This window comes from Schistocerca serialis, chromosome 1, assembly GCF_023864345.2.
Source record: "Schistocerca serialis cubense isolate TAMUIC-IGC-003099 chromosome 1, iqSchSeri2.2, whole genome shotgun sequence".
In the NCBI taxonomy this organism is placed as follows: Eukaryota; Metazoa; Arthropoda; class Insecta; order Orthoptera; family Acrididae; genus Schistocerca; species Schistocerca serialis.
Window position 1 is genome coordinate 140,884,586 of NC_064638.1, and position 269,496 is coordinate 141,154,081.

Genomic DNA, 269,496 nt, shown 5'->3' on the forward strand with positions numbered 1-269,496 from the left:
CACTGCAGTAGATGTAATGCCACTTTACACTGCATGCATTCCCACATCGTTTCAATTTGTGATTCATGCAAACTGCCTTTTACTTTTTTTGGCATTGAATCAAAGATCAATATGTTTTGAGAAATGGGCTCAATATTGCACTTGGAATCGAAGAGGTGTTTCACCTAGTATTGGTTTTGTAGACCGGCAATTGGACATTTTTTAACATTACCTCTGCTATGTTTATTTGGTAATCAACATGTTTCCTTTCTCTGACTGTGTATTGTTTCTTGGATAGTGTATATATGAAATAGAGCCATATCCGACACATAATAGTTTGGCGTGAGTCTTGTTCTCACGAGTGTGACGTGATGTTTACGTTTGGCCCACATTGATTTCCACAAGTTGGACATGTCAAAGTACAGCAAGAGGTTAACATCGAACACAAATTTAAGCGTTGAGAAGTCTTTTCTGAAAGTATGGTTTGGAGAGTACAATTGTACATAATACGAAATGCAGATGATAAACAGTTAAGACAAGAATGGAACTGAAGATTTTGAAATGTGATGTTACAGTAGTTTGCCGGATATTAGATGGGTAGATCAAATAATGCTAATGAAGAGATACTGAATTGAGATGGGGAAAAAAGAGATTTATGGCACAACTTGACTAAAAGTAATGATTGGTTGATAGGAAACATCCTGATGCATTGATATGATAATTGAAGAAAGTGTGAGGGTTAAAAATTATAGAAGAGCAAGTCTTGAATACAGAAAGAGGTTCAAATAAATGTACATTACACTAGTTCTGCAGAACTGAAAAGGTTTGCACGGAACAGTCTAGCATGGAGAGCTGCATCAAACCAGTTTTTGGACTGAGGACCACAACAACAAGTTCACAAAGAAAGATTCTTCAACTTATTATGATTTTAAACATGCACAATTAACTATTTTTTTTTTTAGTTTTAAACCCCTTTTGCTGTTATCATGTGTATTAATCATGTACCTGAATGAAAACACTTAACTTGATTAAGTTTGTGTGTGTGTGTGTGTGTGGATATATATGTAGCCCCAAAAACTTAACACATACCTACTTTTTATATTTAGTTGTTTGATTATTTGTAGTTATACATTCTGGTATTCTGAAAGAAACGCTAAACTTTACACGCTAATTTTATCAAAAATTAATGACAAGAAATTTCCAATGAAACATTTAAACCATGTATATCATAGCAGAGTGCTACATTGTTCTTTGCAATCAATGACAGTTTGGCAATCAGTACTTTGTTCTAAAACTGTGACGCTACAAAATGCCCAAAAATATTACAAGTCGATATAGTCTTTGGCATTGGGAACCTTGTAACTGACAGGATTCATTTGAGGTGTCTTAAATTGCACCCACCACTTTCTATTTGGGGTAGCATGAAGTCTGCTACTGAGCTCAGTATCTTCATCTGATGGTTGGTTCTGAGGCTTCTTCCATTGTGATGCAATTTTCACAAACTGGAATGTACATAATCTATTCCCCATGAAATATACACCTGGTCTATTTATATCATGTTTAAAATAATACAGAATACTTATGATTAAAGGACATGCTACCTCTTCTGGTCAAATGTTATCTAAGTGGACTGCCACTTTGTGACTAGAAAAGAATTACTTCCAGTCATTGGCTTCCCAGTCAGTTCATCAGAGTATCACAGAAGCAAAGCATGTGTCATAATTAACTGTGAACATAATTCAATGGTTTACATTTATATATCTGTAAAAGATGGATCACGTAACATCATGTGAAGTGGATAAATGCAAGAATGACCTACCAGAAAAGTATTATTTAAGTGTAAATGTGAACAGAACGTGTGCTAGTGACCAACTGGTCATGGTCAGGAATGGGAAAAGAACCGAGAAAATGTACGAACAAAGATCCATTTTACTTGCGTTCAAACATGGTGACACGAGCCTAATACATCTAAGGAAGTCTTAGTTCGAGACTGCAAAATTTGTATCTGTTTGTTTGTAAACTACAAAATATAGATCAATGGCAGGATAGTAATTTCAGGTTATTCACTGAGAAATGCAGATGTCAGCACAGAGAGAGAGAGAAAGAGAGAGAGAGATTTGAAGAGCAGACCCTCAGTGTTTAAAATTTTATTGTCTGCCAACAAAGACAATAAGAGTAATCATAAAACATATTAACATAACAGAAAAATTACAATTTACAAAACTGATAATATACCTCAATAACATTACAAAATATGAGATCTCAGTATTTTTAGAAATTCCACATTTACTTCTCACATACAGTGCTGTTTGGAACTAAATACAGCTAATACTTGTTGATATACAGTCTGCTAATATTGTTGGTAAAAAAAAAGACATGTATGAGATCATATTTTATACTAAGAAATGAGTGAAAGATATTGTTGTAATTGAAAGATGCTTCCAATGAATTCTTACATTTCTCTTCTTTAAATATAGGAATCTCATTATGATCCCAGAAATGATCATTTATTTTCTGGCAACAAAGAAATTAGGAATGAACTTAAAAAAACAACATTAACATAACAGAAAAATGATAAATTTATTCTTAATTTTTTTTTAATTTTTGGAATAAAATTTCTGTTGGAGAAATGGTTCTGATATGTTCTTAACCTGATACCACTAAATAAATTATGTTAGTTGTATTGGCCCTCCACCTGGATTCCATGGTACAGGTGAAACAGGACCTGACCGGCCAAATTTTTTCCTATGTTCCACTCTCTCCAGCCAGTCTTCAAATGCCTGCTCTGCCTGGTACAGTCTTTCTGTGGCACGCATCTGTTCTCTCTGTATCTTGACTCGGTTATGTCGCCTGGAATGGTAATTGCAATTTGTAGAATATGTCTGTATGCTATGAAAGTGTTCCACCATTTTACATTAGATATTTTATACTTCCATGCACCAATAGTGGACATATTCTCATGGCTACGAAACATATCAAGGAATATAATATACAGGATGAGACCCATAAAGTATAACACCCTTTTTATTTCTTAAACAGTTTAAGATACTGTGAGGCACATAATTTTGTTTTATGCTTAATGCTCTTAATTCATTTATTAATAGTTGCAAAAACCCTGTTTCAATATCTTGAAATATTCACAAATGAAAGAGTTTTACATCTTATGCAACTCACCTCTCTACAGATATTTTACCCAAGACTTAATGTGCTTAGATTTAGTATTCATACCACAAGCCTTCAAAAATATGGAGCAACTAAAAACACTAATTTTCATTTACAGATTAATAAACTGATACAGTAGGTGTAACATACACAGAATGATGATGTATCATGTTTACTTTTATTGATCACATTCCTGCAGTTAAAGTACACATTAGTTGAATACTACACAGCATTCAAGTTATGTTATATTACTATATATTATGTTATATTCTTGATTTCTGTCCAGTTACTGAAAATATGTGTTCCTGGAATAACTGACATCTTTTTTGACTCAAGTGAGTGATGTTCAAGTCTTTGTGCAGATTGTTCTTATTCTTCATACTGAATGTTTGAACTAAGCCACTGGTTAAAAGAGCTGTACATTATTCACAGTTAATTTTCTTAAGGACTCACCATAACAAAAACCATTAGTTAGTATACTTTGAACATATTTCCACAACACACTTCAATTCACAACAAAAATCATTCATGTTACATGCTTTTGGGCTTAGCTTGGACTGAGAAATTGCCTTAAAATATAATACCATTTGACACAGATGGAGAGACAGGTCAAATATTACATGCATTATATATAGTGTAATTGGAAGGGAACAAATACAAAATGCACACAGGATCTATTCCAAGAAGAATTGTCCATCATATGGAAGAGGTCATCCTGGGAGCAATAAAAATCTTGGGTTACTGCTAGGTGAAGTAAACTATTCATGTCAGAACCAATGGCATCTATCAACTGAATTTGAAATTATATTGAAAAAAAGGTGACTACTAAAATCCAGCAAAGCACCAGGCCCTGGGTATAACTGGCTGATTTTGAATTCAATATACAGCACTAGAAGTCCCAATTATTACTTTTGTTTTATCAAGAACCTCATCTGCAGTAAATAAATAATCTCATATGATGGGAAAAGAATGCAGGTCAGTCATGTTTACTATACGAGCAAATATGTTTTTCAGAATTACAGACCAGTATCTCCCATTATTGCCTGTTTTACAATCTTAAAGCATACTCTAAAATAAAGCATTATAATGATCCTGGAGGAACAGAAGTCTCTCTCAAACACTTAGCATTTTTTTTTTTTTTTTTTTTTTTTTTTTTTTTTTTGGGGGGGGGGGGGGGGGGGGCACTGAAAGACCTGAGTCAGAATAAGGCCCCCGGAGTAGACAACATTCCATTGGAACTACTGACGGCCTTGGGAGAGCCAGTCCTGACAAAACTCTACCATCTGGTGAGCAAGATGTATAAAACAGGCGAAATACCCTCAGACTTCAAGAAGAATATAATAATTCCAATCCCAAAGGAAGCAGGTGTTGACAGATGTGAGAATTACCGAACAATCAGTTTAATAAGCCATAGCTGCAAAATACTAACACGAATTCTTTACAGACAAATGGAAAAACTAGTAGAAGCTGACCTTGGGGAAGATCAGTTTGGATTCCGTAGAAATACTGGAACACGTGAGGCAATACTGACCTTACGACTTATCTTAGAGGAAAGATTAAGGAAAGGCAAACCTACGTTTCTAGCATTTGTAGACTTAGAGAAAGCTTTTGACAATGTTGACTGGAATACTCTCTTTCAAATTCTAAAGGTGGCAGGGGTAAAATACAGGGAGCAAAAGGCTATTTACAATTTGTACAGAAACCAGATGGCAGTTATAAGAGTCGAGGGACATGAAAGGGAAGCAGTAGTTGGGAAGGGAGTAAGACAGGGTTGTAGCCTCTCCCCGATGTTATTCAATCTGTATATTGAGCAAGCAGTAAAGGAAAGAAAAGAAAAATTCGGAGTAGGTATTAAAATCCATGGAGAAGAAATAAAAACTTTGAGGTTCGCCGATGACATTGTAATTCTGTCAGAGACAGCAAAGGACTTGGAAGAGCAGTTGAACGGAAAGGATGGTGTCTTGAAGGGAGGATATAAGATGAACATCAACAAAAGCAAAACAAGGATAATGGAATGTAGTCGAATTAAGTCGGGTGATGTTGAGGGTATTAGATTAGGAAATGAGACACTTAAAGTAGTAAAGCAGTTTTGCTATTTGGGGAGCAAAATAACTGATGATGGTCGAAGTAGAGAGGATATAAAATGTAGACTGGCAATGGCAAGGAAAGCGTTTCTGAAGAAGAGAAATTTGTTAACATCGAGTATAGATTTAAGTGTCAGGAAGTCATTTCTGAAAGTATTTGTATGGAGTGTAGCCATGAATGGAAGTGAAACATGGACGGTAAATAGTTTGGACAAGAAGAGAATAGAAGCTTTCGAAATGTGGTGCTACAGAAGAGTGCTGAAGATTAGATGGGTAGATCACATAACTAATGAGGAGGTACTGAATAGGATTGGGGAGAAGAGGAGTTTGTGGCACAACTTGACCAGAAGAAGGGATCGGTTGGTAGGACATGTTCTGAGGCATCAAGGGATCACCAATTTAGTATTGGAGGGCAGCGTGGAGGGTAAAAATCGTAGGGGGAGACCAAGAGATGAATACACAAAGCAGATTCAGAAGGATGTAGGTTGCAGTAGGTACTGGGAGATGAAGAAGCTTGCACAGGATAGAGTAGCATGGAGAGCTGCATCAAACCAGTCTCAGGACTGAAAACCACAACAACAACACATTGGGGGGGGGGGGGGGGGGGAGTCTTGTAATTGTAAGAATGTCTTGCAGTAGTAGATGAAAGTGAATTGGCAGAGCCTGTCTCCTAGATTTCTGATAGGTGTTTGACATTGTACCACATGGAAAACTTATAACAACTAAGATTCGGTAATGAAAGGTTTGTAGAACATAAATTATTTAGGAGTAAAGGCAGCAATTCACAGATTAGTAGAGGCATTCTGTCAGTGACAGGCACATAAACATAGCTGAAAACTTTGTTAACTTCCAGAAGAATCCTTTTTTGATCTAGAGGATACATAAGAACATACAGATACACTATGCTGGCTGAAGAGACAATGCCAGGACTGCAGTGCTGCATGTTGACTGGGGTAAGGGTTTGTGTTGGTTGGAGTGGGAAAGTGGAGAAAGGAACTGGGGAATGAGAGGGAGGGAAGGGTAACTGACAGCTCAGAGAGAGCCAGCAGGTGCATGGAAAAAAGAGTGTGACAGGGACACAGGCACTGGTAAATTTGTGCACTCCACTTGCGAGGGGCGTGATAGAACAGAGGAAGGGGAGAATGCTGGGAAGAGGGTGTGGGTGCAGGATGAGTGTAGTTAGGGTCCTGGGGCAGGGTAGGGTGGGGTTGGGTGGGTGTGTGGCTGGGGGCTAATGGAGATTGAGACCAGGAGCATTTCGGCAATGAAGGATGTACGTACATCACCCACCTATGTAGTTCAGAAAAGTTGGCGTTGGGGGATGGAACCACATGGCACAGAATTATGAAGCAGCAATTGAAATCAAGAACGCTGTGTTCAGCAGCATTTCCCACCATTTAGTGGTCAACTCTTGGCCACGGTTTGGTGGTGTCCATTCATTTGAGAGGACATCTGGTTGGTGGTCATGCCCAAATAAAATGCTGTGCAAAATTGCTTCAGAGTAAGTACATGACATGGCTGCTTTAACAGGTGGGCCTGCTTCTGATGGTATAGGATAAGGCTGTGGTCTACCACAGAGATATGAGCTGTGTGATAAGGAACTGGGAGCAGGTGTGACATTAGGAATGACCAGGATATTGCATTTATTGGGTGGGCAACAGAATACCACATTGGGAGGGATGGGTGGAACCGTAGATATGATGTTCCTCATTTCCAGCCAAGATCACAAATTGCCAAAAGCCCTGGTGTAGGATGTGGTTTCCAGTTTGGAATGATATTGGGTAATGAGAGGGGTGCTCATTTTTAGCTGGTTCTTCAGGGTGATGAGAGGATTAGGGGTGTGTGAGAGCATGGGGTGGGAAATTAGTCTGTGGACTAGGTTCAGAGGATAGTATCTTTCTGTGAAGGCCTTAATGAGACCAGCATACTGGGCAAGGGAATTCTTGACACTGCAGATGCACTATCAGAGGTGACCCCATTATATGAGAGTGATCTCAGATTATTTTGTTTGTGTCTATAGATCTGCAATAATTTAGAAAGGGTAATATTTTCCACTTGGCTTCTAATTTAATGTATTTATTCACCATGTTCATGATTTGGGCCTAATATGCCATTCTCAGTATTTACTGATGTGACAAATGCCGAGTTGCAGGCCCCCTATAACTGGCTAGCCAAGTCAGCTCAAAAGTCTGAGGAAGGTAAGGCACATCACCTCCATCAGGACCATGCCTAGTAAAGCACTGTGGTCCTCAAAACAATCTTTGGCTGATGACTGCTTTACTTTACTATGTCATTTTCAAGTGAGAGCTCATTGCAAAGTACATCAGTATATATCATTCCTTTTAAGAGGGCACTGTCCTTGTGTCAAACATGTTTACGTAGTCCATGTGTATAACAGGATGGGAGTCTTTACCACTTATATGAATGCTAAACACTCCTGTATTATTATACATAAAGAATATTTAAACATGTTTGACACAAGGCAGGGCTTGTATATGAAGGAATCAGACAGCTGTCCAATGCCTTCTGTCAGGTTCAGATTCTGTCAGGTGATTCATCATGATCTGTGCAAGGAGGGCAAGGCCACATTGGAGGTAAGGCTTTGCTTCAAGATAACCAGGGGGGAGTTTGATGGGTGTGGGGGAGAGCTGGTCTTACCATCCTTCCCCAGGTTTGTTCACAGGAAAACAAACCTTTCAGTGAAAGAAAGAACAGCCATCTGCAACCTCAAGACATACCTTGGTTCAGTCACCCTCCCAGCAGACAAAAGCTCCACCAACATTGTGAAGATTCATTGCAATTACATTAAAGAAGGCTTCCACCAATTGACTGATTCCTCCACCTGTAAGCCCTGCCACAGTGATAGTACCTCAGAAGTAGATCAGTCCTGAAATCTCTCCCCTGAATCCATCTCCATCCTAAACCCACTGACCACTGCCCATCAGCATTCTACATGCTTCCCAAAATCCATAACCCCAACAATTTTGGATGCCCCATTGTGGGTGGTTACTGAGTCCCTTTCAAAATGATCTCTGCTCTTGCTGTCCAGCACTTCCAACTAGCTGCCCACAGACTAGTCTCCCAAATTAAAGATATGATCCACTTCATCAGCTCTTCACCCTTTTCCCACTACCACCTGGATCCTTGCTTGTCACTATTGACACCAACTCCTGGTACACTAACATCCCTTATGTTCTTGTCCTTACCATTATTAAAAACTACCTCTCCCAATATCCTTCTTTCTCCAAACTCACCACTTTATTCCTCACCTCTGACTAATCACATCCTCACACGTTACTACTTCTCTTCTGAGGAGAAGATATATGAACAAATCTGCAGAATAGCCATGGGAACATGCTTGGCACTCTCCTATATCAACCTGGGCCATTTAGAGGAAACCTTCCTAGCCTCTCAAAACCCCAAACTCCTTGTCTGATTCTCATTCATTGAGGATATCTTTGCAATATTACCCCAGTGTCAAGACACCCTACCCTCATTCCTCCACAGCCTTGACACCTCCTCTCCCATACAGTTCACCTGGTTCTCCTCAACCCAATGTGTCTGCTTTCTGGATGTTGACCTCCACCTCTGTGGTGGCTCCATCCATTCTTCTCTCCATATCAAGCCAACTAAGCATCAATAGTATCTGCTTTTTAACATTTGTCATCCCTTCCACACCAAGAAAGTTACTCTCATTCAATCTGGCCACCTATGGATGTCATATTTGCAGTGATGAGAATTCTGTTGCTCATATGCTGAAGCTCTTCACAGAGTAGCAGTGGTACTCTACTGCCAAACCAATATACGCAGTCTTCGTCCATCATTATCCCACACCCATTTCCAACCCATTGCCCCATGGGTCATATCCCTGTGGAAGACCCAGGTGCAAGATATGTCCAATACACCCACCCATCATATCCTATTGTAGTCCCATCAGAGGCTTACTCTATCTCACCAGTAGCAGGGCCACCTGTCAAAGCAGCCACACCAAATACTGTACCTACTCAGCTGCAATTTCTCCACAGCTTTTTATGTAGGCATTACCGCCAACCAGTTGTCCACCTGAATGGCCTGCACCAACCTGTAGCCCAAAGCAGAGTTGACAACCCTGTATCATAATGCACTGCTGAACACAATGCACTTGATTTCAATGGATCTTTCACAATGTGTGCCATCTGGACCATCCTCCATCCCCTTCCCCAATACCAGCTTTTCTGAACTATGTAGATGGATCGGTACTGATTTATTCAAATACTTGAACATTACTACTCAGGCACAGTAACTTGGTGTTGTGTGCAGTGGCTGCTAGCATACAATGTAAGGGATTTTACTTATTCCTTCTTTCCCAACATCCCCTATGAGAAGTGGCGACATATAGAACCTGGAAGCAGTGGCCATGAATGTGTGACTTGTGCATTTATGAAAGTGGGTGTGCTTTTCTATGTCTGAAGAAGGATTAATAGCTGATATTAATCTACCAATTTCTTTCAATGTGCCTGTCTGGTGCTCAGTACTTCTTTTATGTAGTGAGTAGGAATCTATCCATTTAATATTGTCTCAGAAATTTTTTTCTTCTGCAGTTCAAGTATTAGGCCTAGGCCTGTTATGTTGCCCATTACTCCATAGCCTTGCCACACCTCTTTGGCTTAAGGGATTATAATTTATAACTTTGTAATCTAGTCTGCTCCTGTTCATTCTGCCCAGACATTCACTTCATTTTCTTCTGTTGTCTCTAGTTTCATTTCTTATGTTAAATATGTTTAAATTCCTTCCTCATGCCAGTAGTTCTTAATCTTTTTACACAGGTATAGTGTTTTGCAGCCCCAATAAGTCTCATTTAAGATGCCTGGCTCTTACATTTTTGTGTAGTTTGTAACTGACCCATGACCCACTATGTAGAGTAGTGTGGAAAGGCCATTACTTTATAAAACTTCATGAATGTTTTTGTATTTTGGTTCTAAAGTATCTGTATATTGTTCCAGATATGTTTCCAAATGTTGCTACATTTTTGTCTGTATCTTTGTCATACTCATATGTGTAATCATATACCAGATAATTAAAATGGCTGGCCTGTTCTACTACTGTATTATTTACTACTATTTTTGTTCTTACAGGGTCTTGTCCTATAAAAGTCACTGTTTTAGTTTTATTTGTGGATATAGTCATGTTGTAGCGTGTTAGTAATGATAGGTCCTGTTAGTGGTGAAAGGTGCAGCTAGCTCTCTGTATCTAAAGCGACTATTGTGTTTTTATATGGGCTTCTTAATGTATGTATTAAATGGTATGAGTACCCTCTTTTCTTTGTTGTGGTGTGGTTACCCTCTTTTCTTTATCACACACTTTGTCCAGATCAACAAATGCTAAGTGGGCTTCTTAATTAAATTCTGCATGTTTTTCATTGATTTCTGTCCACAAGTGTTGACAGACCTATTGGTACATCAGTTCGATTATCGCTTCATCACAAATATTACACGTGTAAACCTGTTTGTTCTTCATTTAATAAGCACTCTGATATTACTTTTAAATCTGCTGTTCAGGATCCATGGAGCTAACCCCTCTATTACTCTGACAGTTACTTCTATCTCCTTTTTTATACAGTGATATAACTTTTGCTGGTGCTGTGCTCTTAGTATGACATTTCTTCTCCAACACACATTGAATAGATTTAACAGTTTCAGGTGGAGAGAGATTTCACTGTATTTCAGGAGTTCAATGTTGATGCTGCTCATGTCTGACAGTTTTCCTGTTTTTCAAAACCATCATAGGCTCTGTCACCTCTTCTGTGTATTTGTCACCCACATCTTGTGAGTCTATATATGCTATTTCACCATTTTCTCTCTGCCTGTCTAAATGCCAAAGGCATTAGTAGTGTTTGACTCATAGCTGCTGTTCAATGTTATTTATCTGTACTGTTTCTCTGTCTACTTTGTTAAGTATTTTCATTGTCTTACAGGCTAGTGCTTGTCTTCCGTGGATATCATCTTCAGTTATACTTACAAACTGTTTCCAATATTCTTGGTGGCTATCTTTTACCATCTTTTTTTAGCAATGTACCTTTTCTGTTCATAAATCTGTTGTTTTATTCTGTTGGCACCTTAAGCCATTCAAGATGAACTTATTGTTCGAGCTTTATGGTTGCTCCAAGGCCAGGTGACTAGATTCTGAGGGCCCTCTCCAATGTATCTTTCTTATTATCTGGTGTTTCATCAGCAGCATTCATTATTGTTTTCCTTATATTCATGCTCAATGTCTTCATCTGTCTGCTACAGATATCTGTTTAATCTCTTTCATATGGTTCTCTGTCACTGTCTTCATTAAGCAAATATACTTTATGAACTTCACAATTTGTATGTTCTTTGGGCAACTACTGTTTTTCTTTCATTTTGTGAACAGATCTATTTCAGACATTATGACACAGGGCATCCACAACTGCAGCATATGATTTGAACAGAATTTCAGCATTAATTGCATTTTTATGTAAATAAAAGTGCAACTAGTGCTGAAAGTCCATTCAGATTTATGGAGTAGTCAAGGCAGTTACAGTTTCTCTCTGTTGTTTAATCACACATTTGTTAATATAATTAAATAATTCCTAAATTATAGTGAGAAAAATTATATATAAAAACAAAGATGAGGTGACTTACCGAACAAAAGCGCTGGCAGGTCGATAGACACACAAACAAACACAAACATACACACAAAATTCAAGCTTTCGCAACAAACTGTTGCCTCATCAGGAAAGAGGGAAGGAGAGGGGAAGACGAAAGGAAGTGGGTTTTAAGGGAGAGGGTAAGGAGTCATTCCAATCCCGGGAGCGGAAAGACTTACCTTTGGGGGAAAAAAGGACAGGTATACACTCGCACACACGCACATATCCATCCACACATACAGACACAAGCAGACATATTTAAATATGTCTGCTTGTGTCTGTATGTGTGGATGGATATATTTAAATATGGACATATTTAAATATGTCTGCTTGTGTCTGTATGTGTGGATGGATATGTGCGTGTGTGCGAGTGTATACCTGTCCTTTTTTCCTCCTAAGGTATGTCTTTCCGCTCCAGGGATTGGAATGACTCCTTACCCTCTCCCTTAAAACCCACTTCCTTTCATCTTCCCCTCTCCTTCCCTCTTTCCTGATGAGGCAACAGTTTGTTGCGAAAGCTTGAATTTTGTGTGTATGTTTGTGTTTGTTTGTGTGTCTATCGACCTGCCAGCGCTTTTGTTCGGTAAGTCACCTCATCTTTGTTTTTATATATAATTTTTCCCACGTGGAATGTTTCCTTCCATTATATTGATATCATAAACTAAATTATAGTGAGAATTATGAAAAAGATTACATAAAAGTGCAGGGTTTGAGTTAAACTTTTCGTTACAGAATCTTGAAATTATAAGGGTTTTTGTCATTTAGATCACAGTAGCACTGAGTCTTGAAGGAATCAACAACCACCACACAGACAATTTATAAAAGGAAGAAAGCTTTAAAGCTTTTTTTTAAAAAAAAAAAAAAAAAAAAAAAAAAAAAAAATTAAGGATTCCATATCAAACAGTGCACACTATGCGCTTATATTATCCAAAATCAATATAATATGCATTAATTCAGTATGAAACTACATGATGTGATACATATTGAATAAAATGTACTTACTTATCAGATACTTAAGTTAGGACAACAAATGTGCAGCCAGCACCAGCATAACGCAGCTAACAATTATAAATTCTTGGCTGGTAAAATGAGTAGTTTCTTTGTGGAAGAACTGCCACAAAAAAGCAAAAAATATGAGAAAAAATAAATGTGAAGGGAACAGGAAGGTAACCAGAATGTCACATCAAGACAAACATGCTAAATATAAGACTAGAAATGAAAATAACAATGAGAATAAAGCTAAGATTTAGATTTCAGAATGCCCATTGACTCGCAGCTAAACCGGACACTAGAACAACATATTTTGCGTATGTCCATTCTGTAATGCATTACAGCTTAACTTTCTGGGGAACAAGTGAGCAGAATGTACAAACAAACGCTGTATGAATAATAACAAAAAGTGCAAGAGATCCCTGGGGCATCCCCCACTTGACAGTACCCCACTCAGATCCCACATCACAGCCGTTATCAACATTGTGAATAATGACCTTTTGCTGCCTGTTGCTAAAGTAAGAGGTGAACCAATTGTGAGCTACTCCCCGTATTCCGTAATGGTCCAACTTTTCACAAAGTGATCTCATAAAAAAACTGTTAATCAGTGTCCAGCAAACAGGTCTCTACATGAATATAGAACCAGATCCTGCCACCACTTACATCTTAGTAGGAAAAACAAAAAAACAAAAAATAGTGTGCTATATAATGGAATTAACTATAAAAAGGACAGAAATAAATGAAAAATGAATAAAAGGAGGAAAAACAAATACAGAAAAATAAATAACACAATCACACAAATAAGTGAAGAGTGCACGTGTGTGTGTGTGTGTGTGTGTGTGTGCGCGCGTGTGCGTGTGTGTGTGTGTGTGTGTTTTACCAACAACCCATAAATATTGCTTGGCTGATGGCTACGTCAAAACTGGTCAACAGTCAACATTTCATTGAGATTCCTTTTAGAGGGCTGGGAGCCTCCATGAATTCCCAGCATGTTTTGACACAGCACTCAGCCAAACAATATTTTTGGGCTATTGATAACGATTAGACGGTCAAAGCTGGTAGAGGCACAAAATAAATTTTGTTAGCACTGAGTGAAATAAACTTTACAGTGAAAAATAATATGGTCACTGATGTTCTCAGCCAGTAGCAAGGCAAATATGTACAATTTGTCAAACCTGTTTCTTTCTTGTTGGGTTTTGATTTCAGTATCCTTAAGTGCCTTCCAGGCAGAAAATGCCTTCTGAGCTGCCTCTGCCTTTTCCATCTTCTCTTTTCTCTCTTTGGCTGCCTTTTGCCTTCTCTTCATGACTTCCTCTTTATTCTTTGCTTGGAATGCTTCATCTGCACGTTGTTTCCATACCCGATAACTCTTAATATTTTCATGAGTGAAGAAAGGAAAAATTAGTCAATTGTAATACAGATCAATTGAACATGGAAGTGAAATCATTGTATTTGAGGTGCTTCATTCTATGAAATAATCAGCAAATTAAAATTAAAACCTAATGAGCTCCACACAGTATACATACTTGGCAGTATAAAACAGTTGCTACAGCTGAAGTTTGAGATTCGCACCAAGTAGTCTGTGAGCTACTAAAATAACAGAGTACACAATACCGCTCATAAAGATTTACATGTTTAATTGCGAGCATGATAGAATGAGGTACATTTTCTTGATACTCAGAATAAGGATACACACTTTTAAAAACTCACAAGGAATCCTGTGGCATTTAATTTCTCATGATGTGGATAAGGAAACTGCAATTACTTTGTTGACTTGGAGTAAAAGATGTAAAATTGTTAAGATACATCACTTCAACATTGGAGAAAACAGTACAATGTGTATATAGCTTAGTGTGTTTGTTGAAAGGTTAGACTGCACTTCCATTTTGTTACATGTGATTCAACACTCCTCCCACCCCTACCCAAAGCTGCATATTCTTCTGTTGTTGCTATACTGTGTTGCATCTGTAAAGCACTTAAAATTAACAGAGAAAAGAGATCGCAGTTCTTGTTAAGTTGTTTTGGACCCTGAAACTGGCAGAACATGATTTCTTCACCAATTAATATGCTTCCGCAGATCTCATACTTTAGTGAGGAAGTCTATTAAGACGGAAATAAATCCCTCATTTCTTGGCACCTACTCCCCTAATGTTTCAAAGATTACTTCATCTTCTTGGTATGGGGTCTGGCCAGTTTTCTTGTAGCATCCATCTCATTCCTGTTCACGCATTTTTGATGGGTTCTATGCATAAACATGTGAGGAGAACACTTAGGAATAATAATCTTGTCTGTTCTGCAGACAATCACAGCAACATCTCAACATGTGTTCTGGAAACTAGTCTTTCAGAAAACAGATTACTCCCTCACAATACAATTATTGAACCGATGGGATTGTGGCATTACTCATAATTACTGGACAACATGAATCCAGTGATCACCCTGTGAAGCACTTCAGGTCCAAATAAAGAGATCCAGCCACATGCCGCCACAGACACGTCACTATGAGATGACTCACAGACATATATGGGGTCAAAATGAACATGTTGTGACTTATTTACTTATATTTAACCATTGTTAACTGAGAAAAATACCATTTCATCAGAAAATACAAAGTTATGTATACACTTGCAAACTGAGCCCTGTCTGAATAACTCTTGAGCAAGTTACTCACAAGTGTGTATGTTGCTCATGAGCTGTTCATGAATTGCTCAATGAGAGCCATCTACTGTTAGCATTTCTGGTGATGACAAAGGGATGTTCAGGCTCAGAGTGCTGATGCACTTGTGAGCAATGTTGCTCAAAGAATGCTCAGACGAGGGAAGCTCTCAGTCACAGCTTTTTCCCCAAGCTGTTCATCAGCTGCTCATGAACATATTGCCCACAATGATACACACACCTCAATGTTTCACCAGTTATGATGGACATTTTCCTTGGCAAATCCTAACCACTCTTTGAGGACTACTTGTTTAATTTGTTGTCTGGTCTCCTAAAGCTGGTGCCAAATTGTACCCACTGATCAGGGAAATGAAGTAACATGTTTCAATTGCATTTTGTTTAAAAATTGATTTTACAATGATGTGTTCACCTTCTCACTGTCCTGGATCAGTTGTGAAACACACCACAGTTATGTTCCTGCATGCATTCTGGATCCTTCAGTTATGCAATACTGTTGTATCCACCAAACTCACAACTGTCATATAATGTCTTGGCCTTTTGATGATGAAAAATTTTCTTCTTTCATAAGAGCAGTGGTGTGGTCATGACTAGCCTGTTATTGATGAAGTTCACGAATAAGTGGCTGGACTCAAAGTGAAATGATTCAGGTATCTGACATATAATCTTCAGTCAACTGCCTGGTACAGAATGAATGATAAGCTTATAGAGATATTTAACTTGTTGCACTAGACTGTTTTACATTTGTGAGGTATATTCTAATGTAAAAAAAGAACACAACTTGAGAATGACATTTTAGTGTGAGAGAGGTGGCTCTATAAGGAAGTTAAGCACATTCCACTGTTCACAGCTGTCTATGTAATGTTGCTAAGCTTTTGGAGGATGTCCTTCTTCAGAGATAACTACAGAATATACATTCACACAGTTGCACACACATACAAATTTGGATGCAGAGTGTGGGGAGATTCTGCAAATGTGCCCATACAAAGAGCCAGTAAAGAATGCTGTAAGATGCTTAATAAAAACTCTTCTAGAGATTCCAGCAGAAATAAATTCAGGGAACTAAACATAATGAAAACAGCATCACTATACATACATGAAAAAATTATCTGTGTAAAAAGTAGCCATGCTGCATTGTTACAAAGAGATATCCATAACTATAACGCAAGAAATAATGATTATCATATTGAAGGAAATCAACTCAAATTAACTTGCAAAGAACCTATAAAATCAGGATGACTTTTGTACAACAGTTTGCCAAACTATATGAAGATAATAGAAAACATGTCTGTTTTCAAAAATAGACTAACATCTCACTTGATTAAAACTTCTCCATACAGTGTTAAAAAATACCTTGAAGTAAAAAACTAATGTATTGTTTCATATGTAACTGTGAAAATATGTAAAAACTTGCAGAAAGCATAAAGTGATTTTAATCTTTGGTAATTATGTACATATACCATTGTTTTTTTTTGTATAGATACTTGTATTTCAGAGGATATTTTGAAGAAATCAGCCATTTTACTGATGTATGTATGTAGTTATGTATATTTTAAACTTCTAATTTTTCACATTTCATGTAAACTTATCCAATACCATTGTAGAGAACGCTCCACAGACATAAAAAATTTAATAAATGTCTTAAGTGAGGAAGTCTTGTTGCCAAGCATGCTAGGTACCAGATAGCGTTCTGAATGAAATCCAGTTCTATGGTTGAAGTCCCCTACAATGCTTCATTTTCATACTATACCTATATCTGGTTATATAGGTACCAATTTCTAGTTTTTGTAAATAAACAATAAGGGTGCATTATTAGAGAACAATCAACAGTCATTTATTGTGATACTGTTTTCTGCTGTCATCAGTTACCATTATTAGAATAAATTACTTTTGATTTCTGATCGTCTCTCAGACAGTGTTTCCCATTTCTTGAAATAAAGAGCAGAATCTGTCCATGCACCTAATTTGTTTAAAACTCTGAATAATTTATAGAATGGAAACTCAAAACAAGATTGAAATGAACAACTTCCTCAAACTAGTAGTGAACAGTTATTTCAACTACAGTTATTTCCTATGGTACTTCATCCGAAATATGTTATAACCATTATTATTATTGTTGTTGTTGTTGTTGCTGCTGCTGCTGTCAAGCAGTGAAAACGTTTTCAGTTTATCAATCATGCAGTCTCCACAGGAGCTCTGGATCAGAGCCATCCCATAACAGTGGGCTAAAGATAGAAGGGCTACCACTGATTTTAGAGGCCACTGACTTTAGAGGTTTTTGCTAGTTTTATCATCCTGTCCACCAGAAGTGCACCTACCCTCAGAAATCATTAACACATTTTTTGATAAAAATCCTGGCCACCTGCTGGTCACCACAGTGAGTAGTAAAAGCTGATCACTTAACTCAACAATAAAGTGTTAGAATCCTTGAGCCCAGCAGAAGGCATGAGCTGTACATGCTGTAGAGGGAGTTTTCTATCGTTTGAATAAAATGTTTCCATATTTGCTAATGTTTTAGTGGTAAATGGCACACAGAATTAAAGAACAGTACTAGTGCATGAGGTTAGGGTTCCATGGCTACTGTTGCCTTCAGAAAACATTACTAGCTATGTAACTAACTGCATCATCATGTTGTTTTATAAACCAATGTTTTGGTCACTATTGGAAATGGCCTTCACCAGGGTGGTATGAATATTCCACTCTAATGAAGACCGCTTGCAAGAGTGGCCAAAATATTGCTTTATAAAGCAATATGAGTTTGTGAATACATACACAGGAAAGTTTTATTGAAAAACACAAGTACAGTGTTCAATACCATACATTGTCTAATATTTTGAGTTGGTATTTCACCTTCTTAATGAAAATATATGTCTAATCAATGCACAGCCGTTATTTATTTAACTTCCTCATATGAAAATATGAGATGCCGTGCAAAAATATCTTCATAAGTGTTCTGGGCTGGATGTCCATCTCTGAACATCTCACTCTCAATGACTGCTTTGTAGAGAATGTTGATGATAACACTTTTGGGATGCATGAATGCATTCAAAGAATTTAACATGACCCAGAGACAGCACAAATTCATTAGAGATTTTTGTGCCATAGGCAAGTAGTGTACTTGCCCATCCCCTTCCCAACCCTAAATCTGTCATTTAGATGGATGATACATTAGTGGATGTTTTTTTATTTGACCTGGTGGTCTGTGGATTTCTGAGTCCAAAATGAATGTCGACCCTTCTGATATTATGAAGGTTGTATTCTCCCAAGCAATTCTGATGCAGAATGTTAGGAAGACCCTCTGTGATTCCTGTTTTCTTCGTAAAGTCACATGCATCTACATGAAGGACCTATGAGGACATGATGAAAAGTAATGCCCCCAAATGTTTTATACAAAAACTCTTACAGCTTTTTAAATAAAACATTATTAACATTCTACACCTTTATTCTTACATCTATATATTTATTTCTCAACATAGTCACCCTGGCAACAAACTCAATTCTCCCAATGAGAAAACAATTTGTTGTTAGATCGTTTGACTTTGTTCATGGAGCCACAACCTCACCACTGCTTGCACTGCCTCATAAAAGCAAATTCCTTGAGCATGTTCAGAATGTTTTGGAAGCAAATGAAAATTGAATTGGATGGGACCAAGGTAGGACTGTATGGAGGGTGAGCAATGACAGTGAACCCAAGGTATGGGATTGTTGTAGATGTCACAGTGCTCAAGTGTGTTCTGGCTTTTTTGTGCTGAAGGAGATGGTGATGTGTGGGTGAACTCTCAGAATTTGAAACACAATTATAACATTTTTTTTTCTCATACACAGACGGTCACGTTACACACCACTATATTACACGCTGCAGTTCGGAGCCCTCTATCAACAGAGGGCTGCAAATATGCAGACAACAAGAATAAAAATGTAGAACATTATTAACATTTGGTTTATTTAAAAACCTTTAAGAATTTTCACATAAAAAATTTGGAGGCATCACTTTTCAAAATGAATGATTTTACCAACTTGGTTTCTTAATTTACTATGTTAGGTGTGATCTAGCCTCAACTTCAAGTCACAATAAAATTATGTATGGTTAGATACATTTTTTGGGGGGAAATGTCTCAGCTATAATGTCCAATGTTCATTTTTGTTTGTTACCTATGTTGTTACTGACAACAATGTACCACTTATTTTCAAACTCTTGTTTCCTGTTAATAATTGGTTTCAAAACAGTATGTGTGTTAAATAGTCAATGTGAGCATCAATTTTTTTTAAAAAAAGAGGAAAATATTCAATACTGAATAAAAGTCATACATAATATAGTGATTAGAAAATGGGGAAACAAACATCAGCATTGTGAAGGAATTGGGTATCTCATTCCCAATAGTTTCTACAATTTGCAAGGACAAAGAGAAAATACAGTCTCTTTTCAAACACAATTCCTTAAAAGCCAAAACAGCGAGAACATCTGAGCACAAAGATATTGCAGAAGCTTTACTTACATTGTTTCAGCAGCAGAGATCAAATAACATGCAAGTCAGTGGCTCTATTCTACAAGCAAAAGCAAATGGATTTGTGCATCTGTTGGCAAATATAAATTTCAATTGTTCTTCATCTTGGATACAGTGTTTCCAAGCTCACCATGATATTATCACAGGGAATATTTGTAGATCTCTATAGCTTCTCTATACATGCGGGTATAATAATGTGATTTCCTAGCTATCACGTTTGTCTCACTAAATCTAGATCTATGGAACTTAGTGCAGAAGTGTCTTCTAACAAGCAGAAGAAGAAGTTTGATCATTTACAAAAACAGGAAACATTGATTACAGACAATTCCCATACAGTTATCAACTTGTCCAGGAAAGAACTATCCAAGGAGGAAGTCTCTGTTCTCTCGAAAGGAGAAAATTTTCCTATCACTCCATCACAGATTCCCACGGAAGATATTGTTGTCAATAGAGAAGGAGGGATTCATCTGTTATCACCACATTTTGCCGATGAAATCAGGATGGGGACAGCCAGGATATTACGTAAAGCCAAGCCACCCAGCAGTAATTTATCCCTAGGAGAAAAGAAGGCACTATGGGAGATTAATGCAGACAGGAATATTACTGTACTTACTGCTGATAAGGGTAACACTACTGTCATGCTGAAGAGTGAGGATTATCATAGAAAGATCAGTGACCTCTTGGATCCTACCACCTACAAAAAACTGAAAAAGGACCCTACAACAAAAGTGTTAAGTGCTACCCTGCGATTAATAAAAAGCTCTTCCATTCCTACAGAAGATAAAAAATACCTTTGCAAAACAGACGCTTACTGTCCTAGACTGTATGGTCTACTTAAGATACACAAGCCCAATGTCCCATTGAGACCGATAGTAAGTGCCATTGGGGCTCCTTCTCAAGAGCTGGCTAGATATCTTGCTTCTTTGTTGCAACCGTGTATAGGTAAAACTGACACTCATATTAAAAATTCCATGCATTTTATCGAAAAACTGAGGGAGATCACAGTTAGTCCAAGTGATATCCTTGTCAGTTTTGATGTAGTATCCCTGTCCACCAAGGTCCCTGTTGACGAAGCTCTTTCTTACATAGCTGATATGTTTCCTACTGATATAATAGCTTTGTTTTGATATTGTCTATCCTCGACTTATTTTCAATATAACAACGAATTTTATGAGCAAATTGATGGGGTGGCCATGAGCAGCCCTCTGAGCCCTGCTATTGCTAATCTATTTATGGAATTTCTCAAACAACAAGTGCTGCAGTTGGCCAAAAAAAGCCCTATGAAACGGTATCGATACCTGGATGGCACCTTTGCGATATGGAATCATGCTGAAGAGGAACTGAGTGATTTTTTGGTGCACATAAACAGTCTCAATTGAACGATACAATTCACCATGGAGAAAGAGAGTAATGGACAACTAAATTTTTTGGATGTATTGGTTATTAAACGGGCAGATGGGACTTTAGGGCACAAGGTATATAGGAAAGACACACACACCGATCGTTATCTACATAAGGATTTGAATCATCATCCTAGGCAGAAGGACAGGGCTAATAACATCTGTGAGCCAATTTATTTGGAAGATGAATTAAGCCATTTGCAAATGGCTTTCAGAAGAAATGGGTACACTGACAACAAAATAGATCGAGCACTCCACCCTAGAAGAAAAGTGTCCAAAAATACACTACAACAACCATCGGATGGAAAAGTTTTTCTTCCATTGATTCATAACATCATGGACCGTAATGGGAAAGTTTTGGCCAAGTTTCAAGTGGAGACAATCTTTCGACCTATCAAGAAAATTAGTGAAAGTTTAAGATAGGAGAAAGCTGCATGACACCTCTTAGCTACCCCAGGTATGTATAAAATTCCGTGTAGCTGTGGCATGGTTTATATTGGAACAACTAAAAGGAGTGTTAATACCCACCTAACGGAACACAAAAGGAACTGTAGATTGGGACAGACTGACAAATCAGCTATAGTGGAACACGTTTTCAAAGATGGTGATCATGAAATAAAATTTAGTGAGACAAACGTGATAGCTAGGACTCACATTATTATACCCGCATGTATAGAGAAGCTACAGAGATCTACAAGCATGAAAATAATTTTTATAAAAAAGAAGAAGGTTTAAAACTAGACAAGATATGGCGGTCGACTTTGTACCAACGAAGTGACAATTGATTACCTGTAATCGAGAAAGATGGCACTAGCCAGAGATAGTTTTAAAGTCGAAAACACGTGACGCCATCTAAGTGCCCAGCAGCCAGTTGCCGACGCATGTCAGAAGATGTTGCCCGCAGTAGGCAATGAAATGTCAGGAAGGAGAAGTAGTTTTATATATGGATCACGGCAATTCAGCTCGGAAGTTTTAATTAATGGTAGCTGAAGTTATCCACAAAATTACCATCCAGTGTCCTTGATACTGATACGTTGTAGACTCTTAGACAATATTCTGAGCTCCAACATAATGAGGTATCTCAAACAGAATGATCCCCTCCATGCCAACCACCCTGCACTTTAAAAACATCAGTCATGCAAAACCCAACTTGCACTTTTCTCATGATATACCGAAAGCTTTGGATCAAGGCAGTCAGGTGGATGCTCTATTTCTTGATTTCCAAAAAGTATTTGACTCAGTAATACATCTACAATTACTGTCTCAAAATTGTGATCATATTGGCTATCAAGGATTTTTTGGTAGTGAGGATGCAGCATATTATCTTGGATGGAAGTCATTGGCAGATGTAGAAGTAACTTCAGGTATGCTGCAGAGAAGAGTGTTGGGACCCTTGTTCATGATTTATATTAATGATCTTTTGGACAATGCTAATCGTAACGTCAGACTTTCCACAGACAATGCAGATATCTATAGTAAAGTGCTGTCTGAAAAAAGCTACATATATTCATTCAGATCCTGATAAGATTTCAAAATGGTGCAAAGATTGGCAACTGGCTTAAATGTTCAGAAACGTAAAATTGTGCACTTCACAAAATGTAAAAAACATAGTATTCTATGACTACAATATACGTGAGTCACAGTTGGAGTTGGCCAACTCCTACAAGTATCTGGTTGTACGCTCTGTATGGATATGAAATGGAATAGGCTCAGTCATGGGTAAAACAGTCAGTAAAGCCTTGGTAGAAAACTGGGAAGGTGTAGTCAGTCTACTCGTGTGAACCCTGGAAGAGAGTCAGAGAGATGCTGAAGAAACTGAATTGGCAGACTCTTGCAGACAGATGTAACCTATCCCAAGGAGGCCTGCTTAACAAAATTTCAAGAACAGCCTTTAAATAATAATTCTAGGAATATACTACACTGAAGCACCAAAGAAACTGGTATAGACAAGCGTATTCAGATACAGAGATATGTAAACAGGCAGAATACGGCACTGCAGTCGGACACACATATATAAGACAACAAGTGTTTGGTGCAGTTGTTAGATGAGTTATTGCTGCTAAATGGCAATTTATCAAGAATGAAGTGAGTCTGAATGTGCTGTTATAGATGGCGTATGAGAGATGGGAGACAGCATCTCAGAAGTAGCAATGAAGTGGGGATTTTCCTGTACGACCATTTCATGAGTTTACCATGAATATCAGGAATCCAGTAAAACATCAAATCACTGACATTGTTGCTGTCAGAAAAAGATCCTGCAAGAACAGGACCAATAATGACTGAAGAGAATCATTCAGCATGACAGAAGTTCAATCCTTACAAAAATTGCTGCAAATTTCAATGCTGGGCCATTCAATGAAACATCATCAATATGGGCTTTCGGAGCTGAAGGACCACTCGTTTACCCTTGATGACTGCACAACACAAGACTTTATGCCTCACCTGAGCCTTTCAGCACCGACATTGGACCGTTGATGACTGGAAACATGTTGCCTGCTCATACAAGCCTTATTTCAAATTGTATCGAGCAGATGGATGTGTACGGGTATGGAGACAGCCTCATGAATCCATGGACCCTGCATGTAAGTAGGGGACTGTTCAATTTAGTGGAGGCTCTGTAATGGTGTGGGGTGTGTGCAATTTGAGTGATATGGGGCCCTGATACATCTAGATACAACTAATGTTGTATGGACTTCGACAATTCCAGCAGGACAATGCGACAGCCCACACATCCAGAACTGCTATAGAGTGATTCCAGGAACACTCTTCTGAGTTTAAACACTTCTGCTGGTCACCATACTCCCAAGACATGAGCATTATTGAGCATATCTGGGATGCCTTGCAATGTACTGTTCAGAAGAGATCTCCACCCCCTCCTAGTCTTACGGATTTATGGACGGCCTTGCAGGAGTCATGGTGTCAATTCCCTCTAGTGCTACTTCAGACATTAGTCAAGTCCATGCCATGTTGTGTTGTGACACTTCTGCATGCTCTTGGGGGCCCTACACGATATTAGGCAGGTGCACCGGTTTCTTTGGCTCTTCAGTGCACAATCCCTGCTTAATCCTTACATAGGGATTGTGAGGACAAGTTTAGATTAATTATAGCACACTCAGAGGCATTTAAACAACCATTCTTCCCACACTCAAGTGGAATGGAAAGAAATCCAAATAACTTATATAATGGAATGTACCCTCTGCCATGCATGTCACAGGGGGTCACAGAATATAGATACAGATCCCATAGTGAGGGCGACATGTTTTAAGAAAGAGCTGATGGTGCTGAAGATGAAGATAAGAATGAGGATGACATTCCTCTGGCAGAGAACTTTGTCCACCTTTATTATTCAGTGGAATAGAGGACTTTGTCCAGGCAGATATCAATCTTACTGTGTACGTCCCGGCAAGTGAAGAAGAAATTGTAGCTGACGTGACTTAATGAAGCTCTTGGTAACAAAAATTTCTTATTTTCAAAGAACAGTTTAATACTAATGGGAAATTATGAGGCATTAAAACAAGTGCATAATCAAATGCAAAATGTGATGCACATCTTAAAATACAGAAAAACAAAGTTAACTAATTACCTTAAGTAGGACAGTACACTCCAGTATGCATTACTGTGGAGCATTTTAAAGTTAAGGCAACTGGTTGAAAAACTAAACAGCACTGCCCTTGCTGTGACTTTAGAGAACTAGAAAATTAATTTCCAAGATGTTATTTTTTCGAAGTACAGACATGGAATAGTAGAGTATTTGTTTTTAATATTTTGTCGTAATGTGTGTTGAATATTTTCAACATGTCAGGATAGTACATGGCATTTGTGCAAAATTTAAAAGGAAACATAGGAGAAAGTGTAGGTCTTCAGTAATTTAGTGTGTATAGAATACAGTTTTTTATTTTAGTATTGGTGATTAATTTTTGCTATATAGTAACTGGAACAAAGCTGTGTCAGTCATGGCTGTTATACAGAGTGTCTCAAAAGAAAGTTTATATTTGAAGAGCTCTCTGTGCATGCGCAACAAATCAGAGGAGAGCAGGAGTTACATTCATCGCATGCTTGGATTACAGTTGATATGGAGCACTTCTCAGGATCAGACCACGCATTCTGCGTGCGAGCATTTTACAAAAACAATGATGTGGTGGCTGTAGTGTGGAGGAAATTTTGGCATCATTATGGATTGCATAATGTAAATGATGCTCAAAGTGTTCCCCTAATTTAGAAATGGATCAAAACACTTGAGGAGACTGGTTGAACATTGGCCAAACCAAAATCCAAGTGACCCAGATAAAGCCAGGTTCACACACTCAACAAAAGTATCATTACAGCTAGTGGCATACTGTAGTTGCATATGTGAACTCCCAGTTTTTAGTGGTGCACCTTAAGAGATGCAACTTTGTCTTGCCACATGATGTTCAACTTGGTTGTACTTCATTGTGCCACTTTCCTTCCACTACAGCTCTCTGGTGGCAGTATTCTGAAACTCGAGCATTCTCTCGCAGTACTCTATTTAATTTCAGTGTGTTTTCATTTTATTACTGAAAATAGTGAAAACATGTAACTTTCACAGCTTCTGGAACTACAATAACAGCAAGCTATGTCTGATTTTCTGCATCACTGTTTGTGTATGTGTGTGTGTGTGTGTGTGTGTGTGTGTGTGTGTGTGTGTGTGTGTGTAGGGGGGAGGGGGGTTTGCAATATTTGCAAACCAATGACAAATCTCACAACCTTAAAAGATTATCTAATGAATAAATAAGTCATATAACCTTCATGATTTTTGAGACCAAGCACTGTATAAATTCTTGGTTATATGCAGGAAATGGCTCCCGAGTGTGATATGGCATCTGTTAAACTAAAAATTAGTTATTTGAAATGGCTATATCAATGAATACAATAAGACTTTAAACACTTTGGAAAGTGGAATGTCTGCAGATTTACATGTCAGCTTTTGGTTACTTTGCCACTGCAGACAGCATTTTTATCTCTGAGTGTTATTTCTTTTATAAATGTGTTTGTGGCCCCTGATTTATCACTGTGCAAAATCTATTTTCAGATCCAATATTTGGATTTCATCCTCCTTGTATTTAAATCTTGTTACAGCTATAATGCCAAAACCTGCATTATAACATTCCTACCAGCCCACATGATTTCAATTGATGCCATATTGAAAGCTGTGCAACTACATAGAATTTGTGGTGTCCTGTGTGAACGGTATTGCGTGAATGAGGGACCTAGAATCAATGGAGATATTTCTTCCTGCCGCAGCCACAGTGGTCCCCCCACACTGAACCCAGGGTTATTGTGCGGTTCGGCCCCTAGTGGAACCTCCTCCCCCCCATCCCCACCCCCACCCCAGAAACATCTCATACCAGATGTGAGTAACCTCAAATGTTTGCGTGGTAGAGTAATTATGGTGTATGCATACGTGGAGCCTGTGTTTGCACACCAATTGCCGACACAGTGTAACTGAGACAGAATACGGGGAACCAGCCTGCATTTGCTAAGGCCTTAAAATAAAAAACCATCCACAGGCTGGCTGGCACACATGACCTCAACATAAATCTGCCAGGGAAGCAGCGTGTTAGATCGTGTGGCTAGCCGGGCAAGCTGTGTGAACAGTAGCTCATGATGCCACAACAGAAAGCCACAAGCTGTGGCACCACATTAGCTTGGTTCACCAAGCTTAAATCAACCTGCTTGTGACAGATCTAATGTCTCCATTCGTAAGCGTGCAAGTTCCTTAAATGTGTATGTATCACCTCTGCCCCAAATTCTGCAAAAAATACCTTGAACTATACCCTTACAAAATCCAATTGGTACAGAAAGTAAAGCCAGATGCCAAACATAGGCAGCAGTTTGTTAATGAAGTGACTGAGTGCCCTCCATTTAACATCTTGTTTTTTGATAAGGCTTATTTTCACCTGAATGCTAATGTAAATAAGCAAAATTGCTACTACTGGAGTGCATCAAATCTTAAACAGAAGCATGAGAAACACCTTCATTCACCAAACTGTCTATATTGTCACCATTTAGTCACATGACATCTCACACTTACATTTACTTAATAACATTCTGGCAGAATTCAGAAATATACAAATTACATCATGCTGCAATCCAGTATTTCAAGTGCAACAATAAAGTAAGAATAAAGTCCAATATAAAACACTATGGCATAATACAGGACATCATTCCCAAATTTAGAGACTGAAATGTGCAAACTCACTGCCTCAGCTTGAGCTCTCTTCTCAGAATCCTGTTGTTTTTTGCTGTTTTGAACCTGTTCTTCATTGTTCTCCAACAAGTACTTATTTTTCTCCTTTCTGCTCTTCATTTGGGCCTTCCTTTTCTGATGCAGCCAGTGATGGAATGCAGATTCTGCTTTTGCACGGATCTCTTGATTACTTGTGGTGACAAGTCTATGACAAAATACCTTCATGTTTTCTTTCAATATAATTATGTAGGATTTATTTATTTATTTCTGATACATATTTCATAGATCCAAAAGCATGTGTAAATGTAGTAAAAATGTGGGATGAGTCAAAACATCCACTGTATTTGTCCAAGTATAATACAAAGTTTTTTTTTCCTCAAATTCATCATTCAAAAAATACAGAACCACCTTGCATTCACAGACTAAGCTTTCATTGCTGTGTTCAATTTTTCTATGCTGTGTAATACAATAGTATGGAGGTCGTCTTGCATTAACAGATGAAACTTTGGCAACTGAATTCACATGCAGATTTGATTTGAAGGATTCAGAACACCAGTTGCAGGGTGCGGGGAAAAATTTTACTGTGCTGCCAACAATGGAAACATATACCATTTTCCTCCACTTTTCAAGAACATCTACCTCATTTAAACTACAGTTTGCCTGAATTCATTTGTGGTTTAAATACAACTAACTTTAAAATTGGACAAATACTCAACAAGAGTATACATTTCTACAGGAGACAAATTAATGCTAACAAAAATATATTCGCATACAAAAATATGTTCGCACAGAACACTTGAACTGTGGCACAACAAATGAAGCAAATACAAATACTTTATTCACCTTTGATCATATTTACATGCAATAAGTGTCATTAAGTTACATAATAATAATAACTTAGGCAAATGCACTAAATACAAGAACATAATACAAGACAGATATACTGCATAATTAAGTAAATGACACAATAATGACACAATAACAATAAATAATTACATAATAGAGCAATTAAAAGTTAATGCACTATATATAAAGTGAATGTCAAAGACAATAAACAGTCAAACACATAAATAACAATAAGCACTTGAAACAATAGTAAAATAGTTACACAGCCTGATGTTTATGGTTACAAAATAATGTATGTAGTTTATTTATTGTGAGTCATTTGTGACGCACTCAAGGAACCCCGCGAGTACAGTAAAATACTTTACCTTCATCCATTTCACAGGAGTAGTTTTAAATTTATTTACTGGCACTGTGTTGGCATATTCATGTAATTTAATGAAGTAGAGAAGATCAAGATATCTGTAGCTGTTATGGCTCTTTGCCAGCCTAGCAAACACACATTAATTGCATGTCCACTCCTTGTATTATGGTCATGAATCATCATCTTCAGGTCAAACTTACATTAGTTTTCTTTAACAAAGGCAAGGCATTTGAACATATTTGTATTTAGTTGTTGTTGTTGTTGTTGTGGTCTTCAGTCCTGAGACTGGTTTGATGCACCTCTCCATGCTACTCTATCCTGTGCAAGCTTCTTCATCTCCCAGTACCTACTGCAACCTACATCCTTCTGAATCTGCTTGGTGTATTCATCTCTTGGTCTCCCTCTATGATTTTTACCCTCCACGCTGCCCTCCAATACTAAATTGGTGATCCCTTGATGCCTCAGAACATGTCCTACCAACCGATCCCTTCTTCTAGTCAAGTTGTGCCACAAACGTCTCTTCTCCCCAATCCTATTCGATACCTCCTCACTAGTTATGTGATCTGCCTATCTAATCTTCAGCATTCTTCTGTAGCACCACATTTTGAAAGCTTCTCTTCTCTTCTTGTCTGTATTTAGTTATCTGAAGCAATCTCTACACGTTTTACATTAGTTGAGTTCTGCAAACCACTTGATAGCTTTCTTTTCCTATTTAGATATTAATTTTGAGTATACAGAACTACCACATAATAGTATCCCATAAATCAGATGGGAATGGAAGAATGTAAAATATGCATATGATAGAAGTTCTTTACTGACACTGCTCCTCAGCTTGTACATTATATAGATGAGACACGCTAGTTTGCCACATAATTTCCTTGTGAGGTATCCCAGCTGAGCTTCTGGTCTGTGTGAAACTCTTATAGTTTGACTGTTTTGTTAGCATGACTGAGAGCAGTCAGACTGAGTACATGAGCTTCAATAACAGCACTAGAGTTGCTGCTGTACATCATTATCGATTTTCACTGGTGGCTACAGTGTTAATCTGAAGTGGAACAATTTCTGTTGATTTGGCTGTAGGAAATTGAGGGGACAATGTGTTGTTATCATTTAGTTTGCTTAGATTGTCAGTGCTGTAAGAACTACAAATTGTTGCAACTGATAATGAGTGCCAATTACAAGTTTGTGGTTCACACAGATATTATGATGCTAACTTTATGTTAATGGCAATTCGTGAAGCACAGGCCACAAACAACTGTGCAGCAGGCAGAAAATTGGATGTCACAGAAATGAATGGTCATAGGTGGTGTCAGACAAAGAATAAATTAAATAATGCCATTTCCACATGATAAACTTTCAGGGTATCAAAGCACAAACTGGAGCAACAGGTTGTTCAATACGTGCAAGACATATACAATGAAGGCTTCCTGATTACACAAGAAATTATCTGAATGAAGGCACTGGAGATAAAAGACAAATTTTCCAGCTGGATGTGTTATGGAGTTCAAAGCAAGTACTGTCTGGTGCATGAGATGATGAAGAGGATGGAGCTTACGTAGTGATGCAGAACGGAAACTTCTCATACCATATAGCAAAAAACTACTTGTGTATCAGTGTCATATAATCAATTTAAAGAAATTGCATGATTATTTGCAAGGCAACACGGGAAATGCTGATCAGAAGTCTGTTTATTTTAACATGCCATAAAATTCTACTGTCGACATGAAATCCATGCTGATCAGGAGTCTGTTTATTTTGACATGCCATAAAATTCTACTGTTGACATGAAATCCATGAAAAGTTCTGACAATGAAAAGGCCTGATATAACATTAATTCTGGTTGCACTAGCAGACAGAGGAAGCTCCCCCATATGTGATTCTTCACAGGAAAATGATATGGAAACAAGCAGGAGCTATCTTTAAAGGCCAACAAAAGGTATGGATGACATATGACATGATGCTAGATTGGTTGAAGTTGTTTAAATAGAATACCATGCTCTTGGCTTAACAGAAGGAAAATGTTGGAGCTGGATTCTTTCAGGGGATACCTCACCTAGGAAGTTAATGATTAATAGCAGCACATACCTGGATATAATTCCCAGCAGATCGACCTCACAACTCCAAGAAATGTACATTGTTGTGAATAGACCTCTTGAGGCTCACCTGTGACAGCTTTACAGTGATTGGTATCCATGCTGGGCCAGTGGATCTTTGCTGCTATGGCAAAATCTCAAGTGAATCTATCTGAAAGAATTCAAAAAGTGCTGCATATCCAATGCTATGGATGGTTTAGAAGATGTCAGGAAGGACAAAATACCAGTAGGCCTATAAATGATGACAACGATGATGATTGAAAATTGTGATACCACAGATCATTCCTTGTATTATCAAAATGTATACAATCAGTAAATGGCGTAGTATTAACATCTTTAAGCAGATGCTTTATACCAATTAAAATGTTTGTAATGTTAAAAATTAAATTTTCTCAAGGAATGTCTTAAAAAGGGGGGGGGGGGGGGGGTGTCATCCTATATTGAGAGCTATCTTATAGGAGGATAAAAAAGGTACTTCATTATGTGCATGTCATTTACATACATTAATTTACACACATATCATTTGCATTAATATACATACTATTTGTTTATCATTTCACAAATGTGTAAAGAAAGACCTATCTATGAGTAACAAAATACACCCTAAGGCAAAAAAAAAAAAAAAGGTGCATCATGAAGGAATTGTCCGAATGGGATAGAAATTGGTAGATGTGATGTACATGTACAGAGACCAATTTCAGAAAAAGTGGATGATTTAGGGTGGCCGGGGTGGCCAAGCGATTCTAGGCACTACAGTCTGGAACCGTGTGACCGCTGTGGTCACATGTGTGTGATGTCCTTAGGTTAGTTAGGTTTAAGTAGTTCTAATTTCTAGGGGACTGATGACCTCAGAAGTTAAGCCCCATAGTGCTTAGAGCCATTTTGGATGTTTTGTTCAAGAAAAAGAGCTTCACAAATTGAGCAAGTCAATAATGTGTTGGTCGACCTTTGGCCTTTATGCAAACCGTTGCTCAGTTTGACATTGATTGATAGAGTTGTTGGATACCCTCCTGAGAGTATCATGTTGAACTCCATCCAATTGGTGCTTTATATTGTCAAAATCCCAAGCTGGTTGGAAGTCCCTACCCTTAATGCTCCATTGGGGAGGGAACCAGTGACCTTACTGGCCAAGGTAGGATCTAGCAAGCATGAAGACAACCAGTAAAACCTCTTGCCATGTGTGGGTGGGCATCGTCTTGCTGACATGAAAGTCCAGGATGGCTTGCCACATTTGGCAACAAAACAGGGCATAGAATATCACTGATGTACCACTGTATTGTAAGGATGCCACAGAAGACAATAAAAAGGGTCATACTATGAAGAGAAATGGCACCCCAAACCGTCACTCCTGGTTGTCAGGCTGTATGGTGGGATACCTTCAGGTTAATATCTCACACTGTTTAGAGCATCTCCAGATATGTCTTATGCCTGGAATCTCATTGGCTGGAGTAAAATTGTCTTCAGTGATGGGTTCCTCTTCGAACTGAATCCTGATGACCAACGAAGACATGGCTGGAGGCCCCCAGACAGCAGTGGGATACCAATCTGACTGTTACCTGCCATACTGCCTGACAACCAGGAATGATGGTCTGGGACCCCATTAGTTGTCATCTGTGGCACCTTTACAACACAGCAGTATGCTGACAATACTCTCTACCCTGTTTTGTTGCCCTTCATGGCTAGCCATTCTGGGCTTATATTTCAGCAAGATAATATGCCTCTGCACACAGTGAGAGTTTCTATTGCTTGTCTTAGTGCTTGTCAAACTGTGTCTCAGCTAGCAAGGTCACTGGATCTCTCCCAGATTGAGAACATTAGGACCATTAAGGGCAGGGCCTTCCAACAAGGTTGGAATTTTGATGATCGAATGCACCAATTGGACAGAATTTGGTATGACATCCCTTAGGATGGTGTCCAACAATTCTTTCAGTCAATGCCAAACCAAACAACAGCTTGCATAAGTGCTGGATCAACACATTACTGACTTGCCAATTCTGAAGCTCTTTCTCCTGAATCAATCATCCAATTTTTCTGAAATTGTAGTCATACTTTGGCCAGCCAGGTCACCACATCTCTCCCCAATGGAGAATGCCTGGAGCATTGTGGACAGGCCCTTCCAATCAGCTTGTGGTTTTGATGCTCTAATGCACCAACTGGACAGAATTGGGCACAATATCCCTCAGGAAGACATCTCCCAACTCTGTCAATGAATACCAAGCTGAATAACTGCTTACACAAGGGCCACAGCTGGATCAACACATTATTGACTTACTCAGTTTATGAACCTCTTTCTCTTGAATAAGTTGTCCAGTTTATCTGAAATTATAATAATTTGATCATTTGGTTGTCTGTACACATACATCACATCTACTAATTTCTGTCCCTTTCAGATAATTCCTTTGTTGTGGGCTTTGTTTTTGTCTTAGAGTTTTAATAAGGGATCACATAGAGATTCACCCTGATTTATCTAGTAGGAAAGGATAATATTGTGTTGTAGAACATAACGTTTGATATAAAATAATAAATTAGCACAGTGACAACAAATAGAAATACAAGTAGAACAAAAACAGCAACAGTAATATGTAGTAAATGGCCTAAAACTCACTATCAAAAACTCATCTAAAGAATAAACTGTCTTTTCAAACAAAAACTCTTTTAATTTACTGAGAATAATATATTGTCTCATAGGGACTTAATATCACAGGTAATGAGAAAAATTTTGATGCTACTGAATTTTACTCATTTCTAAACTAGAGAGAAATGTCACAGTATAGGTCATATTTCCTTCTGGTTTATGAAGGTGACATTTTGTTTTTTGTTTGTTTCATAGGAAGAAGGGTGCTCGGTTATTATGGTCATGATTGAAAAAGTGTATTGTGAGATGATGGTCAGTACATCCACTTTTTTAAAAAGACTATCGTAGGAGGTTCTTGGATGTTCTTTACAGATAATTCAGATGACTTTTTTCAGTATGATAAATACTTTTGATGTGTCAGTCTTGTCCCAGGTAACTATGTATCAGGGTAATTTTAAACATTGGAGATATCCCTATCTCAAACCCTGCCTAGTGTGGTTTTTCCACTCATTTGTTTGTTATGGACTCATCTACTGGGGCAACTCATAAGTTGTTGTTGTTGTGCAACAACAACAACAACAACAACAACTTATGAGTTGCCCCAGTAGATGAGTCCATAACAAACTAATGAGTGGAAAAACCACACTAGGCAGGGTTTGAGATAGGGATATCTCCAATGTTTAAAATTACCCTGATACATAGTTACCTGGGACAAGACTGACACACAGGAAGAAAAGAGAAAAAAATGCATAGAATGCAATAGAGAAATAAAAAATATAGTTATTTCTGTGTTGTCAACAGTAGAAAGCAAATAATGTGCAGAAAACATTAAGGAAGCTGTCAAAATAGTTCACTGAGACATTTTTGTTACTATTAACACTTTAATCAATATTCAAAAGGTTGGCCACCATGAAAAATTATATGAGTATTTGAAAAAGAAATATTATTTTTTCTTTAGTCATTATCTGATAATTTTAATCAAGAAACAATTTTCATAACTTAAAAATATTAAATTTTATTTAATGGACAATCAATGTTCAATTCCAGAATGAGATTTTCACTCTGCAGCTGAGTGTGAGCTGATATGAAACTTACTGGCAGATTAAAACTGTGTGCTGGACTGAGACTCGAACTCAGGACCTTTGCCTTTCGTGGGGAAGTGCTCTCTGGTAGAGCAGTTGCCTGTGAAAGGCAAAGGGCCCGTGTTCAAGTCTCGGCCGGGCACACTGTTTTAATCTACCAGGAAGTATCAATGTTCAATTACTTGACATAATATCTAATTTACAGATATACATTTCAAAGCTTCATTTCTAGTTATTTTGAACTACAGCTTACAATTTCTCAGAAGAAATTAGGCCTGTTGTAAACATGAATATTGTGCAGTAAGATGTTAGGACAAAGCTAATCCTAATCTCTAAATTTCAAACCGCTTCAAATGAACTCCTAAGGAAATAATGTGCACATTTATGAAATACCAGTTAAGCTCTCATGATAATCAAGCCGATGAGCAGAACAAGAACTATACAAGCTTGAGTACGAAATTTATAAATTTGCGTAAGTTCCATCACATTCTGAAAAGAATGTAATTAGTACATTTCTAAAGAATGCAAGGGTGCGGAATGAAGTAAGAGCACTCTAGAAGGATTTTTAACATAACATCTAGTAACAAAGGGCAGGTTTAGAAGCAACATTGCAACATATAATCTGTTAACAGATTTGGTGAAGATTTTTGATAATGTGGGATGGAATAAAATGCCTTCCATTCTTAGTGTTGTATCAGCTATAAAGATAGAAAGGTAATCTATTCTCTTTTTTTTTAACCAGACTAGAGTGAAATGGTATAACAGACCACAGTCAAGATAGACATAATGCATGGTTGCTCATTGCCACTTTTGATAATTTCTATATTGAAAAGGTAAAGCAGGAAGTGAAGTCTCAGTTTGACAGTTGTTACTCACAGGAAGAAAATCAGTATAATTTCATTTTCTGATGATATAGCAGTGGTCACTGTAAGTGAACAGGGGCTGAACTGGGTACTTAATGAAACAGAATGTGTGCTAGCTGATAGCACATAAAAAAATAAGACTATGGTAATGCTGTGTACATGAAGTGGACATGAGGGATTGCAAAAAAGAAACTCTTCAAGAGGTGGGTAAGTTTTACTACCTTGAAAGAAGAATAGATAAAGAAGGTAGATGAAAGACAGATGTGGTAGTGTAGATTGCACAAGGAAAAAGAGCAATTTATAAAAGAAAATTGCTACTAACATCCACAAATGTAAATCTTGAGACCAAAGAAGCAATAATGAAACACTATGTTTTAAGAACAACTCTGTATGGGTATGAAACGTGAACAATAGGCAAGACAGAAGTGAAATGATTAGAAGCCTCTGAAATGCTGTCTTACAGGGGACTATTGATGATCTGATAGATTGACAGATGAAGGAATGGAGAGGTGCAACAAAGAGTCAGTGAGAAAAATGGTTAGCAAAGAACACACTGAATCACAGAAACAGACCACACACAGGGACAGACCTGGGTATGAATATATAAGGTAGATTGTTGATAACAGAGGATGTACAATTATACTGAAACAAACAGGCTATCTGGAAAGTGATGTAACTGATGAACTGCATCACAAATTTTTGTGATCCATGACAGGATTTATAACAAAACAAATATTTCCTGGATCACTGTGAAATGTTATTGTGAATACATTGCAACTTGTGATTATCAAAGCAATAACAGCACTTCAAAACTCATACAGGCATAACCTGTCTTACCAGGTAATTTATTCCACAGGCTTATTTCATATTTGTAGACTTTTATTTTACAGTTCAATGACACATTACTATACAAAGTATAATTATTACTAACTATTGTAACAGCTTTGATATTTTCTGTCCTTCCACTGACTCTATGGCAGGGAAGCAGGGATGCACAGGAAGTATGGCAAGTGCTGACGCTGCATGTCAGTGCTGATGGTGTGACTGATGGTGTGGCACTTTCCAGGTTACCAATGAGTTTCCCCCAATCACACTGGGTGATTTTTACTTGTAGCAGGCCTGGGAGGCTGCTCCCTCACTCTGTTAGTGATCTTGACAGGTGACGCAATAATCTCAAAGGACTTAAGTTTCCTATCATGCCTCCCACTATGCAAAGGCACTGTGCCCCTTCTTCCAATAAACTACTTTTGTACCAATCATGCCTTCTTCTTATTATCCCCAAATTTCACAGTCAGACCTGTTGCCCACCCTCCTAGCTTGACAATTCTGTACACTGGTCTGCGGAAGTAGCCTCTGACCTGTAACCTTTGTAGCCTGTTCATAGCTAACAAAAGACTTTCAGAATACATTTGTGAGGAGCACACTGTTTCCTTACAGCACAATGAAGTGCTGGACAGCCCTGTTGCACTACACTTTCATATGTCCCCCGATTTGCACATCATGTGCACTGGTATGCACACTGGGAGAAGCATGCTGTTCTGGTTTCTGCACAGCTCAAAGCTGACCTGCGTGCTAATGCACTGTTATACATTTGAATTGACTGGGCGCAAGAGTATGTACATGGGTGAATCAAGTGTGCGCGCCATTGTGGATATCTGTATTGACCACATGAATAGCTCTGTGGCTGATCATTCATTGTAGCAGAGGGTTCTGGGATCGGCTCTTGCTCTGCCACAAGGTGTCTGAGCATCACCAGCTGGCTGTGCTTTACCATAGCTGCTGCAACATTGTCCTCATCGCAGCTCAAAGACATTGAGTGTGAGTGTTAAACTGTTTTACTGCAGTTCACCATGAAGATTGCTGAGCAGGAAAATAGAAGAACACCTGAAACTATTTTAAAATGTAATTTTACTTCCAGCTTAACAGAAGCATGAGATGAAGCCTTGGATATCGCCACTTTCATTGAAACAGCATTTGCTTGATAACATTTTTTATTGTTACTGATTAGTTGCCTCATTTAATTGAAATGTGACCTATGCTATTTACTTTATTACTTTATTCTTTGTGCATAATTTGGGAAGGTTTTAGAATGAGACAAAGAATGGTTATGCCTAGAGCCCAATGGAAAGATTCACATTGTGCAAATACTTCAACTGTAGAGGGAAGTATTGATAGTAATTGTGTTGTGAATGAGGTCAACATGGAGCAGTTAGAACAGTTTACAACAGCAAATTCCAACTTTCATATTGGAAAATCAACAATTGAAGGAAAAAGCTGAATCAGACAGTTGTGGCTGCAGCCATATCTAGCTGGGAAAAAAAGGTACAAACTAATCCCTATGTTGAAACTGCTTCAACCTCACAGACCTGTATGGTTTCACCACCTGTGACAATGGCAGTTAATCTGGTATCAGATGTTTCTTTGAGCAATTGTATACCATCTTTTCCAGGGAAGTTGAATGAAAATCTGCACACATTTGTACAGAATATTAGAGATGTTGATCATATGTGGGCATTGTTGAGTGAGTTCCAGTTGATTATTACTCAACGTAAATCGTATGGCGATGCCAGGAGCTACATTGAGTGACTAAATTCACTAAAAATGATTTTTTTCTTTTGAAAAACTTGTGCACAGGTCGGTGAAGATTCCTGGATCAAAAAAGGGTTAACTTTCGTTGGTATAAGTTATCTACTTTGAGAAAAAAAACCATGATGAGTATTTTGAATCATTTGCAGACAGAAGCCTAGCTTTTTATTTCCGTAAATACATTCTGACAGAATGCCAAGAATGTAAAGATATCCTGCTTCATGAGGCCAAAGCTTGTGACATAGATGTCTTTAAGGAATTGATCCTAGAACAGAAGGTGAGATCAAGTTCACATCGCATAGTACCTTTCAAGAAATGTACAACTCACTCTATTGAGGGAAGAGGCAAACTAATTTCTAACAACTGCAAGCCAGGAGTCTGATGTGCTCCATGTATTTGTAACCGCAACCAGGTGTGGTTGATGACTCTCGATTTTCCACCAGAACCGAGTCCATCAACATGAGGCAGCAAATATGAGGCAGCCAAGGAGGTGGAAATTTGGGTTCTACTATGTAAAGACTGCTTGGTAGCTACAACAGGAAAACACAATTAATTAGCAGCAGTACAAAAGAAGAAAGTATTTATTACTCAACTTTGTTGTAGTCCACGATCTGTTGGCTGACAATTATAGAAGATGCGACTAGACTGAGCGTCTGTAGAATTACATAATTTACAAGTCACAAATCTTGCAGTGACAAATTAATCTCTCGTAATCTTGAATGTTGAATCCGATGAATATGAAGACTAACTTGGCTGTTGACATGACAGGATGTAGAATTGTTTGTAACTGCCAACTTAGTACTGTTGACTTTACTATAGAACTATTATGGTGCTTTACAACTGGGCTACAAAGACTTGATGGCAATAATGACTGAGCTGCAGACAATGACTGACTAACATCGGCACTGGCTGACCACTGAGTGCGACTACGAACTGTAGACTGGCCACAACTGCACTACACTCCTGCTACACCTGAAGTGGCCTAGCAGTGCCTCGCGGTGAGCATAAGTACTGTGACTGGCTGTGTACTCTTTGGCTAGCACAGCTGTTCTTCTGTTCTGTTTATTAAGAGAATCGCGTCCGGTGGATCTATCTCTCAGCCGGTGGTGTGGTCGTATGACTGACGACATCACAGTGGTCATTCTTATTGACTGGGGCACCATGCACACAAGAGAAATAGGCCACATGCAACACGCATGCTTCAGGCAATGGTACCAGCAGAATAGAAATCTGACAGGTGTTAGTGATAGCTGCAAATGAAATAATAGGGGCAAAAATTCGGTAAAAGCATCAGGAGCCTGAGTAGCCACCGTCCCAAGCTCCCATTAGCCAAGATTAATCCAGTGAGAAGCCAAGGAGTAGAAAAGGTGGAATATGTGATGTTCATTGGAGAATTAGATAAGGAAAATGTGAAAATACATTTTGGTGTGGAGTACAGTGGGCACATTATTTGCTCCCCTTAGTGATAGGTGTGCCTTACAACAGGCATCACAGTCATCTGTATGGTTAAGAACGCAAGACAATACGCTCTGTAGGCTCATGGGACATTAATTTGAATAGAATTTGCCATAAAATAACAATTTCAAGAGCAAATATATGATGTACATAATTTTTTTAATTGCCTTGATCACAGAATTTATTGAACAGAATAACTGGTTTTGGCTATACAATAGCCACCTTCAAAATCTACAATAGAATGAAATGGGAAAAAAATTACTGTCTATTACAATAAGAGATTAAAAACAAAGGACAGAAAATATAATGTAAATACAATATACCTCTCCAGTCTGCCGCACTGCAATAAGTCATAGGTCATAGACGTGTAACTATAATAGGAGTCAGAAACGCCATGTGTGCTTCAACTGTGTGTGTGTGTGTGTGTGTGTGTGTGTGTGTGTGTGTGTGTGTGTGTAATATAAATCTATCCTAAAAGTCATTCAAGCATGCATAACATACTGATAATCATACAAAGTAGTTAAAAATATGTTCATTTAAAGGTATACTTCTATAAAGTATTCTCTATTTAAGCAACATTTTTAAATTTTATTTAACCATATGAAAAATCTATGTTCAGAAATAAACAACACATTTGAAAATAAAAACTAATTGCAGAAATCATTTTAAAATTGAATATTTTCTCGATGGCTCTAGAATTAGTATTACCAAGGAAGAAAATGAAATAAACTTCAAGAACATGAAGATTGGCCTGTCTTTCATATTCCAATATATATTGTGATTCAGACAATAAACAATAAAAATGAAAACAAAACAAACATGAAGTAACTATAAATAAGCAAATTACAACAGCATTTCAATAAAATAAGTGAGAATAGCATAATTTACAGCAGGAAGGTAGTGAGATGCAGCAGTTAGTTATGCTAATGGCACAGGCTTCTTGTAGTTCCATGTTAATTTCTTTTCACTAGCGTTCTTGTTGTGCTATTGAAAACAATGGTTGTTACTGCAGGGAATGGCACACTGCCCCATGTGCCATGTGTCCACAATGAGCTGTAGATGATAGCGGCACTGTTGACCTCTGCAAACCTTTGACAGTGCATGATGCCACCTCAAACTAGGAACTCAAATGTCAAAAAATAAGTTTTTCCAAGATTTCATAATAAATGTTTTGTTTGAAATCACTTTGCTCATTAACAACACAATCAGGATGCTGTCTCTTACTGCCTCAAATTTCAAGTTCCTTTAAAATGATGAGGTATCTACCTTTGGGAGCAATGTGCAAGATTTTCAGTTTGTGCACTATGTTCATTACTCTGTTTCTTAATTTTTAAGTGATCTCCAAATGCTGTCTTAGTGCACAAATGTGTGTGTGCTTTACATTTTGTTTCAAAAATACATCCTGTCTACCCAGTATAAAAGCAGTTGTAATCATCACATGTAATTTTATAAATACCTGAATTTGAAAATGTACTATCTTTCTTGCCAGTTTTAAGGCAAAGATGCATTTGCAAAGTGTTGTTAATTTGGAAACTTAATTTTCAATTTTTGGGACACTTTGCTCTGATTTTACATTGCAATATATTTTGTTTTCTTGCTGTTGTTCTGATGTTTATTTCCATGTGTTGTCATTTGCTTATTGGCCTTGTAACAAATGTTCATTACAAGATATACATTAGCACAGGATATTTGCTTTGGGATGTTCACTCCTTTATTTACTTCTTCTCGTGACAAAAGGAGCCATATCTTATGATGGGTCACCAAATTAAAGAAGGCTTTTCTCTATCATTGAGGATTGCTTGATTTGACATGACTTACGCTGTTTGTGGTAGTGGTTTTTTTTTATAGCTGTCAGATGAGAGCTTATTGCTTTTTATTGTTGTTTTTAGATCTAGGAAATTTATACTGTTCTTTTCTTCTATTTCCACTGCAAAATTAATCTTTCCGTGCATAGAACTTATTGTTTGGACAAAATTATTAATGTTATTTTTTGTCATTTGTGCAGAAAAAATATGTTATTTTTTGTCATTTGTGCAGAAAAAATATATCACCCATGTATCTTTTAAAATAGATAGTGAATATGTTTAAAAATAGAGAATTTGAAGGAAAACTCATTTTCCAAGTAATTACTAAAAATTTCTCCCACAGTACCAGCCTTATTTTTGTTGGTATATTTTATTATTAAAAATAAAACACTCTTCAAGCTTTTCCAGCGGATGTGTTGTAAATAGTCTTCATGGGTTTGCTGCGGGTTTGGTTAAAAACAAATCCAAATCTGGCGGCAAACCCGTGAAGACTATTTACAAAAGTAAAAGTGGATGAAGTTATTTGAAGAAGCTCAATAAATTTGATGACTTCTGCAGTGCATGTCTTCCTGCATTTGAGTAACTTTTCTTTAATAATGTATGGCCTCATCAACTGCAATGTTACTGTATAAGTTAGCATAATCAAGAGAGGCTAATACTGATTCTTCTGGTATCTCTATATTTTTAATTTCTTTCATAAGGTCACAACTGTTCTTTATGCTAAAAGGTTTTTGGAAATTATACATCACCCTTAATTTTTCATTTAGTCATTTATAGAGTTTATGATTGGGTACATAATAAAATTATTAACAACAGGATTACTTGATTTTTATCTTCTTTTTGTATCTTGACTTGTGCCTTCAATTCTGGAATATGGACATTCATTACTTTCATTGACCTCTTTACAAAGTTTGAAAATAGGAATCCTACAGCGTCTATTTTTTTAATTCAAGTATTTTGAAAATTTGAAAATATTTAGCAAGTGGTAAAGAAAACAAAAGAAAAATTTGGAGTAGGAATTAAAATAAATGGAGAAGAAATAAAAACTTCAAGGTTTGCCGATGACATTGTAATTCTATCAGAGACAACAAAAGACCTGGAAGGGCAGCTGAACAGAATTGACAATGTCTTGAAAGTAGGATATAAGATGAACATGAACAAAAGCAAAACAAGGATAATGGAATGTAGTCGAATTAAATTGGGTCACGCTGCGGGAATTAGATTAGTAGTAAATGAGTTTTGCTATTTGGGGAGCAAAATAACTGATGATGGTCGAAGTGGAGAGGATATAAAATGTAGACTGGCAATGGCAAGGAAAGCGTTTCTGAAGAAGAGAAATTTGTTAACATCGATTATAGATTTACCTGTCAGGAAGTCATTTCTGAAAGTATTTGTTTGGAGTGTAGCCATGTATGGAACTGAAACATGGACAATACATAGTTCTGACAAGAAAAGAATAGAAGCTTTCGAAATGTGGTGCTACAGAAGAATGCTGAAGATTAGATGAGTAGATGACATAACTAAAGAGGAGGTATTGAATAGAATTGGAGAGAAGAGAAATTTGTGGCAGAGCTTGACTAGAAGAAGGAATCGGTTGCTAGGGCATATTCTGAGGCATCAAGGGATCACCAATTTAGTATTGGAGGGCAGTATGGAGGGTGAAAATCATAGAGGGAGACCAAGATCTGAATACACTAAACAGATTCAGAAGGATGTAGGTTGCAGTAGGTACTGGGAGATGAAGAAGCTTGCACAGGATAGAGTAGCATGGAGAGCTGCATCAAACCAGTCTCTGGACTGAAGACCACAACAACAACATTTTGAAAATTCTTAGATGGTTCTTTTTTAATTTCAATTATACCATTTTTTTAAAAAATTTCTTCAGGCTTTATTATATAATCACTGTCATTAATGATGACTGTGATATTGCCATTATTGTTTTGTGTTCTATATATGTCCAGTAGAAGCATGCATCACAATTTTGACTCATATTATTTTTACATGGTTGTGACTTGTTTCAGTGTAACATAATGAGAGGTATATTGTGTTTAAATTATTTTTCTTACCTTTGTTTTTAATGTCTTATTGTTATAGACAGTGAAGTCATGTCTTTCCTTTCAATCCTATTGCAGATTCTGAAGGCTACTGTAAATTTGAAACTGGTAATTCTGTTAGAATGCTTTGTGGTCAAGACAGTTTTTAAAAAAATATCATGTACATCATATGGTCACTCTCCAAACTGCCACTTTGTCTCAAATTCTATTCAATTTCAGCAGTCAGGCAGATGGAGATTTTTTAAAAAAGTATTTAGAATCAAATTTAACGTAGAAAGAGAATACACTAAAGAACTTTTTAATAAAAATGTATAAAATCAGAAGTACCTAAAAACACCATAGCTAAAAATAATTGTTCTCCATTAGCACAGCTAATGCAAAAAGTGAAGAAATTTCATTAAAAGTGAAAATCAAAGAATCTTATAAAATAAAACATTTGCTCAAAAGAGGAGGCTTATGCCGAGATACTGAAATACTTCAGAAAAAGACACCTTGTCAGTACCTATTCCTCAAGCAAGAAATTAATAATTGGGCTGCTTAAGACACTGAAAAGATTAAGATAAGACATGAGGAGAAAGTTTAGGCTCTTTGTGAAAATCACCAAAGTAACTCCAAAAATAATGTGCCTGTTAAAGAAGTACATTACTCTCAGGACAGAGTGGTTAATTTCACTAAGACCTGTCAGGAAGTCATTTCTGAAAGTATTTGTTTGGAGTGTAGCCATGTATGGAACTGAAACATGGACAATACATAGTTCTGACAAGAAAAGAATAGAAGCTTTCGAAATGTGGTGCTACAGAAGAATGCTGAAGATTAGATGAGTAGATGACATAACTAAAGAGGAGGTATTGAATAGAATTGGAGAGAAGAGAAATTTGTGGCAGAGCTTGACTAGAAGAAGGAATCGGTTGCTAGGGCATATTCTGAGGCATCAAGGGATCACCAATTTAGTATTGGAGGGCAGTATGGAGGGTGAAAATCATAGAGGGAGACCAAGATCTGAATACACTAAACAGATTCAGAAGGATGTAGGTTGCAGTAGGTACTGGGAGATGAAGAAGCTTGCACAGGATAGAGTAGCATGGAGAGCTGCATCAAACCAGTCTCTGGACTGAAGACCACAACAACAACATTTTGAAAATTCTTAGATGGTTCTTTTTTAATTTCAATTATACCATTTTTTTAAAAAATTTCTTCAGGCTTTATTATATAATCACTGTCATTAATGATGACTGTGATATTGCCATTATTGTTTTGTGTTCTATATATGTCCAGTAGAAGCATGCATCACAATTTTGACTCATATTATTTTTACATGGTTGTGACTTGTTTCAGTGTAACATAATGAGAGGTATATTGTGTTTAAATTATTTTTCTTACCTTTGTTTTTAATGTCTTATTGTTATAGACAGTGAAGTCATGTCTTTCCTTTCAATCCTATTGCAGATTCTGAAGGCTACTGTAAATTTGAAACTGGTAATTCTGTTAGAATGCTTTGTGGTCAAGACAGTTTTTAAAAAAATATCATGTACATCATATGGTCACTCTCCAAACTGCCACTTTGTCTCAAATTCTATTCAATTTCAGCAGTCAGGCAGATGGAGATTTTTTAAAAAAAGGACTCTGTCCTGAGAGTAATGTACTTCTTTAACAGGCACATTATTTTTGGAGTTACTTTGGTGATTTTCACAAAGAGCCTAAACTTTCTCCTCATGTCTTATCTTAATCTTTTCAGTGTCTTAAGCAGCCCAATTATTAATTTCTTGCTTGAGGAATAGGTACTGACAAGGTGTCTTTTTCTGAAGTATTTCAGTATCTCGGCATAAGCCTCCTCTTTTGAGCAAATGTTTTATTTTATAAGATTCTTTGATTTTCACTTTTAATGAAATTTCTTCACTTTTTGCATTAGCTGTGCTAATGGAGAACAATTATTTTTAGCTATGGTGTTTAATGGTGATGAACAATCATTGTTACAAAATGCTTTGCAATACAATATCGGTCTGACAGTTAACACAAGTACGCTAAACAAATCATAGCCAAACCAAAAATCACAACCGAAATAGCTAAAATGAACAGATTTAAAACCCTGAACACAGCTGCCAAACATTAACAACACAATGAAATTTCTCTGTGTTAAAAAATCAAGATGTGGTAATTCTAAACAATCTCAATTCAGAACTTCAGACAGAAAGCACAATCGTAATCAAAGCTGTCATTTATGACAGACATTATATTACAAAAACTGCAGATTTTTTCATAAAAAATGATATAATTGAAATCAAAAGAGCCCACTGTGAATTGAAGACGGTAAATGAACAAAATAGACAGTGTAGTCTTCCTGTTTTACAACTTTGAAAAGAAATCCATGAAAGTAATGAATGCCTGTATTCAAGAACTGAAGTCACAAGTCAAAATACATAAAAATGAAAAGTCTGTTTGTCCCATTGTTAACAATTTTATGTGTCCAAATTATGAACTCATTAAACGGCTAAATAAAATATTAGAGATCATTATGCTTTCCAAAAATCTTTTAGCACAAAAACAATTGTGACCTTATGATTAGAAACATAGAGATGCCAGAAGAGTTGGTATTAGTCTCTTTTGATGTTGTTAACTTATACAGTAACATTGCAGTTGATGATGCCACACATCATTAAAGGAGAAATCATCAAATTTATTGAGCTCCTTCAAGTAATTTCATCCATCAATAATTTTACTTTTAATAATAAAATGTACCAACAAAAATAAGACTTAGCCATGGGAAACAGTTAGGCTGGTACCATGGGAGAAATTTTTATTTATTACTTAGAAAATGAAATTTTTTTATTTCCCTATTTTTACACAAAACACTATTTTAAAAGATACATTGGTGATATAATTATTCTGTATCAATGAAAAAAAAAAAAAAAAAAAAAAATGATAATTTTATCCAAACAATAAGTTCTATGCACTCTAAGATTAATTTCACTGTGGAAATAGAAAAAAGAACAGTATACACCTAAAAATAACAAAAAAAGGCAATGAGCACTCATTTGACATCTATAGAAAACCCAGCACCACAGAAAGCGTAAGTCACGCCAAATCACGCAATCCTCAAGGATACAGAAAAGCCTTCTTTAATTTGATGATCCATCATAACATACGGCTCCCTTTGTCACCAGAAGAAATACATAAATAACTGAACATCCTTAAGCAACTGGCCTAAGCTAATGGATATAAAAGAGACATACAGATCGAAAGAAATAGCCCTCTGAAATCTAGCTCTTCTACAAAAAGCAGACAAGTTACTTATTATCTCTACAAAGCCAGACAAGACCAGGATTTGTAAGGTTCCTATTCTTATCTTGCTTGATTGTTTACTATGCACAATATTCAGAGTAAGTGTCCCAGGATTGTAGATGAAGAATGACATCACAATTGGGCAGCTGCATTTTCCCACTTGACTGCAAGTGGTCTGACAATGGCAACTCAAGGCATCTTGTACAGGGTGGATGGGAAACAGGGAGGACTCACGGTTTTGTACTGATCCCCCTAACAACAAGTTTGAGGTGCTGTCTTTCACTGTAGCTGAAAGTGAGCCAGTGTGACTCACTTCACCTGTTTTGGGGAAACCTGTTCTGTCTAGTGTCAAGAGGAGGCAAACACAAAAGGATAAGGGTCTATTAATAATTGGCAATTCAGACGTATGGTGAATGATGGCACACCTTAGGGAAATGGCAGCAAGGGACAGGGAAGGACACCAGGTGCACTCAGTGTGTATGCCTGCAGGCTTCATTCAACATGTTGAAGGGGCTATTCCAGCAATCATTGAGGGAACAAGGTGCAACCAACTGCAGATGGTGGCACACGGTGGAATAAACGATGTCTGTCATCTGGGCTCTAAGGTCATTCCTGGGGCATTACAGTGACTGGCAGAGAAGGTTGAGAGGACCAGCCTTGTGAATGAAATTTCAATGAAACTCACAATTTGCAGCATTGTTCTCAGAATTGATCGTGGTTCTTTGGGCTGAGTCAAGTGGAAGGATTGAACCAGAGAATTTTAAGGTTCTGTGACAAGCTAGGCTGTGACTTCCTGGGCTTGCACCATAGAGTTGAGAACTGTAGGGTCCCCTTAAATGGGCTAGGTGTGCACTACACATCAGAGGCTGCTCCTCAGATAGCTGACTGTAATCCAGATAATGACAGCTGTAGGAAACCCAGAAGTATCAGAGTAAGATCAAAAGAAATACCTCCCACAGGTGAGAGTATGAAAATCATAATGGTAAACTGGTGAAGCACTCACAACAAAGTGCCACCATTTGAAGCACTCATGAAAAGCAGTGAAGCTCACATAATAGATACAGAAAGCTGGTTGAAACCTGAAATTGATAGCAGAGAGACTGTTGGGGAAAATTTAAGTGTATACTGAAAGCATAGGCAAACAGGAAATGGAGGTGGTATATTTGTCGCAACAGACAAGATATGCAAAACCATCGAGGTAGAAACTGAAGCTGCATTTGACATTGTTTGGGCAAGAGTCAGTATCAGGGATGGGCATATAATAATAATTGGATCCTTCTATCGCCACCAGACTCATCTCCTGATGTAACCGAAAACTTCAGAGAAAACCTCAGTTCACTTGTACATAAGTTCTCCAATCATACTGTAATCATCAGTGGAGGCTTTAATCATCCAACAATTAATTGGGAAAATTACAGTTTTATTAGCAGTGGGCATGATAAGGTATCTTATGAAATTTTACTAAATGCCCTCTCTTGAAACTACCTACTACAGATAGTTAGGAACCAAACTCATGATGGAAATATGTTGGATCTAATGCTAGCAAATAGACCTGACCTTTTTGAGGACATACATATCAAAACTAGTATCAGTGACCATGACGTGGTTGTGGCAACAATGATTACCAAAGTACAAAGAACAACTGAAACAAGCAGGAAGATATATATGTTCAGTAAACTAAATAAAAAGTCAGCAGTGTCATATCTCAATGAGGAACTTGAAACTTTCAGCACAGGGTAGGAGCATGTAGAGAACTCTGGCTAAAGTTTAAACAAATAGTTGACCATGCACTGGACAGATATGTACCCCCTAGAGCAGTTCAAAATGTGATGGAACTTTATGGTATACAGTGTAATCTTTCCCTTCCACACATCACCATTAAAATCACATTCCTTCCACACATCTTGAAAATTATGAGAGGAATAGGTTTACAGAAGAAGAAATTTTTTACTTATGTTCATTATCTCATTGTTGTTGTTGATGGCTCAAAATCTTGTCTAGGAGTATGTTCTTGCAACTGAAAATTTTGATTTCTTAGGTCCTTGCTGACGAAATAACTGATGGAGAGTTGCCTGTTGCTATGAATATCATTTTATTTTATCCTTTTCTTCTAAATCACACTGACTTTACAATTTCCATATTCAAAAAGCCAATAATTACATTGTTGTTGGCAAGTTTAGCAAAATACATGTGTTTCCATCAGAGGCATGTGCACCCCTACCTACAGTCTGCCATACTAACATTATTCCAAAGAGTTTACAAAGCAAAAGAGTCTACAAAACAAAGGTTGAATCATTGCTAAAATACATCATTATTTTATAAATTAATTCAGAAATGAATTTAATAATTAGTGTTAGATTGTGTAATTAATAATGTGAATTTTAAGTATGCCAGAAATTTTGTAATTTCAAATATTTTTAAAAGAAGAGTAATTTTAACTGTTAGTATATATCAATTGTAACACATTAATTTCTTTTTTATACATTTTAGCCTGAAATATAGTACATTGTATACAAAATCATATGAATTCTCTTAATGAAACAGCTGAAAAAATTTTAACCTATGCGAGATTTGAGATTATACATGGTATTGGTTATCTCTATATGAGGAGGATGATTCATTACAACAGTCACCGTAAAGAAACTTCTAAAGAAACAGAGATTACTGCATAATAGGTGTAAAACAAAGTGTAGGGCTATAGATATAGAGATGCTGAATGAAACTTGTTTGGCTGTCAAAAGAGCAATACGTGATGCCTTCAATGACTACCATAGAAGAATATTGTCATGTGATCTTCCACAGAACCCAAAGAAATTCTGGCTGTGTATAAAAGTTATTAGTGGCACCAAAGTTACGTCCAGTCCCTAGTGAATGAAACAGGAACTGAAATTGAGGATAGCAAAGCAAAAGTTGAAATGCTCAACTGAAATGCTACACAATTTTCAAATGTTTTCTTACAAAGGAATACCCAGAAGAATTGCCCAATTTAATCCTCATACCACTGAAAAGTTGAAAGAAATAAGTATTAGTATCAGTGGTGTTGAGAAACAGCTGAAATCGTTAAAGTTGAACAAAGCTCAAAAGCCTGAAGCAATCCCTGTCAGACGATATATTTATTTTGTGGCTGAATTAGCCCCTCTTTCAACTATAATCTATCATAGGTCCCTCAAACAAAAAACTGTGCCCAGTTCTTGGTATAAGGCACAGGTCACACGTGTCTACAACAAGGGTGGTAGAAGTCATCTACAAAACTACCATCCAACTACCATCTTTGCCATTGATTTGTTGTTGAATCTTAGAACATATTCTGAACTCAAACATAATGAAGTATCTTGAACAAAATGACCTACTCAGTGCCAACTGGCATTGATTTTGATAGCATTGATCATGTCAAACCCAACTTGCACTTTTCTCACATGACATACAGAACGCTATGGATGAAGGCAATCGGGTAGATGCTGTACTTCTTAATTTCGAAAAGCATTTGACTCAGTATCACACCTACACTTATTATCAAAAGTACAACCGTATTTGGTATCAAGTGAAATTTGTGACCGGACTGGTGATTTTTTGGTACGGACACAACATGTTATCTTAAATGGAGAGTCATTGTCAGATGTAGAAGTAACTTTGGGTGTGCCCCAGGGAAGTATGTTGGGACCCTTGCTGTTTATGTTGTACATTAATGACCTTGTAGACAATATTAATAGTAAAATGAGGCTTTCTGAAGATGATGCAGTTATCTATAATGAAGTACTGTCTGAAAGAAGCTACATAAATATTCTGTCAGATCTTGATAAGATTTCAAAATAGTGCAGAGATGGGAAACTTGCTTTAAATATTCAGAAATGTAAAATTCTGCACTTCACAAAATGAAAAAATGTAGTATACTATGACTACAATGTCAATGAATCCCTGTTGGAATCGGCCAACTTATATAAATACCTGGATGTAACACTTTGTAGGGATATAAAATGGAATGATCACATAGATTCAGTCATGTGTAAAGCAGGTAGTAGCCTTCCATTATTGATAGATTGGGAAATACAATCAATTTACAAAGGAGATTTCATACAAGTCACTCATGTGATTGGTTCTACAATATTGATCACGTGTGTGGGACTGGTACCAGATAGGACTAACAGGGGATATGGAATATATGCAGAGAAGGACAGCACTAATGGTCACAATTTTTTTAATCCATGGGAGAGTCTCACAGAGATACTGAAGAAAGTGACCTGGAAGATTCCTGAAGATGGACGTAAATTATCCTGAGAAAGTCTATTAACAAATTTTCAAGAACCAGCTTTAAATAACTACTCTAGGAATGCAGTGAAACACCTTTTTTAAGTTTTTATGTGGTTCAGACCTAAAAAAAAATGCAAAATTGAGGAAAATGCACAATTGAGGAGAATGTTAAAACCCTCCCAAACTATGGGCAAAAACACAGGTAATTGGCATATATTATTAAAATTTACAATCCTCTCCAATACTTTGTACAAAATCTGTCTAAGTGAAGGAAATTAAATGTACAATACAATGTTTATACTGTCATGTAGAAGAAAGTTGGTTGGTTGATTTGGGGAAGGAGACCAGACAGTGAGGTCATTGGTCTCATCGGATTCAGGAAAAATGGGGGAGGAAGTTGGCCATGCCCTTTCAAAGGAACCATCCTGGCATTCACCTGAAGTGATTTAGGGAAATCACAGAAAACCTAAATCAGGATGGACGGACGCAGGATTGAACCGTCATCCTCCCAAATACAAGGCCAGTGTGCTAACCACTGTGCCACCTCGCTCAGTAGAAGAAGGTGTAAGTAGATGAATGACAAACACTAAATTCATGTAATGAAGGTTTATTCAGCACTTGCACATACAAGAGCACGGAGCGAACTGCCTCTGGCCAGAACACATACGGTATATATACAGCTACAGAACATTCCAGTACAATGAGTCTTGCCATTTGTGGATACTTCTAGAATGTACTCAAAGCAAATATAGAAATTAACATTTTTCAGTTCATGTGTGTTTGAACTCATGACCCTCCATGCAACAGTTAAGTCTCATAACCGTTACACTATGGTGACTGTGCTATTCAGCTTCTTCTGCGACATTGCTCCCTCCTTAAGAGAACAGTGTCTCAGTGTTATGTCCTCGTAGCCCGGGAATGGGTCATCTGTCCTGCATACTCTGACTCCCGATGACTGATGTTCACCCTGGCAGTGATCTTCTTAGAACTTCCCTTGGCACTATGTTCTTCATCACCTTTCTGCTTGTAGCCTGTCGTTGGAGATTCAAATTTACCCTGGATTGCAGAATCCTTGTAGAGCTCCATTTGAAAGATGTGGACCGTATCTCTGATCATTCATTGTCTTGGGTTGGGGTCAAAATCTTCAACTTCATAAGTAACATCAGACAACTGTTTGACAACCTTATAAGGTCCAAAGTAGCGCCTGAGGAGCTTCTCAGAGAGACCAACCTTCTGAACAGGAGTAAAGATCCAGACAAGATCACCAGGCTGGTAGACAACAGTTCGGTGGCTTGTGTCATACCTTCGGCAATCGTTTTCTTGAGCCAGCAGCATGGGGAGTCGAGCTACCTGCCCAGCTTCCTCAGCTCTGTTAACACCTGGCTGACGTAGGCATCAGGATGTAATGGAAACACAGTGTCCATCGTCGATGTCGTCTCACGCCCGTGCACAAGGAAAAATGGCGTAAATGCTGTGGTGTCTTGTTTGGCAGTGTTGTAGGCAAACGTCCCAGTTGCTCTGCTCATCAATGACGAACACTGAAAGCATGTCGGCTGAGGTCTTATTAAGGCGTCCAGTAAGCCCATTAGTTTTTGGATGGTTGGCAGTCATCATGTGATGAGTAATGTTGCACCGATGGTTTATCTGTGTCACAAGATTTTACTGAAAAACTTTCCCTTGATCTGTAATTAACAACCTTGGGGCAACATGTTTTAATACAATGTCTTCTACAATGAATTTGCCTACCTCAAATGCTTGTTTTCCTAGTGGCATAGTGTGTCAGATAATCAGTGCAGACAATAATCCATCTATTTCCACTAGCAGACATTGGAAATCATCCGAGGAAGTCAATCCCAACACGCTGGAAATATGTTTTGGCTGGTGGAATTGGTATGAGTCGGCCAGTTGGTTTCTGAGGAACTGCCTTTCTCCTCTGGCACTCTCGACTGTGCGACACACAGTGACAGACACTCCTAAATAAACCTGGACAGAAAAATCTCTTGCACATCCTATCGTATGTCTTAATAAATCCTAAATGTCCGGCCTCAGATGTGCCATGGAATTTCTGTAGAACATCTAAGTGCATGTGTTTAGGAATCACTGGTGGACACCTCTTTCCAAATGGATCAAAGTTTTTCTTGCAAAGTAATCCATTAACTACCTTAAATTGTCCTTTCACATCCTCTGACCAATTTAAGGCAAGCATAATTTGAGATATCTTGGCGTCTTTCTTCTACTCAACAGAGAGATCCTGGAGTGCAGCAGGACAGTCACTATCTTCATCAAAGTCTTGATGGTCTCACACAGGGTTTCTTGAGAGACAGTCGGTGTCTTGGTGTTTTCTTCCACTTTTGTACACTATGGTAATGTCATACTCTTGAAGACGTAGTGCCCACCTGGCGAGCTGTCCTGTTGGGTCCTTAAGACCTGTCAACCAACAAAGTGAATGATTATTTGTAACAACTGTGAATGGCCTTCCATACAGATACTGTTGAAATTTGCACATGGTCCAGATCACAGCAAGACATTCTCTTTCTGTAGTTGAGTAGTTTCTCTCAGCTTTTGTAAGTGTCCTAGATGCATAGGCCATATAACCTTCTCTTTTCCATCCAAAATCTGCACCAGAACACCACCGATCCCATATCCACTGGCATCTGTGTGCAGCACTGTAGGTGGTCTCTCATCATACAGACCAAGAACGGGGTTAGTTGTCAGAGCTTTTCACAGCACATCAAAAGAATCTTGTTGAGCACCACCCCAGATAAATTTAGCATTGGCTTTTAACAACTCTTGGAGTGGCCTGGCTTTGATACAAAAGTCTTCGATAAAACGACAGTAATAACAACATAATCTGAGGAAGCTTCCCATATCTCTAATACTTTTAGGAATAAGAAATTCTGTTATAGATCTCACCTTTTCTGGGTCTGGCCGCACACCTTCGTTTGACACAAGGTGTCCAAGTATTTTGATTTCTTTTGCTCCAAAGGGACACTTTCTTGGATTAAGTTTCAGTCCAGCTTGGTGGAGACACTTAACAACGCCCCTCAGTCTTTTTACGTGTTCATCAAATGTCTCTGAGAACACTATAATGTCATATAAATAACAAAGATACATTGTCCACTTCAAGTGACTAAGAAGATTATCCATCATCCATTCAAAATTTGCTGTTACATTACACAAAACAAATGGCATTACCTTAAACTCATACAGGCCCTCAGGGGTGATAAATGCAGCTTTCTCATCGTCAGCCTCATCTACTTCGATTTGCCACAATACCAAGTATATGTCCATGGTTGAGAAAAACTTAGCCCCCTTCAGACAATTTAGTGTATCGTCAATTCACAGAAGAGGGTAAATGTCGTATTTATTTATCTTATTCAGCTTCCTGTCATCAACACAAAAGTGACAACTGCTATCCTTCTTCCTGAGGAGAACCACTGGTGACGACCATGGGCTCTGTGAAGGCTGAACGATGTCATTCTTCATCATTTTCTCTACCTCGTCACGAATTATTTGACATTCTGTTGCTGACACATGGTATGCTCTCTGGCTTATTGGTTGATGGTCTCCAGTGCTAATCCGGTGCTTCACCGTCGATTTGTCTAATTTGCTCTTCCTGTCCACAGTATCTCATCTCGCCTAGCATTATCTTCAAACGACCACAATCAATAATTGCCTGAGAAGCTTTCAAAAAGTCCCATTCAAAATTACATCATAACTACACTCTTGTAAAAAGATGAATTCTAAGGGCTGTGTATGTCCACTTATACCCACACGAATGACACATTTTCTTGTAGGTTTTATATATTTCCCATTAGCTACCTTCAGCAGAGATGTGCTGTTGTCAATGAATATGGTTTTGTGCAACTGGGCAGTATTTCTCTGAAATGACTGAATACGATGGTCCAGAGTCCACAAGAGCTTGGGCTGGTCGGCCATCCATGAGGATATCGACATAGTTTCCTATCATTCTTGTAGTGATTGATGGCAGAGGATTTTTCTCTTCAGTGGCCTCACCTCCTAGGAAGGTCGCACCGTTTAGTTTCCCAGGTTGCAGCAGCTAGGTAATCGGCTGGAGCTTCTAAATGGCTGCTGTCTTCTGGAATGCACGTCATCAAATATCTGCCACCTTTCTCGACAATAGTGCACCACATGTCCCGGTTGTCTGCTGTGGAAACATACTGGTTGGTTATCCTGGGTCCTCCAGACATCAGTCTTCCTTGGCACCCCAACAAGTTCCTCATGCAGCATTGTAGGAACATAACTTCACCTGAGTCTCGACTTCTTCAGCGTTTTAAAGGGAAATGAAGGACGAGAAATTGGGTTCAATATCTGTTCCATTTCCTCCCTTATGACCTCTTGAAGGATCTCAGTTTTTTGCTCGCTGTGCAATCCAAGTGCCTTCTGAACTTCCTCTCTCACTGTCTGACAAGGAACAAGTGTGAAATCAGTTGCTTCCTCCATCACAGACATTGATAGGACATTTGGAAGCCGTTCAAACTTCTTGCATGTAATTCTTCTTTGATGCATTGTCTCGATATACTGACACCATTTTATGAAGTCATCTGCTGTCGAAACCTCCTTCATGAGTAGGGCTTGATACATGTCCTCAGCAACACTCTTCATGAGATTTGCCACCTTATCTTCCTCCTTCATTCTAGGATCCACTATTTTACACAGCTCCAAGTCGTCTTGAATGTAGGGTGCTGTAGTTTCTCCTGGATGCTGTGCCTGGCACTTCAATTTATCTTTGGCCTTCACTTCTGTCATTGTGTGTTGCCGAAATACTTGCACAGTTCCACCTGGAAAACTTCCCAGCTTGTGAACTTCTCCTCGTTGCTCTCAATATCATCGCTTGGTAGTGCCCTCCAAGTAGAAAAATACATTAGCCAAACACACAGTGTCATCCCATTTGTTAAATTTGTCTGTACGCTCATATACCTTCAGCCACTTGTTTGGATCTTGGCCATCGTCACCAGAGAACCCGGCCGGATGTCTCACGTGGTGGCACATAGTCGCTCTCATCGTAACATCCTCTTCTTCTTCTGTCTCCGATAGATTGCAATCTGTTGAATAGGGCTTGAGCTCAGGTTTCTCGCCACATAAACGGCAGCTCCGTCGTTTATAATGTGCGGTATCACAAGTTCCAATACCCGGTGCCTCCACCAGAATAATGTCACGTAGAAGAAGATGTACGTAGATGAATGACGAGCACTAACTTCACTTAACAAAGGTTTACTCAGCACTTGGATATACAAGAGCACAGAGTGAACTGCCTCTGGCCAGAACACATACAATATATATACAGCTACAGAACATTCCAGTACAATGAGTCTTGCCATTTGTGGATACTTCTAGAATGTACTCGAAGCAAATATAGAAATTAAAATTTTTCAGTTTGGGTGAGTTTTGAACCTTCCATGCAACAGTTTAGTTTCATAACCACTACACTACGGCGAGTGTGTATTCAGCTTCTACTGTGACAATGCAATAATTTGTCGAAATGAATTTTGTCAGATCTTAAAAAATATCACAGACTTGTAAAAGCAAGTACAAACTCAAAAAAGAATTGAAATTGGTGCTGGGTACAAGGTAATTGAACTGTTTTCTGACATGCTACAACTACAAATTATACATTCAAAACACACATTTTTGAGAGATCAAAAAAGTCAAAATTGATTAACACGTTGAGTTAAACCAAAAACATCACAGCAGCTCAGTGATTAAACCATCAGCATTAGTGTGGACATCTGCTTAGAGACATACTTTGTCACCACTGCTGTTGTTGTTTAATGCTTTTCTTATGCACTGCACTTCGTACACTCACAACTATTACAGTGTTATTTTAGGTTTTGATGAGAGAGACAGATATGTGAAAAAATGAGTGACTGGATAGAAGCTTTAGAGCCCCTTAACAATTTCATGTATGATCAGAATTTTCTCGCATTCTTGGCAAGATATTTTACTACGGTATGATGGTGGTAGTTGTTGCATGATTCGTGCATTGATCTTTTTACAGATACACAAATCTCTATTAATTTTAGCCTCTTGTCACATGCATGTTCTCCTCTGAATCGAGAGTGCAACAGCCATTGTTTCCTCAGCATATTTCTGAATTTCATTATTAACCCACAGTGAGCATTTTTCATACTTAATCCACTTACTCAGCACATATTTCTGCAGAGAACAATTTACAATCCATTTAAACTTTGCCAATAATTCCTCTTTGTATGTCAATGATGTCAATTCATTGTCTAAATGGGATGCTAACAACTGCTCATCTGCTTTTTCTAGCAAAAATACTCTCATAGACTTCTTGATTGATTTACTAACTTTAGTAACAATAGTTTCTACAATGGGGACTAGTTTCTGTCTCAATACTGATGCTGTCAATAAGGTCAGGCCTGTTTGTAGCTACGAGGTCTAAAATATTTCCATTATCTGTGGGCTATTGAACTAGCTGCTCAAGACAGTTTTCAGAAAATGTGCTCAAAAGTACTTTGCAAGACTGTGTGTTTGGGCCCCCTCAGTTAATGCACAGATATCCCAGTCTATAATCAGTAGTTTAAAGCCACCTTCAACTAATATTACATAATCTGGGTATTCCCATGCTACTGACTGTAGATTATCTTTGAATGACTCTAAAACTGTCACAGTGGAATCAGTGGCAGGTAAAAAAATCCAACAATTAACCTGGTTTTACTTATGCCTGTCATACATGGCCAGAACAGTTTCACTGCACATTCATATTTGACCTCAATGGACACAATATTTTTGTCAGCTGCAATGAACAATCCACCTCCTATTGTGTCTAATCTGTCTTTCTGATATACATTCCATGAATCGTTAAATACCTCCAGTCAGCTATCAGCCCTGACAATAATTTCAGCACGTAAAATTTCCTGGAGGGCAGAGGGTAGTAAATTCAGGAACTTCGTTATGAATATTTTGATAATTTTCTGATAAAATTTTGTCAGTTGAAGTGTCTTCCCTCTGAATGCAACCACATTTTGTTGCCTTCATGTCATCCACCTCGTGTTCATCACATACGTCAAACTACCAGTTGTTGTTGTAGTTGTGGTCTTCAGTCCTGAGACTGGTTTGATGCAGCTCTCCATGCTACTCTATCCTGTGCAAGCTTCTTCATCTCCCAGTACTTACTGCAACCTACATACTTCTGAATCTGCTTAGTGTATTCATCTCTTGGCCTCCCTCTACGATTTTTACCCTCCACACAGCCCTCCAATACTAAATTGATGATCCCTTGATGCCTCAGAACATGTCCTAAGAACCGATCCCTTCTTCTAGTCAAGTTGTGCCACAAACTCCTCTTCTCCCCAATTCTATTCAATATCTCCTCATTAGTTATGTGATCTGCCCATCTAATCTTCAGCATTCTTCTGTAGCACCACATTTCAAAAGCTTCTATTCTCTTCTTGTCCAAACTATTTATCGTCCATGTTTCACTTCCATACATGGCTACACTCCATACAAATACTTTCAGATTCGACTTCCTGACACTTAAATCTATACTCGATGTTAACAAATTCCTCTTCTTCAGAAACACTTTCCTTTGCCAATTAGCCCAAAAAAGTGCACTCCACGAGTACTCTGCTATGCTCTGCTACCGTAGTAGCTGCATTCTGACTGGAGCAGCCAGAGATAGTGATCATGTGTGTGTGTGTGTGTGTGTGTGTGTGTGTGTGTGTGTGTGTGTGTGTGTCGTGAGTTTGCTTGTGTGAACGTGTGTGTTTTTCTTTTCTGAAGAAGGCTTAGGCAAAAAGCTTATATGTAACAGTCTTTTCATTGTGCCTGTCTGCAACTCAGTGTGTCAAGTTTACAGTGAGTAGCAGTCTATACTTTTCATAATAATGTTGATTCTTCCAAGAAAGCCATAAGAATTTAAAGTAATTGACTTCACTGACTCTCTGATCATCTTGGGACAGTAAAATTTTGCTTTTACAAGAGTTCTATGTCACAAACTGTATGCACTGTGTTTTGTTGCAACTAGTCTGTTATCTAAAGGGCAGATGCTTTTGACATCAATTATCTCATTAGGTATGCCATTTATAATACGTTCTACATCTTTCACCCTAATACTTGTGTCATCTATATGGAGAAAATTTACTGAGTCATCTGCCATGTTTAGTGGCAGATAACTGATAGTATCTAAATAAGCAATGAACACACAACAGAACCTAGTGAGATCGCCCACTTTATATGGCCACAGTCAGATTCAAACACTTCCTCCCTATTTCTTGACACTAAAGCACAACCTTCTGCTTCCTACTTTCTAGATATGAAGTGAACCATTGTTGAGATTTTTCCATAATCCTACAATGTTCCAACACATGAATTCTATAGAACCACATTTCAAAAGCTTCTGTTCTCTTTTTGTCTGCACTGATTATTATTCAAGTTTCACTTCTGTACAGTACTATACTCCACACAAATACCTTCAGAAAACACTTCCTTACATTTAAACTTATATGTTAGCAAGTCTCCCTTTTTTCTGAAATGCTTCTCTTGCTATTGCCAGTATGCATTTGATATCCTCTCCTGTGACCATAAATTATTTTACCACCCAAAATAACAGAACTAATTTACTGCTTTAAGTGTCTCGTTGCCTACTCTAACACCCTTAGCATTGCCTGATTTAACATATCTACATTCCATGTCTCTTATTTTACTTTTGTTGATTATTATCTTACAACACCTTTTCAAGACATTATAAATTCCATTAAACTACTCTTCAATGTCCTTTGCCTTTGTCATCGTTAAAAACTCAATTTGAACTTTAATTCTCTTTCCAAATTTCTACTGGTTCCATTCATAGCTTGCACAATGTACGGATTTAATAAAATTGTGGATAGACTACACTAACTGTTTCACCCCTTCCACAACTACTGTTTCCCTTTCATGTCTTTTGATTCCTATGATAGCAGACTGCTTTCAGCACATGTTGTAGATAATCTTTCACTCCCTGTATTTTATCCCTGCTACCTTTGGATTAGCCAAGATGATATGGCAATCATTAATGTTGAAAGCTTTCTCTAAAGTTACAAATGCAAAAATGAAGGACTGCTGGTGTTCAATCTCTCTCCTACAATAGGACGTAGGTTCAGTATTGCTCTGTGTGTATTTAAATTTCTCTGGAAACCAAGAAAATCTTCCTAAAGGTCAGTTTCTACCAGATTCCCCATTCCTCTGAAAAAGCTCACAGCAGTATTTTGGAACCATGAATTATTAAAGTGATGGTTCAGTAACATTCACATCTGTCATCTTTGGAACTGGAATTATTACAGCTTTCTTGAAGTAGGAGGGTATTCACCTGGTTGTTAGGTAGAACAGTCTTCTCATGGCTGGCTCTCCAAAATATGTCAATAATTTTGAGGCAATGTCATCTACTGTTTTGACTCAGGTCTTACACGCTATGTCACATTACCCACACAGTACTACATCTCCCATCTCATCTTTGCCCACTCCCTCTTCACTTTCTGTAATATTGTGTTTAAGTTCATTTCTCGAGTATAGATCTTCTGTATTTTCCATCCCCTTATTAGCCTTCACATCTTTACTTGCTAATATCTGCTCTTAATATTCATACAGGTGCTCCTCTGTTCTCAAAAAGTCTCTTTAATTTTCTTTAGGTGATATATAGATATTTCCCATAGTGATGCATGCTTGTACAGTCTTACATTTCATCTTTACTCGTTTTTGCTTTGACATTTTGCACTTTCTGACAGCTTCATTTCTCAGGCGTCTATATTCTGATTTGTCTGCTTAATTTGCTTCCTTTAAATATTTACTACTTTTTCCAAATAAAATTAATATGTGTTAGTGAAGGATTACAACAGGGTGTTGTCTTTTTGCCTATTTGAGCCTCTGCTGCCTTCACCATTTCATCTCTAAAATCTAATATCATCTATAAAAGCTAATATGACCTGTAAAAATATTTTATCAGTTCAAAACATTCTCTCAGATCCAAAATTTCCAAAGGAAACCATTCACTAAAGAAACATATGTTATGTTAGAAATTTGCTGAGGCAACTGGTATACATTAAAATGTAAACGTGAATTTTAGCTTACTGACTGGAACACCAGTGTGATTACATACCCAATCTGAGTGTCATCATGTTTCTTACTCTTCGGTTCATGAACCTTCTCTCTCTTTCGACTGCACCATCGCTGGAACTCCAGTTGTGCTTTTTGGCGGACATTTTCAGATTTCTATAAAATATTCATCGTATGATTAACATTATGAGATGGAGATCAGGGTGGAATCTAAATAAGTGTTACAAAAACAAAATAAAACACATACACAAGGTCATCTCTGTCCCCCTTCATAATCTCCTATTTTATGATCTCTCAACCACTGATATAACTAGCAATATGGTTTGAGAAGAATGGGAATGCATCATGAAAGGAGAGGAAAGAGAAATGACACAAGGTGAAATGAGAGACACAAATGGAAGCATAGATGGGAAGAGTTAGGAAGAAGAGGTAAGTCTGTAAACAAGAGAGGGAAAAATACACATAAACAAAAGCTGATAGAAACATTATCTTTCGAACCCAGAGATTTCTTGCTATAGAAAATTAAAAAAAAGTTTAAGAAAATGGGATTGTGCCAGTATTAGGCAACTGAGGTCCTTGTTGTGGTAAGGAAACCTGAATAAATGAGAGGAAAATCAACAACAAACTGCAAGAAACAGATGAAATTTCACTTTTGTCTTGTCCAGTCATGTTGGTTGGATGGTTGTTTTGGGGAAGGAGACCAGACAGCGAGGTCATCGGTCTCATCGGATTAGGGAAGGATGGGGAAGGAAGTAGGCCATGCCCTTTGAAAGGAACCATCCCGACATTTGCCTGGAGCGATTTAGGGAGATCACGGAAAACCTAAATCAGGATGGCCGGACACGGGATTGAACCGTCGTCCTCCCAAATGCAAGTCCAGTGTCTAACCACTGCATCAACTCGATCGGTTCCAGTCATGTCACCTTGGTTGAAACTCCTGCTTCAACTTCATTGATTCCATTTTCCACAAACATTTCCTCTCTTTTTGACATGAAATCTAATCTTCCTTTTGGTTTATTTTAGTCTGTATTGTAGTTTTATAAATTACAATTCAGCTTAAACTGAATTGCATTATTAACAACAAATACTCTATGGAGTAAATGCATTGGGCACTCTGTTGCTATTTATTGTCTGCTTCCACTGACTGAATATTTTAGCAATGTTGCTCCAGAAGTACAAAACATGACAGACTCATTGGTTTCCGCATGTATTGTTATCCAGATGGATCCCTCATGAAATTTTCATATAGTGTTTTATTTAGATAATGACTATTAAGATCTATTTCTAGGTCCATTAGTCATATTTCTTTGTCTGAAATTGTTTAATATTGGTCTTTGTGTGGTTCAAGTTTAAACCATTTGCTGTGAGACTGCTGTAGGCCTGTTCAGTTATCTTTAATGCTGTATATGGTGTGGCACTTGATTAGTTTGCTAGTATATGTGGTTGTAAAGTTATCTCATTAGGGGTATATTTGTGAAATTAATGCATGATGTTGATGAAACTGTATTTGATGGAGTAAATATAGTACTCCAGTATCTGGCTGTTTATTAGCAGTTCTCACTATTTGGTCACGAAGTAATCATTGAAGTTGGTGACTAACAATGTCAGTGTGTCAGCGTCTCTGCTACAACTATTATTTGACAACCCAATTATATTAACATCACTGTTTTTATTTGATGCTTGGAGTGTTAAACTTTTTTGTGCACATACTTTACTTTTCAAACAATGGAAGATCCAGGCTGGGATAATGACAATAGTGTGAAAAGGATAGACAGCTACTCATCATGTAGTGGAAATGTTGTCACAGACAATGTTGAATAACAAACAGGCACAACAAAAGGACTACTAAACAAGTAAGCTTTCAGCTGTAAAGCCTTCTTCATGCAAATTCACACAAATGCAATTCACACACACATGACTGGTGTCTCTGGCCGATGTGACCAGACTGCGAGAAACTATGCATGGTGGCAGAAGCATTCTGGGTGGTAGGGGTAAGCAGGAGGCTGTGGTGTGGATTGGGGGGGGGGGGGGGGGGGAGGGAGGGACAGCAGTGTAGAAGTGGGAATGGTGAAGTGCTGCTTGTGGGAGCGTAAAGGGGCGAGTTGGAGAGATGGCACAGCAGCTAGGTGCAGCTGGGAGGTTAGATGGTGGGGTAGGGGGAGGGGAGGGTACGGAGAAGTGAAAAAGGAGAGAAGCATAAAGAATGTGGGTGCACTGGTGGAACAGAAGGCTGTGTAGTGCTGGAGTGGGAACAGGAAAGGAGATAGGTGGGTGAAGGACAATGAATAATGAAGGTTGAGCCCAAGAGGATTATGGGAATGTAGGATTTATTGCCAGGAGAGCTCCGGCCTACACAATTCAGAAAAGCTGGTGTTGGTAGAAAGGCCCAGATGGCAGAGGATGTGAATCAGTCATTAAAATGAAGAATGTTGTGTTGGGCTACATGTTCAGAAACTGTGTGGGCCAGCTGTTTATTGGCCACAGATTTTCGGTGGCTATTCATGCGGACAGATAGCTTATTGGTTGTCATTCCTACACAGAACACAGCACAGTGGTTGCAGTTTAGCTTGTAGATCACATGACTGGTGTCACAGTTAGCCCTGCCTTTGATGGGATAGGTGATGCTTGTGACTGGACTGGAGTAGTTGGTGGTGGCAGGATGTGTAGGACAGGTCTTGCATCTAGTTGTATTACAGGGATTGCTTACCATTTCCACTATACCTTTCAAACTATTGTACTTTTCTTGATACTGGACTGAAGGATTTTAACAGATTCAACTGTTGGTTCTGGCTGAAACATTGTACATTGTATTAACTAAACAAAAAGCTTTTTAGCCTTCTTTCACAAATTGTATTATTGTTGTATATGATGTAGGTTTCAGGTTATAAGCCCATTTTCTAGTATATAACTGATTCCAAAGATGAAACCAAGCAAAGGTAGACATGTGACATGATTCTTCAGTTTCTCCTGGTGTATTTGTTGAGTGAACAGTCCTAGAATGTAATGTCAGTCCACAGTATCCAATGAACACAATGTTTTGGTGATCAGACATGTTGCCATTGCCAAGTGCATTGATGAACTCTCAGTTCATAGCACACTGGATGATGATGACATGTTTGAGGGCCAAAATATTGTGCTCGTTGGACACCATGGAGAGGCAGTACACACATGGACTGTTCAGTCATGTAAACTTCTTAATCTACTGATTCTTGACTTGAACTGTGGAAGTTATTACTGTGGACAAATTTGACACAATTACATTTGTATTCTCCAACAGCCATTAGGAAACATTTACAATAAGTATAAATAACAAACACTGGACTAGATCTAAGTGTAAAGGAATTTGTGCCATTATCTAAACGTGAAAGAAGGCATCCAAGTTCTTCTCCTCCATAGAGATCATAACATTGTCTAAAAGCGGTGAAAAATTGAATCAAGTCTGCTCAATCGATAGCAGGAGTTGGATACACAGTCTGCTTTTTTTAAATTTCTAGTATTTCTAACTGAGTGAGCTTTGCACCCTTTCCCTCTGTACGTAGGGTACCTACACCTATTAGTTGTTGTTTTGGTTTAAATAGTGTTTGGTGAAGGATGAATCTGGCTTCTTTAATCTCCAGCTTCTGTGGAGTTCTTTGAGATTAGTACAGACTGACTTTTCAGAATGTCCAATGTAGCAATACTGACACTCTTGGCAGAAACTCACTTTTCATACTGGCCAGTTGAGTATTTTTCAACTGAAGCAACATCTATCTGGTACTTGCAGGAAATAGAAAGATGCAGACAAACACTTTGACTTTAACACTGCTTATTCTATTAGTCTCTTTTGATGTACAAAGCTTGTTCTCAAGCATTCCTTTGAAAGACTGTATAGATACTATGCCAGAATCATTGTATTTACACATCATTAATCAGGAGAACAATTGAGCATAGTTTGTACAATAGAATGCTGCTTAAATCAAAACTGTTTCTGTTTTCAAGGGAGCTACTATAAGCACATAGATGATCTGACAATGGACTCACCCTTATTTGTCTTGCTAGCATAAATGTTAATGGACAAGTGGGAGACTGATTTTCTTGAGAGTGAACCACACGGTGAAATGTGTATCAGTACAGATATGTTAATGTTATTCTGTGTATGTGGAAAAGTTGCTCCAGACAGATCCAGAAGTTCTTGGGAAATATGAACCAGTGGTATACTAACCTGAAGGTCAATATGTAGTTAGGAAGTTCCACCATTAATTTCCCATGCATGAACTTATGGATAGAAAATAGAAACCATAAACTTTATCAGAAAGTCTCCTTTACTGACACAATCATCACAGCTTCCTCTCATTCTACCACATGATCCACTGCCTCCTTTTTATTCCCATGTCCCAAGAAGACTATGATGAGAAACTTAATACAATAAAAACAATTGCTACAAATGATGAATCTGAATTCACAATCATTGACAACATTCTCATTAAAAAAGCTGTAGAATGAAGCCAGATCCCTACTGTACCCAATGAACAATGCAGATAAACCAAAAAGGATATGGTGTTGGTTACCTTTTATAGGTACAATTTCTATTGGCATAAACAACATATTAAAATCAAAGGGTTTCTCCGTTTTTTCCTCTGTCCCACACACATTAGTTACATGTTATTTCAATTCAGAAAATAAGCAACTGGCCATGATGAAAATGGGCTTTATAAGATCTATATCTACATCTATAATCAGGAAACAACTGTGAAGTGTACGACAGAGGGTACATTCCACTATTCCAATTATTAGGGTTTTTTCATGTTACATTCACATAAGGAGAGTGGAAAGAATGGTTGTTTAAAGGCCTCCATATGTGCTGTAATTAATATAATCTTGTCCTCATTATCCCTATGGAACTGATGTACAGGGGGTTGTAGTACATTCCTACAGTCATCATTTAAAGCTAGTTCTTGAAACTCTGTAAGTAGGCTTCCTCAGAATAGTTTACATCTATCTCCAAGAGTATGCAAGTCCTGTTTCTTCAGCATCTCTGTAACACTCTCCCATGGATCAAACAATCCTATGACCACTCATGCTGAACTTCTCTGTATATGCTGAATACCCCGTGTTAGTCTTATTTGGTAAAAGTCCCACACACTTAAGCAATATTCTAGGAGTGTCACACATTATCTGGTAAGAATGTCAGCCTTGCTATACTGGACAGACTGAAGATGACAATCTGTACTTGGCTCAAAGAACACCACAGAAGCTGGAGATTAAAGAAGCCATATTCATTTTTTGCTGAAACTGCTTACGCAAAACTGACAACTACATGATAGAACAGTGTGAGCTTCCGGAGATGGCAGTCAAGTGTGCATGAGGTGTGCTTGCATGTGTGAATGAATGTATGTATGTTTCTTTTTCTGACAAAGCTGGGGCTGAAAGCTAATGTGCAACTGATGTTTGGTTGTGCCTGTCTGCAAATGAATGTGTCATCTTTACAGTAAGTAGTGCTGTATCTTTTTCTTGCATTATAGATGTAGAAGTCCTGCACATAGACAGAAAGGGTGCAAAGCTCACTCAATTAAAAATATTAGAAATTAGAAAAACAGATGTGTTTATCTACACATTTGCTGTTGAATGAACAGACTCAATTCAATTTTTCGTCCCTTTTAGACACTGTTAAAATCTCTACATATGAGAAGAACCAGGATGCTTTCTTTCAATTCCTTTGCACATAGCTTTACTCCAATGATTTTTTATTGAGATTTATTGTAAATCCTGTCCTAATGAATGTTGTAGAATGCATATGTAACTGTGTCAAAACTGCCAACAAAACCTTATAGTTTAAGTAAAAAACTGATAGATTAACAAGTTGACATGTTTATCTTTGCTTGGTTTTTACCTTTGGGGTCAGTTGTGTACTAGAAAATGTGATGATAACTCAAGACTTAGATAATGAAATAATAATAAAGTTTGTGAAACAAGTCTAAAAAGTGTTTTGTTTAGTTAAGACTGAAGAACTTTACCTTATTGTAATGGAGTTTGGTTCTTGGTTACAACTTATTCTCTGAAGTGGGTAGAGGTTTCCCTCCATGGCACAGGATACTTTAATCCTTCATATTATCCATCCTTTGCCCCTGCTTCTGTTTGATTGTACCCCTTCTGTAGAACAACAAAGGACTTAATTGTAGTGAAGAAACATCTTGGAAGGAAGAGTTAAATCTTTCACTGACAATTTCTGTGTGATGTCTCATATCAGTACCACCCTACCAGCATCTTTGAGTTGGCAACAGAATTGCAAGTTTCTGTCAAATGCCAACAGTGGTCATGTGGGACCAGCAGACCCAGCAAATCACACCCGCTGTGCCACACCTCCATTAGTTCTGGGCTACGAGCACCCTCTGCCACTGCAATACAGGATGGCTGGTGGGAGCCACTCAGCCCACTTGCACCTGGAGATTCTTCACTGCAACACCATTGTTCATCCTAGTTGATAGTGTGATAGTTGGATTCTGTTTCTTGCAACATTATTTGTACTGAGTCCTTGTATGCTTGAAGACATACAAGTTAAGCAAATCTTCTGTTTGCTGTGTTACCTTGTTCGCTAATCATTTCTGCTCCTGTCCAGCTTTCCTGTCATGACAGTTGCCACACCATTCTGTAGCCCACCTCTCCTTATCATTGTGTAAGAAGTTCCACACAACGGTCTGTTTTGTAAATCCCTTCCTAGTGTTTCTTTCACAGTTTTTTTTTTAAACACTGTGATCAAGCCATTGGTTATGTTTCCGTTATGCATTTGTTTTTCTGTGACGATATGAACCTGACTGCTCAGCTTGTTTTACTGTTAACATTTGACCATTATACTATCATTGTCTAAATTACTGTCGTTTTTCAGTTTAAGAACAAATTGTCAGTGGCTCTCACACCTCAAAAGTCACTCCTCATTGGGAATGTCACAGTAGGAAATATTCAAAACCTGGAAATCAACTACAGTGTTCTTGATCAGAACTATCACATCAGTGTGAAAGCCTCCACTATGAAGAGTCTCCAGATTAATCTGTACATCATTATTAATCACCCCCTAACTTTTTTTTAGGAAACTTAAGATACTTCCTGCTGGTTATCAACTGCCATAGCACAGTGGTCAAAGGTCTTTTAAACACAGTGGTCATTAACTTTTAAGACCTAGGTCTTAATAATGGTTTTTGTATATGTAGTCACTTCCTATTTTCTTTTACTAGCTCTACAATAGTATTTTATTAGATTATATACAGCTAGATCTATCTCTTCCATTAATACACAACAGTTTTTTTGTTTATTTTCAATACAATGAAGACCCTTTTTTCTTGTTGTTCTACATCAGCTTAACTGTTCAGAATAGAACAAAATAGAATATTTATTCAACTTTAAACATGTTTACATGCAATTGGTCTCATCATGTAAAGTTTATATACATACATAGTTACAACAGAGCTCTGTGCCTAACTAAGTCATAATTATGTTATAAGAAGGCATTTATTTATTAATTCAGTAATGCACATTATATACAATCTGACCTTTGTTTGTAAATCTAGTACAATAGGCCTGTGCTGTAATGAATCAACATGTCACATAAATAACCTTATAACAAATTAACATTTAAACAATGTAAATGCTAGTATGGAATAACAGCAATATGAAATGAATAGGCTGCTTCTCACCACATAGAGGAGGCATTGCAGCTGCGACTTTTTATATTTACATTTTTATAATTTTTTATAGGTACTGGGGAATCAAAATTCCAAGACAACTATTATGTGTAGCTTGTCCACTGTGTGTTAATTTCTAGTGTTATGGTAGTGTATTAGCATCATGGATAGCCTTTTTTTCCATTTAAATGCAGTCTTTGATCTTGGTGAGTTTCCCCATAGCAGAATTCCACATGTTGAATGTGAAGTGAAGAAAGCAAAGTAAGCATACAGTAAGAGAGTTTCACTAAAATGGACTTTCAGTTTATTCAACAGATAAGTCACACTTGACAGTTTGGTTCAAAATTTATCTGTTTGTATATTCCAGCTAAGACTTTGGTCAATATGGAAGCCAAGAAGTTTCATTGGTTTAGTTTCCTAATTGGGTGCATTTGAATTTTTTGTACTGGCCTGAAACAAGAAGGTATACATATCTATTACCATCATTACATTCTATTGTATTCTGAGCAATTAATGTGAAGTCATCTGCATACAGTATTGTCTCAAATGGTATTTGAAGGGTGTGTCATTTATGTATATAATAAACAGAATGTGTCCAAGAATGAAAGAATATGATTTTTTGTTATTTTCACACACTAATACTTTCTTATTAGTTAGGTATGGATGCAGCAGGAGGATAGCGTTCTTCCCTCTTCTGTTGTACTGTAGCTTTCTCATTAGGATGTTATGGGACACTTCATCAGAGGCTTTCCTTAAATCTAGCAGTGTCACATAGGTTACAGACTTACTCTCAACACAGTCATATACTTTTGTTATAAAGCTGTCAACTGCCTTCACCACCGACAGGATAGATTTAAAACCGTACTATGCACAACAGAGTAGGTTATTATATTCAAAATATTGGTTCATCTGCTGATGCACAGTACTCTGTTATTTTAAAAATTATTGGGACTGTTGAAATGGGTCTGTAATTGTCAGTTGATCCTGTCTAATGTGTATTACACAAAGACTTGATTATGGATGTTTTTAGCATTCTGGGTTGACACCTTCATTTAATATTTTCTTTATTATTTTTGTTCAAAGGCATTATTATCTATTTTTTATGTGTTTAGTAACATAATTAGGAAGACCATAATGCTCTTCAGCCTGAGTTTGGCTATTGCCTCACTGACTTGTCTACAAGTTACGTGACCCAACCTGAGACTAGCAGTTGCTTTACTGTGTAATGTTAGCAGTAGTGCTTCTCCCTTGCCCACATCTTCAATGTTGTTTTCTGAGATAGGATAGTCAAATAATGTATTTAATGTGTCAGGACATGTTGGAATACTGTACTCTTTCTTTTGACGATTTATTTCTGTTTCAATGATGGTTGCTTTATATTTAAAGAGTGTAAAACATTGGCCTTTGTGCTTTGTTTTCAGATCTGTAGTGCTTTTTCATGTTCTTGTATTTGTTATTATCTGCTTCAGTGTAATGCGACCAATCACACTACGACAGCACCAAGATACAGGGCTACTGGAAATGATTCATTCAATTTCAAAACTCTATATTTTTCGAAGTATTACATGTAAAAATATAACTGATACATGAATAGGACTGTAAACTCCCCAGGTTTGCATTTTTCAGTCTACAAATATGCTATGAGTGCCCTCTTGACCACACAACTCATGTCCAAGTGATAGTCAAGTTCATTCTATACCTTATGGAGCAATATCCTGTCAACGGTCATCACGGCAGCATTAATACATTCCCTGAGCTATTCCAGTGTTCTTGGCAGTGGGGATGTGTAAACATGGTCCTTAATGTACCACCAAATAAAAAATTCACAAGGTATGGGAGTGACATGGGGGGGGGGGGGGGGGGGCTTGGGGACAGAGCCACATCATCTTCACCACTATTCCCTATTCAGTGATGTGGAAGTTTGTTGTTCAGGTAGCCTTAAATGGACTGGGACCCATGGTGAGATGGTGAGCTCTGACAGTGATCTCTCTCTCTCTCTCTCTCTCTCTCTCCCCCCCTCTCTCTCTCTCTCTCTCTCTCTCTCTCTCTCACACACACACACACACACACACACACACACACACACACACACACACACACACACATACACACTCTGCATCTGAGGTGCCTTCTGCAGATGACATAGCACTGCTGCACGTGTGAACTTTCGAAAGTATGTGCACACATCACTGAATTTATGATAGTAGGTGGCTTTGTCTAAGAAACCCTGAAGTTCTTTGACTGACATAGGGTGTGAGAGTGACACAATAGCAGAAACATATTGATGCAGGGGTTTGAAACCCTCACAAGAAACTTTAAACCCAAGATAAATGATAGAAGGTTGAAAAAAATATGATATTTTTCTAAATTATAGTTCAATTTGGCCACTTGAAGTACAGAAAAAAAAAGAGTATGGAGATTTTGTAAATGTTCCTCAATGGAGGCTCCAGAAATGACAGTCATCAAAATAGTTTCCACAACCCAGCAGACACACTGAAAGTTGTTCTAAAAAAACTTTGAAAAATAGCAGGAGCACCGGAGACTCCAAAAGGCAACCAAAAATATTGATACAGTCCAAAATGGGTATTGACAACTAACGTTTGTTGTTACTCTGTATCTAAAGCGAGTTGTAAATAGGCATCCGGCAAGTCAATTTTTGAGAAATATTGACCACCTGATTACTTTGCACAGAATTCATTTGGATGTGGTATCAGGTACGCATCCACTAGAGATTGTGCGCTCACAGAAACTTTAAAATCACTGTAGAGGCGTAACCAACCTGGCAGTTTCTTTGCTATAACTAAGGCGGTATACTGTTAACTTGATGAAATTGGCCAAACAACACCAGATTCTGTGAGATCTAATTCACTTTTGACTTATTTCCCGAGTACCACTGGAACAGAAAAGTCCCATAAAAATGAGAGCAAGCAGAAGGTTTCATGGTAATGTGCACTTGAAAATTGTTGGCACACTCCAATCCAGGAGAGAACAAAGAGGAAAACTCAGAACATAATTCATTTAGCTGTGTATATGGCACTTGTTTAGACATTAAATTCATTTCATCTGAAATGGTAAAACCAAACATCTTAAAAGCATCAAATCCAAAAACATTCTACATATTTGCTGAGCCATACTATGATGATGGGTCACCATATGTCTTCCACATGCCATCTTTGCCTCTAGCGGTGGGTTTGTTATTTTGATGTAAGGAAGTGGCAGTGTGAGGAGTCAGTTGGACAGTGGTAGGTGATGGAGCAGGAAGGCCTCTTCAGGCATGGCATGTTAGGATTTGAGCCATGTGATTTCTCTTTCAGATGACTGATCTTCATTGTTCTGCTTAGGGCTGTGTGTCCAAGAATTAGCTTACATCCTGCATCCTGGCAGCTCTGGAGGACATGAGGCAATCAAAGCTATTCCTACTGTGGAAGTTTGTGGCTGCGGTGCCTTCGTTAAGAGGGAAGCGTAGCGTCTTAGAACTATGGTGAAGCACCTTACTTCTGTTAATTGAATTTTGGCACAGTGTGAGGTTCACAAAATGTTCATTTCTATTGTCTTTCACAGTAGCTGTCATTTTTAAGCATAAATACTGTATTAAATTTTTGCATCCTTCTTCTGTCACATAAACTTGTACTAAAAAAATGTCTGTGTCCTAATAATTACATGGTATCTAATAATGGGAATTGAAACTTAGTGTTAGTGATTAATTCTCAAGGGTCTGAGACAAATTTCTTTGCCCCTGTGACATGAATTGTTGAAAATATTTGCTTTCATAATTGTGACAGTTAAGTGCAAAGCTCATTTGTTGTCTTCAAACACAGATATTTTCATAACCATATACAATATTTTTTATTTCCCACATTTTCAACAGTACAGTGTGGGTCAATGTGACAGCATAGTAAAGAATTACTTGAATGCAAAGTAAACACTGCAGCACATGTTTGGGGATGTGCACATTTATGAAATTTAATCATTTTGAGACTTGTTGTTGTTTTTGTCCTTAACATGCTCAATTAATTAACTGTTGAAAGCTTACAAGTAATTTTTTAATTGGTTTGATTGATCTTTTAAGAATATGTTATTCAGTAAATAGTTGAGTCATGGACCACGTTCAACCCTTACTTAGGCCTAGTCCTCCCCCTCCTAGACAACCGTTTACAGTAGCTGTGTACCATTTTGGTAGCAAAGTGTGGTTGTCTTTATGTGTTGGAGATTTTTATGGTATTAGACATCATTCATACAAGTTCTCTTTTCATAACTGATTGTTGTAACTAGGTGAGATTGGTGCTTTCTTGGATTTTGGTATTGCACATCCATTGCCTTCCAAATGGAGCCTTGAGCTATAATTACAGTGGAGTGTTTGAGAAAGGAACAGCTTCAGTATGAATCTATGATCTGAAACCTTTTGGAAGATGTGGGCATTTATGAGTCATTGGTGCAACTGTAGGTGGTGGCTGGTGTTCCAGTACACAGGTAACAGCGGAGCTGGTTGGGCAAGTAAGTGTTGCCATGCAGCAGTGCACCACTTCCCTATGTGAACTTGAGGAAAATTTGAACCTTTTAAAAGACAGTGTTCCTTCATGTCATCAGATTTATCATATGCACACTCAAATTTTGCACTGGCTGTGGTGGATAGAGGACCTAGTTGTATTGCTACTGACTCCAAATTTCAACCCATTATCAAGCAACTACATATCAAAATACTTAGCATACAAATTGGTTTGAGTAACATAGAGTGTGGAGGACATTGGGTTGGTAGGGAGGTAGATTCTGAGGTTGTCGGAAGGGAGTTAGTTCTTCCAGGACCTGGAACTCAGGAGGTGGAGGATGCATAAGTGCCCTTTGCTAAGTTATCTAATCCTTTTGTGCATGTATTACATGGGGTAGAGCAGCTTAGCATCAATACTCAGGAGGAACAAGTTGAGTTTTTGTGGTTTATTGTTAAGTTAGAAGAGCAAGTCAGTGTTTTCCAGCTGTCATGGGAAACTGTTTTCTGGTTGCTATACCCATTATGTTAAGGGTCCTTGGTGGGGCTAATTGGGGAGGTCCTTGCAACAGGGGGCCCATCAAGGAGTTGTGTGCATGCGTACTAAGAGAGCATCTATCAGCCAGAGTTAAAAGTGACCTTGTTAATAAACATTTCTATAGTGTTCAGGATACTAATGAGGGTTTGGCTAAGTATGTCCGGGAGGTGTGTACCGCTGCTGTAGCCTTTGATTTGTGACTCCTTCAGCTGGAAATTTTTGCCACTATCCTGCAAGGCATTAAGTCAGAAGATCGGTCTAGAGTCTTGCTTGCAGAGCGCCCAAGGACTTACCACAATTTGGATGATCTTGTCATGCTTGTGGAAGGAGTTACGCTAGCAAATCAGAGTAGAGGATACACCAGGGCATTGGTTTTAACACACGTGAATTCCCATCCTCTTTTAGTAAAAATCACACTATTAGAGAAAATTGTGACCAGCCTGACCATCCTGCCTGACAGTGCCCGGGCTGATGTTAAACATGCTCCACGCAGTTGATGCCACAGGAGCAGACAACAGGGGGTTTTCCTCTGTCGTATCTGCTCACTCTAAGGCATTCAAAGTTGTAACTACTAATCCTATTCCCTTTTCATGTACTTATATTAACAGTAAGCCCTTGTGTGCATTGCTCGATTTGGGTAGTAATGTTTCCTTGATGAGCCAGCAGTGATATATTAGGTATCTCCACAGTTGTAAGTTTCCAGGTTGCATTTAGTGAGGTTTCTTGCAGAGCTGTTAATGGTAATGCCTTTCCTGTATTGGGATGTGTACAGGTCTTTTGTCATGTTGATGGGTTTTCCTGTCCCATAAGGATTTTGGCCACAAAGGGTTTGAATACTGATCTTTTAATAGGTTGTGATTTTGTGAGTAAGATGGGTCTTGTGTTGAGTTATGCACTTAATAGGTTCTACTTTGGTTTCCATTCAGAGGCGGAGTTTCCTTTGTGTCATCATCCAGCCAAGTGGTGTTGCGTAGCAATGATAATAGTGTGATCAAGGAAGGGGCATTTGGGACCTGAACAGGCTCATGCTCTCCTTATGGTATTGCGTAACTTCTCTGAGGTTCTAACTGACAAACTGGGTGTTACCAGTTGTATAGAGTATAAGATTTTGTTGTCTATCACATTCTGGTTAGGCAGTTGTTTATCAGTTGTTGCCTCTTACAATGAAAATATTACTGGAGTTGGTGAATAAAGTGCTCACAGAAGGCATTATACAGCTGTCCACCTTGCCATATGCCTCACCAATATTCCTGATTCCAAAGAATAATGGAGGGAATTTTAGGGAGGTTGTTGATTATCAAGTTCTTAACCACAAGGTGATATTGGAGTCTGCACTCCTTCCCAATTTGCAGGGGCATTTCTTGTGATTTTTGGGGGCCCATTATGTTTTGGTAATTGACATTAACCAGGCATATTATGAAATTCCCTTATCTGAGTAATCAAAGCTGGCCACCACCTTTTGCACAGGTTGGAACCTGTATAATTTAATCAGGTTCCATTCAGGTTGTCCACCAGAGCAGCAATCCGAATCAAGGTTACTTGATTCAATACTAGGAGATCTTAAATTCAAATATGTCTACAATTAATTGGACAATCTAGTTATTTATAGTTCCTATTTACAGTTCCTACTTTGATCATCATATTCAGCAGTTTGATCATCATATTCAGCAGTTTTGTTTGATTTTGGAACAGTTGAAGGGAGCTGACTTCAGAACGAAGGTGACGAAGGTCACTCCAGCTCGAAGGGAGATTTCCTTTCTTGGACATTTGGTTTTGGCAGACAGTGTTACAATAGATCAGCTGAGAACAGGGGCCATTTATAGCTTTAATCCTCCAAAAATAAGAAAGGAGTGGCGCATTTCAATGGGGTGACCAACTATTTCTGGACATTTGTATCCAAATTTGCCAAAGTAGCAGCTCCTCTGAATCTTTTGTGCAAGAAAGGGAAGCCCTTTGTGTGGACAGGTGGTCAGCAAGCTGCCTTTGTCTCTTTTTTATGGTTGCCTTAAGTAAAGCTCCCATTTTGACTGTACCTGGTTTTAACTTGCCCTTCATCTTTCAGACAGACACCACCAACTCTAGAGTGGCTGCCATTCTTCTTCAGGAGGAAGAAGATGAGCAAAGGCTGTTGGTCTACATTTCCCGAAGTTTATTGGCATCAGAGAGAAAATATTCTACTTACAAACTGGAGGCACTTGCTGTTGTTTCCGCCCTTGAGAGATTTAAATAATATTTGGAACACTGAGAGTTTATGCCCTCAGTTGGGTTCTGGCCGATCCTCGTAAAACTGGATGCATTGCATGATGGGCAGTCAGGATCTGCTCCTTTTGGTTCAACATGCCCCATGTAAAAGAGTGTGAAAACAGCCAATGCTCTGAGTCACATGTTTGGGTTGAAAGAAGAAGAAGAGTGCTCTCTAGATATCGCCGAGCTGGTGGAGCAGTAGGTTAATTTCATTCTTACCGATATTCCCGCACCATTTTGCGATTTGGTTGGGCATCAAGAGGAGGACCCCAAGCTGGAGTGTATGAGGGGGCAGTAAGAGTCTGGCCAGGTCAGTCCCAGGGTATGAGTTGAGGAGAAAAATGTTGTGTTGTAATGCAGATCAGGGGCAGGAGGTGGAAATCTGCCTTCCAGCCATGTTGACCCTGGCAGTATTTAAGTATCCTTGTCGTTTAGTGGCAGGAGGCCACCTAGGACTTCATAAAACTATCTATAAAATCCAGAAGTCCCTTACCCTATGTACATTGTATCAATATTATGAGAGGGGAAACTCCCTACTCACCATATAGCGGAGATGCTGAGTTGCAGGTAGGCACCACAAACTCGCACAAATGCAACTAACACACACGATTGCACGTCTCAGGCAACTGGTGGTTTCAGTTGCCTGAGACTACAGTCATGTGTGTGTGTTTTTTTTCGTGTGTGTGTGTGTGTGTGTGTGTGTGTGTGCGCGCACGCACTTATATGTGTGTCTGTTGTTGACAAAGGCTTGAATGGCTGAAAGCTATAATTGTGATAGTCTTTTGTTGTGCCTATCTGTAACTCAGCATCTCTGCTATATGGTGAATGGTAACTTTCATTCTCATAATACTGTTACATTCCATTCTGGATTTTCTTTTGTACATTGAATCAAGATATTTGGAGGATGGTTGCTTTGTCAGGACTGTCAGATGACCAAATGGAATCCTGATGGGTGTACATCTACATCTACATCTACATCTACATCTACATGGTTACACTGCAATTCACACTTAAGTGCCTGGCAGAGGGTTCATCGAACCATTTTCATACTACTCTACCATTCCACTCTTGAATGGCATGTGGGAAAAAGGAACACCTAAATCTTTCCGTTCAAGCTCTGATTTCTCTTATTTTATTATGACGATTATTTCTCCCTGCATAGGTGGGTGTCAACAAAATATTTATGCATTTGGAAGAGAAAGTTGGCGATTGAAATTTTGTACATAGAAAACCACCTTTGTTTCAGTGACTGCCATCCCAACTCGCGTCATATCAGTGACACTCTCACCCCTATTGTACAATAACACGAAACGAGCTGCCCTTCTTTGCACTTTTTCAATGTCCTCTGTCAATAGTACCTGGTAAGGATCCCATACTGAGCAGCAATATTCCAGCAGAGGACGGACAAGTGTAATGTAGGCCATCTCTTTAGTGGGTTTGTCACATCTTCTAAGTGTTCTGCCAACAAAGCGCAGTCTTTGTTTTGCCTTCCCCACGATATTATCTCTGTGGTCTTTCCAACTTAAGTTGCTCATAATTGTAATTCCTACATAGGCACCACAAACTCACACAAACGCAACTCACACACACGACTGCAGTCTCAGGCGACTGGTGGTTTCAGTTCCCTGAGACTACAGTCGTGTGTGTGATGGGGACTACTTCAATCTACTCAAGTTGAGACACCATTGGAAAGCCTTTTTATTGGTTACATCAGTCCTCTGTGCCATACCCAAGGTGGGTATCGATATAGTTCTGTCATCGTTGAAGAGTTTACCAGATTTAGCTGGTTGTTTCTGAGTAGGGGCATTATAGCTACACAGAGTGTTAGCCACCTGAGTAGAATTTTTACTTGGTTTGGTCCCTTCGGAGTACTGGTTAGTGATAATGCTGCTGCTTTTACTTCTATGGAGTTTAGTAATGTTTGTTTCCGCTCCGGGGTTAAACATATCATCACTATGCCCTGTTATCCCCAGCCACCAATTGTGGAATGAGTCAATCGTAATTTGAATCCTCACTTATTGCCTTCTACTCTGAGAATCAAACTAGTTGGGACTGTATGTTTCCCTGGTTAAATTTCGCCCTTACTAACACTAGACATGAAACCTGTCAGGCTACTCCCACTTCGCTTATGTTATCTTATCCCCTTGATTTTCCATTGGCCAAACTGTGGTAGATATAAATCTGTTGCCCAATAACCTCACTGCTTAGTCTGTCAGCAATGCCTGATGAAGGGTCAAGGCTAACATTCAGCGCACCTATTAGCATGGAATCAGCATAATGCAACAGGGGGCATTGTCCAAGAAATATTCAAGTCAGGGATATAGTCTTTGTCAAAAATGATGGGGTAGCGATACACGCAGTAAGGTTCCTAATAAGTTGTCTCCCCATTTTCTGGGACCATATAGAGAGTTGGAATTCCCACTCGTCACTTCCAGGGGCAGATGTGGACTCTGACCACAATCTATTGGTTATGAACTGTAGATTAAAACTGAAGAAACTGCAAAAAGGTGGGAATTTAAGGAGATGGGACCTGGATAAACTGACCAAACCACAGGTTGTACAGAGTTTCAGGGTGAGCATAAGGGAACAATTGACAGGAATGGGGGAAAGAAATACAGTAGAAGAAGAATGGGTAGCTTTGAGGAATGAAATAGTGACGGCAGCAGAGGATCAAGTAGGTAAAAAGACGAGGGCTAGTAGAAATCCTTGGGTAACAGAAAAGATACTGAATTTAATTGATGAAAGGAGAAAATACAAAAATGCAGTAAGTGAAGCAAGCAAAAAGGAATACAAACGTCTCAAAAATGAGATCGACAGGAAGTGCAAAATGGTTAAACAGGGATGGCTAGAGGACAAATGTAAGGATGTAGAGGGTTATCTCACTAGGGGTAAGATAGATACTGCCTACAGGAAAATTAAAGAGACCTTTGGAGAAAAGAGAACCACTTGCATGAATATCAAGAGCTCAGATTGAAACCCAGTTCTAAGCAAAGAAGGGAAAGCAGTTGTTGTTGGTTGTTGTTGTTGTGGTCTTCAGTCCTGAGACTGGTTTGATGCAGCTCTCCATGCTACTCTATCCTGTGCAAGCTTCTTCATCTCCCAGTACCTACTTCAGCCTACATCCTTCTGAATCTGCTTAGTGTATTCATCTATTGGTCTCCCTCTACGATTTTTACCCGCCACGCTGCCCTCCAGTACCAAATTGGTGATCCCTTGATGCCTCAGAACATGTCCTACCAACCGATCCCTTCTTCTAGTCAAGTTGTGCCACAAACTCATCTTCTCCCCAATTCTATTCAATACCTCCTCATTAGTTATGTGATGTACCCATCTAATCTTCAGCATTCATCTGTTGCACCACATTTCGAAAGCTTATATTCTCTTCTTGTCTAAACTATTTATCATTCATGTTTCACTTCCATACATGGCTACACTCCATACAAATACTTTCAGAAACGACTTCCTGACACTTAAATCAATACTCGATGTTAACAAATTTCTCTTCTTCAGAAATGCTTTCCTTGCCATTGCCAGTCTACATTTTATATCCTCTCTACTTTGAACATCATCAGTTATTTTGCTCCCCAAATAGCAAAACTCCTTTACTATTTTAAATGTCTTGTTTCCTAATCTAATTCCCTCAGCATCACCTGACTTAATTCGACTACATTCCATTATCTTCGTTTTGCTTTTGTTGATGTTCATCTTATACCCTCATTTCAAGACACTGTCCATTCTGTTCAACTGCTCTTCCAAGTCCTTTGCTGTCTCTAACAGAATTACAATGTCATCGGCAACCCTCAAAGTTTTTATTTCTTCTCCATGGATTTTAATACCTACTCTGAACTTTTCTTTTGTTTCCTTTATTACTTGCTCAATATACAGATTGAATAACATCGGGGATAGGCTACAACCCTGTCTCACTCCCTTCCCAACCACTGCTTCCCTTTCATGCACCTCGACTCTTATATCTGCCATCTGCTTTCTGTAAAAATTGTAAATAGCCTTTTGCTCCCTGTATTTTACCCATGCCACCTTCAGAATTTGAAAGAGAGTATTCCAGTCAACATTGTCAAAAGCTTTCTCTAAGTCTACAAATGCTAGAAATGTAGGTTTGCCTTTCCTTAATCTTTCTTCTAAGATAAATCGTAGGGTCAGTATTGCCTCACGTGTTCCAACATTTCTACGGAATCCAAACTGATCTTCCCTGAGGTTGGTTTCTACCAGTTTTTCCATTTGTCTGTGAATAATTCGCGTTAGTATTTTGCAGCTGTGACTTATTAAACTGATAGTTCCGTAATTTTCACATCTGTCATTACCTGCATTCTTTGGAATTGGAATTATTATATTCTTCTCGAAGTCTGAGGGTATTTCGCCTGTCTCATACATCTTGCTCACCAGATGTCAGGACTGGCTCTCCCAAGGCTATCAGTAGTTCTAATGGAATGTTGTCTACTCCCGGGGCCTTGTTTCGACTTAGGTCTTTCAGTGCTCAGTCAAACTCTTCAGGCAGTATCGTATCTCCCATTTCATCTTCATCTACATCCTCTTCCATTTCCATAATATTGTCCTCAAGTACATCGCCCTTGTATAGACCCACTATATACTCCTTCCACCTTTCTGCTTTCCCTTCTATGCTTAGAACTGGGTTTCCATCTGAGCTCTTGATATTCATGCAAGTGGTTCTCTGTTCTCCAAAGGTCTCTTTAATTTTCCTGTAGGCAGTATCTATCTTACCCCTAGTGAGATAACCCTCTACATCCTTACATTTGTCCTCTAGCCATCCCTGTTTAACCATTTTGCACTTCCTGTCGATCTCATTTTTGAGACGTTTGTATTCCTTTTTGCTTGCTTCACTTACTGCATTTTTGTATTTTTACCTTTCATCAACTAAATTCAGTATCTCTTCTGTTACCCAGGGATTTCTACTAGCCCTTGTCTTTTTACCTACTTGATCCTCTGCTGCCTTCACTATTTCATTCCTCAAAGCTACCCATTCTTCTTCTACTGTATTTCCTTCCCCCATTCCTGTCAATTGTTCCCTTATGCTCTCCCTGATACTCTGTACAACCTCTGGTTCTTTCAGTTTATCCAGGTCCCATCTCCTTAAATTCCCACCTTTTTGCAGTTTCTTCAGTTTTAATCTACAGTTCATAACCAATAGATTGTGGCCAGCATCCACATCTACCCCTGGAAATGTCTTACAATTTAAAACCTGGTTCCTAAATCTGTGTCTTACCATTATATAATCTATCTGAAATCTTCTAGTATCTTGAGGGTTCTTCCATGTATACAACCTTCTTTCGTGATTCTTGAACCAAGTGTTAGCTATGATTAAGTTATGCTCTGGTCAAAATTCTACCAGGTGGCTTCCTCTTTCATTTCTTAGCCCCAATCCATATTCACCTACTATGTTGCCTTCTCTTCCTTTTCCTACTGTTGAATTCCAGTCACCCATGACTATTAAATTTTCATCTCCCTTCACTACCTGAATAATTTCTTTTATTTCATCTTACATTTCATCAATTTCTTCATCATCTGCAGAGCTAGTTGGCATATAAACTTGTACTACTGTAGTAGGCATGGGCTTCGTGTCTATCTTGGCCACAATGCGTTCACTATGCTGTTTATAGTAGCTTACCCGCACTCCTATTTTTTTATTCATTACTAAACCTACTCCTGCATTACCCCTATTTGATTTTGTATTTATAACCCTGTATCCACCTGACCAAAAGTCTTGTTCCTTCTGCCACCGAACTTCACTAATTCCCACTATATCTAACTTTAACCTACCCATTTCCTTTTTAAATTTTCTAACCTACCTGCCCAATTAAGGGATCTGACATTCCACGCTCCGATCCACAGAACGCCAGTTTTCTTTCCCCTGATAACGACGTCCTCCTGAGTAGTCCCCACCCAGAGAACTGAATGGGGAACTATTTCACCTCTGGAATATTTTACCCAAGAGGACGCCATCATCATTTAATCATACAAGTATGGAAGGTATGCTCTTGCATCCCGAACCAAACGAATGATAGCACCTCCCTCCATCTAATCAGCATAAGGCTCTTTAAGCACATCAGATGCAAAATGATAAAGACTACTTAACTCATGGAGTTCCACTGCCAATGCTCTAGAGGACTGATGTGGTTGCTTCCTACAGTGGTAAAACTCAAGCTGGGATGCAATAACATGGGTGCGCTTATAGCAGTATTTTGAAGGAAGTTCACACATTTGGTCAATCATTAAAGGAGGCAGATCCTGCAAAGGTGTGAACTGACATAGGACTTGATACACTTTTGGTGATATCTATGAAAGGAACAAGGCACGACATAAAATAGTGTCAGTGATCCGAAAAGCTTGAAGTGTTGTTGCAGATGTTTCTTGTATGCATCCCATTCCTCAACGGACTCTTTGTATGTAGAAAAGGGAGGCAGGTAAACCATGGGGGCCATGGAGGACAAAACAGCAGATGACACAAATGAAGGAGCATGCTGACTACACAAAACAGAAGCCTGAGTCTGATTGTTCAGCACCTGCAACTGCTGCTGCAATTTCATGCTTGCTGTTCAACCACCAACACAAAATGTCCTCTGTAACACTATCAGTCATCATGAGAATAAATGGAGGTCCTACTAGAGTAGAAAGTTGTATGGAGAACAGAACCACACTCGTCGCCAATCATGTTGTAATTAGGTATAAGAGCAACATGACCAACAGACTGAACACAACTTTATTCCAACAAAGCATTAACAAATTGAACACAGTATATCGTAGCCTTGCATTATCTATTTGTGGTGTATACAACTTTGGAATGGGAGTTTAGCCTGCAGTATTTCTGGTAATGTCTAGGGCATATTTCCTCAATGATTTCAGTTACCATATCTATCAATGCTTTGGTTGACTCATTAGCTTCCATATTAGGTGCAATTAGTTCATCCAGTTTATTAATTGTAATCTAGATATTACTTTGTTTAGCTTCTGTTCATTGATGGATTGGAATACTCTTTCCTGATTGGTGTTTGCTTTATTATCTAGAGGAAATCTAAGCCACAACCTTTTATGATCAGAATACCTAGTTTAAGTGTATTAGACTGCATAATGCCTCTGGGAATACAGACAATTCACAGTTTCACTTTCTTTACATTCTTTCTTTATTTTATGGGTTTCTGTGATAGTGGAACTGTTCACTTATATTATATTTTGTCAAAATATAGCTAGTGGGATAGAAAAAAGCTATGTAACTGTTAGTACATAATATATATCTAAAAACAAAGATGATGTGACTTACCAAATGAAAGTGCTGGCAGGTCGACAGACACACAAACAAACACAAACATACACACAAAATTCAAGCTTTCGCAACAAACTGTTGCCTCATCAGGAAAGAGGGAAGGAGAGTGAAAGACGAAAGGAAGTGGGTTTTAAGGGAGAGGGTAAGGAGTCATTCCAATCCCGGGAGCGGAAAGACTTACCTTGGGGGAAAAAAGGACAGGTATTATTGAGTATATATAGGCGGGATTAAATTGTACAGCAGGTAACAGTAAAAAGGAGAAGGTGAATACAAAGTGAAACTACTGGCAAAAACAGAAAGAGAAAATAAGATGACAGAAAAGATTTCGCAATGCAACAGTGACAATAACAAACGTAATTGTTGGGTTCAAATTAATGATATCAATATAATAGAGGGAAACATTCCGCTCTCCCTTAAAACCCACTTCCTTTCGTCTTTCCCTCTCCTTCCCTCTTTCCTGATGAGGCAACAGTTTGTTGCGAAAGCTCGAATTTTGTGTGTATGTATGTGTCTGTTTGTGTTTCTATCAACCTGCCAGTGCTTTCGTATGGTAAGTCACATCATCTTTGTTTTTGAATATATTTTCCCCGTGTGGAATGTTTCCCTCTATTATATTGATATCATTAATTTGAACCCAACAATTACGTTTGTTATTGTCACTGTTGCATTTCGAAATCTTTTCTGTCGTCTTATTTTCTCTTTCTGTTTTTGCCAGTAGTTTCACTTTGTATTCACCTTCTCCTTTTTACCGTATCTGCTGTACAATTTTATCCCGCCTATATATACTCAATAATACCCGTCCTTTTTTCCCCCAAGGTAAGTCTTTTCGCTCCCGGGATTGGAATGACTCCTTACCCTCTCCCTTAAAACCCACTTCCTTTCGTCTTTCCCTCTCCTTCCCTCTTTCCTGATGAGACAACAGTTTGTTGCGAAAGCTCGAATTTTGTGTGTATGTATGTGTCTGTTTGTGTTTCTATCGACCTGCCAGCGCTTTCGTATGGTAAGTCACATCATCTTTGTTTTTAAATATATTTTTCCCACGTGGAATGTTTCCCTCTATTATACTAATTATACAATTATACCAACATATGTAGTAAAATTTTGGAGCTATCCCACACTGATCTGCTCTATATTATTATTTTTGCTAGTACCAATATGTGCTGTCTATGACTCAAGACATCTGAGTGCCTGCTACTACACAAAGGCTATGACAAATAGTACTATTTTGACATCTATCTCTCTCTCTCTGATGCCTCCCCCTCCCCCTCCCCTCTCCCACAGTCTCCCCTCTATATCTTTGTCTCCCTTTGTTATTTCACCTCACAACAGTTGGGTGTATCTCATCCTGTGGCCTGAGAGGCCTGACCTTTCTTTTTTTAGAAAAAACTTCTTGACAGGACAGTATATTTACTTTTTTTGTATGTGTCTATCAACAGTGCTTACATTTTTCTGAAGGTAAATACTGTCCGCAATTCTGTATTTCAATATTACATTTTTTTTGAGATAATTTTCCTTTTTGATATAATTACTATATTTGAAAAACATTCCAACTAAGCTGTACAACACTGGAAATCAATATTATTTTTCCTAATGTACACCACATACTGTCAAGCAGACTAAATCTTAATTATGACTTTACAGTACCAGAAGAAAGTGATATAATACAAGCACTAAAATTTCTTATTATTTATTAATTGTTAATGGCTTCAACAGAACTAGAAACTAACTGTCTGTGGGGGACCCTATGGAATAGCTGATTGATCCACACTTAACTTTTTTTTAAAAAAAGAATTATAAAACTATTCTACAATTCCCTTGAAAATTATTTTTTCTTGGGCATTATCAAACAATGCAAAATCCTCACCTCTTGTTGCTGTTTTTGTTTCATTCTCTCCCTCTCACGTGCTGCACGCTCCTGCATTAACTTGCGAAAATACCACTCCTCATAAACAGCTTTAGACAACAGTTCACGATCTGTTGAGTAAAAAAATGAAAAACTGTAATGGTATCTCTCACAATACTTTCTACGTTCCAAATATATAAAAATCATCAACAAATTGTATGCTTCCCTTCAAATTTGAAACTATTAAATCTATTTCATGAGGCTGCTGTTAATTACAATGAAAATTATTATTTTTAATTGAATTTATCCAGCACAATTCTTTTTCAAAGGAAATTTAGTATTAGTGAAAAGTGAATAGTGAGTAGCAGTAGCAGTATTTATTTTTATTTATTTATTTATCTTACAGCTCAAAACATGTATTTAACGTGCATGGACAATGTTACAGTAGGCCTAATTACATTTAGATTATTGATACACAATATACATAGATTACATGTTATTAAGTAAGAGATCATTTAAGTATATTTAACATAGCATTCCTGAGGTCAAATCATGTCAGCACCATACTGAATGGGCACTTCAATATAAGCCATTTTTTTAACACATTTTTAAAAATTCTACCAGAAAGCTGTTTCAGGTTGTTTGGCAGAGAATGATAAAATATTGCTCCCTTAATGAATGGGGTATTTGTTGTTAGATTCAATCTTCTGCTCACCAAATCAAAGTCTGATTTGTGCCTTGTATCGTAATCATGGATTTCCATATTCCTGTTTGTCACTTTTTTGTCTTTTTTCACTAATAATATTGATTGAAAAATATATACTGCATAGATAATCATAATATTAAAATTAATAACCACTTTTTTGCATTAAGTTCTGGGTCTTACTTTTGCCATAGTTCTTATTACTCTTTTCTGCAATACAAATACCCTTCTTATATTACAGGGTTATTACAAATGACTGAAGCGATTTCACAGCTCTACAATAACTTTATTATTTGAGATATTTTCACAATGCTTTGCACACACATACAAAAACTCAAAAAGTTTTTTTAGGCATTCACAAATGTTCGATATGTGCCCCTTTAGTGATTCAGCAGACATCAAGCCGATAATCAAGTTCCTCCCACACTCGGCGCAGCATGTCCCCATCAATGAGTTCGAAAGCATTGTTGATGCGAGCTCGCAGTTCTGGCACATTTCCTGGTAGAGGAGGTTTAAACACTGAATCTTTCACATAACCCCACAGAAAGAAATTGCATGGTGTTAAGTCGGGAGAGCATGGAGGCCATGACATGAATTGCTGATCATGATCTCCACCACGACCGATCCATCGGTTTTCCTATCTCCTGTTTAAGAAATGCCGAACATCATGATAGAAGTGCAGTGGAGCACCATCCTGTTGAAAGATGAAGTCGGCACTGTCGGTCTCCAGTTGTGGCATGAGCCAATTTTCCAGCATGTCCAGATACATGTGTCCTGTAACGTTTTTTTTGCAGAAGAAAAAGGGGCCGTAAACTTTAAACCGTGAGATTGCACAAAACACGTTAACTTTTGGTGAATTGCGAATTTGCTGCATGAATGCGTGAGGATTCTCTACCGCCCAGATTCGCACATTATGTCTGTTCACTTCACCATTAAGAAAAAATGTTGCTTCATCACTGAAAACAAATTTCGCACGGAACGCATCCTCTTCCATGAGCTGTTGCAACCGTGCCGAAAATTCAAAGCGTTTGACTTTGTCATTTGGTGTCAGGGCTTGTAGCAATTGTAAACAGTAAGGCTTCTGCTTTGGCCTTTTCCGTAAGATTTTCCAAACCATCGGCTGTGGTACGTTTAGCTCCCTGCTTGCTTTATTCGTCGACTTCTGCGGGCTACGCGTGAAACTTGCCTGCATCAACCGTTTCTTCGCTCACTGCAGGCCGACCCATTGATTTCCCCTTACAGAGGCATCCAGAAGCTTTAAACTGCGCATACCATCGCCGAATGGAGTTAGGAGTTGGTGGATCTTTGTTGAACTTCGTCCTGAAGTGTCGTTGCACTGTTATGACTGACTGATGTGAGTGCATTTCAAGCACGACATACGCTTTCTCGGCTCCTGTCGCCATTTTGTCTCACTGCGCTCTCGAACGCTTTGGCGGCAGAAACCTGAAGTGCGGCTTCAGCCGAAAAAAACTTTATGAGTTTTTCTACGTATCTGTAGTGTGTCGTGACCATATGTCAATGAATGGAGCTACAGTGAATTTATGAAATCGCTTCAATCATTTGTAATAGCCCCCACAATACAATTCCATAAGATAGATGGGGATACACCAACCCAAAATACGCTATTTTTATTGCTTCAGTACCTAGATATTGAACTAATCTCCTTAGTAAATACAGACTAGATGTTATTTTACCACAGACATGATCTATTTGCTGATTCCACGAAAGTCTGTCATCTATATATATCCCCAGAAATTTACATTCTGAACAGGTATTTTCCTGAATGTCCTCATTTACAACAGTATTTTTATTTGAGCCACTTGTCTTAAAATAAATTAAATTAGTTTTGTTAATATTGACCCTCAGGTTTTCTTTTTAAAAATGTGTTTGGGCTTTTTCAACAAAATTCTGTACCACTGAATTTAGGCCATCATTACTACGTGCCCAGCAAACCCCAGAGGTTTCATCAGCATACATAGTAATACAATGTAGTAGCAGTAGTAGCAGTAGCAGTAATAGTAGTAGTAGTAGTAATAGTAGTGGTGGTTGTGTAAGCAGCAGCAGCAGCAGTATAATGAGAAGAAAGAATGCATTTCCTTCTCTTTGACGTACACATTAAATAATGCCCTGGTCTCAGAGATAAATATACATTTCTGAAATGGACTTGCAGGCATATTAATAATTTCAGTGTGCTTACTCAAATGAATACTGCAAACCTGGTTTATTCTTCATTGAAATAGTATACACAATCCTGTGGCAAGCGACCTCCATAAGTTCGTTTTTACTGAAAAGGCATACATGATCCACAGTGTTATGCAATAATAGACGATTTTCATACGTTTGTTGTCCTCAATTTGTGTATAGTTGATGTACTCATCACCAGAAGTGCTGTTGCTGTTATTTATGTAATGATGATTTTGCAGTCAGGAAAAGCATTTTGAATAATGGAATTTTGTGAACAGAGACTGCTGTGACAGAGTGCAACAATTTCAAACTAACTTTATAAATACTCACCTCAAAGAAAATTTACATCATCTGGTGCAACAGTTTTGAAACTCCTTATGTCTTTGCAATAAAAAAGTCTTTGTCACCTGGGACATTAAGGGAGACAGTGGAGAAGATGCCATTTGCACATGTAAGGAGTACACAGAAACTAACAATGTGAGCCAGTTGAAAAATTAAGAGCAACATTACCTACTAAAAAAAGAGGGGATCCACCCTGTAAGCTACACAAATCATGGCTCACTCAAAGCTGAAACGTGTGGACAAGTCATAGTACATTAGTGTCTTCTTACAAGGGGATCATCAGATGTGTAAATACCGGACTTTGATGGGTCTCGGATATGTTGTAGAGGGACATGCCCTGAGTACGAAGCTATTCACATTTTTTGTGATGGGCCTTGGTTTTAAAAAAAATTGATTTTGAAGTTCACTGTGCGCTGTAATACACTTAATGTTAGCCATGTTCCAACCAAGTGAATGTGGCACAGTGGTTAAGGTCTACAGCTATCACGCTTGAGGTACTGTATTTGGGCACTTTCCATGTTTTTTGCTTTTTTTAAAATCAGAATAGTCCAACATTTTTCCATTTTATTTTACAGAACATCAAAATTGTGTGAAATTATTAAGAAGTTTAAATTTTGTGGGCTCGGTCAAACAGAAAGCAGACTATCCACGCGGACATCCTGTGCAAACTCTGTGTATTGTAACAGTGTATCAGCTTGGTCACTGCCTTTTATTTGGCTACAGCAATATAATTTCATAACACACAGAGTTCGTACGGACAGTCCTCTGTGTATTATGAATATGTATTCCCGTGATCAAACAAACGGCGATGACCTAGCTCCTAAACCACTAGTTTGCATTTGTCAACATCCGTTGCTCACAACGCATTGTTAGTGCCGTGCGTATTTGAAGAATATGGTGAAATGGATGACCCAAGTGTGTCTACAGAAGTGCAGTCAGAAGAAAATACATCAGAGGTAGAGGAGTTGAATGAACCTTCGGGATGTGAAATCACTAACACCATCAAATACGCCAAAAAGTTTCTCATGATTTACATCTTCTAACAAATACACCACCCAGCTTGATCTCTGCTAATTCAATGGCAGTTGGCAATGAGATATGTATCACAATACAAGACCTGTTGGCCAGGAGACGGATCATCAATGGCGATGAATTAATAAACATCGACGAAGAAGATGAGGTGCACGAGTATGAGGCAGTAACTTTCACTTTTGTGTGGATGTTCTCTTTCTAGCAGGCGAATTTACATAATATAAAGCAACTTACTTTGCAGTATATGGGAGTAGAGGGAGATGGCAGTTTCATCGCCGATGAATTCACACATGAACCAGCAGATTATGTGCCTCTATCCTACAAAGAATGAGCAGTTGCTCTTGCAGTAACTCATCCAAAATGGGCCTAAGGAATTTGCAGTCCCATGGCAGCTCTCAATTAAAACATAAATCAATGCTATATCGATAAAAAGAGGATGGGAAATGAGGTGGACCTCGTCATGATAAATGGAACACTATCGATCAAGAGATGTATGAATGGTTCGTCGAAGCGAGACATATGTCAAATACATTATAAGAGAGAGACTGGCTTGTGAAAATAATATAATTTCTTCCGTGAGCAAGTGACAACAAGAACTTTACAGCAATGGGTGATGAATGGTGCTGTTCCACTTTTACTGGATACTTTTAATTTCGTGGCCAGCGTGGCTTGGGTTGAATGATTTAAACAAAAGCATAAAATCAGGCAAAGGAGGATTATGAAGTTCATCTGTTTCAAAGAATGTACAATGATGGAAAAAGCAATAGTAGCTATGGAAGAATTCCACACACAAACAAAAATACTTATTGGTAATTTTAACCTCAACTACATAATCAACACCAATGAAACGGGCTGTCAATATCAATCAATATACAATAGATCCCTCTTGGAGAAAGGGGCGAGAACCGTTCTCATGCAGAGAAAAGATTTAAACAAGATAGGTCATTTGTACACAGAACAGTACACTCTAACTGCATCAAGAAAGGTGATCCCTTATGTCTTTTTATGTATACAGGAACTATTGGGAAAATTTTGCCCTAATGTTCAGAAGACAGTGGATGAATTAACTCTCAAATTTAAAAATGTAACCGTGTCCCGCATGAAATCAGGGAAGTTCACGAAACTGGTGTATGAAGACTTTTTTAAAATCTGTGGTTCTCCCATATGTGGGGCAGGAAAAATTTCTATATATTATTGATACGTGGGGAGGGCAGACTGATCTGACCATATTTGATCACATATTTGTGGATGAGACAAAAGCGTCTGCCTGCATCATAAAAGTTATCCCGCCAAAGTGTACTCCACTTTGCCAGCCTTGTGATGTATATTTTTGCTGACAGGTTCAAATTTTCATGAAGAAAATTCAGAATGCTCCCGATTTGTTGAAGACCAACAGAGCAATCACGTCCAGGGACAATTCCATAAAACTACAATCATTAATTTTGCATCAGTTCAGGGCACCTGCTTTTTTGAATATGATCAAATATACATGGTTCGCATCAAAGTTAACGGATGAAAGAGAAACCTTTTTGAATGTAAATGAACAATGTTTTCCAGTATTGCTCTTAAAAACTAGATGTGCCTGCAAGACAGTAGCTTTTATGAAATGCACTTGGTGCTGTAAAACATTGTGTTTTGGTAGCTTTTATGACAAATATCATCTGGGTTTCTGTTGTGGCATAGCAAGCGATGCAGGTGATAGTGAGTAAGATTTTGTAATAATGATGTGAAAATTAAATTACTATGGAAAATTGAATATTTCTTAATGATTTCACACAATGTACACTGTTTGTTGATATTCTGTAAAATAAAATAGAAAAAAATTCTTCTACTCCGATTTAAAAAAAATATATATATATATATATGACCTGAACAGGGTACCTCCAGCACGGTAGCTGTAGACCTTAACTGCTACGCCACACTCACTTTTTTGGAACATGGCTAACATTATGCATAATACAGGGCTCAGTGAACTTCAAAATTAGTTTTCTCAAAAACCAAGGCCCATCGCTAAAAAAGCAAGTAGGCTCATACTCAGGGCATGTCCCTCTAAAACATATCCGAGACCCATCAAAATCTGTTATTTACACTTCTAATGATCCCCTTGTTAGTGCCAAAATGCACAAATTTCTGCATGGAAGTCCACAAACTGTTACAATAGAGTGGATTGCAAACATATCAAGAGCAATGTCATTTCTGAATGTGGAGGTCAGTCACCATAATGTTGGCATCTGTGATATAGAAAACTTGTGTCCCTATGGAGTCTGAGAGGATTCGCTGGAAGTGAATATGCTTTGGGCAGTGAAAAGTGTATGGGCCTATCTTCTTCATAGGGTCCACTGTCACTGGCCCCACTTTTCTGGCTGGGAGTGCTAACTAGGGTGATGTCCTTCTATGGTGTTCCTTCTCATTTCCGTTGAGTTATACATAAACACCTGAATGACACTCCACCAGAATCCTGAATCAACTGCATCAAGAGTGATGACATGCCAATGCTCATCTGGTTTCTGCTATCACATGATTTAACTCTCAATGATTTGTTTTCTTGGGAATGCATCAAGTACACAGGGTACAGCCCCAGCTGGATTATTTGAAGAATTGCATATCTCATATAGTGGAGCTAAAACAAAAGATATGATGGACACTTCTGGGACAAAGTGGACTGACATCTAAATGTCTGCCTTATGACCCAGTGTGCTCATATTTAACACCTATAATGCCTGCCTAAGCACACAACAGAAGCACTTTTGGCTGTCAGTAAATGAACAATGCGTACAGATTTAAAATTGTGTACCACTGTGAATTTTGGATATTATTTCCACAAACAAAATCAATTTTATTTTTGCACTAATCCTTGTATTTGTAATGTCACTGACCATTATAGGCTCATAGTTAAGACAAATACTACTAGGTCTACAACTTTGCTTCCGCTGGTTTTTCTCGAAGTTCGGGCCTTTATTGTGTAAAACTTACAAAAAAATTAAGATTCATAGTAATGCCCATAGCTGGCCACTACATTCTCCCATCTTTTGGATAGCATACAAATCCCATAGTGGAAGAAATGGACGTCTTTTGTGGGGATCCATGAATCGATTCAGTTTTGCACTTGTTCATATAAGCAGAAGTGCTGGTCAGCCAGACTGTATGCCACTGATCAAAAAAGGTGGTAGTCAGAGAGAGCAATGTATAGAGAATACAGCGGGAGGGATACGACTTCTTATTTCAACATTTCCATGTATATTTTGACTGGTTTTGCGACATGGGGTCGAGCACTGCCCTGCTGCAAAATTACTTTTACATGTCTATCGCCGCATTGTGGCCATTCGTGTTTCAGTGGTGGGCTTGAACACATCAATTGCTTTCAATAATGATGTTCTGTGACTGTCTTCATCTGTTTCAGTAACTATGAAAACATTCTGTCTTCCACTGCAATTCCAGTCTTTGACATCAAAATCATCAATTTTAAGGCGTTGAAAACATTCTCTGCACGTTTCCATTAATAGCTCCCTCGCCATTGGTCTTACCCAGCATTTTAAGAGCCACGGCTGCAGATTTCTTCACGTTAAAGCAGAAAATTAAAACTTCCTGCAAATGGCGAGAAATGGGTAGGTAAGTTGACATACTTAATGAAGAATAACCTTATGATGCTATCACAGATTGACTAATATTTTTATGGCATTATGTTTACAGGTGCCTAAGCTTATTGTATTACACCTATAACCAACCACCCGAACCCCACTTTCCGCTACTGCTGTCTATTGCAAAACAGTAGAAGCAAAGTTGTAGACCCAATAGATGACAAGCACTACAGCAGAATAATCAAAATCACCAAAGCCTATGAACTAGTGACTAGCCTACAAATTAATGAAGAATATTTACAAAAATGTGAGAGAAGTTCAGCTGCTTCAGGATAAAAAGTATGAAATGAATATGTGAATATGTACTGGTCACTACTCAGCCAACTTCAAACACAGACTGTGTTAGAGGTATACAATAAGTAATAAGCAGTAAATCATTCTATATATCATTTAAATGTGGACATTAAAAAGCCAGTCTCCCACATTAATGAAAATGTTAACATATTTTTGAATTATATGATAATGTTAAGAGATAAACAAATGTTTTATGTTACTGTTAAGCTCATCAAATGTTAGGGTCAGAACAGAGTAGTCATGAGAATGCGTGCTTTGGAGAAAAATAGACTATGCAGGTTCATAACCTGATTTATCATCTCTCAGTTCTTGTTTCATTGGCCATCCACAACTCCGTGCCTTCAACATATGATGGGTTGTCACATTAACTCTTTGCATCACAGTTATTTTATTTTCTGCAATGATGATGAAGAGACTAACTAACAGCAATATATTTGACACACCATAAAGCATTTAATTTGTGTTTTAGTGAGAAGTACAAAAAAAGGAAGGAAGATTAGAGTATACTATAACACTGATGATGAGATCATCCCCCCAAGAACCATGGACCTTGCCGTTGGTGGGGAGGCTTGCATGCCTCAGCGATACAGATAGCCGTACCATAGGTGCAACCACAATGGAGGGGTATCTGTTGAGAGGCCAGACAAAAGTGTGGTTCCTGAAGAGGGGCAGCAGCCTTTTCAGTAGTTGCAGGGGCAACGGTCTGGATGATTGACTGATCTGGCCTTGTAACACTAACCAAAACAGCCTTGCTGTGCTGGTACTGTGAACGGCTGAAAGCAAGGGGAAACTATGGCCGTAATTTTTCCCGAGGGCATGCAGCTTTACTGTATCATTAAATAATGATGGTGTCCTCTTGGGTAAAATATTCCAGAGGTAAAATAGTCCCCCATTTGGATCTCCAGGCGGGGGACTACTCAAGAGGACGTCGTTATCAGGAGAAAGAAAACTGGCGTTCTATGGATCAGAGTGTGGAATGTCAGATCCCTTAATCGGGCAGGTAGGTTAGAAAATTTAAAAAGGGAAATGGATAGGTTGGAGTTAGATATAGTGGGAATTAGTGAAGTTCGGTGGCAGCAGGAACAAGACTTCTGGTCAGGTGAATACAGGGTTATAAATACACAATCAAATAGGGGTAATGCAGGAGTCGGTTTAATAATGAATAAAAAAATAGGAGTGTGGGTAAGCTACTACAAACAGCATAGTGAACGCATTATTGTGGCCAAGATAGACACGAAGCCCACGCCTACTACAATAGTACAAGTTTATATGCCAACTAGCTCTGCAGATGACGAAATAATTGAAGAAATGTATGATGAAATAAAAGAAATTATTCAGATAGTGAAGGGACACAAAAATTTAATAGTCATGGGTGACTGGAATTCGGTAGTAGGAAACGGGAGAGAAGGAAATGTAGTAGGTGAATATGGATTGGGGCTAAGAAATGAAAGAGGAAGCCGCCTGATAGAATTTTGCACAGAGCATAACTTAATCATAGCTAACACTTGGTTCAAGAATCATAAAAGAAGGTTGTACACATGGAAGAAGCCTGGAGATACTTACAGGTTTCAGATAGATTACATAATGGTAAGACAGAGATTTAGGAACCAGGTTTTAAATTGTAAGACATTTCCAGGGGCAGATGTGGACTCTGATCACAATCTATTGGTTATGAACTGTAGATTAAAACTGAAGAAACTGCAAAAAGGTGGGAATTTAAGGAGATGGGACCTGGATAAACTGACCAAACCAGATGTTGTACAGAGTTTCAGCGAGAGCATAAGGAAACAATTGACAAGAATGGGGGAAAGAAATACAGTAGAAGAAGAATGGGTAGCTTTGAGAGATGAAGTAGTGAAGGCAGCAGAGGACCTAGTAGGTAAGAAGAGGAGGGCTAGTAGAAATCCTTGGGTAACAGAAGAAATACTGAATTTAATTGATGAAAGGAGAAAATATAAAAATGCAGCAAATGAAGCAGCCAAAAAGGAATACAAACATGTCAAAAACAAGATCGACAGGAAGTGCAAAATGGCTAAGCAGGGATGGCTAGAGGACAAATGTAAGGATGTAGAGGGTTATCTCACTAGGGGTAAGATAGATACTGCCTACAGGAAAATTAAAGAGACCTTTGGAGAACAGAGAACCACTTGTATGAATACCAAGAGCTCAGATGGAAACCCAGTTCTAAGCAAAGAAGGGAGAGCAGAAAGGTGGAGGGAGTATATAGAGGGCCTATACAAGGGCAATGTACTTGAGGACAATATTATGGAAATGGAAGAAGATGTAGATGAAGATGAAATCGGTGATACGATACTGCGTGAAGAGTTTGACTGAGCACTGAAAGACCTGAGTCGAAACAAGGCCCCGGCAATAGACAACATTCCATTAGAACTACTGATGGCCTTGGGAGAGCCAGTCTTGACAAAACTCTACCATCTGGTGAGCAAGATGTATGAGACAGGCGAAATACCCTCAGACTTCAAGAAGAATATAATAATTCCAATCCCAAAGAAAACAGGTAATGACAGATGTGAAAATTACAGAACAATCAGTTTAATGAGTCACGGATGCAAAATACTAAAATGTATTCTCTACAGATGAATGGAAAAACTGGTAGAAGCTGACCTTGGGGAAGATCAGTTTGGATTCCGTAGAAATGTTCGAACACGTGAGGCAATACTGACCCTACAACTTATCTTAGAAGCTAGATTAAGGAAAGGCAAACCTACATTTCTAGCATTTGTAGACTTAGAGAAAGCTTTTGACAATGTTGACTGGAATACTCTCTTTCAAATTCTGAAGGTGGCAGGGGTAAAATACAGGGAGTGAAAGGCTATTTACAATTTGTACAGAAACCAGATGGCAGTTATATGAGTTGAGGGACATGAAAGGGAAGCAGTGGTTGGGAAGGGAGTGTGACAGGGTTGTAGCTTCTCCCCGATGCTATTCAATCTGTATATTGAGCAAGCAGTAAAGGAAACAAAAGAAAAGTTCGGAGTAGGTATTAAAATCCATGGAGAAGAAATGAAAACTTTGAGGTTTGCCGATAACATTGTAATTCTGTCAGAGACAGAAAGGGACTTGGAAGAGCAGTTGAACGGACTGGACAGTGTCTTGAAAGGAGGGTGTAAGATGAACAACAACAAAGCAAAACGAGGATAATGGAATGTTAAGTCGGGTGATGCTGAGGGAATTAGATTAGGAAATGAGACACTTAAAGCAGTAAAGGAGTTTTGCTATTTGAGGAGCAAAATATCTGATGATGGTCGAATTAGAGAGGATATAAAATGTAGACTGGCAATGGCAAGGAAAGCGTTTCTGAAGAAGAGAAATTTGTTAACATCGAGTATTGATTTAAGTGTCAGGAAGTCGTTTCTCAAAGTATTTGTATGGAGCGTAGCCATGTATGGAAGTGAAACGTGGACAATAACTAGTTTGGACAAGAAGAGAATAGAAGCTTTCGAAATTTGGTGCTACAGAAGAATGCTGAAGATTAGATGGGTAGATCATATAACTAATGAGGAGGTATTGAATAGGATTGGGGAAAAGAGAAGTTTGTGGCACAACTTAACAAGAAGAAGGGATTGGTTCGTAGGACATGTTCTGAGGCATCAAGGGATCACCAATTTAGTATTGGAGGGCAGCGTGGAGGGTAAAAATCATAAAGGGAGACCAAGAGATGAATACACTAAACAGATTCAGAAGGATGTAGGTTGCAGTAGGTACTGGGAGATGAAGAAGCTTGCACAGGATAGAGTAGCATGGAGAACTGCATCAAACCAGTCTCAGGACTGAAGACCACAACAACAACAATGATGAGATCATCAGAGGTGGGGCACAAGCTTCGAATGGAGAGGCATGTGGAAGGAAACAGCCCATATCCTTTTCAGAAATACCATCTGGGCATTTGTCTTAAACTATTTTGGGAAGCCTCAGCAAATCTAAATCTGGATGGCCTGACAGTGAATTGAACTGCTGTACTCTCCAGTGTCAGTCCATTGTCTTACTACCTTGCTCAGTGAAAATGACAATTACAACCAAGGTGGTCTGAAATGAAGTTTACGTCATGACATGTTGCAACTAAAACTATGTGTGGTTGCATTTGACCATGACATATGTAACACATTTCATTGTCTATTTATATGATGAGTTACAGGTGAATAGACAGCAAAATATACAAGTTTGGACCTTCATCTGTAGGTATCTGGAGCCTTCTAAAAACAGAAAAAAGGTAGTACTTTTAAGTTTCAAGACCTTATGATTTCTTACAGTGAATGCCTTAGTGCTGTTCTTGCTACACTAACAGTTTTAACTAGTCTATAAATATTGTTTGTCTATTAGAAATGTATGTGACATTTCATAATGAGAACACACTGAAACAAGAATAGTCATGCTTCATCTAATATTTAATTTATTAATGCCTTGCTTGTTACACTATGCAGTGCTGTTGACAGACACCACACAAAAGTCACATCCATGACAACGTTAATCTTTGGCTGCAATTTTCTCATTTACCCTTGTGGTTAAATATTATTATTGCTACAGAAGTAATAAGAATATTAATCACAGCAGCTTGATGCTGAGTTTGTTTTGTTCCAGTTACACATATCTACATCTGCTTGAAACTGTAATAACCACAATCAGCCTGTCACTTTTATTATTATAAATGAGATAAGAAAAATTCTACATGTTCTGTTGTAAAATTATGACTGTCAACAAGACCTGAATGAATGCTAATAACTGATTTCTACTAATAATTTCACTTGCAGATCAACACAAGTGCTAGGAATGACCTACTACAATGTGTAAAATATGTTTCATTATGATTATAATAATTTGTTGGCAGCTATATTGTCACATAGAAGAAGGTGTAATTAGATGAATGACGAGCACTAACTTCACTTATGGAAGGTTTATTCAGCACTTGCACATACAAGAGCGTGGAGTGAACTGCCTCTGGCCAGAACACATATAGTATATATACAGCTACAGAACATTCCAGTACAATGATGCTTGACATTTGTGGATACTTCTAGAATGTACTCGAGCCGAATATAGAAATTAAAATTGTACAGTCCAGGTGAGTTTTGAACTCACGACCCTCCATGCAACAGTTTAGCCTCATAACCACTACACCATGATGCTTCTCAGCTTCTTCTGCACCATTGCTTCCTCCTTAAGAGAACAGTGTCTTGGTGTTACGTCTCCTAGTGTGGGAACGAGTCATTAGTCCTGCATACTCTGACTCCTGATGACTGATGCTCGCCCTGGTGGTGATCTTAGAACTTCTTTTGCCGCTACGCTCTTTGTCACCTTTCCGCTTGTTGCCTGTTGCTGGAGCTTTGAATTTACCCTGGGTTGCAGGATCCTCGTAGGGCATCATTCGAAGGATGGGGACCGTATCTCTGATCTTTCATTGTCTTGTGTCAGGGTTGAAATCTTCAACTTCATAAGTAACATCAGACAACTGTCTTACAACCTTATAAGGTCCAAAGTAGCGCCTGAGGAACTTGTCAGAGAGACAAATCTTCTGAACAGGAGTGAAGATCCAGATGAGGTCACCAGGCTGGTAAACAACAGGGCTGTGGCTCCCATCATACCTTCAACGATCATTTTCTTGAGGCTGCAGTATGCGGAATTGAGCTAACTGCCGAGCTTCGTCAGCTCTGGTTAACACCTGGCTGATGCAGTTGTCATCCAAGTCATCAGGATGTAATGGAAACACAGTGTCCATTGTCGTCGTTGCCTCATACCCATGCAACATAAAAAGGGCGTAAATCCCGTGGTGTATTGTTTGGCAATGTTGTAGGCAAACGTCACAAAAGGTAGCACCTCATCTCAGTTGCTCTGCTCAACATTAGTGAACATTGATAGCATGTCGACCAAGGTCATATTAAGACATTCAGTAAGCCCGTTAGTTTGCGGATGGTAGGCAGTCATCATGTGATGAGTAATGTTGCACCAACGGTTTATCTCTGTCACAAGATTCGATTGAAAAATTTTCCCTCAATCCGTAATTAATGACCTTCGAGCACAGTGTTTTAATACAATATCTTCCACGATGAATTTGGCTACCTCATATCCTTCGGCTGTTTTCATGGCTTTTGTAATGGCATAGCATGTCAGATAATCAGTGCAAACAATAAATAATCCATCAATTGCCACTAGTAAATGTTGGAAATTGTCTGAGGAGGTCAATCCCAACACGCTGGAGAGGCATTTCAGCTGGTGGAATTGGTATGAGTCGGCCAGGTGGTTTCTGAGGGACTGCCTTTTTCCTCTGGCACTCTTGACAGTGTGACACATAGTGATGGACGCCCCTCAATAAACCTGGACAGAAAAATCTCTTGCAGATCCTATCGTATGTCTTATTAAACCATAAATGTCCAACCTCGGGTGTGTCAGGGAATTTCTGCAGAACATCTACACGCATGTGTTTAGGAATCACTGGTAGCCACCTCTTTCCAAATGGATCAAGTTTTTCTTGCAATGTAATCCATTAATTACCTTAAATTGTCCTTTCACATCCTCTGACCAATTTAAGGCAAGCATAATTTGACATATCTTGGCGTCTTTCTTCTGCTCAGCAGAGAGATCCTGGAGTGCAGCAGGACAGTCACCATCTTCATCAAAGTCTTGATGGTCTTGCATAGGGTTTCTTTAGAGATAGTTGGCATCTTGGTGTTTTTGTCCATTTTTGTACACTATGGTAATGTCATACTCTTGAAGCCATAGTGCCCACCTGGTGAGTCATCTTGTTGGATCCTTAAGACCTGCCAGACAACAAAGTGAATGATGGTCTGTAACAATTGTGAATGGACTTCCATAAAGTACTGTCAAAATTTGGACATGGCCCAGATCACAGCAAGACATTCTCTTTCTGTAGTTGAGTAGTTTCTCTCAGCTTTTATAAGTGTCCTAGGAGCATAGGATATAATCTTCTCTTTTCTGTCTGAAATTTGCACCAGAACAGCATTGATCACATACCCACTGTCATCTGTGTGTAGTTCTGTAGGGGCTCTCTCATCATACAGACCAAGTACAGGGTCAGACATCAGAGCTTTTTGCAGCAGATCGAAAGATTCTTGTTGAGCACCACCCCAGATAAATTTAGCATCGGCTTTTAACAACTTTTAGAGTGGCCTGTCTTTGATACAAAAGCCTTTGATAAAACAACGGTAATAAGAACATAATCAGAGGAAGCTTCTCACATCTCTAATACTTTTAGGAATAGGTAATTCTGTTATAGATCTCACCTTTTCTGGGTCTGGTTGGACACTTTTGTTTAACACAAGGTGTCCAAGTACTTTGATTTCTTTTCCTCCAAAGAAACACTTTCTCAGATTAAGTTTCAGTCCAACTTGTTGGAGACACTTAAGAATGGCCCTCAGTCTTTTTATATGTTCATCAAATGTCTCTGAGAACACTATAATGTCATCTAAATAACAAAGACACATCGTCCACTTCAGGTGAGGTAGAAGATTATCCATCATCCATTCAAAATTTGCTGGTGCATTACACAAACCAAACGGCATTACCTTAAACACATACAGGCCCTCAGGGGTGATGAATGCAGTTTTCTCACGATCAGCCTCATCTACTTCAATTTGCCAGTATCCCGAGTACATGTACATGGTTGAGAAAAACTTAGCGCCCTTCAGACAATCTAGTGTATTGTCAATTTATGGAAAAGAGTAAATGTCCTTTTTAGTTACTTTATTAAGCTTCCTCGAATCAACACAAAAGTGACAACTGCCATCCTTCTTCCTGATGAGGACCACTGGAGATGACCATGGGCTCTGCAAAGGCTGAATGATGCCACTCTTCATCATTTTCTCTATCTCATCGCAAATTATTTGACGTTCTGTTGCTGACAGAAGGTATGCTCTCTGGCTTATTGGTTGATGGTCTCCAGTGCTAATCTGGTGCTTCACCATCGATTTGTCTAATTTGCTGTTCACCTGTGGATTGAAGCATTCAGAGAACTCTTGAAGAATGGCTAGTAGCATCTCCTGTTGTTCCTTAGTGAGATCTGGTGACAGTCAAGCTAGGAGATCTTGTCTCATAGTGGTAGCACTAATTTCATCCACAGACTCGGCATGGGAGGTTTCTATGATGCTCATCTGTCCTTCAATTAACGGCTCAGCATTTGCTAAGCACATATGTCTTGGAACGAACTGCAGTTCTCGGCAACAGTTAGCTATCCACAATTCACCAAATCCGTTCTTAAAGGAGATGATAGAGGCTGGGACGACCAAGTTGTTCTTCAGTGGTATGCTTCTCTTACATTCCACTACAAGATCCATGGTTTGATGCATGGTGCGACATGTGACAGTTACCTTTCTAGTGCTGACTGCAGGAATGATCACTTCATTCAGCACACATAGTCTCTACACACTCGGATGCGCATCTTCCTGTCCACAGTATCTCATCTCGTCTAGCATTATCTTCGAGCCACCACAATCTATAATTGCCTGAGAAGCTTTCAAAAAGTCCCATCCAAGAATGATGTCATGACTACACTCTTGTAAGACGATGAATTCTAAGGGCTGTGTATGGCCACTTACACCCACATGAATGGTACATCTTCCTGTAGGTTTTACGTATTTCCCATCAGCCATCTTCAGCAAAGATGTTTTGCTGTCGATGAATATGGTTTTCTGCAACTGGCTTGGGCTGGTTGGCCATCCATGAGGATATCGACGTAGTTTCCTATCATTTTTGTAGTGATCGGTGGTGGAGGAGTTTTCTCTTCGGCGGCCTCACTTCCAAGGAAGGTCGCACCCTTTAGTTTTCCAGGTTGTGGGGGCTAGGCGATCGGCTGGAGCTTCTAAACAGCGATGGAGACCTTGATTGGTGTGTTGGGGAGCGCCTTTTCCAGTGGCTAGCTTGTGGCGGTGGTGACATATGTCGTCCTGCACCCACATCTTCTTGTTCATCTTTGTCGTCCTGGAGTTGGTGTCAACTATGATCGGTCTGCTGTCTTCTGGCGCAGGCACCATCCAATATCTGACACCTTTCGCTACAATAGCATACAACATGTCCCAGTCGTCTGCAGTGGAAACACACTGGTTGGTTATCCTGGGTCCTCCAGATGTCAGTTTTCCTTTGTGCCCAAACAGGTCCCTCATGCGGCATTGTAGGAACATAACTTCACCTGGGTTTCAACTTTTTCTCCATTTTAAAGGGAAATGAAGGATGAGAGATTGGGTTCAATGTCTGTTCCACTTCCTCCCTTACAATCCATGAAGCGTCTCGGTTTTTTGCTCGCCGTGCAATCCAAGTGCCTACTGAACTTCCTTTCTCACTATCTGACAAACAACACTTGTGAAATCAGTTGCTTGCCCCATCACAGACATCAATACGATGTTTGGAAGCTGTTCAAACTTTTTGCGTGTAATGTTTATTGCTGCATTGTCTCAATATACCTGCACCATTTTATGAAGTCGTCTGCTGTTGAAACTTCCTTCAGGAGTAGGGCTTGATACATGTCCTCAGCAACACCCTTCATGAGATGTGCAACGTAGTCTTCCTTCTTCATTCTAGGATCCACTATTTTATACAGCTCCAAGATGTCTTGAATGTAGAATGCTGTAGTTTCTCCTGGACACTGTGCCCTGTACTTTAATTTATCTTCAGCCTTGCACTTCTGTCGTTGTGTGTTGCAGAAATATTTGCGCAGTTCCACCTGGAATACTTCCCAGCTTGTGATCTTCTCCTTGTTGTTCTCATACCATTGCTTGGCAGTGCCCTCCAAGTAGAAAAATACGTTAGCCAAATACACGGTGTAATCCCATTTGTTAAATTTGGCTATACACTCATATACTTTCAGCCACTTGTTTGGATCTTGGCCATCATCACCAGAGAAGCTGGAAGGATGTCTCATGTGGTGGCACACCATTGCTGTCATCGTAACATCCTCTTCTTCTTCTGTCTCCGGTAGATTGTGATCTGTTGAATATGGCTCGAACTCGGGTTTCTCGCCATGTAAACGGCGGCTCTGTCATGGCCTGATGGGACCACTTTGTTGTCTATAATGTGCACTATCACAAGTTCCAATCCCAGTGTCTCCCCCCAGAATAATGTCATATACAAGAAGGTGTATTTAGATGAATGACGAACAGTAACGTCACTTAACAAAGGTTTATTCAGCACTTACACATAGAAGAGCACGGAGCGAACTGCCTCCAGCCAGAGCACATACAGTATATATACAGCTACAGAGCATTCCAGTACAATGATTCTTGACATTTGTGGATACTTCTAGAATGTACTCTAGCCGAATATAGAAATTAAAATTGTACAGTCCAGGTGAGATTTGAACTCATGACCCTCCATGCAACAGTTTAGTATCATAACCACTACCCCACAGTTCTACTCAGCTTCTTCTGCGACAATATAAACCTCCAGTTCAAAAGAGGTTTTTGTCATTTAGGAATATATTCCCAATGTATTTGTGATGGTAATTTTTGATAAATTTCTTCTATTTGGTAAGTAATATTGCAACTCTGGTTGCATCAGTTTATTCCAGATGAGATTTACTTTTGTTTATTTATTTTCATGTTCCATAGATGCTTGATGTGAGTTTAATGCAAGGATGTAGAATTATTGCAGTAATAACCATGTCCTAATGGTCATGTGGCTTACAAAGTAAATCATAAATAAAGAGACACATGAGGTTCAAATGTTTAAACAACAAACAGATTGCAGTAGTAATAATGATTATGCAAACAAATTATAAGTATTACATGCCATTACACATAAAAACCATTCTGCCACCAGTTGATATGCCAGTGCTATATAGTCGGTTTTTATAGCAATTAAAATTAAACACATTGTACTAATTGTTACACACTGTCAAAAATTCCTGTGTAAAGAATAGAAAGAGCTATTCAAAAGATAAAATTTCAGCCATTTTTTGAAATCAGTCATATCCCCAGTGACAGATTTAATATGAAATGGAAGTTTGAGACAAACTGGAATGCATCTTCATATGTGCTGGGTGGTTTTTAGCAGCAAAAGAATGTATGATATTAATTATCAAATGAAATAGTTTGCTACTACATAACAACCAGTGGCTCATTTACAAACACAGGGATCTGATTGTATGCCACAAAATTGTGCTCATAAGAAATTGTTCAAGAGTCTGTTGGCATAAGGCACAGTTAATGAAAATAGAACACAAATAAATGTATAACATTAAATAAATCAAATGGGAATGGTCCATTATGACAAGGGTGTACTCTGACAACAAATTTATTGTTGTGACTCGCCGATCTTTCAAAGTGCCGCCGCACAGTTATGCGCGTCCTCTACATGCAGTGCTGTCTGCCAGCCATGCAGCAGCAGCGCCACCTAAGCGGCCAGCCAGCCAGCGGCCGCTAGATTTGGACTCGGTTATGATTTGACTGTTAAAGTGGACACACGTCTTATTCTGTTTACTTGATCTGTGACTTTCATGTATTGCGTCTTCCTTGAAATATATTTGTTCAACTTGAAGTTATTACAATTGGCGACAAGGTAGTGATTTTTCTTTTCCATCGTTGACCCACAAGTTTCCATGGCTACTTTAGAGCAACTATTGCAAGGTCTCATAGAACAGCAAATGCTTCTCACAAATGCGATTCGTGATTTCTTCACGGCGTCAAATGCAGGGTGTCTCTCGTCGTTGTCTCTACCTACTTTTCCTCCTTACGACAAGACAGCGGAAGACTGGTCTGATTAAGAAAAACGTCTTCGACAGCACTTCTTGGCATTTCATGTCGCGGACGAACAAATATGTAAGTCTCTGTTCCTTTCATGGATTTCACCTCAAATGTATCGGTTGTTGTTGCAATTGGCTCCTTTGAAAGATCCTGCACCTTTGCTGAAATGTGCTCACTTCTGTCAGTCTATTTTCAAAAGCAAACGCATATGGTAGCCTCTCATGTTGCCTTTTATCGTTATCAAAAACAACCGAATCAATCCTATCGCGCTTGGGCTGCTGAACTTCACGGCCTCAATAGAAAGTGTCAATTTGTTACTGAAGTTCACAAAGAATCCTACGCCGATTCCATGGTACGGGATGCTATTATCCGATTGGTGCCCAACAAAGAAGTTACGCAACATGCCCTTCAGTTGGCAAATCTGATTCTGGATGAAGTCCTATCAATCGCTCAGTCTTTTGAAATTTCTCGTGTCGTTGGAGCGCAAATAGAGGCATAGGGCAACGTCGGGGAAATACAACCTCTGTGCGATGTTGACGAAGCGTGTGGCGTGTCCCCGCCGGCTGACGTGGCCGCAGTACACTCCCAAGTGCAGCCTCGGCCTAACCGTAAACAAACCTCTAAGGAACTGCAGCAAAACCCATGGCAACTTCCTTCATGTCCATGATGTTTTACGAAACATTCACAAGAAGATTGTCCACAACGTTGGGCCGTGTGTCACAAATGCAAAAAAAAGGGTCATGTGTCCACCGTTTGCAAATCCAACCGCATACATGATGTTCATGAACATGACACTGATTCTGTGTTGTCTGTCAGTTGTACTTCTTCCTTTTCAGGGAAGTTATTCCTCACTGTCCAAATACTTGGTCGAGATGTTCGCATGCAGGTGGATACTGGCTCAGCTGCCACTATCATCAATTCTCAGACGTATCTTCAGTTGGGTTCTCCCATCCTGTCACCTGTCACTAGGCAATTACTGACTTAAAATAAACAGAAAATTTCTCTCTTCGGACGATTTGATGCTGAGGTATCTTACAAATCTGTCGTTCACACTGTTCCCAAATTTGTGGTTGACCATAGTAACGGGGAGAATCTTTTTGGTTTCAATGCCTTTCGCGTTTTGGGGTTCTCCATAGATGACTCTGTCAATATTGTCTCTGATGCTATTCTTTATACTCAACTGGATTCCTTGTCGACGACATTTTCGTCCCTTTTTTCTACTGGGTTAGGCTGTGCAAACAACTTTGAAGCTCGTATCATGCTCAAACCCACTGCTCGGCCTAAGTTTTTTCGGGCTCAGCCCATTCCTGTGGCCCTTCGTGATCAGGTCAAACAGGAGCTGGATCGTCTCACTGCTTCAGGGGTCTTGCTTCCTGTCACTTCCAATAAGTGGTCCTCTCCTGTCGTCGTTGCTAAGCCAAATGGTGATATTCATCTCTGTGGCGATTTCAAAGCCACTGTAAATGCTCAATGCCTTATCGACACTTACCCTATGCCTTGACCTGAAGAATTGTTCACTAAACTTGCTGGAGGCCAGTATTATTCTAAACTTGACCTGTCAGAAGCTTATCATCAACTTCCTCTCGACGCTGCTTCCCGGCAGTTTCTGGTCCTTAACACACCTTTCGGCCTCTATCAATACCAACGATTGCCATTCGGGGTTGCCAGCGCCCCTGCTCTCTTTCAGTGATTCTTGGAACAATTATTGCTCACTGTCCCTGGGTGTATAAATTACCAGGACGACATTGTTGTCACTGGCTCCACCACTGACGAACATCTTCAAAATCTCTGCACACTTTTTCATGTCTTACAGATTGCCAGTCTTAAGTGTAATCTTCAGAAATCAAAATTTTTTCAGGCATCTATCATGTATTTGAGGTTTCAACTCTCTCGGGATGGTATTCGTCCACTTCAGCAAACTGTCGCTGTGATCTATGCCCTTCCTTGCCCTACATCCGTTAAGAAACTGCAGGCCTTCTTGGGGAAAATAGCATACTATCACAAGTTTTTACTGTCTGCTGCTTTGGTGGCTCGGCCATTGCATCAGCCGTTGCATAAAAATGTGGCTTTCCACTGCTCCGCGTCATGCAATGCGGCTTTCCAGAAATTGAAGACTATGCAGAAACAGGTCCCGTACCTGGCTACTTATCGACCTGGCCAACATCTTGTTCTTGCCACAGACGCCTCTCAATACGATGTCGGTGCAGTCCTTGCGCACTGTTTTTCTGACGGTTCTGAACAACCCATTGCTTATGCCTCCAAAACGCTCAACGGATGCCCAACAAAAGTACTCTCAAATTGAAAAAGAAGCTTTGGCCATTATTTATGCTCTTCATAAGTTTGGTGTTTTTCTCTATGGACTAAAATTTCATCTTGTTATGCATCACAAACCACTTGTTTCCTTGTTTCATCCATCAACGTCACTTCCCGACAAGGCTGCACACCGCCTCCAGCATTGGGCTCTTTACTTGTCTCGTTTCAATTATGAGATTCATTTCCAGCTGACGGCTCAACATGCGAATGCTGATGCACTATCTCGCCTTCCCATGGGTCCTGATCTGGCATTCAATAGGGCCGAACTTTTGTGTTTCCACCTGGATGTTGCCGAGCAGTGGGTTGTGGACGGGTTCCCCATCACCGGGGACTGGCTGGTGGCTGCTACGGGTTCTGACCCTACCCTCTCCCGGGTTTTACACTGTATTCAGAAGGGTTGGCCAGATCGTCTGTCCACTAAGACTTCTGATCCGTTGCAGAACTACTACGCTTTGCGTTACCGCCTCATGGCTAGGTATGGTGTTATCCTCCTTTCCACCGAAAATGCTTCGCTGCATGTTGTGGTACCTACGTCTTTGGGTGCTTTGGTCTTGTGCCTCCTTCACCAAGGGCACTCATCACCTTCACGCAAAGCGTTGGGTTCACGCCCAGTTTGTATCTTTATAGCTGCTGGACTGCATGTGCCTCTGCCTAATCTGCCACAGCTGCGCCATTCACGCACCTCCAGGAGGTGTTCTGTAGATGGTGGTGTGTGGGGAATGGCAGGCAGTGGTGGTAGGGTAACTCCCAGCTTATTGGAGGGTCCTGGGGTCATGTCCTGTTGCTGTGCATCTATTCCATCTGCTGCCTTTTCCACTTTCACATCAGAGCACTTTTGTTAGTGTTACATCCCACCTGAACCTCAGTTGGAAACTGCTATTCCTATTGACAAGGTCATCATGGATCCATAATTCCAATGCCTTTTTGATGATCGATTCCCAGAACCTGTTCATCTGGCACAACATCTCTGTCTGTTCAAAATCAAACATATCGGTATCATGGATCCATAATTCCACTGCCTTTTTGATGATAGATTCCCAGAACCTGTTCATCTGGCACAACACCTCTGTCTGTTCAAAATCAAACATACCGGTATGACCTCCATGGAGGCTGTGCTCTGCCACTACAGATTTGTCTTCTGACATGTTCTGAGCAGCACTGTGAAATACACCACTGAATCTGGGCAAATGGAAACATCTGCAGTGGTACAGCCTCAATGAAGAACATATGTTGATTTTGAATGGATATAAGTGTTGTGCCAGATGAACAGGTTCTGGTACTCAATCATCAAAAAGGCTGTAGAGATACAGGCCCACGATGATTGTGGCAAGTGGGTAGCAATTTCCAACAGAGCTCCACATGGGATGTGGTGCCACCAAGAATCCATAAAGAGTGCTGTGGTTGGAAAGTGATGAAGGCATCAGATTGAACAGACAGGCAGCACCAGGATGCAACACCATGATCCTCCAGTATGCCAGTTGTCTCCCCACCACCATCCCCCATCTCTTGCATGCCCCACCACCATCCACAACACCGCTTCCAGAGGTGTGCAACTGGCCCAACTGTTGCAGACGAGGAAGAGGAGCCTGGATACGAACCCGACACTTTGCCTGAAGGTGACAAGTAGGAAACTTATTGAAAGATTGCCACAGAATGACACCTTGACTAGGCTGATAACCTGGGAAGACTTCATCATTAAAATTCACTGAGAAAACGTGCATTCTAATGCATGAAACATATTTCAAGATGATAAAGTAATTGAGTCAATTATCTAGTAGTTCTGCAAGGTATCCGTGAGAGTTTCTGCAGATTTTGGAAAGTAAGAGAAAGGTAGGCCTGCCTGCTCATAGAACTGAAGCTGTGAAGATAGGTCTTAAGTCATGCCAGTATCACTTAGTCAGTATGAGCATTTTCCATGAAAGACAAGATTCCAGATTTTAATCTCAGTCCAACATACAGTTTTAGTTTGCCAGGAAGTTTCAAAATAGTGTTTGATCTGCTGCTGAGAAAAAAAGTCATTCTTAAATTCTCTTTTTCTTTTCTTTATTTATGGATTCTCAGAAAGACACAGTATAGTGCATGGCAGAGGGTACTTTGTACCAGTATCAGCCATTCTCTGCCTTATTTATTTCATATAAGGAGGGAGAAAAAATTACATCGTGATTCCATATATTTTCTGATTTCTCTTTTTATTCCCACAGTTACTATGCATGAAATGTCAATAGAGACAGCAGAAGTGTAGCACAGTATATCTCAAATACTCATTCTCCCGAGTTACTCAGCAGAGTTCTGTGAGAACAAAATTACCCTTCTGCCAAAAAGTCCAATTTTAGTTTCTGGAGATTCTATGTGACAGTTTCATAGAGAGTTAAACTGGTCTATTACAGTCCAAGCAGTGTGCATATGAAATTCTTCAGTGTTACATTAGATAAACTTGATGCTAACCTAAGACACTGGTCAGTGCTCTAGAATCAGTCACTTTAGATTGTTGTGTGCAGTTTCCTTTTTCATGTGCATTGTACTTTTTCAGAATCACTCTAAGTAATGTAGGTCTCCCATTAGCTTTCCTAATACTGTTTTCTTGTGTCTGTCCCATACCATATCAATTCATAGCATTGTTCTCAGCTATTTAAATGAAGTCACACACTCCTCTATACTGACATCATTTTGATTAAACAGTTCTATCCTCAAGTTTTGATCTGTCTTTATCAGATAACTTTCTGCCATGTACAACTTTGCCAATGCTAATGTCCGAGTTAGTGAATAAGGATAGCGTAAATATCATAACTTCTGCCCCAAGCCAATACACTGCTCTCAAAACTTCAACAAACACTTCATATGAAGCTGAAAGAGGGTCTACACATGACTTGCAGGGTCACCTGCAGCTGCTCTACAATTTCTTACCTCTGAGCATGGTGTACATGTCATCTTGCCTAAGATTGGCCAACGATAATGAGCGTTCATGCAATCTGGTACACAATCGTGGTGTTGGTGTCCGTCTGTAAAAATACAATTGATACAACACCTAAACTGAAAATCCCTTGTCCATAAGCAGCATTGTGCATCAACAATGTTCACACTTGGCAAAAGAGTAATGAGAAATCATTGTAGGTCATATGACTGTTACAGTCAGTACAAGTGAATGAGAAAACTTGTAATATATCACACATTCCAAAGGTGCAGAACTGTCATAAGTGTTCATAATATCAGACACCATCAGTAACATTAATAGTAGAGGACAAAGATAAAAAATAGTAATATTCTGATATGTCCAGAATGCTGGAAATACATAGGTCAATGTCATCAACACAGTGTAGGAAATAACATGGTGAAGTAACTGAACGCAATATCAGTGGGTTGTTGCTGCACAAAGAAACACAACAAATTCCAATGAAATCACAGGGAAATCATATGCTGAAACTATGTCATCCAATTAAATATTAACTGATTACAGACGGCTCAATGAATGAACATGAAACTTACACAGGTCAGTCATAGGGTCTTTGGGAAATACAGAACCATCTTGAAAAAAATTTTGTCATATATTTCAGATTCATATCCCACAAATAATATCATTACTAGTTTTGACTATAATTAAGTCAGCACCAGGTGATTCAAGTATGTTACACAGCTGTCCCATAACTGACAACCCCATAACTCATTAATGCTAAGAATTTTTTAAAATATGCAATTTCCAATGCGCTTTTGTTGTTTAATATTCTGAAAATTTCACCAGAATAACTCCAAGGAGCTCTCAGGGGCTGTATATTCAAGATGTAACTTGAACTGAAATTGGCACTTGGCACCTAGCTGGCCCTTCAAAGAGGAAGGAGGAGGATTTAAATAATTAAACTAATTAAACCATAACATTTTTATACAGTATTTAGGATTTTCAAACATTTCACAATTAATGTTTCAGAGGCCAACCTAAATGTAATTAGCATTGAATTGTTGTTCTTTAGGGAACTGGACCCCATGCCCTATATTAAATGAAATCTTTTTTGGCCATGGTTAATATCATAAGATAATCACATACATTAATGGGCATGGTTGTCAAGAATGGATATATTACACCTGTCAAGGCATTACATTGCTTGGTGTGACTGTAATCCATTTTCTGCTGAAAGAGACATAAAAGTTGGCAGTTTCATTCTTATAGGAGTGTAAGCACATTAAATGGTCAGGTACAGCATAAAATTCATTAACAGACTGTAGTAATTGTCTCATATGAACAAGGTGACAGTCATAAGAACCCTGTACATAGCAGCTTTACATAGGTCTAAAACATACTTGGCAGAATCAGGCGGTGCTTGGGGATTTCTAGCTGGTTAAATTAGTGTAACTCACTCAGTCTGTTTGTTCAGTTTTTCAGTTTCTTCAGTTTTCCATCAACGGAAGAAGTAGCAATGCTTTAATGTTGTCATCCTCTACTTTGGGTGCTTGTATAGACCTTTCTTCCCAAAAGAACATTCAATCCAGTATTTCAAATATCCACTTGCCTTAACTAATGGCCTAATTTAGCAGTAGTAAACTGGTGTTTGACACTGACTGTGTTCTGTGATTATGATTTTGTAATGTGGTGCTAAATATAGTAGACAGCAAGGTTCTTACAAAATTAACTAGAAATGAACAATGTAGGAAAAGACAGATTACTACTTACCACAAAGATAGCACATTAAGTTGCTGACAGGCACAATTTAAAGGCGCTTACACTAAAGCTTTTGGCCACAGGATTCTTCAGGACAAGAAAGAGAAACACACCACGCATTCAAACAAACAAGTACACCTCACACACATGACTGCCAACTCAGACCAGAATGCAACTTTCATGTGGAATAGAAGCAGCAATTTCGAGGGGTTGGGAAATGGGAAGGGATAGTAGTGAACACGTGACAAGTGGGGAGAGAGAGGAGCACTGTCTGGCAGAGCCATCTGGATCCTCCCCTTTATCAGCAGCTTTTCTGAACTGTGCAGATGGGAGTTAGTCTTACAACAGATCACTGCTTCCATAATTATCCCGGCCTCAACCTACAGTAGCACACTGTCCCATACCCTCCACTCCACAGTTTTCAACCCCTTTTTGTCCTATCACCTTCTCCCCATTCTCGTCTCCCACCTTCTTTTTTTGCCATCCTCTGCCAACGTACCCACCCATCTTTCTCTGTTCCTCTCCTTTTTTGCTCCGTTTTTCTTTCCTGACACAGTGCCAGTGGGCAGTGTAGTCCCTGCACCTACACACACTGCCAGGCAGTGCTCCTCTCTCCTCCCACACATACACTGCCATCCCCCAACCCCCACCCCACCCACCCACCCACCCAACTGCCCATCCAGTTTGCTACTTCCATTCCACGTGAAAGTTGCATTCTGGTCTGAGCTGCCACAGTTTGGTTCACAGATGTGTGAGTGAATGTGCTTGTTTGTTTGAATGAATGGTGACTGTTTCTCTTTCAGTTCTGATGAAGGCTTTGGCCAAAAGCCTATGTGTAAATGTCTGCAACTTAATGTGTCATCTTTACAGTAAATAGCACTCTACCTTTTTCTAAATTGTTGATATTCCAACCTGGAGTTTCCATTGTTTGATTTAACTAGAAATGAACATGGCTAAAATAATAAAAATGTGCGCACTGAAAACATGAAAATTTATTTAGAATGCTGTTTGCTGTCTCACTGAGTCACATTTCTCTGTCACAGATGCAAACTTAAAACAGACATTCTAAAAATATCAAACATTCTTTGCTAAAAAATACACTGTTAAATAAGATTAGGATAATTAGTGAAAGGTAAAACTATAAGTTAAGACACAATAGATGATTGATCCCTTATGAAACAATTGGACAAGCCAGGTAATTCAGAAACATGCTGAAATTTCCATTTTAACAGTTTAGGAAAGGGGTACGATGTTACACAAAACTAAAATGTGAAGCTATCTGATGCATGTATGGTTTAAGTTTCAATATTTCCTGTGAAATGTGTTTTGTTCAGCACAAAATATTGACAGTCCTGAGTCTCTATATGTTTCAGACCCTTATGTACACTAAGATCAGTTGGGATGACAGAGCTTTTGCCCCTCTTATTCTCACGAGTGTGTGTATTGCAACTAAAGATAACATAACTGAACTTAGTATATGTACCTTATGTTTAATTGAAATTTGATTTCTCCTGTTTCAATATGTAACTGTGCAATTATGTGCATTTAAAGAGGCACAACATATTATCTCCGGGTAACTGTGGACAAAGCCTTGCATAGCTTGATAGCTGCATAAAGGCTATGAGAATAAGGAGCCCCGCACATCAGTCTTTACTAAGGACATTATATTATTAACAGAAGCAGCAATAACAGTCAGCTATATGTTGTGGGACATCACTCTGTTCATAATGTCTAACAGGGTTAACAAGGAAATTGATAAGTGAGGAAGGGCCTTTTAAAGAAGGGGAGTAATTTGCCAAATCCTTACTCTGTAAGAAGACATTTTGCTTCCATGTGGTGTCATAAGCCTTCTCTGGAATGTTAATTGAAACTAAAATTTACTGTAACTAGGTGGATTTATGTTATTTAACAGAGCAAGTACGTGTTGTCTGTACAACTTCTGAGTAATCTGTGGCACTGTTTGATAGCAGAAGACAAAAAGATTAGTACAAAACTAAAAGATATGCAAAAGGCTTTTGATTGCATATGTGAATAGTAACATAAATGTAATACCTTTGACAACTGAAAGGTGGGCAGCTATGTCTTGAACCACCTCAACATCATCTAAGGGCTATGCCGTGTCACTGCAATGATTCTCGCCTATTTCGTGCTGTCCTCATTTCCTGATGATTTTGGAACTTTGTTATTTCCTTTCCAATTTATCAACTATTTTTTTTCTTTGCCTTCCCTTGGTCTTCTTTATTTATGTTAAACTCATACTGTGTCTCAATACATCCCACAACAAGACCACACCGTTTAGTTGTTACAGTTCTTTTTCCAACTTATTTCCTGCAGGTTCTGTTATTAATGTGTCTAAATAATCAAATTTTTCATCTTCTTCAATTTATTTATTTCCATTTGGACATCAGGTGACCACCCCATTTTGATTTGCTTTGGTTTCTGGCTATTACTTTTTAGTCGAAACTTTTTCATAACTGCTGAAAATGTGTGAAGTATATGTTATTATGTATCAGATACTCAGGCAATATCAGCTGCAAATCTTACAAAGTCAATTGAAAGACCATTCTCTTCAACTTCTGATGTTTTTCCTTTTAAGATACTCAGAGATCTTTTCATGGAGGAGTTAAACAAATATGGGGATAATGAGCATCCTTATCTTAAATCCTTCTCTAATTTTGGCTTTCCATTCTTCTCCATTAATATCTATTCTTACACTTTGGTTTTTATATATGCTTAGTATTGTTCTCGAACATTGGAAAATCCAAGATGGAATGTAACAATACTATAAAAAGGAAAGTTGTTGCTATAAGTGAATGGCAACTTTTCTTTTCATAATATTCATTATATTGTTCTATATTATCAGTCTAAATGTGTATCTTTCAAGATATCAAAGGGTTCTTCCAGCTACGTATCCCTATTTACTTTTAATGTTCTCTCTAAGAAACATCTACGCTATGATGGCTTCTCTGGTCCTAATTTCTGGCCTGGACAGTGCAGAAGACATGGGCTATCAACCTGGACTGTGACTGAATATTTACTGGCATGATCAGAATGACCTGAATGACAGTAAAATTTTAGTGTGGAAGGATATGGGATATCATTAAGTTATTTCCTAAGTATAGTAACCACGAGGGTACAGAGAATAATTTTTACATAAGAGATAATAGAAATCTGAAGTCGAGATCTACAAGGATATGAGAGAGGAGGCCCAGGTCAAGATCCAGCAAAAACCACACAGTATGAAGAAAGGGATGAAAATGGGACCATGAAATATCTGTCGGGACACTAGACACTACTAACAACACAGAATTTAGAACATAAAAAAATTATCAACCTGTGTGAAACTAGATGTAAAGACAAGGTAATTTCAACAGTGACTTAATGACAATACTGTACAGTGGCACAGCAGTAATGTGGGGGGAGGCGTCTAATGTTACGAACACACGTCATGTAGACTATAAAAATAACAAGTGACAAGGATAATGTACCCATAATGGGAGATTTCAGAGGCATACTAGGGAGTAATATTGGAAGAGGGGAAGCTGGGAGATTTGGCTTAGCAATAACTAATAACAGATGAGACCACTTACTTGAGTTTTGTGAGAAACATAACATAATGACAACAAAAACAACCTTCAAAATGAATAAAGGAGGAGATGCACATAGAAAGATCCAGATGCAAACAGGATTCAAATTGAGTTTATATTAGTGAAGATAAGGTATATAAAGTAAATAAAGTCTAGCCATAGCTATCCAGTAATAGATGTAGACAGTGATGTGTCTTATCAAAAAGATGGAGTATTGAAAGAGTCAAAGAGACAGCAGTAAGAAGGGAGTATCAACAAGAACAAACTCTCTTAACAATATGAATATGAATATGAAGATGAAGATGGTATCTGTTCTTTTGGACATGTCTGGAAGAACAGATACCATCGGTGACCATGCAGCTCTCTAGAATGAAATGATAATTAAATCAAGAACCCAAGCTGACGACAGGCACTACAAAGTAGTGTGTGGACATTAAGTTGGGAATGTGGGGCTCGCAGCAAGTATGCTAGGGATACATCCCTGCAGTCGCACTATCCTCTGTGCCCTCGGTGACTCAGATGGATAGAGTGTCTGCCATGTAAGCAGAAGATCCTGGGTTCGAGTCCCGATAGGGACACTCATTTTCAACTGTCCCCGTTGAGGTATATCAACGCCTGTCAGCAGCTTAGGGTCTTGATTTAATTACCATTTCCCTTAAAAATAGTAGATGAAGTACCGATAAAAACTGAATATAGAAAATTATGGATGATGGACATAATTACAAAGTTGATTCAACAAAAAGAAACCCAAGTACATCAAGAAAGATAGAGAGTCATAAAGAACAACATATAAAAATGGATAAATGAAGTATGTGGAGATATAGGAACAGATGTAAAAATGGAAAGAGTGGTAAAGCATTCAGAAAGATTAAGGAATTACAACTCAAGACAAGGACAATATCATTGTGGTATGAGACACACAAGGAAACATATTATGAATGCAGATGAAATAGTCAACAGAAGGAGGGAATATCTTTAAGAAATTTATGAAGGAGAAATAGGCCCTCCAGTTACGAAAATGGAGTTTGAATCAGCACTGAAAGAACTTAGACTAAACAATACTCTACATCTTGAACCTGTTAAACTGAAGTTGCAGTAAGGCAACTTTCTGTCCATGAGTTGTTAGTATTTTATTTCTCTCTTCATTTTCTCAAAGTGAGGACTTTGCAGCATCTGGAGGAGATGTGTTGAGAGGGCTTCTGACAACACAAGGTAGGGTTTGAATGATGTCCTGTTTTTTGAATAGATCTTTAAGGATTTTTGACTTCAGTGTTTCTGTTTCAGTGATGATGATGTTAGTGAACTTCACTGTATACTACTCAAGTTACCTTGGGAGCTGGCTTTCTGAATATCAGAGCAGATCGAAGATTGGTGATTATCTACCTCTATGTTGACTATCTGCCTTATGGCCTTGAGATCTCGAACTACTTTTTGTTCACAGGACATTCACAGCTCCATAGAGCATGAGAAATTTACACAAACTTGAAGTGAGCTGATACCAACCATTCTATGAGCCTTCTTGCTACATCATGTAGATGTTGCCTAGTGCTTATGTCATAGTATAACATAAGCATACTGCTGGGATTTAAAGCACTATTGTGGGTAGGTATGCACTACAAATCGTCTCTTACTGCCCCCACATGCTTCACTTGTGGTATCAAAGGCATCTCAGTTGATCACACGCATTGTGCTGCTCACAGCTATGTGGGGGAGGGCACTTTTGAACCTCTTGCCAGTATGCCAGGGTTGAGCTTGTTCTTCCTTTCTTCACTTTTCTCTGAGGGAGACATTCGTAAGGACATGAAACTGATGTAGATGATACTACTAAACATAACTTTGTGTCAGTGTATCAGCATTCACGAATATTTGTTACAATCAAGAACCTCACTCTCTTTGTATACAACTTGGCACTGCCAAATAACTTACAGCATTCAAAGTTATGTATAACTCATTATTAAGTGTACATATTGTAATTAAACTTATTAATGTGTTACCTGTGTCTGATTGTGCTTACTGGCCACCTCCACTATTCACACAATCACTGTTAATGTACATGAAATTACAATATATTAAGTAATAACAGATAAAAAATGAAATGTTTATGAACATGAAAAAAGTCAATCCACAAGTTTAAGTAAACGCACAACAGAGCAAGAATCAGCTTAATTTTTCAAGGAGCTCCTCGACAGAATAGGAGTGAACCATGAGGAAACTCTTCAGTTTCAATTTGTAAGTGCATGGATTACTGCTAAGATTTTGGAGTTCGAGTGGTACCTTATTGAAAATGGATGCATCAGTATACTGCACACCTTTCTGCACAAGAGTTAAGGAAGTCTGATACAAATGCAGGTTTGATTTCTGTCAAGTATTAACTGAGTGAAAGCTGCTTATTCTTGGGAATAAGCTAATATTGTTAACAAGAAATGACAGTAAGGAAAATAGATATTGAGAGGCCAATGTCAAAATACCCAGACTAGTGAATATGGGTCAACAAGAGGTTCATGAACTTACACCACTTATTGCCTGAACTGCCCATTTCTGAGCCAAAAATATCCTTTTAGAAAGGTGTAACTACCAAAATATAATACCATATGACATAATCAAAAGAAAATAAGCAAAGTAGACTAATTTTCATGTCAAACGATCACACACTTCAGATAACGTTCAAATAGTAAAAATGGTAGCATTAAGTCTTTGTACAATAGGCTGAATGTGGACTTTCCATGACAGTTTACTATCTATCTGAACACCAAGAAATTTGAACTGTTCAGTTTCATTCTGTGAAATTAAAATTTCAGGTTTTGTTGAATTGTGTGTTGGAAACCGTAAAAACTGAGTCTTACTGTGATTTAGTAGTTTATTTTCTACAAGCCATGAACTTAGGCCATGAACTGCACTATTTGAAACTGAGCCAATGTTGTACACATCCTTTACTACCAAGCTAGTGTCATCAGCAAACAGAAATATTTTAGAGTTACCCATAACACTAGAGGCATATTATATATAAATAAGGAACAGGAAGGAGTGGCCCCAGCACTGATCCCTCAGGCACCCCCCCCCCCCCTCCCACTTGACCGTACCCACTCATACCCCACATCACAGCCATTCTCACCATTTTGAAGAATGACCTTTTGCTGCCTGTTGCTGAAGTAAGAGGTAAACCAATTGTGAGCTACTCCCCGTATTCCGTAATGGTCCAGCTTCTGGAGCAATATTTTGTGATCAACACAATCAACTTTAATTTCCACCAAGGTACATGGCCACTGACAAATATATGAAGAATGTTTTGACTGTCTTTTGTCAAGTTCACAGAATAAACATTCAGAAGCCCTGATTACTTATCGTCAGTCAGTACAGATTTTTTAGTTGGCCATTTGCAATGAGCTACTAGAATGAATAGTATTTTTCAATTAAATTGAGCATAGCAGGAATATGTTATTGACATATTGACATATTTCCAAAAATTTACATGCAGAATGACTGAACACTGCTACAGTGGATATGGATGGTTGATAGCTAATCTAGAAATGGATGACATGGCACTGTGTGACACATTGAAAGTGTAGGGTAGTCAAAAAATTAAAAATAATCAGTCCTGCTTCATTAACAAGAAAAGCAGAGCAAAGGCTTCCCTTTAACATCTGCTACTCTTCTATTGTCAAATTATGAAGCACACCTTCTTACTATGTGGCTAATTGAACACATGCACCACAAATATGTGGATCCTCTTATTACAGTAAAAAGGCAGAGAAAAACATTATATACATGATGGTGCAGTGCTACTTCATCTTATTTCTTCGACTGGAAGGAAATATTATGGCGATAAAGCTGATTCACCAGCTGCAGCTCTCTCTCTCTCTCTCTCTCTCTCTCTCTCTCTCTCTCTCTCTCTCTCTCTCTCTCTCTTTTCCCCCCCAGCATGTCCATGGCAAGGTTCCTCGACTACTATGTCAGCTCCCTTATTTTCCTGTATTTTGATCCACCAATGTATCTATAATGATGATTTTTTTTTCATTACTTTTCTCACATGGGACAGGAATCAAGAACAAATGAATCATTTTCTCTACTGGATTTATCTCTTGAAGATTCACAAGCTGTTTTGCATCACAAACTGATGATTTGCCTGGCAGATAAATCCTGAAGAAATGGTCAAGGGAAAGAAATGACAAGCAAAGAGAGACCCAAGAAGGTAATTCCTGGTGAACAGTGAAGGAGCAGATAACTAAAGTACATATTACATCATGCCCATGCTAATATTAACATGAACTGTTTATTCTTAAAGTGATTACTATTTAAATATGTAGTGAATAAGATGAAACATTTTATAAAGATTCTTCATTGATTTAAAAGGAATGCTCTGACCTGTGTTGCCAAAACCTAATTGGACTGAACCGAATTGTATTGTAATTGACCTTCATGTCTACAAAAGTGGCATAAGCACAAGGCATTGGACAAGTCAATTTGCATATGTACAGGTAAAGGTCATTTCCATTCACACACATTTAAAATTACAAATAATACACTTCATACATTTAAATAATCGTCAATAGAGTAGAAAAATTGAGGTTTTGACCTCACTGTTTGCTTTTATGCTCTTTAGAAGTTAGTTATCACATCTAACTCACATATGGAAAGTACCTTTCTGACATAAGGATTTCTTGCTTCGGATCAAATGTACATTTTTATTTTCTCCGGTAATAGTAATCATGAGTACCAGAGTTTTTTGCAATCTGCTGTTCTTACAAAAAGGTACGGCCAAACTTTCAGGAAACATTCCTCACACACAAATAAAGAAAAGATATTATGTGGACATGTGTCCGGAAATGCTGAATTTCCACGTTAGAGCTCATTTTAGTTTCGTCAGTATGTACTGTACTTCCTCAATTCACTGCCAGTTGGCCCAATTGAAGGAAGGTAATGTTGACTTTGGTGCTTGTGTTGACATGTGACTCATTGCTCTACAGTACTAGCATCAAGCACATCAGTACGTAGCATCAACAGGTTAATGTTCATCACGAACGTGGTTTTGCAGTCAGTGCAATGTTTACAAATGCAGAGTTGGCAGATGCCCATTTGGCCATGGCACGGTACATTTGTCTCGAGACAGATTTCCAGAACGAAGGTGTCCCGACAGGAAGACGTTCGAAGCAATTGATTGGCATCTTAGGAAGCACGGAACATTCCAGCCTATGACTCGTGACTGGGGAAGACCTAGAACAACGAGGACACTTGCAATGGACGAGGCAATTCTTTGTGCAGTTGACGATAACCCTATGTCAGCATCAGAGAAGTTGCTGCTGTACAAGGTAATGTTGACCACGTCACTGTATGGAGAGTGCTACATGAGAACCAGTCGTTTCCGTACCACGTACAGCGTGTGCAGGCACTATCAGCAGCTGATTGGCCTCCACGGGTACACTTCTGCGAATTGTTCATCCAACAATGTGTCAATCCTCATTTCAGTGCAAATGTTCTCTTTACGTATGAAGCTTCATTCCAACGTGATCAAATTGTAAATTTTTACAATCAACATGTGTGGGCTGACGAGAATCCGCATGCAATTGTGCAATCAACACAGATTTTCTGTGAATGTTTGGGCAGGCATTGTTGGTGATGTCTTGATTGGGCCCCATGTTCTTCCACCTACGCTCAATGGAGCACGTTATCATGATTTCATACGGGATACTCTACCTGTGGTGCTAGAACATGTGCCTTTACAAGTACGACACAACATGTGGTTCATGCATGATGGAGCTCCTGCACATTTCAGTCGAAGTGTTTGTACGCTTCTCAACAACAGATTCGGTGACCGATGGATTGGTAGAGGCAGACATATCCCATGGCCTCCACAGTCTCCTGACCTCAAACCTCTGACTTTTATTTATGGGGGCATTTGAAAGCTCTTGTCTACACAACCCCGGTACCAAATGTAGAGACTCTTCGTGCTCGTATTGTGGACGGCTGTGATACAATATGCCATTCTCCAGGGCTGCATCAGTGCATCAGGGATTCCATGCGATAGAGGGTGGATGCATGTATCCTCGCTAACGAAAGACATTTTGAACATTTCCTGTAACAAAGTGTTTGAAGTCACGCTGGTACATTCTGTTGCTGTGTGTTTCCATTCCATGATTAATGTGATTTGAAGAGAAGTAATAAACTGAGCTCTAACATGGAAAGTAAGCATTTCCGGACACATGTCCACGTAACATATTTTCTTTCTTTGTGTGTGAGGAATGTTTCCTGAAAGTTTGGCCGTACCTTTTTGTAACACCCTGTATAAAAGAACATACAATTAAGGTCAATATTTGACAGCCATATGAATAGCAAATAGACTCCATTGTTTTTATATAGAACTGGACAGCAGTTGGGAATGAGTCTGACCTAATGTTTACATGTTTTCAGGAATGCCATTCATATTTAATTGATATTTACTCTGAGGAGATGAAAACTGATAGCTTACTAGAGACCGAAAATTAAAGGAAATGATGATGACAGACTTGGAACTGCAGTGATGTGTTCAAAATAATTTTCTGTGTTAATGTCCTATAAGGTGCCACCGCCTTGGTGTTATGATTGTATCATGATAAATATGAAATATCTCTACTTCAGGGTAAGTTTGATACAAAGCTGACAGTAAATGAGAATTTCTGTGACATGGTCAAGAATATACAAAGAAAATCGATTTCATACCACAAAATTAACAATTAAAAATAATCAAAAGTTTCCAGCTGATTTCCAAAGACAACAAGTGATGTAACTATCATGTAATCATTGCTGGAGACTTTTATCATCCAACAATTGATTGGAAAATTATAGTTTTGTTACTGGTGGACATACAAGACAGCTTGTGAACCATTGCTATGAGCCTTCTCTGAAAACCACATAGAACAGATAGTTCAGAATCCCACTCATGATCGAAAGATATTACATCTAATGGCAACAAATAGACCTGATCTCTTTGTGGATGTCTACATCGAAACTGGTATCAGTGACCATGATGTAGTTGTGGCAACAATTATTACCAAAGTACAAAGGACAACTACTCTAAATGGGAAGGTATATGTGGTAAGTAATCTAGATAAAAAGCAGTAGTGACATATCTCAATGAGGAACTTGAAACTATTAGTGCAGAACAGAAGCATGTAGACAGACTATGACTCAAGTTTAAAAGAATACTTGACCATGCACTGGATAGATATGTACCCAAGAGAATAGAGAATAGGTCATAGTAGGAGGGACCTACCGTGGTGTATAGTCACTGCAAAGAAAATTCTAAAAAAACAAGACCTACTGCATAACAGGTGTAAAACAAAGTAGAGGGCTATAGATACAGAAATGCTGAATGAAATGCACTTGGCTGTCAAGACAGTAGTGCATGAAGCCTTCAATGACTACCAAAGCAGACTACTGTGATATGGTCTTTCACAAAACCCAAAAAAATTCTGGTTGTATGTAAAGGCTGTTACCAACACCAAAGTCAGTGCTTAATCACTTGCAAATGATACAGGAACTGAAATGACATGAATGAAACAAGTGTTAGTGTCAGTGATGTTGAGCAACAACTGAAATTATAAAAAAAGGTCTAGGGCCTAATGGAACTCCTATCAGATTATATACTGAATTTGTGGCTGAGTTAGTCCTTCTCCTAACTATAATCTATCATACACCCCTCAAACAAAAAACCATGCCCACTAGTTGGATGAAAGCACAGGTCACATCCATTCACAATATAGGTAGTAGAAGTGATCCACAAAACTACAGTCCAGTATCCTTGACATCAATTTGTTTAACAATCTTAGAACATATTTTGAGTTCAAAGATAATTAGGTATCTTGAACAGAATGACCTCTGTAATGTCAACCAGCATGGCTTCCATAAACATCAATCATACGAAACCCAATTTGCACTTTTCTCACATTACATATTGAGAGCTTTGGATTATTATTTGCTGTTAAATTTTTTTATAAATGTAAAAACATGGGATCTAGAATATGTATGTGCTCTATGACTGTATTATACCTTATATATAAAATGATGGACCCACAGTATAGAATTACTGCAATTAAATGTCCTTTAATTTAGGTACATAGATTATGTATGCCTCATAAAATCCATTTAGTTTACAGTATCTAAAATTTATTAGTTATCTTGGCAATACTATAGTTAGAATCAGCAAATATGTACTTGAGCTTACTCCATAGATGTACATCATAAGCTGCTAAATAAATAAATACATAAAAGCCAGTCAGGTAGAGGCAGTATTTCTTAATTTCTGAAAAACATTTGACTCACTACCACATCTACACTTATTGCCAAAGTATGATCATATGCGGGTATCAAGTGAAATTTGTGACTAGAGTGATGATTTTTTGGTAAGGAGAATGCAGCTTGTTATCTTGATGGAGAGTCATTGTCAGATGCAAAAGTAACTTCAGGTGTGCCCCAGGAAAGTTTATTGGGACCCTTGCTGTTCATTTTGTACATTAATGATCCTATGGACACTGTGAACAGTAATCTCAGACTTTTTGCTGACAATGCAGTTATCTACAGTGAATTACTGTCTGAATGAAGGTGCATAAATACTCAGTCAGATCTTGAAAGATTTCAAAGCGGTGTAGATTGGCAATGTGCTTGAAAGTTCAGAAATCTAAAATTCTGCATTTCACAAAATTAAAAAACAGTATCCTATGACTATAATATCAATGAGTCACAGGTAGAGTCGGCCAACTCCTACAAATACCTGGGTTTAACACTTTGTAGAGACATGAAATGGAATGAGCACATAGACTCAGTCATGAATAAAGCAGTTGGTAGATTTAAATTTGTTTGTAGAATACTGGGAAAAATGCTGCCAGACTACAAATGAGATTGCTTACAAATCATTTGTGTGAACAGGTCTGGAATATTGATCAAGTGTGTGGGACTCATATCAAATAGCACTAACAGGTTATATTGAATGTGTATAGAGAAGAGCAGCACAGTTGAAACTGAACCGGCAGACTCTTGAAGATAGATGTAAACTATCCTGAGAAAGGTTACTGACACAGTTTCAAGAACCAGCTTCAAATGATGAGTTTGGTAATACCATACAACCCTCTGTCTATAACTCACATAGGGATCATGAGGAAAAGATTATATTAATTACAGCTCACACAGAAACATTTACACAGTCATTCTTGCCACACTCAGTACGAGAATGGAATGGAAAGAAACCCTCTGCCATGCAATTCACAGTGGTTTTCAGAGTATGGCTGTAGATGTATGTGTAGGTGTAAAAATCCAGAGAAAGCAAAATAGGTGCTGGTGAACAGCTACCTTGTACCAGTACTGACCTATGGTATTGAAGCATGCAGCCCCACAAAGAGAGAGCCAAAGACCACACATCAGAGATGAAATTCCTTAGATCCACCTTCCAGAAGACCAAAATGGATAAGTTAAGCAATGTGGAGATAAGGAAGAACACTGGACTCAAGACATCCATTTTAGACCAAATCAGCACATCCAGACTACAGTGGTACTGGCATGCAATGAAGTTGCAGCCAACAAGAATGGCCCAAAAAAATCAGGAAAGAAAAGTGGAAGGAAAACATCCTGTAGGAAGACCCAGAAACCACTGGGTGGATAAGGTCAAGGAAGACATCACGTCAGAGGAAGGACAATGGATATTGATCTCCATGACAGGTTATAAATGGACAGAAGGAAATGGAAGTGGTTTATTAACAGATTAGAACTGTACAATGTTGTTGTTGTTGTTGTTGATGATGATAAAATACTTATTACTGAATATAAGGAAATAATTATTTACAGAAACTCAATACAACAGTATCAAGATCTCATTATTGCCTTAAGTTTTATTCTTAGAGTCCAGAACACATATATTTGCATATCTAAATGCAATTAGCATACCTGCTGATAGAATTATTTGTTGCCTTATAACAGGTAGTATAGGATTTATTCGTTTCTAGGCCCAGCAATTTGAGACTGCGTTGAAATGCTGACAAAAAGTCCTGTATTTCTTCATCCTCATCTGTTTTCTCAAATGTTACACGTTTCTTTGGTTCACAGCTTCTGGCACGTACTCTTCTATTATTTCTCCTGTATTGAAACAGACACAAAAAAAATCAGTTAATATTCTATGAACGCTCACAAACATAGCCTCAAACTGCTGAATGATAGCTAGGTTGATGAGACATTCATGAGACTGAAGCATCTCAGCAAATTTGAGAGACCATAAGGCATTGAGAAATAAGTGTTCATTGCTCATGAGACAACAATAAATTAAAATAACATACATTAGTCAAAGAGTAAGTATGATGCTACTCACAACCAATACTGTATGGTGTAAGTGCACTATATCTACCGATGCTAAGTTCTTTGATAACCTGGCAGAGACAGTCATCGGGCATTATAGTGTTGACAATGCATGGCCTTTAAGTCTAATGTCCTGAAGTGGACTGACAGCCACAACCTCTTTTACAGAAATGATCTTGGAAGGTCTTGGTATTTCAAATGGGTCTAAAATAACACACACTATCTTTGCACTTCCATCAGGCTGATACATTTAGCAGCAGTTTAAAAAACAAGAAATAATTAGATGCAAATGCTTGATATAGCATTTACACAGGGTGATGTTTACCACTAGAATTCAAGCAGATAAAATGCCAGAAAACTTCAACCATAAGGCATCACTTCCTCCAGAAACATCCATATCATATAGTGTTGCCAGTTCATGTAGGAGCTCGGTCCATTGAGCAGACCTAGTATCCATGGTTGCCGGCCTGTGGCCAGAGTTCACGTGAAAGACTGAACAATGAGTAATAATAATAATAATAATTATAATAATAATAATAACAGCTTCATTCAACATTGAATGGTACACTGCACATGTACAAAGAAACAGTAATGATTAAAGTTATTTTTACAATACACAAGACACGTTCTTTTACAACAAAATTACAATAAGATGTTTACTGATTTCTATTCACATAATTTCTCAAAGCATTTGTTGTTCTTCATATAAGTATGGTACTCTTGTAATGTGTAGAAAGGGTGTTTTACTAAAAATTTCTTAAGCTGATGTTTCAGTTTAATTGTAGGAAGAGCTATGACTGCACTAGGCAGTGCATTAGCTGATTTCATACCTGCATACTGAGGCCCCTTTTCGTAAAGTGCTGTTCTGTGGCTGCCAGTGTAAAATCTTTCTTTGTTTCTAGTATTGTACCGGTGGAAATCTGAATAAGTGTTTGGGTGCAGTCTTTTCACAAGCAATATGGCTTTTAGAATGTATGTGTTTATAACAATTAACACCTCTGTTTTTGGAAATAAGTTGCAACAAGATTCCCTATATTTTGCTCCACAGACTATTCTCACACCCCTTTTTTGAAGAATGAGTAGCTTATCTAGATTAGCTTTGGTTGTTGCCCCCTAAATTTCAATACCGTAGTTCAAGTGAGAGGAGAAAAGAGCATGGCATGCAGTCTTTAGGACTACAGTGTCTCTACAGAACTTGCTAATAGTACTGATTGCAAATATATTTTTTGACAACTTAGTTGCTAGGGAGTCAATATGTGTGTCCCATTTCAGGTTGCTTTGGATTGTTACGCCAAGGAATTTTACACTGGATTCTTTCTTTACCAATTTGTTGCCAATGTATAATTTAATTTCATTATTCAAACTACTTTTCTTAAACTCCATCAAACATGTTTTACTGGTGCTTACATTTAAGTGGCTTTCATTAAAAAACTGAACAATCTCTTTTGTCACATTATTACACTCGGCCTCTAGTTCATTACATGATTCCTTTTTACACACAATGGACGTGTCATCGGCATACAGAACAATTTTGGAATTTATAATACAGTATTTAATATCATTTACATAGATCAAGAACAGAAGGGGGCCCAACAACGAGCCCTGGGACACACCATATTTTATGCAAGTGATCTCTGATTTGTAGACACCATTTTCCATTTTAAGTAGAACAAACTGTTTTCTATTGCTCATATAAAACTTTATTAGGTCAAAAGCAGCGCCTCTAATGCCCATGTTCCATAGCTTGTCTAATAGGATGTCAACATTCACACAATCAAAGGCTTTTTCCAGGTCTAGGTATACACCTGCCACATGTTCCTGGCTTTCAATACCCCCTAACACCTCTTCAATTAGTTGAGCAGCTGCAGTGCTAGTTGATTTACCTTTTAGGAATCCATTTTGATTTTCAAACATCAGGTTGTGTTTGTTAAGAAAGTTTATAATCCTGTTGTATATAGCTTTCTCAACTATTTTGGAAAAGACAGGAAGGAATGAGACTGGTCTGTAATTTTCTATTTTGTTGTTGTCACCTTTCTTAAAAATGGGTGTTACCTGTGCTATTTTTAGTCTGTCTGGAAAGGTGCCTGATTCTATTATATTGTTGACTGCTACAGACAGAGGTACAGAGACATTTTGGCTACAGGGTTTTAAAACATTAATATTTAGGCCATCATCCCCAGCTGAATTAGAGGGTTTTAGAGACCTAATGATGCCCATTATTTCTGCACAGTTTTTGGGGGCTAGGTATATACTATGGTCACATGTATTACCTTTAAAACTGTAATGCATGTTTTTATGTTTGTCATTTATGGCTTCCCTTATGGGAGAAAAATATTCATTAAAAATACGTACAATTTCCAATTGGTCTTTTATGAGCATACCATTGTGGTTAATAGTAAAGTCCATACAGGACCTGTCACTGCAGTTTCCAAAACTGTTTATGATTGCCCAGATGCCAGCAGTTACGTTGTGTGAGTTTTGAAGCTTATTTGCGACATAGTTGCTCCTGGTCTGTGTGAGTAAGTCCTTATAGTGTGCTTGATATATTTTGAAGGCTTCCATTAGCTCAGGAATTTCTCTATTATTCAGCATTGCACTGTGGAGTAGTTTTAATTTTTCCCTCACTTCAGTGACATTACTATTTACCCAAATAGTTTTGTTTGTTTCTTTTTTGTGATTACAATTGGGCATGTGGTATCAAAGCAGTAATAGAAGTCAGCAGCAAAGCTATCATATGAAAAGCTATTATTTTCAAACCATTTTATTTGTGCTAGCAAGCAGTTTAGTCTGTTTATGTTGTCATTATACATTATTCTTTTAGTTACAAACTATTGCTTTGTGGTGACAGTGGGGGCCTCATGGAGCTCCAATTTAAGCTGTACTGCATGGTAATCTGAGATGGCATTTTAAAACTGATGCACTGTGGGATAGGTGGGTCATGTTTGTTATTATGTTGTGAAGACATGTTTTACTATTGCCAATTTCTCTAGTGGGTTCCCGAATGAGTGGGGTCAGGTTAAATTCATCACACAGGTGATGTAACTTTTTGGTGCCGACATCATTTGTTAATAAATCTATATTTATATCCCCTGGAACTATAATATTTACGGGACCATTTGGCCCAGAAAATGTTGTGTCTATATATACAAGCAAGTCAGAAAGATTTAAGAAAACGGTATCTGTATTTGCTGCAGGTGGCCTGTAAACACCGATAACTGTTATGTTATCTCTACCCCATTTTAGGTTTATTGCAGCAAGTTCTGAGACTCCTTCCAAGCAGAAGGCACTCACATCAACAACATTAAAATTACTTTCATTTACAGTGAAAATTGCTACACCTCCCCCTGTCTTGTCTTTTCTACTGGAGGCTGTGCAGAATTTCATACACAGTGGTAGACTAATGCTAATCAGAGCTTCATTGTACCAATGTTCAGTTACAACTAATATATCGGGTTTGTCAATCCGTGAAATTACATCTAGATCATTATGCTTATTTCTAAGACTACCAAGATTCTGGTGTATGATTTTAAGGCTGAGTTTTACCTGCTGGACCTTAGAAGATAATTTTGGACTAGTGATGAGGCCAGCAGGCTTTACAAGTTTCCCTGGCTTGCCAGCGGTGGCTGGTGTTGTGGCAGATTTTGTTGAGGTGGGTTGTACCACCCCATGGCAATGGACTTCTTTTCATCATTTTGTGAACAAGTAGTGAGTAGTCATGTTAACACCTCAAAAAATTCAGCATGCAACCACAAAACTTGGTGATACTGTTAGTGTTTCACTACATATTTACCCTTCAATGTGACATGTATCTCCCAATGGGAGAGACCTCAGTTGTAGGAGTTTGAAGTTTGGCTGTTCAGGAAACAGTTCACCTCAGAAATCAACTCATTGTCATTCTGGAAATGCAAGCCATGCAATGGAAAGACAAAAAGAGACATGAGGTGTCACGCCAAAAGAATAAAGAATACAGAGGGAGGAAGGAGGGTGAGCCAATATTAGATAGCCCAAAAATGTTAGAATGTGTGTGTGTGTGTGTGTGTGTGTGTGTGTGTGTGTGTGTGTGTGTGTGTGTGGCCCTTGCTCCTTTTTCTGGGGGGGGGGGGGGGAAGACGGGGGAGGGGGGGATATCTAGTGATACACAACACAGCATTTGTCTATGATTATTGGCTAGCTTATGAAGTCATCTTGGTTGGCTTGGCACAGGTGTAACATTTCTGCTGCTGTGCATATTCTGTACCTTTCTTTCAATGCCTCTGATCAGTTGCAGAACACAGCAGAAAGTAGCCTTTGTCATGTACAAAATGTCATGCAAGATGCTGAAAACTGATCAGCGACTAATTTTCAGTTTTTCCATTATCACCTCTCGTAATCCTGCCAGAACTAGAAATGCATAGATCAGTATACACTAGGCTCTATCTGGCAAATCCTTGCACCTATCGGTGCTGAATTAATGGAAGTGCCAATTACTGAGTGTCTTAAACTTAGTGTAAACACACAGGGATTATACTTTATTAAATCCAAAGATACATTCATTTTCATAGAAAACTTAGTCTTTGAGTGTGTCCAAAATTTCTAATTGTCACAATGACAATATGCAATGACAGTATTCTGTATGACAGAATGGCTTTGCAAGCATTAAATCTGTACTGCATGTATTTGATTGTTGTATAATGTACTCTGGGAAGATGTCTACAGCTGCAGCACCAGCAGTGTGAGGTATAATGTGTTCTCTTCCCCTGTGCCCTATTCTTCATCACTTTAATGATAACTTTCCTTTAAACTTTTAATTCTCTCTTCAGCTGTTAAGATTTGCCCATAAACAGTTGATGGTGGTGATGATAATGATGATGTCAGTTTGTGGGTTGCTCAACATCGTGGTCATCAGCGCCCATACAAGTTCCAGTCTTTCCATTTCTGGCCTCGCCATTATCCAATTGATGATGAGGACAACACAAACACTCAGTCCCTGGGTAAAGAAAATTGCCTACCCGTCAGGAATTGAACCCAGGACCTCGTGATCCAGAGGCAGAAACACTAGCCCCTAGACCACAAGCTGCAGACCATAAACAGTTGCTCATTCAACGCTGTACTCAGCGGCAATGGCTTTTGGCAAAGAACCTCAGTTCAACTTATCTCTAACTTCCAGTGCTTGAGGCCTAGCATAATGTGTTCCTCTTGGGAGCCATAATACTGAATCACAAAGAAAGCCACAATTCCAAACATGTATAGCATTCTTTAACATTATAATTATCTAACAACACTGTTGTGCAAAACAGTTCATTATTGTATGTGTTATCTCTGCTTGAGTGACTAGAGGCTGGATGTAGGGTGGATTACTGAGGGTGAGATCAGTGAGAGTTTAGTGTAATTACAGATATGTCAAATGGGGTCATTAGGTGGAGTGCAGAATTGTACACCTGCTGGTACCAGTACACATGAAGCATGGTTTGTATTCGAGTGCTTCCTGGCCTGACCAAGTTACAGTGTTCTAACATTTGACTTAGTCATTAAATCTCCAGAATACTTTAATTGCAAAAAGATGTCCACCTCTAAAAGGATTTGTTTGTGTTTGGTCCAAGAAGAATCAGGATCTATTATTTTCTGTGATTTATTTGTACATTTTGTTCAATTAAACCTGTGTTACTGAAGAAGCAGGCTTACAACAGCCTCATCTGTGACATGGCAGTTTTCGAGCACCAGGGCCTCCTCTCCTCTCATTATTCCAGGTACTTCATAAAAAGATGGTCTGCCATTTCTTTTTTCAGACTTGTTCCAGCTCCTGCACTACAGGGTGCTAAAAAAGTGTTGAATATTTTGAGGGGTGGTAGTACCCAAAAAAGTCTGGTAAACAAGGGTTCTAAAATGCATACCTTAAAAGCTGTGAACACTTGTCCATCTTTGACAGAGCAAAATGCATCTCTTCCACTGCAAGCTCTTTCCTTTTATGTTTTGGGAGGAGACGTATGGACCAACACAAGAAAAAAATATCCCGTAAACATGAGCTCTAAAATGCTCCCCTTCAGAGCTATAAGGACTTGCACTTGTTAAATAGAAGAGATGTGTTTCATGGTATTGAAGATGAACAATTGCTCATAGCTCTTACAGTATGCATTTAGAGCTCATGTTTACTGGATATTTTTACCCATATTGGTCCCTACTACCTCCTCCCAAAATATGGAAAGCAAAGAGCTTGAAGAAGAAGAGAGATTTTTCATAGTATCTATGATGAACAAGTGCTCATAGCTCTTAAGGTATACATTTTGGAGCCTATACTTACTAGACTTTTTTTCTTGTATTGGTAGGTACTAACACCTCCAAACACCCCGTATGTGATGGTGCATTTGCTGTACACTTCCACCAACTTGGCATGAATTGTTGCAGCATTGTCCCCCTTCAAAAGCACAAAATGTATTAACACACAATACTCCACTTTATCAGTGAGCTGTGCCATTTTTTTTTCTCCTCTAGTGGTGTGCTACAGTACTAAAGCATGAGGACTTCAGTGTGCAGGAGGACTGCAGACATAAACCTGTATATATGAACAAATTAACTGTGTAACTTTTACTTTTTATAATGCAATGGTTAAAACTTTATGACTGCCCCTTGTATCAGCAATGAATACCATGAAGCAATAAATGTACTGTGAAGAGTGTATGAATTGCAGGGTTCTTATGAGGTCTCTGCAACATTTGCAGTTATCTATTGTGAGGGAGGAGCTGTATGGCTTAGAACTTTAGCAGCATGGAAAGCAGCACAGAACCATAATCAGCCACAGCCTGTCAATGCTTCTGCCTACACAGCAACATCAGGAGAAGCTGCCACCAACTTCTGCAAGCTGTTGGCTGAGCCTGGAACAGTGACTGACTGCCACATCATAACAGCCAAGCCAAGGTCATTAGCCTGTGTTCCAGAGGTTTCTAATTGACACAGAAACATGGCTCTCCCAGAAACTCAGCCCTGGGCAGAGGTTTTTACACCCACAGGTCCAGCCTGTCATCATCAGTACAGATCGGACATACTATGATGCATAGCCTGTGCTAGCCATCACTGAACTTATGACATAGCCACAACTGCCATCTCAGGGCCATGAACCAACAACTGCCCTTTGATTGTCTGAGCCAGGGCAGCCAGCAAGCTGGGCTGCCTTCATGGTGCAGGCAATGAATTGAGTTCCAATCAGCTCCTAACCTTGGGGGACCACCGCTGCTCTCCAGCAGTTCTGTGTTCATCATCCAGATAGCCCTGCTGGGCATGCCTACCCAACCCTGGCTACTGGCTATCTCATGCTGCCGGTGTGTCTGTATCAGCACGGTAGGGTCCGAGAGATGTCACCTGCTGCTTACTCATATACTGCTCTATGTTTACATATGACTGTTAATAAAGAGTTCTGGCAACAAACTGGCTGCCTGCATTGTCTGTACCTCTACCAACCTCCAGCAGAGAGCCACTCGTCCATACCTTCCTGATACCTCTTCTAATGAATAAATACTTTAGATTCTTGACCCCAGAACATTATTACATAAGATGACAGAGAAAGAAAAATGAAAGTCAGTTAACACCCTCGTCTTTTTGTCAGGAAAATGAGATATCCTTCTCAGTGTAAAACATGCAAAATTGAGCTGCTTAATTAGTTTATCCATATGTGGACTACATTTTGAGGTCTCAGGTCTGCTGCCAAATTACACTTTTATAAATGTAATCTGGTGGCTGACCCAAGAATCATTTACTGAACGTATCAAACAGGAATGCCTGAAGAATTACATTTCGAATTTGTTATCAAGCTGGACCACAAGATACTTTACACAGTGCGTATCATTTGGTCTACTTCTATTTCTGGTACTGACAGGTAATCTTTGCACTCTTGTACCTGCGTATGAATCTTCATGAGATTAACATTTAAATGGTTTCCTGTGAACCAGTTACTGGCCAATTCAATCATCACCTGGGCTGCATCTTGTGAGGTATAGTATGAGACTTCATTTAGTAAGTGTATGTCATGAGAAAATTTTAGTTTTTGAAATCTTCTTTAAGGTCACTGGAAGATCATTAATTTAGGTTACGGACATAAATGGATCAAATACCAGTGTGGAGTCCACATGTATCCACTCATTCTGAGCTTAGTTTTATTATTGTGACAGTCTGTTAATGTGACCCTCTTCTCTCTTTTATGAAGGTAAGCCTCTAATGATCCACAATGGATCCATAACACTTCAGTTTTTTAAGCAGAATTTGGTGGTCCACACAATCAAAGGTGTTGGTAAGGTCATAGAATATTACAAGATAATTTTACTTGTTTAATGCTGCCAGGATTTCATTTGTGATGTCTTCCAGGCCTTCTCTTTGGTTAACTGTTTATCAAACCCAATATTTTCTACTCAGAAAAAATGTGACAATATTCTGTCACATGTCACTTTCTCAAAAACTTTTCAAAAGACTGGAGAAGTGAAATGGGTGGGTAATTAGAGGTAGTTTCTGTTTTATAGGTGGAAGTGTTGAACAGCACATTTCAGCTGGCGTTAGTCATTGACCACTTAAAGATAGTCCTGTCAATTCCGCATAAGATATTAATACTCTGATGGTAACACAATCAATGCTAGAAGTGCTACCACTTTTTAGGGGTCAAATTTTACAATCACATAAGGGTTTTTACTTTCTTTGTAGTCAATGTATCTCTGTTAGTGTTTGCAGTGTCTTCTAAAGCAAATCAAATGCATCTCCAGCTGCTTGCTTATCAGTAGGTACATTGTTTGCTGTCACTAGGAGGAAGTAATCATTGAATTTGGTGGCCAATGATTTCAGTTTCCATCATTTTTATCAACAACAACATTCAAGGAAGAAAATTTCATTTGAATCTCAAAATTGTTTTTGGTTTATTCTTGAAGTATTTTATTTTCTGTCTGTAGCTTAGCTTTTTAAATAACAGGTTGAAGGATTTAATAAGACTGGTGGTTGTGGAGCTTCAATTATTGACTATTATGTGTCCTCCATATTGGATACAGCTTTCCATTCAAAGTGCATGATGAGTAACACCCTTGGGTTAGCTATCCCCTGTAAATGCTTCTGTTTAATTTTACCCTTAAATGCGTTAATAAGACTTACTCAGGAAAGTCCAAGATGGAATAAACACTATTATGAAAAATGATAAATTATACTTACCACATACAGGAGGTGCTGAGCCACAGACAGGCACAGTGAAAAGACTGCTAAGCATTTAAGCTTTTGGACAAAACGCATGTGTGCGAATGGACACGCATGTGCGCCCCCCCCCCCCCCCCCCCCCCCCCTCTCTATTTTCGAAGCAGAACTTTTTATACAAAAGCTTACATGTTTGGCTGCCTTTTCATTGTGCCTGTCTGCAACCCATCGCCTCCTCCATGTGAAGAGTAGCAATCTGTCCCTTTTATAATACTGTTAATAAGACTTACTCTGCACAAATTCGCAAGTCCCTTAGAAGGTGGCCTGCACCTGAAAAGTCACAGCACTGTCCATCTGTCATTTTAGACAAAGCGCCACTAATTGCTTCCCGTGAAGGACAAATTACATGTAGACTATCAAAACTGATTGTTTGATTGTTCAGCAGCCTGATGGATGGCACAGATCACATAAACTATCATATTATGAAGCCCCTGGCTGTGCCTGTCAGTATTTTTAGTGGATTCCATGTAAATATGAATTTTTTTTCTATCATGTCAATACACACAGCATGGAAAAGCTGATGAAGATGTCAATACTCCTGAGGACAACAGAATGCAATGTTGAAGTCTGTTATTTTCACTGTATTTGAATGACAGATGTCCGTCCCCGGTAGCTAAGTGGTCAACACAACAGAATGTCAATCCTAAGGGCCCGGGTTTGATTCCTGGCTGGCTTGGAGATTTTCTCCACTCAGGGACTGGGTGTTGTGTTGTCCTAATCATCATCATTTCATCAGTATCAATGTGCAAGTCACCGAAGTGGCATCAAATGGAAAGACTTGCACCCGGCGAATGGCCTACCTGACGGGAGGCCCTAGTCACAAGACATTTACATTTTTAATGACAGATATCACAAGAAGGTTGATGTCTAAGATTATAGATGTAGGTTGTCTCATTGGAATGTGCAGACTGTGTCCCCCTAGAAATAAGGTACACCAAAATCTCTAAGAAAAAGAGTTGGGCAGAAAATAGGGCCTTCAAAGCCTTACTTATCAACGTCCTAGACGAAAGATACAGTAACATTGTGCGAAATGATTCAAGTTTGTGCTAAATATGGCAGTCAATTAGTAGCATTTATTATCTTGTCAACTATTAATCAGTATGTGAGAAAAACCAAAGAGTAGTACACATAACTTTTAAATATAATCAAGACTTTGTTAGCTCTATCACGACTCAGGCTGACTTGAGTGTAGCAGTATTGCTTATGTTGAACAGATAGTGCAAAATGTAGTTTTCAGTTACAAAGGCATGTTCCAGGAACTTTTACTCATTATATGTGAATTAGGTAACTGTTCTCAGTCCATTGCAATATAAGCCCCACTTAACAAAGTTTGCCCTTTTGCTTGGCCCTTACACTTAAGCTGCAGTGGAAGTGTTTACATATCACATTACACCATTTCCCAGGTGTTAAGTGTACCAGCCTACCTTTCAATGTTTACTTTCACCTACTCTGTGAAACCCCAATTACTCCCAACACATTCAGAAGCACTGCCACTCAGGTAACTGGTTGTTCTGAACGAGTTAATATGTGTAGCTGAATTTCTATACAAAGCTTTCAGTATCTGTTCAGATTTTGGGTCTCACACTTGAAATGTTACCATACATTTGCTGGTGTGGTCTCTTGTTTGTTTTTGACTTTGTTTTGTGCCCAGTTATTTGATAGGATTTACATCAGAGAATTATTCTCATACATTTTCTGTACATATGAAGTCAGAATAAATTTCATATTTGTGATGAAAATGACATATCCTTGTAGATTTGAAGGGGAAGAAATCCTGGAGAAACCCCCTAAGAGTGGTGGTGAGGATAAATTCCATAATGCAGACTATACTAACAACTCTTCTACAGAATGTTAAAGCAGCAGTCCACAGACAACTACATAAGTACATACCATCAGTGCCACCCATTTTACAGTCCTTCAGAAGCTGAATAGTCTGTGATGTGGTGGTGAAATACTTGTGAAACAAGCATATTTTATCTAAACATTCTATTGAAGGAAATGGGATTTTTGTCTGTTTACACAAGGGTTTGATGATTCAGATTCAAGACACAATGTGAACTAGTGAATCATTATCCATATTTATGACTGAAGACCTGACAATGTTGTAATGGAAATGTTGGTGGAATATAAATAATGGTAAGAATATAGGAAAAATCTCATCATATAGTTGAGGTACTGAGTGGTCGATAGCCACATATACATGACTGCAAAAACTGCTGTGCCTTCGCTTAGAGATGTTTCAGTCTCGATTATGTGACTATTGACCACTCAACTCCTCAACTACAGTGTGAGTTGTTACATTTTAGCAAAGAAATTTAGCAGATTTCATTGTACAACAAGGCAAATGAAACCGATTTCCAGCAGTTTCAAATGACAAAGTGGAAAAAGATACAAAATTTGGGGAATCTTATTGTTCTTTGCATTCTCAAGGATTGGCCCAAATTACAATTGCAAAAACATTACTTTTGAACACTACAGTTTTCGGTGAATTTGCCCTGTTAGTGTTTTACGTTAATTTGGATAATGTTTCACTTTCGTGACTATTCTGACAGCACTGAAGGAGACTCTTTACTCAATCTTGTGAATATTATCAATTCATTTGAACATTGTTGCATAATATGTTCATATTTATTAAGATCTACTGTTCAAACAGAAACTGTGTCTTACACAATTTATTCTATCCAACTGAAATAGGTTTGGAATAAAGCTATTTGTGTTGTGAACCTTTGTTTAGATTTCCTTTGCAAATGAGGAGGGATTGCAACTCACCACCTAAAGGAGGCACTGAGTAACAGATGGGCACATTTAAAAGTAGATTGTTGGATGTTTTGTGCGCGCGCGCGCGCACACACACACACACACACACACACACACACACACACACACACACACACACACAAATTATTTTCAGTTATCAATGAAATTCACCAACAGCTGTGTAATTGAGATGCTATTTTATTTTAACTACCAGTTTTGGAATTCCACTATGCCATCTTCACGCCCCACATGCATGTCTCAAAAATAAATGATATTATCACACAGTGGCACATATTCCTGGATGTCATGAATTCAAAACCGTATCCCAGGTGCTTCATTTGAAGACTTGATTGAAACTTAGCATACCTGCATTCCACACATACTATTGTCTCTGGGTGCTGTGGCACCACTGAGGTATGTAGTGATCCCGGCTAGGGTGGATAATGGACAGTACAGAAGAAGTGTGGGGCAGGATGAACCATCAGGGTAGGGGTGGAGGAAGATTGATTTATTTATTTATACTTTTTTCCATCCTTAGAACATTCAGCACAACACTATCCGATATGTCAGATACATTAGAGAAAAAAAATTAAATACAGTGCTTGATTTGTGATAGTATGCACCAGCATACTGTACTGGTACCTCTGACGAAAAAAAATGAGAACTGCAAATTCAGAAATTTCGATCCCCCCCCCCCCCCCCCCCCAGAAGGTCACAGCACTGGAACATGGCAATAGGGCAGGATGTCAGCCATGGCTGTATCAATGGAATCATCCCAGCTATCCATTTAGCAGCTTTAGAAAACCACAGAAAACCCGTGACAGGATGGCCGAAGAGGGTACAAACCACATTTCTCCTGAGCAAGAGTTCAGAACATTAACTCAGGCTCGGCCTTCTGGCTCGATACATGATTTTCAACAAAAATAGTGCTGGCTGTGGGTGTGTGCAGGGACAGGATAGTGGCACCTGGAGGGGATAGACTAGCAAAGATTGAGGCTGGGGGAAGGGGGGTTACAAGGACAAAGGATATACTGCAGGGAAAAAAATTGGTGTTAGTGTGAATGCACATGGCACGGGCCGTGAAATAGTTGTTGAAGTCAAGCACACAGTATTTCATGGCATGCTTGGCAACTGGGTGGTCCAGCTGTCGTTTTGCCACGGTTTGGCAGTGGCCATGAATGCAAACACCAGTGTGTTGGTGGTTATGCCCACACAGAGTGCTACAGCTAAGTTTCTAGGCTTACGTGTATGCTATCTCAGGGTTGCCCCACGTTTAATGGGGTAGGAAATGCCTATGACAGGACTGAATTAAGGTGGAAGGGGAAGGATGTACCACACCTCCACCACACCCGTGCTTCCTAAAATTCATAAATCCAACAGAGAGAATCTCTGCCCTTTCTGACCGACACTTTACCTATAACTTGCTCTCCTATATAGAAGACAATAACCATTTTCTCTACTGACTCTTCACAGATCCTGTCCCTTTATTGCTCGATGGCCTGCTTGTTACTGTCGACATCACCTCCCTCTACACCATCCATGGCCTTGACACCACTGAACACTTGATAGCATGACTGTCTCCATATCTACAACCTCCTGCCTGGCCACCTCGACCTACTATTTCCTCACCCATAATTACCTCTCCTTGAAGGTATGATCCACAAACATATCTGTGGTAGAGATATGGTTAGACGCATGGCACTGTCCTAGATTGACATATTCATGGGCCTCTAGAGGAATCATTCCTAGCCATCCACCAGGCTCAGGTTTATTGATGACATCTTTACAAAATGGATCACAGGTGGGAGCATCCTATCCACACTCCTCCAGAACCTTGGCACCTTCTCCACCCATTCTCTTCATATGGTCTTCTTCAAACCAACAAGGCACCCTCCTCAATGACACATCAGCCTCATGGACAGATCCATCAGTACCTCTGTCCTCATCAAATCTAAAAGTCTTCAACAACATAATCATTTTGACAGCTGCAACTAGGGGATGATAGTTACCAGTCTGTGTAACTTGTGCCTGTGTGAATATATGTGTGTTTCTTCACATGACTTTGTTCAATAGCTAGTAATATACTTCTAACTTAACTTGTCTGCTGGTCAGTGCCTCCTCTATGTTGTGAGTAGTAGTCTACCTTAATTCATATTGTTATAACATTCCAGATTTTACAGATACGTATGTTAAGGTGGATGTCTGAGAAATGTGTGAACTGGCCTGACCTGTCAGAAAAAGTGCAGTATGCACAACAAAATTGTATGCACTGGAAATCATTACATCAGATAAATGTGGCTACTCCAATTGCATCTTTTTACTTATTTTCTATACTTTTTTTACCCTACCTTATTTCAAGGGGATGCTGGTGCAGTCACAGAAACATTTTTCATTAGTTAACCAAGGTAAAATTAGGCTGTTTTAGTAACGGATAGTCATTAATCAGTAAGTTGGAGATTGTTTTATTAGTGTGGACTTCTTTTCTTTCAGTAACAAAGTTGAGAGATACAGAAGTGTTAATGCCACTGACTGGAATGCTTTATCAGAACAGCAGTTAAGAAATGATGTTAAGGAAATGTGAACCATTCAAAAGTAAGATGGTGGTGAATCAGAGATTCACATTTAAAGCTGGCTTTACATTACAGATGAGCGGATGAGCATTGAGGGCTCAACCTGCACCTGTGTAAACCCACAGCCAGCACAAAAGTGCAAGTATGCCATGCTCATGAACTATGATGCTACATGACATCATTCTTTCAGTTCTGTTTTCCAGATTTAACATGTGCATTTGTACTGGTTACTCTACTCTCTCTCTGTCTCTCTCTCTCTCTCTCTCTCTCTCTCTCTCTCTCTCTCTTCAGAACTTCAATGCTCTGAGCTTTGGCTTGTTTCTAGATTTGATTGTAGTTTATCGATTGTACTGTTACCAGTAAAGTGTTACATGCAAATAAACACTGGGCACTGTTTTATGGATATATATTGTATTTCAGGGTTCTGTTTTCTTATATTCCTTCTTTACACCCAAGATGTATAGAATTAGATCCTTTCAAATGAAAAAGTGTTATTGCATACTCTATGACACCAAAGTGATATCTGTAAAACTAATTTGATGATAACACCCACACAAAAATCTATTCCTTCGTAAATGAACCATTACAGCAGAGTTAAATGAATTCAAGTACATTTTGTTGTAGTTCTTTCTGTACAAATAGTTAATAGATAATCCAGACACTATAGGACTTCTTCCAGAAATTGATAAACTCCTCCTTGAACATATGTCTCATACAAGCAGATGAAGTGCATAGGGAAAGTGAATCTTTGAAAAAGTTGGTAAAATTATTTTGGGTAAAATTGACTGTTTTATAATGATATGAGTTACTTAATTGCTTTCTTGAATTATTCTTATTTGAAAGAGTGGGAAATCATTTTCAAATCATGACTTCTGCAGTTCAAAAGCTGTTCCAGTTCATATAATTTTAGGATGACCAATGAATGATTAATGAATCCATTTATAATGGAATAGGTCAAAAAGGCATGCAAGCAAATTTAATCATAGTTAGTTGCTCAGAAGTTTCACAGTGTATAACATGCAAATGACTGTGCCATGTATTGTGTAAATGCAGTGTTGCAACCAAGCAAATGCCTTGATAGCTAGAGAACAATTCACTAATGGTGCAACAGTACTTGGAGTAGCTACTTTGTTAGAAGTACAAAAAACGGACAAAAATATGGACACAACAAAAACACAGCACATTACCATGCCTAATGTGGTGTACAAAAACTGTTGGCATTCAAAACAGCTACCAGTCATCTCAGAATGGATGAAATATTCCAGAGAATATTACACTACTATTCTGACAAAACACGGCAAGTTCAGGTAATAATTAAAGAGCTGGATAGCAATCACACACCCTTCTATCCAAAGTGGACCACAAAGGCTCGATAATACTGAGGTCTGGTGACTTGTGGCTAGGGGTAATGTGACAATTCATCCTAGTGCTCACAAAACCAGTCCTGGATGATATATGCTATCTGAATCTTGCAGAGTAACCATGGGGCTTTGTGGAATACCACAATATGGCTTCCCAAATCACCATCCCCCACCCCCTCCCCTCCCGCATGTTTTGCTTAGGTTTTATGGCTTCAGCACCACATTTTTCCTGTTACAGACACATCAACGATGAGTGGTATTGGTATTCCAGCTTTCTCTGCAATTCCCAGCTTCTGGAGCTCCCTTCAAGTTGTTTTGGTGCTGAAAGCGTTTGTGAGGGTGATGTTTGGTTCTGCAATGACTTTCGCAGCTGTCATCCCTTTATTTTTCATCACAGTCCTGTTCAGTGACTGTGTGTCACGATCACTCAGTACACGCTTTCATCCACTTTGTGACTTAGTGGATGATTTTTCTTCCTGTTTTTCCTATATGTGGTATAGATCTTCGATATGGTGTCTCTTGTAACACCACAACTTTACTGACCATGACTGATCTTTGCAACATTTTGAGGACATTGCACAGGTGCCATACATGGTCAAATACAACAAGCAACCTGGAGGCTTGGCTAACATTTGCATTTATATTCAAGCATTCATTTCTTGCAGTGTTTCCAAATTTTTGTATGATGCATTAAGACAGTGGTGCCGCCTGCACACGGCATGCCGACAATAAAATTACTGATAAATGCAACCAAAGATTGGAAAGCAAAACCGGGTGCATTGTTAATGTTTAGCAGCTCACATGAGGAAGTGTGTGACAAAATACAGCAACTACCAAACATTTTAAATTGTCTATTGAAATTTACCTCTATTCATTGTGCAGTGACTTTTCAACTGCTTCACTGCTACATGAACATCCATTCTTGAACTTAATCATAGTTAAGATATGTTGTTGGTAAAACATTTTTTTAAATACACAAATGAGTAGAAAAAATACCGTGATATTGCAGTACAAAAGTAGTAGTGTGGTGATTAAAGGCTTCTTAAATAATGGTTATTTCTTATGCTTCAATTGAGTAAAATGAGTCCTAAATGCATAATTTTGTGTCTATTGTTATAGAAGTGGATTTGCTGATGGTGAATAGAAGTGTATGAGCTGATAAATTAATCTGCAGTAGGGAAATGTTTTCCATAATTCACATGACTACACTAGGTAAATACAGCACCAGTACTGAAAAGCATGTTGTATATATGGTACAGTACAATATCGTATCACTGGAATGGTATAAAGAAAAGCTTGAAACAATGACTGAGATACTTATACAAAGCACAGCAAATACCAAAGACATGAAAATTATGCGAGGAGAGAAAAACTGTAACACTGCTAGACAGCCATGGTAGACTCGTGCCCGAACACAAAATAAAGAAGCTGAATTGAAAGTAAGTGGTATGGAGCAAGGAACTCCACTACACAACAGTTTAAAATGCATCTTCATAACATGTGGGAGTCACGAATATTGTTTACCAATTTACTAACAGGAAAGAAAACTTTCTGTAAGAGCACTGAAGGATATACTACCAGGAAACCCTGAAACTGGAATATTTTGTAGTTTATAAACCAAAATGTAGGCATCAACATACTCATCAAAGACTTGTGTGTTATCTAATACAGGTTTTCTGAATTTACATTTCATTTTTAGTTTTTATAACAGAAAAGTTGTTTAAATGGTGTGGGCAGCTGGCTACACTGTTAGTTTCTTAACAACATTGATTCACAAATTATCATCTTCCAACTGTTACACTCAGGCTATGCTACAGATCAGTCTGTCTCACAAATGAGATTTTGTTTGGGGGGGGGGGGGGGGGGAAGGTTACTATAATCTTACAGCCAAAGACTGATGGAAAATAGACGTGTGTCCAAACAGAAATTCTTCAGCAAATAGGAAATATAGACAAAACCATTTAGAAATGTGCCAACTGCAACATTTATGTCAGTAACATCTTTCACAATGCATATTTTAAAAAATTCATGGATTATGTAGACAGCACTGAGGAAAATTTATATTTCTTAAGAAACCCTAAATGTAATCAGGGAAGTGACAAACAAAAAGCTTCACAGCATACAGTTTCAATCTTCCGCATTCATTAACACACAATGAAACGAAAGTTGATGTCTATATAACGAAAATATCTGAGCAATTGTGGGAGTGTCAGAGGAATCACAGGGTGAAACTTAATAAGGTTGGTGAACTGTTTCTGAAATATGGTGCTATAGAAAAATGTTGATGATTAGAATGGATAGATCAAGTAAATTTCTGAAAGACATCAAATCAGATTGTGAAAAAAAAAAAAGAGATACATTTCAAGTTGACTAAAAGAATAACTTGTTAGGGCATATCCCGACGTGACAAGGAATAGCTAATCTGGTAAATGGTGGGAGATTTTAGGATGACACCAAGGCTTGAATACAGCAGACAGGTTCAAAAGGACATAGGCCACAGTACTTATGCAGGTACTAGTATGAAATGATTTGCACAAGACAGACGAATGTGGTGAGGCACTTTAAAGCAGATGCTCATCACCACCACCAACACCACACTACTTCGTAGGGAACAAATGTGCAGCACATCAACCTAGCTTCAAGTTACAAAAAAGGGCTACATGAAGTAAAACAAAACGGCCACAGGGCAGCTCACTTCACTGACTTGTTTAAAAACATTTGCCATTATCCAGATCCAGTTACCATTTACACCTCAATAAAGACAAAGTTTACACTCAAAGTGATAACCTACATAATGGAATCATGATATACAACACACTTCCATGAGAGATCAAAGACTAGAATGAATTTCATGCATTCACAAAAGTTGTAAAGATCTTTTAATTAAATAAAGTAAATCATTTCAATGAATTTTCATCTCAAACAATCATCGGTCATGAGGAAGTCGTCTTACTGGAGAAATGTCTACAGAGTTCTCTATTTTCCTAACAGTCATTGTAACTTTCATTTCACTCTTCTCCTGTTGCATTAGCAAACAAGCTTTCAAAAGTGCTAAACCAACCAGAATCTTTCCCCCATTATTTTATTAGTGTGACTATTATTGAGTCTGTTTTGTAATAACTACTCAATAGCATTCTTACAGCTTCTATTATTTTATCAACATAATTAGTGTTACTATTATTAATAATCCGGCACGTAAGACCCTAATGTGGTCTCGCTAAATAAGCAACAAATAAATAAATAATAAACTATGGAAATATCACACTGTTATGGAGAAGACTGAATGTGAAATAGAACAGGACCATAAACCAAACAGATATGTAATCTAGTATTTACAAAGAGGGTGTGTTTTGCTTCTGTGCATATTTAAATTATGTATTCTTTCGACAACATCCATACAATGCATTTTGTCCACATACTGGATAAATAAATAACAAATGGTCACGTAGTATACTATGATATTTTTGGTTACGCTGAAATTTGAATAAGTTTTCTCTTTATTTCCTGTACAACTTGTCCCCGTTTCTGGACAGTTTGAAGCAACCCATAAAATATAGTCTACAGAACTGAATTTCAGCAACTCCACCACCAATAACTCTGAATAGTAATACACAATGAACATGAAAAATTCGCTGAGACATTTAAAAGCTGATTATGCAAACTGACTCAATGTGATTCGAATCTGTAATTCGACTCCTATACGTACTTTTCAAATATGTCACTGTTATAGCTGTCATAACGTAAAATAAGACTACTCCTTGGTCTGTTATACGACCTATCACATAGGTCATTCGCGTCTAAAGTTGACTTCGTAACATGTTCCTTTGTGTACGTTGCGTCTGAATGCTCTGATTCATCTTCAGATGAATTATAATCAAAATCCTTTAAATCATCACATGGTTCACTGTAGAGATCAAAATCGTTATCATATCCACCACAATGCGACGGAATAAATGAACTTTCAGACTCATTGGGAGTTTCCATAGTCCCCACAATAACTTCTTGCTATTTACACCGGTAACGCCCCTTCCCTAACCCCCACCAACATCCTTTGTTTTCATAGCAAGTATGTGCAAACATTATCCTTGAAAGACACATATGTTTCAACATTGACGTTGGGTGTATCTTTCGCATCATTGGAACAATTGCCAGTAAATGAGAAAGGTACGTATTTCACGTAGTCCGGAATGATATAGGCATTTACTATCGGCGCCAGATCTGTCCGCAGCACGATATAGTCAATGCCAGCTGCTCATTCCACATACGAATTCATTACTATCCTAAAATTTCGAGTACTGCTGCAGATGATGAAAAGCTCTCGGGTTTCCAGGTGGATTACATAGAGGGATTGGTGCAACCAATTCAGAGTACAAATTGCAAGCAAAACTGGAATCTAAATTATGTACCTACCAGCCATTCTGCCTTGCTTGCTGCAAAAAGCCAGTGAAATTAATTTAAAAATTATTATATACCGCTTATATATTGTGTGTAAAAAGATAAAACATACACAGTTCATGAAAGTTAATAACTACAAAGTCAAGTAAAACCGATATGGAACGTCGTTAAAGAAGAAATAATTAGGAAAAATGTGATGAAAAAACTGCAGTTGATGAAAAAAAAAACCAAATGAATTGACTTACATTGCTCGCTTTTACTCCTGTTTTTACAATGCACACTCACTCTAAGTGGATATTACAATTTTCGATTGACCAGACATGCTATAATGGATTCTTTCAGGTTTCAGAAGTATCTGACATTACATGTTTACACATTTCTCATTAACTGACGGCACAGAGCTGACATACTGTAGTGTCCCAGATGCATTCAGATCAGATAAATTTGATGGCTAAAGCCAGGTACACACACGCAACAGAAGTGTTGCCACAACTAGTGGCATACTGCGGGTGCACGTATGAGCTCCCAGTTTTCTGTGGTGCAACTTAAGAGACGCAACTTTTGTCACGTCACAAAACGTTCAGCGTGGTTATACTTTGATGCACCACTTTCCTACCACCACTGCTCCCTGGAGCAGTAATTCGAAACACGACAATTCTGTCGCAGTTATCTTGGCGTAATTGCTGCTGTATGCCATTCGATTTCAGTGGTTTTTTAAATTTTATTTCTGAAAAAAGTGAAAACAGTGGTTGGCAGGTACACTTTCGCAGCTTCTATAACTACAAGAACAGCAACCTATGCTTGATTTTTTCCAGCAGTGAATATTTGCAAACCAGTGACGTATCTCACAGTCTTAAAAGATTTTTGAATGAATAAAGAAACTTGACATATTTAACCAAAAAAAGCGAGTCGTATAAACTTCGTTACTTGTGAGACCAAGCATTGTATATATTGCGGATTATGCGCAGTAAATATTTCAGAGTGTGATGTAGCAGCTGTTAACTAAAAATTGATTATTCTAAATGCCTGTATCAACGAATATAATAAGATTCTAAAATCTTGGAAGAATGGCGTGTCTGCCAATGATATTTCCATGCCAGCTCTTGGTTAGTTTGCCACAGCAGACAGCATTTTCTTCTCTGAATGTTGTTTCTTTTATAAATGTGTTTGTTTCCCCTGATTTATCCCTTTGCAAAATCTATTTTCGGATCCAGTATTTGGGTTTCGTTGTCCTTCTATGTAACTACAGTCACAGCTCTAAGACCATAACCAGCACCATAACATTCATATGCACCCATATGATTTCAGTTGACGCCATATTGAAAGCTGTTGAGTACATAGAATTTGTGGCATCCTGTGTGAACAGTAGCGCATGATGCCGTTACAGCAAGCCACAAACTGTGGCGCCACATTAGATGCATATGTGAACCCTGCTTAAGACGTCAATATCAGTACTCCTCAAACCAAAGTCAATTATAAGGGTGCTTGTGCACGAAAATTCACTATAGTACTTCATTAATACACTTGGTTACTGCGGTGCAGTTAGTACAGTACTAGCAGCACATCCATTTCACAGATTCACACAGCAGGCGTCATAGTGGATTCAGTAAGGTAGCAGCATTAGATTCGTACTATAATTCAAATAGGTTCCTGGATAGCTGTAGAAGTAGTTCTAGATTCATCCAATAGATTCCCAACCAGCTGTACTACCGTGACTACACACTTTTCTGATGGATGACAGAAGAGTATGCATAGTGCTCTAAGAATCTCACCAATTCCTGTCAATGGCACAGAATCGCTACTGCTATGGGATGGAAGACTCAGTTAATGTTCAAACCCCTTGTAAGTATACCTGATTTACAGAGTAGATTCTTTTACGAGTTTGATACAGCTTTTCACTGTAGTACATTCCCAACTGTTCATCTATACATAAATGCAGTACCCTTCATCCAGTTGCACTCAATTAATGTGGTAGGTAGCAGGAGTGTTATGACTACATTTATAAGGCTATCATAATAGTGATATATATACAGTCTAAATCAATATAGCACAATTCAAGCCTTCTCACACAGACGCACATCCTGCCAGAAATAAATTTCACACTGGAATTACCATTGTAAAGAAAGTTTATGTTAGTGTTACCAGCTATAATTATATGCTCGTATGTCGATTCGAGACCTGAAAGAACAGTTTGGAAGCAGGCAAACCCACCTACTTTAGTAAGTTTGTAGAAGACAAATACAAGCCATGTTCTGTAAGGGATTTGATCTCTATGAACGTATACAGGTTGTCTCAAACCTTTTGAGTGAAATTGAATCAGGTGATAGTGTGTCCACAATCGAATATATTGAGACATAGAACCAATGGTCAGAAATGCAAATGTATTGTGTTACGGATATTGAGACATAGAACCAATGGTCAGAAATGCAAATGTATTGTGTTATGGGCACACAGTGTACACCATGTAACAATAACACAGCTTCAAAGTGACGACTGACAGTCTCAATACATGGATGGCAATGACACAAGAATTTCTGCCACACTCTCTCAAAGCTCCTTGGTGGCTGTTGTATTAGGAGACAGACAGCTTGGATGTCAGCAAGCAGGTCTTCATCTACTTCTACATGGGTTTCACACACCAACATCTTGACATAACTCCAGAGGAAAAAGTCCAGAGGTGCGAGATCTGAAGATAGCACTGGCTATGGGACTGGGCCTCCCCTTCAGATCCAACGATGAGGCTACGTGTTGTTCAAGTACTCATGGACATTAACATTGAAGTGGGCTGGCACCACTGTGTTGAAACGACACCCTTTGTTGGACAACAAGGGGTACAGCCTCCAAGAACTGTGGCACAACATTTCGCAGGAACACCAGGTAAGATGGACAGTCAAATGGGGTGCAGGAAATAAGGTGGTAATAGATGATTTTGCACAATGCCCACCTGCATATGTTGGTGGAGTACTGTTGCTGGCAGTCACTGATGTCGTTGGCGTGGTGTTTGTTCTCACTCTAGACGTGGCTGCTGCAGCTGTTGAACACACCATCATGGATGAATGAAGCCTTATCCATGAACAATACAAACTGTTTGAAGTTCAACAAGACAGCACTGTGATGGACAAGACATTTACAGAAAGAACATGGGTCTCAAAATCCGTTGCAGTACTTGCGCAAGTTCTTTATGATAGGGGTGTAATTTTCTATAACGTTTCTCTCTGAACTCTCTGCTCTCTGGAACTGTGGATTACACCATCTTCTGCTGATTTTCGGATTTTTCTGTGTTAGATATATGCATTAAAAAAACAAGAACAGTGACTCTAAATTTTTCAGATTGTGTTTTCTCATTCTTATCGCCATGCAGTGGCTCGTCTGGGACTGGAGCGTTTTGTAATTATGCGCTACGGCCATTGCTGAAAGACGATGTACAAGTGTTAGTCTGTTATAATCACGAGTAATTTAGTTTCTCGCCGTAACTGCTGAAAATTAACAGCTGCGTGTTTCATGGTCACTTCAAACCAGATCTGCCACTATCCTATGCCATACGCATTTGTTTTGACAACATAGAACAAGGTGGAGTCTTATTCAGTTTGCTTCACTGTCGTCGCAGTGTTGCCTCAATGTGGTATTCTACCTCTACGCTACTCGCCTTAACTGTCTGAAACCCTGTCGATTCTGTGGTCTCAGGCTGCACCTGAGAAGCTGGTCACTGCAGTCGGCACCACAAGGCGCGCCTTTTATCTGTACCCATGATGGCAACACCAATTTGCCAGACGTCAGATTCTCAATAAACTGAGACAGAAATAGGATGCTGCCAGGGATAAGTCCACTTTCTAAGTCACGCCCACCTGGGTGCTGTCATACAGTGCCAAAAATCTGCATCTAAATTTACATCTACACTACGTACACATTCTTATGATGTATGACAGCGGGTTGTTTGGGTATCGCTATCAATTACCCAGTTACTACTATTAACTAATAGTGTGCGGTAAGTTTCCATTTCCTCGATTTTTCCGCCAAAGTCATTTTTCGAGATGGATATAGCCCAAATTGATTTATTGCTTGACTCCTCTTGGAAAGCACACTCTCATAATTTTAATAGTAAACCTCTCTGTGGACCACAACGTCTATCTTCTAGCGTCTGTCACGAGTGTTTGACGATAATGTAAGTGTCGTAATTGCACTTACTAAACTAGCTCGTGAACAAACGCATCACTGATGTCTGGATCTTCCCTACATCACCTATTGGTCCTAACTAGCAACGGTCACAAGCTGGCGAGCAGCCCTTCAGAACTTGTCAGAATGAGGTTTTGTCATCTACATCTTTGTGCGTGAATTACATTTTGTAAATATTCTTCCAATGAATCTTAGTCTGGTATCAGTTTTACCTACATCTAATTTTATGTGGTTATTCCGTACACTTACTTTAGAAATTTTTCTTTTGTTACTGTCCCCAGAGACTGGCTGCCGATCTTGCAATAAAAAAATATATTTCCTTTGGCCTACTTCAGGGCAACACATTATATTTACTCACGTTGAGCCTCAACTGTCATTTCCTTCGCCAAGCATTGACCCTCTGCAGGTCTTCCTGCATTTCAGTTTGTAACTTTTCTATAAACGAAGTATTATCTGCGAACGGCCCCAGAGAGCCTCCGACGTTATCCGCCAGACCATTTGTGTCTTTCATGAAGAGTAACCTCCCAATAGCTCTGCCTTAGAGTTCTTCGGAATTCTATTACGTACATCGGTTTTGTCATGTTAAGAAGCTTTGAGTTTCGTGTGTTAGGAAGTTCGTAATTTACTCACAAAACTGGTCAGATATCAGGTAAGCTCGTATTTTGTTCACTCCAGTGCATAACTTTATCAACTGCCTACCAAAGTTAAGGGTCACAGCATCAACCTGGATGACTTTAACTACTGCCTTCTTGATCTTACAGATGAAGAGAGCGATCTGACTTTTACAACACTGATGTTTGCAGAATCAGTGAGGATTCTTACACAGGAGATTTCAAGTCTGCAAAAGTAGCCGTAGCACAGGAGCATGAATCCGGTCAGTTGTTCTACAACAGACTGAGAAAATCAGCTGATCATAGTGATGATCCCTGTGTCCCCCCCCCCCTCCCCAATTTCGTCATAAATCTCTGCTTTACAACTATACATGTAAGCTTTAAGGGAGAGGGATGGTATTATCTCTGGAAGTAATTGAAAATAGAGACGTGGTGTTCACAGTAACTACTCAGTTAAGAAGAGCAATACCAATAATGGCCTCAACCACAGCACATCACATCTTCGCAGTACTCTGGTACACTGTGGACTCTTTACTTTGTGATATTTGCTTATGCTGCACCCATTGTTTTACCAAACGGATCACTTTACTGTGATCTAAACTATCCAAAACTTTGTTTGTGGACATACTACGAAATACTGTAAACTGTGCTTTAGAGACCTGTATCACTGTAAGGTTCATTTCAGTGACTGATTCAGTGCATGTTCGGCAGTGCATCAGCTATTCGTTACTATCTTCATTTGTGCTTTGAATAGGAAATAGAGTATATCCAATAGATGGTATTTTTCACAGTTATGAAAGAGTTCAACAATAAACCATAGTGACATCAAAATGACTGATGTATCTGGCAAAAGCAGGACTCTAGCCTAACCTCTTACTTATCTGTAATAATCCCTATTGTGCTACTATCAAGTGTTGCTTCTGTACTGTAACTCATGAATGATAAATTCTTTCTTTTTAATGTGTAACAGAAAACTTAAGCTCGACATAAGCTTTAGCAATATTACCTGATCTTATTAATCACATCATAGCAATTTTAATGCGTTTCTTATTTTACAGATTGAAGCAACTGAAATTTTACATACCAATTGCATATAGAACTTGAAAACCACTAATTTATGTTCAAATCAATATTCAAAATGTCGACATACAAGGTCTATTCCTTCCTGATTCTTAATACTACTTTTTCAGTGAATAGCAAGTTACTGAAAACATGAGGTAATAAATTACTTGCAACAGTTTCTCTATTTTGGGTAAAGCAACCTTTATAAGTATGCAGATTCACTGTATCAAAAAGAGTTGCATGATATGGCGTCAGGAGGGAAAAGTCCAAAATAAACTGAGCCAGAGCTTAGTGAAAGCACATTTAGTGGCAACAAACGCAGAACACGATTCACTTGTCTCATTTGACTCTGAGTCTACACTATACCTTGTACTTTGCAAGCAAACATTTGGTATGTGATGGAGGATGAATGGCTTGCCATCAGATCTAGAAAAATAAGAAAATAATCAGCAAAGTGTATTGTAGGAAGGATCAATCTCTTTCGAAAAGTACCTGCTTGGTGGAAATCACAAGTAGATAAATGCCTACAAAAGAATAAGACCATCCAGAAAACAGTGATGGCTGCTACAGCTATAGGGGGGAATGGGGCACTCTGAACCACGGGGCACAATGAATCAAGTAGCATAATTTCAGTATAAGGTGGTAAATTATTTTTTCCTCTGTGCATATGTTGTCAGTACTGCTCTACCAACTGCCACTTGTTTTCTGCAGGATTTAGTTCCCACCATTAGTGTTGTACTGGTGATATGTTAGTTTCGCGACAGTGAAGTAATTTTTGGGGACATAGATAGATTGAATTTTGTTCAATCCTTTGTCACCAAATTTTAGAGAAAGTAAGTCATTGTAACAATATCAATACTGTATTTTAATGATATAGATCTTCAAATATTAACAATGTTCATACATAACCTCACATGAGATTTGTTTGAAATATGTACTGTTGGGGCACATTGAACCAAGCTCTCCCGAGACACAATGAGCCATGGTCCATTGTGCCCCAGGAATCGTTTAAGTGTCCAATACAAGCACTCTGTCTTTGTTTCCTTAGCATGGGTAAAACATATGTGTAGGAATTTAAGGCTTTTAAGTCACAGACGTTCAGCAGTCCTGTTTTATATTATCAGGTTTGAAGATGGTTCTTTCATACTGCAGGAAGACGGACAGAGGTAAACTGACCATTATGTTATGCAAGAAGCTGTGCAGGATGTTCTTAATAAGGGCATGGCAGTTCACCAAGCAGATAAATCTCATTTAATACCTTACCCAACTCTTCATTCATATGTTCAAGACATTAAATGTGGTTCCAGAGAAAGATTGACACCAAACAATGACAATCGTAAGGTATTTTCTGTGGAGCAGGAGAAAGAATTAGGTAAAGGTTGAAGCTTTTGTTCCAGATAGCAACATACTTTATGTGCTCCCACGACCTGCTACTGATGGTGTGACAAAGAGACAAAAATCATATTTCAAATTTGGAATCAGCTTCAAGTCCATTGATGTTCAGTAATTCCAAAATAAGTAACATGATTGTGTGCCTACAGATTTAATTATATGATTCACTCATGGAATATGTGTACACATTATGTTTAAAGTATATTTACACTTACTTTGTATGCTAAATAGGTTCTTTCAATGAACCTGTTTAAAGTGGTTCATTGTACCCCACATGTGGGGCACAATGAACCATTTACCAAATTTTCTTCAAAGGCCTGCAGCTAAAAAACAATTAATGACAATGCAATCATATAAGGCCATTTGATACTTGAATAATTAAACTGTAACATCTGTAAATCACAACTCTGTAATAAAATTATTGGATGAGTAACACGGAGAGATATTTTTTATGGTTCAATGTGCCCCACTCTCCCCTACACTTTAGGAGGATTAATTTCTGTACAGTATAATATTCATAAAGCGAGATGGCTTTTGGAGTGTAGATGCAGATGTAGAAGTAGAATTTTTCAGCTATTTTAAAACCACTTTTTAGAAGTTATAGACCGCTTTACTTATTAATAACAGGAATTCGCTAGTGGATGCTGAAAGTTGTGCTTCTGCCTGAATCAGAAAGAATGTTTAATTTACAGATATCATTGTTCTTATTGCATTGAGAATATCGAGAATAAGAGACTATAATGATTAATTTTGTGTATAGTTTCTCCTATTGGGATATGCGTAACATCTAGTATTTTATTTTTGCAACAGAGAAGTAAATCTAGCTGCCAGTGCACCATGATTAGAAATACTAAACGATGATACAGTGACATTCCGATATTATGTGCAATCTGAAACACTTATTGAAAGGGACGTCCTGTAAATGTGCTCCACCAATTCTGCAACACTAATTCCACCTAAACTGATCATTCTTCTAACATTGTGTGTAACATAGCCAAATTTGCACTGCAAATGACACTCTTCACTTCACGATATGTTCATGTTCACACTATATACATCTACAATGGTATGTATATCCAAAAGAGGTAGTCATATACCCTTATATCATGCAAATTTGGAGGCATGTAACCCAACATAATTCACAAAATAATATCCTGAAGGCATGTGCTGTAGACTAATTGAGTGAAATCGTATCATCTGGCGAAAGACAGGTGGGTTATGAGCAGAATACCTGTGCAGCATCCGGAGAATTGAATCTGCCAAGTAACAAGCATATTCTTTTTTCACTACAGCCGATGCATAAAAATGAACTTTGTTTGTCATTGCAGGAACTGCATCACCAGTCGTTTCATTTAAGACAATCTCATATTTTGCATAGGGATGGGCTATGATCACGCTCGAGAAACGCGCGACGCGAAGGCAATTTCTCGAGAATGTCTCGGGTACGCTCGAGAAGTTGACAGTGCTGCGCTCTCTGAGAAATTGCGCAAACCTTCAGTACACGAAGCACTGAGCCGCAGCGGTCGTACTCGTCGTACGTACGTGCACGGAAAACTTTGAAATTCTATGATTGATATCAACTGTACTACCGTTATTAATGTGTACTGAAGTATTAGTATATGTCTCATAAGACAGAAATCATAGAATTGTTGTTTAAAACAAAGCACAGAATTCGCATGAAACAGAAGCTTTATTCTTACAAAATAAATTACCTTGTACATTCTGCATGTATGCATGCATGCTTAAACGTAAAAGAGAAGTGCTATAGTCTTTTATATACAGAAACTGCGTACATGTGTTTACTTACTGAAGAAGGAAAGGAAACAAAAGTTGCTCAGCAGAAGGCATTTTTACATCCCATTGCTGCACTGCCATCGATTTTTGTTTAGAAATATGATTTTATTAACCAATTGGCCTTTCAGTCTGCTTCTTTGTTTGTTTATAAGTAGTCCTGTTTTCGAAAATATCCTTTCACTGGGAACAGAAGTTGCAGGCATTTCAAGATGTTTTTTTGCCATGACAGTTAGATCTGGGTAACTGTTTTCATTTTTTTTCCAGTAGTGTAAAGGATTATCCGTGTGTTGTAGGTATGGTTCTTCCAAATATCGTTGTACCTCCAGGTCTATGCTATCACAACCGCTTTTCATTAGATTTTTATCGGAAACCTCTTCATCGAAAGAAGCCCATAAGGCTTTTGTACGAAATGTTACTCGTGGTTAGTGTCATTAGCAGCCGAATGAGTAGATCGTATGGTCTCTACCACGTTCGTGCACTCTGCAATTAGGCTTACAATGGCATGTTTTGAATGAGTGGGATTCGTAGATGGTAACGTTTTGAATCTTGGGTCGAGAACTGTGGCAACGGCATGTACTTCGTTTGTTTCTATTAATCCTAGCAGGGCTGTTAGTGAGTTGTGAAGATGTTGCTGTAGCTCTTGCGCTGTCGTGGTAGCCCACTTCTCATTGCGCACAGTTAGGATTAGCTGTCTGATTATTGGAATAGCTTTCGAATGAGAGGTATAGTTTTCAGTTGAGATTTCACTTGTTACCACTTCAAATGGCTCCAGTACACATAAAAATTCGCTCAAAATTCGCCACTCGCCAGCTGTGAGGTCCTCTACACCTGAATACAAAGATGATAAACAGGCTGCAATGCATTCCTTTTGCTCCACTAGACGTTGTAGCATATAAAACGTACTGTTCCATCGGGTTTCGGTTTCCTGAATCAAATGATGAACAGGTTTTTTCATTAGATACTGGATCTCATGGAATTTTTCAATAGCATTTCAACTTGTTTTAAAATAGCTAACAATTTTTCTGGCCTTTTACCACATTATGCAGAGCTCACTGTTGCTGTTCAAAGAACTTTTCACAACTAAATTGATGATGCGTGCTAAACAAGGCACATGTTGCGTATCTATGTTGCCACTGTGAATAAGTTGCACAGCTACCGTCATGTTACTGGCGTTATCAGTTGTGATGCTTACAACTTTGTTTTCAATGTTCCATTTTGAAATCACGTTATCTAAGGGCTCACGAATATTTAGCGCTGTATGCTTTTCCGGGAAACGGAATGTCTCGAGAGCTAAAGCTTTCAGGTACCAATTAGCTTTAATTAAATGACCAGTTACAGCAATATATGCCTCACTATTGAGTGAGGTCCAAATATCGGTCGTTAAAGAAACACAAGTAGAGTCTTCCACGGCCAAGTTTACAGCCGCTTTCTGTTTATGGTAATCATCCTCAATCATGAGGCGCAACTTTTTCGATTTGGTACCGAGTATTGTGGGTCCAACAGAGAAACAAAACGTCTAAAACCAGTGTCCTCGACGATTGAAAGCGGTTGAAAATCGTCTGTTATCATGGTCACAAGTGCTTCATCTAGCTGTTATTACCGTTTACTTCCCTCTATGAAGAGAAACGTAAGATTTAGATCAGTGCTCCTGCAAGGGGATATGTTATGGTCGACAACTAGTCCAATAAAATTACATATCGTATCGTGCAAAAGCTAGGATAATATAGGTTTCATTTTGGGGTATGTTGTATGTTATTGGAGTACAATTAAAAAATTACGTGGCGGACCGCTTCGGACACTATCCGAACTTTTGCATGGAATTCACCTTTTGTACCATACGTACCTGGCTGGATATTTTGTCTGCCTCGCACTATTGGAAGAATGAGCCTCTGTATCCACGGACGTCGCTGTTTTATTGCTCGATAAATTGTGCAGTTTAAGATGTCTAATCATGCCCATTGTATTTTTTGATACATTACACAGATTTTTACTATAGAAGTTGCAAGTAACGTTATCTCCATCCTCCGTAAAGTATTGCCAGCACCATATTGATTTGAATAACAACTTTACTCGAATGAAACCTGAGACATACTAGTTACGAGCACAGCGAGCAGCGAGCATGTTTGTCTATTGGCGGCATTCAATTCATAAAACAACAGCGGCGCGGCGTATGTTGTCACAGCCAGGTGGCGTGCAGCGGCACACGGCGCCGAGCCGTTTCTCGTAAGCTTATCGAGAATTGTTTGAGAACTAGAGGCTTGAGGAATTCTCAGTGCGCTCGAGTCGCCGTGCCACGCCATTACATCACTGATTTTGCATAGATGCAATTTCAAATCGTTGGGCATCATTTTGTGGATACTGGTGTGGATTTACTGAGAGGTTGACTGTGTGTTTTTGGTGGAATGTTATTGGATTCTTATCAGTCTATACCTCACTGTTGAAGCATTATCCCTATTTTGTACAATTTTGTGGAACCAGATTTTTTTTATTTTGAGGAGACAATAGTTTTTCAAAAGCTCCTATGATGTGTAATATTGAAATTCGATGGAACAGCTACTATTTCTTCATTGCGAATGAACTTACCATAAATAAAAGTTTTCATCATGAACACACAAATTATTATTATGCTGGTCTATCACTACTGGAGTCGCTCTGTATGCCCAATTAGAACTAAAATAACAGTGTTCCCAATATATGTATATTTAAAATAAACCAGATTGCTGGGGTACACCCAGTATTTACTTGTTTCTAAGTCTATATTGCAGAGATTAAATATAAATATACTACATAATATAAAACTAATGCTAAACCATAGTTTATAATTAGTTCATTACTATATCAGTTTAATATTTATTACAGTTCAACTTAAACTAAGGACTGCTGACAACCATATTCATATGAACTTGTCTACTGATAATCAAATAATGAATTATTAAATATTTTCCTATGATAAATCCCAAAATTGTTTTACAAGTGTTTTCCTTGGTCACGACTTACATTCTCTTCATTTTTGTAGTCAAATCATATCTGTGGCAAACAGATAACTCTTCTGAATCAGTTATGAAGTTGTGTAATAAACCAAATGACAGTAAATTATAGATTCTTCCAGTTTATAAAATTGCAAAATAATCACAAAGAAGTTGTCAGGTAAGTAAAAATTTACAGAGTAGTATACTGTTGGTGAATCTCTGGAAAATGATAATTATTTTCAGAGGAAATGTTGCATGCTATTATGTGGGCTAACTAAGTAGCAAATTACCAGAGAAATTTGCTATAAGGAAATAACACTTTTGATAATGTGCTTTTCTCTTTTGAATTTAAATTATGATGTATTAGTCTAATGTACAGTTATTTTGAAATTTTGTTGGAATTCAATTAAATTACCTTTTTAGTGAAAATGAATAGCTAGTGATGTATCTAGGAATAAATCCTTGAGCATAAACGGGGAGTTATAGAGTGGCTGTAGGGTATGTGTCATGGTGCCAAAACATTAAATTTCTTTTACACCATCTACTTCTAGACGTAGATGTAGATCAATGATGGACACCTAAAATAATTAACATTATATACATGTTGAAACGCAGGTTTCAAGTAAAAGTGACAATAAATCATTTTCTTACAAAGAATTTTTACACTTATTGGATGCATGTTGCTGTGGATGTAAGTTAAAATGTAGCCATAAGGCACAAACGAAGATAAAATTTCACTTCATTAATAATACAATCACAACATATATGCTGAGTGACATTAGAAAGTGTTATGTGACTGCACCTAGTGATGTCGTGCCAATGTCTCATGAGTTGAGGAAAATTTATAATGCAGGAGTGCTGTACATGTATGTGTGGTAGAAGTGGGCAGCATGAATCTGTTGGGATATGAAAAAAGTGAACTATATTTCTTAGACATGAAGTTATTTTTACAGAGTAATAAAATTATTTTCAATATTTTGCATAAACCCATCTACACAGTAAATATATGTCTACAGATTCATGCCACCCAAATGCCCATAAAACCACAGTTTTTCCCTCCACAATAAATCGTCCTGTGTGCATACTTCTAGCCAAGCACAGTTTTCAAAAAGAAATAAATGTAATCAGATCAATTGCAGTTAATAATCAGTATGAACCACATTTAGTTGATCACATCTTAAACCGTAAAAAATATCTAGTATCTAGTAGATGCTCAAATTTAGGTATGGTATTAACAATAAGAAGATAGAAAGAGAGAACAAGAAGTTTCTTTCAATATCGTTTCTACATAATGTATCATACATAATGGATTCTTGAATAAAAAAATATGGTTGAAGAGTCAGTCTCCCTGTTATCAGCAATTTGAAACAAAATTTAATACAGAGAATCGATGCAGAAGATGATCAGTACACCTACTTATGTGTATATAGAATTGTGTGTAACGACTGTCCTAATCGTTATGTGGAGCAAACAAGTAGATATTTTAAAATAAGATGCAAACAACATTTTATGGGTAGAGAAGGTTGAAATGTATACAGTTCATGTTTTGTTGAACACTTGCTACTTCCTGAGCACTTGTCATGGGAATTTGAAGATTTAGTGCTTTTGAATCATGAAATTAAAGGCCATAGACTTGATTTGTTGGAGAGATTAGAAATCTTTAAACATATCTCTCCTGAAGATGGTTTTATTTTAAATGAACAGGTACAACTTAAAACAGTAATTTTTAAGCCTTTATTTTTGATAACATTTGTACTTATTCCTTTTGTATATGGAATTACTTTCGGTCTCTGCTATAGACAGCATATTATGTAACTTGTAATTTTTATTAATGCATTTCATGGTGTTTTTATACTAAGTTTGGCATATGTTTTGTGAATTTCTGCTTCGAATTTATGGTGACAGTTACACTGTAGTTAACTAATCGAAAGCCCCCTTTCTCTCCCCCTTTTTATTATATTTTCACATCAATTTACTTACTCCCATCTCCTCCCTCTTTCATCCTCCCCACCTCTTTCTTATCACTTGCAGATGATGTATTTCAAGTTATTTTTTATTTGATTTATGTCACAGGTTCCAAAAAAGTTTTGGATGATTATAAAATAAAATACTGTATGTTTGTCTTTTCATACAATGATAATGGCATCAAGTCGCACATTTCTAATGTTAACATGTTAATATTGTAATTGTTATCTAGTCAGTTCAGTACCATTCTTTCCCTTACTTCGCCATGCACACACATATGGCACTCTCATGTTGTACATTTTCCTCAAATACTGTGACACCATCATGATATCAGTTCACTAGGTACAATTGAAGCATTTTCTAATGAAGTCAATCTGTATGTTGTGATTTTATTATTACAGAGGTAAAATTTTGTCTTTGTTAGTGATTATGGTTACATCTTTAACTTAGTTCCACAACATCATGTAACAAGAAGTGCAAGTCACTTTTACTTTACACCTCAATTTTAATACACATCTAATGTTAATGTTAGGTGTCAATCTTCGATTCTTCTGAAGAATCAGTTTTTAAAGGTGTCAAATCATAGGTAAAGAGGCTTTAATAAACTCTTTTATTATTGTAACTGATTTGGCTGTGTTTCACCTTTTGCTCACAAAGACTGAATTGTACAGTTGCTGCCTCCTGACATGTTCAATACTTTACAGTTGTCTTTACTCATTAACACTATCCTTATTAATGTACAATCACTATTTACTCATGGAAGATATTATCAGGACTGAACTTGCTTTATAAACCTATCTGTAGAAGTTATCCATTATTTAATTTAATTATTTCAGTTGCAAGTGCCAATCTTAATTCTATTGTTCTGGATCAGCCAGAGACCTTGGATTATGAGGGTGGCAGTACTTACTGTATTCATGGTTTCCAACTAATTTGAGAATATTATATATTGTGGTTTTTTCTTCAGATAAATGTTTGTCATTCTTTCCCAAAAGCTTGTAGTGCTGCATTATTCTGAATACTGTCATGTATTCAAGCCACATAGTTTTGATAATAGGCTTTTTTTGTATTGCACAATTTGAAAGTGAGTAGGTAACATTTTGAGTACATGAAGTATCAGATTTTACAATCTGTCAGCTTCACTTTTAGTAACCCCTGTGACTGTGAGTCGTATTTCAAACAATTTTGGTGAGGACAAAACTCCCATACAAGCAAGAACATGCAGAGATAGACATAAGCAGTAAAAACACATTGAGGTATGTGGAATTAAGTGTAGGACAAAATGCAAAATGCATCTAACACCACTAGAATGTTAAAAACAAACAGGTCAATTAAAAGGAAGAGAACCATTAAAAAAGAAACGTAGTTTAGTTGAGGAACTGAAACTGAAGGGCTGAAACGATAAGGAATTAATGTCTAATGTTGACAAGTACTCATCGAGATGACACACTTTCTTGATTTGTTAAAGGAATATATCAAAAAGCTGATTGTAAGTGTTTGAGGCAGTAAACCCTATTATGTGACTGACGTGTGGAATGTGTTTGTTTTCATTTTTTAAAAGTTTTATCAAGCTGGATGAAGTCTTATGAGAACTTTTCACTCAGCAGCTATTGTGAAACATGGAGAGTTTGTCTTTTTTCAGCTAAATTATAATTCTGTGGAATATTTTTTAATAAAAATTAAGCCTCATACAAAAAGTAAGCCTGAAGCAGAATAAGTATTACACAAATTATATTTTACAACGCCATTATCTAATACCAAAAATGTCAGTGTGTAGGTGAAGCTGTACTTACTGTTGGTCTGCAGCTGCTTAAATACGTCGAAAAGATGTTCACTCTCTGAGGTGTTCAAATAAGGGACTTTCCTGCTAGGTATGACAATCTTTAATAGTTTTATTTCAACAATCATAACAAAACATTATGCTAATTTTGTGGTGGGTATAGCACTGTAAACGGAGATAAGATAGGATGAAGATCCAAACTCTTCCATTTTATCGACTTGCAGGGTCTACTCTAGAAATGGAATTAAAATATTTAACAGTATTTGGGAAAATCTGGGATGGAACAGAAGCAGCACATATTAGGAAAGACTGCTGTTCACCACATAGAGCAAGTGGTGAGCAACATACATGCACATTTAAAAGTAGAATAAGCTGTAGAATACAGTCCTTGTTCAGATTTAGAAAAATACACACATTCATACGATTCATACAGGCAACACACACACACACACACACACACACACACACACACACACACACACACACACACACAATTACTGCTGTCTCTGAGCCATGAGATCAGACTGAACGTAATAGTGATCTTGGCTGGAGTAGGTTGTGGGGGTACAGAAGAGGCATGTGGCAGGGAAGAGATGGATAGCAGGGTAGGGGTGGGAGAAGATGACAGTGGGCTGCTGGGTGTAGCACTGAGAGACTGTGCTGCCAAGAAGAAACGGGACTGGAAGAAACAGAGATGGGGAATGGACTATGTAGATGCACTGAGGAGGACAGAAGGGTGTGTGACGCTGGAGTAGGACCAAGGAAGATCATAGAAGCAGGTGGAGAAAAGGAAGAAGCAAATTTTAAGGCCAGGTGGTAACAGAAATGAAGGATATGTTGCAGAGACTGTTCCCAAATATGCAGTTCAGAAAACCTATTGTTGGTAGGAAGAATCCAGAAGCACACCATCTTGCACAGTATGCTGAGCAACTAGGTGAATAATGTATCTTTTGGTCACAGTGGCCAGTCATGTGGACAGGAATATTAGCTGACACATTAGAAATCTAGATAATTCTAGAATTTAATAATAATACTGTTATGACCCTGTTCCCAAAATGCAACGAAAGCTTTTTATCTAACACATATAAATTAGTTTTATACAACCATATTTGATATAAAAATAAGGAATTGTGGAATATTTCTGGCAGTGAAATAATTTATTTAGGAATACCAACACATATGAGTTTAAGGGCGAACTTCAAGAACTGGTCATGACATGACAGTGTCTGTAAAAAATAAAAAAAATACGAATATTTCATAATGTGATAGTTTAAGAGAAAATTTGACAATGTAGAGATGTGAGATTGCTTTATTCAATGAGTCATTTAGTAAGGTATATGTGTAGCTCTACGGGAGCTCATAATACACAGTGAAACATTTGCAATTAAGTGATGTACAGAGGTCCAGTGTAATAATATATTGTATACATCAACTGTACATATAATGTTAACTGAAAAAAGTATTTTGGTTATAGAGACACAATGATTGCAATAGCAGAGACACAAGAGACTTTACAACCAGACTGAAGCAACTAAACTGATGCTCTTTAATTTTGCCAAACATTTGTCTACTACGCTCAAAAAGCTGTGGTTGTACTTTTCTACATCAAAGCATTAGACTATTTTGTGTTAAGAGCTTGGTGAAACTCAAGAAACATGCTGGTCTCTGAAATAATATGAGACAGTTATCCACATTTCAGAGGACAATTTCTTAATTTTCTAGATTGGTCTGATACAGTAAATTAAATAATCTGTAGGATCCATTTAGAATCTGAAAATAATGAATTTCATATTATTATTATAACATGTTATGGATTAACAAATAATGAATATTATAACCTATAAAGAGGCAACAGTGCTTACAATATTACCTAACATAACATATATGATGCACATGTAAATCGTGTGCAGATTTATTGTATGCACAACACACACACACACACACACACACACACACACACACACACACACACACACAACATTAAGATCATGGTATCTGTCAGTCCAAATCTAACAATGCGCATGAGAAATTACACAATAAGTCTACAACAGCACAGCAGGAAAAATACAATAGTTTAATCACTACAGTATAAAAGGATGAGTGGATGAGATAGCCATTTTTAACACAGAGACTGGAGTCTTTCAACACACAAAAGTTTAAGAGCTGTATTACATTCGTTTCGTCATCAGGGAAGTTCTCCACTTACCTTTGCTTGACAGTAATGATCTTATAAGTCCATGTGGTGTTGTGTTTAGGTGCCTGCTTCTTGCAAAAATTGCCCCCCTTTCACCAAAGAAATTCAGTACCTGCAGATAAACTGTACTTGACTGTCTCAGCACAAGGAACCAGTTCTTGATGTACAATTAGAATGTGTCGAAAAACTATCAGCATTGTTGTTTGACACTGACAGTTCGTCATTTTTCTCATTAGCTCATCTTTTCTTCCCACTGTATGTCTTATCTCTTCATCTCACGGTCATATTTGTGTATAGTGCACTATCTATAATCAGGTATGAAAAGAAGTTTGTTTTCCCTGACCAGTCTCCACAAGCACCCAAGTGACTTTCCTAATGTTCAGCTCATCATTTCTTGTAAACAGTCATCACTCATGGTGTTATAATTATCAACTCTTGTGTGAGAATGAGGTGTGCAGTCCCTCGATTAATATCAGCATCATCGTTCACCATAAATGGGCAATCTGGGTTGAGGGCTTGTTTAAGCTTCTGGACATAGATATCTTTATGTACAATGATAGAACCTTCTGCACACTCTTCATCCAACTCTGAACTTCAGTCTTCACTGAGCATTTGGATGTGCATGGAGAACTATCCTTTTCACAAGGCATTCTGTAAATTTGTTTCATTTTTTCAAAAATTAATGAATTCATTTTATTCACTTTCACTACAATGTTCACTACAGCTCTCTGGTCATCAAAATTACTACAGCTTTCTACAAAAATAACAGATTACACATGTATAAAAACAGATATACACCCAGTATGAAGTTGACTGAATGGCTGAAACAATTAGTTTTGTTTTCTTTTTTGGCAGAGAGGGAGCACAATCACTGTTTCCAACATGGCAGTGTTACTATGGCACCTACAACATATCAGTCCATAAACGTTATAGTCACACCACATTTTTGATACAAAATACTATCTTTTTTATTGCTAATGTTGTTTATGTTTTTGTTTTAGTATCCCTTTCATTTTGATGAGCTATAGCTTCACATGATGTTATTCTGTTTTTGTTTCTTTCAATAATTTTTGTGTATGTGGTGATGTTGTTGTTGTTGTGGTCTTCAGTCCTGAGACTGGTTTGATGCAGCTCTCCATGCTACTCTATCCTGTGCAAGCTTCTTCATCTCCCAGTACCTACCGCAACCTACATTCTTCTGAAACTGCTTAGTGTATTCATCTCTTGGTCTCCCTCTACGATTTTTACCCTCCACGTTGCCCTCCAGTACTAAATTGATGATCCCTTGATGCCTCAGAATATGTCCTACCAACCGATCCCTTCTTCTAGTCAAGTTGTGCCACAAACTTCTCTTCTCCCCAATCCTATTCAATACTTCCTCATTAGTTATGTGATCTACCCATCTAATCTTCAGCATTCTTCTGTAGCACCACATTTCGAAAGCTTATATTCTCTTCTTGTCCAAACTATTTATCATCCATGTTTCACTTCCATGCATGGCTACACTCCATACAAATACTTTCAGATATGACTTCCTGACACTTAAATCAATACTCGATGTTAACAAATTTGTCTTCTTCAGAAACGCTTTCCTTGCCATTGCCAGTCTACATTTTATATCCTCTCTACTTCGACTGTCATCAGTTATTTTACTCCCCAAATAGCAAAACTCCTTTACTACTTTAAGTGTCTTATTTCCTAATCTACTTCCCTCAGCATCACCTGACTTAATTCGACTACATTCCATTATCCTCGTTTTGCTTTTGTTGATGTTAATCTTATATCCCACTTTCAAGACACTATCCATTCCGTTCAACTGCTCTTCCAAGTCCTTTGCTGTCTCTGACAGAATTACAATGTCATCGGCGAACCTCAAAGTCGTTATTTCTTCTCCATGGATTTTAATACCTACTCCGAATTTTTCTTTTGTTTCCTTCACTGCTTGCTCAATATACAGATTGAATAACATCGGGGAGAGACTACAACCCTGTCTCACTCCCTTCCCAACCACTGCTTCTCTTTCATGTCCCTCTACTCTTATAACTGCCACCTGGTTTCTGTACAAATTGTAAATAGCCTTTCGCTCCCTCTACTTTACCCCGGCACCTTCAGAATTTGAAACAGAGTATTCCAGTCAACATTGCCAAAAGCTTTCTCTAAGTCTACAAATGCTAGAAACGTAGGTTTGCCCTTCCTCAATCTAGCTTCTAAGATATGTCGTAGGGTCAGTATTGCCTCACGTGTTCCAACATTTCTACGGAATCCAAACTGATCTTCCCCGAGGTCGGCATCTACCAGTTTTTCCATTCGTCTGTAAAGAATTCGCGTTAGTATTTTGCAGCTGTGACTAATTAAACTGATAGTTCGGTAATTTTCACATCTGTCAACACCTGCTTTCTTTGGGATTGGAATTATTATATTCTTCTTGATGTCTGAGGGTATTTCGCCTGTTTCATACATCTTGCTCACCAGATGGTAGTGTTTCGTCAGGACTGGCTCTCCCAAGGCTATCAGTAGTTCTAATGGAATGTTGTCTACTCCGGTGGCCTTGTTTCGACTCAGATCTTTCAGTGCTCTGTCAAACTCTTCACGCAGTATCATATCTCCCATCTTCATCTACATCCTCTTCCATTTCCATAATATTGTCCTCAAGTTCATCGCCCTTGTATATAACCTCTATATGCTCCTTCCATCTTTCTCCTTTCCCTTCTTTGCTTAGAACTGGGTTTCCATCTGAGCTCTTGATATTCATACAAGTGGTTCTCCTTTCTCCAAAGGTCTGTTTAATTTTCCTGTAGGCAGTATCTATCTTACCCCTAGTGAGATAAGCCTCTACATCCTTACATTTATCCTCTAGCCATCACTGCTTAGCCATTTTGCACTTCCTGTCGATCTCATTTTTGAGACGATAGTATTCCTTTTTGCCTGCTTCATTTACTGTATTTTTATATTTTCTCCTTTCATCAATTAAATTCAATATTTCTTCTGTTACCCACAGATTTCTACTAGCCCTCGTCTTTTTACGTACTTGATCCTCTGCTGCCTTCACTACTTCATCCCTCAGAGCTATGGTGATGTATGGCTCTTATACCATGAGTATAACTTATGCATATATTGCTTGAACAGTCCACAGGTATACGGCTGGTTCATAGTGTCCAACGAGCACAATATTTCGGCGATCAGACTTATCTCAGGTATTTAAGGAACAGCTAGGCCAGTGACAGGTGACCTCAAATGTAGTCTAGCATAACACATTTGACACACTCACTGTTGTTAACATTGTTGCCGCCGTATAGCTGTACACTTAGTGCCCTAAGTGGTGAAAATGTCAGCCATTTATGAAAGTCATTGCTGTAGGAATAATGTTTTGTGACTTTCCTGCATAATTTATGAAACAGTTATCAGACGATTGCATTTAATGCATTATTAAAATATCAAGAGGCATAAATGACTCTAAAGTAAATGCAGCAAGTCAAAACACATAAGCATAATGATGTAAGCAACAACTTATTCCAAAAGAAATATTTTCGAACTCATTTTGGATTTTTTATTTCGTTCTGCACTTTTTTTTCGATGATTCCCAGATTTGCCTTAACAAAAAGCTAGAGCGTTTTTTTTAAGAACCTGGATCCAATGCTTTTAAAATTTGCTTCTCTTGACTAATTCGTTTTCTGTGATTTTTTAATGGATATCCATTCTTATTATGATAGGCACTTTCCTTGTCACATAGTAATTTAGCACAAGGTTGATAGTTTCCCCTCTATTACACATCAATCGATTTTGCAACACATGAATAATTTTAATTCAGATACTTTCATTTAAAAGTTGTCTGTTTAAGTTTCCAGTGTTGGTGGATCTGATGTTTCTAGCTCTGATTTAGTAAAAATTCTGGAATTAGCTTATTCTATGTGTTCATTTTTATTCCATTTGACATTTTATTATCACAGTTGTATGGCAATTTTCTCTTCAGTGAAATATGTGATGGTGTTCATAAAGTGAAAGGACAGTCTTGTCCTTCACAATATACCACCTATTTTATGCTCCTAAAAATAAATGTTAATCATCGCTAAAGGTCTACAAATTACAAGAGATTTCCAGCTATCTAATTATGTAACGTGATATTCATACCTTTCAGGAAACTTAAAGAAAAACAAATGTGTGCGCTTTAAACCCATCCCATTATTTACAGGATGTCTAGTATTTTAGGCCAGAAATTTATCTCCCACTTTATTTGTTTTTGTCCAGTAAAATTAGATGAACCCAAGGTTTCTATAAAAGATAACATTTAAAGTGGTGGTACTGTCAACTGACAAACCATTGTATTCTGTTTAAAACTATTGCAAACTCTATAGTCGGATCTCTAAACTTCTGGTACAAAAGAAAACTATTTCTGTGTAGTGTTTGTGGTTAAACACGGAAAACGGCTACAGCAAAAGAGAAATTGCAAATGCTTTCAGGTGTCACTAAAGAAGGACACGTTGTTAATTGGCAGAAGAAGCCAAGCCGGTGGCTTTCCTGCCATACTGTGGGGCAACGAGCAGCAAGTTAGGACGTGTGCTGCAGAGACATGGATTGAGACCAGTGTTCTTTCCCGCCCCCACGATACGAGATATGTTGCCCCCTGTTAAAGACGACACAGCTCTTCATGTGCGCGGTTTGTATTGCGTCCCTTGCGAGATTGCGACAGCGTCTATACAGGCCAGATTGTCACAGTTGCAGTGCGTTGTACCTAGCACAAGAGACTTAGTAAACAAAGGGAGCTCGACAAGTCGGTACAGTATGAAAACACAAGAGTCTTGGCTCATGCATCAACATTCTGGGACTCTGCTATAAGAGAGGCGGCTGAAGTTAGAATAAACAGCAGCAATTTCAACAGAGATCAGGGCTACAAGGAAGCAAAGACGGTCTCATAGTGGGCTGGACTTGTCCAACTCGCCTTCCGCGCATGCGTCGTTTCGGCTCTTCTCTGACTGGTCGCCAGCAGTTGTAATCGTAAGTGTATAAGCGGGAAATAGTGACAGCCCTGGCAGTCAGTAGTTTTACTCCTGATGACGATTGCAGAGCTAGCCATCGAAAGCTCGAGAATTTTATTGGAATTGATGCGGCTTGAAAACCGAGAAGATTTTATCCGGTCGAATATTGTTTGTCGCATATTTAATGTACGTGACTATGACGAAAATGACACTTTTTCAGTTTCACCAAAAATAAGGAAGAAGTGCAAACAAATGACTTGTTATCAAATATCTTGGAAGGCAACTTATATGGTACTTGGGTAAAATCAGCACATGGTAATGAGTTCAAAGCGACATGCATAGTATGAAATAGAATTATGGGTCTCTCTGAAGGAGGTGAATCAGATTCGAAGCAGCAAGCAAGGAGTGAGGGACTCAAATGCAACACGTGTTCATAACTTTAGTCTAAAGAAACAGTCCATCTTTATCACAAACTGAATCACCTGAAAGTAATCTTATTTCTGCTGCAGAATTTGCCCTTGTGTTTCACATAATCCGAGCTATTCGAGCATGGGTTGTTTCAATAAGTTAATGTCTGATATATTTTACGCTTCGAAAATAGTAAAATAAGTTTCATGTGCAGAACCAAAGCACCTGATTATGAATGTACTAGTCCCCAGATGTACGGTACTGCAGATATTGTGAAAGTACTCCACCATGAAGATCTGTACTTATCGATTGCATGTGTTGTCAAGATAATAGAGATATGTTTCGGTTATGTTTAACATACTTCACAGTAGAATATCAGATGGAAAACAAATTACTTGACTTCTACGAAACTGCAAATGAATGTGATAATATTATTCCTGAAAATGTCGCTAACATAATTAGTCAGAGTGCTTAAAGAATGTCTAAGATGGTTTCATACTCTGCCAACAATACTAATTTAAATTATGGCAGTCATACACCTGTATTTAAGCTACCAGTAGTTGAATCTACAAATGAAAAAATTGGCATCTAACTGTTGTGCACATATTGTGCATAATACAACAAAACATGATAATGACTGTCTAGATGTTGATGTGGAATGTCTGAGTATGAATGTGTGTGGCCATTTCTCTGCGTCTGCAAAGAGAAGAGAAGATTTACAAAGGTGTTTCGAATTTATGAATGTTAAATGGAGAGAGATTCTAATCTATGCATGAACAAGCTACCTTTCTTTGGATGCTGCAGTTCATAGACTACCTTTCTCATAACTGGCATGCTATTAAAAGTTATTTGTACTCAGTAAGGGAGGATTGTCCCAAAGCACTGTAGCAATATTTTGATCCTGAAGATGTTACAAACAATGCTGTTGTTCTTCAGCAATAATTGTTGTAAAATGTATCAAGTACTTGGAAAAAGATAATACCTTTATTGTTAAAAAGTCTTTATGTGCATTTCAGCATTAAATCTAAAATTAGAACAGAGCAGAGAAGACAATTTTTTTTAAAATTTTCAGTTAGAAATAATTTGAACCATTTTCTAGGGTCTGACCGAAATAAAAGTGAAAAAAGTTAAAATCCCACAAATTTTTATGAAAATAATGTTGCCAAAAGCCTACAAATAATGAACATGGAGAGGAAAATACAGTTCTGTGAGTTGTAACAAGTACTAGAGAAGCTTCATCTGACAAACGACCTCAATATGGAAGAATTATATGAAGACATTTGCATCTGTCAAGGTGATTTACATGGAATTTATGGTGGTGAACAAAGTCTGGTAGAAAAATCGACTGTTAATGTAAAGCAACATGGCACAGCTAATGTGAAACAGTTCAAAAAGATAGTGCCCTTTATTGCGATTTTTCCATGTTCCAATGCACCTACTGAATGTTTATTATATCTCATGGTTAATAAGTAGACAAATAAAACAAACAGATGTTCAGCTTCTCTGATTAAGAGTGAGGTTCTGATTAGCATTAATAATAATATGTCACGCAAAGGATTCTATAATGTGGTTACAATGACGTTACTCTCTCGAAAGAAGCTAAATCTGACATGAAATACTCTTGGAGGAATTTGTAAAGTAATGGCTGCCAACTTGAGGTAAATAACAGACACTTTAAAGTTACTTTCAATATGATTTACTTACATTATTCTAATAAATGATGTACAAGCATTAACTCAATTGTTGAATATCAAACCTTTTTTAATTTCTGACACATTTTTGACAAGTGTTTAATATATCCAAGAACCTTATTTATAGATATTTGCCCCTTTTCCATTGTTGCAATTGTGGCAACCCTGCAAATATGCCTTCTTGTTACCACTGCAGTATATTGCACAGAAAACGCTCCATTTCGTAAAAACCATTACCCCTTATCAGAAAACAATATAAGTGATATTAGTCACATAAATCATTGTATTTAGCAATGTATCTTATTGGCTACATGGCGCACTGCAGTCACAGTGTGACTTACAGGTTGTTTGGCATATCACTGTTACTGACTAGCTTACTGCTCACTTGACATACTGATGTCACAGCATAGCTTACTGGCTATTTGGCACACTATTGTCAGGGTGCAGCTTACTTTCTGCTTGGTGAAAGCTGTCACAATGTAGCCCACTGACTATTTGGCACACTGCTGTTACACTATAACTTACAGGATAGTTGATGCACAATGTAGCTTATGTCTGGTTGGTGCACTGATTTCATGGTATAGCTTAATAGCTGCTCCACAGATTGCTATCACATATAGCTTCCTGGCTACCTGGCAGACTACTGGCACAGTGTTGCTCACCATCAGCTTTGTGCACCATTGTCAATGGAAAACCTACTGGTTGCTTGGTGCACAGCTGTCGCAGTATAGTATACTGGCTACTTAATGCACTACTGTCACAGTGTAGTTTACTGGTTAGTTGGCAAACTCCCATCACAGAGAAGCTTACTGACAGACTGGCACACTGCTGTCATATTACAGCTTATTGCTGCTTGGTGGACATCAGTCACAGGGAAGTTAACTATCTGGTTCGTGCACCTCTATCACAGCATAACTTAAAGGATGCTTAGTGCATTATTGTCATAGTATAGACTGCTGGATATCTTGGTGCACCACTGCCACAGTATAGCTTACTGTCTGCTAAGTGCTCCATTGTCACAGTGTAGCTTGCTGGCTACTTGACTCACTATTATAACAGTATAAATTGTTGGCTACTTGGTGGACCACTGTCATAGAGTAGTTTACTGGATGCTTCACACATTGTTGTCACAGTGTACCTCACAGCTGCTCAGAGCACTATTGTCACAGTGTTGACTACTGGGCACTTGGAACACTACTGTCACAGTACAGCTCACTGTCTGCTAAGTTCACCATTGTGACAGTGGCTTACTGGCTACTTGGCTCATTGAAGTGACTGTGTAGCTTACTGGCTACTTGGTGCACTGCTGTCACAATGTAGCTTGTTGGAGACTTGATACACTGCTGTCACGGTATAGTTTAATTGTTACTTGGAGCACTGTTGTTGCAGTGTTGCACACTGGCTACTTGGCGACCCACTGTCACAGTAAAGTTTACTGGCTACTTGGAAGTTCACTGTCACAACATGGCTTACTGGACACTTGATGTACCACTGTCATAGCGTAGTTTACTGAATGCCTGGCAGACCACTGTCAAAGTGAAGCTTAATGTCTGCTTGGTGCTCAAGAGTGACAGTGTAGCTTACAAGCTACTTGGCGACCCACTGTGACAGTGTAGCTTACAGACAATTTGGTGTACTCTGTCACAACGAAACTTACAGACCACTTGGTGTACTTCTGTTAGTGTAGCTTACTGGCTGCCTGGCTCACTGCTGTCACAGTGTAGCTTACTGTTTATGTGGCCCACCACTGTCACAATATAGCTTTCTGCCTGCTTAGTATAATGCTGCTACAGTGTAGCTTATTGTTTGTTTGGCAAGCTGCTGTTTGCAGCATAAATTAATGGCTACCTGGTGTATTGTTGTCACAGAGTGGCTTACTGGCCTCTTGGCCCATTGCTGTCACAATGCAGCTTACTTACAGCCTGTAATACTGATGCCATAATGTAGCTTACTGGCTGCTTGGTGCACTGCTGCCACGGTGTAGATCACTGGATGTTTGCTGAACTACTTCCACAGTACAGCTTATTGGCTGGTTAGTGCATGCTGTCACACCATAGCTTACTGGCAAGTTGGTGCACTATTGTCACAGTATAACTTGCTGGCTGCTTGATCCACTGCTATCACAGTGCAGCAATTGGCTACCTGGCACACTGCTGTCACAATGCAGGTTACTGTCTGTTTGGTGCACTCCTGCCATTGTAGCTTACTGGCTACATGTTGCCCTGCTCTCACAGTATAGCTTACTGGGTGCTTGGTGCACTGCTGTTATAACCTAGCTTACAGGCTGCGTGGCACCTTGCTGTCAATGTGTTGCTTACTCGGTGCTTGATACGTTGCTGTCACTGTGGAATTTATGGGTTGCTTGGTGAATTGTTTCACAGCGTAGTTAGTGTACTGGCAGTTTCACACACTTGTGGCACAGCTCAGCTCACTGACCACTTGCTGCACTACTGTAACAGTATAGCCTGCTGACCACTTGATGTACTGCTGTTATAGTGTAAAATATTAATGTGGATCTGTGTCATGGCTGTATGTGTTAACTGTGCCACAAATGAGAAGCTGCTGGACACTGTGACTGCTATGTCAAGATAGACAGCAGCGGTGTTTTTGCAGTGGGAGTGGGGAAGTTGGTACACAATTACAAAAAATGTGTTAGTTGCAATGGTGATTATGTTGCAAAGTATTCGTTACATATATGCAGTATCTCTGTGTGATTCTGTGTTGCTTCTTGCACCGCTTCTAATTTGCAGCATTCTCAAAATTTAAAATGAGATACCTCTGCACACAAAAACGCTAAGAATATTGTAACAGCGAAGTGGTTTGTGGAGTAGTAGGCAACAGGGGTGCTGGAGCATTATGTTAGTGCTGGTATTCACTCAGGGGAAAACCTACTGTTCTCCTTTGATTGACAGGTCATCAGCCTATTGTTCTGCTAAAAGGATCCTTCCTTTTGATTGACAGGTCCTTAACCTATTGTCCCCCCCCCCCACCACCTCCCCACACCCTACCCCTCAGTAAACCTCCAACCCATCCCCTCCCCCTCACTGATACATGTACACTTTCAGGTCTGAGTGATTCAAATAGCCTCATCTCAATCTTATCAATTTGATTGACTACTTAATTAATCAATTAACCTCTCCCCTCTGGTACCACCCCTCACCTGGCCCCCTCCCCTCTTCTACTGGGAAATTGGCGGCTCTTTGGTGGAGAGGAAGGAGCTCATGACAGGAAATTCAAGGGCATATTGTTTATTTATAAAACATTCTGTTCACGGGGGTTCTATTTCTCTTGCTCATCATTCTCTTCTTTTTGGGAAGATGCAGGTCTTGTAAGAATTAATTAAATGGAATGCCTTTCTTTTTATTATGATTGTACAAGGAATACCATCATGAAACACACATCACACGTAACTACACAGTTAAAAATTTTTACATCACGAAGCATGCACTGCCCACCATCCCCTGTCCACTGGATATACAGAATGCCACCGCACGTGCTTCCAGTAGTTGGGGTGCATCGGAGGGTCCTGCAAAGTGATGACACGGCCGTCAGCTGTCAAGCTATTTGTAGGTGTCCGTTTGGGTCCCACAACCATGAGGTGGCAGCATCCCTTTCATACTTGGCACCTGAGAAATTCCCGTCAAAACACATGTTTACCTAGCCACTATGGCTGATGCATAGCCTTTGTATTAGCGGTAAAGCGAGATATCACAGCGACTCCTCTCCCAGGCGCAGCTGAAAGGTTGTAAGTATCATACTGATGTCTCATGTCTATGTAAATAACAGCCGAGTCCCCCTCTGAACACACTACAGAAATCTCTTGCAATGCTTCCCAGAATAGCACAGGATTCATTCTTCCTAGCGATCGTAATTGGACAGCCCATCCCAAATGCAAGACACCTCTGGCCTCGCACTTGTTTATGTAGCCACTGTATGTACCTGGGAGTCCAGTGTTGGTCTAATTGCAGAGTGAGATGTTCCCACAGCGACTCACCTATGCAGGTGCAGCTAAAAAGGTTGTCAATGATATACTGACATCTCATGTCTATGTAAATAAGAGCCAAGTCTCTCTCTCGGAAATGTTGCAGAAATAGTTAACGATCGCTTTTATTGGTGTAGGAGCTTTCGTGATGTCTGCATGGAAATTCTTGCCCTAACAGGACCTGTTTACGAAAATAGTCCAGAATAACACCGAATTCATTCTTCCTGCTGGCCCTAATGAGGCATACCGTGCTACCCTTCCTGGAAATCGTGACGTCCTGCTTTCAACATATGTTATTACAGTAGGTGTAACCATTATTGTGAGCTGCGATCTGTTAATAACCACTACGTAAGAGCCGTAGACCAGTTCTAACGAATGGAGTTTTCTGTGTACTTGGGACGCAAGAAAATCCTAATGGAAAACTTTTAATGGTACTAGGAGCAACCCAGATTTTTATTACGCATTTATGGGCCTCTTCAAACCTGCCACTGACAGAGATTGCTAGGCTGTTTCTCACAGAGGTTTCAGAGTACTGGCCTGCAGAACAGACAGTGTGTGGTGAATGTCTACACCGAAGACAGAGGTCTGTTGCACTTACCTGCAAGAAGGTCTCCCTGGAGAGAGTGTACATCTTGCCAACCCTTATCTCGAGCAGGCGAGCTGACCTCACCATGAACACGGACAGCGACCGCTTGAAGCGGGCATCGGCGTCCGGCCAGGCGCAGCTGAACGCCGAATTCACCAGCCGTTCACTCTGCAACACGGGGTGCATTTCGAGAATCAGTATGTTAAGAAGATTCTTTTCTCCTGGAAATTCCATTAATGGTTTGAGTCGTGACTGAATTTACAACAAACTCTTAACAGAAACTGACCAGCAAACGACGGATAAACCTGTGGGTTGTTCATAACCAAAGGAGCCTGAATCTGCCATCGACTGATTGCTTATTAAGTCCTACTAGACACGTCCTTTGTTTGCGGCCTTGTGCGGCCATTACATGTCGCTCTTGGGAAGGTTTGTTGTGTTATACTCTGTCCCAGTTACCCAGTAGTGTTACCATATGACCCGTAGGGCCACCAGTTTTTGAAACCTTTCCCCGAACCCACTCCCCACCATTCAGTTTTGGAATCTTTTACAAAACCAACTGCCTTTAGTATAAAATAAAAATATATTTTTTATTTATCATTTCAATGTATTTTGAATCCTGGCTCGTGCAACAGTCATCCAGGAAATTTATTACACTTTTAGCACCTGTTTTGTAAATGTATTTTGTTATGATTTGTTTGATCTCTAGTGGGTCTTTGTTTAACTCAGCTTAAAGTTTACAACACCTCTTCTCTTTACTCTTTGTTTTCTCTTTACTTTCATAAAGATGCGATAAACAAGAGACGCTTCACAGTAATATTTTCAGTGGATCTACATTTTCTGGAGTCTGGGGCGAGTAGTGTGTTATAATATACACAGTATATCGTTATAGCGATCATGATGCCAAAAGATAACTATAAGTGGAAGTTAAAGTTTGTTACAAAACTGAATTTCCTTTTGCTGTGCCAGGTTACAACAAAATGGTTCAAATGGCTCTGAGCACTATGGGACTTAACATCTGTCGTTACCAGCTCCCTAGAACTTTGAACTACTTAAACCTAACTAACCTAAGGATATCACACACATCCATGCCTGAGGCAGGATTCGAACCTGCGACCGAAGCAGTCGCGCGGTTCCGGACTGAGCGCCTAGAACCGCTCGGCCACCACGACCTGCAGGGTAAAACAGACATAGAAACAGAACACACGTTAGGGGAGGATGGTACTAGGAGCTCGGATGGGTGTACGGGATGTTTCTCCTACATGTAAAATGAGAAATCCCATGATTCAGGGGAAAAAATGGATTTTATTCCCAAGAACTACCTCTAAGGTAGGGCTTCCCAACCTTTTCAGCTGGCGGACCCCTTCTTCAGTCGAAAATTCATGGCGAACCCCTAGTCAGTCAAGAGGACAGTAACTTCAAATTTCGGACCTAAACCCATGGGAACTGAAAGCTTCTTAATGCAGGTGCCATGTTCCCAATGACCCCCCCCCCCCCCCCCCTCCACCCTCCGAAGCATCAATAGTCTTTGCTTTAGAGATGAATGAAAACAACTTTAAATTGACGATCCAATTTGAATTGCCACTGTATCCAGACACTTACTAGTGGATTTACTCCCTTTGTTCAACACACTATAGCCTGATTAAAATTACTTGGTAATTGAAATTTCACACGATGGAGCTTTCTTCCTCGACACTTACTAGTGGATTTACTCCCTTTGTTCAACACACTATAGCCTGATTAAAATTACTTGGTAATTGAAATTTCACACGATGGAGCTTTCTTCCTCCAAGAGCAATCAACGTCACGACCAAACTTTTCGCTGTTGACAAGCTGTTGCTTATGGTCTGTTCATTTCCACTATTTGGCTACTGTTGTGTAAGAAGCATGCATATTTCGTAACAGTCGTGTGTTTGTGTGTGTGTGTGTGTGTGTGTGTGTGTGTGTGTGTGTGTGTGTGTGTGTGTGTGTGTGTGGTTTTTCGTGAAATATGAAGAAAAATGTTCAAATGTATGTAAAGTCATTCTTTGGTAGTCCTCCCTCCTCATTCATTCCAACTGGAAACCTCCTTGTTGTGAAGGCATGGAGAAACTGCAGCCTTCTTCAATGATCCTGACTTCAGCCACCGATCCATGTTAGAAGTAATAAACTGGTCAAAAATCCACTTATGAAATAGGTAGTGCACTGACAAGGCAAGTTTAAAATTTAATGATGCCTGGGGCCGCATACGTGCCAGCGAGCGCTGTGATTGGTCGACAAAGCTCGCTCCGCGCATGTGTAAAAGGTTTTAGCGTATCTAGCGCCGTGGGCCAGCGCACAAACGACCCCTGTATTGTTGCTAAACAGTCGATCAGAGAAACCGCATTCTCCGGCACTAAACTGTGTATACGTTCTCACTTAGGAACCGCAAAGGCTGCTTGGGGATACGACCTGAAGTAAAAGTACACATGTTTTTCACACGAAAAAAAATAGTGATGAATTTGATTTTCACATTTTTATTCAATAATTTTACTCATTATTTTACACGATTTGGTGAAAGATGGCCGCGGACCCCCTAGAAAGAGCCGGCGGACCCCTAAGGGGTCTGCGGACCACAGGTTGGGAAGCCCTGCTCTAAGGGATACAATATTCGTGAAAACTGTCTATAGCCGCGGAGTGAACCGCACATAGCACGGTAAGAGCATTTCACCTTCAATAGGAAGGACTGGTGGACACGTCCATAGAGCAAGGAACCTGGCCGCTACCTCGCCGACCCTCTTGCGTTCCTCACATGACGGCACCCGGTCCTCCCACTGGCGGTTTGTGGCAGAAGATTGGCGTCTCTCACTCAGCAATACCGTGGTGGCGTCCCTAGCTCAACGTAACAGCGTCTGGGAGCCAGCCTCAAGTACTGTGGAATAATTTACGTAACTGCTCGCGCCACTGCCTTATTTGAACCCTCGAAAAGAGCCAGAGTGGCAAGCAACGAAAATCTGAGTTACTTTTAAAAGGTGTTATTATTGTTATTGATGACCCTGTAGTCTTTGATGAAATAAGTGCTTTAAGATTATAGTACATGACGAACTCTGCAAATTTGGTAGGGAAAACTCTTGTTGATAAATAGTAGCAATACATGAGTGGTAGAATTGATCGCAATAAGAAAGAAGGTTGTATACATGGAAGAACCCTGGAGATACTAGACGGTTTCAGATATACTATATAATGGTAAGACAGAGATTTAGGAACCAGATTTTAAATTGTAAGACATTTCCAGGGGCAGATGTGGACTCTGACCACAATCTGTTGGTTATGAACTGTAGATTAAAACTGAAGAAACTGAAAAAGGTGGGGATTTAAGGAGATGGGACCTGGATAAACTGAAAGAACTAGAGTTTGACAGAGCACTGAAAGACCTAAGTCGAAACATGGCCCCGGGACTTGACAACATTCCATTAGAACTATTGACAGCCTTGGGAGAGCCAGTCCTGACAAAACTCTACCATCTGGTGAGCAAGATGTATGAGACAGGCGAAATTCCCTCAGACTTCAAGAACAATATAATAATTCCAATCCCAAAGAAAGCAGGTGTTGACAGATGTGAAAATTACCGAACTATTAGTTTAATAAGTCACAGCTGCAAAATACTAACGCGAATTCTTTACAGACGAATGGAAAAACTGGTAGATGCCGACCTTGGAGAAGATCAGTTTGGATTACATAGAAATGTTGGAACACGTGAAGCAATACTGACGCTATGACTTACCTTAGAAGAAAGATTAAGGAAAGGCAAACCTACGTTTCTAGTATTTGTAGACTTAGAGAAAGCTTTTGACAATGTTGACTGGAATACTCATTTCCAAATTCTGAAGGTGGCAGGGGTAAAATACAGGGAGCGAAAGGCTATTTACAATTTGTACAGAAAGCAGATGGCAGTTATAAGAGCCGAGGGACATGAAAGGGAAGCAGTGGTTGGGAAGGGAGTGAGACGGGGTTGTAGGCTCTCCCCGATGCTATTCAATCTGTATATTGAGCAAGCAGTAAAGGAAACAAAAGAAAAGTACGGAGTAGGTATTAAAATCCATGGAGAGGAAATAAAAACTTTGAGGTTTGCCAATGACATTGTAATTCTGTCAGAGACAGCAAAGGTCTTGGAAGAGCAGTTGAACGGAATGGACAGTGTATTCAAAGGAGGGTATAAGATGAACATTAACAAAAGCAAAACGAGGATAATGGAATGTAGTCGAATTAACTCGGGTGATGCTGAGGGAATTAGATTAGGAAATGAGACACTGAAAGTAGGAAAGGAGTTCTGTTATTTGGGGAGCAAAATAACTGATGATGGTCGAAGTAGAGAGGATATAAAATGTAGACCGGCAATGGCAAGGAAAGCGTTTCTGAAGAAGAGAAATTTCTTAACATTGAGCATAGATTTAAGTGTCAGGAAGTCGTTTCTGAAAGTATTTGTATGGAGCGTAGCCATGTATGTAAGTGAAACGTGGACGATAACTAGTTTGGACAAGAAGAGAATAGAAGTTTTCGAAATGTGGTGCTACAGAAGAATGCTGAAGATTATATGGGTAGATCATATAACTAATGAGGATTGGGGAGAGGAGAAGTTTGTGGCACAACTTGACTAGAAGAAGGGATCGGTTGGTAGGACATGTTCTGAGGCATCAAGGGATCACCAATTTAGTACTGGAGCATGGAGGGTAAAAATCGTAGAGGGAGACCAAGAGATGAATACACTAAGCAGATTCAGAAGGATGTAGGCTGCAGTAGTTACTGGGAGATGAAGAAGCTTGCACAGGATAGAGTAGCATGGAGAACTGCATCAAACCAGTCTCAGGACTGAAGACCACAACAACAACAAATTGCCTAAAGTGGTGCAATACTATTTTGCCATACCTGCACATAATGCAGCTGTGTAGAGCATCTTGTGTCTGCTAAATGTTCAGTGGACGGATGAGTGGACTAACATCAATGTTGATAATGTATAGCTGTTGATTGTTATGTACAACATGAAAAATAAACATGTGTTCAACAATATGACAGAAATACTTTTATAAAAGATTTCATAAAATAGGTCCAAGGAAATGGAACATATGTGAAATAAATCACATTATCTGAGTTCCCCCTGATTTTGAACATTAAAATGTGGTAATCCTAGTGTAAGTGATTAAAATCGCAGAGATGTGTCGAACATATAGACCATGCAATCCCACTATTGTGTCATTGTGAATATAAGTATGGTTGGCGAAGTATCTAATGAAGTGTTACTATTGTTATTGATGACTCTGTAGTCTTTAATGAAGTAAGTGCTTTAAGATCATAGTAAATGACAAACTCGGCAAATTTTGTAGGGAAAAGTGTCGTTGAGAAATAGTAGCAATACATTGTCTTCGCGACATTCCTTCTAAGAATTAGCCATATGCAAACACAGTTTATTCATCACAACATACTATTTGTTCATGACGGCTTGATAGAGTAATTGTTTGGGTAATGGGAACGGGGCAAGCAAGTTCCACTCGCCGAAGTGCAACACATAGACAGTCATTGTGGTGGATGTGTGAGGTGGGGGGTGGGGGGGTGGGGCGAGGGTTGTACTTTCCTCATGCAGTGCTGGTACTGCAGTGCTGGTACTGCGTCGGACTGGCGCAGCACGGTATCACAGTGGCTACAGTATGCACACATAACATATTTTTTGGGTGTTAGCAGCAGCCAAAAACAAACCACTGGTAGTCTGAAGTCGACCGCCTTCTACCGACTTCAGTGATCCAGAATTAGGCAGCATGGCCTTACAGGCACATGGCTCATCCGAGTAGGCTGTACTTTTCTGCTGTGTGCAAGAGACAGTGCGAATAAATTTCGTATAGCTTGGCAAAACTTGCCCAAGGTGACCAATGCTGGCTGACCTAATGACACAGCCGAATGAGCGCTGTCCTTGGCCACATGGGCATCACACGCCTGCTCCCACTTGTGCACAAGCTGAGAATTTGCAGTGTGTGCATGCATTTCCCCCATCACTACACATTGTGTTTCCTTCCTATTTCTGGTCAGTGCAGTTAACACCATCAACTATAACGAACTTGTCAGTTCATTTGCTCGAGTTACTAGCAAGAGCCTACACATATGTAACTTGGTTGAAATATATTTGTCAGTGGGATTTACCCATAGACTGAATGCTATCATTATTTCATCAGCTATTCATTCACGCAACTTTAAGAGTCGCTCAGATAACTCAGTAACCTTCAACGACATTCAGTGTTCGATAATCACTTTAATTTTTGTTATGCGTAAATGTACTTTATCATGTTGTACTGTCTGCAGATTAATTAAATAAAAACTTCAGTATCAGTGAACATGTAATAAGACAAGAAAAAAAGATACTCCATGTTCAGTCACTAAGGGCATCAGCATGTAAAAGTTCCCCAAATCGAAGAAACTTACTGTTCATAGAGAACGCATTTATATTTACGTAACATCAGATATTACAGAAATTATTTCTGTCAATTTCATAAGAAAGGCTCACAAACTTTTAGAAAACGCGAAGGTGAAAAGAAATTGGATACACCAGCGAGTGAATGCTCTACTCTCTGATTCATTATGGGACATCTCTACTAACTACTGTTCACTGAAGCCATTTTATGTTACAGTTTTCTAAAAGCTATTGGCGCCGAAATGTTAAAACTTGACATTTAATTGTAGCAAGTTCTAACCAGAACGACGCCTTTTTCATGAATCTCCAATGTGTGCCTGTCTTAAAATAGCTTACTCTCATAACACAATCAAACAATGGAAAATCCAGGATGGAATATAACAATATCAGAGAAGGACAGTTGCTACTCACCATATAGCGGAGGTGCTGAGTCGCGGTAGGCACAATAAAAAGATTCACACAAAGCTTTCGGCCATTAGGGCCTTTGTCAGCATTAGACATACATACACACACGCACACACACACACACACACATAAACGCAACTTGCACACGTCTGAAGTCTCAGAGAGCTGAGACCACAATGCGAACAGCAGCACCAGTGCATGGTGGGAGTGGCGACTGGGTGGGGGTAGGGAGGAGGCTGGGGCAGGGAGGGGGAGGGATAGCATGGTGGGAGTGGCAGACAGTCAAGTGTTTCAGTTTAGATGGAGGGCAGGAGAGAAGGTGAGAAGGTGTGGAGGGGGGGGGGGGGGTAAGTAGCGGAAAGGAGAGAAATAAAAGAAATTAAAAGACTGTGTGTGGTGGTGAACTGACGGCTGTATATTCCTGGAATAGGAACAGGGAGGGGGCTGGATGGGTGAGGACAGTGGCTAATGAAGGTTGAGGCCAGGAGGGTTACGGGAACATAGGATGTATTGCAGGGAAAGTTCCCACCTGCGCAATTCAGAAAAGCTGGTGTTGGTGGAAAGGATCCATATGGCACAGGCTGTGAAGCAGTCATTAAGATGAGGGATCTCATGTTTGGCAGCGTGTTCAGCAACAGGGTGGTCCACTTGTTTCTTGGGCACAGGTTGTCGGTGGCCGTTCATGCAGACAGACAGCTTGTTGGTTGACATGCCTACATAGAATGCAGCACAGAGGTTGCAGCTTAGCTTGTGAATTACATGACTGGTTTCACAGATAGCCCTGCCTTTGATGGGATAGGTGATGTTAGTGACTGGACTAGAGTAGCTGGTGGTAGGAGGATGTATGGGACAGGTCTTGCATCTCGGTCTATTACAGGGGTATGAGCCATGGGATAAGAGATTGGGAACAGGGGTTGTGTAAGGGTGGATGAGTAAATTCTGTAGGTTCGGTGGACGGCGGAATACCATGGTAAGAGGGGTGGGAAGGATAGTGGGCAGGACATTTCTCATTTCAGGGCACGACGAGAAGTAATCGAAACCCTGGCAGAGAATGTAATTCAGTTGCTCCAGTCCCAGATGGTACTGAGTTACGAGGGGAATACTCCTCTGTGGCCTGACTGTGGGACTTTGGGAGGTGATGAGAGACTGGAAAGATAAGACATGGGAGATCTGGTTTTGTACAAGGATGGGAGGATAATTACGGTCAGTGAAGGTTTCAGTGAGACCCTCAGTATATTTTGAGAGTGGCTGTTCGTCACTGCAGATGCGACGACCATGGGTGGCTAGGCTGTACGGGAGGGACTTCTTCATGTGGAATGGGTGGCAGCTGTTGAAGTGGAGGTATTGCTGATGGCTTGGTATAGAATGGGTGGCAGCTGTCGAAGTGGAGGTATTGCTGGTGGTTAGTAGGTTTGATATGGACGGAGGTACTGATGTAGCCATCTCTGAGGTGAAGGTCAACATCTAGGAAGATGGCTTGTTGGGTTAAGTAGGACCAGCTGAAGCAAATGGGAGAGAAGTTGTTGAGGTTCTGGAAGAATGTGAATAAGGTGTCCTCACCTTCAATCCAGATAGCAAAGATGTCATCAATGAATCTGAACCAGGTGAGGGGTTTAGGATTCTGGGTTTTTAAGAAGGATTCCTCTAGATGGCCCATGAATAGGTTAGCATAGGATGGTGCCATATGGGTGCCCATAGGCGAACTGTGAATTTGTTTGTTGGTAATGCCTTCAAAGGAGAAGTATTGTGGATGAGGATATAGTTGGTCATGGAAACAGGGAAGGAGGTTGTTGGTTTGGAATCCATAGGGCGTCTGGAAAGGTAGTGCTCGACAGCAGTAAGGCCATGGGCATTAGGAATGTTAGTGTACAGGGAGGTGGCATCAATAGCGATGAGCAGGGCACCGTGTGGTAAAGGGACAGGAACTGTGGAGAGTCAGTCGAGGAAATGGTTGGTATCCTTTATATAGGAGGATAGGTTCCAGGCAATAGGTTGAAGGTGTTGGTCTATGAGAGCAGAGATTCTCTCAGTGGGGGCACAGTAACCAGCCACAATGGGGTGTCCTGGGTGGTTGCGTTTATGGACTTTAGGAAGCATGTAGAAGGTGGGAGTGTGGGGAGTGGTAGGGATAAGTAGAGAGATGGACTCTTGGGAGAGGTTTTGGGATGGGCCTAAGGATTTGAGTAGTGACTGGAGATCCTGCTGGATTACTGGAATGGGATCACTGTGGCATGGTTTGTAGGTGGAAGTATCTGACAGCTGACGGAGTCCCTCTGCCACGTAATCTACATATATCTACATCTACATCTACATTTATACTCCGCAAGATACCCAACGGTGTGTGGCGGAGGGCACTTCACGTGCCACTGTCATTACCTCCCTTTCCTGTTCCAGTCGCGCATGGTTCGTCGGAAGAACGATTGCCGGAAAGCCTCCGTGCGCGCTCGAATCTCTCAAATTTTACATTCGTGATCTCCCCGGGAGGTATAAGTAGGGGGAAGTAATATATTCGATACCACATTCAGAAACGCACCCTCTCGAAACCTGGACAGCAAGCTACATGCGATGAAGAGCGCCTCTCTTGCAGAGTCTGCACTTCAGTTTACTAAACATCTCCGTAGCGCTATCATGCTTACCAAATAACCCTGTGACGAAACTCGTCGCTCTTCTTTGGATCTTCTCTATCTCCTCTGTCAACCCGACCTGGTACGGATCCCACGCTGATGAGCAATACTCAAGTACAGGCTGAACGAGTGTTTTGTAAGCCACCTACTTTTTTGATGGACTACATTTTCTAAGGACTCTCCCAGTGAATTTCAACCTGGCACCCGCCTTACCAACAATTAATTTTATATGATCATTCCACATCAATTCGTTCCGTACTCCCAGATATTTTACAGAAGTAACTGCTACCAGTGTTTATTCTGCTATCATATAATCCTACAATAAAGAACCTTTCTTTCTATGTATTCGCAATACATTACATTTGTCTATGTTAAGGGTCAGTTGCCACTCCCTGCACCAAGTGCCTAACCACTGCAGATCTTCCTGCATTTCGCTGCAATTTTCTAATGCTGCAACTTCTCTGTATACTACAGCATCATCCGTGAAAAGTCGCATGGACCTTCCGACACTATCTGTTAGGTCATTTATATATATTGTGAAAAGCAATGTCCCATAACACTCCCCAGTGGCACGCCAGAGGTTACTTTAACGTCTGTAGACGACTCTCCATTGAGAACAACATGCTCTGTTCTGTTTGCTAAAAACTCGTTCAATCCAGCCACATAGCTGGTCTGATATTCCGTAGGCTCTTACTTTGTTTATCAGGCGACAGTGCGGAACTGTATCGAACGCCTTCCGGAAGTCGAGGAAAATGGCATCTACCTGGGAGCCTGTATCTAATATTTTCTGGGTCTCATGAACAAATAAAGCGAGTTGGGTCTCACACGATCGCTGTTTCCGGAATCCATCTTGATTCCTACAGAGTAGATTCCGGGTTTCCAGAAATGACATGATACGCGAGCGAAAAACATGTTCTAAAATTCTACAACAGATCGATGTCAGAGATATAGGTCTATAATTTTGCGCATCTGCTCGACGTCCCTTCTTGAAGACTGGGACTACCTGTGCTCTTTTCCAATCATTTGGAACCTTCCGTTCCTCTAGAGACTTGCGGTACACGGCTGTTAGAAGGGGGGCAAGTTCTTTAGCGTACTCTGTGTAGAACCGAATTGGTATCTCGTCAGGTCCAGTGGACTTTCCTCTGTTGAGTGATTTCAGTTGCTTTTCTATTCCTTGGACACTTATTTAGATGTCAGCCATTTTTTCGTTTGTGCGAGGATTTAGAGAAGGAACTGCAGTGTGGTCTTCCTCTGTGAAATAGCTTTGGAAAACGGTGTTTAGTATTTCAGCTTTACGCGTGTCATCATCCTCTGTTTCAATGCCATTATCATCCCAGAGTGTCTGGTTCAAAAAAATGTGTGTGAAATCTTATGGGACTTAATTGCTAAGGTCATCAGTCCCTAAGCTTAGACACTACCTAAGCTAGATTATCCAAAGGACAAACACACACACCCATGCCAGAGGGAGGACTCGAACCTCCGCCGGGACCAGCCGCCCAGAGTGTCTGAATATGCTGTTTTGATCCACTTACTGATTTAACGTAAGACCAGAATTTCCTAGGATTTTCTGTCAAGTCGGTACATAGAATTTTACTTTCGAATTCACTGAACGTTTCACGCATAGCCTTCCATAGCCCACATCGTTTAGGTTCTGTTTGTCTGAGAGGTTTTGGCTGCGTTTAAATTTGCAGTGAAGCTCTCTTTGCTCTCGCAGTAGTTTCCTAACTTTGTTGTTGAACCACAGTGGGTTTTTCCCGTCCCTCACAGTTTTACTCGACACCTACCTGTCTAAAACGCATTTTACGATTGCCTTGAACTTTTTCCATAAACACTCAACATTGTCAGTTTCGGAACAGAAATTTTCATTTTGATCTGTTAGGTAGTCTGAAATCTGCCTCCTATTACTTTTGCCAAACAGGTAAACCGTCCTCCCTTTTTTGTATTCCTATTTACTTCCATATTCAGGAATGCTGCCTTATGGTCACTGGTTCCCTGTTCTGCGCTTACAGAGTCGAAAAGTTCAGGTCTTTTTGTTATCAGTAGGTCCAAGATGTTATCTCCACGAGTCGGTTCTCTGTTTAATTGCTCGAGGTAATCCTTGCGGTTCAAAACAACAGTGGTGGAGCCTTTGTCAGCAGGTAGGATTATAAGGTGGGGATCAGTTTTTAGATGGTGGACTGCGGTTCTGTCTGCGGATGTAAGGTTAGTTTGCATTTTGAGGGACTTGGGGAACATTGTTGAGGCAAGGTTCGAGGTTGAGAAATTCTGGAAAGTTAACAGGGGTGTTTTGGAGGCAGTGGGGGTGGATCACGGTTGGATGGAGGAGTGAACTGAGTTAGACAAGGTTCAATATTGGTCTTTGGTTGAGTCTGATTGGTCGGGTTGGTAGCGAAAAAGTGTTTCCACTGTAGGGATCGGGAGAAGGAGAGAAGGTCTTTAACTAGTCCTGCACGGTTGAAATTGCAAGTGGGGCAAAAGGTGAGGCCTTTGGAAAGGACTGATATCTCTGTGGGACTAAGGCTTCTGGAGGAAAGGTCCATAACTGTGTTGCGGATCTGTTTAGGTTCTGGGTTCTGTGTGATGGTGTGAATCTTTTTATTGTGCGTATCGCGACTCAGCATTTACGCTATAAGGTGAGTAGCAACTTTCCTTCTCTGGTATTGTTACTCTCATAACACGCGAACTATAACGCAAAAATAGCTGATAAAATAATTCTTTAATCACCCATATGACGTTTTTCGTCACCTTATTGCAACAAATAGTACCAATAACGATTCATGATCGAAATTTTTCAATGTGCTGGTGCTTAGAAACAGTATATATTCATAAGGTATAAAGTATAACATAAAACCCAACGAATATGGGTTTCTTTTGAACACGAAAACTGCAATATACCGTCTCGCTTTCTGCTTGTGATGCAGGGAGAGTTCTTGCTTTTTATTGGGTATATTTTACATGTTACTTACTTTGAGTTTCACGTGACGAAATGGCTCCTCAACGTGAAATAGCAGGAAATGACGTCACCAAACACGTAGAGCGTCACGTCACCGTCTAGCTATCTCGTCCCATGTCACGACGACAGGGCCACTCGATTCGTACCCTTCACTTAGTGCGAGCGCGCCCGCGTGATGACGAGTCTGCATATAGCCGGTCGTGTGCTGCCACACCGCGTGCAAAGCGAGTGATGGGAAACGAACGCCGCTTACGCGGTTACGCCACGCGGATGCAGTGATCTTTTAGTGAGCCCTCAGCGAGGACGTTGTGAACAAATAGTACACTAGTTGTGATATGAAGCTTTCCTGGCATATATACTGCTTCCAAGGCTCTCGGGTGTAATGTCGATCCAGTCGTTGAAGGTCCACGGTATTTCGAGGAATAACCGTTCTGCCATCATCAGGTGGGGCTATTGGAATGATTATCTGCTGACTGCTAGCGGTATTTATGCTTGCCGGTCCGAAGTTCGGTCCTCGCCAGCACCGCGCCATTATTGATGCCATCTTCAAGGGCAGTTGATTACATTATTGCATTCTATATTGCTATTGCAGCCGCCCTGTTCTCGCTTTAGCAGATTATGAGCTCTTACACCACACGTGTGGATTGCTCATGACTGGTGCTGTTATCTGTTAGTCGTTTACCAAACGACGCAATATCTTGATCTTTTGGACGACTTTTGGAAAAGACGGACCAAGAAACACCTCGTGAAGCTCAGGAGCTTCCACAAAGATAGAGGCACATCTGCAGGACGTATTGACTTCCGACCCGGTGATCTGGCTTTGATTCAAGAGAATGGACGATCAAGACACATGTGGGAGAAAGGGAAAATAGAAAGATGTGTGCAGGGGAGAGAAAATAAAATAAGGACGATAATGTTGCACAAAACAGAAGGACAGCAATAGTATGTCCGGTTTACAAGGTCATCCCCGTTGAGGTTGACCATGTTGGGGAGGATGTTGGGAACTGAAGTCGTCGGGATATTTATATCTCTGATTAGTGATACTCTTTGTAAGACATAACATATTGTGAACGCTTTTGATATATGTACTTTCGGTGACTGTTAAATAAAGTGTTGTGTTAGACTGCAAATCGCTACTTACTGTTATGATTTACGACATAAGAATCGCTGTCGAAACCCGGGAGATTTCCACGATTGCTGCTGCGATAACACGATTTTTAACGTACTTCACGCGGCAATAACACCAGAGGCTCGCGCCAGACAACAGTCTTCCGACGGACAACCGCCAGCGCACACAGTTAAGTTAAACTACATTATCACGCTACACTTTTTGCAGTGCAATTTTTAAGGGCAGTTGATTACATTAATCTGTTCTATAACTGCTATTGCAGCTTCTCAGTTCTCGCTTTAACGGACTGTCAACTCTTACACTACACCTACCGATTGTTTATGAATGGTGCTGCCATCTTTTGGTTGTTTACCAAACTAGCCACTATCTTGATCCCCTTAGACAACTGCAATCGCTTCACGATGCCTGACACGAAAAACGCTGATAGCAACCACCAGTTACAACGCTTGAAAAGAGTACAGGTGAGAGCAATAGCTAATATTACACGTATTTTGAAAGAAGTACATAACTTTAATGACATAACTACCATTGAATATTATGGATATTTCTAAAAATGGTTCAAATGGCTCTGAGCACTATGGGACTTGACATCTGAGGCCATCAGTCCCCTAGAACTTAGAACTACTTAAACCTAACTAACCTAAGGACATCACACACATCCATGCCCGAGGCAGGATTCGAACCTGCCACCGTAGCGGTCGCGCGGTTCCGGACTGAAGCGCCTAGAACCGCTCGGCCACAACGGCCGGCGGATATTTCTAGTATCGATTGATAGGGGGATACATCGGCGCCTCGTAAAACGCCCGTAAAGGACTGAGCGGAAAGAGGGGGGAGGAAGAATTTCATTCACCATTTATAGCTCGCAAAGTTTTATTCATGTAAACAATTAATTCAGACAACAATTATAATGAAACATTTTGCCAAATGCGTGGTTACCATATATCTAAATAGGCACAAAGTTTTCCTTGAGACAATAATTCTGATACAGATACAATCAGTAAAAGCAACAAACTAGGATTAAATAACAATTCCCTGAACAGTTTGTCGTTTTAGTGATTATTAGATACACATCAGACGGCAGTAGCCGATCTACGCTACGCTAATGCAACTTTCATTGCTATGATTCACAGTAGGATGATAGGGTATCATACGGCAGAAGCCAATTTACGTTAATGCAAATTTTATGAGATTATAGCAATGCGATCACAATAAAATGCTTTCGATGTTAAGCAGCTCGAAAACTAGACTGGACACAAACTGAACAGTGACAAAAATGACTAACAGATAATAAAGAATAAATAGAATAAGCAATTTTAAATATGGAAGTCTTTCATCCGAAACACAACTTAGATACAACCTGAAAAGATCAGGCAATAATTACATATACAGAAATTACCTTTAAGTTTGTGAACCACGGACAGTAGACGACACTTATAAACACACACATCAAAAAATGTTTTGCATCACATCGGTTCCGAGAGTTCCGGAATCTGTATAGACAATTAGACTGGAGATCAACATAAACATCATTCCCGCCCTTTTTATTGCTCATGAAAACCACACATTGCATGTTGTACCACCATACAGCGACACCTTCAGAGGTGGTGGTCCAGATCGCTGTACACACTGGTACCTGTAATACCCAGTAGGACGTCCTCTTGCATTGATTTACGCCTGTATTCGTCGTGGTATACTATCCATAAGTTCATCAAGGCACTGTTGGTCCAGATTGTCCCACTTATCAAGGGCGATTCGGAGTAGATCCCTCAGAGAGGTTGCTGTGTCACGTCTTCCATAAACAGCCCTATTCGATCTATCCCAGGTATTTTCGATAGGGTTCAGGTCTGTGGAACATGCTGGCCACTCTATTCTAGCGATGTCGTTATGCTGAAGGCCCTCTTTATATCACAACAGGTATGACCACGGAGAAGGCCTCTATAACACTTCACTTGCGCAACGACACGTGCAGTACATTTACAGCGCTGCTCCAAAATGAATACCAACACATTTTTGATGGCCTTACAGAGATTTGCTAGTAGATATGAATTGCCGCACACCATCTACGCCGGCCGGTGTGGCCGAGCGGTTCTAGGCGCTTCAGTCTGAAACCGTGCGACCGCTACGGCCGCAGGTTCGAATCCTGCCTCGGGCATGGGTGTGTGTGTTGTCCTTAGGTTATTTAGGTTCAAGTAGTTCTAAGTTCTAGGGGACTGATGACCTCAGATGTTAAGTCCCACAGTGCTCAGAGCCATTTGAACCGTTTGAACACCATCTACACCGCCAATGCAAAGACCTTTCATGCCGCTATCAAAGAATTATCGGAACTATGGAACTCGCAAACCACCTCAGAGATCCAAAGCCTCCTCGCCAAAAGCGGAATCACTTGCACTTTCATTGCACCATGGGCATCTTGGTGGGGAGGATGGTGGAAGAGGATAGTGGGCACCGTCAAGCGACGCTTACGGAAAGTGTAGGCACGATCAAGTCTAACTGCAGAGTAACTCTATACAATCTTCGTTAGCATTGAAGCTGCAGTGAACTCAAAACCAATCTCTTCAGGAGACGACGCAGAACCTCTGATACCAGCACACTTTCTGGTTGGTGAAGACCTGTTACATGTGTCCACTGGACCACAACCTGCCGTCACACACGATCTAATCAAATAGTTTAAACTACTGCAAAAAGTGACAGAAGACTTTTGGGAAAGATGGACCAAGGGGTATATCATGTAACTTAGGAGCTTCCACGAAGTTAGGGGCACATCTGCAAGATGTATTGACTTCCAACCTGGGGACCAAGACACATGTGGAGGAAAGAGAAAATAGAAAGATGTGTAAGGGAAGAGACAATAAAATAATGACGATAATATAGCACACACCGGAAGCACAGCAGATAGCTGGTCACCCGCCCCCCCCCCCCCTCAACCCCTCCACCCCCGCGCAAGAGGTTGATCAGGGTGGGGAGGATGTTGGGAATTGAAGCCATCGGGAAATTTATATTTCTGATCAGTAATACTCTTTGTAATACATAACGTGTAAACTATTTTGATATATGTACTTTCTGTGACTGTCAAATAAAGTGACTGCAAATCGCTGCTTACTACTGTGACTTTCGACAGTGGTGGTGACGGTGGTGGTGGGGGGAGGGGGGCGTGCAGCTGTGGTGATGGGTGGGTGGAGTCTCAGTTGCCTTCCTCCCGCCACCCTGTCGCATCTCGCGTCCAAATGTCGCGTTCTACTTTGATAGAGCTTAGTACTGGCTCGCACGCCTTGCTCAGTTAGAAGCCTGTGTCCCTTCTGACTGAATTGTCAGCCACACAGAATTCAATCGCTTCTTTGAAAATGGAGTCCCAATATTTGTCGGTGGTTTGCCATTTGTTCTATTTCCTTGGTAAACTGGCTGTTTTCATTGGCGGAATTCAGATGTTCCAAGAATTTCTATAGTTTTTTGGGTCCTTGTGGTCAGATGACAAAGGCGTCGTCGACGTAGCGAAAAAAACAAAGAGGTTTTTAGTGCTCAGTCCTCGAACTACACCATGAACACATTTTCCCATGGCTACGCCATCAGTCTGCTCATAGTATCAGCCATTGAAAATCAAATAGGTCGATGTCAGAACGTGTTTATAAAGCTGCATCAGCTCAGGGCTGAACTTCTAGTTGATTAATTTTATGGACTCCTCCAAGGGGAGTCGACTGAAATGTGAGACGACATCAAAGCTAATCCTAATGTTGGATCTCTGCAGCCTTAGCTCCTTCAGCGACATACAAAATTCATTTGTTGGTATAGGAGATTTCAATTATAATGCAGACCATCGTATACTTGCTCTGATTACGAGTGTAGTGTTAAATGCACAGAGGAAATAATTACGCACGATCCCAGTTGAGACAGAATAACTTTGAGCCCTTCTGAAGTTTCCATACACCACTTCAGCCGAATACAACAACAAACCATTGGACAAGATTGGACCAATTACTTGCTGGGTACTAGTGTAACTGTCCTCTCCTTTGGTTCTAATACCTCATCTACGGAATATGAGCAAAAAATTAGACAAGTACTGAAGTTTCTTCAACTTTGTGTCCAGGTATAAATCTGTCATGATGAACTTCGTTACCTACCTGGTCGATTATGGTCTGTCCAATTAAGCAGAAGAGCCCAGTCTGGTACGTGTAGATTGCAAACGCACACATCATCTTGAAAGTCTTGTCAAACTGAATTTCATCCTGCAACAGCTGAAATTATCTTTTAGTCTTAAATCTTTCAGAAATGTTAAAAAAAAGAAAAAGATTTCCATTAGAATGAAAACTGTGCTGTGGATAAATTTTACAAATAATTATAGAGTGGGATGACGCCTAACTATCGAATCACATTATTTCGACGCCTCTTAGATCTCACGTGCGAAGGAGGTGCGGATCCAAGTTGGAGGTCACGATCATTTTCCTAAAAACATTTACATTTTGACATATATCAGTAAACAAATTTCTCAGTCAGCTTTTGGAGAAAAGTTAATAAACTCTTTATTATTTCAAAAGTAATCGCCATATCTTTTAATATATTTGTCCCACTACAAAACGGCCAATACCTTAATGGAACCCGCGCGAGGTAGCCGTGCGATTTAGGGCGCCTTGCCACGATTCGCGCGGGTACCCCAGTCGGAGGGCATGGGTGTGTGTGTTGTCGTTAGTTTAAGTTAGATTAAATAGTGTGTAAGCCTAGGGACCGATGACCTTAGCAGTTTGGTCCCACAGGAACTTACCACAAATTTTTTTTTTTTTTTTCCTTAATGGAAAAACATTTGCTGTTGTGTACGGTACCATGTTTGTATACAGGAGTGCATTTCTTCGACCGAAGCAAATCGACGGCCGCGAATCTCTTACAGGGCTCCAGAAATATGGAAATCGCATGGGAAGTGATCGGGATTGTACGGAGGATGTGTAAGAACTTCCCAGCAGGAAATACAAACATGGTTCCATAGACAACAGCAAATGTTTTTCCACTAAGGCATTGACCGTCTTACTTCACAGTGTGATAAATGTATCAACAGTCATGCCGATTGCATTTGAAATAATAAACTCTTCACTTACTTTTTTTCAGTCTGTTCCGTTTTCATTTGTCTGCCCTTAAAACTCTTAAATCAAACGCATGAGAATGTACTTCTAAAATTTTTTGTCAAATGATTTTCAAATGATGTTTTTCTCTATATTACAATTCCTTAGAAGTAACGCTAATGCTATGTTATGAGCAATGAGGTCAACAAATTATTGTTATCATATTAAAAATTTCATATATTTTACTGTAATTTTAATTATTAAAATCCAAGGCACGTTAAAATGGGGTTGAAGCCAAGTTATATTTGGGTTGGGATGTCGGGGAGTAACAAACTGTTCTATCCCTTCCATCCCCACCCCTTCCCAGGAGCGATCATTGTCTCCGCGCCTGGGCCGTAACCCATATTCCATTACGTAATTTGAGTGATGTCAACTGAGTAACAATGGTCACACAGTTAACTAAAGATTGATAATTTTTACTTATGGACCGTCTGACAGCAACTGAATAAAACACAATTTTAGTGCCATACGCGTTTCGCCTTTATTTTCTGCAAGGCATCATCAGTGGCCTGGAATATACATATGTCAGCTATTTAATTTACATTTTTGTCACTGTGCCTATAGGTTATAAACAATTCTGGTGGTAGACCCTATGTCCTATTAAGTAGTAATGTTTTGAACTGTACTTACAGGTTGCGTGGACAATTTCTTACATATTACGCTCCTGTTGCATTTTTGGTGTTGTTCTTCTTCTTATGAATGTCAATTTGCGGTTTTTTCCCCCACATTCCACAGCACTATGAACTGAACGCTTGTTTCAATGCAATGTTTTGGTTTCTGTTGCCGACTGTCAAATGTTTTTGCCAAAGATAGAACGTTATTGCCAAACTTTCGAGTGTAATTATTGAAGTATCTGTGATCTGTTCGTGTATGCATTTGTGTGTGCGTTTCTGTATGTGTGTGTGTGTGTGTGTGTGTGTGTGTGTGTGTGTGTGTTTTGGTATAAGGGTGTTACAAAAAGGTACGGTCACACTTTCAGGAAACATTCCTCACACACAAATAAAGAAAAGATGTTATGTGGACATGTGTCCGGAAACGCTTAATTTCCATGTTAGAGCTCATTTTAGTTTCGTCAGTATGTACTGTACTTCCTCGATTCACCGCCAGTTGGCCCAATTGAAGGAAGGTAATGTTTACTTCGGTGCTTGTGTTGACATGCGACTCATTGCTCTACAGTACTAGCATCAAGAACATCAGTACGTAGCATCAACAGGTTAGTGTTCATCACGAACGTACTTTTGCAGTCAGTGCAATGTTTACAAATGCGGGGTTGGCGGATGCCCATTTGATGTATGGATTAGCACGGGGCAATAGCAGTGGCGCGGTACGTTTGTATCGAGACAGATTTCCGGAACGAAGGTGTCCCGACAGGAAGACGTTCGAAGCAATCGATCGGCGTCTTAGGGAGCGCGGAACATTCCAGCGTATTACTCGCGACTGGGGAAGACCTAGAACGACGAGGACACCTGCAATGGACGAGGCAATTCTTCGTGCAGTTGACGATAACCCTAATGTCAGCGTCAGAGAAGTTGCTGCTGTACAAGGTAACGTTGACCACGTCACTGTGTGGAGAGTGCTACGGGGGAACTAGTTGTTTCCGTACAATGTACATCGTGTGCAGGCACTTTCAGCAGCTGATTGGCCTCCACGAGTACACTTCTGCGATTGGTTCATCCAACAATGTGTCAATCCTCATTTCAGTGCAAATGTTCTCTTTACGGATGAGGCTTCATTCCAACGCAATGAAATTGTAAATTTTCACAATCAACATATGTGGGCTGACGAGAATCCGCACGCAATTGTGCAATCACGTCATCAACGCAGATTTTCTGTGAACGTGTGGGCAGGCATCGTTGGTGATGTCTTGATTGGGCCCCATGTTCTTCCACCTACGCTCAATGGAGCACGTTATCATGATTTCATACGGGATACTCTACCTGTGCTGCTAGAACATGTGCCTTTACAAGTACGACACAACATGTGGTTCATGCACGATGGAGCTCTTCCACATTTCAGTCGAAGTGTTCGTACGCTTCTCAACAACAGATTCGGTAACAGATGGATTGGTAGAGGCGGACCAATTCCATGGCCTCCACGCTCTCCTGACCTCAACCCTCTTGACTTTCATTTATGGAGGCATTTGAAAGCTCTTGTCTACGCAACCCCGTTACCAAATGTAGATACTCTTCGTGCTCGTATTGTGGACGGCTGTGATACAATACGCCATTCTCCAGGGCTGCATCATTGCATCAGGGATTCCATGCGACGGAGGGTGGATGCATGTATCCTCGCTAACGGAGGACATTTTGAACATTTCCTGTAACAAAGTGTTTGAAGTCACGCTGGTACGTTCTGTTGCTGTGTGTTTCCATTCCATGATTAATGTGATTTGAAGAGAAGTAATAAAATGAGTTTTAACATGGAAAGTAAGCGTTTCCGGACACATGTCCACATAACACATTTTCTTTCTTTGTGTGTGAGGAATGTTTCCTGAAAGTTTGGCCGTACCTTTCTGTAACACCCTATATATATATATATATATATGGCTCTGCTTCTGTGTGTGTGTGTGTGTGTATTTTGGTGTGGCATAATTTTTTTTGTGGGCTGTCTGTCTGTGTGTGTGTGTGTGTGTGTGTGTGTGTGTGTGTCTGTGTGTGTGTGTGTCCAGATGGTGTGGGGAAGAGTTTTTTTTTGTTTTATGTTATCATTTCCTTTATTAAGTGTAGTAGGGAGCCTGTGCTGAAGTGTGTTTGTTCATTTATCACATGTTTGTTTTCTGCTATGGCTTTCTGGATGTGGAAGTTTTCTTGCATTTGTATAAGATGTTTTTCGTGGTTGCTTATTCTCATTATTTTCATTTCTTGTTCCATGTTTGTAGGATGATGGTTATGGTGTTTTAAAGGCTCTGCAAATGTGGAATGGTTTGTTTCATACTTCCAACATCTGATGTGTTCTTTGTATCTTGTTTCAAAATTCCTGCATGTCATGCCTAAGTATACTGCATCACAACTTTGACATTCAAGTTTATATATTCCTGATTGTTGGAATTTGTTCCTCTTGGTAGCTGGCTGGCTTAGGTGTGATTGGAGGGTTTGCACAGGCTTATATGCTATTTTGAAGCCCTGTCTCTTTAGGATGTTTGCAGCTCTGTGTGCTAGTTTATGTGTGTAGGTCATGGTGTACCATCTGGTTCTTTTCTGTGTGGTGTTGTCATTGTGTGTGTTTGCTGAGTGTGTTTGTAAGTTTTCAGTTTGTGAGTTCTTTTGTATTCTGGAAATGTTGTGTTTGTTTTGTATTTGTGTTTTTATTTTTTGATTGAGCCTGTGTACCACATGTGTGTCATACCCGTTGTTCTTAGCTATTTGTATGATTGTACTCATTTCTTGTTCATAGTTTCTCTTGCTGAGTGGGACTCTGTTTAATCTATGTAACATGTGTCTTAGTGCTGCAAGTTTTTGGCTGCGGGGGTCGTTGGATGTGGAATGTATTATTCTGTCTGTGGCTGTTGGTTTTCTAAAGATGTTAAATGTATGTTTGCCATTTTCTTTTTTTATTGTAATGTCAAGAAAATTTATTTGATTTTGTTTTTCTTTTTCAAGTGTGAATTTTATGTTCTGATGAGTTTTGTTTATTTCCGAATGGAGTTCATCTATTTTTTCACTTGGCTCATCTACCAGACAAATAATGTCATCCACGTATCTGTACCAATATATGATTTTGAAACTTTCATTAGTGGTTATCTTTTCAAATATCTGATTTTCTAGGTGACTGATGAAAATGTTTGCTAGTGTTACTGATATTGGGGATCCCATGGGCAGTCCATCACTTTGTAGATATATTTTTTCTCAAACTGAAAGTAGTTTTGTTCAGTTGTCAGTCTGAGCATATCAGTTATTTCTTTCACTGCGGCTGTGGTGAGGTTGCTGTGGGACGAGAGATTTTGTTCTATGATTTCTATTGTTTCTGACGCTCCATAAGTAAAAATTATCAATATACCGTGATATTACACGCAACTGAGGAAGACAGGACTACAAAAGTTGAAGATATTGTAAAGATGTTTTAGAAAATGCGCGAATGTGTGAGAAAGAAACTTGCAGAACAGTGCCCCCATCCACACTGATTTATCAGCGAAATAACTTTGGGCTGGTACAATCATTACAGTTCTTGAACAATAACAACACTCACTTAATTTGACACCGTGCGATTTGTTCTTCTCTTTTTGAAAATTAACCCTGCGCTAAAAAGGAATTGATTTGTGACGCCGGAAGGGATAAAAGACAAATACGTGGGGAAGTATATCTAGTTGAAAACAACTCGTAAGGTGGCTAGACCTCATTATTTCTGTTCTGCATATTGTTGAGAAGAGCGTGGTAGGTTTCGTTAGTCCGTCCGCTAAATGAAGAGGGGAAAATAACTCGTTACGTGGTTGTTCTATTATTGATATATACTGTATATATGTTTAGTATTTGAAATATTTAAACGAGTTTTGTGCCGTGGACATCAACATATTATTAAACGATTCATTCAAAGCCGATTCCATGGTAGTAAACTGTTCCGCACGAGTAAATAGGCCTGTCTCCAATGTCTGCTGGTTCAATATTTCTTAGCACTTTATATCATTCAAATAAACAGGTGAGCAGCCATTTTATTCTCTGGTGCAGTGTTCTCTCACACTTGGACGACAATATGGCGATCACGTCCGGGATGTAGTAACGCTTTGTTCAAGTTGACCAGAACTCCCTAGCACTCCCTTACTCCTTTTTTGCAAGACCCCCGAAAAATATTTCGAAATATGTTTACAAAAATTGCCAATTAGAAAAAAATGATCTTATATATTTCCCTTTCACTCAAAGTCTTCATCTTCAGATTAGTTGCTGTTGTGGTAAAAGCGTCAAAAAAAGAATAAAAAATAACAGTGGTTTTAAAGTGGTTTTAACTGGTGCTACATAGTATGTTTAGATCTTCTATAAAATCGTATTTGAAAAGAATAAACCATGGTGCCGATCAATGCAAATATTAAAACCATTTTCGAACTTTTTGCTGAATACAGAGTGCTACGATGTCGTCAATAATGCGCTAGTAAAACTGAGTAGCGTGGGCTTCGTTCACATTTGTTTCTTTCCAATGAGTTCGAAAGTTGATATGCAACGATCTATTGCGTACAGATTTCTGTGACAGTTTTCATGGAATGCATTTCATTGTAACAATGTTCCTTCCTGACACATGAAAGTAATTAGTTATGAAGAGATTACAATCTAGAAAATGGGATGCGAACACTGGATACTTGATACACTCAGGAAATTGTGCATAGCTCTCTCTTTCTACCACCAAATTTAAGAATTTTTCCTAGTACTTACCACTGCCGTCACGAAGATGTGTAAGCAGATGCAGACCATATTGGATGACAGGAGTATCAGCGTTGAGTGACTCATCACGGTTTCCAACTGGCTTAGACAACTGAAAGCATGAATTATTGAGTAGCATCTCACTTTATCCATTACTTAAAAAAAGAAAAAGGCAACACGTAACAGGAAACAGGACATTGAGTTCTGCGCGCCGAGGTTTTGTTCCCTCGTGACGTGGCAGAACTGTTTCCATTCCTAGATATCAGTGTATTCTTGTGGGGACTACGAACGCACGAATCAATAATTCTAAGTATAAATCCTGGTCACAATATGAAACGCTTGTAAGGTGCTGCAGGGTAGGCTGCGCTGAGAAAGAGTTGTTTATGAAAAAATCGGTACATTGCGCCGTTCCCGAGTTAATTAGCGTTGAAGTTTGCCAATCAGGCTGTTGCGAGAGCAAATTGAACCGGTTCGCCAGATACAGCTAGTGTTAGACAGTAACGTACGAGACTGCTCCGCCTTTGGCTTGGGTTCTATTCTTACTACCGACAGTTGCCCAGTTCCTGTATAGCTCTCTTGTTCACTTTTAGGAAAGCAAACGAAGAACGCATCTGAAAACAGCGGGTCGCTTGAATTTGCGCCCGCAACAGTCTGACTGGCTAACATCAATGCTGATTAACTTGGAAGCGGCGCGACTTACAGAATTTCTTTCTTAACAGTTATTCCCCAGCACAATCTGCCGTGCAACACCTTTATAAACTTTCAGACTGTTTCTGACTATCCTGTGCTCGAAATAGGCTAAGGTAATATGATTTTTAACGACAGTCCTTTGTTAGCGTGAAAATCGTTGTGCAATGGGCACTTGTAACTACAAGCACCACCCGATGGATCAGGAGAAGAATTATTGTCATTTATCTAGAATGTGGCTGTATACAGATAAGAATGTACAATACGTTCGAACATATCCACACCAATGACATATGTCTGTGTTTCTTGGATCCTTGTACCTAGATTCCTTTAGAAATGGTCGTACATTCAGGAAAACAAAAAGAAGGAATCAGTCAAGATGTCCTGGCACATCCTGAGAAGATCTGTATCTAGTGTGGTGTCACCGCCAGACACCACACTTGCTAGGTGGTAGCTTAAATCGGCCGCGGTCCATTTAGTACATGTCGGACCCGCGTGTCGCCACTGTGTGATCGCAGACCGAGCGCCACCACAAGGCAGGTCTCGAGATACGGGATAGCACTCGCCCCAGTTGTACGACGACTTTGCTAGCAACTACACTGACGAAGCCTTTCTCTCATTTGCCGAGAGACAGTTAGAAAAGCCTTCAGCTAAGTCCATGGCTACGACCTAGCAAGGCGCCATTAACCGTATCTGAAGATAGTCTTATTTGTATTATCAAGAGCGATATACCACAAGGATGGAATAAAGTTAAGTATTCGAGGAGCTGCATACTTTTCTCATTAGAATTCAATACTTATCCTGTTCCAGAATTCACGCCCGTCTGCGTTAGATAGCGTGCATTTCGGCCTCCTCTATCTACAAGGTGTTGGCACATTTGCCAACACATCATCTAGGACTACTTGAAGTACAACCACTCCGAATTTCTACAGGGACAGAAAATAAGGCCGTTCCGAACAGGTAAATTCATAGAGCAGGAAGGTGATTGATACGACGAACATTATTCAATTTGTGGAGCCCCAGCTTTTGCCGAAGTTCAGTTCTAGTGTTCGCTACGATACGACGTGATTTTCCGATCTATAATATCTGTTGATTCATAGTGGATACGGGACAGCGGGAGGTCAGATATTTACCAAAGAAAAATCACCAAACAGCCGTATATTTCAGAAGTTGTCATTTTATTTAGACGACCAGTTTCGGCTGCTTATTCATGTCATCTTCAAGTCTCCTATGCACTCCATATATAGACAAACAGATTTGTCGATGTGTCCATAACAGGAGCCGTTTGTGGAGTACACACTCCCTCAAAAAATTCACAAAATCCAGCTATTGACCGCTCCGGTTATGTAAGCATCGATGTATCTGATTCCCCATACAGGGAATGCGTAGGACTTGAAGATGTCATTAACGAGATGCCGAAACTGGTCGTGTGGATAAAATAACAACTTCTGAAAACATATGGCTGTTTGGTGATTTTTCTTTCGTAAGGATCTATAATATGTGAGCAAGAAAATGTGATTAGAGACACTGTAATTTCATGACTGTGGGCTCACTTCCAACCGGTTGAGTTAATCCGAGAAGATCAGAAGCGGGTAGTCCGCGAGTAACTCCAGTTGAAGATGATCGTTATTATGAAAACTGTCCTTTGGACTGGCTATAGAAACAAAATCAAGTGTCAAACCTTTCAGTCAAAGAAATGATACAGAAATTCAGATTAGAAGCTCGGAGGATAATGGTGTGTGTTTCAAGAATACCGCGGCACGTTAGTGTCTGAAGCCACTGGGCAGAATAATTCCGTGGCTAGGGCACACAGCAAGCAAATGTGATTTATTTTCTGATGAATTGTGATTTAAAGTGGAGTCTGGTTTTCGGAGAAAGGGTGCAACGTGAAACAACCGCACACATCTTGTTTCGATCGTCCTATTATTAAGGTGATTGACGAGCAAGCATCGGTACTGGAAAGCATAAGGACCTCTGCATCCGTCAAAATTATTCTTTGACGGCTCAAAAGGACAGAGGGGAGATTTCGTAAGGTTTAGTTCTCACCTATACTGATGTCATTGGTGAATTTTTCCTTTACATGCACGAAAACGGTTCTCCCGCTAGATGACTGTTAAATGACACCGTGCCAATAAATGAAGCGATCTCTGTAATGTCAAATCAGCATGCTCATCGTACTTAAATCCTACTGATCATGTCTGGTATCCGCTTGAAAGATAAATTTCAATTAGGCAAAAACTTCTCACGACTTTTTCACATGTTAAGATTGCTCTTCGGTGTGCTGACCACACGCCCCTCCTATCCGCATCCTCATCTGAGGATGGCGCGGCGGTCGGATGGTCGCCATGGGCCACTTGTGGCCTGAAGACGGAGTGCTAATATTGCTGTTATTATCTTGAGCCAAAGAAGTCCATGTTCCTGCCCAGAAAAGTTCTCCGATATGCTGAGAAAATGTTCTAGAGCACCTAAACCAGTATATTTCAGTACATTATAGTGTATCTGGATATATAAGTAGAAGCTTTCCTTGAAATTTTAGTTTGCAAATTTCAGTACGTATAACCACTAAAAGCGACAGTTTACAGATACTTAACTGTACATCGTACGGAACTAGTTCCTAACAGTTGTTTGGTTTCGCAACGAACACATTAGCTCTCTTAATACCTCTTACTTGTAAGTCATTTTCAGCCAGGTGTTCGGATGCTTTTGATCATATAGTGTATGTGTGAGTGACTACCCCTTACTTGTAAGTCATTTTTAGCCAGGTGTCCGGATACTTTTGATCGCATAGTGTGTGTGTGAGTGACTAAAGTAAATGGTAGTAAGGTTACTGGGATGTTGCCAGCAGTTTTGTAGTAACGAAGAAAATTGCAATTTTCGGTTGAAGATTTAACATTATAATCGATGGTAATTAATAATAACTAATGACATATTTCGAAATATCTCAGAAGCCATTTTTACTAACAAGGGAACCTCCCCATCGCACCCCCTCAGATTTAGTTATAAGTTGGCACAGTGGATAGGCCTTGATAAACTGAACACAGATCAATTGAGAAAACAGGAAGAAGTTGTGTGGAACTGTGAAAAAATAAGCAAAATATACAAACTGAGTAGTCCATAGGCGACATAAGCAACATCAAGGAGAACGCGAGCTTAGGAGCGCTGTGGCCCCGTGGTAGCGTTAGCAGCTGCAGAACGAGAGGTCCTAGGTTCAAGTCTTTCCTCGACTGAAAATTTTACTTTCTTTATTTTTGCATAGTTATTATCTGTCCGTTCGTTAATTGACATCTCTGTTCACTGTAATAAGTTTAGTGTCTGTGTTTTGCGACCGCATCGCAAAACGGTGCGATTAGTAGACGAAAGGACGTACCTCTCCAATGGGAACAGAAAACATTTGATCGCAAGGTCATAGGCCAACCGATTCCTCCACAGAAAAACACATCTGATATATTCTATACGACACTGGTGACGGCATGTGCTTCACATGACAGGAATATGCTGTCGACCCACCTAACTTGTACACTTGGCGAATGGGTAAAAAGATTCTTCTACCTTGCCCGATTTAGGTTTTCTTGTGGATGTGATAATCACTCCCAAAAAAGTGATGAAAACATAAGAGTTTGTCACATAAACTGAAAATAAAAAATTAAACTTTTCACTCGATGGAAGATTTGAACCAAGGACCTTTCGTTCCGCAGCTGCTCACGTTACCACGAGACCACGGCACTCCTGCTTTCTCATTGTCCTTAATGTTGCCTATCTTGCTTTGAACTACTCAGTTTGTATATTTTGCTTATTTTTTCACAGTTCCACACAACTTCTTCCTGTTTTCTCAATTGATCTGTGTTCAGTTTTTCAAGGCCTATCCACTGTGCCAACTTATAACTAAATCTGAGGGGGGTGCGATGGGGAGGTTCCCTTGTAAGGAAGAAAGAGAACGGAAGGGCGATCTTCCAGCGAGAAAACTTTTAGTGTAAAACAAATGACAGAAAAATAAGGAAATTGTTTGTGACAACAAATTACATTAACTCATTAGCATAACTATACTCTTGGACAAACTGATTTTTCTCAGTAGCCGATATGAATCCATGCCCAGGATTGGAACTGGATATCAATAAAAGTTTTGCGACCCCAAAGTTGAGTTTTTTCTTAGGAAGTAGCTAAATTACCATGACGTTATATCGCTGTTGAAGGGAAACACTTTCACTGCCGTTAACGATAAAGTTAAGATTGATGAATACCGAAAAGAAAAGTACAGAAATGCCTCTAAGTTTTGGATTTGAAACTCTGTAAATGTGTTTGTGTGTGAATCGATTTTTGGAATTGGTTGACGCTGAAGACAAAGGTGCACCCGGCAGCGGACGATACCTTTTAACATCTTTCCGTCAATCTGTGAGGCAGTCAAACATTTCCAATAACTGAGAAACACGTATAAATTATGCAAGAACTTTTTATTCTGATGATTGAGTGTCAGTATGGGAATATCACAATAGCGGAAGTAGAGAAAACTTTACTCACCCTATTACTGTTTGGTGGTGCTTTATATTGCTGACGAGATGACTGTACATTTCATCCTCTGCTGTATCTGTGTGAAGTTCTACGTATCCGAATCTACCACTGGCTTCGTCCTCTTTCCTCTGCGGCGACGCGTCGATTTTGCCGTCCTCGGCTCGCTTTACTTCGGATGGGCCCACTTCCCGGTTGTAGATGGCAGCTACGTTATCGTTGAGGACCTCCAGTTCGGCAGCCAACTGCAGCATCAGGATCTGGAAGGAAGTGTCTAGGAAGACGGTTCCCTGGACGACGGCCCAGATGCAGAAGACCTGGACGAGGTAGACGACCTGGTAGGTGGGCGTGGCGCGCATGTCCAGCGGCAGCCAGACGGGTACGGGGAAGTCCCGCGCGCCCGACGAACCACCCAACAGCGGCGCCACCGACCACAGGCTAGTGCAGAACACCGTCGACACCTGCCCAACACCAGCACCACCACTCCTGTGGTCTCCAACAGTGTGAACAGATATCACAGCTGCACTTTGCTAATAACAGCTAATCATAGCTTGGGACATGATGCTGTGATTCGTTTTCAGAGTTGTTCTTGAAATATAATGAAACCCCAGACCCACTCCACTCCCCAGACTCTCTTAACGAACCTTCAACACCTTGCTCTCCAAGATAATAAAAGCCATGCATCCATTCTATCAACTCACACTTTCTAGTTCCTTACCTTACCCCATATCAGCGTTCACACCCCACCCTTTCCACGCCTCCTACTCCTTCTCTCGTCATACCAGGCTGGCCCCCGCCCTAGTCCCATCCAGGGGTGTACCCAGGGGTTGGCAGGAGTGGCCCCCGCCAGGGGCGCAAGAGGAAGGGGGGCGCAAATTCCAAATGCCGCCGACGATGACGCGACGGAGCGCCGCGCCGAAAAAATAACGCTGGACCGCGGCCAGTCTGGTACGAGAAATTGTGGGAAAATTTGCTACAGAACGGAGAAGAGATACTAAAGGAAGACCCTCTGATGACGAGAATCCTCTTCGCTTTACTGGGAGGCACTTTCCTCATGTCACTCCGAGTGACCAGTCCAAGAAACGCAGACTATGGCGTAGATGTGCAGTCTGCTCGAAACAGAATGTGCGTCGCCGCCGGTCTTATCTTTTTAGATAAATATATATATTTACTTATATCTGCCAAGAAACGCCTTCACATTTTCTTGGAACAAGGGAAAATATCAATCTCTCAGTATTGATAAGGGGGTGCATTCTTTGCTTCCTGGGGGGTCGTTTAGAGGGCGCCATTTTAAATTCTTCCAGGGGCGCCACATATCTAGGGCACACCACTGGTCCCATCTACTCACTTTCAGTTTCTTACCATTACGATACCCCTTTTTCAAAATTAGTTGCACTATCGACCATTCCTCGGAATAACTCAGCGTTATTATCTGCGAAAAAAATTATGACATTAATTTCTTTTGCGAGGGATTTTGCATCCTTCGCAGTGACACTCTCTCTCTTCTTGTGTATTGTGGTAGTCGCAAGTTGTAATTAGAAGCGAGGGCAGTGGTGACTTATTGGCTGGTTAAAAAGGCTCTGAGCACTATGGGACTCAACATCTGTGGTCATCAGTCCCCTAGAACGTAGAACTACTTAAACCTAACTAACCTAAGGACATAACACACATCCATGCCCGAGGCAGGATTCGAACCTGCGACCGTATCGGTCACGCGGTTCCAGACTGAAGCGCCTAGAACCGCACGGCCACACCGGCCGGCGGTGACTTATTGTTAGTACAGAAGATGAGTACATCTACATCTACATTGATACTCTGCAAATCACATTTAAGTGCCTGGCAGAGGGTTCATCGGACCACCTTCACAATTCTCTATTATTCCTATCTCGTACAGCGCGCGGAAAGAATGAATACCTATATCTTTGCGTACGAGCTCTGATTTCCTTTAGTTTATAGTGGTGATCGTTCCTCCCAATGTAGGTCGGTGTCAACAAAATATTTTCGAATTCGGAGGAGAAAGTTGGTGATTGAAATTTCGTGAGAAGATTCCGCCGCAAAGAAAAACGCCTTTCTTTTAACGATTTCCAGCCCAAATCCTGTATCATTTCTGTGACGCTCTCTCCCATATTTCGAGATAATACAAAATGTGCTGCCTTTCTTTGAACTTTTTCGATGTACTCCGTCAGTCCTATCTGGTAAGGATCCCAAACCGCGCAACAGTATTCTAAAGCGTCGTGTAGGCAGTCTCCTTAGTAGGTCTGCTGTAAAGAAGCACTGCCAAGGCGAAATGACCGATTCTCGGGATCAGATGGCCTTTAAAGAAGGTGTGTTTTGTTGAGACTGTGGAAGATGTAAGAGGAAGATTAAATGATGCAAAGTAAACCATTACATATGTGTTCCATTAGAGGATGAGCAATGCTTGGAATGAGTTTCACACTACAGTGCACGCTTCGAACGAAAAGCATACAAACCACGTCCAATACAAACAGTGTTGTATTCTTCGTTATTCCACTTCTGTCGTGAGGAAACGTATGTGTTACGTCAAAAGAAAACGGGGCACACAACAAAGACACTCTTATATCCCTGTGACAAAAAAAGCGCGCTGTTTCTTTATTCATTTGCTGATAGCAGCTCGCGTTTATGGGCTAACAGCGAGTTGTGTAGCTATACATTCGTTTCTATAATTTATTTCAATAGTTATTCACCATTTAGAAATTGCACTCCGTTTTCATCTCATGTTTTCTTGTCGTTACATACTCGATAAAGCCTCGAAAGTGTGTATATGTCAACGTAATAGTTAGACGTTCCCTCAACGGATATTAATTACTAAAATAAATTTACAGGTCTCCGAATAAGTTACGGCTGTATGAATGTATGTATAAACAGATCAATATTCATTGCTCACCAATAAGTCGTTATACTGCTATATAAGTTGCTTTTGTCATTTAGGCAAGTTGGACGTTTTGTGACATTTCAACTTAGTCTTGGGAATGACTATAATGCCGAAATCGTGACTGTGTTACACAAATGAATAGTTCGTGAAATCTTCTCGGGTGATCAGCCGAGTAAAGGCGTCGTCTTCTCGCAACGTTTCGAAGGGTTTCGTACCCATCATCTTCGCTTGAAGATGATGGGTACGAAACCCTTCGAAACGTTGCGAGAAGACGACGCCTTTACTCGGCTGATCACCCGAGAAGATTTCACGAATGGAATACGCCGAGAAAGTCTCAAATCACATTTAACAAATGAATAGTAATTTACAATTTAATGGCGGAAATTTCTTTCAAGTCGGTTGCGTATGTACGTACCGGGAAGGCTGCGTGTCCGCGGTGATACTTGCGATTTCACGTACTCGCACTCCTTTCTGAAAGAGTCGAGTCCAGTTGTACCCGCCAACAGACGTAATGGCGGGCGAGTGGGTAGCGGCGGAAACTCGCGGGTCGAGTCTACGAGCAGACGGAGACGGCGATTTCGGAGATGACGTCACAGGTCTCACTGACGACTTTAGACGCAGTATACGGAGCTCATTTCTGATCTCTCTTGGTCGGCCGAAAAGCGGTGTGTGTGTATGTATGTGTAAGACTCCTAAGCAATGTAGAACAAGTCTTAAAATCATGTGACTGTGCGATACTTATGGTCGAAATCGAGCCACTTGGGATAAGTCGTTTCAATGCTGGACAACAAGGAACACGTGGTGGACCAAAGAGAAGATAACTGGAGCTGGTGTTCGAGTCACTGTGGAGTCTCCGGGCTCTGCCCCGCTTAACACGGCTGCCAACTGCCCAGTTCCTGGCTCTGAGCCGCCTCACCCCGCCACATTGAACCGCGGTGGGCGGCTGTGTTGTCGGCAAAGGCGAACGGAACTAGAGTGCGGACAACCCGTTGCGTTTACACAAGGGTGCGCGCGACGTGGGCCACGCCGTTCGCCCCTGCTGACACCACCTGGTCTCACTGAGGTATTTTCTCAAATATGAATCCCAAAGCAAGATGATCCGAGGTAGAAATAACAGGCCAATACTGCCCCTGTCGCTCAGTAATAATTTCGAAATACACTGGGGTGACAAAAGTCATGGGGCACCTCCTAATATCGTGTAGGACCTCCTCTTGCTCGGTGTAGTTCAGCAATTCAACAAGTCGTTGGGAGTCTCCTGCAGAAATATTGAGCATGCTGCCTCTATAGGCGTCCGTAATTGCGAAAATGTGGCTGGTGTAAGATTTTGCACGCGAGCTGGCCACTCATTATGTCTCATGAATTTTCGATTGGATTGATGCAGGGCGATCTGGGTGCCCAAATCATTCGCTCGAATTATCCAGAATGTTCTTCAAACTAATCGCGGTCAACTGTGCCCTGGTGACATAACGCATTGTCATCCACAAAAATTCCATCGTTCTTTACGAACATGAAGCACACGAAGGTCTGCTAATGGTCTTCAAGTAACCGACCATAACTATTTCCGCTTAATGATCGGTTCAGTTGGAACAGAGAACGCCGCCCACTACAAGCAAGCACAGACTACAGAATTATCGAGCCACCACCAGCTTGCACAGTACCTTGTTGACAACTTGTGTCCATGGCTTTGTGTGGTCTGCACCACGCTCGAACCCTACTATCAGCTCTTATCAACTGAAATCGGGACTCATCTGAGCAGGCCACCGCTTTCAAGTCGTCTAGCGTCCAACCGATACACTCACCAACTCAGGAGAGGCACTGTAGGCGATGTAGTGCTGTTAGCAAAAGCTCTCGCGTCGGTCGTCTGCTGCCACAGCTCATTAACACCAAATCTCGCCGCGCCGTCCTGACGGATAGGTTCATCGTACTTCCCACATGGATTTCTGCGTTTATTCCAAGCAGCGTTGATTATCTGTTAACACTGATAGCTCTATTCTGCTCCCTGTCGTTAAGTGAAGGCCAACGGCCACAGCGTCGTCCGTGATGAGAGGCAATGTCTGAAATTTGATATTCTCGGCACATTCTTGACAGTGTAGGTCGCGGAATATTGAATTTCCTAACGATTTCCGAAATGGAATGTCCCATGCGTCGAGCTCCAATTACCACTCTGCGTTCAAAGTCTGTTAATTCCAGTCTGCGGCCATTATCACGTCGGGAGCATTTTCAAATGAATCGCGTGTATACAAATGACAGCTCCACCAATGCACTGCCCATTCATGCCTTGTGTTCGTGATACTGCCGCCACCTGTATATGTGCATATCGCCATCCCATGACTTTCGTCACCTCAGTGCACATTAGTGCAGTGTCTGTAATTCACAGTGTCTGTATAGTTCCACGTGATGTTCTTTCGGAAAAGCATTCATGTCCAGAGGAACAGACACTGCACATAATCGACAACTGTACTAAATCATGAAATGTATTCTCAAAGTGCAAATACGGCACCACAACAGCTACACACTTTACTGGAAAAATATGAAAATTTCTACCGTACCGTGACTCAAACCTGGAATTCCAGATGGCCGCGAGCTGTCGCCTTAAGTACTTCGGCAGTCCGACCACTCTTCCGAGACCGATCCAAACCTTAATTACGTCCCTGTGTCTGCTTCCCAACGTGCTCGCATAGTTATGTGATTCCGGAAAAGGGAGAGACTTATTTATTTTTCTCCTCAGGTTGCTTTGGCTTCGGCATGAAATACACTCATTTTCAGAAAAAAAAACAGAACTCCTTGAACGACCAGAGATAGTGTGGTGTCACCGCCAGACACCACACTTGCTAGGTGGTAGCCTTTAAATCGGCCGCGGTCCGTTAGTATACGTCGGACCCGCGTGTCGCCACTATCAGTGATTGCAGACCGAGCGCCGCCACACGGCAGGTCTAGAGAGACTTCCTAGCACTCGCCCCGGTTGTACAACCGACTTTGCTAGCGATGGTTCACTGACAAAATACGCTCTCATTTGCCGAGACGATAGTTAGCATAGCCTTCAGCTACGTCATCTGCTACGACCTAGCAAGGCGCCAGTACCAGTTACTATTGATACTGTAATAATGTACCGTCAAGACCGACGTTCACCATTTATGGATTAAAGTTAAGTATTCCACCAGCTACGTCCATTTTTTCTAAATTGTAATTTCCTTGTCCTGTTCCAGACCTCACGCCAGCCTGCGTGAGCTAAAACGCGTGCCTTTCGGCTTCCTCTAGTAACCCGGTGTTGGCTCTCCTGCCAACCCACAACAGATAGGACGTTCATATTCACAGGACATGTACATCAGTAAGTTCTGCAGAAGTGATTAGCTAAAAAAAAAAAAAGTCATCAGTCCCCTAGACTTACAGGGAATGGTCAGACTTGTCATGCCGAAACATGTATTGCTTTCTTTAGCACTGTTATTTGACTGTGCAAAAGGTCCGTATGCAAAATTGTAGGTGCTGACATGAACTGGAAGTCACCTAAAAAAAATCACGAACATGGCTGTGTTTCCTGCTTGGCGCTTGTAGTGGCGGCTGTCCGCCCCTGGAAGTGGCGAGTCGCGAGCGTTGTGCGCATGGTCGGGAAGTGCGGCCGTCTTATCGCGGCGTTCATTAAAGAGGAATATCGCTGCACGGTTTTGGTGGAGAGGGGAAAAGAATATTCGTTTCTGTGGCATGCACGTCCTTTCCATTTCTGGTACGTATTTCGAAACATACCGTCCTGAAACTGGTTAGAGATGTGAAAGATGTTCTGTACATGTACATCTATACTCCGCATACCACTTCACGGTGAACATTCAATCTCCTCTCACAGGTGATGGCGACCCCTGTAAATGTTTTGCTGCTTGCTATGGAGATATACCACAGACGCCAAATGAAGCAATCAACAAAAAACACGCGTGAAGACTATGTGCTGTGCGACATGGTTGTTAAACTTCTAGACGAGCATGTAAATGGCGCAGACGTGTCGCTAGAAACAACTGAAACACTCATATTGCAGACTGTTAATCTACAGACGGCGAAGACACCGACGACAGTTGCACTCATGAAGACTCCTCGAGTGATAGTGCCTCGTACCATAATCAATTATATCCGAAAGTAACACCAGCAATTAGAATTACCTTATCAGACAAAGAAAAAGCGGTGACGTATTGGTTGAACGAAAGTGGTAAGAAACGCCCACGTGTCAGTACTGTTCAAAATAAGTATCGCTTTGTCCGTTCTGAACGTGAATTGTGTAGATGGAAAAAGGAAGTCGCTGGACGACGTAAGAGTCGACTGGAAATTGCGACGGAGATAAATGCGCGACTTTTTGAGCTATTTACCGATGCCAGACAACAGTCATTTAGTGTCAGCGATACAACTTTGCGTGATTGGGCGTTAGAGATTGCCAAAGAGATAGGCGCTAAAGAATTTACAGCTTCTCAAAGCTGGATTAGTCGCTTCAAAAGATCACATAAAATTGTGGCAAGAAAAATAACAAAATTTGTATCGAGAAACAGGTAGGAAAATGAAGTGACACAAATCGAAATGATAGAAGCTTTTCTTACGAATGCGAAAAATAAGATCGCTAGTTTAAGTGAATCGTACGTGTACAATGCAGATCAGTCAGGTTTTCAAAAAGAAATGCGTGCGAAAAGAACACTGTCATGCAAAGGGCAAAAACATATTGAGGCGATTGCGCAGTCCACAACTGCACTCACCTATTCATACACTATAATGCCCATAATTAGTCTGGATGGTTCATTGCTGCCTAAACTATATGTGTGTCTTCAAGAACCAACTGGACGTTTTGGACCACGTGTCATAAGAAGAATGTTCTACGCAAACTATCTTGTGGTAGACCCATCGAAGTCTGAAAAAATGGGAAATGAAAACGCTACACTTTTCATGCGTCATGCTTTTCTTCCGTTCTGCGGGAACAAATCTCTCCTCCTTCTAGATTCGTGGTCAGGTCATGAAAGGTCTGATTCATTAAAAGCTGTATTTCGAGCTCACCCTGACAAAGAAGTAGAGATACTTCAGATTCCACCCGGCACGACGAACGTAATTCAACCTTTAGACAGAGAATTTTTCCGTCAGTGGAAGGCATTTTACAGAAAACTAACAGAGAAAATTATTGTGTGCAGATCACTGCAATTTCCTGCCTATCACCGTGACAATATTCTCAAGTTGCAATCAGTAGTACATTATCAATTTTCCTCCCCACGGTTTCAGAATTTCATTAAATACGCGTGGCACTCCTCGAAATATACTGACACTAGGCGTGATTCATTCCTAACACCAGACCAGTTTTGTCTACGGACATCTAACAACGTCTGTGATTCGCAGGGCTGTCATATGTCGTCTTTGCTTGTATGATCTTGGTGCACAAAAAAACCTTTGTTTTAAACATTGTATCAATATTTCGCATTTTTGCGGAAATTACAAGAAATAAAAATTGGACGTGTTCTAAACCGTATATTTATTTGTGTATTTCATAGCTATTTGGAAAGAATGTTGTAGACAACATATCAGCCATATTTGTCAACGAATGTTTAATTATCATACGATCGCTTTCACTGGGGGGAATCAGCTCTCTCACTGCTGTGGCAAGAGAGCGGCGCCTAGCTGACGCCACCTTGTCCCTAGATGGCGTTGGTATAACGTAGCGAGAGAGGTCAGGGTTGTACAAGAGGCGGTTATTAGCGCGCAAACCATGCGACAATAATGTCTTACTTCATAAAATTGTTTACAGACTTCCAGGTCATGTCAGCAGCTAAAATTCTGCATACAGACTTCTTGCAATGTTAACTCACAGTGGTAAAAAAGGCAACACAGGTTTCGACATGACAAGTATGACCATTCCCTTGTTAGAACTGCTTGAACCTTACTAACGTAAGGACATCACACACATGCCTGCCCGAGGCAGGATTCGAACCTGCGACCGTAGCAGCAGTGTGGTTCCGGACTGAAGAGCCTACAGCCGCTCGGCCAAAGCGGCTGGCAAGTGATTAGCATTTGAAACATGTCAGCCCGCACGTTCAAGTTCAACACCTATACCACGGCGCAACAGCATCTACCGATAAAATGTACATGCGGTCTCGTTGTTGCTATAAGCCGAAGGTAATACCTCGCAGACGTATGCGTGAATCGTACCGTCAAATCGATGAGTTTGAGAGAGGGTGCATTATTGGCATGAGAGACTACGATTCTTCGATGTGGCAAATTGTTGCTGGTGATGGAGGTCGTGTTTCAGCAGTGCAACGGGAGTGTGTAGAATGGTCCATGGAAGCTCGTAGAAAACGACGAGATGGGTCAGATCGCTCCTCCCATCCGCTCCCCCCCCCCCCCCTCCCCTACCTCGAGCAGATCAAGAACTCAAATGGTTGAAATGGCTCTGAGCACTATGGGACTTCACAGCTGAGGTCATCATCATCAGTCCCCTAGCTCTCAGAACTATTTAAACCTATCTAACCTAAGGACATCACACACATCCATGCCCGAGGCAGGATTCGAACCTGCGACCTTAGCGGTCGCGCGGTTCCAGACTGTAGCGCCTAGAACCGCTCGGCCACTCCGACCTGCTCAAGAACTCATCCGAATGGCATTGCATCCTCCTCGGCTCTGGCGCGTTAGTGGAACAGTGTAAGACATCGCACACTATCAGGAGTGACAGCCTGTTGCATTTTATTACGGCATGGGTTACGTGCGCGTCGTCCACTTCTCCGTCTACTTTGGCGAACGTGCAGAAACATACTAGACGGCAATGATGTATGGAACGATATCAAAAGGGGCAAGGAAAGGCATCAGGTAATATTTTTGGACGAATCCAGGTTGTGTTTGTTTGAAAAGGGTGGCCGCATTTTGGTTCGCCGCAGACAGGCGTAGCGGCATCACAGTGATTACATCCGCACAAAACATGCTGCGCCAACTCAAGGCCTTACTGTTCGGCGTACAATCACAAATCGCAGTTGGTGTGTGTCCAGGGTACTGTGACGAGCGCGACCTACGTGGATGACATCCTGTGACCCGTAGCCATACTGTTCCTACACACTCCCCAGACGCCACTTTTCAGCAAGACAATGCACGACCACATGTTGTTGCACCAACACGTGCCTTCTTGATGTCAGAGGACGTCATGCGTTTGTCTTGGCCTCTCAGATCACCAGGCTCTTCGTCAATCAAAAACGTGTAGGATACGGTGAAACAAGTGCCAGCGCTGTGACCCAGTGGCAACCACCACAGATGAACTTTAGAACTAGGCGAATGCAGCATGGATGGCTATACCACAGGACGCCATTCGCGCCTTATACGCGTTGATGCATGGAACGAGTTACCAGGATCCATTTCAGACCTTGCGCCTACTAAGCAACAGGAGATATGCTGAACCCAGATGACGTCTTAGCCCTAGTCGTTCAAGGTGATCTATTTTTTTTTTCTAAAGATAGGAGTGCACCAGTATAGTAGCTGTATTGGCAGTGTTTGTATAGTTAGATGCAATGTTCCTTCGGAGATGCACACATGTTAACGCGGTACATTACGACAACCGGGGAACCCGCTTTCGAATACCGGTGTGGCACAAATTTTCATATGTTTACAGTAAATTGCATAGATGTTGCGGCACCATATTCGCACTTTGCGAACACATTTCATAATTCAATAAATCAAAAGTAAATTGGAAAGCAGTTGTGGTAATTCAAACACAAACAACAAAAATGTGCAACAAACGAACACACTTTCACAAGTAGAAACCACAGAAAACGAAACTTAATACACAAATTTAGTTTCATCACACTTTTTCACTCATTTTTCTCTGATAGAAAAGTTACAGTGACTAAAAACAAGAACATCAACATTTTCCGGGTGTAAAAATAACCGTCTCAGAGTGACAATGCAACTGGCTGACCTAAAATTTCTCCTTGAACCCGAGGTGGATACTTGTATACACAGTATTTTTCTGGCGATGTTATAAAGACTTTTGTCTGTTCGTAAGCAAGTAAGAAGTCACATTTTCTTCTATTTTACAGTATTGTTTTTAAATACTTCCACGACCTGTCATTTTTAGTAGGACTATACTCGATATCCGATCACAAAGCGAACTTCTTTACTTCCGCTGATAGAGAATATGACGAAAGAATGGCCTTTTTCTTGACTCGAGGCCCTTTCACCATAAAGCTTTTCACCCAATTCTAACTACACAAAGACTTTTTAATGTATTGTTTGGCGGTTCAGCGCCTATGTGAGCCCTACTGCGAACGTGATAGTGCCACTGGAAACAAAACTAGACGTCATGTTCTGGAAGATAGTTGGATCGTTTCGTAGAATTTCGGGGCTCGGGCAAGGTCGGTCCCAGATTCGACCCAGGAATCTGATAAGGCGTACCCGTATATCCTGCACTTATTTTCTATGATAAGAAAAGATAGAATGGTTGGTGATAATGTAAAGTGCCCTACAGACTACGGCGCACGGAGCAAAGCAGTGCCCCTCCCCGACGTTTGACAGACCACAGCTCGCCGCAGCCGCCAGTGCTACCGCCAACCCGCGACTGCTCGCAGCGCAGGCCCGCCATTTCTACAGCTTCTGTATAACAGGCTGAATAGTCCGCCACGTTCTCTCCATCTCTGAGGATTAGCAGTGTTTGCGTTGTGGGTGATTAACCTATCCACGCAACTTTTTACAGTACTTCTTATAGCATATTTGATATTGCATGTATGAATGAACCAAACAGCAATTACCGTTTAAGGAAATATTTAAAATGCCCTTTTTATGCAAAAGAAAAACATAAATGTAATATTACACGGCTATAGAAACGGAGGCTCGGAACTTGCGCGATAGTTTGTAAACATCAAATGTAATGGGTTAAGAACTCTGTACCAATGTCTTCAAATATGATTGTTGTGGAGTGACAACCTGTGGCTATTTATTAACTTTGCCTGCATATAGCCGTTTGAAAAACAGGTCTTTATTTTTTATTCGAAAGAAGGTACTTTAAGAAATGCCGCATTTTTATTGTACAGAGGTGGGGGAAAGTATAGTTTTATCTTACAGTGAAACGAACTTTTATTAACAGTTTCATGTATCCTTTAACCAGTATTCATTTTACGTACTTGATGATAGTTGCTTGTTGAGCTGCGATAAAAACTTCATTCTTTGAAGGTTATGTTACCTGTGCAGTTTCCCTCACAATGACCAGTTCCCAGTTCGCTATCAAAATATCCTAATTATCACTTGTTCTGTCGGGCCTATATAAGAAATGGAGTTAAGTAATATTCAGTTTGTGTATGTTTATGATAAGACGTATAAATACATCAAAAATATTCCTCGTCACTTTTCCACTTGCAAACGTATCACAGCGATCGAAGGATTCTGAGACGAACTGCTTGAGCACAATGTTCGACTGGGAAGGAACGTAGTTTCATACAATTGGTTTCATATTTATAACCACTTTTATTACCTTATATTTACAATACACAAATAAGCGCTGAGTGGTTCCCAATTGTCTCTCCGGCGGTCTATGGCTCATCTTTTTCTTCATTCAATCACTAGGAAATCTAAACTTGCGAAAACCATTTTTGCAACAGTTAGTGCCGTTCACGGATGAGCAGCCACCCATATTTACGACCAGTTCTTCAATACATTTAATTACAAATCTCCACTCGCATCGTGACTCGTATCTAAACAAGTATGAGTATCCAGAATGAGATTTTCACTCTGCAGCGGAGCACTGATATGAAACTTCCTGGCAGATTAAAACTGTGTGCCGAACCGAGACTCGAACTCGGGACCTTTGCCTTTCGTGGGCAAGTGGTAGAGCCTGCGAAAGGCAAAGATCCCGAGTTCGAGTCTCGGTCCGGCACACAGTTTTAATCTGCCAGCAAGTTTCAAGTATGAGTATCCTGTACTTTGTGGAAAAGTGACGGACACTTCAGCCAGGTTGTAGGAGTCTTAGCCCGCATCATGACGTCACTGGTTCGTTTATTCAGATATTGTTTTGTCCGAGACAATTTACAGAAGATCAGAACTTATGGACTGGTGGTCTAAACAATCGGTTGGACAAGGACCTAAACGTCGTGATTCACAAAAAGAGGACATAAATTTTCAATCATTATATACACTATACGCCATTAAAATTGCTACACCACGAAGATGACGTGCTACAGACTCGAAATTTAAGCGACAGGAAGAAGATGCTGTGATATGCAAATGATTAACTTTTCAGAGCATTCACACAAGGTTGGCGCCGGTGGCGACACCTACAACGTTTAGACATGAGGAAAGTTTCCAACCGATTTCTCATTCACAAACAGCAGTCGACCAGCATTGCCTGGTGAAACGTTTTTGTGATGCCTCGTGTAATGAGGAGAAATGCGTACCATCACGATTCCTACTTTGATAAAGGTCGGATTGTAGCCTATCGCGACTGCGGTTTATCGTATCGCGACATTGCTGCTCGCGTTGGTCGAGATTCAATGACTGTTAGCAGAATATGAATAGGTGGCTTCAGGAGCGTAATACGGAACGCCGTGCTGGATCCCAGCGGCCTCGTATCACTATCGAGATGACAGGCATCTTATCCGCATGGCTGCAACGGGTCGTGCATCCACGTCTCGATCCCTGATTCAACAGATGGGGACGTTTGCAAGACAACAACCATCTACACGAACAGTTCGACGACGTTTGCAGCAGCAAGGACTATCAGCTCGGAGACCATGGCTGCGGTTACCCTTGACGCTGCATCACAGACAGGAGTGCCTGCGATGGTGTACTCAACGACGAACCTGGGTGCACGGATGGCAAAGCGTCATTTTTTCGGATGAATCCAGGTTCTGTTTACAGCATCATGATGGTCGCATACGTGTTTGGCGACATCGCGGTGAACGCACATTGGAAGTGTGTATTCGTCATAGCCATTCTGGTGTATCACCCGGCGTGATGGTATGGGGTGCCACTGGTTACACGTCTCTGTCACCTCTTGTTCGCATTGACGGCACTTTGAACAGTGGGCGTTACATTTCATATGTGTTACGACCCGTGGCTCTACCCTTCATTCGATCCCTGCGAAACCCTACATTTCAGCAGGATAAAGGACGACCGCATGTTGCGGGTCCTGTACGGGCCTTTCTGGATACAGAAAATGATCGACTGCTGCCCTGACGAGCACATTTTCCAGATCTCTCACCAATTGAAAACGTCTGGTCAATGGTGGCCGAGCGACTGGCTCGTCACAATACGCCAGTCACTACTCCTGATGAACTGTGGTATCGTGTTGAAGCTGCATGGGCAGCTGTACCTGTACACGCCATCCAAGCTCTGTTTGACTCAATGCCCAGGCGTATCAAGGCCGTTATTACGGCCAGAGGTGGTTGTTCTGGGTACTGATTTCTCAGGATCTTTGCATCCACATTGCGTGAAAATGTAATCACATGTCAATTATAGTATAATATATTTGTCCAATGAATACCCGTTTATCATCTGCATTTCTTCTTGGTGTAGCAATTTTAACGGCCAGTAGTGTACGTATTTCCTTACAAAATATACGAGTATTATGAACGAAGTTGGTAACAAGTACAATTGTACTCAAAAGTGCTGTTCTGTTCATCAAAAGGATCAGCCTGAGGCAGGTAGCAAGGAATTTCCGCCTCGTTTCAGCATAACTCCGCAGACAGGCCCAGATGTACGGTTGGGCAACCGTTGTATCTGCCCTGTACGGCAATTTCACGAGACGCCAAACTCATTTTCTTGAATAAGAAAACCTTGTTTCACAAAGCGGCTAGCATCCTGCGCACGTTGGTCTATCGATTATTCATATGATTTTGAAACGCATCCCAAGTGATTTTTGAAAATTTTTGAACACATTCTAAGTTGATTTCTTAACGAATCATTAGTTGACTTTTGAATGCGTGCATAGTGCACTTTATGTCTCTGTCAGGGGAATACCCGTCGCTTTGATGAACTTGTGGATAGTAAACCACAACGAACACAGGCATGCGTCAATGCAAGAGGACGTGCCACTGGGTATTAGAGTTACCGGTGTGTACAGCAATCTTGACCATCATCTCTGAAGGTCTCGCTGTATGGTGGTACAACATGGAATGTGTGGTTTTCATGAGCATTAAAAAGGGCGGAAATTATGTTTAAGTTGATCTCTATTCCAATTTTCCGTACAGGTTCCGGAACTCTTGGAACCCACGTGATGCAAAACTTTTTTCGAGCTGTGTATTACTACAAGCTTTCCCGCAGACAAAAGGGGACAGAGCTACACGAGCTGAGCCGAATAAACCAGAACGAGTGAATGAGAATCGCTGGTTGTTTATGTGCTTGACGGGTGTACGAATGGTCAGCGTTGTTTATAATAATTATCATAATCAATAGATTCAGACTAGCAGAGTAGAAATTAGCGACTGACAGGAATAACAGGTAAGAAAGATTACCTATTATCTTCTCGCTGTATCCAAGAGAACGAAATTTTCACAAAATTTTTGCCAGATCGCTACACTACTGACGACCAGTTGTGCAGACCCTAGTTACCAGCCGCCTTATGTTCTATTCTCGGTATGTGGCAGAAAACGCGTTGTACGAATACGTAATAACGCCTAACCGGAGATTGAACGCGGGCTAACTGAACCGGTTATTCTGGCAGCGTTAATGAAGTTAACCGGAGAAAAAGTTTTGATAATGGCAGAATTAATGATGTCCAGATTTTCTATTAGCACGTAGAAGGAGAAGAAACGGGGACATCACTCAAATTATATGGACGAATTTGACGATTCCAAATTTATATAAAAATTTCGTGCTACTTCTTTTCTATCCCGTGCTTGAGAAGCTGCAGCGTATGAGTGAAATGTGAACTATTTCCTTACTTTTTGCTTGTAGTAGGCCTAATAGCAATTTGATATTGATAATTCGTGAATTAGATTCCGTTCTGTTATTTATGTAAATGAGGTATATAAAAATGACCATCTGTGCCAAAGCAGTCTCGCTTATTTGGCGTTTGTTACAATTGCTGCGATATTAGCAAGGCCTATTTCGTTCTATCTAGCAGACAGTGTAAAAATAGATAATCAAATCGAGAAACCACTCCAGTCTTGGGTACTATTCATATCAACAACGTTTTAAGTGTTAGACAACGACATTTTCATTTTTCATGCAGGAAAACTTTTGACGAACTTTGATGAGGTAGTAGATTCTTTCGCAGAAAGAAAGACGCTGTGTACAGCTGTTGCAAGATTAGAGAGACAAAAATGCTGGGATCTAAAGATTGAAGATATGTGTACCCTCTTGGTTTATCTTGCCTTTACTGTTTTTATGTTTACCGTATTTAATTTTATGTCACAAAAAAAAGAAAGTTATTAGTTAATAGGCAATAAAGGGTGTAGATTTTCTGACGAGTTCTTATTCTACTGGTCACAAATAATGCCACCCAATTGTGAGGTTTTATTTTAAGGTGGGTAGGATATCAAATTGAACAACTGGGAGTTGGAGAGGCACCATAGGACATTTTAATTTCCACTGTCCTGAATATAGGTTCGATGGCTTCCATTACAAAATATTCATGTTCGAATTCCAAAGATCGAAGTACAGTGACGTGCGATAGAATAATGGTGTGCGAAGAGGCGTGGCACAGCACTCTGGTGCACTTAAGATCAAATAACATGTCTTATATTTACTCGGACATGTGTGTTTTATATATCAAACTCGTCAGAAAGATGTTCGCTACAAAACATATTTTTGTAAAATCGATTTTTCTAAATTTTTGACATCCTATCTAAACCTCTCGAGGGTGGCGGGTGGGGGCCGACTATCAAGTTTTTGCCCGTGTTCGGAAATATCGTAGATGCGGCTTTGTCCGCATATGCTTAGATATTAACGATCATGTTTTCAGGTGCAAATTCATCTATTAGGCTAGCGCTCGCGGTGTGACGTAATAGATTATTCCGAGTTGTTATTCATTGTAGTGAAGTACGCAATCTCTGTGTGTGCCGTATTATGTTATCATGAAGGTGAGTGTGGGCAGTGAACTGGTCTGGCGCACGATCAGTATGTATGTTTACACTATGAAGGTACAGAAATATTCAAAATGTGTTAATTCCTAAGGGACCAAATTGCTAAGGTCATCTGCCCCTAGAGTTACACATTACTTAAATTAACTTAACTAACTTATGCGAATAACAACACACACACCAACGCCCGAGGTGGGACTCGAACCTCCGGCGGGAGGGGCCGCGCTATCCGTAACATGGCGCCTCAAACTACGCGGCCACTCCTCGCGGCGGCTACAGAAATATTATTAAATTTTATGCGACCTTTTCCATATTCCATATACAGTCTTGTATTGCTACTATAAGCGCAAACCTTAGCTCATTATGTTCAGTACTTCCGAAGATATGAAATCTTAACCTGAAAACTATAATAACTTTTCTTATACTGCAAAACAGAGCTAGGGGTTGTAATATATTACTTATAATATCATCTGAAACTGCAACTAAAAAGATCAGTTCATATAAATTCTTTATTTAAAATTATTTTTGTTTTCGCTACAACACACTGCTTAAATGAAAGATATCATTTCGAAATTATTATTTAATTATGTTTTGTTATGTAAGTGTTATGGACATAGTACGAGAGTGTATGGAGGATATACGTGAAGTAAGGATGTTTCTTTTTATTGAAAACTATGTAAAACTATGCAAGGCCAAATCTTGTGCAATCATGAGGCATGTGAAGTACGTCCAACATTCATGCTTTTGTATAAAAGCAGCCACAACGAAATTAGTGTTTTAAAAGGATTAATATTTTATTTATGGGAATAATTTTCGTTTTCATTTTAATTTTTTTTCGTAAATTCAGAAGGTCTTTCACTGTTACTTTCGGTAATTCTACTGGATGAATAACGAATTCCCGCGAGTATTTGAGGGCAGGAGCTTTTGTAATTGGCTGTCCAGATAGTCAGCCAATGGGAGGCAATCGCTGCGCTTAGAGTAGGGCTTTGTGCTGCAGTTCTATGTCTCGAAGAGTCGCTCGGGAACTCTGTAAAATGTTTAAATGTGTGTGAATTCCTAAGGGACCAAACTGCTGAGGTCATCGGTCCTTAGACTTTCACACTATTTAAACTAACTAAAACTAACTTATGCTTAGAACAACACAGACACCCATGCCCGAGGGAGGATTCTAACCTCCGGCGGGAGAGACCGCACAGTCCGTGACAGAGCGCCTCAAACCGCGCGGCCACTCCGCGTGGCGGAACCGTCTCAATGAGCAGAACATATGTAACGTCGCGACACAAATTTCGGCTAAGATGAAGAAAACCATTCATGTTTTCTGTTCTTTTACCGTCAATGTGAAGCAACTACAATTTTAAAACTTATAGTGAAGTTCTGAGAATTTTATGTGATTTATTTTGGAAGTTGTTCAAATAATTTACGGAAGTGCAACCGGGTGGCATTGCCGACGACCGCCGATATTTCGACCGGAGCACACCCTGCCATTTTCAAAGCTAAACTGCAGCAAGTAAGAGCTGTGTAAGGAAATTTAAAACCTCAGTTTTCAGAGAAACTCCGGAAAGATAACACTCACACACACTGTAAACACTAACGTCATCACAATCCGAAGATGATCGAAGTAAGAAGTTCTTGATAGTGAAATTAATAATTAGTGGGTGAGTGAGGTAGCATTAACTCTGTCTCCCTGTTTTTTGGCAAGCGAGAGGGCAGGATTCGATGCAGAATTTAAACAAATTTTTAAGGTTACTTGCTAATTTAATTTTAACAGCTTCCTTAATAACAGTATCCCAATAGCTGGAAGTGCGTGACAGAATCTCCGTGTTGCTATGTTCCACAGGATGACCGGTGCCAAGACAATATTCTGCGGATCTGTTCGACTGTTGCATGCGTGTGTGCCGCTTATGCTCAGTCCACCGGTCGTCCATACTCCTGATAGTCTGACCAATATACGACATTGCTCAACTGCAAGGAATACGGTAGACCACAGCCTTAGGCAAGCCAAGGTCATCGTATACGGAACCAGAAAGGACCATGATGTAAGATGGTGGTGGGCGTTGAGGGACGCAGTATATGCTACCCCACACGATGATTATTAATTTCACTATTAATAACTTCTGACGTCGGCCATCTTTGGTTTGTGATGACGCTAGTGTTAACAGTGCGTGTGAGTGTTATCTTTCCTGAGTTTCTCTAAAAACCGAGGTTTTAAATTGCCTTGCACAGCGCTTACTTACTGCATATTTGCCTTGAAAATGGCAGGATGCGCTCCAGTCGAAATATCGGCGGTTACCGACGACGTCATCCGGCTGTATTCCAGGTCTCAATTTGGTCAGTTTGGAAATTATTTTCTTGTGAAATTTATGGTCGTAGAACAACTCCACATGCGGTGATATGTGAACTTTCATGCAACATTATGGCGAGCACTTCTTTGCAAGAAGACCACTGAACGACATGACGTAGCAACTCGCGAGCAACTGTAGGTCAGTGAGTGTTTTGGAAGTGGAGTTTATCCGAATTGAACATGTAAGGTTCTGGCAGCTTTACGTGTGAAGTCTTGTATTAAAATAGTAGTGGAGTTGCAATGATTATAGTTTGCAGCCGCAAAAGCTGATTTGATAGCGATTTAAAATGTGTTTCAGAGACAAAGAGACCTAATTAACTGAGCTTTAAACCTTTTATGCAGATAGATAGCATCCAGAACTCCCGATATTTTCTTTTGAATTTACAGATACTGCCTCCAAGCTTGAGTAATGAGGCCCTTGTTTGATAGGTGTGTGTGTGTTTGGGGTTTATGGGCGCTCAACATCGAGGTCATCAGCGCCCTGACACACATTAAAAGGAACGAATGTGGACAGACCTAAGAAAACCGAATCACACACGCAAATAAAGCAGGAAAAGAAAGAAAATGCTATATAAGAAAGTAAAACCGAATGAAAGGGAAAACATAGCAACAAGAATGCCACTGAAATCGTCACTGGCTGGCTACTGACATAAAATATGGGCGAGCTTGTCATACAGTGAGCAAATTAAAATCCTCTCCCTAAAATCTTTGTAAAAACATTTGACATGGCACAGAACTTTAAAACTTTAACCACATTCGTCCGAGTGTTGCCTAAAAGAGTTGGCAGGTCCGCTGGCAAGTCAGCCGCGGCCCGCTGGTCAGAAAATAAAACGCAATCCAATAAAACGTGGCGCACAGTGACCTGGACGCCGCAAGCACCACACATTGGAGGGTCTTCTCGCCGGAGCAGGAAGCCATACGTCATAGGGCTGTGGCCTATTCGAAGCCGAGTGAGGAGAATCTCGTCCCGTCGATGTGGCTGAAAGGAAGTACACCACACACGCGTTGTGGGCTTGACTAGACGGAGCTTATTGTCAGTCACTTCCAGCCACTCATCCTCCCACCGACACATGACTCGTGAGCTCAACAGCGAGGTGAGTGCGTGCAAGGGGATAGCACACTGAGATACATGTGGATCGAGACACGCCTCCTTGGCTGCGAGATCTGCCCTTTCATTCCCAGCAATGCCGACATGCCCCGGAACCCAGCAGAAGGCTACAACCTTCCCCAGTAGCTGTAGTCGGAGGAGGGCATCCTGGATGGTCTGGACTACTTTATCCGCCGGATACAAATGGTGCAATGATTGAAGGGCACTGAGTGAATCGGAACAGACAAGAAATTTAGGAGAGGAAGAATGCCTCAGCTGCTCCAGCGCCCGCAAGATCGCAGACAATTCTGCATCAAAGACAGTAAAAGTCTGAGGCAGTCGGACCTTGAGGACACGATTCGGAAAAACAACTGAGCAACCAACGGAATCCCCTTGTTTCGACCCATCCGTAAAAACAGCTACATAGTCGTGGTGCTCAGATAAAATAGCAGAAAATGCTGCTTTAAAAACGGTGGCAGGAGTGCAATCTCTCTTGTACTGCAATAAATCTAAAATCACTCCGGGCCTCTTCAGTAACCAGGGTGGCAGGCGGTTAAAACTCTGGATTTGGGGTTGTACAGACTCCACACCGAGCGACTCTAGCACACGTTGCACACGGATCCCAAATGGCAACGTAGCTCGGGGACGGTGGGAAAACAGGCGGTCCAGAGGTGGATGGGCAACAAGGCGATGAGCAGGCGAGCTGGGAGCTGCAAGAAACTTACAAGCCTGGCGCACCAGCAGGAGCTGCCGCCGGATGGTAAGTGGCGGTTCGCCAGCCTCAGCACAGAGGCTGGGTATGGGACTGGTCCGATAAGCACCCGTGGCCAGTCGAATCCCAGTATGGTGGACAGCGTCAAGGATCTGCAAATAAGACGACCTTGCTGACCCATATACTGTGCACCCATAGTCCAGCCGTGAACGCACAAAAGCCCGATAAAACTGAAGGAGACGCGCCCTGTCTGCTCCCCAAGACCTGTGGCTGAGGCACTTGAGGATGTTCAGTGCCTTCAGGGTTCTGGCTTTCAAGTCACGTAGGTGTGGCAGCCATGACAACCTGGAGTCAAAAATTAAGCCCAGAAACCGCACTGTGTCTCTAAAATGTAGGACAGCATCCCCCATATGCAAGGCAGGCAAAGTAAAAAGACGACGAGAACGATTAAAATGAACACAAACACACTTATCGGCAGAAAACCGAAAACCTGTCTTTGCAGCCCACTCCTCTAACCGCCGCACTGTTAGCTGCAACTGACGGCTCACGGTTGCAACACTGGAGGAGGAACAGAAAACAGCAAAGTCGTCCACAAACAAGGAGCACTGTACTGGACTCCTCACTGTAGACGTTATACTGTTGATGGATATGGCAAAGAGGGTAACGCTTAAAACACTGCCCTGGGGGACACCGTTCTCTTGCTCAAAGCGATCAGACGGTGTGGTACCAACGCGGGTCCGAAAAAACCGCTGAGACAGGAAAGACCGAATGAAAATGGGGAGGCGGCCACGAAAGCCCCATTGATGCAGTTGTCCAAGAATACAGTGTCTCCAAGTAGTATCATATGCCTTACTGATATCAAAGAAGATACCAATACAGTGATGCTGATGGAGGAAAGCCTGCTGAATAGCCGCCTCTAGGAGGGTCAGGTTGTCGACCGTGGACCGAAATTTTCGGAATCCACACTGAAAGCGGCTAAGGAGCTGTCTAGTCTCTAGCAGCCAGACCAGACGACGGTTAACCATCCGTTCCAGGGTCTTTCCGACACAGCTTGTCAAGGCGATACTACGATAACTACTGGGACATGTGCGGTCCTTTCCTGGTTTGAGGAGAGGGATGAGGATTGCCTCCCGCCACGAGGTGGGGAACACTCCTGTCTGCCATATGAGATTAAAACATTCAAGGAGGATTTCCTTTGACGCCGCTGGCAGATGTCGAAGCATGGAGTACCGGATGCGGTCGTAGCCTGGTGCAGTGTCAGAAGTCTCAGTAAGAGCCGAGCCAAGTTCCCACATGGAGAAAGGGGAATTGTAGGCCTCAGAACTGTTCGACCGAAAGTCCAAGTTCGCTCTTTCGACAGTCGCACGGTAGCGACGAAACGCTGGATCCTGGGTTGCAGTGGCAGTACTTCGTGCAAAATGCTCTGCCAGCGACTGAGCTATGGCTCTGGGTGTCGTTTGGAGGCATCCCTGGTTCAGGAGCGCAGCTATTGGTAAACGGCTGCGTTTACCGGAAATCCTCCGGATGGCTTCCCATACCTTTGTGGAACAAGTGGAACGGTTGATGGAGTCCAGAAACTCCTGCCATGACCTTTTCTTGCTCTCTTTAATGACACGGCGTGCCCTGGCTCTCGCGATACGAAAGGCGGTAAGATTGACCGCTGTTGGGCGGCATTTAAATCGGCGAAGAGCCGCACGCCTGTCCCGGATGGCTGAACGGCACTCTTCTGTCCACCAAGGCACAAGGCGCCGCTTAAGAGTGCCAGCAGACTGTGGTATGGATAGGTCAGCAGCAAGGTGGATCACAAGCGTGATGTGATCCACCCATTCCTGTACGCTGTCGTGGCGGTCAAAGACAGCCAACCGAGTGAACAGTGGCCAGTTAGCCCTGCCAATCATCCACGATGGTGGCCGCTGTTCCAGTAAGACACCATCCAGGAGATGAATGCGGATAGGGAAGTGATCGCTGGAATTTAGGTCGTCGATGACCTCCCAGTGAACGGAGTCAGTGAGGGTTGGAGAGCAGGAAGATAGGTCAATGGCTGAGAATGACCCTGTAGCACTAGAGAAATTAGTCGGAGTACCTGTGTTGAGGATGCACAACACTTGAGATGTTAGGAGGCTCTCCAAAATTCGACCTCGAGCGCAAAGAGAAGTGGAGCCCCACAGGACATGATGGGCATTGAAGTCTCCCAGGAGGAGAAACGGGCGGGGGAGTTGGTCGATAAGGTCTGTGAGAGCCTCTAAGTTCACTGCATCCAGAGGGGGTAAATAAAGGGAGCAAACGGTAAGCCTCCGACGGGAATAAATTTCAACTGCAACTGCTTGCAGGTCAGTATCCAGGGGGAGAGCAGAAGAGTGGTGGTCATTATTGACAAACACGGTGACTCCGCCTTTGGCCCTTTCTCCAGTCAGGTCATCTCGGCGATATAACGTATAGCCCCTGAGTACAGGAGCATCAGATGGTTTGAAATGCGTTTCCTGTAAACACAAGCACAGGGGGCGTTGCCATGCTAGGAGGTTCAGTTCCTCCACATGTGCCCGGAATCCATTCATGTTCCACTGTATAATGGGAGCCATCTATCAGGGTGGAAGTACCTTCATTCTCACTTTCTGTCGGGGAGGAGAGCCCACAACAGGTGGAGGCTCAGTTTTGGGGCGAGATGATTGCCCCAGTCTGACATCATCCTCCATCGCCTCAGAAGAGGAGTCGAGAGAGACGGCAGAGAGAATGACATCCACATCAGCAGACTGTAGAACTTCAGTCTCCTTTAGTGGGCGAGTTTTCACCTTTGTCTTTGGCTTCGACTTTCTGGCCTGAGGTGGCATTGGAGCTAAAACCTCAGAAGCAAGAGGGGGTGTAGCAGCACTGGGCAGTGCACAAGACTGGACCCGGGAAGGGGCAGGAAGTTCCATGATGTCAGCTACCACAGCCTGGTCAGAAGGCCGGGGGGGGGGGGGGGGGAGCAGCAGGCTTCACAGGAACGGCAGCAGCACACGTACATTGACAAGCGCAGGTGCTAGTGCTGACAGTAGCAACCTCTGTTTGTGTAGCGGCATCGGTTTTCAAGACTGGCTGTTTGAGAACGGAAGAAAAGGAAGCAGCGAACGTGGGCGGCTGCATGGACTTGTAAATTTTCTTCGCCTCACCATACGGGATGCGTTTTGTAGTCTTAAGTTCCTGGATCTTCCGTTCCTCAAGGAAAACTCTGCATTCCCTACTCCACACAGGGTGATCCCCAAAGCAGTTGACACACTTGGGAGGAGAGGAGCAACCAACTCCCTCATGGGCGGCTTTACCACAATTCCCGCAAGTGGCTTCCCCTCTACAGCCGAGAGTAGTGTGTCCAAAGTGTTGGCATTTAAAACACCGCATGGGGTTGGGGTAATAAGGCCGTACACTGAGACGTAGGAAACCTGCCTTCACATGCTCTGGCAATTTGGTGCTGTTAAATGTAAGGATAAATGAGTCAGTCTTTATGAGAGTACGATCCACCCGTTTCATAACGTGTTGCACGTCGACAATTCCTTCCCGGGACCATTCAGCCTTCAGTTCGTCTTGGGGAATGTCAACAAGATCTCTGCAAGTCACAACACGCTTGCTGTAGTTCAAGGTGTTGTGAAATTCAGTCTCTATCGCAAACTCCCCAAGAAAATGTGTCTTCTGAAGGTTCTGGACTTGCTGGAAGCTAGATGTTTCAACCAACAAGGTGCCATTTCGCAAGTGCTTTACAGATTTTAATGTGCCAGCAATACCTTCTAAGCCTTTCTGGATATAAAATGGTGAAACTTTGTCGAAACTCCCATCTTTTCTTTTAATTATAAGAAACACATTCTGCGAAGCAGCATGCGTTCTGTTACTACTACCTGAATCAGGAGGACTGGCTACACGAACCTTCTTGTGAGATTGGGTGTGAGAACCTACCAGCGGCCCACCCTTTCCGCTGGGAGGAGAAGAAGAAAAGTTCGAGGGTTCCATCTCGGTCCCACGAGCAGCTAGGGAACTAGGAGTCCACCTAGACAGAGCCCCGCGTGCCTAGGTAAGCCTCATACAACTGAGGTGCGGCAGGTTCCCCAGAGGTTGCCCGCTAACAACTGTTCCACCTCAACAGCCATGCATTTCATCAGGGCGCAGCACACCTTGAGATTGAGGTTTTTTTTTATAGAGGTTCATTCCATCCTCGCGATCCGGGCGGTCAAGCCAAGATCCCCATTCCCTGAGACACACAACGTTCCACCGCCGCGCCTCACGGTGGTCGCTGAAGTATGCTCAGAGCTTACGGTGACAGGGGACTGGCGGCGCTTACCAGTCCCCAGCTCAGGAACCCAGGGGTCGCCAAGCCCGTACCCAGCAAATGAATGCTGAGCCCCTGGGGGCTGTTTGATAGGTACTACTCGTTGTTTCTTCAACGTGCTTTTCATCTTTTGAACCAACATCAGTCAACACAGAGTAAACTGGACGCACTAAAATCTGTCGAGGTAGGTCGACTGAATTATCTGCACCGAAACTACAAAAATGTATTTTTAGACGGAACTGTGATCTGAAGCAGGTGTAAGGAGTAGAGTAAAGAGTCTCTTTCATTAAATATACGCACAAAAGATGTTGTTGTTGTTGTTGTGGTCTTCAGTCCTGAGACTGGTTTGATGCAGCTCTCCATGCTACTCTATCCTGTGCAAGTTTCTTCATCTCCCAGTACCTACTGCAACCTACATCCTTCTGAATCTGCTTGGTGTATTCATCTATTGGTCTCCCTCTACGATTTTTACCATCCACGCTGACCTCCAATACTAAATTCGTGATCCCTTGATGCCTCAGAACATGTCCTACCAACCGATCCCTTCTTCTAGTCAAGTTGTGCCACAGACTTCTCTTCTCTCCAATTCTATTCAATACCTCCTCATTAGTTATGTGATCTATGCATCTAATCTTCAGCATTCTTCTGTAGCACCACATTTCGAAAGCTTCTATTCTCTTCTTGTCTAAACTATTTATCGTCCATGTTTCACTTCCATACATGGCTACACTCCATACAAATACTTTCAGAAAAGACTTCCTGACACTTAAACCTATACTCGATGTTAACAAATTTCTCTTCTTCAGAAACGCTTTCCTTCTCATTGCCAGTCTACATTTTATATCCTCCCTACCTCGACCATCATCAGTTATTTTGTTCCCCAAATAGCAATACTCCTTTACTACTTTAAGTGTCTCATTTGCTAATCTAATTCCCTCAGCATCACCCGACTTAATTAGACTACATTCCATTATCCTCGCTTTGCTTTTGTTGATGTCCATCTTATATCCTCCTTTCAAGACACTATCCATTCCGTTCAACTGCTCTTCCAAGTCCTTTGCTGTCTCTGACAGAGTTACAATGTCATCGGCGAACCTCAAAGTTTTTATTTCTTCTCCACGGATTTTAATACATACTCCGAATTTTTCTTTTGTTTCCTTCACTGCTTGCTCAATATACAGATTGAATAACATCGGGGAGAGGCTACAACAATGTCTCACTCCCTTCCCAACCACTGCTTCCCTTTCATGCCCCTCAACTCTTATAAGTGCCATTTGGTTTATATACAAATTGTAAATAGCCTTTCGCTCCCCATATTTTACCCCTGCCACCTTCAGAATTTGAAAGAGAGTATTCCAGTCAACATTGTCAAAAGCTTTCTCTAAGTCTACAAATGCTAGAAACGTAGGTTTGCCTTTCCTTAATCTAGCTTCTAAGATAAGCCGTAGGGTCAGTATTATCTCATGTGTTCCAATATTTCTACGGAATCCAAACTGATCTTCCCCAAGGTCGGCTTCTACTAGTTCTTCCATTCGTCTGTAAAGAATTCGCGTTAGTATTTTGCAACCGTGACTTATTAAACTGATAGTTCGGTAATTTTCACATCTGTCAACATCTGCTTTCTTTGGGATTTGAATTATTATATTCTTCTTGATATCTGAGTGTATTTCGCCTGTCTCATACATCTTGCTCACCAGATGGTAGAGTTTTGTCAGGACTGGCTCTCCCAAGGCCGTCAGTAGTTCTAATGGAATGTTGTCTACTCCCGGGGCCTTGTTTCGACTCAGGTCTTTCAGTGCTCGGTCAAACTCTTCACGCAGTATCATATTTCCCATCTTCATCTACATCCTCTTCCATTTCCATAATATTGTCCTCAAGTACATCGCCCTTGTATAGACCCTCTATATACTCCTTCCATCTTTCTGCTTTCCCTTCTTTGCTTAGAACTGGGTTTCGATCTGAGCTCTTGATATTCATACAAGCGGTTCTCCTTTCTCCAAAGGTCTCTTTAATTTTCCTGTAGGCAGTATCTATCTTACCCCTAGTGAGATAAGCCTATACATCCTTACATTTATCCTCTAGCCATCACTGCTTAGCCGTTTTGCACTTCCTGTCGATCTCATTTTTGAGACGTTGGTATTCCTTTCTGCCTGCTCCATTTACTGCATTTTTATATTTTCTCCTTTAATCAATTAAAATCAATATTTCTTCTGTTACCCGAGGATTTCTACTAGCCCTCGTCTTTTTACCTACTTGATCCTCTGCTGCCTTCACTACTTCATCCCTCAAAGCTACCCATTCTTCTTCTACTGTATTTCTTTCCCCCACTCCTGCCATTTGTTCCCTTACGCTCTCCCTGAAACTCTGTACAACCTCTGGTTTAAACTTTCTTTTATGATTCTTGAACCAAGTGTTAGCTATGATTAAGTTGTGCTCTGTGCAAAATTCTACCAGGCGGCTTCATCTTTCATTTCTTAGCCCCAATCCATATTCACCTACTACGTCTCCTTCTCTCCCTTTTCCTACTACCGAATTCCAGTCACCAATGACTATTAAATTTTCGTCTCCCTTCACTATCTGAATAATTTCTTTTATTTAATCATACATTTCTTCAATTTCTTCGTCATCTGCAGAGCTAGTTGGCATATAAAGTTGTACTACTTTAGTAGGCGTGGGCTTCGTGTCTATCTTGGCCATAATAATGCGTTCACTATGCTGTTTGTAGTAGCTTACCCGCATTCCTATTTTTTTATTCATTATTAAACCTACTCCTGCATTACCCCTATTTGACTTTGTATTTATAACCATGTATTCCCTCTTGTTCCCCCTGCCACCAAACTTCACTACTTCCCACTATATCTAACTATAACCTATCCATTTCCCTTTTTAAATTTTCTAACCTACCTGCCCGATTAAGGGATCTGACATTCCACGCTCCGATCCGTAGAACGCCAGTTTTCTTTCTCCTGATAACGACGTCCTCTTGAGTAGTCCCCGCCCGGAGATCCGAATGGGGGACTATTTTACCTCCGGAATATTTTACCCAAGAGGACGCCATCATCATTCACCATACAGTAAAGCTGCATGCCCTCGGGAAAAATTACGGCTGTAGTTTCCCCTTGCTTTCAACCGTTCGCAGTACCAGCACAGCAAAGCCATTTTGGTTTGTGTTACAAGGCCAGATCAGTCAATCATCCAGACTGTTGCCCCTGCAACTACTGAAAAGGCTGCTGCCCCTCTTCAGGAACCACGCGTTTGTCTGGCCTCTCAACAGATACCCCTCCGTTGTGGTTGCACCTACGGTACGGCTATCTGTATCGCTGAGGCACGCAAGCCTCCCCACCAACGGCAAGGTCCATAGTTCATGGGGCGACAAAAGATGTACAACGTTGTAATTTGTAACAGAGCAAGGAAATTCATTGTTACGGGCATCTTTGCACATGTGTAGTGTATACAAAGATCACAATATATTAGAAAAAATGAAACGGGATTTTTGATTGGTCCTGCTGACATGTATCATAAGACGCTGGTTAAGTCCAAAATGAAACAAAACTTGCATTAAAGAGTTAAATATGAGTAAACATACTGTCTCTAAAGAGATGTATTCATCGACTTTCTTATGAGTATTAGCGAAATTTTGAAACCTAAGACGGATTGATCTTTACGCTTCTAGTGTACGGTAATTACTTAATATTCTGAACTGGCATCTAAATTCATTTAAATTGTTTGTGTTCAGGCCTACTGCGTTTCGAAATAGATATACAGGATGTTACAAAAAAGCTACGGCCAAACTTTCAGGAAACATTCCTCACACACAAATAAAGAAAAGATGTTACGTTAATTTCCATGTTAGAGCTCATTTTAGTTTCGTCAGTATGCACTGTACTTCCTCGATTCACCGCCAGTTGCCCCAATTGAAGGAAGGTAATGTTGACTTCTGTGCTTGTGTTGACATGCGTCTCATTGCTCTACAGTACTAGCATCAAGCACATCAGTACGAATCATCAACAGGTTAGTGTTCATGACGAACGGGGTTTTGCAGTCAGTGCAATGTTTACAAATGCGGAGTTGGCGGATGCCCATTTGATGTACGGATTAGCACGGGGCAATAGCCGTGGCGCGGTACGTTTGTATCGAGACAGATTTCCAGAACGAAGGTGTCCCGACAGGAAGACGTTCGAAGCAATTGATCGGCGTCTTAGGGAGCACGGAACATTCCAGCCTATAACTCGCGACTGGGGAAGACCTAGAACGACGAGGACACCTGCAATGGACGAGGCAATTCTTCGTGCACTTGACGATAACCCTAATGTAAGCGTCAGAGAAGTTGCTGCTGTACAAGGTAACGTTGACAACGTCACTGTATGTAGAGTGCTACGGGAGAACCAGTTGTTTCCGTACAATGTACAGCGTGTGCAGGCATTATCAGCAGCTGATTGGCCTCCACGAGTACACTTCTGCGAATGGTTCATCCAACAATGTGTCAATGCTCATTTCAGTGCAAATGTTCTCTTTACGGATGAGGCTTCATTCCAACGTGATCAAATTATAAATTTTCACAATCAACATGTGTGGACTGACGACAATCCGCACGCAGTTGTGCAATCACGTCATCAACACAGATTTTCTGTGAACGTGTGGGCAGGCATTGTTGGTGATGTCTTGATTGGGCCCCATGTTCTTCCTCCTACGCTCAGTGGAGCACGTTATCATGATTTCATGCGGGATACTCTACCTGTGCTGCTAGAACATGTGCCTTTACAAGTACGACACAACATGTGGTTCATGCACGATGGAGCTCCTGCACATTTCAGTCGAAGTGTTCGTACGCTTCTCAACAACAGATTCGGTGACCGAATGATTGGTAGAGGCGGACCAATTCCATGGCCTCCACGCTCTCCTGAGCTCAACCCTCTTGACTTTCATTTATGGGGGAATTTGAAAACTCTTGTCTACGCAACCCCGGTACCAAATGTAGAGACTCTTCGTGCTCGTATTGTGGACGGCTGTGATAAAATAGCCGGCCGCGGTGGCCGTGTGGTCCTAGGCGCTGCAGTCCGGAACCGTGGGACTGCTACGGTCGCAGGTTCGAATCCTGCCTCGGGCATGGATGTGTGTGATGTCCGTAGGTTAGTTAGGTTTAAGTAGTTCTAAGTTCTAGGGGACCGATGACCACAGATGTTAAGTCCCATAGAGCTCAGAGCAATTTTTTGTGATACAATACGCCATTCCCCAGGGCTGCATCAGCGCATCAGGGATTCTATGCGACGGAGGGTGGATGCATGTATCCTAGCTAACGGAGGACATTTTGAACATTTCCTGTAACAAAGTGTTTGAAGTCACGCTGGTACGTTCTGTTTCTGTGTGTTTCCATTCCATGATTAATGTGATTTGAAGAGAAGTAATAAAATGAGCTCTAACATGGAAAGTAAGCGTTTCCGGACTCATGTCCACATAACATATTTTCTTTCTTTGCGTGTTAGGAATGTTTCCAGAAAGTTTGGCCGTACCTTTTTGTAACACCTTGTATATTTTATGAATTACTTACCAGTCGCGTTTCCACTGACTGAACGAATAGAGAGCGTCGATGAGCGTTGTGCACGCATGTAAAAGTAAACTATCTCGCGCGTTTCGTTCCTCACTGCCAACGAAAGCACGAAACCAACAACTGGGCGGAAGCAACTGGCGGTCACTGTTGTCGAATGGAAGCACTAATTGTCACTCCAAGAGAAGTCGTGGCCTGTCTGTGGACGAAACGCGGTAGAAGTTCAAACGCTGTTCAGAAAACAGCGGCGTGGTGACAATACTACAGCGGAAGTCCCTCCTCCGGAGAGTCGAAACTAGATTAAAATCAAATGGAATTTTTTTTAAGTGGCGCCAAAACGATCTTAGAGTCTTGGCAATGGATTTAGTCATTCAATTCATTATTCCCCAAGCCACCTTACTTTGTGTGCCCGAGAGAATGTACTCCTTGTACCAGTGACCTGTGCTCCCCCTCCGTTTCGAATTGTGGGCGCCGAGTATTAGCAGGGCTTCCCGATCTGCCACGGCAGCACACGCTTCGCACTTCGTTTTGGGGAACTACCTGCTTTGACCCAGTTGTTGTCATTGCGACTACTGTTAGACTGCTTGGCCAGTATTGAGGAGGATATCTAAACAGTTTGGGCGCCTTCGCGTGACACTACCGAGTAGTGCTTCTCCGCAGCCCCTGAGCCGACTTTTTATAGATGGCATTCGAGGCTTGGCCGATGAAACGCGCCACCGGCTGCCGCCCTGTGCAGACCGCTATTGGAAACAATGTCCCGCCAGCGGTAGCTCAATGTGAAGGCGACGTCAGTCTGGACAGTGTGGAGTTTTAGAATTTTGCGCGACGTGAAACAAGTTTCAAAAATAACATCTTTCATCTCTGAAAAACAGAAGATAACATATAAGTGACTCCTCGCGTATTATTTTGACCAGTGCCTTTTGTTCCTATATTACCTAATTTCGGAATTAATGTTAGTAATGTAACATTATTTGAGATTACTCACAAATTTTTACTCGTTCTCGTCCATAGTGGACTGTTTTTAATGCTAAAGTTAAATTAGAAAGTACAGAGAATTTCAACATCTGTCGTTTTACTTGATAAGCATGAAGTATTTTTATGTTCACCCATCATCTTCAGGTGGTAAATTGAACAACTAATTGATGAAACTAAATTAGTTTTACTGTATTTGCTTAGGCAGCGAAAACTGAGTTTTCGTGGATAGACGTACTTTTTGATGCAATGAGTCCTCTTGAGTGGATGATAGTGTATATTACATTCAAAACTATGACTTTACATACCTGCAAGTAAGCATTGAGCTACTGTAACGCTGTAATATCATTCTCACTGTTTACATTGCACTTCTCTGAAGCTTAAATACTTTGTTTTGATAACGTAATTAATATAGTTATTGCATTCTTATTACCACTATGTTTGTTTACAATCGAGTATCATTGTGAATTGTATTGAAAATAAAAATTAGAAAGAAATATTTGTGTGTCTATTGAAGATTTTACAACCATTATCTTCAAAACGTAAGTATATATATATATATCTCCTTTTTGCCGATGATACTTCACTTTTTACCTCAGGTGTAGATAAACTTCAACAAAGAATACAAAAACATGATACCGCAGTTTTGAAAGTAGGTCTGCAAAACAGTTGTAATAAAACTAAAGAAGTTATAGCTAACAGATGAAAAAGGAAGTAGTACAAATTAATAGTGAACTCACAAAAACCCTTCACGAATTGTTATACTTAGTATCTTTTACAATAACGACTTGACGGAGAGCAAAAGAAATAAACAGAAGTGAAAAGACGGTTTGGAGTACCTTTGGTGAACAAAATAGTGTTTTCAAAATTACGCTTACTATGCGACTGAAAGACAATCATTGTGTGTTGCCTGTATTGACTTACAGCAATGAGACATGAACTTTCAGCGCGAAAATAATTGAAAGTTTCTCATCGAGACGCATGTTCTGAATTACGAGGAGAGACAGAAAAACAATCAAATTGATCAGGGAAGTGACTAGAGTCGAAAATGCAATTATGACTGTAGCGAACAAGGAATGGAGTTGGACGGGACACACGTCCAGGCGAATAGATGGAAGATAGACCAAGAAAGCTTTTTGCTGGACTTTAATACAACTGACACTACGACCTGATGGAAGCTGGCATCAGAAAGCGAGAACGAGCAGTGTGGATGTATGTACCCAAATACCGCAGTACACGGAAAAAATCAAGAAGTGGATGTGAAGTGAATGCTGTTATTGCTGCTGCTGCTCATGATGTATGTCCTGCAAGATGGCTATGGGTGAGTGGACGAACATCACATGTTTATCTCACCCTCAACGTTAATGAAAAGGAAGGAAGATGATAGTTTATCGTCAACAGGTCTGTCAATGGAGACGGAGCCCAAGCTCGGATTACAAAACGGTGTGGAAAGAAATCGGCGGTACCCGTTTCAAAGTACCCATCCGGCACTTCCGTCGAGAGATTTAGCGATTCATAGTAAACACAAATTAGGATGCCATGATGAGTATCTAAACCATCGTCTTGATGAAAGCGAGTCGGATGTGTTAGGCACTGCGCCATCTCATTCGATCCACGCGCTGAAGAAAACCTGCGAATATTTAACGTCGAATAAAGAAAGATCTGAAGAGCTCTCAGCTTCGCTAGTATATCTTCTGTAGTATATCTTCTGCCATCTACCTATAACTAACACAATATCCTGTAAAGTCTAGAATTACGCAGAGCAAATGGGAAAAGTTGTAAATTCTAGTGCAAGTTAACAACTAGCAAATTAAATTGTAGGAGAGGTAACTGGAATTCAGTCTGTGGAACACCTTTATCGAGGAGCAAGAAAGGAACAGTACATGTCTGGTGGGTCATATACACCAAATGCAAACTTGATGATGATGAATACTCCACCTACTTGTCAGAGCAACCTAACGGTTACGGTAGTTCGTTACCAAGTCACAACACTGGCCGCTGGCTCAATCTACAAATCTCACATCGGTCAATGAGCTAGACATTATATCCTGCACGCCGACAACATCGGCTCCTTTCATCAACCCCATATTTCCAATCCGCCAGTTACGAAGTTATTTCCGTTTTAGTACTTATAACGCAACGGTCGGCGTGACTGACATTCCAGAGATTGCTACGTTGGTATTATGAACGCCTGAAAGACAACTTTTCTCTATGGGTTAATGGCGATAGCATCCTATTTGAGTTTCTGAGTATCAAGTATTCCTCTATTCGGATCACCGGGGACTACTCAGGAGGATGTTGTCATCAAGGAAAAATAACTAACTTTCCAGTTGTCACAGTGTGAAATGTTAAATTCCTTATTGGGATATGCACGGCTAGAGAATTTAAAAAGTGAAATGAATAGGTTGAAGTTAGATAAAGTGGGAATTAATGAAGTGCGATGGCATAATGAATAGCACTTCTCGTCAGCTGAACGCACGGCTATAAAGAAAAAAAAATCAAATAGGGGTAACGCATGAGTAGTTCTAATAATGAACAAGAAAATAGGAAATTGGATCAGCTACGTATTACCGCAACTGAGGTAGACACGAAGCCAATATCCACTACAGCAGTACATGTTTATAAGCATACTACAGAGTGAAACAACGTATGATGAAACAGAAGAAATTATTCAAATAGTTAAGGGAGACGAAAACTTGAATGTGGTGGGTCATAATGCGAATACGGAGAGAAGCGAAAAAGTGGTAGGAGGACTTGGACTGGGAGAAATGAAATCTGCAGCAATTTGTAGGAGGGTTGCACTTCCGATGAACGATTCTCTTGAGTCGCTGTTGGTCCCATTCTTGCATGATCTTTTTCCGGCCGCAGCGTTGTCGGAGATTTCATGTTTTACCGGACTCCTGATATTCACAGTATATTCGTGGAATGGTCGTGTTGGAAAACCCCCGCTTCATCGCTACCTCGGAGATTCTGTGTCCCATCTCTCGTGCGCCGTCTATAACACCACGTTCAAACTCACTTAAATTTTGATAACCTGCCACTGTAGCAGCAGTAACCGAGCTAACAACTGCGCCAGACACTTGGTGTCTTACATAGGCTTTACCGACCGCAGCGCCGTATTTTACCTGTTTACATATCAATGTATTCGAATACGCAAGCCTATACCAGTTTCTTTGCCGCTTCAGTGTATATGAACATTGTGGAAAGTGAATAGCAAGGAAAACATGGGGGATATTGTACTGCGAGAAGAATTTGACATAACACTGAAAAGAAATCAAGGCCCTTAAAGCAGATGACATTCTTTCAGAATCACTGATCCTTCGCAGAGCTAACCATGATAGAGCTATTCCACTTGGTGTGCAAGATATATGAGACTCCAGAAATACACTCAGACTTCAAGCATGTAATAATTCCATTTCCAAAAAGGCAGATTCTGACAGATGTGAATGTTGCCGAACTGTCAGGTCAATAAGCCGTAGTTGCGAGATACTGACGCAGATTACTTACAGGTGAATCGATAAACTAGTAGAGGTCAATTTTGGGAAGATCAGGCGTTTTGGAGAAATGTGAGCACATGTGACGCAATACTGAGCCTGCGATTTATCTTAGAAGATTGGTTGAGGAAAGATAAGCCTCTGTCCGTAGCTTTGACGAAACCTTCTCGGCTTATCAGCCAAATTGTGGCTGCATTTTTAACTCATAATATCCTGCCTATGCTGATTAGACAGATGTTAGCATCGGGAATAAAGATGGCTACCAACAGCATCACTGTGCATACGCAGGAGGCTTTCACCATCTTGAAAAACGGGCTAAGTAAAATCAGAGACATTTCGGGAGGACGTTTTTAACGTCTCATAACTATGCAGCGATGATACGTAGTTTCACCTCAGTATCTTATGATGATTTCAGAAAATAGCTGACGGGGCACATAATATGTAGAACTTTGATTTAATGAATTATTCCTCAATACCAACGTCAATATTTTAGACCCCACTCTTTTATGAACTTTCTTTCTACAGGCTTAGCCGCGTGCAATTACTGAGGAGCTGACCCTCTGGACACAGCACTATGAAGATGCCAAGTAGTAAGTGGATACTAAACCAGTACAGAACGGTAACCATCAAAGGCGGCGATAAAGCTAAATTAATGTTCCATTATTGACTGCACTATTTAATTTTTGTTAAGAAACACTGTCTTTTTACCTTTTAAAGCACTGCTGTAGCAAAGATGATAATTTACATTTTTTACAGTAGATGCTTGTTACTAAATGAAGTAGATATATTTACTGTCTTTTGATCTGATGCCAGTTGTGCTTAAGTTCTTCCAAGAAGTTGACGGTCAGCTTTTATCATTGTTGTGGAAAGTGTCATATTAAATTGTCAATTTAATATGGAATAAATATAGTAAGTTTTCGATGAGTCGGTGTCTTATGCTACAACCTATTGTATAACACCACATTTCAGAAGTTCGTATTCTCTTCTTGTCTAAACTGCTTGTCGTCCACGTTTCATTTCCTTCAGACAAGTACATTTAGAAAATACCTCCTAATATCTAAATTTATATTCGATCTTAACAAATAGCTTTTTCTCAGAATGTCTTTTCTTTCTATTATCAGACTATTTTATATCTTCTCTACTTCAGCCATCGACAGTTATTTTCCTATCCAAAAAGAAAAACTCACCGACTACTTTCATTGCCCGACTTTCTAATCTAATTGTATCAGCATCACATGAATTAACTCTATTACATCACATTACCGTTGTTTCATTTTTGTTGATATTCATCTCATAATCTACTTCTAAGACTATATCCATTCCATTTAACTAATCACGTAAGTCCTTAACTGTCTATGACAGTGTTGGAATGTCATCCGCGAACCTCAAAGTTTGTATTTCTTCTACCAGAACTTTAATTCCATTTCGAATTTTTTCTAGATTTCTTTTACCGCTTGCTCAATGTACAGACTGTATAACATTGGGGAGAAGCTACAACTTGGTCACACTTCCTTCTCAACTATTGCATCCCTCTCGTGTTCATCGACTCCTATAACTGTAGTCTGGTTTCAGTACAAGTTGTAAATAAAATTTCGCTCAGTATTTTATTCCTGCTACCTTCAGAATTTCAAAGAGTGCGGACCCGTCATCATTGTCAAAAGTTTTATTTAAATCTACAGGCGCTACAAAACATGTAGATTTGCCTTGCTTCAACTCATCTTATGAGATACATGGTAGGGTCAGTATTACCTCGCGTACTGCTACATTTCTCTGGGACCTAATCTGATCTTACCGTGGCCGGCTTCTATCAGCTTTTTCATTCTTTTGTAAGTAATGTGTCACTATTTTACAACCATGTTGTATTAACGTTCACACCAGTTAGCATGTCGCTTCTTTGGGATTAGAACTCTTATATTCTTTATGAAGTCTGAAAGCGTTTTGCCTGTCTAATATATTTTGCATGCAAGGCTGAATAGTTTTGTACGGAGGTTCTGCCAAGGATCTAACATATCTCGTGTGCAATGTTGAATAGTTTAGCAAGGAGGTTCTGCCAGGGATCTCAATTACTACGAAAGAATGTCGCCTACTGGAGATGGCAGTTTAGGTCTTTCAGAGCTCTGTCAATTCCTCTTGCGGTTGTGAACATTTTACTGTAATATTTCTTTTTGTTTTTTCTTTTTTCACAGCAAAGAGAATTGCAACAGTGCAAGTTTCCGTTCCTTTCTGTATACGTTCTGTAACTGCCGTCTACGGAACTGTTATTCTTATGCAATGTGCTTAGAATATTTCTAAGTGCATAAAATGGTATATTAATGTAAAATTGTAATTTAGATTGAAAGATTAAAACATTGTTCTCTATGCAATTTATGCCAGAAAAATCAGCTTTGGAAATGAGTTTGGGGGGGATAGCAGAGACTGATTGTTGTCGTGCTTGAGCGAGAGAGTGTCGTCTTTCTAGCATATGTATTTAAGAGTGTGTTTTTGGTGTACAACACGGACCTTTCGATACATATTGCAGACTTTGAACTTAGAAGACACACAATTAATGCGTTTACCGTGCGGACCATCATCTCACCAAGTAAGCTTCAGAACTGCCATGTCCACGTAGGGAAGTAACGTGTTGGCTGAGTGGACGGTTTTCGCTGTGTGGCATGGAATGGATGTGCGCATCAAAGGGATTTTGTTATAAACTACTATTTCAGAAAATATTAATCCGAGAGCTAAGATGTTCGAACAGTGGAGTAACGTTTCTGGTGGCTTTGCTGCTTTCGGGGTATAGCGAATCATACAGTGAAAGCTATAAAAACGGAAGAATGAAGAGGCAAGTTTATCATGTTGACTGTTTTCAGTGCACTGGGTGGACTGTGCAGTTTAATCACAAAATATATACTTCCTGCCATGGACTAATATTTCACAAAATAACAATCTGAAAGCTATCCAGTTTGTACAGTGGAGTAACATGTTCAGCAAATGATTCGTTTTTGATGTGCAACGCAGACTATGAACTACAAATGTACTGCAGTGGATCTTGCCATAAACTAATATCTGAGAAAATAATATAAAATTATAAGATTCGAAGAGTGGTGAGAAGTGTTCAATAAGAGCAGTAACGTTGCTAAACATCAGGTTTTTCTCGGTGAAGCACGTTTGCTCCACATCGCCGGCTACAGATATTTCAAACAACGAGGGAAGGGTAGTTTCTAGTGCATTGCTATACAGGTGGATGACAATTCCAGGAGCTGTATTTCATACGAGTTGCACTAAAACGGTTTATAGACGGCGTGGGATGAGGGGATGTTATTTCTTACAGCTGTCTTACAGTGTCTTAAGTAATAAACAAACAATTTTTTGGCAGAAGTTACTTTTATGACTTGTTGTTGTTGTTACCAATCTCACGTATATTAAATCCCAGGCATATCATATGATACTTTCAGTAATTTGAAAACATTAAGTGAAATTAATTTATTTTATTAAATTATCTTTTATAGCAAAATGTTATGATTTTGAGAATACTATGCCTTTTGAACTCGTTTTTGTAGCATTGATCTACACATTCACTTAAATAGATATAATTTTTTTATTTTATATTTTCTCCATCTTCTACTACATATAGCCTAACAGTGTTTTGGCAATGTTTGCGAGTGTTGCTTCATTCTTTTGCAAGTTTACCCATACTGCCCTCCGAATTACGAGTTTTTTAATGCAATGTGCAATGAAATACGAGCGTCATATATCGTTCGCCATGAAGCCAGTTGACCTCGACAAATCAGGAACGCGTGAATGGATTTTCATTGATGAAGCATTTAGACAGCATGAAAGTTTTAAATCTGACAAATGAGTGTTGGGTGAGGTTTGTCTACGTAATAGAATTCGTCTTACTATGATATTTTACGGCCATTGTGGAGCCTTGCTTCCTTGTTTGTTTCAGTCTCAGTGAATTCTGGGAACAGTCAAAATTTTATGTTTTTTACTTGTTCCAATATTATGTACTATGTCATGTAATTAGAAACGTGTCAAGTTTCCACCTCTTCCTTATGTTTTTGGATCAAATTCTGCTTTAATTGGAAAGAACAGTTATTCCTGTAGAAGTAATTTTAGGGTAAATTTCTGTTTCGTCATATAGTTTCATATCTTCTATCTCATATGCATTTACATTGAGGCAACAGAAGTCATGGGTAGTGATATGCACACGTACAGATGGCGGCAGTATCGCGTACACGAGGTATGAAAGGGCAGTGCATTGGCTGTCATTTATACTCAGGTAATTGACGTGAAAAGTTTCCAACGTGTTTACGTCCACACGACAGGAATTAACACCCTTTTAATGCGGAATGGTAGTTGGAGCTCATGGGACATTCCATTTCGGAAATCGTTACGGAATTCAGTATTCTGAGGTCCTCAATGTAAAAGACTGCGCCAAGAATACCAAATTTAGAGCATTGCCCCTCACCACGTACAACGCAGTGGCCGTCGGCCTTCACTTAACGATCCAGAGCAGCGGCGTTTGCGTATACTTGTCAGTGCCAAGCGACGCTGTATGGGCTAACTGCAGAAACCAATGTGGGACGTAGGACGAACGTATTCATTAGGACAGTGCGGGGAAATCTGGTGTTAATCGGCTGTGGCAGCAGATGACGGACGCGAGTGCTTGTTCTAACAGCACGACATCGCCATTCGCCTGCATCGCGTCGCCTGGGCTCGTGACTACATCGGCTGCACCCTAAACGACTGGCCTGGTCAGATGAGTCTCGACTTTAGTAGCTAAGAGCTGATGATAAGGTTCGAGAGTGACGCAGGTCCCACAAAGCCATGGACACAACTTGTCAACAACGCAGTGTGCAAGCTGGTGGTAGCTCTATAATGGTGTGGGCTGTGTTTATACGGAATGGACTGAGTCCTCTGGTTCAACTGACCCGATTACTGAATGGAAATGGTTGTGTTCAGTTACTGGTAGAACATCTGCAACCATTAATGGACTTCATGTTCCCAAACAACTATGGACTTTTTATGGATGACAGTTGTAGCAGCCCTTTTTCTGTTTTCGCTTTCTCGTCTAATAGGTGAAAGTTTGATTTTATGTTTTACACATTGACTGTCATTGAAAGGTTTTACTTTTATTTAATATTGTCCCGGCTAAGTATCAGTTTAATTACTTTTAAAACCCAATGTTAAACGTGGGTGACTACAGGTATAGTCTTCCCAACTCTGAGGGAAAAAATCTTTAGTAGCTTTACTACCAATGTTTACAGACGACGATACTTTAACCTTTTGTTCAATTGTTTTAGTTACGAATCGCTAGTTTGTTCTTGGCATAGATCACGTAACCTTAACGTTTATTAATCTAAGTTAAATTAATGTTCAAGATTTGTATTATGTTTCAAATTATCAACGTCAGTTTATTGACTAGAATTATTAATAAATAGGTTCACTCATACGATCTCATTCAAAGAAGTTGTTGAATTAGATCTCTAAGTAGGATTCCCGCTAGCATCAGAGATGTTAGATAATATCCTGTCACTTTCGGTAAATAAGTTATTTCTATTTAATATCCGCAAACTGTCATTAACTATGATGACTAGTCGCGTGAAGTTAAAGTTTCCCACTATCACAATTCAAAGTCCGAATCCGGTTAAAATTCTCAATTCAGTAAAGCGTTTAAACATTCACACGAATTGACATTAAAGCCAAAGAGATTACTATTCACCTTCCTGTTTATCTAATCTAATAAATGTCCAAATTAAAGTCTTGAATTGACAATCCTCAAAAACAGTCTCGTCACGATCTATTCTTGATCCCCGTTTAAAAAAGTCCCAATTGTTGTTCTCTAAAGCTGTACGTCCTAAATAACTTCAGAACTAGAACAGACTAGAGAATGGAGTATCGTAATTACGACGTATGGCTATTTATACTTTAATAAACACTGTCTTTGGTGTCCCAGACCTACGTTCTGTTACAATAATATTGATTTTCTTACGTATTGGAACAACTAATAGTTTAATATTTTCTACTGTTTTTCCCCCTTCCCATGTTTCTAAAATTTACAATTAAATTTTTCTTTTCTTTTCTTTTGCTTTCTATACTAGATATTTCCCTCTATTTGTTTTTATTTATTTTTCGTAATTACTACTTGTGGAGGGACTTGGGTCATTTTGTGAATTGATATTTTAAGGAAATGGGAGCTAATTTGGGAGCTATTTTTGTTTTTTCAACACCGAGAGGCGTTGTAGGTGTTACACAGTGCGCCATGTCATTGGGCCAAAGTTGTTCACAATTGGTTTGAAGAACATTGTGGACAGTTAGAGCGAATGATTTGGCCACCATGATCGCCCGACAAGAATTCCATCGAACATTTATGGCACATAATTGAGAGGTCAGTTTGTGCACAAAAACCTGCACGGGCAACACATTCGCAATTCTGGACGGCAGTAGTGGCAGCAAGGTTCATTATTTCTTCAGGGGACTTGCAACGACTTGTCGAGACCTTGCCATGTCGAGCTGCTGCACTATGCCGGTAAAAGGATGATATTACTAGGTGTCCCGCGACTTTTGTTCGTATAATTCTTCGCCAGCTTCTGTACCATTTTCATGACACTCATTAATGTTATTCGCTGCAAGATAGGTAATTTACGAAGGCCGCTCTGGCCGAAGCATAGCTGTAAATGTGCAAGGGACTGTGAAGAGTGTGAGCTTTCATCCTGAGGAGAGCTGCGCACCTGTGTGAACCTGAAGAGCGCGGTGCCGAAGGCGAGCCTGCGGGCGCGCGTGGCGGCGTTGCGGCCGCCCGGGTCTGCGTGTGCGCGGCGAGCGGCCGCCAGCCGCACCAGTAGAGCGTTGAAGCTGCCGCGGTCCAGCACGTACGACACCACCTGCACACAGCGCCGCTGTCACTGGCTGTCCCAGCACTCTCGGTCATTCTTATATCTAGTCTACTCGCTAAGAATATAGCCTGTGCGTATCAACGTATCTTCCACATACTCGTTATATCTACATCTACAGGGTGTTACAAAAAGGTACGGCCAAACTTTCTGGAAACATTCCTCACACACAAAGAAAGAAAATATGTTATGTGGACATGTTTCCGGAAACGCTTACTTTCCATGTTAGAGCTCATTTTATTATTTCACTTCAAATCACATTAATCATGGAACGGAAACACACAGCAACAGAACGTACCAGCGTGACTTCAAACACTTTGTTACAGGAAATGTTAAAAATGTTCTCCGTTAGCGAGGATACATGCAGCCACCCTCCGTCGCATGGAATTCCTGATGCGCTGATACAGCCCTGGAGAATGGCGTATTGTATCACAGCCGTCCACAATACGAGCACGAAGAGTCTCCACATTTGGTACCGCGGTTGCGTAGACAAGAGCTTTCAAATGCCCCCATAAACGAAAGTCGAGAGGGTTGACGTCAGGAGAGCGTGGAGGCCATGGAATTGGTCCGCCTCTACCAATCTATCGGTCACCGAATCTGTTGTTGAGAAGCGTACGAACATTTCGACTGAAATGTGCAGGAGCTCCATCGTGCATGAACCACATGTTGTGTCGTACTTGTAAAGGCACATGTTCTAGCAGCACAGGTAGAGTATCCCGTATGAAATCATGATAACGTGCTCCATTGAGGGTAGGTGGAAGAACATGGGGCCCAATCAAGACATCACCAACAATGCCTGCCCAAACGTTCACAGAAAATCTGTGTTGATGACGTGATTGCACAATTGCGTGTGGATTCTCGTCAGCCCACACATATTGATTGTGAAAATTTACAATCTGATCACGTTGGAATGGAGCCTCATCCGTAAAGAGAACATTTGCACTGAAATGAGGATTGACACATTGTTGGATGAACCATTCGCAGAAGCGTACCCGTTGGAGGCCAATCAGCTGCTGATAGTGCCTGCACACGCTGTACATGGTACGGAAACAACTGGTTCTCCCGTAGCACTCTCCATACAGTGACGTGGGCAACGTTACCTTGTACAGCAGCAACTTCTCTGACGCTGACATTAGGGTTATCGTCAAGTGCACGAAGAATTGCCTCGTCCATTGCAGGTGTACTCGTCGTTCTAGGTCTTCCCCAGTCGCGAGTCATGGGCTGGAATGTTCCGTGCTCCCTAAGACGCCGATCAATTGCTTCGAACGTCTTCCTGTCGGGACACCTTCGTTCTGGAAATCTGTCTCGATACAAACGTACCGCGCCACGGCTATTGCCCCGTGCTAATCCATACATCAAATGAGCATCTGCCAACTCCGCATTTGTAAACATTGCACTGACTGCAAAACCACGTTCGTGATGAACACTAACCTGTTGATGCTACGTACTGATGTGCTTGATGCTAGTACTGTAGAGCAATGAGTCACATGTCAACACAAGCACCGAAGTCAACATTACCTTCCTTCAATTGGGCCAACTGGCGGTGAATCGAGGAAGTACAGTACATACTGACGAAACTAAAATGAGCTCTAACATGGAAATTAAGCGTTTCCGGGCACATGTCCACATAACATCTTTTCTTTATTTGTGTGTGATGAATGTTTCCTGAAAGTTTGACCGTACCTTTTTGTAACACCCTGTATACTTTCTATAGGGTACTATTTGTTATTTATTTATTTACACGTCTAGTTCCGTAGGAGCAAATTGAGGAGCAAATCTCCAAGGTCACGGGGCGTGTCAGTACATGAAATTACAACATAAAAGTAATACCAGATGAAATAAATTGTTTGTTGTTGTTGTGGTCTTCAGTCCTGAGACTGGTTTGCTGCAGCTCTCCATGCTATTCTATCCTGTGCAATCTTCTTCATCTCCCAGTACCTACTGCAACCTACATCCTTTTGTATCTGTTTAGTGTATTCATCTCTTGGTCTCCATCTACGATTTTTACCCTCAACGCTGCCCTCCAATACCAAATTGGTGATCCCTTGATGCCTCAGAACACGTCCTACCAACCGACCCCTTCTTCTAGTCAAGTTCTGCCACAAACTTCTCCCCAGTCCTATTCAATACCTCCTCATTAGTTATATGATCTACCCATTTAATCTTCAGCATTCTTTTGTAGCACCACATTTCGAAAGCTTCTATTCTCTTCTTGTCCAAACAAGTTATCGTCCATGTTTGTCTTCCATACATGGCTACACTCCATACAAATACTTTCAGAAACGACTTCCTGACACTAACATCAATACTCGATGTTAACAAATTTCTCTTCTTCAGAAACGTTTTCTTTGCCATTGCCAGTCTGCATTTTATATCCTCTCTACTTCGACCATCATCAGTTATTTTGCTCCCCAAATAGCAAATCTCCTTTACTACCTTACGTGTCTCATTTCCAAATCTAATTCCCTCAGCATCACCCGACTTAATTCAACAACATTCCATTATCCTCGTTTCCCTTTTGTTGATGTTCATCTTATACCCTCCTTTCAAGACACTGTCCATTCCGTACAACTGCTCTTCCAAATCCTTTGCTGTCTCTGACAAAATTACAATGTCATCGGTGAACCTCAAAGTTTTTATTTCTTCTCCATGGATTTTAATACCTACTCCGTACTTTGAAAAAGAGTATTCCAGTCAACATTGTCAAAAGCGTTCGTTAAGTCTACAAATGCTAGAAACGTAGGTTTGTATCCATGGCTTTGCCTACATACACGCGTGTCAAATACAATACACATATATTTAACATATTTCACACGTATTTGTACATATATTTCACTTGTATCTCTGGTGTATTTCACCCAGCCATTTTAATATCACGCACCTCAATGTTTATTACGCCGTATCTACTTGAATATGTACTGTGAAAAATTTAATTTTGGAGGTACATCCAGTGGTATATGGAGGAGAAGTAGAACATATACATGCATGCATGCATATACAGGATGAATCACCTAAAATTTGCGCCGCAAATATTGCGGAAAAGCAAAATGCTATTGATGTGCGGCTTTCACAGAGAGACTCGTAATGTTAGGCAACAAGCAGATTGTAATCATACTTACAAAATGTATTTTTTGTGTAAACATACACTTTTTAAATGGAACAGTGCCTATTGACACCAAAAAACGAAAAGTAGAATTGATTATAATGCCAGTGGTGTCTGTTGGAGGAGTAGTGCGAGTCGTTTACGAGATATCGTATTTTGAAGTTTTCGCACTGACAATAGTTTGTGCCAATTAGTCTGCATAGTTGCTAGGTACAATGTTGTTATGTTTGCTTACAGTGAGCTTGTGTGCTCCTTGAGCGCACTGCGACTTGCCAGTCAGTTAATGTGTGTCATCTGAAGCAGTAGGCTCTGAGTGGACGACGGGATTTACCAGTGCACTAAAAGCCGACGTGTTGATGGCGTATGGAGAGTGTTGGAAGAAAGCAGTTCGTTCTTGTACGGTGTATGAGGCAAGATATCCCATTAGACGTCAACCATCTCGGCACTTATTTATTTACATCTTTACCCAATTACGTGAAAGTGGTAGTGTAACACGACAGTGTAACAGAAGGAAGCAGGTGACGACAGAAGAGAGGGAAATTAATGTTCTTGCTGCTGTTGCAGTTGATCCGCACGTAAGTTACCACGCTATCGCACGAGGAAGTGGCTTGAGCCAGGCAAATGTTCTAGGCATTCTCTATCGACATAGATGCCATGCCTACCACATCTCTCTCCATCAAGAGCTGCATGAAAACAATTGTGAGAATCGTGTTAACTTCTGTACATGAGCATTAAGACAGGACACACCAGATGTATCATGTCTCTTGTTTAGTGACGAAGCCACATTTACCAGTCGTGGGCGGGTAAACCGCCGAAACATGCACTGTTGGTCTATTGACAATCCCCGCTGTCTTCCTCAGGTGGAACGTCAGCATCCACGAAGTATAAACGTGTGATGTGGGCTAGAGAACCATCAGCTCGTAGAATCGTTTTTCATAGACGAAATACTGAACGCGCACAAGTATCGCAGCTTCCTAGCAGACCATCTTCCACGGATGCTAGGAGACGTTCCACTGTAAACCAGGAGGAACCTGTGGTACCAAAATAATGTCTGTCCAGCCCATAGTGCACGAACTTTTCCCAAATTGTTGGATTGGACGCAGAAGACCTGTACCTTGGCCGGCCCGTCCCCCGGATTTGACACCTTTAGACTTTTTTCTGTGGGAAAATCTGAATGACGTTTTCTACAGGTACATATCAACTACACCCGATGATATGCACACGTATTGCTGCGGCCTCCTTGGGCATCTCTGCCGAAATGCTAGCACCTGTGCAGCAGTCGTTCCATACCAGACTGGAAGCGAAGCGTGTATTGCCACTGCTGGTGTGACGGTGAATTGTCTCGTTACGAGTCAGAATCCACGTAACTACAGTCATGCTCGTAAATTAAGGATAATGCTGATACACGGTGAAACGACGCTCTGGTGGGCGGTTTGCGGGTTTAAATCACCTCTGGGTATGACCATGTGGTGCATTTGTCCTGCGGTCGTCGCACAGTGGCGCTGGCGGCAGTCCACATACGCAGAGGTGCGTTGGTGCATGTCAGAGTACGGTGCAGTAAGTAAGTGTGCAGACGTTTTCAGACGTGCTAATGGTGACTGTGTGTTGAAAATGGCTCAAAGAACACATATTGATGACGCTGCGAGGGGTAGAACACTAGGGCGACTGGAGGCTGGTCAAACACAGTAGGTCGCAGCATGGGCCCTCCGTGCGCCACAAAGTGTGATCTCAAGATTATGGTAATGATTCCAGCAGACAGGAAACGTGTCCAGGCGCTACAGTACGGGACGTCCACAGTGTACAGCACCACAAGAAGACCGATACCTCACCATCAGTGCCAGCAGACGCCCACGGAGTACTGCAGGTAGCCTTGCTCGAGACCTTACCGCAGCCACTGGAACAGTTGTCTCCAGAAACACAGTCTACAGACGACTGAACAGACATGGTCTATTCGCCCGGAGACGTGCAAGGTGCATTCCACTGACCCCTGGTCACAGGAGAGCACGTAAATCCTGGTGTCAAGAACATAGTACATAATCATTGGAACAGTGGTCCGAGGTTCTGTTCACGGACGATTCCAGGTATAGTCTGAACAGTGATTCTCGCCGGATTTTCATCTCGCGTGAACCAGGAACCAGATACCAACCCCTTAATGTCCTTGAAAGGGATGTGTATGGAGGTTGTGATTTGATGGCGTGGGGTGGGGTTATGATTGGTGCGCGTACACCCCTGCATGTGTTTGACAGAGGAACTGTAACAGGTCAGGTGTATCGGGACGTCATTTTGCGCCAGTATGTCCGCCTTTACAGGGGTGCAGTGGGTCCCACCTTCCTCCTGATGGATGATAACGCTCGGTCCCACCGAGCTGCCATCGTGGAGAAGTACCTTGAAACAGAAGATATCAGGTGAATGGAGTGAACTGCCTGTTCTCCAGACCTAAACCCCATCGACCACGTCTGGAATGCCCTCGGTCGATGTATCGCTGCGCGTCTTCAAACCCCTACGACACTTCAGGAGCTCCGACAAGCACTGGAGCAAGAATGGGAGGGTATACCCCAGCAGCTGCTCGACCACTTGATGCAGAGTATGCCAACCCGTTGTGTGGCCTGTGTACGTGTGCATGGCGATCATATCTCATATTGATGTCGGGGTACATACTCAGGAAACAGTGACGTTTTCTAGCAGATGTGTTTCGGGACGATTTTCTCAACTTATCACCAATACCGTGGACTTACATATCTGTGTCGTGCGTGTTCCCTATGTGCCTATGCTATTAGCGCCAATTTTGTATAGGGCCACGTTGTGTGGTACCACATTCTGCAATTATCCTTAATTTATGAGCATGAGTGTAGTTGCACACGTGTTGTGCTTTAGTATGTGCTACGACAGGTATTGTACAAGTGTCGGTTTAGGAACTTTTCAAAATACGATATCCCGTAAACGACTTGCACTAGAATTCTACTACACCATTCCCATTCTATTTTACTCTACGTTTAGTTTGTTAATGGCAATAGACATTGTTCCATTTAAAGAAGTCTATGTCTGAACAAAAAAATTCACATTCTAATATTATTACATCATGTTGACTGGGTAACGAAACGAGCAGCTGACTACCAATCCATTCTGTGAAAACCGCACGTCAATAGAACTTTCTCTGTACCCGCAATATTTGCGGTGCAAGTTTTATGCGATTCGCTGTGCATACGTACATCCATTTTTTTATTATGTATGGATGTGTTTGGCAGCTAAATGCCGATCCATAAACGTCAGCTAACGCTAAGAGCCTATCAAGAGGGTAGTTCTCTTACTCAGTATCAAGAATTATTGTTCGCACCCGGTAACTGAGTGGTCAGCGCGACAGAATGTCAATCCTAAGGGCACGTGTTCGATTCACGGGTGGGTCGGAGTTTTTCTCTGCTCAGGAACTGCGTGTTGTGTTGTTCTGATCATCATAATTTCATTCCCATCGACGCGCAAGTCACCGAAGTGGCGTCAAATCGAAAGACTTGCACCCGGCGAACGGTCTACGCGACGGGAGGCCCTAGCCGCACGACATTTACATTTTTTTACATAAAAAATTGTTACACAGCCAGTAATATTTTAAGATGTGCTTAATTTTAATTGACGTTGGTGAATTTCGGTTGTGAGCTAAGCAAAGTTGAAGCTTACCTCAAGTAGCGCGGCCGCTGCCAGACTAGAGGATGTGAGAGTGGGGATGTTTTATTATTAGTCTTCCAGCGCTGACAACTCGTGGGCGTGGGTGCCTTGCACCGATCGGCAGGAGAAGTGTAAAATTCAAACGGAAGTAACATGGATTTGTCTACTGCCTTAAAGAGACGGTGACCTTCACATACGTTTCGTAGTTGTACCAAGGAATATGAAATAAAATTAGGGATGCTGTAATACAACACAAATAGTAAAAGAAAAATGACATTCAAAACACTTAGTAAACATTTATGATCATGCGTCTAATTGTACAATGCATTTATATTTAGGCCTAAGTGCAGTTACTGTTATTTATCAGTTACTCATTCGCTCACACAGGCAACACAACCCTTAGTCAGGAAATTACAGTGCCATAACACTGGTATCGTTGTAGATGGCAACAACAGGAAGCAGAGAATAGTAAAGACGAAGTGTTCTGAACGATGCAGACTTTTAGCGACCAGTGCTGGGGGCCGCCGACCAACTTGTCGCACCCTTACTATAGCTAGACTAATCTGACCTCACAACAAACTAGATTACGTACGCTACCAATTAACAATAAGGTCGGTACATACGCAGTCCGAGGTAGCGGCTCACAATGTCAGCACTTGCTCTAGAGCAAAAAAAAATTGACGACTACCGCTCACTGCCCTACAGTTTCATCAAGTACCATTGAAAATATTACTCATTCTTTATCTTACCAGCCCATCTACTTTTCAACATTCTTCTGAGGCACCAAACGTAAAACAATTTGGTTCTCTTCTGTTCTGGTTTCCCCCACAGTCCATTACTGATTTCCGTAGAATGCTGAACTCCAAATTTACATTCGCAGAAATATCTTCCTCAAATTAAGGTCGACGATTCATATGAGTGACTTCCTTCGTCCAGGAGAGCCTTCATTGCCTGAGGTCGTCTACTTTTTATGTCCTCCTCGCTTTGTCCGTGATAAGTCATTTTGCTAGCAAGGTAGCAGAATTCTGTCACTTCGTCTGATTCGTGATCCCCAATTTTATTTTTAAGTGTATCGCTAATCTAATTTCTGCTACTCGTTATTACTTTCGTATTTCTTCAGTTTACTGTCAGACCATATTCTGTAGTCAGTAGACAATTCCATTCAACACGTCCAATAAAGCTTCTTCGCTTTTAGTGAGGTTAGCAATGTCATCAGAGAAACTTATTATTGGTCTTCATTAACTCTGAATTTCAGTCCAATTCCCGATTTTTTTCCTATTTCTGTCATTGCTTCTTCGATGTACAATACGGATGAAGTACTACACCCCTGTCTTATACCGATTCTCATCTCAACATTTTGTTCTTTGCATTCTCTACTTATTTTTTCCTCCTGTTTCTTGTACATACTGTTTATTGCCGGTCATTCCCAATAGCTTACACCTATTTTTGTGAGAATTTCAAACATTTTGTTCCATTTTATGTTGTGGAATGCTTTTTCTGGGTGGAAAAACTTGATTTTTCTGAAGTCTTGCTTCCATTATCAAGCACAACCTCATAACTGGCTCTCTTGTGCCTGTACCTTTCCTAAGTCCTAACTGATCGTCATCTAGCAGGTCGGCCATTTTCTTTTCCATTCTTATGGATGTTATTTTTGTCAGAAACTTGGACGTATGACCTGTCAGTCCGATAGTTTTTGCACTTATCTGACCTTGCTACTACGGACTGAATGGCTGACTTTTGTTTCAGAAGTCTGATGGTATGTCTCAAGTTTCATAGATTCTGCGCTCTTTAATACTCGTTTAGTTGCGACTTCCTCCAAAGGTCTCAAAAATTCCGAAGCCATATTACCAATTTATTCCACCTTATGTTACCTCAAGTCCTCCAAAGTTGTGTGAAACGCTGAGAATGTCTCTGTATGAGCTCTAATTTCTCTGAGTTTGTTTTTATTGCCACTTTTGGAAGCATGTCGGTCTAAGTAATACGTTATCGGAGTCTGAGTGAAATGTAAGCTTTCGGATTTTAACGACAAACCTCTCCGTGATGCGTAACACCTTTCCTGTAAAGTTTGCCACTGGAGTTCGGCGAGTATCTGCGTAAGGCTCTTGCGCTCACTAAACGAACCCGTGACGAAATGCACCGTTATTCTTTGGATGATCTCTGTCTTCTCTGTTAACCCTACCTGGAAAGTGTCCCATTGTGTCTAGAATATTCAACAATTGACCTAAACGCGTGTTTCAAATGGTTCAAATGGCTCTGAGCACTATGGGACTCAACTGCTGTGCTCATAAGTCCCCTAGAACTTAGAACTACTTAAACCTAACTAACCTAAGGACATCACACACATCCATGCCCGAGGCAGGATTCGAACCTGCGACCGTAGCGGTCGTGCGGTTCCAGACTGTAGCGCCTTTAACCGCTCGGCCACTCCGGCCGGCAAACGCGTGTTTCATAAGCCACTTATGTCGTGGATGATTTACATTTCTTAGGATTATTCCAATGGTATCTGTTTTCCATACAATTAGTCACAATTTAAATATCGTGGTCGATGTATAAAACTTTCTCCTAACGTCTCCTCTCCGACTGCGGGAGACATCTTCGGAGGTAAAATGGCTAACTGCAACCAGGACTCGAGAGAGCGCTGATTATATAGGCAGTGTAGAGGCACCACAGTATTTCACGTGACGTCGGCTACGTGATTATCACTGGTATTGCTAACATTTGTCACAAGCACAAAGGAATGCGCTGAGAGATATCAATCCAGACAAAAACGAGCCGACCTTGGTGGCCGAGCGGTTCTAGGCGCTACAGTCTGGAACCGCGCGACCGCCACGGTCGCAGGTTCGAATCCTGCGCCGGGCATTGATGTGTGTGACGTCGTTAGGTTAATTAGGTTTAAGTCATAAGTAGGGGACCGATGACCTCAGAAGTTAAGTCTCATAGTGCTCAGAGCCATTTGAACAAAAACGGTATCGTTCTTACCACAGACAAGGGTAATACCGCGGTCCTGATGAGGAGTGGGGACTATCATGGAAAGATCAATAATATTTTCGATCCCGCCAATTACAAAAAAACTTCTGAAGGATCCGACTCAAAGATATTAAAAATCACTAATCGACTGGTGAAAGAGTCTTCACTCTTCTCTGACGATATGAAGCTGCCCTGCAAAATGTGTCACCCGCCTAGGCTCTATAGACCACCCAAGGTACACAAACAACAGATTCCTTTCAGGCCTGTTGTAAGTGCTATAGGGTCTCCCACCCACGAATCAGCTATACACCTTGCCTCACTACTGCAACCTTATGTTGGTGGAACTGATAGTCATATTAAAAATACATATCATTTCACTGACAAATTAAAAGAAATGCGCGTGGGCGAAGATGATAGCCTTGTTTGTTTTTATGTCGTGTCCTTATTTATCATGTTTCCAGAGGACGAAGCTATCTTATGTATGGCTTATACTTTTCCAGCAGATATTGTGGAGGTATTCAGACACTGCCTCATCACGAACTATTTTTTAATACAATAACGATTTTTATGAACGGATTGACGGAGTGGCTAAGGGCAGTCCTCTTAGTACAGCCGTTGCCAATTTGTTTATGGAGAACTTTGAACAACAAGTGCTGCAGACTGCCAGAAAAAGACCAGCCAGGTGGTACCGATATGTCGATGGTACTTTCGTAGTATAGACACACGTTGCAGGGGAACTGGATGCCTTTCTGATACAGCTTAACGGCATCAATCCGAAAATACATTTTACTATGGAGACGGAGAATAACAGCCAGCTGAATTTCTTGAATTTGTTTGTTATCAAGCGAGGGGACGGGACTTTGGGCCATAGAATATACAGAAGAGCCACGCATACTGATCGTTACATGCATAAAGATTCTGACCACTATCCCACACAGAAAAGAGGGGTGATTAAAACGTTGGTAGATAGGGTGCACAAAAATTGTGATTCGACTTACTTAAAAGATGAGCTTTAACATCTGCGGTCGACATTCAAGAAGAATGGTTATTCTAACAAGAAGAAAGTTAGAGCACTTTGCCCTGTGGAGAGAATCAGGACAGGTGAGAAATGAAGGACGCCCAAAGCGAAAGTTTTCCTTCCGTTCATCAGTACGATTACAGATCATATAGAGAAAGTGTTGAGCAAATGTGGTGTAGAAACTACCTTCAGACCCTCTAGCAAAATAAAAGAATGTTTAAGATCGGCAAAAGATATACGACATCGTTTGGTTACACCTGGTGTAGATAAAATTCCTTGTAGTTGTGGACTGGTTTATATTGTTACCACAAAAAGAAGTGTAACATCCGTCTCGTTGAACACAAGAGGAATTGTCACCTAGGACACACGGATAAATCTGCTGTAGTGGAACATCTTTACCAAGAAGTTGATCACGAAATAAAATTCACTGAAACGAGTGTCATATCGAAAACATCGCATTATCATGCGCGTATGTACAGAGAGGCTACTGAGATCTATAAGCACAACAGAAGTTCAACAGAAAAGGGAAGTTGTAAAATTAAACAAAAATTGGATGTCAACGTTGCAAAGGAAGGATGACGATCGGTTACTTTCATCCGAGATTGTTAGCAATACGAGTGATAATCTCGTAGCCGAGTCACGTGATAGACTGTGCTGCCCTCTACATCGCCTAAATAATTGGCGCTTCTTCGAGTTCTGGTTGCAGTTAGCCATTTTATCTCTGAAGACATCTCCTGCAGTTGGAGAGGAAACGTTCGGAGAAAGTTTTATACATCGACCACGGCCTAATAGCCCGGAAGTTTTAAGTGATGTCACAAATTAAATAAATAAAAAACCATTTTGCAGCCGATACTGCCTATTTTTTCTTGAACATCTCAACAGATTGCTGTATCATTAGCCGAAAGATGGAGTGTGTGATTTTCATTGTTGGAAGTTGTGATACCAAGTGTTTATTTTGATCTATCTTGAAATGTACAGAAAATCTGAGGAATATGTTTTTTATTTCTTAAAACAAATAAAGGAAAATGAAGCTGCAAAGTTGTGGGTGTCATTGTCCTGCTTAAGTCCATATGTATCATATATAATACCATCTGTAAAATATTCGCTATGGTTTCAAACTTTTTGTGAGTCGTTAGTTGTTAACTAGCATTAAGACAATAGTAGCTCACTGGTGCTTTTAGTATGTGTTCTGGACAGAAAAGGATTTACCCTTCTACCCATAAAATTGCAGCACCTTGAAGGCAGGCTACAACAAAGGTCAAATTGGCAGAAGTGTAGCACAGGCTCAGATATGCAAATGATTACTAATTCAGCAAAACCTTGCAAAGTAGTCCTGCAAAATAGAAGTAACTCCATCTACACTCTTCACCTGAATTTTAATTGTTTGTGGGAAGATCGTGTCACCCTTCATATAATAAGGAGAGACATCTAGCAGCACGTGTCGGAATTCGACAGTGGCTCGATATGGGCATATCAGGACTGCAGCCTGACTTTCCAGGATACTGCTGCTAGTGCTCTACGGGATCCTACAATGAAGGCTTACAACCGATGACTTCAAGAGGACTGAACTCAACGCCACACAGGATCTCAGCCGCTACAGACACATGCTCAGCCGCGCAGAATCGCACAAGAACATAACATACTTTAAATCAGGAAATGGCAAGTATCCAGGCAATCAGCATAACGACGCCCAGAGCACCACAGACTGTCGCAATGGCGACCACTGTTGCGGTTTCTCTTGACGTGTGATCAGAGAGACGCGCACTGACAGACTGTTGCATTTGTGGCCATTGTTGTGGCTTCTCTCGACGAATGATCAGAGAGACGCGCACTGACAGACTGTTGCAATTGTGACCATTGTTGTAGGCTTCTCTTGACGAGTGATCAGGGAGACGCGCGCTGACAGACTATCACAACTGTGGCCATTGTTGCGGCTTCTCTTGATGCATGGTCTGAGAGATGCGAGCTGCCAGACTGTTGCAATTGTGACCATTGTTGTGGCTTCTCTTGAGGACTGATCAGAGAGACGAGCACTGATAGACTGTTGCAATTGGGACCATTGTTGCGCCTTTTCTTGACGAGTGATCGGAGAGAAGCGCGCTGAGAGTGGTCGACCCAACGACAGCACTGCACACTGGAATGCACCACATCGATCTCTCAAACGAGTCTTGATTGTGCGTACAGCTGCACGACGGTCATACCTGTGTATGTGGCCTCCGAGGACAACGAACATCGCCACAGTGCATTCGTCATTGTAAAGTTACGTTGTGCAAGACGCGACCGTTGGCTGCGACTGCGACGCTGCCCCCTCCTCTTTCCCCACCCTTGCAGACGGCGACACGGCCGCAACACGACTGGAGTCGTCGCTGTTTCCCAAGCTCCGGTCGGTGGCGGCGGATTCAAATACATAAGAAAAATAAGAATTCCAATTTTCTTGCTGTAAAAAATACTGTATGTTAATGCAACAAAGTTACATCGGCTCCCAGAGTTAGTTTTTCGATACAGATTCTCCTTTTACTTTAAAAAATTGAAAAGTATCTCTTCCGGTTTTGCGTGTTTTTTTCGCTGTATTTTACTTCTCTATCAATTGTGAGGAAAGTAAAAGGCACAAAACATTGATGTTTGTGTATCTTACAGTTTCACATCACAGCTTGATAATGGGGTGTCTATTTTTCCGATATTCGTTACAGTTATTCCGATACTTAATTTACAAGTAACCTACTGCATAAAATTTGAATTGTGTACAGTGAAAAATGTGGTCGCTGGCTACTTTACGTATGGTTCACGTTAGGTCATACATCGTTGCCGATGAAAAGAAGCTAACATATCGAAATTGTTTTTAAAGTCGAGATCAGAATGATATCGATCTCCGTTTCCGAGATTTGGGCTCATATATCTCCGGGAGCGTCGCGACTAGCCGCCAGTTCTGTCGACGCGCAACGAGAATCGTGTGGTCATCACACGATAGAGAATGCATTTGTTTTGTTTCGCTGACACATTTGGACCTAATGAAACCATTTTATGTCATATTTCTTCGGTATGAGTTACTAATATTTCTCCATATGCTCTTGACAATTTCATTTAAAATGCCACGAAATGTAGGTTTCTTAAAGCCAAGTGATCAAGCAAAACCCATTTTCTTGGTTTTGCTGAGGCATCTGAACCTGTTCCAAGCTTTCTTTCACGTTTATTTCTCTGATACGAGTCCCGAATACTCCTCCATCTGTTTTTGCACATTTCACCTAAAATTCCAATGAAAGATAAGTTTATTAACAATAAGCGCACGCTAGCGTCATTGCATTGTTTCAAGTTCTTGACAACAAGATAGGGTTACACCTTAAACATCTCTAGAATTTTGATTCTGAACGTCTACAGTATACACAGGCAGAAATGTGGAAGAAATAATGTCCGTGCTTGTTCACAAAATTTCCCCAAATTATACTTGTCAGTTTCTCCCATGCAGAAACTTTTGGAACAAGCTAAGGCAACTTTCATAGCCGACTGAATCTTTATTCCCATCCAAATGAACTTCCATATTCTTATATTCTGACAGCATACATCGTTATGGATGACATGAACATTTAATCTTGCTAAGCTGCACTCAAAAGATGACTCCAGGATTTACAAAAGACGAATTTCAATTGTGAACTGTGTCAGACCAGAAGTGCCTTGTAAAACAGTAGTGCACTTTTGGCACAAGTTTTTTGAGCACCATCTTCTACCAATGAATTGAAGTGAATGTGACAAATTACTTATTGCAGCATACTGTTTGCGCAATCTGTTGAGAAATGCCTTCCTCATAAACGAACATCTATTGATTACAGAAAGCTGTACAACAATCTGGTGGTGGTTTTTCACAACTAGAAGGTATCATCAAGACACCAATCTACCGTTTACTTTCAAAGTGAAGGTATTGTAAAATGTAACTTTCTCGTTGTACTTAAGATTGTTCATTTTATAATGTACTTGCCGTTTTCAATTTTTATCGTCACAAAAAAGAGTAATGCGAAAATTGACCTTCAAGTTAATTTTCATCATTCTAATTCTACATCTGCATCGATTATACTGATTTTCATAACAGGCCTGAAAAAATTGCATTAATGGGAAAATATTATATATTTCACTCATCTGCCAGTTTCAACTGTGCGCCAATTTCTTCCCAAATTCTGTCTATGATCATAGTGTCTCTATATTTAGGGTTCTTCAAATCGTAAAGGCAAGGATGTTGCGAGACCAGCTCACAGAGCATCACATCCTGTGAGTGGCTCATTTCAGTTTTCCTTGACTGGCTCGACATCTTTCTGGCAGCCGTACGTCTTTGTGTCGTCCGACTTCCGTCGCAACACTGCTCACTGGTACAGTGCTGCGGCAGCTGTCGCAACAGTCGCGCGTCGCATCCCAAACTCGAACTGCGCATGCGCCAGCAGGCAACTTCTGACGTCACGTAGCGACCCGTCGCAGTAGCTAGTGTGCGTCGCGTCTTGGACAACGTACCTTAATGCGGCCCGACTCTTCTGTGGAGTGCTGGCCAGTTCGTTCCCCAAATCTCTCATACAACGACAACAGCAGGCCATAGGTTGCTGAGACACTGGCACATCGTCACTCTCCAACCACAACGATTGAGGAACACTGCCATAAACTTGAAGCAGCATGGAAGGACAGTCCTGTGTCACTCGCGCTCATTTTGACTCGACGACCAGCCAGGTTAGAGGTGTCATCGCTGCCAGAAGCGGCAGATCTCTGCACTGAATTCTGCATCTTGTATAGCCCCAAATCACCCTCAAATTTAGTATTTTTTCCTTACTATAAATTGTATATGCACAATGACTAAAACTTCATTATTTGCTGTCCTTCCTGGTGTCGCAATTTTAATGAAAAGCTGTACACAGTGCGATTCTGTGTTCATGTTACAAAGTATGAGGGCTGATGGAGAAGGATAAATGCATCAATTTGAGGTAATGGACCCTCGTCCAAGAACGACTGAATCAAAAGTTGCAACCGAAAATCGTTCTGAATCCTCTTCTACTACAAACTCTTTGTTTTCCATGTTTTGGGAGGAGATGGTATGGACTAAAACAAGAAATAATTGTCTAGTAAACATCCGCTGTAAAATGCATACCTGGCTACAGAGCCCTTGTTCAGTCAGAGATGTGTTTCACAATAACAAAAATGAACAAAGGTCTTAGGTCTTAAGGTATGCACTTCAGAGCCCACATTTACTGGACATTTTTTCTTGGTTTGATCCATACCACATCGCCCCAAAATATGGAAAGCGACAACTTACAGTAAAAGAGATCTACTGTCTGAGGTATCAGAACGATTTTCGCTTGTAACTTTCGACTCGGTTGTTTTCGGACCAGGGCCCTCGTAATTTATAAAGCTCAGAGTTTCTAATAGTCACAGTACTGAACATCTTGCTTAGGTGATGGTCAACAGCAACAGATTTTAAAAAATGTGTAACACGGTGCTGTCTGTAATAATGTTATTTTTTATTTTGCTTCTGGTTTCGGTTCTGAACCATCGTCAACGTTAGAACAATTATCTTAGATATGTCACATGCCATACATGCTTTAACATATGTTATTACATAAAACCATAATTGCCAACAAAAATCATAGTGACAAGAGTGAAATATAATGGCACATCATATTACTGCATAGAATATATTGCTTAATAGATACTTTTTAACAGTATTTTTAAGTACGTTCGTTTTAGTAATACCTTTAATTTTCCCAGGCTGTGTATTGTACAATTTTTTTACGTGGTGGAAATTGGCGGTTTGAATTTGATGTTCATTCTCTCTTGGTGAATGTAAGTTCAGTCCAGATCCTGTGGTATGATCATGTCAGAGCTGTATGTGGACTAATAATCAACGTTAGTTTTGATGTGCACAACTGAGTGGTAAGTGTACTCACAATGTGTAGTTAAAATCGCCGCTGTGTTGAATACATATTTACAATGTACCCGACTACTATTTTTGATTGATAGTCTTATGTCCCTTTGCTGTAGTTGAAAACTGTTTTCGTTGTTTGTGCATTTGTGCCCCAGAAAAGAATTCCATAGCTAAGAATTAACTATACATATGAAGAGTATCTAACTAAAAGACACCAGCTTTTATACTCTAATGACTGGACTTAAAGGGCACATGCTGTTGGCACTGTGTTTGCAAATGATTTAATGTGCTCACACATCTTCAACTAAGAATCAGTGTTCATTCCCTGAAAATTTGTTTGTTACACAGCCTACATTTATTTTAATAGTATCATTTTCCTTCTTCAAACTGAATATCATGCCATTTGTTTTCTTTATGTTCAATACCACGTTATTGCACACTGACCAAGTGTAAGCTTTCTTGAAGGTTTCATTTGTTTTTTCTGCATGGAGTTCTCTTGTTTTCTGATTGACTATAATATTGCCATTATCGGCTATAATAATTTTTTCCGTTTGATGTACTCTACTGGGACAGTCATTGATGTAATTCAGGAACATTATTGCCCTTAACATGTTACCCTAACACATATATTTATGTATTTTGGTTCTGATAAGTGTTTTACTAAAAGTTTCACCTTACTTGAAGTAATTCTGCTGCACGACTGTGCTTAAGACTCCATCTACAAATCTACATCGTCGATGTAGACATTAAAGGGTGATCACTCTTTAATGCAACCACCTGACTCGGATTTTTTTCCCGCGCTCGAAGCCAGCTGCCGACGGCGCTGTCGGGGATTATACTCGATATTTCCCCTCCGCTGCGAGGTCTTTGGTTGCGTAAAAATCTTGTGCAGGTAGGTGTTTGTTAGGCGATGCAATACAGTGTATTGAGTGAAAGTGTTTGGAGTGAAATGGCGAAATACAAGTATTCTATCTGCCAAAGAGTATTCATGTATGATTCATACCTGAGTACAGAATCAGTGCGAGCAGTAAGGAGATTATTTCAAGAGGAATTTCCTGATGTTCAAGTTCTTTATCGGAGTACGATTCATCGAATAATAAATAAATTTCGTGAAAAGGCAAGTTTTCGTGACAGGACACATAGACAACGACAAATAGTACTCACACAGGAAACTCTGGATAGCACTGAGCATGTTCTGGGAAGGTCTCCTAGAAAATCAGTTCCACATCTTTCTTAGCAAATGGAAATATCCTATGTCTCCGTTCAAATGGCTATAAAGTTACTGAAGTTCCCTATAAAATAACTGCAGTGTAAGAACTTAAACTGGATGACTTTATAAGAAGGTTGCGGTTTTGCGAATGCATTTTGAAAAGGGAGCGTCACGTAGAAATTGAGCCTAATCTATCTTTATTTTCGGACGAATCATGGTTGCACCAGAATGGATACGTTAATTCACAAACTGACCATAGTTAGAGTTCCGAGAAGCCGAGCGTAATACGCAAGGCACCTCTGCATGATCAAACAATAGAAGTGTGATACGATATTAGCGGCGAGAGAGTAATAAGTCCTATTTTTTTTTCAGGAAACAATAAACAGCGAGAGATATGTGGAAAACGTATTGTGCCTATTTTCCAGCTAATTTGGCTTTCGCGATCTATCTGCAGGATTCTGCAACGGCATATACAGTCAATTTCTCATTACAGGAAAATCATGACGTGTTTCAAGATAGAGTTATCACTAACGGCATATGGCCTCCTCATTCCCCCGTTGTAACCCACTGCGATTTTTCTCTCTGGAAGCTATTAAAACAGAAAGTATACAAATCAGTTCCACACACTTTAGATTAACTTAAACTAATATTCGTCAAGAAACTGCTGCTATTTCTCAGAGGGAAACGCAGAGTGTAATGAGCAAGTGCCTAAGCAGGTGTCAGGAATGCCTGAACAACGGAGGGAATCAATTCCAGTCTCTCCTTGCTAAATATACGTGATAATTTACTTTTCATTTTAAGTGTTTATGTTATCTGTCTTAGAAATAACTTATCCGACAAACCGTACTACATTACCTGACTTTACTTGGCATTGTTGCACTCGACCTCGCGTGGCCGTTACCGGAAACACGTGGTGACGTTTCAATTAACAAGTACAATGCTAAGGAAAACACACCGCTCTGTAAACTATGTCAAAGAGTTGTGCATATACTATCGAGTGTTTCAACATGTTCACGTGAAATATCACGATAAAAACTGAAAAGAAACTGACCAAAGCCGTCTCTCTCCCACGTGCAATAACACTGCAGCCGACTAATACACTACTGGCCATTAAAAGAAGAAGAAATGCAGATGATAAACGGGTATTCATTGGACAAATATATTATATTAGAACTGACATGTGATTACATTTTCACGTAATTTCGGTGCATAAATCCTGAGAAATCAGTACCCAGAACAATCACCTCTGGCCATAATAACGGCCTTGATTCGCCTGGGCATTGAGTCAAACAGAGCTTGGATGGCGTGTACAGATACAGCTGCCCTTGCGCTTCAACACGATACCACAGTTCATCAAGAGTAGTGACTGGCGTATTGTGACGAGCCAGTTGCTCGGCCACCATTCACCAGACGTTTTCAACTGGTGAGAGATCTGGAGAATGTACGGGCCTTTCTGCATCCAGAAAGGCCCGTACAGGCCCTGCAACATGCGGTCGTGCATTATCTTGCTGAAACGTAGGGTTTCGCAGGGATCGAATGAAGGGTAGAGTCACGGGTCGTAACACATCTGAAATGTAACGTCCACTGTTCAAAGTGCCGTCAATGCGAACAAGAGGTGACAGAGACGTGTAACCAATGGCACCCCATACCATCACGCCGGGTGATAACCGCAGTATGGCGATGACGATTACACGCTTCCAATGTCGCCAAACACGGATGCGACCATCATGATGCTGTCAACAGGACCTGGATTCATCCGAAAAAATTACGTTTTGCCATTCGTGCACCCAGGTTCGTCGTTGAGTACACCATCGCAGGCGCTCCTGTCTGTGATGCAGCGTCAAGGGTAACCGCAGCCATGGTCTCCGAGTTGATTGTCCATGCTGCTGCAAATGTCGTCGAGCTGTTCGTGCAGATGGTTGTTGTCTTGCAAACGTCCCCATCTGTTGACTCAGGGATCGAGACGTGGCCGCACGATCCGTTACAGGCATGCGGATAAGATGCCTGTCATCTCTACCGCTAGTGATACGAGGCCGTTGGAATCCAGCACGGCGTTCCGTATTACCCTCCTGAACCCACTGATTCCAAATTTTTCTAACAGTCATTGGATCTCAAACAACGCGAGCAGCAATGTCGCGATACGATAAACCGCAATCGTGATAGGCTACAATCCGATCTTTATCAAAGTCGGAAACGTGATGGTACGCATTTCTCCTCTTTACACGAGGCATCACAACAACGTTTCACCAGGCAACGCTGGTCAACTGCTGTTTGTGTAGGGGAAATCGGTTGGAAACGTTCCCCACGTCAGCAAGTTATAGGTGTCGACACCGGCGCCAACACTGTGTGAATGCTCTGAAAAGCTAATCATTTGCATCTTCTTACCGTCGGTTAAATTTCGTGTCTGTAACACGTCATCTTCATGGTGTAGCAATTTCAATGGCCAGTAGTGTACTTACTGTGGACCTTCTGTCACCCACGCCACGGGCACGACATACGGCCTTGTCGGCCGGTCGCACGCCGTAAAAGCGTTTTGCATTCATGATTGATCAGCGTATGGAATCGGAGATAAACTACATCCTTCTCTCACTCCTTTTCTTTGTTGGTGCTGGGTCTTTCAGTTTATGCACTTACATCCAACACAAATGTGTTTTCGAACAGGGTGAGTTGCTGTTACCAGATTGCAGGAGAATCGCCTTAGCTTTGAAAAGGCTTTATGCTACTAACAGCATCCAAAAAGTGGTTGTGACCTTGACGATCATCCCGAGTGTGGTCATGCAGGCGAAGGCGTTGATGGTGAGCACCTCCAGGTCGTCCGGCGTGTCCATGATGAGGTTGGCCGTGGAGGTGGAAAAGAGGCCAAGGTGCGCGGCCACCACCAGCGCCAGCCGCAGCGACCCCCCAGGGGGCCCTGTGTCCCCCGGCGCCGCCCACAGACCCAGGTGCCGCACGCCCACGGCGCTGGGACCCAATAGCGAGCTCTCCTCCATGGCTGCTGAAAGTCAGCGAAAAACACCATGTGTAGCGCCTTTCATCGCAAGTCCTGTCCTACCTAGAAAACAGAATGAAGTCAGGGTAGCACTACAAAAAAATATCATTTCCACTGTAAGAACAATATTTTTATGTTTATAATATATACCTAAAAATGAAAATATTTCCTCAATAGCTTCAGTATTGTCCTCTAATTATAGCATTTTTAAGTATTATAAGAAAAATAATATAACTAAAATAAATAGACAAAATACAAATCTTGAAAGGTACATCTTAAAATTTCAATTATATCAATTTTGAATATAATTAATCATGTAAATAAACAAATTGCATAAATCTTGACCACCTAATTGTACACCTCGTCAACAATCCAAAGACTGTGATGAATAATAACCTACTTATAAAATTAAGTATGTGAGACATTTAGTTGAAAGGACAGGTGTCAATCGTACAGAACTTTCAAATTTAACAAAATATGATGTATTCAAAGAAAATAATATGGGAGAAGAACCAAATTAGAAATAAGATAATTCAAATAAGAACCTAAAATAACCACAGTAATTGTTAAAAACATTGAATATTAAGGAAAAGCAATCACATGAAGAATATAGAAAATTAATTGAGGTATAAGACTACCCCCAAAAACAGTAAAAATAATAAATTAATTACACCTACAGAAATATAATGTCCCTTATCATACACAAAAATTAATGAACGCCAAAGAAAAATATGTATAAACAAAAATCTTCCAGTTTGTATATGAAGTATGAAAAAGAATAATGGAGTGCTTGATTGAAGGATTACCTTGAAACGGTAAATAAAGCAATTAAAATTACCTCCATTAAAAATCATATAAGATAAAATTAAACTACCTTATTTAGTATCGAAAACTAACATGCAACATACACCTTAATGTAACATTACACAAAGGTAAACAAATGAAGGTGCTGGGTTCATACCCCATTTGTATCAGTATCAGTCCTCTCCTTTTAATGACTAACTACCATCCAAAACTTGTCTTTTGCATCATACACTTTATCACATAATTAAATGGAAAGCTAATTAAGATAATGGGCCCATAACCCATTAGTGGAGTGTCAAGTCCTCTAATTCTTAATGAGCAAAAACTGTACAAAACATCTCCTGTATTAACATTAATTATAGGAATGATCCTGTTCATTTTATCAAATTCCTAAGAAGTTTTGATAGGGCTAGAGATCAGTTTACTCTCATCTATCCCATTATTAGCAAATACTGGAAACATAACAACAAATGGACCATCTATTATACATTTTGTCATTCAAGCAATAGCAGCAAAAATTTCATTATTTTCAGTATTTTTGATTTAGGTAAAACATCCAATATGATGACAAAGAGAACTTATTCCACCATAATAATAAGATCTACATTATTGTAAAAATTGAAATGGATCCATTTCACTTTTGAATTCCAGAAATTATAGAACTATCAAGATCAACTAATCCTTTAATGTAGTGATATTACTCACTACATGACTGACATAAGCACTAAATAGTTACATATGTGAGATAGAATTTATGTCTGATAATAATTTAAAAACACTGAAAAAGCGAAGCACCATGTCTCCTATACATATCGCCATATGTACAG

General features: G+C 40.1%; 2 protein-coding genes across 3 annotated transcripts; both read right to left on the bottom strand.

Moving 5' to 3' along the window:
• Window positions 1-2,274: 2,274 nt before the first annotated feature.
• On the bottom strand, window positions 2,275-146,595 carry LOC126464393 (protein maph-9-like). Of its 2 annotated transcripts, none has more exons than XM_050096230.1 (8): window positions 145,378-145,710; window positions 125,384-125,572; window positions 110,144-110,238; window positions 85,050-85,159; window positions 61,015-61,127; window positions 27,663-27,855; window positions 14,040-14,233; window positions 2,275-2,829 (listed from the first exon to the last, which is right to left on the bottom strand). In XM_050096230.1, exons 1-8 carry the CDS (start codon window positions 145,653-145,655, stop codon window positions 2,649-2,651), a joined length of 1,353 nt encoding a protein of 450 aa, XP_049952187.1. In that variant the 5' UTR covers window positions 145,656-145,710; the 3' UTR covers window positions 2,275-2,648. The 2 variants fall into 2 exon arrangements, with proteins under 2 accessions (XP_049952187.1, XP_049952189.1); XM_050096232.1 differs by lacking the exon at window positions 145,378-145,710 and adding an exon at window positions 146,312-146,595 and having other exon boundaries at window positions 2,277-2,829.
• A 16,879-nt stretch (window positions 146,596-163,474) lies between these two features.
• Window positions 163,475-246,960, bottom strand: LOC126457134 (odorant receptor Or2-like). Its single transcript, XM_050093203.1, has 6 exons — window positions 246,867-246,960; window positions 204,822-205,270; window positions 199,632-199,731; window positions 193,285-193,398; window positions 175,659-175,814; window positions 163,475-163,582 (listed from the first exon to the last, which is right to left on the bottom strand). Exons 2-6 carry the CDS (start codon window positions 205,166-205,168, stop codon window positions 163,523-163,525), a joined length of 777 nt encoding a protein of 258 aa, XP_049949160.1. The 5' UTR covers window positions 205,169-205,270; window positions 246,867-246,960; the 3' UTR covers window positions 163,475-163,522.
• Between the last annotated feature and the right edge of the window lie 22,536 nt (window positions 246,961-269,496).

Excerpts from the sequence above, each read along its gene's own strand:
- LOC126464393 (XM_050096230.1), bottom strand. The coding sequence starts at position 145,655 with ATGGAAACTCCCAATGAGTCTGAAAGTTCATTTATTCCGTCGCATTGT. Across the intron at positions 110,239-125,383 it reads ACAAATAATTCTATCAGCAG|ACGGACACCAACACCACGAT; the intron begins GTATGCTAATTG and ends GTATTTTTACAG. Across the intron at positions 14,234-27,662 it reads AGAGAGCTCAAGCTGAGGCA|AGTTATCGGGTATGGAAACA; the intron begins GTGAGTTTGCAC and ends GAAAATATTAAG.
- LOC126457134 (XM_050093203.1), bottom strand. The coding sequence starts at position 205,168 with ATGCGCGCCACGCCCACCTACCAGGTCGTCTACCTCGTCCAGGTCTTC. Across the intron at positions 199,732-204,821 it reads CACCACCAAACAGTAATAGG|TTGTCTAAGCCAGTTGGAAA; the intron begins GTGAGTAAAGTT and ends TCATGCTTTCAG. Across the intron at positions 193,399-199,631 it reads ACATCTTCGTGACGGCAGTG|CTGTTGCAGGATGAAATTCA; the intron begins GTAAGTACTAGG and ends AGATAATTTCAG.